Source organism: Lagenorhynchus albirostris, chromosome 7 (genome assembly GCF_949774975.1).
Source record: "Lagenorhynchus albirostris chromosome 7, mLagAlb1.1, whole genome shotgun sequence".
Taxonomy (NCBI): Eukaryota; Metazoa; Chordata; class Mammalia; order Artiodactyla; family Delphinidae; genus Lagenorhynchus; species Lagenorhynchus albirostris.
The window spans coordinates 92,924,227-93,211,228 of record NC_083101.1 but is presented as its reverse complement, the minus strand read 5'-3'; the positions used below and the strand labels follow the sequence as shown (position 1 = coordinate 93,211,228).

Here is a 287,002-nt window from a genome sequence, read left to right as displayed (position 1 = left end):
CCCAGGCCCTAGGAGTATCAGACACACTGGAACCTTCAGAAGCCATCCTGTCCCCCCAGGAACACCCCACACCCAGGTCAGTCCTCAGTGGCTGACTGCTGTTCCCATCCCCATGAGGCCCCATCCTGCTTCTATGCAGGATGCGCTATGGTTTCCTGCTTTCTGCAGAAGAGAGCCAAGACCCTCCCACTGTGTAGTCCATGTTCACAATTTCACTGCCTGCTCCCTGCTCTTCCTCTTGCATCCTTCTTGAAGTGAGTGCTTCTCACTTTTGTTTGTCTTCCTATTGATTTTTTAAAAATTGGTGTTGCTTCTTGTAAAGTTTAACATCTTCAAATTATCTAGGATCTATATTCCGATACCAGAGGGAAACTCGGCAAATGTGCTTGGTGATGATGGTGACCATGGTGATCAAATGATGACGACGATGATGAAAGATCAAATCCTACCCCAGCTCCTATGACAGACACCAAACCAAAATTCCTGCTTACATGGTTCTACTTCTCCCTCTCTCATTAAGCATTCAAAGTGCAGCTATATAGACTACATGGCAGGATGTAAGGATGATGTGCGTCCATCCTCCAAAGAACACAGCTTCCTTCCACCCAGTGAGACCGTAGAGTGAGCCTGTCCCAAGTACCATGATGGAGTCAAGGTATTTCAGGGGAAACCCTCTCCCTCTCTGTGAGGAACACTCAGGCTTGTAAACAGATCTCCACAATATGTAAGAGGAGACTTGAGAGGGTAGAGGAGGAGGCCCGTGAAGAAGTGGGAGGAGATGCGCCTGATGTTTGGAGCAGGGCAGGGCAGTGAAGCAACAGGAATCTGTTGGTCCCAATAGTCTCCAGGGAAAGGGGGTAACACGATGACACCGGTGTCATGAGAAGGTAATTGACTGCCAGCAATGTGGGAGGTGGGGATGACAACAGGGGGGCAGACAGGCAGCTCAAGACCAGCACAGAGGGGCTGATCTGAGAAGATCTGAGGAGGGTCTAGATCTGAGAAGAGGAGACCCTGCACCAAAGGTGTGGAGGAGAGAGACAGGTATGGAGGAGAGGGACAGGTGGGGAGGAGAGGGGACAGGTGTGGAGGGGAGGGACAGGTGGGGAGGGAGGAAAAGGTGGGGAGGGAGGGACAGGTGGGGAGGGGAGCACAGGTAGGGAGATAAAGAGATGTTTCTGTAGCAGGGAGGGCAGGTCCAACTACAGGGGCACTGCTGGTGGCTGGTGACCAGAGAGGGAGCAAACAAGGTCTAGCCCAGGCCTTGGCCCATCGGCCAGGCTGTCATGGGGGCTGAGAGGTACAATAGTCCCATTGTCCTGGAATAGGCTGCCGGAATTGGGTGGACAGCTTCTTCTCCAACAGCATAATCAGGATTGGTGCAGGACAAGGGCTTCTGCTTGGGCAGAGGAGTCCCTGATGGCCAAGGCTGGGTGGCCCAGCAAAGGCACAGGGCTTCACCCCCGGCCCACATTTCCCTCTGGCTTCCTCAGCTGCCCCTGTGTGGGTAGTGGTTTCTCCGCAGCGTTCTCTGTGCTTTTGGAGAACCTGGGGGCCCAGGGGCCTGGAGACCACATGGAGGGAGAGTGCCTGGTAGTCCTGGCCCTGACTGCGCGGGGAATGGGAGCATGGGCTCTGAGGCTGCCCAGTAGGACCCCAAACCCCCGGCTAGCCAAGCTGAGCATGTGATGACTATGGGCCAACCAACCCATCCGTGGGCTTTATCTCATCATTGTTTTGGGCCCACAGAATCAGAACTTGAGTGATTTGCAGAAATCCAAGGACAGAAAATGAATGCACAATGGTTTTTAATGGGTCTCCCGATAGCGGTGCCTAATCCACCATCAGTGTCCTCCTTCCTGGAATTTTAGCATCGAATTCCTCTCCATGCAAAGAGTTCCAGGAATCACTTTGCTGCTGTGAATCACTCTACAGAACTTTGATCTTGCTGAGAAAGAGGATGCTTTCTCCAATCTGTTTCTTTTCTTTCCATTTTGCTATTTATTGCTATATTAATGTTGCTGCTTACAATTCTATTCACCTGTACTTTATCATAATAAAATCCAACAAATTTGAAATCATCCTCCAGAATTACTCCCACTCAGGAAAGACATGATGTAAGTGAATGTCATCTAGGCCACCATCACAAAGTTGGGGGATAACTGCAGAGACCACAAAAAAAGCTGAATCACTTCAACCACCAAGCTGCATAACCAAAGAGCTTGCAAACTTCAACCCAAAGCAAACCCCAAACACTGAAGAAAAAGAATCATGAAAACCAGCAGCAAATCCCACCTCCCCTTGAGGTGATAAAGTAAAACCACATCAGTCACTTGGTATGAGATACAGAAATGCTCAGCGGTTATAGGATTAGAGCCCGTCTGGAGGGAAAAAAGCTCCTAGGTCTTTTGAACAATGTTCCCATGACTGATTTTACTGTCTCCACTGAGGTTTTCAGACCACAAGAAACATGCTTGCTTTCCTGTATTTCACTGATCTGCAGTCCCCACATCCAGAAGCTGGAGAGAGACAAATGTATCTATTCTGTGCAACAGGAAGCCACAGCAGCAATAAGAAAGAGAACTTGGCTTTGACCAAAATATTACATTACCAGACAATTAGGCCAGGTTCCAAACGTCACGGGCAGGTAGACCCCACGTTCTGATCACATACTCCCAGCCGCCCTGGAAGCAGCCCCAAGGTGCCAGACAGCCCTTGGCCAGCCTTGAAAACAAGGATCCAATGGGTGTGGGACACAGCTGGACGCCCCCCTCCCCTACCCAAACACTCACCTGCAACAAGCCACTCAGTCCCGCAAGATCCCGTCAGGAGTCCACACCTAGAACTGTGCTCCAAACAGTAATTCCCAACTGAATGAATGAAGGAACAAATGGACGAATGAATGAGGGAATGAATGAATGAGTAGCCCATCTCCCACCCCCAAACCCAGTAGCCAAGGGCCGTGCCCACCTCCCCACCATGAGGTGGAGAAGCAGCAGCCCCTCCCAGGCCCAGCTCACAGAGGCTCTAAAGGTCTTTGCTGCCTGTTGGGCTGGAATCATGCAGCCCTGGGGGTGTTTCCAGCAACTTCCAGCAGGAAATCCACCTCCTGGAATCCAGACTCTTGCAAGCAGCCCTCACCCCTCACAGATGACTGCTGGCCACACCCTCTTCGCCGCCTGGAAGAGAGAACATAAATCAGGAGCTCTTCATGTGCACACCTTATTTGCTAAGAGAAGAGAAATATCTCCTGGAAGATAAAGAACGAAAGTTGAGCTAGATTTAAAAACAAGGCTGCTTCCAAAGACCAAGTATAACTTTGCCCTACAACAGAAATCGAAGGTTCCTCATGGGTCCAGGCATACCCCCGTCCCCAGCTGGTCTCTCCATACAGGATCACACCTCACTGCCCCAGTTAGGCTGTCAAGTGTCTTCTCAGTGGCTGGGGAAGGACAGTTTCCTTTTGACCTCTGGGGGGACACACCCCATGAGGAGTGTACGGGCTGATAGCTTGGAGAAACGAACAGAAAAGCTCAAGAACTCTGAAAAGAAGCGAAAATAAATATCTGCTCCCTGAACTGACCTCACAGCCTTGCTTTGTTTGCCGACATCCTTGCTTTGCTTCCAAAAAACTCTATCACTGTTTTTAAATGGCTCTCTGTGAGCCTCGAGAGCAATACCCATTGTGCCACTGAGGCTAATGTTTTCATTAAATGTATAATACCTAGAATGACAGCCTTTAAAATTAAAACAAATCTTGGCAATCATTTTGTCCTCTTGTCTTACCAAAGAGAGAATGGAAGCCCCAGCTCCTTGTGTGTACGAGGGTTGCCTGACCCCCAGAGCTGCTGCCTCTTTCATTTCTGTATTCGTTTCATCTTTACAACAGCGTTTCTGCCAGTGCAATTTTTTATAGCCATGATCAGATGCAAACAATTTTGTCTGAACTAAAAGATGAGCGTGATTGACACTCATTGCCCTGGGGTGGGCACAGCCTTGCTTCGGGCCTACAAACAGCTGGCATCTGTCTTGCTTGGTGAGGCCTGTGGGGTACATAGGGCTCCCTAACCGGTGTGCGCTGTCACTCCTGTGCTGGAGCCTACTGCAGCGCTGAAGACCCTGACCTCCAAGGTCACTGAGTGACATGGGGGCATGCAACAGAATGTCAAGGAAAAGAAGCAAGAGACAACCAAATGCAGGGGAAGATGAGCTTCTTAAAAAATGTTGCACGTGGTTTTGTATATTGCATGGTACGTACCCCTCAGAGATGTAGAAAAGGCGAGAAGGAAATACACCAAAATGTGGAGATGGCCCATTACAGCACTTTTTTCTTTCCTGTTTTTGTGTTTTACAAGTTTTCTGCAATGAATACATAAAACTTTTATAAACGTATAAAGTTATGAAAGTAAGTCTTCCTTCCCAGATGTGTGGCACAGCAAGTAGTGTTGGGCCCTGGAACCAGACAGCCTGGTCCAAATCCACCAGTCCACTTGATTTCTATGATCTTTAACAAACTCCTTCATCATAAATACAGTATTACTGTCATTAACATTCATCCAGTGCTTTCTAGATGCAGGGCATCGTGCTAAAGAGTCTGCATGGATCACCTCACCGTGCATGCGATAATTAGTTTATCTAAGCATTACCACTTAGAGTTGTTGGAAGTATGAATACGATAATGTGTTTATAAGCACCGTGCATTTTATTACCTATCCTATCCTATTACCTATTCATTTTAATAGCATTAAATGCTTGTTCACACCTCCCACAAAAAAATTAAGCACAAGCTTTGGGGCTGGCACTATGTCCAAGCATGCATTTTTTTTTTCCCTGTAAATTTTCCTAGCCCCTGGGGCTCCAACAGGTGCCCCTACTGTAAATTCTAGTCTGAGAAAGCCAAGTTTCTTAAGGTCTGCCAAGTGACTATTCTACAAGGTTCAGTGGGCCAGCAGGAGGGTCTGCCGCCTGCTCTATGCAATGCTCTGCTACATTTACTCATTGAAGGGTACATTTTAAAGTAATTATGCCCCATTTGTGTTTACTATAGCATGCTGTGGCAAATGGTCATTAGGCCAGAATGCAGACTGCTGTAGAGACCCACCCTGCAAGGCTCCACTTCAACCAGGAAAACTCAAGGTTTTGAGCAGCCGAAGGTGAAATAGGAATGAAACTTGGGCGCAAACACAGCTGAATTATTTCACTGGGCCTCTGTCAAGGGGGATTTTAAGAGCTGATGAATGTGAAATAAGACGTGTTCCTTACAGTAGAAATAATTAAGTTTGTACAGTCCTGTTCTGTTAATTCTTTCACAATTTGGAGAGAACTTAAAAAGTGGCACCCAATCAGCTACCTGGGACTGCTGAAAAATCGGTAGAATTTTCTTCTTAGAAAAACAGCACACTACCCCTCCTTTGCCTAGAAGGCTCAATGGACCCCTGGGCAGCTTGCTAACAGCAATCTAGCCCCGTGTATATTTCCCCTGCCAAAAGCAGTGTAGTCAGGCACCAGCATGAAATCAAAACATTGGTCTAATAAAAAAGATTGATTCGCTCAGTACATTCCCCCCTACATCCTCCTTAAGGAAAGTCTTTGCCAAAACAGATTTCAATTATTTTTCTCCTATAAGTCTTTCAAAGCTGCTGTGAATAGCAGCCCTCCTCACAACTCTGATGTGGGCAGAGAACACTCGAAATAGTAGATAGCAGATGCCGGCCCCACTCAGAATTGCTCACACCTATTTGTGTAGATGCTGCCTTCCCATTTTTGCTCAGATCTTCTAAGTTCTATCACAGCCATGACAAAATGATGACTCACACTTAAATGCAGTCATCATGTCATACGCGATATTAATACCTTGGTGACATTGCTGTAAGTGCCATTCCTTTAAGAGGAAAAGGTTCCTGAGAGCAGTCTGCCACCATCCTCAGGGACCACAAAGGGCAGCGCCTGCAGAAGGCAAAGCTCATTGTGCAGGAAGGCGCTGGCTGCATCCTGCAAGCTGTTCTGATAAGCAGCTGTTGGAAAGGAGGGGGCAGAGGAGAGAGAGGGGCAGGGGAGGGAAAGGCCTCTGTTATCAGGTTGGATGGCCAGCTGCTGCACTGATGTCTTATCCCAAGTATGCTCCTGTCTTGAGAGTTTAAAATTTTTCCTAAAGGGAGAGAAATAGGAGCAGGGCTCAAGTTCTGCCCTAACACCCAGCTGGCGTCCCCTCCCCCACTTCCAGCACCCCAGGAGCCTGTAATTCAGCCCCAACAGGAAGATGGAACAAGTGCCATCGAGTTCGTGAATTTCAGAAGTCAACAGCCCTGCAAACCACCTCCCCGCAGACAAAGATCCCCTGCCTTCAATAAAGAGAGTAAGTTTGTTTCAGTACGTTTATTGTAAAACTCAAAGCTGCAGCAGCATAATCCTTTAGAAAATGAAGCATCACCCGTGTCCGTTTTGAAAAAGCAGTGCATACTGCTAAATCCGTCAGAGCTCCTGTAACTGTTGTACAAGTCCAGGCCGCCTGGCCTTGCCTTTCTCCTCCTTTCTGCCGGGAGTACAGGCTGCTGAGTCACTCCTGCCCGGCCAGTCCGTCCTTCTCGGCCGCGCGGCCAAGGTCCCGCCTCCGGCCTTCCTGGGCGAGCAGCCGCTCCCCACACTTGTAGAGTCCTGGGCTGGGGCCAGCCTGCCCCTGCCGCCGCCGGGTCCCTCCTCGGGAGGGAGCCGCACCTCCTCGCCGCTCTCCACGCGCCCCCGCCTGCCAGTCTCCACGCCGCACTCCGGCGCCCTCGGAGGGCGCATCCACAGAGCCAGCCCCGCGCTAGGCGCCCCGGGGCGTCACCACGTCGATCAGACCAAGGATACCCGTGGGGCTGTCACTCGGGGAGGGTGATATTGGGCACCCAGTCGTTGACGCTGCGACTCTCCTCGCAGAACAGGCTGAGTTTCTCCAAGGCGGGGTCCTTCCATGCGTCCTCGTTGGGGTTCTGCGGGGAGAGCGCAGAGGTCAGCCTGGCTGGCCACTGGCCGATGACGGGGGCGGGGACGACATCGGGACGAAGGCGACACTCACCGAAATGAGGATGCAGTGCAGGTCCCCCGGCGCACCCGCCTCGTCGCCGGTACCCACGATCGCCGCCAGCCTCTGCACGTCGCCCACGCGCACGATGTCTATGTCGTTCTCACAGCAGAACGCCTGGATCAAAGTGAAGTGGATCTGCAGCGCAATGTCGCCCTCGTCCTCCTCGTCGGCAGCCAGCACGCAGAAAGTCACGTTGTCGGGGTCCCTGCGCGGGCGAGCAGGAGGTGGTGAGGTCGGGTCGGGGAGCCCGGGGTGTCCCTCGCCGCCATCTCCCCGGTCTCCCTGCCGCTCCTCCCGCCCCGCTCGCCTTGCCCGGGCCGCGTCTATACTCACACGTTAAGAACTTTGGCGGACTCGTAGACGCCGGCGGTGAGGCAACCCTGGCGTTGCGCAGACAGCAACAGCTCGTGCAGCGCTTTCCCGGCGCCCTGCATCCTGCGGACGAGCCAGCGCCGTGAGCGGGGACTAGCAGGAGGGTGCGCCGGGATCCTCAGGCCCGGGGACGCACCCCCAGCGCCCAAGTCCGGCGCGCCAGTTCAGTGCCGTACCCCCGGCCCAGCCGGCACACTCGCGCCCGGCTTCCACCCAGTGGGTTCCCACCCCAGCGGGCCCGAAGACTGACGCCCAACCAGCCGCGACCAGGGCAGGATCAGGATCCCCGAGCCCAAAGACCTCCGACGCTCGGCGCCGAGCTACCTGGCCGTGCTTTCGGGAACCGTGTCCTGGCCGCGAACTTCTTCCAGAGTCATGTTGCGATTGGCGAGCAGCAAATTATCCACAAGAGGAGAGGGCGGAGCGGACGCGAGCGAAGACAAGAAGGTCTACTGCCCAAACCGGCGCGCCTACCACCAGCTAGTTAGACTCGGCGCCGCCGCGCGCCCTTATATAGGCTGGGCCCTTGGCACAGCCAGCTGGCGCGAGCCTGCGCGCCCATTGGCCCGCGCCCGCTTTCTGATGCAAATGAGGCGGCGGCCGGAGGCTCGTGCCAGAAGGCCACGTGGGGAGGGGTGCGGGGGATGACAATGCCTCAAATCTGCCGCTTTTGTCGGGGTGTTACCAGGCAGACTGGAGCCTGCAGATTTCATCTCGCCTTTTTGTTTTTCTTAAGTCCTTAAAAGGAAAAAGTTTTAAAAAAAGAAAAAAAAAAACCTTGCTGACTAATAGTACGCTGCAATTTGTGAAACGCACCTTTGGGGAATCTAATGAATTTTTTTTTTTGCGTTTATTTTTGTTGCTACCTTTCTATTTTTTCTTTACTTTAAATTTGGAGTCTATGAGACCATTGCTTTTAAACCGGAACCTAAAGTAAAAACACGCAGCGCTGGCTTTAAGCTTGCAAAAGGCCTGAGTGCAGCCCCCTCCAGCTGACACTATGGCCCAGAGCGCGAGGTTCTCCTAGCACAAACAAGGCCCCTACCCGGGCGAGCTGAAAGGTCCTAGCCAACCTCCCCGCCCGCTGCAGAGCGCTGCGGGGCGCCCGGGCGCGCGAGCAGATTGCGGCCGGCGCACGCGGCTCGTTTGCATTTCTATGGAGGGTGCATAATAGCGGAGATCTGGCGTGTGGCGGTTTGTAGGAGGGACAATCGAGGCTTTCTCTTCATAGCGACACTGTCCACCTGCCGCTGGGTGGGGTAGGAAGGGCCCGCCGCGCGTGGAGGTCGCCAGGCTGCTCGGCGCGTGGGGGTCGCGGCCGCGTGCCGCTCCTGTGCCCCTCGATGCGCGTCCCCTACACGGGCCCTGCTGAACGTTTGCATGTAATGCCGCCCACCCAGTTCTAGCACAAGTGCGGAGCAGCAGTGGGAGTTGGAAGGAACACCTGGCTGCTGCACCGTCTTCACAGCCGGGTGCGCTCCGCCCGGACCTCTAGGCTCCAGGCCCCAAGAGCTTGGGGAACGCGGCTCGGAATCCCTTTCCCGGGGCGCCATCTACAGGCCGGCCGGAAAGACCCTGACCATCTCCCTCCTCCACACTTTCCTTGAACTCTAGGGACTTGGCCTCCGGACCTCGGGTCAAGAAACGGCCCTGGTAGGGTCGGCTGAGCCCGGTCCAAGCTGCACATTAATGAAGGCAGAGTAAGGACTGCAAAACTCACCCAGGGAGGAGGTGGGGACGAAAGGAGACCCCAACCCAGTACTGACAGAGGAAGAGCCCATAATTCTTAGTCTATTTCGAAATGTTTTATTGACTTAAATATGCATATATTAAAAGCTCGTATTCCAGTAATAGAAGAATAAAACTAAACGAGAGCTTGAGAGCGTTTAATAGACATTGCTTGGCTGTGACCATTAAGGACCTATAAGCCTGCACCTTCAGACGGTTCACTCACTGAGCTTATCACTTTTGGTGTCTGCATCTCTCTGCGCTACACTGAAATGCACGGTGGGGTGCATTCCATTGCACCTCCCCCCCTTTTCTAGATGAGGCCTTTGAGACTGGACAGGACAGTTGGCGGACGGAGCGGGTTGATTCCCTGGGAGCCCAGACTGCTTCAAGACAGAGGAAATAACAGGTAAGGAGAACAACCAAGTGTGCTGGCATCTTGCGCCCCCCGGTGACCAGCTGGCAGAGGACAACCGCAAAAGCAGGCCTCTTCCTAGATGCCAAGAATTGGGTGTTTGCTCACCTAACATCCCTGAAATCCGAGGTGTCTTTTTTTTGGGGGGGGGAATATAGCTGATTTACAATGTTGTGTTACTTTCTGCTGTACAGCACAGTGAATCAGTTATTCATATACATACATCCACTATTTTTTAGACTCTTTTCCCATACAGGTCATTACAGAGTATTGAGTTCCCTGTGCTATATATACAGTAGGTCCTTATTAGTTATCTATTTTATAAATATATAGTAGTGTGTATATGTCCATCCCAATCTCCAGTTTATCCCTCCCTCCCCTTGCCCCTGGTAACCATAAGATTGTTTTCTAATCACAGGAGCCAGGCAGCACCATGTGGCATTTATTTGCTACCGTTTCCTTTCTTCCTTTGTTGGTGGTATATAAAATAATGGTGTGCCTTGATTGGATAAAATGTATTTATTTTTAAATGATTGAGACTTAGGTATTGCTCTTTTTAAAGTATTAAACATTTCTTAAAATGTGTTACTTCCAGGTCCGTGGGAAATGTTGCAAAAATGAGACTTATCTGACATCTTAGTGCTTACCCTCCCCCCCCCATTTAAACACTAGAAATCTCCCCACACACCAGCCTCAGCCCCTTCTCCCAGAGGAAGGCCACTGAGGAGCCGGGACAGGAGACAGCATTTCCAGTTGGCACTGAGCCAACCTGGAGGAAGAGGGCTGATTGACAACCCCCTGAGGCTATTCAACTTCACTCACATTTTTAAGGTATTCAGTTTCAGGAAAAGTGCCTTTCTGACACAGGATATGGCTTCACATGGGTTTATCAGGTCAGTCTGAATGGCCCGAAAGCCCTCATCTCAATTAGGAAGGAAACATTTTGTCTGGAGGCTAAGTTGGTCCTCCACCAGACCCCCCACCCCACCCCACTCCTGCAGTTTAGACAAGTACAGAGGCTGTTGGGTCTGGGACAGCCCATATCCAGTTTGCTGGTCGGACTATAGGAGAGGGATGGGCAAAGCTGGCACCCCAGTCCAGGTACCTTCAGAAGCCCTCCTGGCCCACCCTGAGATAGAAGACAATTGATGATAGCAAATGCCCACCTGTCCCCCTCTGTTGCCACCACGCCCCCAAACTGCATTCAACGCATGTGTCAGCCTGCTGCAGGCCCCAGCCCTAGGAGCCTGTGATGTCACCCAAGCACCCCTAAATCTTCCTCTGAACCTTAATCGTGAAGGTGATGGTGACTTCATTAACAGGACATCCTCAGAGATGCTCTGTTTTAAAAGCCCTTTGGAAATGTTTAGATTTAGCTGTTTTTATGAACCCGTCTCGGTCACTCTCATGGCCTGGCTAAAATGTTGGTGGAGATCACCGTTCATTTGGGTATGGAAAGTAGTGGGTTTTAAGTAAGCAGTAAACTTATGAGACAGTCCCTCTTGCAATTTCTGAAATTATTTGCTTTTGGAACATGCGCAAGCCCTGTCATTAAATTGCAGGTTTGTTCCCTTTATGAGGACCGGCCCCACAGAGGCTGCAGGGCACAGATGGGTTGCTCAGAGATCCGTGCTGCCTGCAGGTAAGGTTCCTTTAGCCTATAGGATGTCTTAGGAAATGTCCAAGTCATTGCCCCCTTTCAAAAACCAGCAACTCTCATGTAAAATCTGGATGTCCAGCTTCTCTTGGAAAAGATGAAGATTTGGCCACCGTGTGCCTGCAGCCAACACCCCCACCACCACCACCCCGGTAACCACAAGGTGGAGGGGGGCACTGGAACCCCCAGACTGAGCACTGCTGTTCAGTTCAGCAGAGGCCCCCCCATGCCCCTGCAAAGACAGCCAGATGTTTTGTTCATGTATGTTACCTGCTCGTCCCCTTTGCATTTGCAATCTCTGAGAAGAAACTGAAGTTTGAACAGCAAAATATAGGGGCCAGGCTCTTAAAAGATGAGCTCAAATGGAGTGTGCACTGTTTGTGTCCCAGATTCTGCAGGCCGTGTCTCCGATGTTGGCCCAGGGCTGTTGGAGCGATCTGCGTTGGCCCCTTTCCACGTGGTCCAGACCTTGCTCTCACTCCCCCGACCCCCACCCCATCCAACCCCTTCTCTAGGCCTTCTTGAGTTTTAAGAAGAGTGTTAGGTTTTTTTTCCCAAAAACTCATGGATGGTGGGGTGAACAGCAATAACTCAGTGACAATACTACATTAACTCAGTGAAGAAAGCAAATCTTGGTGTGAGACACAAACCTATTGCTTAAAACCCAACAGCGTCATGGCAAATGCATCCCAAAATCTAACAGGAAAGGTACGGTGCCGCCACCCCTGCACCCACCCACTGCCACGCCCTGGTAGCGGTGCAGACCCCCCCCAACCCCAGGTGAAATTTGAGGGCTGTAGATGTGGAGGCTTCAGATGACAGCTGGGACAGCAAGCAGGAAACAGAAAAAGGGAAATCCCCTCATAGCACAAGCCGGACCTCTGTGGTCAGTCCCCGTGTGGAGAGGGCTTTCTGGAAGGAGCAGTTATTCTTGGGTGAGCAATTGCATAGCGTGCGCGAGAGTCACATTAGCTCAGTGAAATCCCTGAAATAACTGGGAGAGGGGCGATCATTCATAGATTTGGTACTTTGTCTATCATGAGTAGGAAATGATCTGCGAGACATGTCACAGCCATAGTCAGTGACACTAGCTGAGAGCCCTGACAAGCCACGTATGTGCTGTCCTTCCAGGATTAGCCATGTGCCCAAGTCTTTTGAACCTCAGTTTCGCCCCCTATGAAATGAAGATCTGCCCTTTGCCCTTCGTGAACCTCAAAGGGTGTTTCTAAAGGTCACAACTGGTCACCATTTGGCTCACATTCGGGTTTTGTTTGGTGGGCAGTGCTCTAAAACGACTCACAAATTCAGGTCTGACTTGTTTGTTTGTGTAGGTGGGAGTGGATGGCATGCACTTTCCATATCACTCTAGACATCTCCCAAATATCACATTAGGCCTGCTGACACATTTAGTCCCTGCCTGGCTCCAGTAGGCATTTGAGTTTGGGGTAAACTTTCACCAATATACAGCTAGCTGGAATGCTGTGGTCATCTTTCTGAAAACATTAACATATAGCATATTATAGATTACTAGAGCCACCGAACTTCCTAACTGAAAGCCCTCCTTTATATTCTGAAAGACAATTTAAAGTTCCTAAATACCTAGAAAGGACAGTAAGATGTTGGAGGCTGCAGTTAGCAGAACAGAACTCGAAGCCAGTTTTTGCTGCTTACTTTACTTTACTTTGACCTTAAGCAAAAAGTTAGTGAATGGTTTAAAAGTGTTCATGCTTGTCAACTCATTACATCTACTTTTCTTAAGTTCTCCTAAAGAATTGCATTCAAAAGTGTATATTAGGGACTTCCCTGGTGGTCCAGTGGTAAAGAATCCGCCTTCCGGTGCAAGGGACGTGGGTTCAATCCCTAGTCAGAGAACTAAGATCGCACATGCTGAGGGGCAACTAGCCCCTTGTGCCACAACTACTGAGCTTGCACGCCTCAACTAGAGAGCCCACGGGTGGCAAACTACAGAGCCCACACGCTCTGGAGCCCACGCGCCACAACTAGAGAAGAGAAAACCCGCACGCCACAACTAGAGAGAAACCCAAGTGCCACAACGAAGAGCCCCTGTGCCACAATGAAAAGATTCCACATGCCTCAATGAAGATCCCGTGTGCCTGCAACTAAGACCCGACGCAACCTAAATAAATAAATAAATAAATGATTTTCTTAGAAAATGTTTATTACAAGGAAATGTTTATTGCAGTATTTCTTTTAATGCTGCAACTCAGGAGCCACAATAGAGGCTGAGTGTTAATTCATGGTGTAGGCGTAGAGGAAACATTACAAGACCATAAATAAATTTTTTTGTTTGTTTTCTTTTGTGGTACGCAGGCCTCTCACTGTTGCGGCCTCTCCCGTTGCGGAGCACAGGCTCCGGACGAGCAGGCTCAGCTGCCACGGCTCACGGGCCCAGCATGATCCCACGGCATGTGGGATCTTCCCGGACCGGGGCACGAACCTGGGTCCCCTGCATCGTCAGGCGGACTCTCAACCATTGCACCACCAGGGAAGCTCTAAATAAATGTTTTGAAGAGTATTTCATGGCATGATAAAGCCTCAGATGGAACTGGGAAAAGCAAGATTCAGATCTGTGTGTTTCTGATTGTGCAAAAACATTTAGTGCACATGACTATCATTGTACAAAGAAATCAAAATAGAAATGGTGGTTATATCTCAAAGTAGTGATATTATAGATCATTTTTTTCCCTCATGATGGTTTTCTGCAATTAGATATTCTGCAATTCAGTTTTATATAATACAAATTGAAACTTCTCACGGATAATAACCTCATCAACCCAATTCTTGCTTCGGGCATTATTCTGAGCGATTTTTGACCATATGGTAACAGATCAAGAAGCCAGCCGTCTGCGGGGCTGTGCTTCTAGGGAGGGAGAGGCAAGAGCAAGACATTTGACTCCTGAGCTACTCATCTTGCCGTTTGATGCAGGTCTGTTCCCAGCTGAGTGAAAATGGTGATATTGCACTCAGAGGTTAACTCTGGAATGACTGGGATGGAGTTTCAGGCCACACACCGGAGGCACGCAGGAGGGCCCAGCAGGCAAATACCTGGGCAGGTGCCTTTCTGCAGACAAGCTGTTCACCAAGGTGTGCATCTTAGCAAGTAGCAATGGATAAAGTTCTTTCACTCCTTCTTTGGCAAAAAATTCTACTTTCCAGAAAGGAATTACAACAATAAATTAGGAAAATATTGTTTACATAATATATCAGGAATTCCAGAAGTTCAAAATATTTAAGTATTCTCAACCTATTTGGGACTCTTGTAGGTACAATTTGATTATTCGGTGTTGAATGTCATTTATTTGAAAAGAGTGGGGCAACACTTGAGTGTGTTCTTAGTAGTACTATTGATATTAAAGTTTTATTTACCAGACTTTTATAGGACTTGCTATGAGCCAGGCACTATTCCAAGCACTTTGAAAACATCATTTAAAACTCACTGTGACCCTCTTAGGGAGGTACTTTTGTCACTATTGTTGGATGAAGAATACAGTGAGGTTGAGCCAGGAAGTGACAAAGACGGACTGCAAACCCAGAGGGGCTGGCTATGGAGTTCCTGCCCGTCACCAAAAGGGGTGAGACAAAATTCTCTGTAAAACCTTTTCTAGAGCCTTTGGGGAAAACCACTTGGTCCACGAAGGATAAGGATATCATCTAATGAAAAGATTTCAAAAAAATATTTGGCTCGCCTTAGGCGCCCCTATCTGACGGTGCCTGTGGTGGATTTCATGATTGCAGGGTGCCATCTTGTGGTCAAGGAGAATATAGCTGGATGCCCTGAAAAGTAGCCTCTTTACACCTTGATCTAAAGCCTTTGTTTCTAGGGAGCCTGCAGACTCTGGTCACACACTTCTGTTAATTTGCAGAAGCAGCGGCCTCATCAATGTGCAGCCTCTGAGAAGTCAGGCAGGTCTAGAGGACGCTCCTGTAGGTTTTTCTACGAGTAGAGATGCAGGGCGTGAACATACAGAGACACACCAACAAAGGGGAAATCAGAGCCAACCACTGGGAACATTGTGTCAGCTGTAATACTCCTGCCCACTTTACAGATGGTAAAACTGAGTTTCAGGGAGACTAATGGCATGCCCAAGATCATACAGCTAATCACAGAGCTGGGATTCTGACTGCCCGGTGCCAGACCTCATGCAAACCTCCTGTTTATGCCACTGCACTGTGGGTAGAACCTGGGCTCACCGCTAGACAGCTACTCTGAGACACAGCCCATATAGCACTTAGCCATGCAGGGGGGAAGCCCAGTGACTCATACACCTGTTTTCCGTTCAAATTAAAAATGCTCTGAATCTCCCCAAGTCCTTTGGTGTTCTGAACTCCCCTCATCAGCCACATGAAGTGAAATATATGGATTATTTTTTTTTCTTACCAACTCACAGGCAAATTTAAACTTGAAGGGACCTACAAGGTACCTTTCTCCAAAATAGTGCCAAGTTTGAGCACAGACAGAACCCCACAAGACGTCCACCTCAGAAAAGGGTAGCTCCACGGGCTGGTGTGCTCTTGACTCATCCGCCTCCATCTGTGATCATACTCTTGGCAGTAATAGCAGTGCCAGCTCCTTCATCTCCAAAGGACTCAGCTCCAACCCAGACCTGCAGCATCAGCTTCCCCCAGGAGCTTATCAGCAGTGCAGAGCCTCAGGCTGTGCCCAGCCCTCCAAACTCAGAATCCTCATCTTAGTAAGATCAGGGTGATGCCTGTGGCGTGCAGGTGTGTGATGCGCTGCTGGAGACACTGGCCAAGGGTGATGGACGTGAACCAGGCCAAGAGACGGGGTGGGAGAGGGGACTTACCTGCCTTCCAGGTGGCAGGAACACCAGGAGGGCACTGTAAGGTGGACAGTGCAGCACAGGCTGAGGACAGAAAGGACAGCTAAAATCAAGGAGCCATTCCGGACTATAATAGGTTTGGGATATTTGAGGCACCCAGCAGAGGCCACAGTGGAGCCTTGGTGGACGTGGGACATCTGAACTGGATGCACAGCCTCGAGACTCATCAAAGCCATGGCCATTTGCCAAATGACCTCTGAATTGGAGAAAGGGGAAGGTGGCGAGCAGCTAGTCCCCCCTCCCAAGTCCACTCCCCCTTATTCCATGGAATAAAGTTCTGCCTTTGCAGGGGGTCTCCCGGGTGGACATTGCATTCCCCATCTCCCTTGTCACCAGACCCTGCTCTGACCAACGGAGTATGAACTTGCATGTCACTTGCTCAAACAGGAATTGCTTTCTATCAACATCAGTTTTTTCCTCCCTGGGGCTGTGGTGCAAGAGGGGAGAGGGCAGCATAAGGACAGTCCTGGGTCCCCACCTGACCATGTAGACCCAGACTGTCATTGTGGAGAGAGACATAAGCTGTGTTCGGTCGCTGTGTTTTGGAGATCTTTTTAAACTTTTTAAATTTTGATGAAACTTCAGACACAGGAAAGTTGCAAGCATAGCACAACAAAGCATTCCTGTGTATCCTTCAGCCAGTTCCCCCATGTCACTACATTTGTTTCATCCTTTTCTCTCTTCCTCAAATATACATATTTTTCTGAACCACTTGAGGGTAAGCCTCGGGCATGCTGCCTCTTCACCACTGTATATGTCAATATTTCCTACAAACAAGGATATTCTCCTGATTCCATAAACCATAGCAAAATAATCAAAACCAGAAAACTAACGTTGGCAGAGTTGAAGCTACCATCTAGTATACAGACCACAGTGCGATTTTGTCGATTGTCCCAGTGATGTCCTTTACAGCCCAGGAAGCCCAGGATCACAGCACCGTCCATTGTCATGTCTCTTCAGTCTCCTTTAGTCTGAAATAGCTCCTTAGTCTGTTTCATGACATGGATCTTATTTGATATCAAAGTCTTAAGAGTTCAGCCCCTGATGTTGCAGACTGTCCCAGGACTTGGGTTTGTCTGCTGTTCCCTCATGATTTGATTCAGGGGATGCAGGTGGCAATGTCTTGTCCTCCTCCGGACAAGTATCATTATGTGCTTTCTTCAGTCTGTTCTTATTCATGGTCCCATATTGGTGGTCGTTTGATCAAGGTGGAGTCTTCCATATTTCTGCAACATAAAGTCACCATTTTACCCTTTCCAATTCATGAGTGCTCTGCAGGGAGATGTAGGGGGTCATTCAGCAGTTTAGACAGCACAGTAACTACTGCAAATGCAGAGACTCTGCTGACTCAGCAGCAAATCCAGGCTCCTTGGTCTGAGGACAGTTATTAGGAATCTTATACATTCACATCCCTCCCTTGGTATTTTGGATAGGCAGGAAATTTTTCCTAGTTTCCCTGGACTCCCATTAAACTTTAATATTAATTTTTTAATAGCCCAGAAGGGAGCCTGGGTGGTGTATTTCCATTTTGCCAGAGAAGTCCACAGCAGGACAGGCATAGTTTCTGGACAAGAGGACTGAGAGCTGCTCTATCCCTTAGGATGCTTTCAGCCTCCACAACAGGTGATGCAACCCCGAGGGACTGAACGGGGCTGCCCTGCCCAGCTGCTCCCTTTGTCCTGAAACCCCATAGGGACTGACCCCTCTTTTCCAACAGTCCCACCTGGAGACTCAGCCCCAGTGGGAGCAACGTTCATGCTGGCCCAGGAAGCGAGGACAAACGAGGAAGAGGCCGGCAATGTTACCGTATCAGGTGGCTAAAGACCAAACGCTGGCTCAGGGCCCAGGCTTCAGCCCCTGCTCCCCCACCATCCCCTCCCCACTCAGCTCCAGCAGCCTCTGCTGTTCCCCAACTCTCAGCACATTTTGAGGTCACCTCTGCTCCTGCTGTCCCCACCTCTCCCCTCCCACACCTCTCAGTGAGGCCTGGCACAGGCCAAGTCAGGACACTCTGCCCCAGGGGGAGGGGGTGTCCTGGCCTCTCTCCTTCCCTGATGGTAATGCCTCCATCATGACGATGATGTGCTTGGCCTTTGACCTTCACATGTCCCTGGATCACATCCCACACCTAGGCATCTCCTCCTGCAAAGCACACCTAGGCATCTCCTCCTGCAAAGCCATCCAGCCCAAGTCCTGGCTAGAAGGGAAAATCTAGTGTCCTGATCACCCTGGGGCACCCACACACACATGCCTTCCAGGGCACAACACCAGCCTGCGTGACCATGTGTGCCCGACATGACTGTGTGTGTGTGTGTGTGTGTGTGTGTGTGAGAGAGAGAGAGAGAGAGAGAGAAAGAGAGAGACAGAGACAGAGACAGAGAGACAGAGATGATGCTTGCAACACAAAGCACATCAGCCCACCAGGAGGCTAGGCCACCCGCACTCAGTGCTCCGCCAAGCAGTCTGCAGGACACTGTTGTCTTCTGAAGTGCAGCCCCATTTGCAACCCCCAATAACCCAGAAACCCTGGGGGTGGGTGCAGAGAAGGCCCCGTCCAGCAGCTGGGTGAGAGCAAGCCTCTGAGAAAGTTCGACTGTCCACCACATGGCTGCTGCCCTCCCCAGTGCTCAGAAGCCAGTGTGGTCCAGGGCGCTGGTCAGTTCAGAGCCCGGAGGCCCTCCCTGTTTCCAGGGCGGGGGAGCACGGGCCCCTGAGTCCCACTGCCGACAGAGTCTCCACGGGCTGAACTCTGCAGGGTCAGAAAGCATTTCCTAAGGAAGATCCATGTGTCCCAGAACAATCCTTACTGGTCCTCCCCAGAGGCCAGCTCTGCTTTAACCCAGAGGACAGGAGCAGGCAGGCAGTCCTGCCCATCTTGGCCATAATCATTAGTTGAGCACGTACTACGCTCAAGGCAGTGAGCTGGGGCTGGGGTTGGGCAGGACACGGGCTCTGACTGCAGGAAGTCCACGTCCAGCACCCCGATCCCTGCTGATCATCACCGCCTCCCTCTTCTTGCAACCCCTGACAGGAGCTCCCCAAAAGTCAAGGAGGCAGGCATGCAAGGGGGTAAGGAAGAGGCTGAAAGAGGCACAGGTGTCAGGTGAGGGACAGTCCACACTGCTCTCGCAAGCACAAACTCACAAAGTTGGATTCAACCTGGCAGGTCAAGGAGGGGACATGTGAACGGGGCGGGGGGTGGGGTGGGGGGAGGGGTTCTGCCACACCCAGGGGAAAGATAAAGCTCTGGATCAACTTCTCAAACTAATGCCTGATGGAACCCTCCCCGGGTAGAAGGGATGGTGGCAAGAGACATGCTCCATTTTTTTTTTTTTTTTTTTTGCGGTACGCAGGCCTCTCTCTGTTGTGGCCTCTCCGATTGTGGAGCACAGGCTCCGGACGCGCAGGCTCAGCGGCCATGGCTCACGGGCCCAGCCGCTCTGCGGCATGTGGGATCCTCCCGGACCGGGGCACGAACCCGTGTCCCCTGCATCGGCAGGCAGACTCTCAACCACTGCGCCACCAGGGAAGCCCCCACAGACATATTTGAACTCACCAAGGCAGGGACAGAAATAAAGGCAGGGGGAACACAGTGGGCCCAGCCACAACCTGCCCAGAGACCTCCATGACCACCGCCTTCAGCTTAGACTGGGTGGCTCCAAGCCTCAAGTCCAGCTAGCACATGGAGCCTCCCAGGTGGTGACACTGCCACCCAAGCAGGACTTAGGATGCAGAAACCGAACAGCCTAGATGTCTGGGAATGGCAGAAAAGATAAATTTAAAATTGCACATTCCAGGTCATTTTTGTGAAAGCAGGGCAGCGCTCCAGAAACAGGTGAGCAGTTCTCACCACGAGTGAACCTCGCATTCAAGGCTCCGGCCTCTGTGTGTGCTTAATTCGAGACCCTGCCCCAGTAGCAAGGTCCTCTGGCCCCTGAGGGGCCAGCCAGGGGCACAGCCTCCATTCCACCTGTGAACCATGGGCAGAACGGGTGGGTTGGCAGCAGGGTCCCCAGACCCCCCTCCCCTGTAGGGGAACACCTGGACCTTGGATTTTGTCCGCTGTGAATGGCATCACAGAATGTGTGCAACTGGACTAATTCCTGTAAAGTGACAATGTTGATAGCATTCACATCACATCCTCTTAAACGTTTGCAGTTGTTCACCTGAATCCAACTGGAATAGACTTTCCCTGAGTCAAGAAGGTCCTTCTGTGATGACATTTCCTTTCTTTATGTCATTCACAGCAGCAATAATAGAAATAATGATGTCAGTTGAGCACTTACATATCAGGTGCCGTGCTGACCGTTTTACATTCATACTCTCACTTAATATTGATAACAGTCCAGTAAGGTAGCACTCCTATCATTACCATGCCAATCAATGGGGAAACTGAGGCTCATGGTGTTATGTAATGTGCCCAGGGCCCCAGCAAGTAGTCAGGACTGAGCCCTGGCTTCTGACCCCAGAGCCCACCTCCCTTCTTCTTTTTTTTAAATTGAAGTATAATTGACATATAACACTGTGTAAATTTGAGGTGTACAATGTGTTGGTTTGATACATTTGTATGTTGCGATATGATTACTATAGTATCATTGGTTACCACCTCCATCTTTTCACATAATTATCATCTTCTTTTGTGTGTTGAGAACAGTCAGGATCTGGTCTCTTAGCAACTTTGATGTTTAAAAAAAAAAAAAGCCCACACTCCTACTTATCTTGGAGTATTGCCAGACTCTTAAAGTTGGAAGAACTCTTGTTTGAACGCATAATCAGAAGTGAGAGAAGCTGGGTGATCATTTGTTCATTCATCAAATAGTGTGAGAAGCTGGTTAGACATGTGTCAGTAAGAGGAAGGGCCACGGTGCTGTCATGAGCAGATCTAACACCACGGCGCTTGGGGATGGGGAGTTCATTTCTCTCTCAGATGAGTTCTGAGGTGAGCAGGCCAGTGGGACCAGGTTAGTCCTGGGTCATTTTCCACCATCCCCTGCAGCAGTAGTATCCAAAGTGGCTGGTCTGAAACTAGATAAGAAACTTGCACCAGACATGAATCGACATGGTGCTTCCTTCATCGAGAAAGTCCTGTTTACAAAGAAAGCATTACCTGAACTAAACAATGTACTTGGCAATGCAGTTGCTCTGCATTCTTGCACTAGCTCCATCTCTCCTCGTGGGTGTAGCAGTTACAGACTAGTCCAAGGAGCGTACTTTGTGTGGACCCCACGGCACCCCTGTCCACCTGGGATTGCCACACCCTCTGCCCAAGCTCACAGGTCACTTCTGCTCCTGCATTCTGTGGCTGCAAACTTAGACATGTGTCACAGCTCACTGCAAGGCTGTGAAAGATGAGCCATGTGTTGGATCGAAAGAAGTCACCTGGCCCCATGGACCTGTGTCCAGGAGGAGAAAAGTCCTGAGGATCCCTGTGTCTCTTACCTGTTCCTTTCTGCATGTTGGCGTATGGCTCCCCACTGCAGATGGGTGTGGAGGACATTTCTGTTCTACTTTCCTTCTAGTCACCTAGGAAGACCACACTTCCTGCTACCTTGAAGTTAGGACCCTAAATCCAATGGCTGGTGTCCTTGGAAGAAGAGGGCACTTTGGACACGACCGCACAGAGGAAGAGCCCACATAAAAACAGAGGAGAGATTGGAGTGATGCAAGCCAAGGAACACCAAGGCCTGCGGGAGCACCAGAGCCTGGAAGAGATTCCGTGCTGAGCCCCTAGAAGGAAGCAGACCCACCAACACCCTGATTTCAGACACTGGCCTCTGGAACCTGAGAGAATAGATTCTTGTTGTTTAAGCAGCCCAGTCCGTGGTACTTTCTTACAGCAGCCCCTGTAAACTCGTACAATCCCTAAAGGACCTTGTGGTGGTTTTAAAACATGTCCAAAAATTCTAGACATGACTTCCAACAAAAGATGGAGCCCATTCTCCTCAGCTCAAGCATGTGACTTGCATCTGAGGAACAGAACATGGTAGAAGAGATGCCACGTGTCTTCTGAGGTCAGGGCATAATAGGTGTCCCTAGGGCCCCAGCTCTGAGGAGGCCCACACCACAAGGGGAGGCCACACATCCTGGCCAACAGTGCCAGCAGAAGTCCCAGCCAAAAGCCAGCGTCAGCCTCCAGATGTGGGAGTAGGGAATCGGAGATGACCAAGCCACAGTGGCCGTCACCCCCTGAGGAACCCTGAGAGGACGCACCCACTTGGCCAAGGAGCCCCAGCCCACAGGGGTGGTGAGCAAAGCATTGCTGTTGCTCCACAGCACTCGGCTTGGGGATATTTTTTATACGGCAGTGAAGAACGGAAGCAAGGGACACACCACGGAGAAGAGAACAGGAAAGACCATAGAATTATGGTCTTTATCGTAACAGGTGCACGGGGGAAACTACAGGACAAGCGGAAGAGCCCTGACTGGAGAGGAGATTTCTGCACAGTGTGCAGAAACACAATCGAAAGACAGATCCCAATTCTCAGAAACCCTACCACCTAAATCCAAGAGAAGGAAATGCTCTCCTAGTGGCCCCAGTAACATGGATGCCTCCTCTCTCACAAGGAGCCAGGAGTAAGAAAGAGCCTCCCAGGTGTCCCCACCTCCATCATGCCAAGGCCAGACTGGCCCAGGAGACAAGGCGTGTCTGCCCCACAAAGCATGTATCAGGTGTGCGCTGTGTGCTTCCAGAGCAGAATGAGGGCGTCCAGGCACAAAGCACAGCACAGTGTGCTGGGTGATTTGTAGCCCAACTGTCCTGGTGGCTAACTCCTCCATGGACAGAATATCCTATGAAGGTCTGCAGCTGGCCTGGGGCCCAGGGACATTTAAGCATAGACAGTAAAAGGCTGAGACACATACACTTATTTATTTGTCTCCAGAAATACTTTGTGGCAGCTTACAAATAAACACACAATTCTGTGCTGCAAGATGAAACATAACTACAGTGAGAAATTTGAGGCAAAAGAAAGCAAAGAAAGACTGGTAGGTGGCGGCAGTGGCAGCCCAGTGCCAAAGGACAGAAACAGGCCCAGAGAAAGATCCAGGTAGCATCTCCTGTATGCTTAAGTGCCAAACATGACATCTCACCAGAAGCACAGAGACAGAGAGACAGTGAGAGAAAGAACAACACAGACAGACTCTCCAAGAAAACCAGCCCTAAACCTCGACCAACCTATTGCCCCAGGATCTCAGAAATCCATTCAAGGTAAGTCCTACTGAACAGGGATTATCCCCCTGAGACAGGCCAGCTTGAAAGATGGATTTGATTCCACCTGGATTCCAGAGTGTTAGGGAGACTTTAGCAACATGTCTCAGCCTTGCTACACTCTTTTAAGTGAGATGAATTTCTCGTAACTTTTTCCAGAAAATGAGTCAACATGGAGTCCTGATTTTCAGGCAGTGTGGTATGGAATCCCAAATGCTTAAAGTAAATGTCATACAAAAAACAGTTTAATGGAGAAGCAAAATGACAGCCATACTTCTTACCACCCTGAGCTGGAGGTGTCCCTTAAAACAGTGTTCCCCAAACCTTTCTGGCACCAGAGACTGGTTTCGTGGAAGACAATTTTTCCACGGACCCGGGGGTAGGGGGATGATTTCAGGATGATTCAAGTGCATTACATTTATTATGCACTTTATTTCTATTATTATTACATTGTAATATATAATGAAATAATTATACAACTCACCATACTGCTGACAGGAAGCAGAGCTCAGGCAGTAATGCAAGCAATGGGGAGCGACTGCAAATACAGATGAAGCTTGGCTCACTCACCCACCCCTTATCTCCTGCTGTGCAGCCCGGTTCCGGTACCGGTCCGTGGCCAGGGGTTGGGGACCCCTGCCTAAAAACATCCTTCGGTTCTCAAGTAACAATCACCAGGATTAATGTTAAATGGGTCCAGATCCATCTTATTCCAGATCAAATTCATGTCAGGTGTCCAGGAAATGGCCATGATTTCAATTGTTATTGTAAAGAGCATTATTTAAAAATCAATGTACTCCATTTAAAAAGCATCTTCTGTCCACTCTCGCCACTTTTCTTCAACATTGGAGGTTGTTCGATTTTCTGGGGCTGCGGTAACAAATTACAGCAAACTCAGTGCCTTAAAACCACATATATATTTTTTACTATTTATATATTTATTTTTTATTTATTTATTTTGGCTGCGCCAGATCTTAGTTGAGGCATGCGGACTCTTAGTTGCGGGATGCATGAGGGATCTAGCTCCCTGAACAGGGATCGAACACGGGCACCCTGCATTAGGAGAGTGGAATCTTACCCACATTTAGTTTTTAACTTTTTATTTTATATTGGAGTATAGTTGATTAACAATGTTGTGATAGTTTCAGGTGTACAGCAAAGTGATTCAGTTATACATATACATGTATCTATTCTTTTTCAAATTATTTTCCCATTTAGGTCATTACATAATATTGAGCAGAGTTCCCTGTGCTATACAGTAGGTCCTCCTTGTTGGTTATCCATTTTATTTTATATTTTTAAATATTTATTTATTTGCCTGTGCTGAGTCTTAGTTACGGCATGCTGGATCTTTAGTTGCAGTACATGGGATCTTTAGTTGTGGTACATGGGATCTTTAGTTGTGGCATGTGGGATCTGTTCCCTGACTGGGGATTGAACCCAGGCCCCCTGCATTGAGAGTGCAGAGTCTTAATCATTGGACCACCAGGGAAGTCCCTGGTTATCCACTCTAAATACAGCAGTGTGTACATGTCAATCCAAAACTCCCTAACTATCCCTTCCCCTGACCCTTCCCCCCTGCTGGTAACCATAAGTTCATTCTCTAAGTCTGTGAGTCTGTTTCTGTTTTGTAAATAAGTTAATTTTTATCATTTCTTTTTAGATCCCACATATAAGCCATATCATATGATATTTCTCTTTCTCTGTCTGACTTACTTCACTCAGTATGACAATCTCTAGGTCCATCTATGTTGCTGCAAATGGCATTATTTCATTCTTTTAATATTTATTATCTTACAGTTCTGTAGAGTAGAAGTCTGACACAGATCTCACTGGGCTGAAATCAAGGTGTGGGCAGGGCTGGCTCCTTCTGGAGACTCTTGGGGAGAATCATTTCCTTGCCTTTTCCATCTTCTAGAAGCTGCCCACATTCCTCAGCTCACCGCCCCTTCCTCCATCTTCAAAGCCAGCAACTGTGGCCCAGTCCCTCTCACCCCATCACTCTGACCTCCTCCTTGCCAATTTCTTCCCTTATCAGGACGCTTGTGGTTACACTGGGTCCACCTGTATAATCCAGAATAATCTTTTGAAGTCACTGGTTAGCAACCTCAATTCCATCCACAAACTTAATTGCCCTAGGTCATGTCAGCTAATTCATTCACAGATTTAAGGATTAGAACGTGGACATTCTAATGCCATGATTCTGCCTACCACAGAGGTCCTTGAGAGAAAACTAAATAAAAGGCATATAGATTGGAAAGGAAGAAATAAAACCAGCTTTGTCCACAAAGACATGAGACTCTGTGTAGAGAAATCTAAGGAATCTACAAAAAAGCTGCTAAAACTAACACATGAGTGTAATGAGGTTGTAGGATACCAGGTCAATATACAAAAATCCATTGTATTCATATATACTAGAAGTACAATGTATTGGAAATTTTTGTATGCTAGAAATACAATGAAAAATTGGAAAATTAAAAAATTTTAAATCCCATTTACAATGATATCAAAGAATATGAAATACTTATTTCATATAAGTGTTTATATAAATTTATTTAAGTTTATTATTAAATTAAAAGATGCACAAACTATAAAACAAATCTGAGAAAAATTAAAGAAAATTCAAATAAATGGAGAGATATATCATGCTCATGACTTGCTATTGTTATGCTGTCAAGTCTCCCCAAATTGATGGATAGATTTGGTGCAATCCCAAGCAAAATCTCAGGAGCCTTTTTTGTAGAAATTGAGCTAATTATAAAATGTATGTGAAAATGAGAAGGACCTAGAATGGCCAACCCAATTTTGAAAAAGAAGAGCAGGGTTTAGGACTCAACACTCTTGATTTTAAGACGTACTAGAAATGAACAATTACCCAGACAGCATGGTAATAAGGTCTACGGGAAATAAACATATAGATCAATAGAAAAAAAAATAGTTCAGAAATGGACCCACTCATACAAGGTCAATTAATTTTTGGCAAAGGTGCCAAGGCAATTCAATGGAAAAACTATAATCTTTTCAACAAAAGGTGCTAAAACAATTGGCTATCCCCGTGTAAAAACAAAACAAAACGATTAAACTCAACCCCTACTTCACACTATATAGAAAGACTAATTTGAAATGACTCATAGATCTAAATGTAAAAGCTAAAACTATGAAACTTTTAGAAGAAAACAGAAGAAAATCTTGGTCTCCTGGGTTTAGGCAAAGATTTCTTAAATTGGACCCCTGAAGCATGAACCATATATTTTAAAACTTAGTAAAATAGACTTCAAAATTGAGAATGTTTGCTCTTCAAAAGATACCATTAAGCTAAATGAAAAGGCAAGCCATAGACTATGAGAAAATATTTACAAAACATATAAAAGATTTCTACCCAGAATATATGAAAAACTGTTACAATTCAATAATAAAGGAGATAACCCACTTTTTTAAAAGGGCCCAAACAATTTGGACAGTTCACCTAAGAGTATCAGATGGCCAAGAAGCCCATGAAAAGATGATCAACAACCTTAGACATTAGGGAAATGTGAAGTAAAACCACAATGAAATATAACTATACACCCAGCAGAATTTTAAAGCCTGATGATGCCAAGTGTTGGTGAAGATGTGGAGAGAGAGACTGGAACACTCATGCACTGCTGGGGGGAATGTAAAATGGTACAGCCACTTTGGAAAAACCATTTGGAAGCAGCATCTTATCAAATTAAACATACATGAATTATCTGACTCAGCAATTCCTCTGCTATGTATTCATTAGAGAAAGGTGAAAGTATATGTCAACACAAAGACTTGTACGTGAAAGTTTATAGCCGTTTTATTCATAATATCCAAAAGCTAAAAACAACCCAAATGCTCATCAAATGGTGAATGGATAAATAAATTGCCATATATCCGTACAATGAAATGCTATTCTCCAATATAAAGGAACAAATTACAGAATCACTTGACAACATGGATGAACCCTAAAAGCACGATGCTACAGAAAAGAGGCCAGACACAACAGATCACACATTGCGTGCGTGAAACTACAGAAAAGGCAACCACTGACAAAAGCAGATCAGTGGTTTCCAGGGGCTGGTCAGGGAAGAGGGCTGTCTACAAAAACGTATGAGGGAACTTATCAGGGTAATGGAAATGTTCTAAATATCAACTGTGGGGTGGTTACAAGACTCTTTGTATTTGTTAGAACTCCGGGTTGTGGACTGGATTGTAGACTGGATTGTGTGTAAATTATACCTCCCATAAAACTGACCAAATAAAGGGGGGGGAAAGGTTTAAAAAATATTCTTAATTTAGGGTCAGTTTGGAGAAAGTTGAAAGGACACTCATTTGAGGATCATATTAAATTCAAAGGTTTAAACTTTAACAACAAATCAGTAATGTTAGGGCATCAGAAAAATTGGGGGCACAGCACCATCTAATGGTAGAATTGTGCATTTAAAATATAATCTGTTGAAAGATGTTAATGTTATACGTTGACATGAAAAGGTTCTAATTTAAAATGTTTCACTTAATGCCCCAAAGTAAATTTAATACCATTTAACATCTACTAGTAGTAAAAAGTTGAGAAATCTAAAAATCTAATTTTGAGCGGCAACCGGTAACATACTTCAAAGACATTCTCATTTTAGTTAGAAGCAAAACAAAATTGCCTGTTATCACTATTATTTAACATTTTTCTGGAAGTTTCAGCCGATGCAGAAGATTAAAAAATAAAACAGGAACAAGACATACAATTATATAAAAGGAGACAATAAAAGTATTATAATTAGAAGATAATGGAGTAATGTACTGAAAACTAAGAGAATCATCTTAAAATTCTTATAATGTATGAAGTGATAATATATAAGAATAAAGAATAAAAATTAATATCTTTTCTATAACACAACAATCACAGAATATAATTTATAATGGAGAATGATTCCATTAATAGTAGCAGAAGTAACAGCAACAAAAATAGAGAAAATACCTATAGATAATCCTAAAAGAAGTGTATAGTGCCTAAGGAAGAAAACTATCAATATTTACAGAATAGAATACAAAAACTGTTTGTATGGTGAGACATATATTATTTCTTGATGGAGAAACTTAGTAGAATATATATGTCCCTTCTCTTCAATTTATCTTATATGTTTTATAGGACTTCAGTCTAAATCATCACCATATTATTTTTGGAATTTGTTCACATAGTTAAAGTTAATCCAAATACTACATATATACATATCCACAAACAACGGACCACAGTGTATTGCATGTTTTTTTTCTTTGCATATTTGGCATCATATGGAATGCAACTTTTTGCAACTTGCTGTCCTGAGCACCTAATTACCACTTTGAGATACATTTATGTCATTGTATGTGGTGTTCTATCACAGGCATGTACCCCAGTTTATTCATGCTACTGTGGGTGGACATTTATATTTACATGCACATGTGCACACATCTGAGAGCAGATTTGCCAGGTCACAGGCATGTGCCCATTTAGCCTCAGAGAGATGAGGAACTGCTCTCCAAAGGGGTAGTGTCCTCCCACCCCCAGCCAGAGAATTATCTCCTCTTTAAAGTCTAGATATGCTCTATGGACTGAATTGTGTCTCCCAAAATTCATATGTTTGAAGCCCAATGGGATGGTTTTGTAGGTGGAGCCTTTTGGAGGTGATTAGGTTTAGGTGATGTAATGAGGATGGAGTCCCATGATGGGATTAGTGTCCTTATAAGAAGAAACACCAGACAGCTTGCTTCCTCTCTCCTTTCCATGTGAGGACACAACGAGAAGGCAGCCATCTGCAGCCTGGGAGAGGGCTCTCACCAAGAACTGAATCTGCCAACACCTTGATCTCAGACTTCCAGCATCCAGGACTGTAAGACAGTTAGTTTCTGTTGTTTAAGCCACTCAGTATTTCTTTATGGCAGCCTGAGAAGACTAATACAATATATCTCAGCTATGTAACTATGCATTTTGTTGGTAACGACTAAAGTATTACTGCTTTAATTAATAAATTTTCCCAAAAATTGTTTTCTTATTTCAGTCAGATACATAGTTTGCAAAATGTTGATTCCATAAATTTTAGATTGCAATGACATACCCATATCAATATTATTATTTTTTAAATTCCATTAACTATATCATGTCTGAAAATGTTCAATTATTTTTAACTATGCAGTCAAAAATATTGCAGATTTTTAGGACAGGAATAAAGACACAGACGTAGAGAATGGACTTGAGGACACGAGGAGGGAGAGGGGTAAGCTGGGACGAAGTGAGAGAGTGGCATGGACATATATACACTACCAAATGTAAAATAGATAGCTAGTAGGAAACAGCTGCATAACACAAGGAGATCAGCTCGATGCTTTTCGACCACCTAGAGGGGTGGGATAGGGAGGGTGGGAGGGAGACGCAAGAGGGAGGAGATATAGGGATATATGTATATGTATAGCTGATTCACTTTTTAGTAAAGCAGAAACTAACACACCATTGTAAAGCAATTATACTCCACTAAAGATGTTAAAAGAAATATTGCAGATTTTTTATAATATTTACTAAATATTTTTCATTTGCATTATCAATATCCTTCCATAATTTTTGTCCTCGAGTATATGTCAAATGTTTTATTGTATGTAACCAATTCATAATGTGTCTTTATGTTTTTGCATTGATGACTACAAATTTTCTTTCTTTGAACCATGAACTTACCAGTACATTACTGCCAATTCTGATAAAAATGTGTTTGATAATTTCAACTTTGGTGACTTTCAAGCAACAGATGCAGCCAACATTTATGACATTAAAAACAAAAATAAGCCACTCATTTTTTTAAAATTAGCAAGCATTTCATGCCACAAAAAGATATTGTTTGTTCCACTGGAAGGTATTGCAGGCTATTACATTTTTTGTACCAATTACAAATTTATTCCAAAACCCTTCACCAGAAATATGAATCTCTTCTCAATGCATTCAGAAACATCAAGTATTCCACCAGCTGCATTTTTTTTTTCTTGGAAGGAGTCTTTCTAGGACCTTCCTCCTGCTGCTCCTCCCTCAGGGTGCTCACTCTGCAGCCTTGGTCCACAAGACCCTCAGGGCGCCTCAGGTATCAGGTCATTGTGAACATTCCTTTACCTCTCTCTTACTTCCTGGACCACCTGTTTTTCTCTTTCTTGACTTGTTCCCTCATTTTGCTGGAGCACATTCTCTAGTAGCTTCCTGAGAAAGGGTATCTGCAGAGCAAGTTCCTCAAGAACTTGCAGGACTGAAATGTCATTTTTCCATCCTCCTCCTGACTGCTTGCCCTTCTGGGTCTAGGGTCTCTGCTGGACATCATTTCCCTGCAATCTCTGGAAGGCACTCCTTCACTGCCTGTGAGCCCCCGCCATATTGTTGGGCTTGGGTCCCATCCCTCCCCCTCACTGTAAGGTGTTAGGATTGTTCTTGATCTCAGTGTTTGCGTTTTGACATTCCAAGTTTTGTGCTTTGAGGAGAGTCTTTTTTCTTCCATTTTGCAGGGCACTCAGTGAATCCTTTCAAACTGGAAACCCAAGTCCTTCTGTTCTAGGAACTTTAAGTGATTTATTTGATAAATTCCTCTCTCTTTTCTCTCACCTCCACTAGTGGGGTTCCTTTGTTCAGATGTCAGATCTCCTGGAGTACTCTTCTAATATTCTTCATTTTTCTCTCCAATCATCTTCCTAATTTTCTTTTCAAGTCTATTTTCTTGGAGATATCCCCTAGTCTCCTTCCATCACCTCCACTAAAACTCTTCGTTTCTCTGTTCATATTTTTTTAGTTTCCAAGACCTGTTTTTATGCTATGAACATTCCTTTTTGGTTTTTAACCTGCTTTGATTCCTTAGGAGCAATATCTTCCTTTATTTCTTTAAGAATACAAATCATAGGGCTTCCCTGGTGGCGCAGTGGTTGAGAGTCCGCCTGCCGATGCAGGGGACGCGGGTTCGTGCCCCGGTCCGGGAAGATCCCACATGCCGCGGAGCGGCTGAGCCCGTGAGCCATGGCCGCTGAGCCTGCGCATCCGGAGCCTGTGCTCCGCAACGGGAGAGGCCACAACAGTGAGAGGCCCGTGTACTGCAAAAAAAAAAAAAAAAGAATACAAATCATAGTTCTCAGGAAATTTTATTTTTACATTGTTTGTCTTTTCTCCCAATTTTTCCAGCCCCCACCAACACCCCCCTGTGCTCTTTCTGTTTACTTTGGTTTCTGTTTCTTTTGTTGGAAACTTTCTGTCTTCAAATGTCTGATTCATGGCCCTCTGACCTTAGAACAAGGTACAAAAACACTCACTGCAAAGTCAGGAGTAGGTGCAGGGACACTTACTTGGCTGGTGGGCTTTTTGTGACTTTCAGACACCTGGGCTATTTCATCATCTTTTTCTTGGGCTGGTGGATTTTTCTGGAGAAGGTCATGGGGTCTCCTGCCTGAAGGGTATACCTCTGGCTGCCAACGTTCTTGTACTCTTGTGGAGAAAGGGGGCAGGTGAGATGACATTTCAGTATCAACCCCCCTCAGCGATGCTTGCGTCTGAGTCCAGCCTCCCTCACCTGGTCCTCTGCAGGGAGCAAACTTTCAGACATTTCCAGAGCCAGGGAGGGCGATCAAGGAGCAGCAGGGCAGGAGAACAGGACTAGAGGATTTAAATGGCTCCCCATGCAAACTTTCTAACAACCCTGCTTCCCACTGCACCCACTTCCCCACGTCAGCGGGGTCTGATGCCTCTGATTCCTAGTCCTTTCTGCATTCCAGTGTATGAATTAGACCCGCTTCTCAGCTGGCTCCACATTGCTGAGCAAGAATTCAGCTTTCTCTGCACTTCAGTTACCCCTTGTCCATCTTATCACCAGCATCCAAGATGCAGTAACTGACATTTGCTTGCTTGTCTCTGTGTCCCTCAGGGTTACGCCTTCTGTCTAACCCTTTACAGTCTTTTCTTTTGGTCACGCCGTGCAGCTGTGGGATCCTAGTTCCCTGACCAGGGATTGAAGCCATGCCCTCAGCAGTGAAAGCGCAGAGTCCTAACCGCTGGACTGCCAGGGAATTCCCCTTTACAGTCTTTCTTAATTCTGGGGAGAAAACAGAGGTAAAAGTAAGTCCATCATCTTGTTTTCATACTTTGGATAACTTGCAGTACCTTCTCATGAAATACTTTGTTTTTCCTGAAATGAAAAGATATAGCTTGCTAATTTCAAGAAAAACAAATGACTTACTTTTGTTGTTGTGATACAGTTGTTGGATGAAATGTTACTCAAAAGTTATATGGTTAAATGTGGAAAGTGTTAAACATTTACTTTATCAGCATGGGCAGTGAGAAATCTCCCAGTTCAGAGAGACAATTTGTAACCATCGATGAGAAAACATGTAATAACATTATAAGTTACATATAATAAAGCATTTGGGAAAAGCTAATCAAATAATATTCATAAATCATATTAACCTTTAACAACCACCATCACAATTTAAAAGTTTTGCTGTGTAGTTAAAAAATAATTTGGCATTTTTAGACAATACATTTAATAAGACAAAAGATCACATTGATATGGGCATATCACTGCAATCTAAATTTATGGAATCAATTTGCTGCAGAATATATATCTGACTGAAAAAAGAAAACAATTTGGGGGAAAATATATAAATCAAAACTGTAAAATTTCAATTATAACCAATAAAACTTCAACCTTTTGGCAAAAAAAAGTCAGTTTAATAATTTACTTAAAATGTAAAATCTAAGATTTTCATGGTAAATAAATGGTTTTGTGACACTGTAAGATATCTGAAACAATATATCAAACTTTATTGTCAGTGCTCATAAAATATGGTCTCAGGGTGAAGTATTTACATCCATGTCTATTTGATCCTGTCTAGGCGGTGGAGTGCAGTATTGCAGGAAAAATATGGAGTTCCAACCAGCAGATAGAAAATACTAGGATAGTTTGATCTGACATCAGCCATAATGCTGCATTCATCTCTGAAAAATAAAATTTAAAAATACTATAAATCAACTAATTGGCTTTCACTTTTCTCAATAAGCTTTATATTTACTACCATATAGCAAGGAAAACTTGCTATACGAGGATTAAATAACATATGTAGAAAAAGGGAGTTAAAATAATGGGAAATGGAAAACAATGTTGGGGTCTCCAGACTGACACTGCAAAGATAGTTTGGTGGCCCTCTCCAGCCTTTTGGATTCCCTCCTACAGGAATTGTGAAGTTGCAGTCATTAACCATCAGAACAGGAAATCTTTTCTAGAAATGTGGCTGTAATGGAAGAAGTTCCAGTTGTTAGAACAAATGGATCAACCTGAGGAATGCTCAATGTGATCAAACATACAAAGCAAAATATATTCATGAAAACACAGCACAATCTATCAGAGCACTGAAGGACCATGATATTCCAATCAAAACAAAGCAAAATGAAATATCATTTCAAAGAGAAAAACCATCTGGTGGTCTGAATACATTACACAAAAATGTATGTATTGTGTTATAACAGAAGTGAAAAGTACGCAGAACCAAAAGTTCTTCCAAGTTATTGAGTCATAAGAGGTGGCCAAATGACAGACTGTGGGCTGAGGGTGAAGGAAAATTGATAAAATTAAGCCAACTAAATAAACCTTTCATTCCAATAAGCAGTTCTCACTGATGTATTTGGTCGTTTCTAAAGAGCAGTATTAGAGCTAAGCCTTATTGAATGTCACCGCAGTTAATTCAGCAGAATTTGAGCAAAGTCCTATCCCAGGATCAATGCTGTGATGTCAGAAGATTCTCGGTGAGTGTGCCCTCGGGTACCCAAATGACTGTGAAGGTAGGTGATGGTCCTTAGAAGACTGTGCAGCTCATCAATCCAACAAGGTGCAGACGTGGGACAGGTAGTGACAGCCAGGGAAAACCAAAGACGGCACCAGTCATTTCAAAACTTCATTGGATGATGTGAACGTAATTAGAATCTTTTGCTAAATGCTTTTCACTACTGATTTTATCACTCCATAAACAATACATATATTGCTTAACCTTTATGGAGTTCAGTTTATTTAAAAGGTTAAAGACAGAATATTTTTAATTTTGAGTGTCTACCTTGATTTATCCATCCTTCTGCATTGCCCTGTCAGACATCATGAACACCTGACTTCTCCAGCCCTGAGTCCGCCAGCTCCCTTTGCAGGTTGTTCCGGCCACCTGGACTTGTCTCCTCTCTTCACAACATGTGCTCTCCCTGGCCCTTGGGCTCTGCGGTGCTGATTCCTCTCTCCGGCACACTTTACTGATTCTCACTCAACCTGCAGGTGTGATTTAGAAATCCATCCCCTGCTGAGTCTTCCCTGACCCCGGGTCTGGGGCAGACTGAGAGTTCACACCATGCTCTTCTATCAGAGCTCAGTTGTGCTGGGTTTTCTTTCATATTGTCCATCTCTCCATCTGTTTGTCCTGGTTATGAATGAGTCACCTGGATGGCCAGGTGGGAGCTCAATAAAGATTAACCAGTGTCTGTAGGTCTGTGCTGCTCAGTCAAGACGCTGCCAGCCTGGGCATGGGACTAGCTGTGGAGGGACCCCTCTCCCTCCACCAGGTCCCTGAGGTCTTTCTGAACAAGCTCCATCCCATCCAGAATCCCGGAAATGGTGCCAACTCTATCTTCAAGGACTGCTTCCTTCATCCTTCCAACTCAGGGAGACTCTCATATCCCTTTTTTCCCTCTAGATACCCAAGCCTGACTTAGGGGTCCTTCTAGAAACTCCCATCTTCCTCACTGACCAGCTATGTTTGACTACCCAAGTCCAATATGTGTCACTGCCCCCATCTCTCCTGTCCCTCTGTCTTAATCTGCTCAGGCTGTTCTAACAACATATCATAGACTGGGTGGCTTAAACAACAGAAATATATTTCTCACCATCCTGGAGTTTGTAAGTTTGAGATCAGGGGGAAGAGGGGGTGAGAAAACTCCCTGGGGTCTCTTTTCTAAGGGCACTAATCCCATTCATGAGGGCTCCATCCTCATGACCTAATCACCTCCCAAAGCCCCCACCTCCTAATACCATTGCACTGGGCATTAAGTTTCAACATATGAATTTGGGGGGACACAAAGTTTGAGACCATAGCACCCTCCCTTTCTGCTATCCTTCCTCACTTCTCGGGGATGCGTGTAATTCCCATGGGCACCTTCTGCCTCTCCCAACTTGCTGCAGGATTCACTCTGGTGCTGAGTTACCTCCAAATGCTGCAACTCTGGTCAGGTCATGTGCTTGATTGTACTCTAGCTGACTAGGTCAGGCTGGGAGTGGTGTCCCCAGCATTCCCTTCCTTGTGGTTGCAGGCTAGTGTTCTTCACTGACTCCCTGAAAATCTGTGTGATCAGATAAGGTAATGAAGAGACTTGGAAGTACCAGAAAGTTCCAGCTTGCCCTCCCTCTCCTCTGTTGCTGCTGATCACCAGACGCTTCACGGCAAACCCACGTAGGAGCCACAGAGAGACAGTGGCTTTGCATCTTCCTCTGTGGGCTCCTCTTCGAGGTCCCACTTTGGAATTGCCTGCAAGCTCCAACTTGTCTACCCATGCACACCCTCCAGCAACCCCAGACTGTGTAAGGTCTCATTCCCTGTTCCATAACTTGCATAGTGGGTTTGCATTCCTGACTCATTCTTGGCTAACACAGGTCATTCTCCTAACCACATGACAGCTAGACCAGAATACTTGAGGTTCCCTGAAGCACTTGTGCTTATAAGTATGCTTTCCTTGCTAACTGGAATTCTCAACCCCACCCCCTTGTAACTGACTAACTCCTGCTTACCTCCAAAACCCATCTTGAGAGCCATTGTCTCCTTGATATTTCCTCTGGGAGAAAATACTGTTGACCAAGAAGAGAATATCAATATGGCCCGTTGGTTGCAAGCAACAGAAATTGAATCCAACGTACTTAAAGCAAACCAAAACTATTGGAAGACCATTTGGCAGATCATAGTCATGGAAAAGCTGGGCAGCCAGGACTTGGGAAGCCTGGGGTGGTCAGTAGAAGCCACATAAGCCAGCTCTTTGGGACATTCTACAGGACGGCTCAGCTCTAACGCTTCCCCACTGTGTGTCAGCTCAAGATGCAAACTTCTGAGAGGTAATCTGACTGGCTATCTTGGGTCCTGTGTTCACCCCGTAATTAGGAGGATCAGTGTGTCTGCCCCTGTGGAGGGGACAGGGTGCTTCCCCTGCCCAAGGAAGGGTGGAAGAGATCATCAAATGTTTACCATAAAGAGAATGGCTTTGGAGGAGCTTCCTGAATTGATATTCCAACTCTGCCACATCTACCCCAAGAGAGCTTAGGTGAGCCCTTTTGCATTTCTGAGTTTCCTTTTCTGTTTAATACGTGTGCAATGCCTGCCATGCAGAGTTAATGAGAGAAGCAGAGGACGGCGTTACTTCTGCTTCTTGTGGTGGCCAGTATGGTGCTCCATGGGCTGCAGCACAAGCTTGCCTTCCCAGGGATGACTAATTAAGACAGCACTGCAGATGGGACTTCCCAGGTGGCCCAGTGGTAAAGAATCAGCCTTCCAATGCAGGGGACGCGGGTTTGATCCCTGGTCGGGGAACAAAGATCTCACATGCCACAGGGAAATTAAGCCCACACGCGCCACAACTATTGAGCTCTTGCGACACAACTGCAGAGCCCACACAACCTGGAGCCCCTGCACCACAACTAGAGAGAGAAAACCCACATGTCGCAACAACAACAACATCAAAAGATCCCACATGCCTCAACGAAGATCCTGCAGTGCCGCAAATAAGACCCGATGCAGCCAAAAAACAACAATTTTTTTTTAAAGAAAAAAATGACAGCACTGCAGAAAACTCAACTAGTAAAGAGAAGACTTGAGATTCATTTCCATATGCAAGAGAAGAGCTGGGGAAACATGAGAAAATGGGTGGATATGAAAATAATGGTTTTTATGTCAACCATTAATTAATTATAATTTGCTTAGCAATGTTATATGGTATAAGAGATTTGATTTTATTGTATTGAATGGCTTGTCTCAGAATTATTTAGTAATCTGTTCTCACCACTGCTATGCAATGTCTCTTGTTCCATCGGAGATGTTTTTAGCCACGTGTAACAGAAAACCAGAGCCAATGGGCCTAAACTAAGAGCAAGAACACACTGCTTCTCTGCACACAAAAGCCCAGGGCAGAGAGGCTTCAGGCCCGTGTGACAGGAGCTCTGCCCCACCTCCCTGGGACATCGTGGCCCTGCCTCTCTCCATGGGTTACCTTCTTTCTCTAGAGGCTGCCTCATTGGAGCAAAAAATATGACAGTTCTGTTACCAGAGTCACAGCCTCACATCAACCATCCAGAAGAAACAGGTCTGTGTCACAGAATTTCCAAAACTCCCTGAGCTCTACGCAGGAAACAGGGACCATGTCCAATTGTGAACAGTCACTGTGGTCCCTGGCACAAGATGAAATATTGACCTTGCCAAGAAGCAAGATGATAGTGGAATTAGCTTCCCCAGAATCACACGGATTGATGGTGGAAGGAGGGAGGGATGAATAGATGCTAAGGAAACAAGAAGTAGGTGTTCACAAACACTCGGCTTCTCAGGTGAAATCTTGGAACCAGTAGCCATGACCTCACCTGGGAGCTTGTTAAAATGTACCCCAGACCTGCTGACTCATAATCTGCATTTGACAGGATGCCCAGACAGTGAGAGTGCAGCCCGGCCCTGGAGGGGACAGGAAGGTGCAGAGGTAGACCAGTTGATTGACATGAGAGTAGAAAGTCAGTCTTAACAGTACTAATTTGCAACAGGGGTGAAGGCAAGGTCATCAACCAAGAGAGATGTAAAGAAAAAAGAGTAGGACACTGGAGGAAAGTAGAATGGCTTAGAAAGCACTGCAGGAGCGGGACAGACAGCTGGCCAGGGCCACAGACGTGGAGGACTCATCTGTACTAAGGACACATGGCAGTGAGGACTGTGATTTTGTCCCCAATCCATGAAGCTGGAGATTTTATCAAGCAGTGCACACCATCTTAATTCCAGAAGTAGAAGCGGGGTTATTGGATGCAAGTTTGGGAAGGTTGCAGAGGAAAGGCAACACAGGCCTTAATTATGCTGGCAAAACCATGGTTAAAATTATGCATCAATTCTGCAGGGAAAGAACTCACAAACTAGAAGGGCCATTAGACCAAAGGGCTCAGCTATGTCAAGTGAAGATTTTCTAGATCCAAGGAAATGAGAGTGCTAGAACAGCAGGGGTAACACAAGACATGGTGCCTTGGATCTCACAGCTCAGAGAGGAAGCAGCTGTAGGCGATGAGGTTCAGCAGTTCAAGGGTATTGTTGGGGTGAATAAAGGTTTTCAGAATTAGGGAAGCCAAGGAACATTGAGGCCTGGGACTGGTCCTCAGCATCAGAGATGCAAAAACATCAGAGGAGACGCACTTTCAGGGATGGGCCTCCATTGACCAAGACTGAATATTTCAGATGCTGGATGCAAAGTGGTGACCATGACAGCCCAGGTCCCTGACTTTGAGCAAGTCACTCGGCTTATGACCAGTAGCCTGGGTGGTACAGGTAGTGACCTGATCTAGGGTTTATCTTTCATGGTGGAAAAGTCCGCTTCCGAGTTCTCACATCATGGGACAATGCCACGAGAATGGCCCATTCAGGGCTCACATTTTGCGCAGGTGTGTGTGTGTGTTTTGTGTGTGTGTGTTTTGTGTGTGTTGTGTGTGTGTGCTAGCACACATACTTAAGCACGTGTGTGTATAAAAGAAAGAGAATGAGTGAGCACGGGTGTGTTATGGGTGGGTAGGGGACGAGGTACTGCCACTGGGATAGGCCATCCCACCTGTCTACAAAGCTTGCTCCTAACTTCGCCTTCTGCATCGAGACGTAATATGGCATACATTAAATCAGGGCTGAACAATATCAGAAGAAAACAAGTCCACTAGTGGAAAACAAGAAAGCGCACTGGTTGGGGGAGATGATGCCAGCCTGGGCATCGGTGCCCCTGGGGCCCACCCGCCTCCCTCCCTTCCCACGGTTTAGCTCTGGGGACCGCAAATCTGTCTTGTGCCTACGCTCATGCCTGTGGGGTTCCAACACTCCCAACCAAATGGGCATGACTTCTACACAAGTTACAAGAACAATAAACTGTCCCCTGCCTTATTTCAACATTGGGTAACATTGTGTCAGCCGTGGATCTGATGTTAAATAGAATCTGATGTTAAATAAGGGAGCTCTCTGTACACTGACTGTTTTGGTTTTGGTTTTGGGTTTTGCTTCTAAATGTTGTTTCTCATTTAATGGTATGCCTTTCCAGAATCATGCTGTGTTATCTATGCCAATTTTGATATAGTATTTGTAAGAGGTTAATATAAATACAATCACCCACACAAAGCTCAACAGAAAATGTTTCAGACTCGTTCTGATTTGAAAACTGTGGTCAGTGTGAAGGTATCCAAGAGAAATAACTGCCCCCAAATTAAACGACAATATGTTGTTTCCTATCATTTTCCTGAATTCTGTGTATTGTAAGAGACAGCTAAGTATTCTTAAAATTAAGTTTATCAAAGAAAAACTTAAACTGCCCATATTCCCATCTTGGCACCAATGGTGTTTTCCTTAGGTTTTATACATCAGTTCTTCATGCGTGTAATCACGGTGTGCTTATCGTTTCACTGGAGCTATGAGGGCATTTTGCCATGTTTGCCATGTTTTCATGGCCTTTGAAACTACCCTCTTTACTGTTCTCCAATACACTTGGACGGCCCCCATTGTTGACCTTGCCAGCCAATTGAAATTGTTCCCCTGTCATAGAGAACGCCACAAAGAGCATCTTCCTGCAGTTATTTTTTTCTTTCAGTTGTTTCCTTGGGATAACTTCCCAGGCACCACATTACTGGGTCAAACACTGTGAATGATTTCCATGGTCTAGATAAGAGGCTTTCAAGCTGCCATGCCAACCGTGGCCCGGCCAAGCGTGAGAATGAGAAATTGGAGGTGAATCAAGTGCCCATAATGGAGAAGCAGCCAGATGAAATCTGGCAGAGCCACACCCAGACCCCAATGAAACTCCTGAAAGAACACTGGAGTAGACTCTCTCAATAAGTGCAGGTGTGCCCACTAGCAAGTCAAGGTTCTTATTTTGTTTTGTCTTTTTTTAAGAGCATCAAATGGGACTCCTACACCTGATTACAACTGTGTGTGAGTGAGGATGATGGTGTGTAAGCCCATTGACAGCACTGAATAGGAATCCAGGGAATAGAAAGAAAGTTTGGATTTTACAAGGCACTTTTTTTTTTTTTTTTTTTTTTTTTTTTTTTGCGGTACATGGGTCTCTCAATGCTGTGGCCTCTCCCGTTGCGGAGCGCAGGCTCAGCGGCCATGGCTCACAGGTCCAGCCGCTCCGCGGCATGTGGGATCTTCCCGGACCGGGGAACGAACCCGTGTGCCCTGCATCGGCAGGCGCACTCTCAACCACTGCGCCACCAGGGAAGCCCCAAGGCACTTTTGTTTTTTATGTTCAGGTTGTCTTTCTACACTGATGCATCTGAGCCTCCTTTTAAGTTTCCTAGAAATTTCGGTAGCCTGAGCCTTTCCTTGGAACCCCACAGCTGCATACCTGGGCAGACCCACTCTGCAAGGGGACAGAGATTTCCCCCACCTCATCCTCCTGAGGTCAGCAGCCTAAAAGGAGCTGCTTAGCCAGCGGGCCATGTCTCCCCTAATTCCCAAATATTCTTAAATCCATCCATTTCTCTCCAACTGCACTGCACACCCCAGGTCAGGAAACCATTATTTATCCCCTGGACAACTGGGGCAACATGTCTACTGGTGTTTACATGCTCACGTTGGAGCCAGAGTGACAAATAACAAATAACAGACACAGATCTGATTGTGGCATCTGCCTCCTCTAAATTCTTGATCAGCTATGCAGGGTGATCAGATATAAGGGATGGGGGGACTCTCTCTAAACTTACTTAGCAGGGTTCTTGCTAAAATTGGGCTAGAAAGGTCAAGGACAGAGCAGGGTAAGGCCCAGAGGAGCCTATCTAAAGTTTACTCAAGGAGACAATCTGTCACAGATCAGCCAGAAGTCCCCTGAAGGTTCTGAGAAAGACAGGGCTGCGGGAGGTGGAGGGTCCCTGGCCCCCGGCCACTTGCCGTCCTCTCTGGGTCCCATGGTCTCCGTGTGTCCACAGGCCTGAGAAGCTATCTGATGTTCTGCCCTAGCTCTGAAAGTCAGACCCAGATCCAAGACATTTCAGCAGGAAGTTGTTTCTCCAGACTCTTTCAGCATCAACTCCAGGATGTGGGCGTCTGTTTGGCAAACTGGGTTTTGTTCAGTAAGTGTGTCACGGGGGAGAATTGGTTTCCCAAGGCACGTGGACACCTTCAGGAAGAATTCAGGGGCATTTGGGTGGACCCGCTTGCTCCCCTTTCTCCAAGTTCCTCCCATAGACACAATACCTCTCCTATGAGAAACGTCCCAAGTCCAGGTTCTTCAAGAAAAAAAAACAAAAACAAAACTGCCTGTTTACCACACTTTGTCCCTTCTCAGGGCATTTAAAATAGCAACTCCCTGTGCCTGCACCTCTTCTGTTGCTATTTTTCTTCTTGACCCTCGTTGCCTTCTATCGCTTTCCATAACATCATTACGACTATGATTTTTAAAGTGTAGCTTGTAAAATTCCCTGGCACATTGTAACATGTTGTGAGGCCAGGCCAGAGTTACTGGGTCCTCCCCTGAAGTTAGATGTGTGATGTCACCTAGGTCCCACTTATAAATGGCAGGAGCAGTCAGTGAGTCCATTCTCCTGCTGCTACTACAACCCAGAGTATAGCCTGAATCCTGTCCTCACTAGAAGACAAAGGGCTGGGTGAGAGCTTGCGTGATGCACAGCGACCTCAACTAGTGGCTGAGGTGGGCTGAAACACAGCCCTCTGCAGGGTCAGAGCACCAGCACCAGACCAGCCGCCCCTTACTGCATCCGGATGACAACCCCGCCTCCACCTGCCTTTCTGTTCACCAACCAGTGGGCTAAAAGCCACTGAACTTCCTTGGGGCTGGGGTGCAGACTGTGAGCCCTGGACTGCCCTTAGTCCCATATGCAAATCCATCCATCCTTCCAGAACCACCCCCTCCAGAAAGTAGACCCCAGGCCATCTCTTGTGTGACTGGTACACACAGCATACAAGCTCCCTCTGAATAGCACCCATCCTGCAGGTTGCTTGTTTCCTTGATCCTGTTTTTCAAAGTAACATTAACTGAGTTCTTCTCATGTCCCAGACTCTAACGAAACATATCAAGTGTACTTTCTTGTTTAATCTTCTCATACCTATGACGCAGGCACTAGGGTCCTTACCTTACAGATGGGGAAACTGAGGCCTGGAGAGGAGAGAGATATGCCCCATCCTCTCACTGTTTAGTCAAGATTCAAACCCAAATCAGGACAGGAGGAGGAGAAGGAATCTCGAGAATAGGGGCGGGTGTTACGGGCCAGTGCTCAGCACACAGAGAGATGGCTATGGGCACACCTGGAGGTGTGAATCTATACAACAAAACAAAAAACAGTGTTAAGAAATTTAAATAAGGCCTAAGTAAATGGAGGCATATCCCATGTTTATGGACTGAAATTTTCAATATTGTAAAGATGTCAATTCTTTTAAAATTGATCCATAAATTCAATGTGATTCCAGTCACATTTCCAACATTTGCGCATGTATGAAACTTGACAAGCTGATTCTAAAATTCATGGCAACGGAGCAGCCATGAAACTTGAAGGTGGAAAGACTTGTTCTACTGGACCTTGTTCTACTGAGATTTATTATAAAGGCTTGGGAATTAAGCCAGTGTGATATTAGCACGAGGATTAAAAGAAAACAGGCTGATGGAACAGACTAGAAAGCTCAGAATGACATCATACAAGATTGACCCTTGATTTCTGAGGACAGTGGTACTGCAGCTCAGTGGAATCTTTCCAGTGAGTTGTATGGAGGCATTGGGATCAAATGTGAGCCCTGGTCTCTGCCTCACACGGTTGGGGGCGGATGGCTGAGAAGCTCTGTGTAAAAGGTCAAACAATGGAGCTTTACGAAGTAATACGGGCTGCCTTCAAGACCTCTGGTCAGCAGGGCCTTCTTAAACTGGACATAAAAAGCACTGGCCATCAAAGAAAATACTGAACAACCTGGACTGCGTTGAAATTTAGAACTTTGTTCATCAAAAGAGACCATTAAATAAACAAAACAGGCAAGACTAAACGATAGTTAGTGTTTGAAGATGGTGCTGAGAGGGTAAGGAAGTAATTATCATGAACATCTGAGCAGCCTTCAGGGTGAATAAGGAGATGGTGGTGGGCAGGGAGCCGGGGTGGGGAAGTGGGGGGCCCTCAGAGGCAGGCCACGTGCAGTTTCTTGAACTGGGTGATGTTCATGGGGTTTGGTTTTTCATAATTAATGACCACATGGCTCATAAGTTTTCTGAACTTTTCTGAATGTGTATCATTTCACAATAGAAATATACAAAAATACATATATAATATCTCGCTGTTTTAAAAATTCCACTAGCATGGATGAAGTGGTTTATTTTTTGAAATAGATGGTAATGGTATGTGAGCTGTATTTTTAAAAGGAGAACGTTCTTCATAGTCTATAAAACTCTTCCCCAAAGTATCCCAATGTCCCCCGCAGGAAGTTCTGGAAGGAAGGTGCTGTCACAGGCACGATCCTCAGAGAAATGCTGAGTGCAGGGCAATTGGGTTGGAGCACCCATGGTGAAACACCTCTTGCCCCATTTACGTCCATCTACCTGGTCTCCACAAGGACTTTGCAGAAATGAAGATCAACTGATGAAATTAATCATGCCCGTCCATGACTGCTCCACCCTGCACTCTGCAAGACTGCAGTGAGACACCTAAGAGTCCTGGAGACGCTACTCAGCAAGAAACAGTGACCAAGGGACAGTCATCCATGCAGGGGATTCTTCAGCCTTGTGCCTAATTCTTCTGGTCAGCTGGCACACAGTCTGTGGAGGAGGAACAACACAGAACAAAAAGTTCTAGTCCACACTGGAGAAACCCAGTGTTTTCAAGGACACTGTGACCGAGCACAGGCAAGGCATGCCCAGCGGGTGCAAAGAGCTGGCTGCAAGCTGGGTGCGCCCAGGTCAGCAGGCAGGCAGGGCGTCCCGGATCTCTGCATGGACACAGGCCTTCCAGGTCCTGTTCGAACAGCCCAGAGTTTCCTGGGGGCAGTGCCAAACCTGGGGTAAAGATCACAGAGCAAAGTACTGAATGAAGAACCCCTCCACACACCCCAAATGATTAACAAGGAGAAAAGCCTTGCTCTGGCCCCAGTGTCCAAAAGGACTTTAAGACTAGGAAACTTTCATGGTGTTTTCATTATCTCCAAAGCCCAAAGAAGTAAGCTCAAAGATCAAAGCCAAAATTTACTTGGCTCTGAATTCAAAATTTGCTTAGGAGTTGGACAGGGGATGAGAAATAATTTATATATATATATATTTTAGGGGAATTGAACTTTCGTGGGTGTTACTATGACCTGAGATAAGAATGTATTAAGTAGGGAAGCGGCAGTCTGCATTCCCCTCACTATGGAAGGAAATGAAAACATAGTTACTCTTAAAGCATAACCTGAAAAAGACTGACAACTATACCAATTTAAAATAGAAAAAAGAAACAAATATAAATGTTTTTAAAGGCATGCAGGAACAAGTGCTGATAGGGATGTAGAGCACCTGGGATGGGAAAGTAAAATGGCACAGACATTTTGGAAAACAGCTTGGCAGTTTCTTTAAGAAGTTAAACATCAACTTATCATATGACCCAGTAATTTCACTCCTAGGAACCTACCCCAGAGTTATGAAAACGTTCATCCACACAAAGATTTGTATGTCGACGGTCAGAGCAGCTAAATTCACAATAGCCAAAAGGTAGAAACAACCCAAATGTCCATCAACCGATGAATGGACAAATAAAATCTGATATGTTCACACCATGGAGTATTATGCCATGACTAAAAGGAACAAACTAATGATTCATGCTACAATACAGATGAACCTAAAAACCATCATGTTACATGAAAGAAGCCAGGTGCAAAAGACTACACAGTGTATGATAGCACTAATATGAACTGTCAGATCCCTAGAAAGAGAAGGCAGATCCACTGTTGACTAGGGGAGCAGTGGCAGTGAGGTCTGACTGCAAATGGGCACAAGGGATGTTTTGGGAGTGTTGGAGATGTTCCATTATAGGGATGACTGCATAACTCTACAGAATACTAAAATTTATTGAATCATACACTTAAAGTGGGTGAATTTTATGGTATATAAATTATGCCTCAATCAAGCTATCTTTCTGAGAAAAGAAGTAAAGTATACCAATGAAAATGGAATGGATTATTCAACAAATACTGAGGGGATATTTGTTAAGTAGTTAAGGAAAAGAAAACAACTTACATTTTGACTTGTATTGCACGCACCAAAAGACACCTAGTTTTATATTAGCCAAACCATAAAAGCAATTAGGTGAAAAAAAATGATTAATAGGTAACAAATTTCAATGTGAGAAAAAGCTCACTAGGTAGAAAGGCAATGGAAAAATCCATGAAGGACGAGAAATACTGTATTTGACTGTGGAAAAGGTTTATGCTTTTATGTAGACATAAATATATCAAATGAAGTTGGGAGACAAATGACAAACCAAAAAGATATTTTTGCTACAAATATGACAGACTTCATTTCTCTAACATTTAAAAATAGGAATCAGTACGAAAAATACTGACCATTCCAAGAAGAAAGTACCCCATCGTCAGCACACCTCCTCCACCCAGCATATCCTGTGCTTCCGGCACAAACATTTGTTCAAAACCAGCCTCAGAAGAACATGGAGCTCCTGGTCACTGAGGGCTCTGACCACACCAAAGGCTGGGAGTGGGGACAGCGGGGTGCCCTGTGTCACCGAGCTCTGAGTCAGCCATGATGCCCCATGCTCTCCCCGGGAATTAAGGGCTCTGTAACACCAACATGCAGGACCCACCTCGGGGTAAGGAGGCACGTACCAAAAAGTGTAAGGTTTCAGGGCTTCCCTGGTGGTGCAGTGGTTGAGAGTCCGCCTGCCGATGCAGGGGACACGGGTTCATGCCCCGGTCCGGGAAGATCCCACATGCCGCCGAGCAGCTGGGCCCGTGAGCCATGGCCGCTAAGCCTACGCGTCCGGAGCCTGTGCTCTGCAACGGGAGAGGCCACAACAGTGAGAGGCCCGCGTACCAAAAAAAAAAAAAGTGTAAGGTTTCAAGCCTTATTGGTGTTTTCGCTTTAGCTTAAGTTGTATAATATTTTGTCTAAAGACAGAGAAACAGATGGGAGGGACAGATTCAATGTGCTGGGTGTTCATCTGGGATAATACATTTGGGGAAAGAAGCGAGGATTAGAACATGCGGCGGAGGAAGGCAAGGACCCTGGGAAACTAACCGAAGCTGGTATGAAAGTCTTCACCACACTTTCAACTGTGTGCAAGAAAGCTCACGTTTCCTTATTTTCTCCAGACCACTCAAATCTGGCTGTGAGCTATCATTCCATGGGCGATAAAAAATTCAGTCTCCCTCCCCTCAGCCACTCTCCCTCCCTCCCCCTACACTGGGTGTGCCAAGGTCTCGGGGACTCACAAGCATGGATGTCCCTTCCCAGCATGCACCCAGCCTGGGATGCAGGCCAGCATCACCCTTTGGTGAAGATGGAAGCCATGTCTGCCTGGGCCACCATACCATTTTCCTCAGAGACTTTGTCACTCTGCAGGGTGCCGTCAAGACCTGGGGCATGGGTCTACACTAAATCATGGCCCCAAAACCCTCCCTGCCCTCTTTCTTCTCCTGGACTCTCCCTCCTCCCATCAGTCCACCCAGCATCAGCTGTTCAATGAGGGAAGGATTTAAAACACATATGCATATACACTGCCCCACTCAACACACACACATGCTCTAAGCCACTAACTCTAAGTAGTGCCCAGTTTCCCCCTTGCAAAAGGTGATAAGGCAACATTAGGACTTGATGTTTTGCTTAGAACAGGGGCAAGGAAAATGGAAAGGGAACAAGTAAAAATCAGTATCTGATGGACGATCCTAGCATTGGCACTGCCTGAAATCCAGGGCAGATTTCAATCCCAGACCCCTATCCCCAAACCTAGGAAGGAAACAGCTGTTATTTGGTTTTCATCCTGCACTTTATAAAAGGAAAAAATGTGTGAGGCTCAGAGGAGAACCAAGGGTTTGATGAGAAAAGCTCCAGTAAGAGCATAGATAGACTCCTTAATGTCCAAGAGGCTTAGTGTTGAGAGAAATGTCCGCTACCTTTGGTGTTTTATCTAATATACAATTTACTTTCCTTAAGGGGTTAACAATCCCTGTAGAGCAATGGTTCTCAAACATGAGCGTGCATCGGGACCCCTTGGGGGGTTCATTAAAACACACTTGCTGCCCACCCCCAGAGTTTCTGACTCAGCAGGTCTGGGACAGAACCTGAGAATTTGGAGACCAGACTTTGAGAACAACTTCTCTAAACAAGCACGACTTTCACAGCTGGTAAACAACACGTTCTATGTTAAATCAGATGTCCCTAAAATTTGATTGCAAACTCAAACTCTCCTAGACATTTAATTAAAATCACAAGGCGACAGTATCAGTTGCTCTTGAATGTTTTAAACAAACAGCAGGTGAAACATTTCCACACGCATGACGATGATTACAAATATAATCAGCACATGTAAATATTTACAGAAGTGGCAAATCCGTGGATCTCAGTTGGCCTTTTCATGCTCTCTATTCCAATTCTGATTTCCAGTTCTATTATTTCTATTCTCACTTCCTCCCAGGGGCACAATTTGACTCCGCCCACTGGAGAGATGGGCTGCAGTTTCAGAGCCTGAAGCTGGCAGAAGTTGCAGTTGCCCCCTGAAATTCAGTGGAAATTTCAGGACAAGAGAGGTAAGCGTTGGATGCATCTTCCCAAACAGGCCTCCCTGAGCTGTTCATTACCTGGCTAGACAGGCCCCTTTGTGTAGTTATAGTTAGTGTGCTACAGCAGAAACACCCCTGACCAGTTGGATTGGCATTGAATTGTGTGCCCTGGTCTTTCCTCCTGTATCAGTTTCTTCCCAGCATCTTAAGCAGCAGGGTGCTGAAGCCAGCTCCTACAGATCCCATGAGCCAGTGGCTGGATTTGCAACTATCTCATGAGCTGGTTGTTAAATACAGCCATCGTGAAGAATTAGGTTATATAAACTTATAATTAAATTATGTTAAAAACAAAGGTAATGGGACTTCCCTGGTGGCACAGTAGTTAAGCATCCACCTGCCAGTGCAGGGGACATGGTTTTGAGCCCTGGTCCGGGAAGATCCCACATGCCACAGAGCAACTAAGCCCGTGCGCCACAGCTACTGAGCCTGCACTCTAGAGCCTGCGAGCCACAACTGCTGAAGCCTGAGTGCCTAGAGCCCATGCTCCGCAACAAGAGAAGCCGCTGCAGTGAGAAGCCCACGTACAGCAAGGAAGAGTAGCCCCAGCTCGCTGCAACTAGAGAAAGCCCGCACTCAGCAACGAAGACTCAACACAGCCATTAATTAATTAATTGATTAATTTGAGAAAAACAAAGGTAATAAACACTCAAAACCCACCACTTCTATGTTTTTCTAGTACCTATGCTCCTGAGGACACATGTCTATCGTGTCTGTGTGATAGAGATAATATACAATAGTAAGCTACTCTCCCCAGCTCTGCCTCAGTGATACCATGTTGGTAGCTTGAAATCAGCCACAGAGGAGCTATTTACACGACAGAAATCCACATGCTCTGTAAGTCAGCTGGCACCTCCACCTGCCCAAGAAATTATTAAACATTTATCAGTACAACGCTGATCCTACGGTCACAGAAGACTATGACAATAAGTCTACTTTAAAACTCTATGTTCTGAGAGTCTTCTTTACAAAGTATAGACAAGTATCAAGCCTTTTTTTCAAATGCTGGCTCTGGGGGGATCAATTTGTTTCCCTGAAACGTTTCTTCCCCATCAACCATAAAAACCCATGGGGTCCAAAGACTCAGCCCTCCATCCTCCTTCCCGACCTAGCAGGCAGGAAGCCCTGAGATCAGTCCCTTCATATTTAGAAACTTCAGTTCTCTCATCTGTAAAATGAAGATTGTGACACTTATCTCACAGTGTGTATGTCAAGTCCAAGTGAGAGAAGGAATAAACGAAGTATAGGATGCTATTTTAAGAGATGGTTGTCTATTAAAATCTATCTTCCAACAAAGATACAGATATGGAAAAGGAAACTGATTAGAAATGAAATGATGCTGAAGAAGGAGGTGCTACCTAAGTACAAATAGCAAAATCATACTTGGGAATACTGAAATCTGATTTATAAAACCAGATAGGAAATACAATGGAGTTAAATCAAATAAGCACCAATTCACCTGGGGGAAAACAGTCTGAAAGCCAATATTCTGTGTAAATACCTGGAAACCTGCCTGGCCAGTGAAGTTCTTGAGATGCAGCAGCTGTGGTAACATTATGGCTGAGATGACCATGGAGGAAAGAAGAGTAAGACTGAAATATGAAGAAAAAAAAGATGAGAGAGAAAGAAAGGAAAGGAAAAAAAGAAAATGCCTCAGTCAGCTCAGGCTGCTATAACAAAGTCTCACAGATGGGCAGCTTAAATAACAGACATCCGTTTCTCACAGTCCTGGAGGCTGGAAGTTCAAGATCAGGGTGCCAACATGGCTGGGTTTTGGTGAGGACCCTCTTCTTGGCTTGCAGATGGCTGTCTTCTGGCTGTGTCCTCACATGACAAAGAGAGAGAGCTCTGGTATCTCTTCTTATAAAGGCATTGAACCCATTATAGGGGCTCCACCCTCAGGACCTCATCTAACCCTAATCACCTCCCAAAGGCCCCACCTCCAAATACCATCTCATTGGGGATTAAGGCTTCAACATGTAGATTTGGTGGGGGGACATAAACATTCAGTCCACAACAGAAAGAAAAAAAGAAAGAAAGAAAGAAAGAAAGAAAGAAAGAAAGAAAGAAAGAAAGAAAGAAAGAAAGAAAGAAAGAAAGAAGAAATAGAAAGGGAAAGAGAAAAAGGAAAATTAAATAAACACTTTGCAGAAGCCTTCAACTTTTGGTAGAAATAAAACACATGGTTGCAGTAGCACAAGAGAGAGCAGGGTCAATGGAATTACTCTCAGTTAAGTTTCTTGCATTTTGTGTGAAGTGACACACTACTCATCGTATGGAGACTGTCTCCAGGCTGCCCTGTCCAGGTGGAAAAAGGCCTGGACTGAAGTTAAGTATGCATTTTCTAATCAAATTCTAATCTCTGGATCCCCTGTGGGGCTATTGTTGGTTCTTTTTGCTTATTCTTATTAATCGTGTCTCCTCTCACTTCGGGCTAAATTTGATGGTTTACTAGACACTGTATTTGAAAACTACTTCTAGAAATAGTTTGAGACCCACAGGATTTTCATTACTCCCTTGAGGCTCCTGGCTGACTAGCAATCTGGCATTACATAACTGTCTTCAAAAATTGAGACTCTCTAAGCCCCTAGATATCTCGGTCTGAGACTACAGCCCGGTGAAGGCTGTCTTTTGCCTTTCTTTTCTTTTCTTTTTCACTTTCCCTGTGATTCAGTGTTGCTCCCAGAGTGCAGACTTTAGAGCTCCAACCTAAGTATAGGAGGTGACCACGGGCATACTGACACCCCAGCATTGCCCCACCCACACCTCCCTCCAGCATGGCAAATGCACTGCTAAGCTCTTCAACCACCTCAGGGCAAAAGTGACCAGATCCAGGCCCACGTCTCTGAACTGCTGTCTTCTCCTGAACCTCAGTCTTGTTGTTCTTTATTCCTGGCTAGTTCTCTGATGCCCCAGTCAAAAACGTAAAAATTATTTGGCCAGCTTTTCTGCTTGTCTTCAACCCAAGGATTGGCTTGGATGACCAAGTCTAACATGGCCAGAAATTCCCCAAATCAAATCTTACTATTCTGAACATTGGGGAGCTCTTGGTGATGTCGCAGGAACTGACGGAAGCTCAGATGCCAGGTGGTCCCATCAAGGTGCTGTTCTGAGGGTTTTTAGGGACACAGCTATTGCCCTTAACAGTGACCCTTGACTTTTCTCATCCTGAAGATGTCTTCCAGTGTTAACAGACTATAGCGGTTTCTTCTGGTCATCTCTGCAGATGAGAGCAAAGGCCATGTGATTGCCAAGGAGTCGGGAAGAAGGGTTCCCAGTCCATGGGGAATTCTAGGGGCCAGCTGACTGACCTAGATGTTCCTTCACACCCCACAGCCCAGGTAGGAGAGTATCCTCCTGTGAACCCAGCAGGCCCACAGCCCACACCTCGCCCAGGGCTGCAGCCCATGCCCTCTCCTCCAGGGAGCCTCCCCACGCCTGCCCCTGCTGTGCCTGTGTGCTGACAAATATTTTCTCTGAAAACCCTCTCATTCATAGACACACCCAGAGGCTGAGGACAATACCACCTTCCTGCAGCAAGGATGTCTGTGCTTCCCTGGCCTCAGTTCAGTGTCAAGGATGTTCTGGGGATGAACTGGGAGCTGGGCTGCAGGTATGCACGGGCTACTTGACTTCCCAGGGTGCAACCCTTTAGGGTCCTAACCTGAAGTATGGGCCATGCCATCCCCCACCCACCTTTGCCCGCCCTGTGTAGGCTGACTCAGGAAGTTGCACAGCCCGGCGGCAGAAAAGCAAAGCCCAGCGCTGTGTGCAGCCTCCTGGGTCCCAAGTCTCTTCCAGGGCCTCACCGACTTGTTGGCTTCCTGCTGCCCCCAGCACCGCCTTTTACATTGTGTCAGTTTTTCTGGTTGTCCTTGTAAGACAGGTGATCAAAAGTACCTGGTCCACCAATATCAGAGGCAAAAGCTATCTTCTTTATGGAAAAGTTTTCAGATCATATGAAGTGTACACAGTTAAAGTGAAAATTGACCCTTCAAAGTCACAGCTGCTGCCACCAAACCCATTTCTGCAGGTGACGGCTGTTGGCAATTTGACAGACATTGTTTCACAATCTGTTTGTGCATGTACATACATAAGTAGGCTTTTATTCATCAACTACACCTACTACTCTGCAACCTGACTTTTTTTCTCGTAATATTAAGACGCAGGGGCATTTCCACATCAGCTGTAAAGCCTTCTTTCAGCTGCACACTGCTCATAATATACACGTTTCATAATTCATTTAACTAGTCCTCTGCTGGGGGCAGCTAATTACTCTGTTTTTTTGCTTTATGAAAGATGAACACTGTATGTACGTTATTGGCAAATGTGCTGTTATTTCTTTTGAAAGTTATTCTAGAAATAAAATTCCTGGATGGACGTGTATATGCATTTCGAATTTTGAAAGATACTTAGCACCTAAAAGTGGTACCAATTACGTTGCCTTCAGCAGAATATGGAGTTCTATTTCCCCACATCTTCACTATCTTTATTAAACAACATCTTTCAAATTTGGTTAATCTGATGGATTAAACACTAAACAGTCTTGTGCTGGTTTGCTTTTCATGGCTCTAGTGAAGTTGTGCTCCTTTTATAGAATAACTATTGGCCATTTGGATTTGCTGTTGTTGTTTTTAGTTGTTGCTCATATCCTCTGCCCATTTTTTAATGGGCATTTCAGCCTTTATTGATTTTAAGTGCTCTGGGTGTCTTATGGCTGCTCACTTCTGTAACGTAAAGTTAGTCTCACTGACTGCTTCTCAAGGAGGTTGATTCAACAACGGGATGACAAAAACTATCAGCTGCTGAATTGATAGATACTTCCCCTTATGTTTTTCCCCATCCAGAGATCCCAAATTTTATTTCTGGGATAGTTGCCAGCACCAGAAGATGCAGCAAGATTGGTTGAAGCTGGGCTTCCCTGGTGGCGTAGTGGTTAAGAATCCACCTGCCAATGCAGGGGACATGGTTCAAGCCCTGGTCCAGGAACATCCCACATGCCACAGAGCAACTAAGTCCGTGAGCCACAACTACTAAGCCCGCGTTCCACAACTATTCAAGCCCACAACTACAAGAGAAGCCACCGCAATGAGAAGCTCGTGCACCACAACACAGAATAGACCCTGCTTGCCGCAACTAGAGAAAAACCCTCGCTCAGCAATGAAGACCCAAAGCAGCCAAAAATAAATAAATATTAAAAAAAAAATCAGTAGCCCCAAGAAAGGTATTAAAAGAAAAGAAAAAAAAAGATTGGTTAAAGCCCATGAGGTCACATCAATGCCTTACAAATGTGGAGAACGAGTGGGGGACCGGGTTCCTATTTCTGACCCATGAGTTGGGAGGTGGGAGGCCTTGGAGAAGACCTCCTTCACCAGCCTCCTTTCCATCCAGGAGGGGGTTTCATGTGCAACTCAGAGGGAAACTGGGTGTGGGGGAAGTGATGGGCTAGAAGGAGCAGGGTCCTTGATCACCACCAAGCACAGCACCAAGCCGTGGGATCAGCATCTTCAGGGCTTCTTCTGGCAGAAACTGAGTCAATTCACTGAAGTGGAGATTGTTGTCACATTGTAGATGGAAGGGTGAAGGATTTGGGGGCCTGGGGATCCAGGAGCTGGGGCAGGGAAAGGAGGCAGACACAGCAGGGAGAAGGGCAGGGAAGAAGGAACTGTGTACTGGGTGGGATGTTGCAAGTTGAGAGCTGGGCGCATGCAGCATGGGCTGGGAACCCCCAGTCTGTTCCTGGATGTGTGCCCAGAAAACCCACATTGCTCACACAGGCAAGTGGCCCCCAAGGGCACTGGGCTGGAGGACCCTGTGGGTGTGCACAGGGGTGCAGACGTCTGGGTTAGTGCGCAGTGAAAAACAGAAGCCTCTCAGGGACACACAGCCTGGTTGAAAGAGGCAGTGGTCTTTCTCCCTGTGAGAAGTATCTGACACCTCCCAGCCCAGGTCCTTTCCTCCAAGACATGTGGGGAAGACACACAGCTGCAATAGGAAGACATCCTTCTCTTTTGCTCAGATCACTTAATAAATGCAGCTGATAAGCATTTGCCGTGAAGAAAACACACAGGTTGGGGAGTATAGTCCAGCAGGCTTGCTATTGGGGTACTGAAGGCTCACACTAAAATGGAATTGTCGTTTCACTTAGGGTGGGTTTGTGCCCATTTCTTCCCCATCATCTAATGAGCTGGGAGCACACACATCAGACCAGACCAGTCAAGTCTTCTGTTACATCTTAACCGTATTATTATTATTACTATTACTAAACACAAGTTCAGGTACTCAACACACAATGAGGCCAAACAAACCAAGACGCTGGAGTTTGGAGCAGAAAAAGGTTTATTGCAGGGTTGAGTAAAGCAAATGGGGGTGAGTTGGGGGGTGGCTTGTGCTCAGAATACCCCAAGCTCCCTGAAGTTTTTCTTGTCTTATTTATTTATTTATTTATTTATTTATTTATTTATTTATTTATTTTTGGCTGCACCGGGTCTTTGTTGCAGCATACGGGATCTTTAGCTGTGGGATGCAGTCTTCTTACTTGTGGCATGCGGGCTTCTTAGTTGCGGCATTCATGCGGGATCTAGTTCCCCAACCAGGGATCAATCCTGGGTCCCCGGCATTGGGAGCATGGAGTCTTACCCACTGGACCACCAGGGAAGCCCCTCCCTGAAGGTTTTCACCATAGCATGTTTTAAAATTTTTATTTTATATTGGAGTTTAGTTGATTTACAATGTTGTGTTAGTTTCAGGTACAGCAAAGTGATTCAATTGTATATAAATGTATATCTATTATTTTTCAGATTCTCAGCAAAACATTTTTAAAGGCCAGGTGAGGGAAGGGGGGTGACAGAGTATGCGATCAGCTCATGCACAGTTCTCTGACCGGTTGATGGTGAGGTAACAGAGCAGTGTCACAGGGGTTAACATGATCAATCCTTAGGCACCAGAAGGAGGTCTGGGGGCTACGTGATCATGGTCATCAAGTAGTTAATTTCTTCCATTTGGTGGTGGTTTTTAGCATCTGAAAAACTCAGGAAATATGCATCAGATACTACTATCTAGGTACTTCAGAGAGGAGTTAAGCAGAGGATATGGGAGAGGGGTCTGTCCCCAGGAAGGCCCCATGGGGTCCTGCTCGGTAACATCACCATCATCATCATTATTATTATTCAGCACAGTCACACACATACAACCACACATTTTTACAGATGCTGGGGAAGCAATGGTCATATGTAGCTATAATTTGGGAGAAGGACACCAAAACACGAGTCCAAGGTTTTCTTCATATCACATCATAACATATTATATGTTACATATACTTCGTGAACTCCCTGAATCCTTCCTGGAAAGAAGGAGGTATCATAGTCTGGGTTCCTCCGAAAGCAGGGCCTGAGACCTAGCCTTGAATGCATGCAGTCTTTTTGGAATGTGAGTCCAGGAAGCCCAGGGGGGAAATGAGCCTGGGAAGGGAGAACAGCCACCAAAGACCCATTCATGGGCAGGTCACCATCGTGGGTGACGGTGCTCGGTCCCACTGGGGACCCTCTGAGAAACTGTGCGGAGAGCACCCAGGATTGTCCTGTGTGTGTGATGAAGTGGATTGTTCCAGGGTCGCTAACGTCCTGCACTTCCGCGTCCCACCTGCCTTCAGGGGACATTCCCCCGGATGCTGGGAATGCTCTCATCCAAGGAAGAGAGGGACATGTGCTGGAGACAGGACACTGCCCACCTGCTGTGGCTGCAGAACTCAGGTGGACCGAATCAGGGGATTCGGGGTGAGGCACCGACAGCATCAGCACTGGGTTATATAAAAACCAACGAGGCACCAAATCAGTGGTCCTTGGAAATGGGCTGTTTTAAGGATGTAAATAATCAATCCCAGCCTTCTCTCATTGCCACAGTAAGCCATTCCAGAACTATCTGCTCACATTAATCTACCTGGTAGGAAGTAGGCAAAGCTTGTCTCAGGCAGCGTCTGCTGCACAAGCAGGGCGTCTTCAGGCTGTCTGGGGAGATGAACTCCAAAGGCAAAGTTAGCAACAATCCTCTGCAGAGTGAAAAATAGAAAAGTTGACCTTCTCCAAGAGAAAAAAGGCAACTCTATGCAACAACAAAAACAAAAAAGCTGCAGGCTCTCCCACCTACTGTCTCAAGGTTGAGAGATGTGAAGCATAGTTTCACAGTCTTAGAGAGTTAAGACAGACTTCAGTTAAACAGGGTAGGATCATCATCAGCTACCTCCCTGGACACCCCTAAAATGACCAATAAGGTCAGGAAGATATAAACCTACACACACCAAACCAAGGACTTGTGTCCACATATACAAAGGACCCTGACAAGCCAATAAGAAAAGAGCAGACAGGGCTTCCCTGGTGGCGCAGTGGTTGAGAGTCCGCCTGCCGATGCAGGGGACATGGGTTCGTGCCCCAGTCCGGAAGGATTCCACATGCCGCAGAGCGGCTGGGCCCGTGAGCCATGGCTGCTGAGCCTGCGCGTCTGGAGCAGACAACACAACAGAAAAAAGGGGAAAAAATTTGCGTAGGCTCATAAAACAGGATAACTCAATGACCAGTAAGCAGTGAGGATTTAGAGCAACTAGAATGGTCTTGTGTTCCTGATGGGAATGTAAATTGGTTCGACCACTTTGGAAACCCCCGGGCATATCTACTGAAGATGAACATATGCACACTTTATGACACGTCCATTCCACTCTGGTGAATACTCAGAGACGTGATCATAGTCACCCAAAGACTGGTCCAGCGCAACACTATTCATAATAGCTAAAATAATCCTGTGTTGTAGATTTGAAAGTTGCTAAGAGAGTAGAGCTTAAAAGTCCTCATCACAAGGAAAAAAAACCTTGTAACTATGTGTGGTGATGAGTGTTTAAACTTATGTGGTAATCATTTCACAATATATCCATACATCAAATTATGACGTTGCACACCTAAAACTGACACAATGCTTTATGTCAATTGTATCTCGATAAAAACAATAACTAAAAACTGAAACAATTCAAGTGTGAACGAACAGTAGAATGGTATATATATAATTGAATATGATAATACACTAGATCAATTATGTCATAAATTATTTATAAACCATAAATAAGATTTATGCACAATAAATAATATAACTTATATATCACATGGTATATATAGTATATATCATTTATTATATAGCTGATATCATATTATGTAATTATACACACAAATATATTTTATACAATATATAATTTTTGTACAAGTATATTATACTTATTTATATATTTAAGTGATATTTGCATTATGCATCCAGCACAGTCACACGATGGAATGCTTTGCAGCGATAAGAATGGATAGACCCAGCTGTTTGTATAACCACCTGGGGGAATCACACATGATGTTGAGTGAGAGGATCTAGACCCAGGGACACACTGGGATTCCAGAGACAGGCCACACTAAGCTCTGTGACCACGTTCTCTTGCTGGGGGTGACGTAAGGCTCCTTCTCAGGAGAAATGAAACCAGAGAAATGAGGCAGAGGATTCTGGTCCTCCTTCCAAGTCTGTGGCTCTTAAAACTCTGTGCATCTCTCATCTTGGTAAAAATAAACATTAACTTTTAAAACACTGTGAACAAATCAGCTCAGGCAGTCAACAACGATTGTGGGATGCCAAAAGCAGGCAGCCTGAGCGGCCAGCAGGACCCAGGAGGACTCCGGCGGTCCCTGCACCACAGGAGGCCAAGGCGAAGGCAGCCCTGGTGGCCGGACGCTGGGGTAGGACATTCTCCCAGCATGATGCTGCAGCGCTTGCGGCTCGGATGCTGTTCACCACCCACATGGGGGGAGTGTTTCTGTCCTGTCCACTCAACCTCATTTCAAAGACCATGTGTAAACATCTGACCAAGACATACAGAGAGATGCACTTGTGAGCAAAGGTGGCACCTTAGGGTTTGAGGACACAAGATGTATGTATACACAAGAGAAGGAGGAGCATCTAGCTCTCCCCAATACACACGTTCACACGCATGCATGCACAAGTACATGCACACACAGGCATTCACACACATACACACAGGCACACACTCACACATAAACAATGCACACATGCACAGACAGAGGCATGCACACGCATGTGTGCAAACACATAACACATGTAGCTGCACACAGACACACATGCACGTTTGCATGCATACACAAGCACATGCTCACACATAACACACATGCACATGTACACACAACAGCATGCACGTGACACAGGTATGCAGGCACATACACATATACACACTCCCCAGCTGCACCGTGCATGTGCTCTGCCAAGGGTTTGCAGTCACACGTGGCAGACCTAGGAGCCGGGCTGACACACTGGTAGACCCCAGAACCCACGCTGTAGCACTGACCTTTTTTCAAAGACATCATCCTCCCCAGTTCCCTGAGGGACTAGCCAAGGCTCCTGGAAGTGACACGCTCAGATCTAACAGCTGTGAGGGGCAAGGGACCAGTATAGATTTGTCCTTGGCCTTCTCTCTTCCCGCTCTCTCCCTGACCTCAGGTTCCAGGTCAAAGCCAGCCCTGTGGCCCATGCAAGGGGAGTGGGGAGCCAGCGAAGCCTCAGCAGGAGGCGAAGATAATGAGGGCAAGCAGCCTACGGGCATCACACCGTCCTGCCCCACCCACTGGCCTCTCACTCCCTGGGGGTGTCCGTCTCCCTCGAGCGCACCAGCTTCCCTGAAAATCAGAAAGGCTGACCCTGCCTGGGAGAGGAGCTTGTCACTACCAAGTCCCTCCCTCTGCTGATGAGCTGCAGACAGCAGATCCCTACACCTTCCCAGCTCACCCCTCCCACACCCAGGGCCCACCTCTAAACATCTCGGCACACCTGTGAACATGCAGATGTTCGTGGAACCAAAGCCAAAATGGTCTCCTGCCCGGTCCCTCAGCCATCTCTCACTGACCTGCAGCAACCCTGCCCCTGCGAGGTCTCAGCTCTGCTCTCTGTGGAAGGTTGAAGGAGAGTCTGTACCACACACCCACTGGCCGTCCCTTTTGGAAGGGACCTCACTGCCCAGCCCGACCGCCTTGCAGCAAATACAGCATCATGGCTATCTCCTGGAAAATGGTAGAGGTTCAGAAATTTGCCAAAAGACTGAAAAGGAGAGTGGTGCCCAACTCTGCCTGTTAAGCCCACCGTTAGTCCCCGGGGACAGGGAAAGGGGCACGACAGGCTGTGACAGCAACTGGAGGTCTTGGCTGGGCTTCTTGTAAAGGATATGGCTTTGCCTCAATTTAGAGGTGAACCTCTGCTCCCTACATTAATACAACATAAATGCTTTGTAAGAGTATTAAGCTACGAGAGAGCCCTGTGCCTGCAGCCTGGGCCCACCCAAGAGTGCGCACCTCTACATGGAGCGGGGATGTTTTTGCAGTTCTAAAAGAGCAGACGCACAGAGTGAGCAGCGAAAGCTGCACATCGTCAACAGTGGCAAAGACTACTTCTGTGTACCTACTATGTTCAAGAAAGTGCTGGGCCCTGTGGGTGAGACAGGAAAACATGATCCCTGCTCCTGTGAGCTCAAAGTCTAGGAGAGAAAAGGCAGTTCCCTGAAGTGTAAGACCACAGTGGAAGCACGTGACTAATGGCCCAAATCATGCAGTCACAGTTATTTGACATGTCTTGCCTCCTTGGGGCTCCCACCAGCTGCAGGAGAGGAGGTCAGTCCTGTCGGGGCCCCTGCAGCTACTTGCACAAGAGCCCTGTGTATTAATGCCCGCTGTTGTCTGAATTTAATAAGAAAGGCTTATTTTCTTCCAAATGGCCCCATCTCTTTTAATGACCACTCTTCAGAGGGCTCTGAGACTTTACTATGAACTATGGAATTTATAGTTGAAGGGAAAAAAATAGGTGTCCATGTGGAACACTCAGCCTGTGGCTTATGAGTCAGTTTTTGTCTTGGACACAACCCACTGCTATTCTAGGTAACAGGCAAAATTGTGTGTCTGAACTTCCTGTCCTCTTGTGGGTTATAAATGGCATGAGGACACTGAAACACACTTGTGTATTTTTGGAAGAGCGGGAATTGCATTTTATTTTCCTCAATATGATGAACGCCGTAACAAAGAGGAAACGGCCCAGAGTACCAGCCAGGGGAATTCTGTCATCGCGCATAACCCAACACCACTGTCTTTCCCATACTGATCACAAATGGTATCTGTTTGCAACAAAAAGACCTGGGCTTTCCTTTTGCTTTGAAGACAGGAAGCAAGAGGAACATCTGGATTATAGATGAACACCCCACAGAGGTTTGTCTGCCATCTGCAAAGCGAGGTCTTTTCCAAGGCTTTTTCCTGGTTTGGGGCCCCACTGTGGACAGTCACTGAATGTCCCTCTAACAGTCCAGGCAGAGGGCCTGGCGCCGTTCTCAGGGTGAAGCCTGAGCTCTGTGTCAAGAACCTCAGCTCTCTCTGCACAGAAAGCCTACCCAGCTCGGCCTGATTGTCTCTTCAGATTGTCTCTTCGGAAGCCCGAATGGGCAGGAACATCCTGCAGGGTACTAGCCTTCCAGACAAGCCAGGACATATGGCAGTCAGAGCTCAGAAATGACCACAAAACTGAGATGAGCTCTCCCTGCCCTGAAGGCTACAGAAGCCAGTATGCCAGGCCAGGGGCCCAGCACTGATGAGCTAGCTGTCCTGGGACGCCCACACCCACCCACCGATGAGAAGAGGTACAGATATTTCAGGGGGTTGTTACATGAGAAAACAGAGACAGCCCTAGGACTGGGCCTGGCCTGAGTCAGAGTGCAGTAGGTGTCTCCCAAACTCCTTTTCTTAAATTGCTTTACTTATCTAAAACATAGAGAAACATATGTATAGATGTGTTACATACATATATATATATGTTCATTTTTTAAAAAGAAAAGCTAAAGTTAAATACAGATAAGTTGACATTAAAAAAAAAGAAAGACAAAAGAAAAAAGTGAAAGAAGAGAGAAAAAGAAAGTTGTTGTGTTTTCACCTCCCACATCTATTATTTCTAGCAATTTTTTCTACTTTCTTCCTGTCTTTACGTGTAGACACACCTATATGTGTGAGGGGTGTGTGTGTGTGTGTGTTTGTTTCTGTGTGTGTGTTTTACCTTCTGTATTTTCACATAAGGTCATGGATATCTTTTGATGCCATTACATTACATTCTTCAATGTCACTTTAAATGCCTATGTAACCCCACCTAATATGGATGTGTCATAATTTATCCAACTAATCCCAATTCTGGTATTCCCTCTTCTTTTCCTATTGGTCCACTTTGAAACCATCTTTTTTATAAATTTTTATTTTATATTGGAGTATCATTGATTAACAATGTTGTATTAATTTCAGGTGTACAGCAAAGTGATTCAGTCATACATATACAAGTATCTATTCTTTTTCAAATTCTTTTCCCATTTAGGTTATTACAGAGTATTGAACAGAGTTCCCTGTGCTCTACAGTAGGTCCTTGTTGGTTATCTATTTTAAATATAGCAGTGTGTATGTGACAATCACAAACTCCCAATCGATCCCTTCCCCCACCCTTCCCACTGGTAACCATAAATTCATTCTCTAAGTCTGTGAGTCTGTTTCTATTTTGTAAATAAGTTCATTTGTATCATTTTTTTAGATTCCACATATAAGCAATATCATACGATATTTGTCTTTGTCTGACTTACTTCACTTAGTATGATAAGAAAACATGTTTTTAAATCATCTTTTATCTGATGAAATCAAAGTCTGCCCTCATGCTTTTATCCAGAGTTCCTTGCTTTGTTTGCTTAGGACTTTTGTTCGTTCTACTATAATACCAAGTGAGCTAAGTAATCATCTACAAATCCTTCCATAAAGGGAGATGCGGGCCGGCATCCCTCCACTTACTGCACACTCACCAAGGCCTGTTTCGTGGGCACTTGGTGCATTTCTTAGAGCTCCTCACTCACCATCCTCTCCTCTCTGCCCCACACTTGCCTGGACTTCTCTCCACCGCAGGTGTTCCCCGCCCCCTCGGGTCTCAGACCTCCTCAAAAGCCTACATTTGAGTTCTTTGAAGTCACTTTATGACATCCTGGCGGCCACTGTCAGGACTTCCTTCCTGATGTGCTGAGGGACACCTGGTGTCTCTTCCGATTCGCTAGTCATTTGAGGCCCTCCTCGGCATTAAGCGTGGGCATCCACGGGGCTGCTTTCACTTTTCCCTCTGCAGACGCAGAATTTGGGATCCCCGGGGGCTCAGGGGCTGCTGCCTGGAACAGGAGCTCCTGGCTGCCATGAGGCACCGAGAATACATCTTCTGCCCACAAGCCTCAACCAAGCGCAACCTTCCAGGAACAAAAATGTGCCTGTTAGAAATGGAACAACTGTCAATGAAGTGTCGAGATCACAGTGTGAAGACTGTAATTTTTATCTAAAATGAAAATTAAAGCTATCACCCTCTTGGGGCTTCCCTGGTGGCGCAGTGGTTGAGAGTCCGCCTGCTGATGCAGGGGACACGGGTTCGTGCTCCGGTCCGGGAAGATCCCACATGCCGCGGAGCGGCTAGGCCCGTGAGCCATGGCCGCTGAGCCTGCGCGTCCGGAGCCTGTGCTCCGCAATGGAAGAGGCCACAACAGTGAGAGGCCCGCATATGCAAGCAAAAAAAAAAAAAAAAAAAATCACCCTCTTGATTAACTATTCTGCATTTATTTCCACCCTGAAACCCAATAAAACTCATATACAGAGTCCTACATACAAACACACACGCACACACACACACACACACACACACCCCTACACACACAGACGCACACACCCATTGTGCTCATCCCAGGCCCTGCAGGAATGCACCTCACACGGTGTGAGCAATAGTGTAGACAGCACTATCTCGGCAACAGCCCTGACTCTCAGGAAATGGGGCTCCTCGGGCCCAACAAGCTGGAGGCTTCCTGGAGGAGGGGACGGGGCTGGCCTTGAAGGGGTAGGGAGAGAGTCACCATGTGCCGCCCGGAGAGGAGGGCAGTGGACACCAGGAAAAGCATGAGACACTGGCCTGACAGAGGGGCGGATGCTGGGGACACCGGGAGCCTAATGACCCACTGGAAACTGAGATCTGGGCGAAACGGAGCCCTAGAGATGTTTAAGCAGGAGTGTGCCGGGCAGATGGCAATGTTTTCAGTTTCCAATATTGTTTTTGGTATTGTCCATTTTAACTATCATAAATCATAAACCGAGCAAACATGTGCAAAATTAAGTTAACATATGTCCATGTATGTCCTGTGAGAACTGGAAACACACACACACACACACACACATGCACAGTGCTCACCGTCTACATGAGCAGGGCTTTGCTCTCACACCATTTTCATTAGCATCCCTTCCCTATTCCAAGCAAATAGCTTAATTATTCATGACAGGAACTTCCCAAAAGACCCATCAGTTCTTTTTTTTTTTTTAAACCCCCACCCTGATTCCTCTAAGGCACATCCCATTTTATTTTATTTATTTATTTTTTGCAGTACGCAGGCCTCTCACTGCTGTGGCCTCTCCCAGATTGAATCATTTCAAAGTCCTCGCTCTGCCTGAGTCTATTTCTCAATTTCCTATCCATTGTCAGCTGTGTGGATTTTTCATTAAAACAATAGCTTCTGTTCATGGATGACCTGTTCTGTGCCATAATAACATCAACATGCAGTTGCAGAGGTAGAGCTGTCACCTGGGCCATGGAATCCTTTCCACCCCCCACCCTTCCAGGTACGAAACCATACACACTCACCACATTAGAACCCAGTCTTGAGCATGTTGTATCCATGACAGCACCAGATGCCACATCTTGTCAACCATCTGAGGTATTGCCACTAGTTTTTCTGTCACTATGGCAACAGGAGAGCCCTGGGAGCAGCCTTGATGTATCTCCCTATATGAACACTCAGTCTCCCAAGCAGCAGAGGTGCCTCAGGCTACCTAGGCCAGCCAAGGGTTTGCAGGGCTTGGGATGCCACCGGCAGGCTGTGGAGCCATGGGTGAGTTCCCAGGCCTGGCCGGACCCCCGGTAATGAAGATGAGACAGTGTCACTTACATCTTGAGCAAGGAAAGTGCCTGACTGGGGCCAACTTCAGTAGACGTCAGTGTCACCATCCAGGACTGCTGGGCATGGAGCCTCTTGGGGCCGACATAAAGGGGACCCACCTCCACCCTCGTGCAGTGCACTGAGGAAGGGGGCCACCGAGGTGATGGAGCAGCTCTGATGTGGTAACTTTTGACTGACATTCTCAGGCCCTTTCAATCAGGTGGCCAATGGTGGCGCTGATAAAGGGAACATACCCAGCACTAAGAGGGGGCCTGTTGTGTGCCTCACAGAAGATCCCGGTCAGGAATTCTGATTGTAAATGGCCACCTTTGTTACCAGTATTAATGCAAGCCATCCAGCACCATCTCACTTCTTCTCCCTGACCGCTGAGATGGGTTACTGCCCCAGATGGCCCGGCACTCAGCTAGAAGGCTCTCACACACCTCAGAGGGGAGGTGTTGTCATTTGCATTTTACAGACTACAAAACTGAATCTCAGAGAGGTCAGACAGCTCTCAGTCGAGCTGTGTGTGCCGGCACCCCAGGCTGTCTGCACTCCCATGGAGGACAGGTCAAAGCTCCAGGCAGAGGCCGTGAGCCAGCCAGAGAACGGCCACCAGATACTGGCGTCCCTGTGCACAATGGCTACGAGCATCCCAGATCGGGGAGTGAAGCAGGCTGACTCCTGACAGAGGGGAGGGTGCTATTCCCAGAGCTAATTAGAAAATGATTCCTCTGACTAGAGATGGTCCAGGCACATCAGACACCTAGGCCTGCCTCATTCGGCTGGAAACACAGCCCCCAAAGACGAGCTGGACTGAACGCCTGGCATTGCGCGCATCCATTCTTACCTTTCTAACCCTGACCATAGAAGCCAGGACGCATGGGGCAAGGATAGCTCCTGTCCAGGAACTTGCAGAGAGGCCAGGGGCTCCAGGAGTAGCTTTCCTGTGCATGAATTCCTGACAGTTCCATTCCTAGCAAGAGAAAGTTCCTCATTGTCAGCGAACCCAGTCTAGGATGACCCCTGTTCACCCCATTCCCACAGAGATGCCGCAACCAGAGATGAGCAGATTAAAGTCAGATGCTCCACGGGCAACCTATTCAGTGCAGAAAAGAGCCGGGACCTGGCTTGCAGGTCCCAGTGTCGGAAAGTGGCCTCACTGGCTGAGCTTTAGCCCCCTGGGAGCCTGGCGACCCTCTACCTATGTTCTGGAGGTGATGAAGGGTAGCTGCCTTGAGGGCTGGGGAGAAACAGGACAGTGATCTGACTAGTCATCCAACCTAACACTTGGAGACAGAATATTCACCCTGATAGAGCATCTCCAGTGAGGACCTGCAGACCAGAGACAGGGTGCTGCTTTGGGTTTGGGGTGCAGGGAGGTGTAAGAGAGCTCCCTATTTATAGTAAAAATGGACAGAGGCTGGGACTGGAGCTCATGTGGGGACACTGGACATTTTCTGCCCATCCTCAGAATCTGACACTGAAATGCCTGGCAAGTCATCATACAAGGCTCCAAACAGTTCTGCCTGCCCCAGGTGGGGTTGAGAAGGACTGGTGATAGGATGGGCTGGAGGGCTAGTGTCAGCTGACCTCAGGCCACCAGCCACCCTGAAGGCCAACAGAACCCCTGCTGCAACTTTCACCCTGAGTCCCATCCTGCCAGGCTGGAGGAAGTCAGGACAGTGTCACAGGGATGAGGGGCTAGCTAGAGGTGTTGGGCCTCAGTGTCTGCCGTTTGGATGCGTTCCTGGAGATCCACCAAATGATTTGACCAACTTAGAACAAGATGGGATACAGGGGAAAGAATGGCCCTTGCAGATGGTGATGGGGTGCAGAGGATACCAGGGGTGAGCCTGAAGTTGATGGGGTGCCCCAGGAGCAGAGCAAGTCCCACAGACAGGGTGGCATTGACAGCAAGCAGGGGTGCTGCCTGGGGTTCACAGAGCTGTGCAGGCAGTGATGCTCTTCAACGTGGTGCAGCCGTGGGCCAGACCCAGACAAGGCTTCTTCCCTCCTCGTCTCCCAACCTGGGCCTGAGCCTGGCCTCCTCACGCTGCTGACCGGGTCAGAGCCCTACAACTGCCCAACCTCAGAAGCAGGACTTGCATGGGGAGGGGACGACCAGAGAATCAGCCCAAGGCAGAGTGGGTTCCCTGTCTGCCAAGGGTGGTGGCCGAGTGGGACACCCTAGGGTGGAAGGCTGGCCCTGCCTGCTGGGGGTGGAGGGTAGAGGTGGGAGGAGACAGGAAGAATGGTCCCCACATTTTCTAATCATGCAGCACTGTCAGTGAAAAGATGAGAGCATAGATATGTGTGTATATTATTACATGTAACTGCTGTATTTGTGTTTTACATACATTACAGCACACACAAAGCCCTTTAATGGATGAAACAAAGCTGAAAAAATATTTTTGAATGTTCTGCTAAAAATGTTGGTCTTAACCACACTGGTTAGTACTCAGTTGACAATACACCTGTAGGGTAGTGTTTGCAGTAGTGACTCCAGGTGTAAATCCCTCTTTTACATAATTCTTGCTACTGTAATTTTGGGAGAGACGTCCTGTGAGATCTAACAGACAGTGGATGTTTTCACGCTGTCAGCTGTCTTCTCTTACCCTGAAAAATCCTTAGTATAATCTTCACTCTGCAGTTTGGAGCCATCTGTCCCTTAGTAGGGGTGGGTGCAGTTGGATGAGATGATGAAGTCCTGGATCTCACTTAACTGGGCACCAGCGCCAGGGTGGGCACACACTCCCAGCGTCTGCACCAGGCAAGATTTTTATTCTGTAGATAAAAAATGGAAATGGAAGTGGAAAGTTTTCCATGTGAACCCCCCACTTTGGAGAACCTGGACACAGCAGAAAGCAGCCACCCCTACATCTCCTTGGCCTGGGAGGTGGAGGCAGCAGATGTAGAGTACAAATTGCTTGCAGCCTCCTTATCACTTCATGGGAATGCTGGACAGTGAGCCCCCAAGGACTCCCACTGCAGACATGCCCCGATTTCAGCTCCAGCTCCCATGAGATGAAGAGAGCATCAGTTCCCAAATCACTCGGCAGGCTGAGGGCTGATGTCTGCATGGTCGTCTGTGCCCAGGCTTCTGTTTCTGCAAAGCCATCTCTGTCTTCACTGAGCCCTCGGAGCTCACCACATGGTGTGTCCCCCTACCCACCCTGCATGGTGCTGCCCTCTGCTTGCACCCGCCCCCCATTCATGCTCTTCTCCCTGTGCCCCTGCTCTCATCAGGAACAGCTTAGCCTTTCCATTTATTGTATTGGTTTGTGCATTTTGTTTAAACTCCTCAGGCTTCCATGCCTTGCCCCAAGGATCTCATCAAGGGATTCTCCTTTGGTTCCTCCCGTGGTTAGCTATTCCCCAGGATGGTCCCACTGGTTCTCATCTCCTGGTCCTCATGCTCTGTGCAGCACTGACCTGTGTCACCAGTAAGACACTGCAGATGTGACTGTGTGTGACCTCCAAAGCTAGGTCATGAAAGACATTGTCTCTGCCTGGTAGCCTTTGGGATCCCTTGCTCTAGGGGAAGCCAGGCACAAACCATGAAAATGTTCAAACAGCCCTATGGAGACACCCATGCAGAGAGAAACGGATGCCTCCAGAAAACAACCAGCACCCACAGCCCAGCCATGTAGGGATCCACTTTGGAAGTGGGTCCTCCAGCCACAATCATACCTTCAGATGAGACCACAGCCTGAACCACCCAGCTAACTACTCCCAAATTCCTGACCCACAGAAACCAGAAGAGATTTAAAATGTTTATTGTTTTATGATTCAATGTCTAGGAGTAGTTTGTTTTACAGCAATAGACAGCTGGGGGATTCTACCTACCTGATTAAGAGAAGGAAAATTTCATATTGTTGCATACATACATATCTACATACATGCATATAGAGGTTTTTTTAATGGGATCATACTTCACCATATGTATTACTTAAGGTCTTAAATAAGTCTTGAAATCTGCACAGCTAAACAAGATAAAAATGTATTTCATGGGCACATCACCATCCATATGGGTACTATTGTTTGGGGATTCTCATCCGAACACAGGTTCATGGACTCAAGTCCTTGCCCCTGGTGACTCCACGTCTTCAACACAGGTCTCTCCAACTCAATGGGCAGATGAGGAGAGAGAAAACAGGGGAGGTCACATCCATTTCTTAACCCTGTGGACCAGAAGTGATACGTGTTGCATCCACTCACGTGCCATTGGTGAGAACTAGCTACTTGGCTAGATAGAAGTGGGTGCTGAGGAATGATGCCTTGGCTGGAAGCCCCTTCCCAGCAATAGCTCGATTCCATAGAATCTTTGTGGTCAGCTATCTACCTCTGCTGTGTTCCTTTTCTCTTGTTTGTGGCAGACAGACTTTGAGATGACCTCCAGTGATCCCTGCCCACCTCCTAATATTCACATGCAATCCCTTCCCCTGGAATGTGCGGAGGACCTATGACTTGCTTCTAACCAACAAAATATAGCAAAAGTGATGAAATGTACATGATTATGTCACGTTAGATTATAACATCAGTTTTACCAGGAAACACTCCCTAGCTGGCTTCAAGGAAGCAAGTGGCCATGTGGGGAAGACGGAGTATGGAAGCCCCTCAGTCTGACAATACAGAAGGAACTGAATGTTGCCAAAAACCATGTGAGTGAGGAGAGAGGTCCTTCCTCAATCGAGCCTCAGATGAGATGGCAGCCCCAGCTGACACCTTGATTTCAGAGCACCAGCTAAACTGTGCCCAGACTCCTGACCCATAGAAGCTGTGAAATAAAAAATGTGTCTTGTTTCAAGCTACTAAGTTTGCAGTATATTGCTAAGTAGCAATAGATTGCTAATATAGGCATCTTCCTGTGTCTGGGCATATTTACACCCTTTTAAAGTTGTGTGTATGCCAGGGCAGTGGTGCTATACTGCATTTAACTTGTCCCTGCACATAGAGATGAGCTCCATTATTTTCTGCCCTTGCACACAACATGCAGGGAATATTCTCCTGTGGATCCTTGCAGCCCTGTGTGTGTGTGTGTCTGTGTGTGTCTGTGTGTGTCTGTGTATGCGTGTATGAGTGACTCTTAGAAAGCTTCAATAATGGGTCTGCACTTGGACAATTTTGGTATATAAATGGCCAAATTGCCTCCACAAAGGGGCATGATGGTGGTGGAGAGAGTTTCAACAATGAAGATGCCAAGAAGAACGTTCCAGTTGGAGGGACTTGGCGAGGCCATGGGGCACATGGGGAGAGCCAGCATACCTCTAGAGAAACAACACTACCTCCAAGAGAATGAAGGAGAGGGGCCCAAAACTACAGGTACAGCCAAGTTTGATTCCACAGCTCTTGGACACAGACTGAGAAATTGGAAAATAAGACTGGAGGCTGTGAGGGATTCATGGAAGATTTCATCAAAGTTGGAAAATTAAAAGTTGACGGTTTTCTCTCTGGATCATCCTGGGTTCAGATCCACATTCCTGGAGTATTTTTTCCCCCTCAGGGGAAAAGCCAATGAACAGAACTTTTGACTTGATTTACCTTCATGTTCTCTTTGGAGGGATAATCTGGATGGATGAAAAGAAAATTATTGGGTGAAAATTCACAAAAGATTTAAGTAGGACATCCATACAGATGCATACGGGAATTTCATGGAAGCCTTTTGGAACAGCAAAATTCCAGTCTTCTCTTCTTGGTTAAATCTTTCAGATGTTACCTGAGTGAAGTCAGCCAGTCCTGAGTCAAGGATTTCGAAACCCAGGACAGACTGGTCAACTCAGCTTTGCCCCTGTCCCTGGCAGGTGAGCTGCTGGAGGTTTGCAGGCCTGTGCTGGTGGGATGTCTCCCTATTACTGTTCCACGTGCTGCCCCCCGACGGGCTCTAAACTGTTATCCCTTCTCTTTCTCCACCTCCCCTCCCTCCTCCTATTAGTCATGAAAGCTGAGAAATGGAAGAAATGGTTAAACCTTTGGAACCAATCGCTTCCACTTACGTCTTCAGCTTCATTGGAAATTACAAATAATAAATCATTAATGATAATGTGTGGGTCAAAGGAAACACCCAATAAAAGACTACACAGGCTGTTGGTATGAATCACCGGTAATAATCACAGTGTCTGGAGTTTCAGGGCCCGGAGCTGGGTCCTCTGAAACCAATGTGTTTAATGGCCCCACTCTCCATAAATGTTCACTCCCAAGCTTAGAAGGCACCACTCCATCAGGACAGATGGTGAGAACCCCTCTCCCATCCCATGTGCAGCCTGCAGAGGAGACCAGGCTGCAAAGAGAATCAGCTGAGGAGAGACAGGTTCCAAAACCACAGGGGGTCCAACGTATGCTCTGGCAGCGTTTCTACTCTCATGGAATAACACCCACTATCCTGCCGTCTTTTTTATTTCTCACTGTCTCTCATTCCTCTCTCTCTGTCTCTCTTTCTCTCTGTCCTTAACCTTCTTTTGAGTATTCCTACAGCAGTAAAACTTGAGCCAGCAGTTCAGGCTGAGATAAAGTGGATGGGATACAGCACACTCACTGAATTTCAGGAGATTCGGGCTTTTTCTCCTCGATGCAAAATGATTATCTAGCTCCCTGGATTCATCCTGACTTTTTGCTGACATTAAGTGGACTGTTTAAATCTTTATTATTTTAAAATGACAAGTGTTGGAGAGGATATGTAGAAAAGGGAACCCTCGTTCACTGTTGATGAGAATGTAAACTGGTGCAGACACTGTGGAAAATAGCATGAATGTTCCTTGAAAAACTAAAAGATAGAGTACCATATGATCCCGAAATTCCACTTCTGAGTATTTATCCAAAGGAAGTGAAATCACTACCTAGAAGAGATATCGGCACCCCCATGTTCATTTCCCATTATTCATAATGACCAAGACATGGAAACAACCTAAGTCTCCATCAAATTTGTGATGTAAATATATACACAATGGAATGTTACTCAGCCATAATAAAGAAGGGGGTCCTGCCATTTGCAACCACATGGACGGACCTGGAGGACTTTATGCTAAGTAAAATAAGCCAGACACAGGGGAAAAAACAAAACAAAACAAAAAAAACTGCAGGAACTCATATGTGGAATCTAAAAAAGTTAAGTAAACAGCAGCAGAGAGTAGAATGGTGGTTACCAGGGGCTGGAGGTGGGGGAGGAGGGGTGGCGGGGGAGATGTGGTCAAAGGTATGAAGCTGCAGTTATATAGGATAAGTCTGGAGATCTAATGTGCAACATGATGACCACAGTTAATAATAGCATTTGAACACTGGAACTTTGCTTCGAGAGTGGGTTTTGCACCCAAAACAGTAACTGTGTGAGATGTGTTAATTAGCTTGACTGTACTACTCATTCCACAGTGTATATGTACATCGAATCATCTTAAATATATACAATTTTTGTTGTTATACACCTTAAATATATACAGTTTTATTACAACTTTTGTTTAATTTTTTGTTGTGGTTGTTGTTGTACACGGGCCTCTCACTGTTGTGGCCCCTCCCGTTGCAGAGCACAGGCTCCGGACGCGCAGGCTCAGCGGCCATGGCTCACGGCCCAGCCGCTCCGTGGCATGTGGGATCTTCCCAGACCGGGGCACGAACCCGTGTCCCCTGCATCAGCAGGCAGACTCTCAGCCACTGCACCACCAGGGAAGCCCTTTTGTTTAATTTTAAAAGTAAAATAAAATGTCCTTAGTTCACGTGGAGATTTCAGGGGCATAATGCAAAGCCCAAATGTAAGGTATGTGAGAATTGTGTCACTAACATACACTTCTATACATAAGACAGCCTAGAGATTAAATCTCGTACAAAACAGTGTTCCTGTCTGCCCTCCAGGGGCTCCAGGTAACCGGGAAGGTGTCGGTAAGCAGAAGAGGTAGGCTCTTCACCTCCCAGGATGAATCCCACAGTGCCCGAGCCTCTGCCCCGCCGGGCTGGGGGGGTAGGGCATAAGGAAGTGGCAGGATGACTCAAGTCCGTCTGTCCCGGAGACCCCTCCTGCAGTGGATCAAGTGCGGCCACGTCCCCACCCTGACGTGTGCTGCTCTCACCACTCATCTCCACTCATATGAGGCGGCCAGGATGACGCTCCGTGAGAAGTCTGCTTCCCGGGACCACCACTGCGTTGGGAAGGTTGGGAACAGACCCCAAGGAGAGAGGGCCTAGGGGACTTCCTGACTCATGGGGGAGCCCCTGGGACACCCATGCAGTGCCTGCCTGAGCCCAGGGGAATATCAGGAGGGTACCCACCCAGCCACGCACAGAATCATGAAAAATAAGAAATGACTGCTGTGTTCATCCAGGTATTTAGGTTTGTTTCTGACACAGCAATGAATGACACAAAGTCCAGTCCAGCGGCTTAAGTTTGCCTGGCTTGAATGTACAGATCCTTCCAAGAGTTTCTCTGCCAGCCCTGCCCTCTCCAAAGTGGCTTCTAGATGCTGGAAGGGCGGGCTGTGGGAGGAGGGGCCGGGTGCTCTGGCATCTGGAGATGGTTCTGTTTGCCCAGCTCGGTGAGGCTTAGGGTTACCCCACCCCCTACCCCTGACAGCCCGAGGTATCTTCTCTGCCCTGCAGCAGCCCCAGTGAGCCCCCTGCTTCACCCCCGCTACGTCCTGTCCCTGTGAGATGGCCTGAGAACGCTGCCTGGGGCCGGCTCTCGTCCCTTCCTGTTGTCTGGTGCACACAGCAAACCTCCCAGTTGCCTAGGTCAGCAGGGTCGTCCCTGTTACTCAGCTGGTGTCCCAGCCCAGGGCCTCTCCTGTGGGGCAGCCAAGACCACGACTGGAGCGGTGCCTCTCACTTACACACTAGGCCCTGGCTGGGCATGTGGACATCCTCTCTCTCTATTTCTGTTTCTCTGTGTCTCTCTGATGCCCTGTCTTTGTCTATCTCTCTCTGTCGCTCTGCCTGTCTCTCTTTTTCCTCTCCCTAGGCGTCTCTGTCTTTGTCAATCTCTTTCTCTCTCTCTGTTTCTCTCTGTCTATCTCTCCGTGTGGTTTCTCGGCTTGGCGCCCTCAAAACCCAGACTTCTGACTTGGAGGCTCCCAGAGCGAGGGTTCCGAGAGAAGCAGGCACAGCTGCCTGACCTCTTCCATCAGAGCCTCAGAAGTCACCCGAGGCCACGGAGGCTCACGCAGCATCAAGGGGAAGGAGCATAGACCCCACTTCTTGGCTGGAGGATTGTCAAAGAATTTGCAGGCATGTTTTAAAACCACCAGGCTGCCACCCTTCCAGACGCCCCAGGGAGTCGTGGTGGCCCCCAGGAAGAGGAATCTCCATGAGACCCAAGATGCTGATGGTCCAAAAGCCCCACACATCTCCCACCCTTGGCCAGTGCAGCAGGATCCTCACCCCAGGACGGAGCCGGACTTGAGAGGGCAAAACAAGTTTCAACAGATCCTCTCCTGCCTGCACACGGCCTCCATGATCTGCGGGGCAGCTTCCAACCTCCTCTTCTGTTGGGAGGTGACATCCTCCAGCACCCTTCCCCACCCCGCTCTGCTGACAAACAAGATTTGCAGAGAGAGAAGTGAAAGCCACCTCAGTTTAAGTTAGTCGAAAAGGAACAAATACGTTTGTGTAAAGTAACACCTACTCAGGCTGAAATTTTGTAAAAATATTTCCCAAAAAGTGTTTTTTTTGCTACAAATATGAGAAAGGTCCATCTCAGAGAGGCTGAAACAATAGTGGCATTTAGTGGTGTCACAGAAGAAAAAGCCAGAGCTGGTGCCCTAGCTCAATGACGCCATCCGAGCCAGACACATCCTGTCCTTCCATTTCATTCCCAGCACAATGGCTTTTAATCCTCATGCTGGTCACCTAGTTACAAAGTAGCTCTCAGAGTTCCAGGCGTTGCACCAGCATCCCAAACTGGAAGGAAGGGACAGGAGAAAAACCCTAATGAGACTCCAACTGATTTCTTTTTACCTCTCATCATGCAGAACATGTTCCCGTGCACCCCTTAGAACAATCAGTGGCAAAGGAAACAGGTATTGCTGTGACTAGTTTAGACCAAAGGGGCGTGGGAAACCTAGCTTCTCTGAGATGAAGGTCCCTCTGTCTGCTACATAGATAAAAGTTTGGGTTCTTCTGGTGGGAAAGGAAATGAGGAAGAGACACTGAGAAGGAAAAGTGTCTTCTATGGGGGTTCCCAGATATTTCAATGCTTCCTATTTCAGGCAGGGTGTATGTTTGGAGTTCCCCATTAAGGTCAAATCTCGATTGTCTTTGGAATTAGAGAAGGAAGAACACGAGTAGGTAAGAGTAGCCCAACATTTGAATCCCTCAACTAACATATTCTTTTTGAGATCTAACAACATAAAGAAAGATGATGCAATGAGTTCCTACCCAGTCACCACACCACAGAACCGTGCTGATGCATTGCTATCTTCCCAGCCCCTCTCCAGCAGATAAGATGAGTGCCAGGTGGATGGAGACAGGGCCACAGCAGGAGGAGAAGGAGGAGAAATGGCCCGGGGGATCGACCAGCTACAAGAAGATATGCAACAGTTGAGAGCGTGTGGAATTACTGGTCTCTGAAGCTGGTCAAAGCTGTCACTCACTGAGTCCATGAGTTTCATAGCATTGGATTCCGTTTGACCTTGAGGAGAGTTTCACATCACATGGAGGTCATAAGTCCCTCCAGGATCTCTCCTCCTTCTTCAGAACCCAGTCTCACTCGACTGCCCGGCAAAGCCTGGCTGGTCTCCCCTTGGGCTCCATAGCCTGTTGTTGGTACCTCCTTTCTGGTCCTGAGCCCCTGAGAAAGGGCCTCCATCTCATCCTCAAGATCACCCACCAGGCACTTGGGAATGTGGTCGCCTCTCTAAAGATTCACAGTGCACTGGCCCGAAGTGTCCAGGCCTTGCCCTGGAGCCACTGGGTTTACCCCAGTTCAAGGTATCTGGACAGGGCAGACGTTCTCACAGCACCTGCTCTTCTGCCAGGAGAAAGCATCTACGCAAGGCAAAGTCAAACCACCTCCTGCAGGCAGATTCTCATCCTCCATGGTGCAGCCACAAATGGGGTGCCAAGTCACCCACAAACTTGCCAAGTCCAAAAGCCCTCCTGCTCCCGTCCTGTTAATTCCCCACCATTCCTGCTCCTCTGCTCTCTGACCCTCCACACTTGGGGAGTGGCCAGCCAACACAGACAACACTGAGCGCTTCATATGTGCAGGCACCAACTCAGCACAATGCAGGACACAAACGCAGGTTAAAGACACCGGCTTCTTCTCCCAGCTCATCTTACTGAGGATGGAGATATCACCGGGGATAGTCCTCAGCCACCTGTTCTCTGAAAATGTGGGGGTTTTTCCCGCAGATCTTGCTTTGATCTGTTCATTCCCGTAGCCACAATCATGGTACATCTTTCAGCTAGAATATTGGACATCTTAGCAACATACCCAGAATCTCTACTTTTCTTTTTTATAATTTTTCTCTCTTTATTGATATTCTTTATTTGGTGAGACATCCTTCTCGTACTCCCCTTTTAGTCTTTAGACATAGCTTCCTTTAGTCCCTTAAGCATATTTTAAATAGCCAGCTTAAAATATCTGTCTAATAAGTTCGATGTCTGGGCTTCCTAATGAATAATTTCTATTGTTGGCCTTGTGTATGCGCCTTCTTTTCTTGTTTCTTTGCATGCTTCCTGTTTTGTTGTTGTTGTAGTTGTTGCTGTTGAAAATGCATTTTAAATAATCTAATGTGGCAACTCTGGAACTCTGATTCTCCTCCCCTCCCTAGGGCTCATGTTGTCATTTGTTTGGTGACTTTTCTGAATTTTCTGTAAAAACTGTATTCTTTGTCGTATGTGGCCACAAAGTCTCTGTTCCATTAGTTTCTCTTAGTCAGCTGATGATGGGACAGAGATTTCTTTAAACACCTAGAATCAGTAAGCCCCTCAGTCTTTGCCAAGGGGCTACACACTTGAGGGCCAGCTTTCAACACTCAGCTGGGCAGCTTACAACTTTGCCTTAGCTTTCACTTCCTGCTGGCACAGGGCCTCAGAGTCAGCCGTAGGTGAGAGCTGAGGGCCTCTCAGGTCATTTCTGAGCATGCACGCAGCCCCAGGCATGTGCAACAACCTTGCGTATACATAACAAACTACCCAATCTAGTTTAAAACAATACCAGTTTGTCTACTGTATTTCACAATTTCCTGGGTCAGGAATTTGGGAGGACTCAGCTGGTAAGTACCAGACGGGGTGTCTCCTGAGGTTATAGGAAGATGTCAGCTGGGGCTGGAGTCATCTGCAGGCTCGACTGGGCCAGAGGTCCCCATGACTCATCCACCTGGCTGGCTGTTGATGCTGGCTGCCAGCTGGGCGCTCAGCAGGGCTGCTGAGCCAAGCTCCTCCATGTGGCCTCTCCCTGTGGCTTGGGTCTCCAGAGCATGGACACCTCAGAGGGCCCTGACTTCTTATTTGGGAGCTCGGAGCCCAAGAATGAGGGCTTCCACAAAAGTGGAATGAATGCTTGGCTTTTTATGACTAGCCTGGGAAGTCACAGAGCACCACTGCAGCCAATCTCTATCCATTAAAGCAGGCAGGAACCTGCCCGGATCCAAGGGGAGGGGACAGAGACACCCACCCTCCATGACGGGAGGCCTGCCAACAACTTGGTGCTATGTCTTCAAACTGCCCTGCATGGCAGACATCTCCCATCCTCGAGTTTCTGTGTTAGTGTTACCTGCCCAGAAAGGCCATCTCTGGATAGATCCCAGTCTATTATTCTCTGTCTCCTTCCTGGTTTATTTCCATACTGAAGCATGGCATCACTACATTCTCTTACTTGCATCTGTTCACTTCTAGTTTTCTCCCCTATCATTTTTTCATGGGGAAGAAGAGGTAGGACAGGGATCTTGTCTGCTTGTTCAGCCTTGTCTTCCCAGCCAGGAGCACAGTCGGTGCTCAGTTAAGATACGCAGAAGGCACGGAGGCCTATGTCCCCATGTATTGTGGCGTGGTATGATAATCCTTTGAGGACACTTTTGAACTCAAGTCTGGCCCATACGTAGCCCCCCCTGAGGATTTCCCTGTCCATAGGTGGAATCACTAAAGGTAATTGTGCAAATCCCAGCACAGGGATTGAGGCAGATCAGATATGCCTCACCCCTTGTTATGCAGGCTCTTCACTCAGTGCAGGCTTGAATAGCAGGATTTGTCTTATATTTTACACAGAAAATAACCTAGTATTCTGTTTTTACCCTCCTGCCAATCCCATCCTCTCTGTCCCATTTTAGACCTCATATATGATGTCCCTGCTTTGGGAAAGGTATTTGCCCAGGTCTAGGGCCATCTGTGCCATCACATCCCCTGCTTCCAGGGCAAGAGTCCCTCCCAGTTGGTCTGAAAACTTCCTCCCCCTTCTCACACAGTCCAGGGAGCTCTCCTGGGAAGCATATGAGTGCATGAGGACTGGAGCTGTGACCATTCACTGGTGAGGAAATGAGATTCACACCCAGAGGATAGGGATCTTCTAGAGGCAGGACATAGAAAATAATTTTCTTCCAGACCAGCTGCAGACCACAGAGACGAGATGGCCTAGTTCTGGCAAAGGGGATAAAATCCATCCCTTTCCAATTTCCTGTTCAGCACCACGCTTCCCTGCTTCCCTGCTCCCCTGAGTTCAATGTTTCCGAGAAGACCAATTGCTTCCGAAACTGAGCCCAAGGCCAGTTTTCACCCCCAAGTGGATTCAATTATTTCTGAACATCTGATGATCTTGGGGACCCCTCCCCTCCCCCCACCCAGATGGAACTTGGGTTAAGCTTCACTGAGACTCAACAAAGCACAAAAAGGAGGTGATTTCTCCACGAAAGGGTTCACTCCATGCCCAGGTCATGCCATCCACGCCTCACGTTGTGTACGGCCAGTTTGAGGTACAGCCACACCTCCCCCTGGGGACAGATGTGCCGGAGTCTTTTTCCATGTGGTCACTGGTTTCCTTTGTGGAATCCTCCATCTGAGACTCACAGTCTCTTTCCAGAGGCCAACATTTTGTCACCACAAAGATCAAAGATCCATCACCATCTGGTCAGGAACAGGCAGCATTTTAGTGCTGTCAAGGGAAGGAAGACGTGTCCACAATTAGACAGTCATCAATGCCAACTCCCGAGGGCTGGCATCTCCACAGAGAAAGTGCATCCATCCTTCTAATCTCCAGAGTTTCAAAATTGTCCATGATGGATGGTGTCTTTGAGGCTAAACCTGTGAGCAAGCTGACAAAGAGAAGCCCCGGTTTGCACAGTCATGCACAGTGACATCCAAAAGTCACCGATGATGGTGCAGAGATCGGGTTCTTGGGGGTGAGGCTGAGCTGCATGGGAGCCTGGGGGTCATGGGCTTGGAGTGACAGCTCCCTCTGAGGGCCTGGGAGGTAGGTTCTCAGCAGCCAGCCAGCCCTTAGTTTTCTTCCTAAACATGCTTCGGCCTTCCAGTGACACAGCTAAGGCCCAGGGGAGGGTGTGAGGGGAAGTGTCTGTCTCTCCAAGGGGCTAGACAGGGCTTTACAACAAGTTATTCTTCCATCTGAGATGATTCTCAACTTTGGGAAGATCTGCTGGAGATGCTATTGGAGAAGCGTTTGATGGCCAAGTCATGGGCGGACATGGGTGAGGATGGGGGAGAATTCTCTCTGGGTCGGATATGCCTTGGGTCCAGGCCAGGTGGGGAAGCTTAGGTGATTTGCTATGCAGCCAAGCCCTTTCCTTGGGGGCAATCCCCCAACAAGGGGAGGATGGGCTGTGACTACAGTGACCTGCCTGCAGCCCATGCCCCGAGGCCGGCAGAGAACAACCCTCATGGTGGCAGTCCCTGTATGCAGACACTCCTGCCCATGAGAAGGGTCAGCCTCTCTGGGACCTCCCTCAAACAGGGTAGCAGCCTGCATACAAGACTTCCGGCAAGTCTTGATCAGAACCCTGTACCAGAGCATCTCAGATTCTGCTCCACCCTTCAGCAGGGTTTCCCAGGCTGGCATGGTTCCTCCGCTGGAATTATGAGATCTCCTGTAGCCAAATGTGTTTGGGAAATGCTGGGAGTATCCCATTAGGCTTCACCCGCCAGAATGGTTGAAACTGGAGCAGCTGACAGCATGAGCACTGGCCAGGGCGGGGCAACGGAAACCGTGTATTGATGTGAAAGTGGTCTGGCCGCCCTGGAAAGCATCTGGCAGATTCTTAAGAAAGGAAGCACTCACTTCACCTGTGAACAACAACCGCCCCTGCCCCACCCCCCACCCCCCAAGGAATTCAACGAGGATAAATGAAAATACAGGTAGCATGGGATGAATTCACATTGGAGATGAAATCCCCTGCAGAGCCCACTTTCTTCCTCTCATTCCACAAGGGAGAGGAAAGATGCCGAAAATGCAAAAAGGTTGTAAAGAGATGGTTCCCCACATCTCTGGCCAGCGCGCTCCCTTCTCCTGGTGCTCCTAGGATGCCCATCATCCCAGAGCCTTCTCAGACCTGGATGAAACCTGCTGTCAGAGAGAGGTGGTAAGATTCCAGCACATAGGCTCTTAGCCCTGAGGACGTGAGCTCCTCATGGTGGGTGCTGGCACCATCCCAGGGAGGAGGCCTTCCCGCCTCCCTAAAGCTCACTCCTGAGAAGCTGGAGCCGTCAGTGAGACGGAGGGCCATTCCCTGGGCCCCTGGGCTCAGGCTATCTGGGCAGAATGGCCCCCAGCAGGCCCAGTCTTTCTCAGCACTGATGAAAGGAGGACAAGGAAGAATGTTCCAGTGAAGGGAATCTTGCTTCAGGAACCAGAAGAAGCAAGTCACAAGTAGCAGGAGCAGCAAACCCTCTGAAAGGCAGCACCTGGTGGGATTGCCATTCATTCCCTCATTTCACAAACAGGACATTCCCTTGGATATAAAAATGGGGCAGGGCAGGAAGAAAAGAGGGAACCTGATTCCAACTCGGGCTAGCTGCAGTCTCACACAATTAAATGAAAGCAAGAGTTGGTAATTGTGCAATGAATATAAACATGTAAAACATCTATGCCCCAAAAGTGTGCTTTTCACAGACCACAGGATGAATATTTCCTGCTCTGAACGAAGAATACATCACTACAAGTTGACATTTATAAAGAGGAACAACACTGCATGTGGTCCCATCGTGGGGATCCTCTTGGCTTCCAGGACTATTTGGGGGTGGGGACCAACAGGGACTGCTCTCCAAAGCAGAATGGGCATCCTAGGGGTGGGGCAGGTACCTGAGCCCTACATCTCTCCTGGAAAATACATTTAGACTGATTGCTTCCTCCTCTCTGCACTGGATTTGTTCCAGAGCAAACTTTTGCTTCGCTCCTAATCTGTACAATGAACAGAGATGCTGCTTTCCACATCCGTACTAAAAATCATTGTGACTCTGGCCCTCTCAGCCCTAAGTCCATTAACACATCCACAGGGCGTCTTTGCAAACCACTTTACTTAATGAGAAAGGAAAACAGTTTTCTGCCTCACAGGAGTAGCTCCACACTGGAATGAGCCCACTCACTGCCCATTTCTCACGAAATACATCCAAGAACAGGAATTCTTCCTTCAAATCCAGGTGTGTGGCATTTATAGCCTGTGAAAGGTAATATAAGTACTTCAATGTTCTGTCTAAACTAAGAATATTTGTGGTTGAAGAGGAAAAGGCTACAGATGGGAAGGTTCTTTATTAAATATTATTGTATTCGAGGGGAAGAATATTTTGAGGATGCCGGAATTTAATCCTGCTTGAGTCTCACTCACCGCTTTCATGTTACTCACTACAGGCATTGGAGGAAATAGCCATTTTTCTGAACTCGACATTATGTACCAAGAACCCCAATACAGTATTGTATACCGAAACCCAGTCCATAATGTCTGGCGGAAGCAAATTCATTTCAGAAGGCTCTTGGAATGTGACAGTTTGAACAGATTGTGGTAACAGATGGAAGAAATCACCATCTGATTTTGACATGATGCGGGGAAATAGAATTTGATGAACAATAATTAGAGAAGCCACATACAGTCAGAGAAGACTAGGTTTAAACAGTGAGTTCACTGTAAGTCAGAAAAGGCTTAAGCATGGAATGGGGGAGAAGCCTCTGAGAGGGCAGGGAAATGAATTCTGAAATAGAAAAGAACTATTGCAAAGGCTCGCTGTCTTTCCAGAAGACTGTGTGCTAACGTGCAACATTTCACACCTGGTATCTTCTAAGGTTCTCAAAGAATCCCTGAGCTCAACACATTAACTGTTTCTCTAAAGTTTAAAAGTCACCAAAGGATGCACAGTGTGCCTCGGGGTACATAGCTGAAGGGGGTACAGAAGGGGGCGTCTCCATACTGGTAGCCTTTTTGTCCTTCAGGTGGGTATTTTCTGTGTTCTTTTTCAGTGCTTTATGTATGCTTGAAATATGTCACGGTAAATTTAAATATTCGAATATGGAGTTCATCCCAGTGCATGGCCCACACATGCGCTCAGTTGAAACAATGCCACTAGTCATTATTAGGTTTGTCCATTTGTTTTGGCCATGCAGCTTGTCAGATCTTAGTTCCCCGACCAGGGATTGATCCAGGGCCCTCGGCAGTGAGACCGCAGAGACCTAATCACTGGACTGCCAGGGAATTCCCTAGGTTTGTGCATTTAGGTGATTGCCCTGGTAACATAACTGAACTCTCGCAGACTCTCAGGAAAATCCTTTGTTTGGGTGTTTGTGGCTCCAGAATCTGTACGGAGCCCAGAGGAGGAGGAAAGGAGCAAAGATGCACCCAGTGCAGCGTGGAAGCACATGAGTGAGGCGCGACGGGAGGTGATGCTTCTCTGGACTTGTAGGAGCTCAGAGCCCGAGATTTCTGAAAGTATGATGGAGGGTTGCAGCTAAATAAACAAAGCCCCAGTTTCACCTGGCAGGCAAATGTCTTGAGTCATTAAGTAGTATTAGGTACATTTAATTTATTTAATTACAGACACATGCGACATGAGACCATCCATATTATACCTAAAGAGCACATGGACACCAAAAACATAAATACAAGTATCCTTGTAAACATGAGTTTAAATCTTCTAGGTGATCAAATTGCTCGGGGGGTGCACATAGGGGCGGGTGTAGGGATTCTGTCAGGAACGCAGAACCACGGGGGTGACATGTGCCACGATTTCACCTTTCGCTGTGCAAGCTGAGAGTCTGAGGAAGGCCACTATCTCAGAAGCCCAGGGAGGGGCAGGCCCTGGGAAGGACAGATGGATGTGAAGGGGAAGAGTGCAGACAAGCTGGAACCCAGATCCCAGTATTGATCCACATGCTGCCCTTTCTGTCTCCAAGATGCCAGATTCAGCAATGTGGGTCATCTCAGAGCCAATCATGCACCCAGCCCAGGGGATGGAGAAGCTGAGGAAGGATCTGGCTGATGCTGGAGCAGCTGCAGGCCTGACCACTCCCCACCCCCACCCCATCCCGGCAGCCACACCAGCATCTGGTTGGCCCTGCCCCACTCCCCTTCAAGCATACGATGTCTCCATGATTTACTTTCTACTTCCAAACAGTGTGGCCCACACTAACCCTGCCCAATGTGGAGAAGCTTAGCTAAGCGGACTCCATAGCTGTCCATCACGTCACCCTATCCCACAGCCTGGTGGAGCCCAGCCTAAGAGCCATGTCCCAGACTCATGCCACACCCACAGCTCTTGACCCACACGATGCTCCCACACACAATTAGCTCCAGGAATCTTTCCCTGTGGGTAAAACAGACCTGCACCTTCAAAGGCAGGGGAAGGCCAAGCCAGCCGCCTAAATCAGTCAGTCCAGTCCTCATTCTTACAGATGAACAGACAACCAAGAATTACTGGCACCTGGGAAAACCCACAGTAATGAGAGAGAGGAACTGACTGACTGTGGAGAAACCCTGATAACTCAAGAACGGAAGAGAATGTCACAGAAATTCTAAGTAGATTCCTCAGACGTTGGAGAATCTACTGAAATCATAAAAAGGAACAAACTGCTATTGAAATAATTAGGTATTTAGGAGAAATGTAGTGGTGTCTGCAATTAGAAATGCATGTTTCAAAATGAGACAGATTAATGGCTGGATACCCAGATGAATGGATGTGTGGACACATGTCAGTGGTGGAATTTGTGGTAGGTATTCATGTGTTCACCATCCAGTTCTTGAAACTTCTCTGTTTGGTAGTTTTCATATGAAAGTGTCAGGGAAGAAATGAGCAACCAGGAGCCTGGGAGAAGAGGTAATAATAGTTGAAAGGTGTCAGTAATTTTGGAACCTTGAAAATGGATGGATGAGTAGTGGTACCAACTTAACAGAGAGAGTAGGTCAAGACAGTTTTGGTATAGAACCCAGGAAAGTCTCGGGAATCAGAGACCTCTGAACGTGGAGGTGACCAATAACTGGAGAATCTGGTGAAAATCTAAGAAGCAGTGAGACTCCCACATCCACTCCCCATTCTGTTACCTTCTGTCCTCTGTGATGCCAGGGACAGAGGAAGGCAGGGTCACAGAAGTAGAAATCTACTGTGGGGGACAAGAAAACCCTCCGGCCCTTCTCTGCCCCAGCCTGAGGACGGGGAGCGGGCTTATCCCCACCCTGTTCAGGCAGGAGATCAGAGGGTTCTTTCCCAAGGAAATGAACAGCAAGAGAGAAACGATTTCTTGGCACAGAAAGCCAGGGTCCCAGAGAAGTGAGTGGTGCCTGCCCAAGTACTCTGCAGTGAAGTTCTCCAAGGGCAGTCAGGAATCCCTGAGCTGAAAGAAAGAAACAAACCAACACATGTAGGAAAAGGAACTTGGAGGAAATAGAGACAATCACGTAGCATTCAAAAGTTCCCCCCACCAAAACTAAAATTAAGACCTTCAGAGAAAAGATGATAGTGTATCCATGAAATAAAAACAAGATACTATAAAAAAAAGGAAACTTCAACAGTAAGAATGACTTCTTGGAAATTAAAATTCACATAGCCAAAATGAAAAAGGTAACAGAATGGCTTGAAGAAAAAGTGGAGGGAATCTAAAAGTAAAACAAAAGGCAGAAGGATGGGTAGTAGAAGGAAGAAGTTAAGAAAATTAGAGAATGAATTAATGAAGATTAATATCTGAATAATGGGAGTTATAGAAAGAGGAAAATCAGAGGAAAGGAAATTAGTTAAGAATTAATTCATAGAGTTTTTCCAGAGTGACAAAACATGAAAAACACCCACATCTAGGCATGTCATGAAATCTCAGAGAACCAGGGACAGAGAGCAGATTGCATCCAGTTCCAGAGAGAAACAGGCCACGACAGAGTTCTGAGAATCAGGATGGCCATCATCCATGGTACCAGGAGCTGCCATAGAAGAAAGCAAGGCCTTTCAAATGTCAACCTAGAATTCTGCTCTGACCACGCATCTCACTAAGGCCACTGGTGGGTAGGGGGATGCTCCAGCAAAAGGAAGGAGCCAGCTAAGAAAGCAAGATGTGGGCCAACTGAATAGGGGAGCCAATCTGGGGGAGAGGCAGTCTGGACCAGCGACAGGAGGACCCGGGCCTGCTTCATGCCAAGATTGGGACAGACGGCAGCCGGCTCTGAGAAGCACATCTCCGGGAAGAAACGGGGTCACAAGAAATGAGCAGCATCTACTGGAACAGAAAATCTCTGTTATGCTGGAGGCATGTGCTCAGAAGGAAAAAGCATCAGAAATTTTGGGAAAACAGCAAGCTGAACAGTGGCATGAATTGGAGGAACAAGTAAAGGGCAAGGACAGGGTCTGCGCCTCCTGGCCTCGGGGACATGTCCCTTCGAGGTCAAGCCAGTGGCCCAGGACATTTCCCTCCCTGGAATGGTTCTGTCCGTCACTCATTCTTCGGGGAATAACAGCTACGGACTTGTGATACATGTTTCTTCTAGTTATTCTGTTTTTTCAATCAACCTATATAGATCCCAATACAGAAAATAACCCCGTGACAAGTGGATGGGGAAAAGAGAAGGTGGAATAGTGGGAGTGGGATGGGCATTTATTTCTTATTTCAATCAAATGAAACAGCTTAAAATGAGTGAGAAAAATAAACATTCAAGCCTGGCATTTGACAATAAACAGAAAACTGATAGAAGACCTCAAATAGCACACATATTTTTTAAATTTAGGGGGCAACAAGAGACATAGGGGTAAGTGGGTGCAAAGTCATCTCTCATCCCAAGAAGCCATTAGCTACCGTCTAACACTGATAAATCAGGAAACAGAAACGTAGCACCTTCCGTTAGAGTTTACGGAGGTAATTAAAAGAATCCAAAAATAGTTTCTCGGGGGCTTGAAATAGGAGGCAGGGTGAGAATTTTCTTTAAAATGTACTTCTATGTGGTTGGATTACACTGTTTTTACCCTGTCCATGTGTTACTTTGATAGCGGTTTACAATGAGTTTTAAAAGAATGAAGTAGGGCTGTATGCGTGCACATTGAAGGATGTCCATGAGTGAATTGCAGAATGAAATTTAATTGTAATCTCATTTACAAATAAATAACAGAAAGCAAGAGAGATAAATTCATACCAGAACTTTTAAAAGAATATGTGCATATTTACATGTTTGTTTGAGGGGGAACAAGGCCTGGAAGAAAAAGCACCAAAATGCTAAAATGATTGTGCTACAAAATGGGGGGGAAAAGGAGGGTTGTCATCTCTTATTTTGTTTACTTCTATTTAATTTGACTCCTCTTGAGATGTTTGCATAATAACTTTAAAGCATAAATGATGCAGTTCTACACTGTAGAGGGCTTTCTGTTGAAATTAGTTTTCACTAGCATCTCCTTCTAAATGTCTCATTTACTCTTGCATTTTGCCTCAATAATAGAGCATTTCGCCTTGATTTTGGTTAAAACTCAATCTTTGCAAACATACTCTCTTTCAAGATGATTTTGATTCTGTCAAATAAAACACCACTGAGCACTTTGCAAGCAGGCATGAAATGCTGGCGTTGGGGAGGGCTGTCCTGTCTCTGGAGGGGAGCATGTGGACAGCTGGATGGCGGGGGCCAGGACGGTGGAGGGTTTGATGGTCTCATAATGCTTAGACAACGGTCTGATTTGAAAACAGTTTTTATGTCTGTAATAAAAATGAAAATTCTTTTGATTTCTGCTAGCAATTCCGGAGTTCTTAGAGAAGGATCTTTCAGTTCTGCATCTTCATATAATCTTTCAAAACTGGATCATAACAGGTAGGTTATTGTCATTTGTGGGCATGTGGTATTTTCATTCAGAGTGGACTATTTCCTCTAACCTGCTGGGGAAATAAACAACACAGTATGCTCAGCATTCAGTTAGTGCCTCCAACAGATACGATGAAAGTGAAGCTTGGAGATGCTGTGAGAGGAATGCTGTCAATCTCCAGAAGGCCTAAGTAAACAGTCGTAGACAGAGAAACCTGGGGGATAGAACAATGGCAATGAAGTCCTCGACTTTTCTCTTCGTAGACTAATTCTTTGTACCTTCTAAATCCCTGATTAATCAGAGGGTAGTCTGGATCACAGAGTTCCCTGTCCCCAGGGTAGTCAAGGTGGGCATGAGATTGAGGGGCTGCCTGCAGTTCTCGGGGCAGGCAGCTTACCCATCACGTGGTCTGATCAGTGCCTGGTTTCGCACAAAACCTTCTGACACGTCTGCGTGTAGACAGGCACCACCAGGAAGTCTCAACACCAGGGTCCAAATCCTGCCTTAGAAGGACATAACCAGTGAAGAACGAACGAAACTGACCTGACCCGGTTTCCTGTCGGACAAATGAGGCCAGCATACCCTGCCTGCATGTTTGTATTGGGAAGCCCGAGCCCTGGGGTGTCAGGAACACAACCCCACCTGCCGGTGCCTCTGCCCATCAGGAATGCTCCAGTGGGGGTGGGACGCTCGCCCAACCCTCTAGCAAGAGCTGAGTGCACCACCATTTTTAACTACATAACACTTTTCTTCCTTTTTCGCATTTTGTATTTTTGATTGAAGTATAACTTATGACATAAAAGTACAGAAGTCCTCAGGGCAGAACTCAATGAATTTTGGCATATGTATATACTCGGCTGACCACCACCCAGGTCCAGATAGTGAATAGGGATGGGCAGGAGACCCAACAAAACCAACCAAAGTCCTTCCATGGGACGCGTAGTCTGGTGAGAAAGAATCTTTGTCATCATTTTGAACTGAGGCTGCCAGTGGCCTTGTGGCAGGAGAGTGAAACCAATACCCAAGCAGAACCAGAGTCAATCAAAGAGAAGAAGGAAAGGAGTCAGTGAAAGGACGAAGGCCACCAATGGTATCTCAGCCCCTGGATCTAGCTGTACCTGCAGTATCTTTAAATGTAAGTGAGCCTAGAGTTTGAGCTGAACTTGTGTCACTTGCAACCAAGAGTCCTGTCTCCTTCATTAATGCAATAAACATGTTTGAGGGCAATTTTATACAAGCATTGTGCTAGATGCAGGGGATCCAAAATCCCTTCCCTTTAAAATGGTAATTCTTAATCTGGATAGACTTTGGAGGGTCCATACGGATGGAATCCACGGGAATGAACTACATTGCCTCCCCACCCCACTAATCTCTAACTGACATTAACCAATTGTATTCAAATATCAATGCAGGCAACAGAATGCAGTCACGTTAGCTAAATGTGCAACCTGCGCCCAGCAGAAATCACAGATATTTTCACGTCACATCTCAAAATACTGGGCAGCTTTGTCACGACTTCAGAATTACTAGTTATCAGGCTTGCTGCTAGAGCGTGCTACTCAGTGGGTAACTAATGAAGCAAATGGATCACATTTTGAGAAATTTTGATAACCGGATTTCAGTATAATAGGTTTCCCTTCTAATCCTGTATTTTACTTTATGCATTTCAAAGCATATTCCGAAAAGAGGTCAAGAGTTCACTAAGCTCTAGGAGCTCAAAATGAAGACCAGACTAAAAGAGAAACACAGCAAGAAACAATTGTAGCGAAGCCTGGTGCAGGTGGTGATTGAGAGCCATGCAAGGTGACATCACAGCAGGAGGGGAGGCTCTGCTCTGCCCAGGGTGTGGGTTGGGAGGGTGGGGCTGGAGAAATGATGTTCCAGCTGTAATGCCTGATGGGCCTCTGCCAGAGGCCGGATGTCACAGGGAAGTGCTGTGGCTCGAGCAGCTGGTGGCGTAGGTGGCCTTTGGGGGTCGGGAAGGCGTTGCTGTTGCTGGTCAACTGAGGACACCAGCTCTGGTTAAAGTTAATGGTCAGCCAGGGCAGCAGGCCAGCATCCTGTTCTGCGTCCCCGATTTCCACTCTCCCTTGTTCCAACTGGGGTAGCACTCAGCGGCTTTCACCAGCCCTGCTCTCAGGAATATTTACACTCCATGAATAAGGCAAAGGAAGACTTGAAAAACCATGCTTTTCATTTAGCAGCAGGGAAAGTGCTGGGGAAGAGTGTGCATGAGGCCTAGATTACACCCCTTAACCAGACCGAGTTAGTACTTAGTGATCTGACAGCTAAAATACTGCTCGAGGCACACAGAACAATGAGGACAGCTCCAAGGCTTCATTTATATGCTGCTGCTGGAATGCAGCTTTCAAGAGACGAATGCTCCATGTTCTGTGGGGGTCCCAGGACAGCAATGGCACTGGAGAGTACTGGGGGCCCTGACTATTCCCTCTCCAGCTGAAGAAGGTGCTCTGATAATGAGGTGCCCAGTGGAGACCCGTGAGGACCCTTCATCTTACAGAGGCTGCCAGGAAATGGGCCTTCTCTGGAGTGGGGGAAGGAACAGTGAGGGGTGGGGTGACAGCCATGCCATCAGCTACCACACACACTAACAGCGGAGGCCTGGTCCCATGCATCCCAGGAGCACTTTCCGGTCACATTCAGAAGGTGGGAATGTAAGTTGGTGCAGCCATTATGGAAAACAGTATGGAGGGTCCTCAGAAAACTAAAAATAGAGTTACCGTATGATCCAGCAATCCCACTCCTGGGCATTTATCCAGACGAAACTCTAATTCAAAAAGATACGCATACCCCTATGTTCATAGCAGCACTATTTACAATAGCCAAGACATGGAAACAACCTAAATATCCATCAACAAAAGAATGAATAAAGAAGATGTAGTATATATACGATAGAATACTACTCAGCCATAAAAAAGAATGATATAATGCCATTTGCAGCATCATGGATGCAACTAGAGGTTATCATACTAAGTGAAGTAAGTCAGAAAGAGAAAGACAAATACTGTATGATATCACTTATATGCAGAATCTAAAATATGGCACAAATGAACCTATCTCTGAAACAGAAACACACTCATGGACATAGAGAACAGACCTATGGTTGCCAAGGGGGAGGAGGTTGGGGGCGATGGAGTGGGAGGTTGGGATTAGCAGATGTAAGCTCTTATATATAGGATGGATAAGCAACAGGGTCCTACTGTACAGCACAGGGAAATATATTCAATATCCTGTGATAAACCATAATGGAAAAGAATATAAAAAGGAACGTATGTATGTGTGTGTGTATATATATATATATATATATATATATGAATCACTTTGCGGTACAGCAGAAATTAACCCTACATTGTAAATCAACTACACCTCAATAAAAAAAAATAGTTCAGATATGTGAGGGGATAAAAGGACATAAATGTTTAAGAGAGATTACTCCTTGGTGGTAAAACTGAAAAAGTAAATAAGTAAATAACTTTTGGTGTTAAAAAAAACAAAACAAAAGACATTTCCCTGGACCTGGAAGCAAGTGGGCAGAGGTTACCCAGACATCACCTCAGCCCCCAGGGCCCGTTTCTCTCGGGGCCACAGCCCTTTGCTTTGGCAGCCCACGTGCTAAGCCCTTGTTCACAGGCTTGGGCTCTGGGGCTGTACCCTTAGCTGCAGGTAATATGCATAGGGCCAGCTCTTCTAGAAAACATTTCCTCCTTTGTTCAAATACTCACCGTGTTGGCGGTCTTTAAAACTGCTCCCAACCAACCACACAGAAGTTCCACTGCCCACGGAGGAGCAGAGGTGGAGAAATGGGTGTTTCTCCTCATGTCCCTTGGCCATGGTGGAAGCCCAGTGTAGTGGTGCCCTGTAAACTGACACAGAGTTTCTTTTCATGTGGGATTTAAATATCATCTAGGCAGTCACTGTGCTCATCCACACAGAGATGCATCAAGGTTCTGACAGGAAATGTAGAGAGACTTCACAGAACATGACCTAAGTATCCAAACATTTGGCATTTCTGGGGAAGCTGGAAGACAAATTGGTGGAGAGGATGTCTTTGATGTGTTTCAGTTTAGTATTGGAGGGGGGCAGGGAGTGGGTCAAAAGTGACACAAGATTACCATCCCTGTCCACAGGGTTCCTTTCGTTATTCTTCTGAAGGAGTTTAAAATGTCCCATAATAGAATGTAAAACATCAACAAGAACGAAAAGACAAACTGGGTCAGTTTGTGTGATCCGGATAAGTCCCTCCCAGGTGCTGGGTGGTGGGAAAGTGCTGTCATCTCATTGAATCCACCCCTATCTCCTTTATCCAAATGAGGAAACAGGCCAAGAGAGGTTTATTTTGATTGTCGAAGGTGCTGAAGCCGGAAGCATGGGCTCCGTGTCAGGCGTGCTCAGTCTCTTCTTTGCCTGGCCAACCTTTGCTTTGTCTGCAGAGGGAGCAGGCAGGGGTGCAGTTGCCTTATTAAAGACAGCGTGGCATGGTCTAACAGCTGGGAGAGGTTCCAGGGGTCAGCCCTTCTGCAGGTCCCCTCCAGCAGTTTACCGTGGTGGTCCCAGAACCTGTCTAGACGCTGGCCCTGCAGGACATGCTCCTCTGGCAGGCAGATCTGCCAGGAAGCACTCACAAGTGGGAGGAAATCGACTCTCTAATCTAATTTCCACCCATCTGTCCTCGTTCTGCCCTTCATAACCCCGCAGGGTAATCCTTCTTCCCGGACAGCTTTGCAAATATTTGGATTCCACCATCTTGTGCTCCACACATGGATCTTCCAGACTGAAGGCTCCCCATGTGTCAACTAATTCCATCCGTATTACCAACAACTCCTACAGCCTGCTGGTGGCTGTCCTTAGACCCCAAGCAAGGGCACCATGTTCTGGATGAGTCACACTAGTGAAGAGCACAGGAGAGTACCCCCACCCCGCCCCAGCTCTGCAATACTGGCTCTTACCGATCCAAAGAATGGGTCCCTTCTTGGGGCCTAGGATGCTGTTAAAACAGCCCTGCCCTAATCTCTTCCCATCAAGTTTTACTCCAAATTAGATGGTGAACACAGATTCACAGACTTCTCCCACTGGAAGACAGCTTGGAAGGGACATCTCCCCCATGTCTTTCTCATAAGAGTAGCCAACGATGAATGTGGGCCACATGGTCCTGGGGGCTTTACCCAAGATTCTCTCCTCCATGCTCAGCAAACCTTGGAGAGATCCTCACCTTGGGAAGAGTGGGACAGGGCTCACAGGGTCACCCTGGAAGCATCAGAGCCAGGACTCAAACCGGAGTCTATCAGATTCCAGATTCCAGGTCATGATCTCTACCTACAGAGGGTAAGGGGGTGAGCTCCTGGCAACCCCTACCTGCACCCTTGGCACTAGCTTCACCATCTTAGTTTTGCTGGCCCTGCATCAGTGTACTGGCCCTAAGGCCTGCCTCTTGGAATGTCAGCATGGAAAGGCGACTGGCCCCTGAAGGGAGTGAGGCTCTCGGGCCTACTACTGATCATTTAGGAATGGCTTCATTTTAAAACTCTCACCCTGGCTCTCAGTGGCTTGTAGGTATCAGGAAAGCGGCCTCAGGTGCCCTGGGAGTGTGCCTGCAGCCTGGAGATCTATGGCCAGGCCTCGCGACAGAGCTCCCTGACTCCTACTCATGGGGAAATCCTGGCTCATTCATTGGGAACTGTACCCCCTTCTCTGGACAGCATCCCTCAGCAGGCCTACTGGCCAGGCCAGCCACTTTCCAGACCTGTCACTTCTTTCTCCAGGGCAGAAAGGTTTGGAGAAGTCTTCGGAGGGTACCTAGGTCCTCAAACCTGTGGGTTAGTATAAATGTGTGTCACCAGGGGAATAGCAAATGTTGAACACAAAACAAACAGTTGGCATGGGGGCAAACAGAAGGGCTGCAGCAAATCCTAGATTGGTACCAGCCTGCTTCACCCTGGAAAAATAGCAGGAGGTTTGGTTTGGAGTATTCTTATACAAATCAGATTTGCTTGGAAGCAAAGGAGCAAGTGTTCTGGGAGCCCACATGCTTTGTCCACACAGTGTGCAGGTCCCCAACACAGCTGCACCAGGCCCTGCGGGAGAAACCTTGGAGATTTGGCGGGGCCTGGAAAGGGTGGGGTCAGGTCAGGCTCCCAGATGGGGCAAGCTGCTCCATTAGCAGGTGGTGAGGAGGGGGTAACTGGGCACTTCACCATAACCTGTGTTGGACCCAGCAGAGAACTGGCCAGGGCAGGGGTTAGCCTCTGGGAGCCTGGGGGATAGGAGACGAAGGTGGGAGATGGGGAGGGAAGAGGACAGAGGGAAAGTGTGTAGGTGGGAGGTGGTACGGGCCAGCGGGGGAGGGGGGCAGGGAGGAGTAGAGGAAGGTGAAGAAAGGGGAGGGAAAAGGGGAGGGACGGAGAGGCTAGGGGAGAGAGGAAGAGGGCGGAGAGCCGGGCGGGGAGTAGGAGGAGGCAGGGGAGAGGGGGAGGGACGAGAGAGGAGGCGGGAAGGGGAGGAGGGGAGCAGAGGAGGGGCCTGCGCACCACCCCATGCCCTCCCTCCCGCGCCGGCCTCCGCGCCCTCGCGCGCCGCAGCATCCCCGCGCAGCCTGGCCGCGTCGCCCCTCCGCGCCGGGCCTGAGAGCCGGCCGCCTCCGCCGCCGCCGCCGCCGCCGCCGCCGCCGCCGCCGCCGCCATCATTCCTACGCCCGAGCTCTCTGGGCCGGGCACCTCTGGTCCGCGCAGCCAGGACGCACCGCGCCAGGTAAGGGCCGTTGGGCAGAGGGAGGGCGCGGGCCGGGCAGGTGCGTGGGGGCGGCGAGACCCTCCCCGGGCCGGTCCCCAGAGCCCTCCCGGAGCCCCCGACCCGAAGCCCCGTGACTCCTCCCCGGACCCCCGGACCCTCACGGAGTCCCGTTCCCGGAGGTCCCTGACTCCTCCCCGGACCCCTCCCGGAGTCTCCACCCTGGACCCCCAGGACCCCTCCCCTGCTCGGCTCCTTCCCTGCCCCGGCGCGCAGGTGGCTCGGCGGCTTTGGGGCGGCGCTGGGGGCTCGGGGCGCGTGGCCAACCCTGCCCAGGGGCGGGGGCGGTGCGTTCGGCCAGGCCCGCCGATCCTGTCCTCCCGGCCCCCGCCCCACTCTGGCCATTCGGGCCTGGCCAGGCCCCGCGGCTTCTATTTCTGTCTCCGAGGCCGCGGATCCTGGGCGCTGGACCCGGAGCCGCGCACTCAGACAGGTGGGGCAGGTCGGGGCCCTGGTGATGAATGCTGCAGGCCTCGGCTTCCTTTAGGGTTTGGGCTGCGTGATTCTAGAACAGCCAAGGAGAATCAGCAGCCTTAGCTCAGGGCTGCACCTGTTGCAGCCGCTTGGTGAGCTGCAGGAGGCTGAATCCACTGGGGTTTTGCCAATACAAACATGGAAAAGAGAGTTGGGTCGTGGTGATCCTCTTCGTTTATTTGATTTAGTATTGGAGGTGGGGTGCATGGGAGTCTGGAGGTGAGCAGTTCACCGAAAATGAGGCCTAGGCCTCATTGTCAAGGGCAGGGACCTGCTTTCTGGAGCGTTTGCCATGCGAAGTTGTTCTGCTTTTGATTTGAAAACCTCCCTTTATGTTAAGCACATCTAGGACTTGGTGACTGTGGCCAAGTGCCTGGCTCCCCTGTTCTGAGTCTATTCAAATCCACTAGGCGCCACTGAGCGGAAGTTTCCTTTCCAAGGGGTAAAGTGACATCGGTGACCTGTCACCTCATATCTGCCCCAGGCCTGCGGCCTGCCTTCTGGCTGCCTGAGGGCCGTTATTTGGGAATGTTTACTGTGTCCCAGAAACAGACTGCCTCGGCCAGTGCTGAGGCCAGGATTCTGGTAGAGATAATGCCCCGATTGTCACTTGAACCGTTGGTGTCTGTGCATAACGTCTGCAAGAATAAAGAAAAATAAAGCAGGCCTGCTCTGAGTACTCCAAGCACCAGGGATAAAACCTACAAGAATGAGGGGATGGTGAGGGACACGCTGGGGTATTTCTGTGGACAAGGACTGTCCCCCCCAAGAGGCTGGACCTTCAGATTGAACAAAAAAGTGTTTGTAATACAACCAGCAGGTAAACCAAATAAAGAAATAAAAACTAATTGCTGGCACTGAGAGGCAGCCCTGCCCAGTTCCACTCTTTCACCATGTTACAGGACCCCGAGATGACATGGGAACTGACTCCCTTTGATTGTTGGAAAATACAACCTTTCAGAGACCCTCCACTGGTAACCGGGGTGCTCTGGCAGGCTTGCTCAGGGTCCCGGCAGATGGTGCATCCACCCCGGCTCAGGAGTAGGGGGCAACGCCACACCACACAGCTGTCCAGTGGGTCTGGGGGCAGGGAGATGACCTTAATGACTCCTTAATGATTCACTCGTGGTCTGTTCCCTGTGGGTCAGCCAAGGCGGGTTTCATCTCAAGTGCCTTCCCCACACCAGGCAGGGATGTCTAGGCCAGTGCTTGGGAGTGCACACTAATGGCTGGCTCTGAGTGAGGGGGGAGGACCATCCACTGGTGCCAGCACATAGCAAAATCAATAATGTGTTGCAGAGATCAATGGTTTTCTTGCTGGTCCTCTGTGCTTCTAGAGGGAGCCTGCCTCTCCCACACTGAGCATGGACAGGCCCAGGCTTCCCTCCCCTCCCTCTGGGTTCCATTTCTGGTGGGGGGAGGGGGGGTTCGGCCGGGATGGTGGCCAGGAGCCTCTTCCTAACCCCTTGTTCTGTCTGATGAACCTGGGGCCAGAGCTCTTGGGTTGGCAGTTTGGACCCATGTTCCCTCCCCACCAGCAGGAGTCCCCAGTGTCCCTGGGTTAGGCCCCTGCTGCTGTGTAAATGAATTGGCTTTCTGATTGTTCCATAATTAACAGCAACCTTCCCCTCATGCTAAGAATTTGTTTGATCAAAAGAACTCCTGGGAAGGTGATGTGGCAGGTGGTGCTTCCCAGTGCCCCCAGTCCCCCATCCCCAGGCTCTTCTGAGAGTGATAGCAGTGGCCAGGTAACTGTCCAGGCCTGCAGGGTGCTGTGGGGTGAAACTGGCCATGTAAAAATATACAAATGAACTTGCCATCAGTTGACTGTTGAGGGTGGTTGCTGGAAGAAAGACTACCGTCCTTCCTGGGGCTTGGCAGGTGCAGCCTCCCCAGCTCCACCCGTGCCACTAGGGCCCGTGGCCACTTGAGTATGTCGCGGGGCGTCACCCGAGAGCAGGCCGGTTGGGCAGGCTCCTCTGCACTGGAGACTCACTCAGCACAACTCATGGCCATTTCAGCCTGCCTGCTGTCAAGAGGTGATGTGGGGAAGTGGAGATTTATTAAGAGGAAATAACTGTTGATTCAGTCAAGTGGAGACAGTGTGTAAGTGGGCCTCGCCTGGAGCTGGGATGGTGTTTTTCGGTACGTCAACTAAGGTGACCTTTGGGATAGGCAAATTGGCTCATCCCAGTTCCTTGGAGTGGCTCACTTTCCAGCTGCCTGACCCTTCCCGAGTGCATGAACGTTTACCTGGCAGGGTAGTACCTGGGCCAGGCATCACAGCAGCCCAGGTGTCGTTCCCCCATAACTGCCTTCCAGCGTGCCTTGTGATCCTCCACTGGGACATGGTCCCTTATTTGCTGTGATAGTCTCAAGATGCTGTCTATGAAAGTAGAGACTGCGTGAAAGTGATTCTTGACCCAAGAATCACTCCTTTCAAAAATTATGGTATTTATGAGACAGTTGGACATTTGTTGAGTGAATGATGATTTTAAAGGATAATTATATTCCTTAGAAACAGCATTGAGGTTACGTTGAAGCAATCTTTAGCCTTTAGTGATAGATACTGGAGTTATTTTCAGAGGAAATGATACAGCATTTGAGATCTGTTTCAGATCTCAGCACGGGTGGGGGTGGGGTGGGGTGGTGGAGGGGCAGGATTGTCCATGGTTGGATGGTTGTTGGCTCTGGGTGACCATACCTGAGAGTTCGTTATTCTGTTCAGGCCCCTTCTGTGTATTTTTGAAATTCTTTACCATAAAAAAGTTAATAATCTAAGAATCCCATTCCCCCCCACCCCAGAATGCCGTAGGATCCTTCACTTCATAAAATAGTTGAGGGTTGCTTTAAAAGAAGTGCCTGTGTATTAAGTGAAAACACTGCTCCTTAGTGTAGACTGTATGGAATGACTCCTTTTATGCATGTGTAGGTAATAAGGTGTAGAAGCATCTGGAAGGACAGACGCTGTGTATTGAATAGATGATGATGGAGTGCCACTGTGGATGAGTGGGACAGGCACTGTTCCAGGCTCTAAGGACATAGCTCCAAGTAAGAGTGACTGTCCAGCTAGCAACAGGGGTGAGAGGGAAGGATGTGTGTGTGCATGTGAGTGTGTGTGCTTGTGTGTTGAGGGAGGGTTGAGAAGGGGGAGGGCGGGAGGAGCAAGGGGAACCTGTCCTTTCAACCTCATGTACTTCTGTGTGGTTTGTTTCTTTTACAGTGGGATTATTTTTGTAATGATAAAATGTATTTTTAAGAAGTGGTCTCCATTAGGGAATAGAATAGCCTATTTTAAATATTAAATTTCTAAATCTAAATTCTAAATGGATTTGACTTGTAGGAATTCATGTTCCTACACAACTTAATAACGGATGATGTGGCTTAAATGAGGCATTCAATGAATCGATAGTCACTGATGCTCTGAGTATGTGATCTGTGGGCCATGAAAAAGAGACATTGATACCCTGACCTCGGCAATAGCGGAGACAAGACCCAAACCCTGAAAATTAAACAGCAACATCATCTCTCAATGGGGGCAGTAAGCTGAGGGACCATCCTGGTCCTGGGCCGTGGGATGGGGAAAGCCCTCAGCTCAGACCCACCATAGTCCTGTTTTAAATGGAGAACCACTTTCCCTTCCATGGGACTTGGCCCAGAAACAAAAGCAAAGACGGTCCAGGGCCTTCGTGGGTGGATTTCCACTGCTAGTTGGATGACCTGCCACTGTGGGGCTGTCCCACACATTTTTAGCAGTTGCTGTTTTTTCTTTTAGTAAATGGTATGTTAAGTCACTTTAATCTTATACCAATAAAAAAGCATAAAAATCCTATATCCACAAAGTAAAAAAGTACAAGTTTTCTGGGATCCTAAGTGGTTTTTTTTTTTTTTTCTATTTTCCTGTCCTATTGCAAGAAATTTGAGTTGCTTAAGCACCAGAATGTAATCTGCTTTGATCTAGCATTTTGGTGTTGTTTGGCTCTGATGCGTGTTTTGATTTTGTTTGCAAGGACACTACGTTCCCGGGGCCCTGCCCGAATAAGGGCCTCAGCTGGACCCCACTTTGTTCTCACCGTGTGTTAGGGAGTTTTGTTTGTTGTTGTTGTTTACTAGTATTTTCCGTGGCTGTGGGAGGGCACAGCCAGGCCTGCAGCAGGGTGGCTCTGCTCTGAGCCTGGGGTCTTGTCTGTGTGGCCGTGAGCCGCCTGCCATCAGAACGGGCTGTAAATACACAGCCCATTTTCCCATTGAGATCAGACGTGTTCCTTGCATCTTAGTGCTTCCCAGAGGCCTTAGGGATCCTGCCCAAGTAGAGCTGTGCTGTCTGGGCATTCAGGGCACACAGGAGGTCTGTGTCCTTTGTAGGTGAGGTCCCATCTTTCATCTTTCTTGAGGTGAAAGAATTAGATACCTTTAAGCCCCCTTTCAACTCGCAGATTTATCCACTTCATGGAGTCTCACCATTTCCCCCAGCAAATGTTTATTGAGCTCCAGTTGCAGCAAGAAACCAAGAGACAGAAGGCTCTGCCAACTTGGCACTTATGGTCAAGTAGCGGCTGATGGAAGGCTAAGGAGAAGAAATAAGTCAGAATGTCATGCATCGGGGCCATAGTGCTATTGTGGGGTCCAGGTGCTCAAGGGAGACAGCAGTTTGGGGGGGTTTGAGATTTGAAATTAGGTGGCTTGGTGGGCTGATGGAGGAGGTGAGGAGTGACCCAGGGGGACATCCCAGCACACTGTAGCAAGACCAGGGGGCGGGTGAGGCTGGAGCGCAGGAGCAGCCCCATGCAGGTGGTGGGTTTGGCTAGATTCTGGTATGTTGTGAAGATGGAGCCAACAGGATGATTGGAGCAATAGAGGAGTCCAAGGTGACCTCGAGATTCTTGGCTCAGGCAACCTGAAGGATGGAGTAGGCATCATCCTGAGATGGTCTCTCTGTGGGCAGAGCAGTTGTGGGGAATTCGGGAGGGTTGCTGGCTCTCCAGATAGTACCTGTGAGCTCTGTTGCTGTCCATGTGCTGGTGGTGAGGGGCTTTTCAGGCAAGTGAGGCTGGAGTTTGGGGGAGTGGCCTGGGCCCGGCAATCAACCTGGCTACTGCCGGCACACAGGTGTGATTTTTAAAGCTAAGTCAGCACAAGATGGCAGGAGAGTTGGATGGATGGAGGAGAGGAGAGGTCCAAAGTCAAGGGACCAAGAAGGAGTGCTATCAGGGCAGGAGAAAGCCAGAGGTGTCAGGGGCATCCAGGGCCATGGGCAGATCATGCATGGGGAGGAGTGGCTGCCTGGCCAAGGAGTCCAGTTAGGTGAGGACTGAGAATTATCCTTGGAGAATTGACCTTAGCAACATGGAGGTCATCAGTGTCCCGATGAGAGGTATAGGGGAGCGGTGGGCCAGGAAAGGGGGAGAAGGAGAGCTCAGGACAGCAAGAGTCGGTAACTATTTCGAGAATTTTGCTGTGAAGGGGGCGCTGACAAATGGGGAGTAGCTGATGGGCATAAGGATTTGAGAGAAGGCTTATGTTTCAGGTTTCTGTCCTGAAGGGAAGGACGGAGTAGAGGGGAAGAGTGATGAAGAAAGTGGGGTGGGGCCCTTGCCCAAGTCGTCTGATAGGGACAGATGGGAGGCCAGCTGTTCCCCTGCAAGCAAACTTTCATTGGCTCTAGTGTGCACTGCCCCTCTGCTTGGCCCTGAGGTATGCAGACAGGGGAGAGGAGCCAGGGCCTCAGAGAATGGTTATGGAAGTTTGTGACAGCAGAGCCTCTGAGTACCGCAGTGGGTGCCCAGGGGCGATGGAGCGCTCTTGGGTGGTGAGCACAGAAGGCCTGGAGAGCTGAGTTTGCTAGGCTCCTGGGCAAGGGGTGGATGCCCTCCTGGCTGAGAGGACACCTGTGCGGGGCAGGAGAAGGGCGAAGGGGGGCCAGGTCCACTGGCCTGATGGGCCTGGCCAGAAACAGAGGCTGAAAGTGGGGCTGTGTCCTCACAGCCAGAATGTGAGCATTTCCCTCCTGATATTAGCCTGGCATTTCCTATATATAGGCCCCATTCACTAGCAAGGACCTGCGTGTTATCTGCAACACTGCCTTAATTCCATATCCACTGAACGCTACGTGAATGAGAGAGAGAACCCATCTGCAGGAGTGGTTCCTATGCCAGCGGCATCACATCCCCCGAACTTGCCACAAGTGCAGGTTTTCACCTCTACCCCAGACCCCCTGAATCAGAAGCTCTGGTTTTAATAGGCCACCCAAGGCTGGGCTAAGCACAGCCTGCCCTTGTGGGCTGCACTCCGGAGGGCAGACAGGAGGACAGAGGCAGGGCTGTGGGCCTCACTCTGGATGTCCATTAGACTTGGGGTGTCTGCCTGTAGAAACAATGTTTCGTTAACCAGTATTATTGAGTCATAATTTACGTACAGTAAAAGGTACTGTTTTAAGTACCCTGTTCAGTGAGTTTTGACAAAGGTACACAGCAACCGCCAGGAGTGGGTGAACTCTGGCCTGCAGGTCAAGTGCACCTCACACATTCATGCACCCACACCATCCCTGGCCACTGTCAGCCGGAGTTGAGCAGTTGCAACAGAGATTGTTTAGCTTGTGAGCCCTCCCCAAATTTCCTGTTGCCTCTTTGCAATCAGCCCTCCACCCAAGCAATCACTGATCTGCCGAAATTAGACTATTATGAGATTTGTTTCTTTAAGAGTTTCAAAATGGAAGCATGTATTGTGGACTCTGTGTCTAGCTTCTTTCCCTTGGCATGTTTTTGAAATTTGGTACACGTGGGTGTACCATGGTTTATTAGTTAATTCATCTGTTGGTGGATGTTTGGATTGCTTCCTGTTCGAGGTTGTTGTGAATAAAAGTGCTGTGAGCTACAACTCAACACAAAAGGAAAAACAACCAGTTGAAACATGAGCGAACGTATTATATCTCCAAAGAAGGTAGACAAATGACAAATAAGCACATGAAAAGATGCTCAGCGTCATTAGTCACTAGGGAAGTGCAAATCCAAACCTCAGTGAGATACCACTTCCGTCTCACCAGAATGGTTTTTATCAAAAAAAAAGGGAAATAATAAGTGTTGGTGAGCGTATGGAGAAATTATAAATTTCATACATTGCTTTGAGAATGTAAAATGGTAGAGCAACTTTGGAAAACAGAGATTCCTCCAAAAGTTAAATATAGAACTGTCATATGACCCAGCAATTCTACTCCTGGGTAAATACCCAAAAGAATTGAAAATAGATATTCAGACAAAAACTTGTTTACCACTGTTCATAGCAGCACTGTTCACAATTTGGGAACCAACCCAAATGCCTATTAGTGGATGAATAAATAAATAAATGTGGTCCCTCTAGACAATGGAATATTACTTAGCTGGAAAAGGAATGAAGTACTGACGCGTGCTGCAACATGGATGACCCTTGAAAACATTATGCTAAGTAAAAATAGTCAGACGTAAAAGTGCACATGTTACATGATTCCATTTATACAAAATATCCAGAATAGGCAAATCTCCAGAGTCAGAAAGCAGATTAGTGGTTGCCGGGGCTTGGAGCAGGGGAGAATGGGAGCGACTGCTTAATATGTACGGGCTTTCCTTTGGAGCTGATGAAAATGTTCTGGAACTAGATAGTGGTGATGGTTGCATACCCTTTAAAATGGTTAAAGTAGTAGATTTTATGTTATGTGTATTTTACCACTATAAAAAAGATATAGGGCTTCCCTGGTGGCGCAGTGGTTGGGAGTCCGCCTGCTGATGCAGGGGACGAGGGTTTGTGCCTCGGTCCGGGAAGATCCCACGTGCTGCGGAGAGGCTGGGCCCAGTGAGCCATGGCCGCTGAGCCTGCGCTTCTGGAGCCTGTGCTCCGCCACGGGAGAGGCCACAGCAGTGAGAGGCCCGCGTACCGCAAAAAAAATAAATAAATAAAATAAAAAATAAAAAATGCTATATTCATTCGTATGCACATCTGGGTGCAGGCAGGTGTTTTCATTTCTCTTGAGTAACTACTTAACAGTAGAATTGTGGGGTTGTGTGGTAAGTGTATCTTTAACTTCATAAGAAACTGGCAAACCGTTTTCCAAAGTGGCTGTATCATTTTACATCCCTACTGCTAATGTGCGAGCAGTTATTTCACATCCTTGCCAACACTTGCTGTTGTCAGTCTTTTTAATTTTAGCTATTCTAGTGGGAGTTGTGCTGGATCATGGACATTCTAGTTGAGTATCTTTTCCTGTATTTAGTAGCTATTTGTATTTATTATTTTACGTTTTTGTTCAAATCTGCTGACTTTTTTTTTTTTTTCTAAAGAGATGCTCAGGACTTACCCTGACTCTTAGTGGAAACTAACTAACTTACCAGATTAACTAACTACCTACCAGACTCTTAGTTGAAAGGCCTGGCGGGCTATGATGTAGAAACAGGGGCTGTTTTTTTTTTTTTTAATTAATTAATTAATTAATTTATGGCTGTGTTGGGTCTTCGTTTCTGTGCGAGGGCTTTCTCTAGTTGTGGCAAGCGGGGGCCACTCTTCATTGCGGTGCGCGGGCCTCTGACTATCGCGGCCTCTCTTGTTGTGGAGCACAAGCTCCAGACGTGCAGGCTCAGCAGCTGTGGCTCACGGGCCCAGTTGCTCCGCGGCATGTGGGATCTTCCCGGACCAGGGCTCAAACCTGCGTCCCCTGCATTGGCAGGCAGATTCTCAACCACTGTGCCACCAGGCAAGCCCCAAATCTGATGACTTTTAAATTGGGTTATTTGTCTTCATATATTTGAGTTCTAAGAGTTCTTTACATATTCTGGATTCAAGTTCTTTGTTAGATATTTGTATTGCAAATACTTTCTCTCAGTCTGTGGCTTACCTTTTTACTTTATTAATGATACCTCCTTGGGACTTCCCTGGTGGTCCAGTGGTTAAGAATCCGCCTTCCAATGCAGGGGACACAGGTTCAATCCCTGGTCAGGGAGGTAAGATCCCACATGCCGCAGGGCAGCTAAGCCCGCGTGCCACAGCTGCAGAGCCCACACACTCTGGAGCCCACACCACCACTAGAGAGAGGCCCGCATGCTGCAACGAAAGATCCTGCACATTGCAACTAAGACCCGACGCGGCCAAAAATTAAATAAGTAAATAAATATTAAAAAATGGTATCTCTCAAAGGGCATATATTTTTAGTTTTAAGTCCAGTTATATCAATTATTTTTAGTAGTTTAGGCTTTTTGTGTCCTATATAAGAAACTTTGCCTCGCCCATAGTCATAAAGATTTTCTCCTGTGTTTTCTTCTGAAAACATTATGGTTTTAGCCTTTACATTTAGATCTGTTATCTATATTGAGTTACCTGTTAACTGGAAAGAGCTAAGAACTGAGGTTTATTGTTTTGAGTGTGGATAGCCAGTTGTTCCAGTGCCATTTGTTAAAGAAACTGTCCTTTCTCCACAGAATTATTGGCATCATGTTTGAAAAGTAATTGAGAATCTGTGTGACTTTGTTTCAGGCTCAATTCTGGTCTGTTTTGGCTTATTCACCATTGACCCTAGAACCACTCTGTATTCATGACTTGCTGTGTAGCAATTCCTGAAGTCAGATAGTGAGACTTCCAATTGTACTTCCTTTTCAAAATTGTGTTGTCTAGCCTTTGCATTTCCATATAAATTTAAAATCAGCTTACCAGTCCTTCTACGAAAAAGCCTGCTTCGATTTTGACTGGGGTTGCATTAACTCCTTAGATCAATTTGGGTAATATAGAAATTTTAACAATATTGAGCCTCAGTCAGCGATCATGGACTACCTTTCTGTCTGTGTTTGCCTTTCTTCATTTTTCTCAGCAGTGATTTGTAGCAGTCACTGTAGGTCTTATACATATTTAATCAAATTTATTCATAAGTATTTTATGGTTTTGAATGTTATAAATGGATTTAAGCATTTTTTATTTTCTAATTGTTTATTATACTATAAGGAAACACAATGGATTTTTATATTGTTTATTCTATCACCTTTCTAAATTTACTTATTTGTTTGAGTAGCTTTTCTGTAGTCCTTCAAGATTTTTGCACAAAGATAATGACAGTTACAAATAGGGACCATTTTACTTCTGTCTTTCCAGTTAAAATGCTTTTTATTTCTTTTTCTTTTATTCCATTGTCTAGGATGTTTAACAGAAGTGGTGACAGTGGGCATTCTTACCTGTTCCCAATCTTAGGAAGAAAGAACTTGTCTTTTCATTAAATATGATGTTAGGTGAAGATTTTATATAGATGCCTTTTCTTTTTATTTATTTATTTATTTTTGGCTGTGTTGGGTCTTCATTACTGCATGCGGGCTTTCTCTAGTTGCGGCCAGCGGGGGCTACTCTTCGTTGTGGTGTGTGGTTTTCTCATTGCGGTGGCTTCTCTTGTTGTGGAGCACAGGCTCTAGGCACATGGGCTTCAGTAGTTGTGGCAGGCGGGCTCAGTAGTTGTGGCACATGGGCTTAGTTGCTCTGCGGCATGTGGGATCTTTCTGGACCAGGGCTCAAGCCTGTGTCCCCTGCATTGGCAGGTGGATTCTTAACCACTGCGCCACCAGGGAAGTCCAATGCCTTTTTATTTTGAGGTTAAGGAAGTTTTCTAGTTTGCATGGAGTTTTTATCAGGAATGGATGTTGAATTTTGTTATATGCTTTTTTTCTGTATCTGTTGAGATAATCATATGGTTTTTCCTCTTTTTTTCTTATTAAATATGCTGAATTACATGAGTTAATTTTTGAATGTTAAACAACCTTGCACTCCTGGCACAAACCCCAGTTGGTCATGATGTATAATCCTTTTTATGTATTGCTGTATTCAATTTGCTATAATTCTGTTAAGGTTTACTTATAACTATATTCATGAGGGATATTGTATTCTTTTCCTGTAATACCTCTGTCTGGTTTCTGTATCAGGGTAATGTTGGCCCCACACAATGATTTGGGAAGTGTTCCCTCTTCATTTATTATTATTTTAAGAGTTTGTGGGCTTTCCTGGTGGTGCAGTGGTTAAGAATCCGACTGTCAATGCAGGGGACATGGGTTCTAGCCCTGGTCCGGGAAGATCCCACATGCCGCGGAGCAGCTAAGCCCGTTCGCCACAGCTACTGAGCCTGCGCTCTACAGCTCGCGAACCACAACTACTGAAGCCCGTGTGCCACAACTACTGAAGCCCGCGCGCCTAGAGCCCATGCTCCGCCACAGGAGAAGCCACTGCAATGAGAAGCCCGTGCACCGCAATGGAGAGTAGCCCCTGCTTGCCGCAACTAGAGAAAGCCCGTGCACAGCAGTGAAGACCCAATGCGGCCAAAAATAATAAATAAATAAAATAAATAAATTTATTTTTAAAAAAGAGTTTGTGTAGGATTGGCATTGTTTCTTCCTTAAATATTTGATAGAATTTATTAGTGAAGCTATCCTGGATTTTCTTTATAGGGAGGGTTTTTAATTATGAATTCAGTTTATTGATATAGGGCTATTAAGACTTTCTAATTCTTCTTTTTAATAAATTTATTTATTTATTTTTGGCTGTGTTGGGTCTTTGTTGCTGTAGGCGAGTGGGGGCTACTCTCTGTTGCAGCGCGCGGTCTTCTCATTGCGGTGGCTTCTCTTGTTGTGGAGCACGGGCTCTAGGAGCATGGGCTTCAGTAGTTGTGGCACGTGGGCTCAGTAGTTGTGGTGCACAGGCTTAGTTGCTCCGCAGCATGTGGGATATTCCCGGACCAGGGCTCAAATCCATGTCTCCTGCATCGACAGGTGGATTCTTAACCACTGTGCCCCCAGGGAAGTCCCTCTATTTCTTTTTGAGTCAGTCCTGGTGATTTGTGTGTTTCAAGGAATCTGCTCATTTCTCCTAAGTTGTCAAAATTGTTGGCATAAAATTGTTTATAATATTCCTTTATTATCCTTTTAACGTCTCTGGATTTGCATGATGTTCCCTCTTTCATTTCTGAGCCTGGGATTCTTTAAGAAAAAAAAAAAACAGCGCGAAACAAAACCCCAGTGTCTGTCCCCACACCTGCCCAGTTACATCAGAATCTTTTGGGGTGGGAGGGAGGGCATGGATCCATGCTTTTGACAACTGCTCAGGTAATTCTTGTGCAGCCAGAATTGAGAACCTTTGACGCAGAGGAAGGAGGGATTAATCTTTACTTAGCAGGCCTCCCAGAAGCGGGAGAAGGAGGATCTGAGAGAGCAGAGGAGGATTTGGGTCCTGGAGTCTGAACACAGGGTTTGTTTGGAGAACAGCAGGCCAGCAGCCTTGGCCGGGGCTTTAGGTTTGGTGTGGACCCTGGTTGGGCCTGCAGGTGCGGAGGGCGTTCTGTATGTGCCAGATCTTGGAGTAAGCGAGAAATGGGAAGGAAAGCAGCTGGCCAGGAGACAAGGCCTGGAACACCAGACCACGCGGCTTAGACTTCCTTCTCCGCAGGGTTGTTGTTTGTTTTTAAGTGAGATCTCCTGAGGTATAATTTGTGATCAGGAAAGTTCACCCATTTTAATGTCCTGTTCTATGAGTTTCAAAACATAGTCATGTAACGACGACCAAATGAAAATATGGAAAACTTCCATAATTCCACAGATTTCCTTGTGTCTCTCTGGAGTCAGGTCCTTCCCCCACCTCCCCGCCCCAGCATTCACAGATCTGTTTTCCGTCCTTATAGACTCTTCCAGAATGTTGTATAAGTGGAGTTATACAGTGAGCAGCCTTTGAGTCCAGCTTCTTTCACTCTGCCTAATTGTCCGAGGGTTTGAGCAGTAACTAATGCAATCAGACCCCTGGTTAGCGGTGACTCTGGCACCTCTGGCTTATGAGTTGGAAAGGCGAGTTTGGAGACAGGGAGGCCGTTATGGGAAAGGGTGACCTAGTGATATTTGTGGTAAATGACCTGACAAATGCCTTCTATACCTGTCTCATGGAATCCTGACCACAGCCCTATCAGCCCTGTCAGGACAGTTCTTCCCTCTTTTACAGGTGAGGACGTTGAGAATGGAGAGAATAAGAAATTTATGCGCGGGGTCACTCAGCCAAGAGGTGGTGGGACCAAGATGTGAGCAAGGGGGCGGGGGCCTGAAGCCTGCGGGGAGGTGCACTCTGCGTACACAGCTCCTAATGCACTCACCGAGGGGTGGCCATTGGTTGAGGTGTTTGAAAAATTTTAAAGATGTGTGTACCCTCGGCCGTGGCGGTTCAGTGTCTAGAAGTTTATCCTAAGGAATCATGGATGTAAAGAATCATTTATTAGAAAGGGTGCCGGGTGTTGATAAACAGAAAACCCAGATACCAGCTGAAAGCCCCTGACAGATGGTCAGGGATGAGGAGATACAGTTAGGCTAGCCCATCTCTAAAAATAGTAGTGTCAAATATGACTAATTTGCTGGGGGATCAACATATCACATCAGGTGCTGAGAACCATTCCTAAAGCAGTACGTACAGCGAGGACCTATAATTTGCTTAGAAAGCACTGGATAGACTGTGTCCAGAACAGGAGCCACATGGTTAGTTGATGATGTGGCTTTTGTTTCCTCCTTGGTGCTTGTCTGCATGTCTCCAGTTTTCTGCAGCAATAAAGGAAAAATACAAAGAAAAATGGAAAAATACAACCTCATATCACATGTGCGGGTACACACACATCATATGCCTTGTGAGTCTGACACGCTTTTCTTAGACTTGTTATACCTGCCTTGTTTAAAAAGCAGGTGGGAGTTCTGTTTGTTGTACTTTTAAATGAAAAACATACTGTGGGAAACAGACCAGCCACGCCGGCCTCTCCAGACAGGGAGAGAGTAGCTGCTTGGGTGGGAGTGCGTGGCTGCCCTGAACCACGCACAAGGGGTGGGCCCGCCACTCTCCTCCATGCCTGGCTCCAGCGAGAGCCCATTCTGACGGTCGGCATGGGGTTGGCCGCGAGGTCCTGCCTAGGCCCTGTGTGTGGTGTGTGCGGCCTCAGCAAGGCCTGATCCGTTCGTGAGTGGGGTCGGCAGCACCGGTTCCTGGGGGCTGTGGGATTACAAAATGAGGTGACAAGTGAAACACCCTTTCTTGGCAGACTTTGCACCGGGATGCACATGGAATTCAGTGTCATATTTAAAACCAAGCTTCAGAGAAGTTTCGGTGCTTGTCTAATGTTGCTGAAAATATTTTATTAGAATATTAAAACCTCATGGCAATCAGGGAGCCTGGCTGCTTTCAGACCCTGAGGGCGGCTCACGGTAAGACATGTATTTGTACTGTGAGGCAGCATACCTGCATACGTGTGTGTGCACACGTGCGTACAGGCGTGCATGCACACACATGCATGCCCCGCTAAAACCAAAGTTTTCCTCAGCATGGCACTCACCCCTGACCACGTACAATGCTCTCTGATAGTTTGTTTAGTTACATTGTATTGAAAACTGTTTTCACCCACACATGGAAAAATGTGAAATCCCATTTTGTCATCTGGCCCTACGTGTGGCTGCGTGGACATTTTAAAATTTTGGCATTAAGCCAAATGTGCAGGCTACATATTTTATTTCCCACATCAACCAGTGGCTGTGGTGCCCTCATCCTTGGTTTCTGTGAGTCTGGGGCTGAGTGCAGGTTGGAGCCTGGAGTAGAGGAGGTGCCCCCGCCTCTGCAACAGCTGCCATGGGGCCACACACGGGTGCCAGGAAACTGGGTCAGAGCAGAGCTCCTGATCCACAGAAGTGGATCCTTGGCGGGGTCTTTGAAACCTGACAAAGTGGCTTGGGTTTCAAATGTGAGATCCCTCGGGCCTCTCTGGAAGCAGGGCGGCCTCCGTTATGTTTATGTCCCTTCCCACTTGATGGACAAGACCACCAAGGGAGCAGGGCTTGGTTTTCCCTGGCAAACCGGGGAGGGGGTGGGAACACAGTTTTTAAAATAGATGCTCAGTGCTTAGGGTCTGGAGATGCAGGTCCTCTCTGGTCTGTACTGATGGCTCTGAAGCCTCCTGAACCGGTGGGCATGGACTTTCTGTCTGGGGAAGAAGGTACCACTTACAGTGAGCAGAAGGGACAGACGTCCGCTTCAAAAACAAGCGAGACCCAGGACGCACTCGCTTTCCCCTCTCCCTGGGAGAGGAAGCAGCATGTGTGCACACCAGCCCTCTCCCAAGGCCCAGACTTCTGCTGAGATGTTTTATATCAGGACTATTTTCAGGCCTTGAGTAGCATTTCTGTTGCAGTCCCTAAAGACAGGAAAACACTTTGTCCAAACACAGCCCCTTTTGTTAACCACATCAGGTGTCAGACTCTGCAGACCGCTGGCTGGGGGCTTGGGGAGCAGTGGCGTGGCTTCTGCCACCAGGGTGATTTTCATGAGCTTGGCAGCAGCTGTTAGCTGCACTGGCTGAGAATGGCTGGGCACTTCCCGGAGCAACCAGAGCCAGCAGGGTGCTTGTACCAGCCTGGCCTGTGCTTCTCTTTGCACTTTGTGCAATGCCTGTCTGTTGAGAGCTGAAGGAGGATGGGTCTGTTGGAAAGAAATGTGCTCCTAAGGCTGTGGTGTCACAGTTGTCTTCTGCCCAGCAGAGTGACCTCTATGTGGCTCTGGGCCGGCCCTCCTGTCCTGGGGCACCCTCTCTCCAGGAGAGCAGCCCAAACAGCAGCAGCTGATAGACAGTGGCACTCACCCTCTGAATTCCAGGGTCAGGGTGAGCTTGTCGGGGTCAGGTCCCACCTGGGAAAGGCCACCTGCCTTCTGGCTGCCCTCTTTTCATGGCTGCCCATCACTGGCTGCTTGGCAGTGGGTTCCCTTGCCCCGCTCGGTGTGGCCTCTCTTCCTTTCCCACCTTAAAATGCAAGGGAAGGTCACCAACAAAACAGAAGCAGCAGCAGAACCGTCTGGCCTGCCCCTGCTTCTGTTTTCATCTTCCCATTTTCCTTCTTCCTTCTTCAGTGAGATGTTTGCAGACTTCACAGTGATGCACACGTGACCTTGCTTTGCTCACAGATGGAGCCCAGCTTTGTGGTGCCCAGAGCACCAGCAGCCCCGCAGCCCTTGGGCCCTTGCGACACTCCTCCCCGAGGGTACTGTCCCCACTGATTGCAGCAGAGGTGCATTCTGGCTGGGTTTGGTTTTGCATACACTGGGTTCTGGAGCACACCCATGGATGTCCCTCAGCTCCTGTGTGTGGCCTGCTGCACACCCAGGGTTCTTTCTTCTTCCCCACCGTCCACCATTCCATGGGGGCCGTGCACCACAGTTCACATGCCTGCGATGCTGTTGGCTTGGTTTCTGGCTTGGGCCATTATGAATGTAGCTTGTGAACATTCTTGTCCCTTTATTCTCCGTTCAGGATGCCCCTGCTGCCATCTGGCCCCTTGGGGTCTCTCCTTGCCACCCTCTGCCTCTCCCCACCTGGCGGGTCCAGCAAGGCTGGGTGGAAACCTCCCTGGTCATTGTAACATGGTGGTCCTTCTCTGTTCCACAGTTCTGTCTCACTGCATTGTGCCCTCTCACTCTGCTGTGCTGCTGTTCATGCCTTCGGTGAGCAGGTGACGTGCTCTGCGTGTCCCAGGCGCTGTGTTTGCAGCAGGGGAGGGGGATGTGGAGGGAGAGCACCTAGGACGTGGTGCCTCCAGCCGGATGACAGCACATAGGCACGCTGACGGGGGATGTGTGCCACCAGGGAGGGAAGCTTGCGTGTGGGTGTTGACCACCAAGGGTGGGCTTGAGGTCTCTAAGGTCGGGAATGCTGAGTCGGAACTCAAGAACTGCAGGAAGCAGCCGAAGCTGAGTAGGGAGAAAAGCTGTGGCAGTTTAAATAAAGTACATGGCTGTAAATCCGTTAGCACTGCTGTCGCTGAGGTGCTGTGTCTGTCTTCCCTGTGGGTGGCCTCTTGACTGCTTGGATCTTGGAGCCCTGAGATGCCAAGTAAGGGTCTGATGGCCCTGCGGCTGCCATGCTGTGAGGAAGCCCAACCCCCAAAGGCCACGTAGCACTGGGACTGCAGTGGGCAGTCCTGGTCTCTGCACCCTCATCGCTAGGACCCTGATGTGTGAGGGGATTGGCCGTCACATGATCGCAGCCCTTGACCATCAGGACTCCAGCCGGGCCCTCAGACGTTGGAGCGCAGACAAGAGTCCCTGCTGGGGCCCGTTGGGACTCCCGGCTCACAGAACCGTTGAGCGTGGGGAAGTGTCTTGGGCCACCGAATCCAGGGTGGTTTGTTACACTGTAGTGGTGGCTGGAACAGAGTGGTGGCTCCCCAGGAAGCGGGCAGGGCCTGCGGGTCGGGTGGGGTTAGCCCGGGACACAGGTGCTGGGTCAGAACCATAACGGGTACAGTAATGGTAATTACTTGAATTTCATCCTGCAGTTTTTCATTGTCTTTGTAGCAAGGAGGCCTTCTGCCTTTTCCATAAACTGACTGTGAAGGAAAACATGCTTACACTTCATAGAATCACGGTGTGCATGCATGTTTCCTAGGGTCACCGTAAGAAAGCTTCACAAAATGGGTGGCTTAGACAACAGGAATTTATCTTCTCCTAGTCCTGGCAGCCAGGAGTCCAAAATCAAGGTGTTGGCAGGGCTGTGCTCCTTCTGAAGGCTCTGGGATAGGACGCTTCCTGCCTCTTCCAGCTTCTCTTGGCTCCACGTGTCCCTTGGCTTGTGGCCACATCACTCCAAAATCTGTCTCCATCTTCACGTGGCCTTCGTCCTTGTGTCTCTCGTCCATGTATCTCTTATAAGGACCTTTGTCAGTGGATTTAGGGCCCACCTAGGTGACCCAGGATGATCTCCTCTTAACTCCATGATCTGAATTATTGATACGTCTGCAAATATTTTTCCAAATAATGTCACATTCACAGGCTCTGAGTCAACGTTCTTTGCAAGCTACTGGAGCACATGAGAAGGCAAGAGAAGTACTGAGTGGGGCTGGAAGGAGGCGGGTGGCCCTGGTGGGGTGGGGACTGGCCTGGTGGCTGGGTGCAGAGGGAGGGGGTGTGGCCTGGGGCTGGCAGGCATTCACCTTCTCCAGGATATAGTTCAGCGAGGCTTTATCAGCAGGAAAATGGAAACTGCGGCTGCTTTCTGCATTCGTGGGAAGTTATAGAAATGAGAGTGTGGTGGAAACTTGCTGCTTTGTTAAATAATTTTGCATTGACTCAGAGGGGAAACAGGAAAGGGCCTTCTATCTTTTTATGTGGGTTTTTATCTCTGCTGCTGGAACCTTTTCTTTTAAGTAGCTTTTCTACAAAAATACCCGTTGAATCTTTAGTGTGAACAGGAAGTCAGATATGCTGACTAACTTTTCCTTTATTTTAATGGAGTTTTTATTGTTTTGAAAATGAAGAAAGAAAGCAAAGAGTAAAAGCGACCTCCTCGTGCCCAGGGTATATGCCACTGCCAGCTGCATTTCTGAGGTCTTCTCTGTGCCATTTACATACACACATATGTGTGTGCACACACATGTACACACGCATATAGATGGTGGTTTCCCAAAGATGTGGTCACACCTTAGAGGGTTTTGCAACTCACTTTTTTCACTCAGCACTGTGGCATTGACGCACGTGCTCTGCATTGCACCATGAAGCTGTGCACGAGTCTCTGAGGACAGTGTACCCTGTGTCCCTTACCCCATGGCGGAAATTTGGGTGTCTCTCTAGTCGGCCACATCCATGACAGTTTTTCTTGGTGTACTCCAGTGAGTATTTGAATAGGAGTCTTAGAATGGAAATATTTGAGTCAAAGGGTGTATGCATTTTTAATTTTGACCGGAGTGGCTGGGCTGTCTGCCAGGACAGCACTGTGCCCCCGAAGCTCACAAGAGTCTCTCTTCCCCCTCACCTCCCCGCCCCGGAGCATTACCAGTGTGTTTAGTCCTCACCAGTGTGATCAGGAGAAGGGTAGGTCATGGGTCTCTGACCCCATTGCTTGTTTGTGGTTTATTAGTTGTTTGCATTTTCTCCTTGAAGCACCTGACCTTGGTCTTTATCCACTTTATTATTCACTTTAATAGAAATTAAGCTGTTGTTCTTTCACTGATTTTATTGATTTGGGGAATTCCTTTCATTTTAGAGTATTCTGGAAAAGAAAAGCCTATTTACAAGCATTGCATCCATAAGCTTTTTAACAGATACAAATGAACTTTGATTGGAGACCCGTGGGACCATCACCTGCTTCTGTGGTTCGTCTGGGGGGTGGGGGTGACCTGAGGGGTCCGAGCCTTTCATGTCCATTGCTCTGGGACAGGCATGGGTCTGCTGTGGTTTGCCAGCCTGGCCACCTGCCTGCAGGACATGCAATGGCCCCCATGAATGGTGGGGCCCAAAAAAGAAATTGGTGATATTTGGAATTGGCTGTGTGTGTGTTCGTGTGCATGTGTGCCTGTGTGTGTGCATGTATTCCTGAAAAATAGTGCACAGCAGAACTGGAGATTTGCATTCCAAAAGGTTTTCACGGATTTAGGAGTGTCTGCTCACTAGGAGGCTTATAGAACTAGTTTTCTATATATCATTTTGATTGTATTTTTAGCCAGATGATAAAACTCACCTCCCCACACCCCCTCCACACTTCTTGCTTGTTTAGAATGACAATGCACAAGTGAAAATTCATCAAAATGTCATAAGTAATGCAGCATGTTTTCCTGGGAGGCAGTTATGCGCCCCAGATAGATGTTGGGCAGTGTGTCCTGTTCGCACACATGGCTTTTCACTGGACCCTTCATAGGGTGCTGTGTGCTCATAGAGGCTTTCTCTCCACAGTAATGTTCTGCTCCAGAGCGGGGGTGGCCCAGGCTGGGTGGCATCTCGGAAGCTGTGGCCCTGATTGTATCAGTCAAGGTTCTCCAGAGAAACAGAACTAGTGATGTGTGTGTGTGTGTGTATGTGTGTGTGTGTGTGTATGTGTGTGTGTGTGTGTGTGTGTACATATAGAGAGAGGTTTATTCTAAGGACTTGGCTTTTGTGACTGGGGAGGCTGGCAAGTCTGAAACCTGCAGGGAAGGCTGGAGACTCAGGCTGCCTGGAGGCAGAATCCCTCTTTCTTGGCGGAAGATCAGTGGTTTTTCTACTAAGACCTTCAACAGATTGGATGAGGCCCACCCAGATTATGGAGGGTAATCAGCTTTACTCAAAAGTCTACCAATTTAAATGGTGATGCCATTCAAAAAATACCTTCACAGAAGCCTCTGGAATAATTTGGCCAAGTATCTGGGCATCGTGGCCCAGCCCGGTTGACATGTAAAATTAACCGTGTGCCTCAACCCCATGGTGGGTTATAGATTAGGTACATGAGCTTGTTTAGGGTGTACAAGTGCCTCAACCCCATGGTGGGTTATAGATTAGGTACATGAGCTTGTTTAGGGTGTACAAGGACAAGGGGTGGCCTGCTCCCTGAGCAGACAGGGGCTTGTGGCTCGTCCCCAGGGGCCACGGGGCCCAGTGCCAGTGTGGAGGAAGGTAACGTTTCTTGCATTCTGATGGTGCTGGGAGCACAGCTCTGGCCTGGTGTAGGCTGAGCCCCATACTTGCTGCCTTGGGGCCTCATTGGGACTGCTCCTTCATTCCGTCACCTCTGGCCCCATGTTTAGGCCTGAGTGACTCCCTAGGTGCCTCTGGAGAGGATACTTGTCATCCTCTTTCTATAAAATGCTTCATTTCCTGACATGGACATGGTGGAAGTGTTTATTAGCTGAAAGGCTTGGTGCTCCGCATCCTGGTATTTTCTTTTTCCAGCAGAAACCCTTGTTCGGGTCATGGTCTGGCTGTCCTTTCCTGTCCTCCATGCCGCTGAAGTTGACCTGTCCGCCTGGCATGTTCTTATCGGGCCTCTTGGCTGTGCTGTTTTTGTTTTTTTTTTTGCGATACGCGGGCCTCTCACTGTTGTGGCCTCTGCTGTTGCGGAGCACAGGCTCCGGACGCGCAGGCTCAGCGGCCATGGCTCACGGGCCCAGCCACTCCGCGGCATGTGGGATCCTCCCGGACTGGGCCACGAACCTGCGTCCCCTGCATCAGCAGGCGGACTCCCAACCACTGCGCCACCAGGGAAGCCCTTGGCTGTGCTGTTAATTGGACGATAAATAATCACAGTGAAACAGAAGAAAAGCAGTGTAGTGTCTCCAGGCAGGCTTGGCCTGGTCCTCCAGTTTCTGTAGGCTTGGAAATGACCTGCTTGGTGGATAAGGGAAGGGAGACAGACCAACAGGAGCTCTGCAGGGTTCCCCAAATTGACGAAGGAAGATGGCTCTTCTCATTCTTTTCAGTCGGGTGCGCTGTTTGAGGCTAATGAATGAATGAATGAATGCATGGATGGGAGAGTGGGCTGGTCCCAGAGGTGGAAGGGCTTAGGGTGGCAGGCCGGAGCCCGAGGGGCATGGGTGCCAGGGCTGTGACCCAGGGTTGGGTGGCAGGAGGGAACGTCAGTTCTGGCCCTGGCACTCGGTGTGTCTGGTGGCTTCTCACACACTTCTGAGCTGGCTGAGGCTCAGAGAGGGACGTCACTAGGTTCCCGGGGACCCGCAATCTCTCCTTGCCTCTGGGTGTGTGGGACACAGTGCGGGCACAGCTGCCCCCAGGCCTCTGAAGCTTCCCACGAAGCCTCTTGTCTCGCTATTTGTGAGAAAAGTGTGGCCCACCTTGGCAGCCAGGGCGTGCGGCTGAGCGTGCGGCTCTCTCACGCCTGAGCGTGCGGCTCTCCTGGTGCTCAGGCGCTGTCGGGCCTCTGTGGTGCCCAAGCCTGACCCTCTCCCAACCCGGGAGGCCAGCTGGGATGCCAGTTGGGATGCCAGAGAGCTGGCACTGGAGACGCCTGGTGACAGCGGTGAGTGCCAGAGCAGTGTGGCAGCTCTGCCTCCCCCTGCCCCCAGGTCCTAAAGCACCAGCTGTTCCTCTCAGAAGCGCCTTCTGGAACTTCTTAGGGTGGCCCGGTGGGGCATCCGGGGGCTCCCCAGTGACAGACCTGAGACCAGTTCTCTGGTCTTGACACCCCGTGGAAAGGTTAGCCAGGAGGGATGTGTCAGTGAACAAACATTCTTTCTGCCTTTTTTCTCTTCTTTGAGGGACATAGGTCTGCTGGTAGGGGCTTGGGAAACCAGCGGCTTGATTGTTTTTCATTTTTCAGCCCTGTCCTCAGTCAGGATGTTCTGGGAATCAAACTGGAAATAGATGACGAAGTGTATGTAGTTTTTCAAAAATGGTCCATGTCTGCTGAAGCTTGTGTTCTGCAGGGAAGATTAATGGTTAGAGGCCTAACCACAGAGAAGGAAAGAGAAGCTAATTTAAACAGTTTACAGAGATTATTTACTTGGCTCTCTCATCTGTGTACACAAAGGAATATTGCTAGAAACTAAGAACTTGGAAACACTCAGATAGGTTTTTATTTTGTTTGTCTAGCATAATCGTTGTGGTGTTCTTATCTGGATCAAAATGCCAATGATTTCTTGACTCAACCACCAACATGGAGTTTAAACGAGGGTTAATTACCATTCAGAAGCTTGTGATGCAAGCTCGTGAGCTGGGCGAATGAGTCAGGTTGTGTTTGTTTTTGGTGTTTACTGATGCCAGGTATCTAGAAGCTGCAGTTTGCATTTGGACATCATTGGGGTTCAGTCTGTTGTCAGCCAGTGGGAGTGGTGGGAGGACCCTGCCCAGAAGCTGCAAAGCGGCTAGAACTTTTCTGAATCAGGAGCATGGGCCGCACAGTGCAGCTTCCAGGACCCAGAAATACTGCCATGGGGGTGTAACCCCCCTTCTTTCTCTGCCCTCTTCCCTTCGTGATCTCAAGGAGGAGATGAGGAACAGGGTCCAAACTTGTCACTGACTGATTGGGCCAGAGTCTCCATTGCCCTCTGTCTACATGCAGGTCTGTTTAAGGTTCTGATCAGCTCAGATATGGCTAAAAGTGCAAAATGCTTCTTCAGACGATCGATGTATTTTACCGACTTTTTGGTTGCCTCTCGTGGGAAGCAAAAGCATGATTCTTTGAAAGTCCAAAGGATTGGACAAGTTGACTCAGGGTCTCTGTCTGGTTTGTGATCACAGTATGAACAGACCCTGTCCCATGTGTAACGGAGCCTGCGTGCACGGTTCATGCAGGGAAAGTCTGGAAGCCGCACTCCAAACCAAGCAGCACAAGTCTGCAGAGAGTGATCCGCAGTTAAAGCTTTAACTTCCTGCTTTTAGAACTCCCTTTTATTGTTTTATTTTCATACAAGTACACTTTTGTAAATCTACTTTTCTGATAAAGTTGTTTTAAAATAGAATTTACCATTTTAACCACTCTTAAGTATGCAGTTCAGTGGCATTAAGTACAGTCACACTGTTGTGCAGCCATCACCACCGTCCACTTCAGAACTTTTTCATCTTCCCAAATGGAAACTGTGCATAAATTCATTAAACGCCAACTCCCTAGTCCCCCTCCCCCAGCTCCTGGTACCCACCATTCTACTTTCTGTAGCTATGAATTTTGCTACTCTAGGGACCTCAGACAAATAGAATTATGGAGTATTGTCCTTTTGTGTCTGGCTAAAAGTGAAGTGTTTTTAAAAACATTTGAATCAAATTAATGTAGTCCTTTTACTTTTTTTCCTTCATATTTAAAATTATTTTATAGTAAAAGTGATTATTTTGGTGTACAGTTCTGTGAGTTTTAATACATGTATATTTATGTAACCACTTCCACGATCAGGATTCAGAATAGTTCCATCCCCCCAAATTCTCCCCTGTACAGGCAGACCTCGGAGATATTGCAAGTTCCGTTCCAGATCACTACAATAAAACGTATATTCCAGTAGAACAAGTCACATGAAATTTTTGCTTTCCAGGTACATAAAGTTATGTTTACACTATACTGTAGTCTATTAAGTGTACAATCTCATTATGTCTAAAAAAACCAATGTATATATGTACCTTAATTTAAAAATACTTTATTTGTATCATCTTTTTAGATTCTGCATATAAGCAATATCATATGATATTTGTCTTTCTCTGTCTGACTTACTTCACTTAGTATGATAATATCCAGGTCCATCCACGTTGCTGCAAATGTCATTATTTCAGTCTTTTTAATGACTGAGTAATATTCCATTGTATATATGTACCACATCTTCTTTATCCATTCATCTGTCGATGGACATTTAAGTTGCTTCCATGTCTTGGCTATTGTAAACAGCACTGCAATGAACATTGGGGTGCATATATCCTTTCAAACCATGTTTTCCTCTGGATATACGCCCAGGAGTGGGATTGCTGGATCATACCATAGCTCTATTTTTAGTTTCTTAAGGAACCTCAATATGGTTCTCGATAGTGGCTGTACCAATTTACATTCCCACCAACAGTGTAGGAGGGTTCCCTTTCTTCCACACCCTTTCCAGCATTTATTGTTTGTAGATTTTTTGATGATGGCCATTCTGACGGGTGTGAGGTGATACCTCATTGTAGTTTTGATTTGCATTTCTCTAATAATTAGTGATGTTGAGCATCTTTTCATGTGTCTCTTGGCCATCTGTATGCCTTCTTTGGAGAAATGTCTATTTAGGTCTTCTGTCTAACAAATGAACTTATTTACAAAACAGAAACAGACTTATTGACTTCGAGAACGAACTTATGGTTACTGGGGGGAAGGGTGAGGAAAAGGAATCGATTGGGAATTTGGGATTGACATGTACACACTGCTATATTTAAAATAGATAACCAACAAGGACCTACTGTATAGCACAGGGAACTCTGCTCAATATTCTGTAATAACCTAAATGGGAAGAGAATTTGGAAAAGAATAGATACATATATATGTATAACTGAATCACTTTGCTGTACACCTGAAACTAACACAACATTGTTAATCAACTATACTCCAATATAAAATAAAAATTAAAAATAAAATTAAAAAAATTTTTAAAGGCAAAGAAAATACTTTATTGCTAAAAAATGCTAACCATCATCTGAGCCTTCAGCGAGTTGTAGTAGTAACATCAGAGATCACTGATCATAGATCACTGTAACAAATATAATAATAATGGAAAAGTTTAAAATATTGTGAGAATTACCAAAATGTAACATAGAGACACAAAGTGAACAAGTGCTGTTGGAAAAATAGTGCCAGTATACTTGGGTCAATGCAGGGTTGCCACAAACCTTCAATTTGTAGAAAACACAGTATCTGCCAAGGGCAGTACCGGTAAAATGAGGTACGCCTGTATTATCCTTTATATTCACACCCTCCCATCACCCCTGACCACATAGAACTACTGACCTAGACTGTCCCTCTGGTTTACCTGTTCGTGAACTTCCTATAAATGGAGCCATAGAGTAGGTAGCCTTTTGAGGTTGGCTTCCTTCCTAAGCATAACACCTTTGAGGCTCATTCAAGTTGTTGTGTGATCGACAGTTGATTTTTTTCTTGTCACTGAGTAGTAGTCCATTGTACGCTTGAATAGAGCTGCCATAAACATTCATGTGAGGGCTTTTCTGTGAGTGTATGGTTTCATTTACTTAGTATAAATACCCAAGAGTGGGATTTCTGGGCCATATAGTAAGTGTGTGTTTAACTTCGTAAAAACTACCAAAATATTTTATGGAGTGTCTGTCCTGTTTTACATTCTCACCAACAACCTGTAAGAATTTTAGTTGCTCCACATGCTCACCCATACTTGGTTTTGTTAGTAGGTTTTTTTAATTGAAGTATAGCTGATGTACAATATTATATGTTACAGGTGTACAGTATAGAGATTGACAATTTTTAAAGGTTATACTCCATTTATAGTTCTTATAAAATATTGGCTATATTCCCTGTGTTGTACAATATATCCTTGTAGCTTATTTTATACTTGATACTTTGTACCTCTTAATCCCCATTGTCTGTATTGCCCCTCCCCCCAACCCTCTCCCCACGGGTGACCACTAATTTGTTCTCTATATCTGTGAGTCTGTTTCTTTTTTGTTATAGTCACTAGTTTGTTGTATTTTTAGATTCTACGTGTAAGTGATATCACACAATATCTGTTTTTCTCTGACTTATTTCACTTAGCATAATGCCTTCCAAGTCTATATATGTTGCTGCAAATGGCAAAATTTCATTCTTCTTATGACTGAGTAGTATTCTGTTGTGTGTATGTGAGTGTGTGTGTGTGTGTGTGTGTGTGTATATATATATATATATATTTATATTTATACCACATCTTCTTTATCCATTCATCTGTTGATGGACACTTAGGTTGCTTCCATAGCTTGGCTGTTGTAAATAATGCTGCTATGAATATTGGGGTGCATGTATCTTTTCAACTTAGCAGTTTTGGTTTTTTTCAGATATATACCCAGGAGCGGAATTGCCAGGTCATATGGTAGTTCTGTTTTTTAGTTTTTTGAGAAACTTCCATACTGTTTTCCACAGTGGCTGCAGCACCATTTTTTTTAGTCATTCTAATTTGCATACACTGTGTCTCCCTGTGGTTTTACTTTGCATTTCCTAGTGACTAATGGCATTAAACATTTTCTCACGTGCTTATTTGCCATCTCTATATCCTCCCTGGTGAAGTGTCTCTTATTTTATTGGGTTGGTTTTTTCTTCCTGTTGAGTTTTGGGAATTTTTCCTATGTTCTGAACACAAGTTCTTTGTCAGGTTCGGGGTTTTCAAATATTTTCTTCCAGTCTGTAACTTGTCTTTTTTTTTTTTTTTTTTTTTTGTGGTACCCGTTGCGGAGCACAGGCTCCGGACGCGCAGGCTCAGCGGCCATGGCTCACGGGCCCAGCCGCTCCGTGGCATGTGGGATCTTCCCAGACTGGGGCACGAACCCGTGTCTCCTGCATCGGCAGGTGGACTCTCAACCACTGTGCCACCAGGGAAGCCCCGTAACTTGTCTTTTAATTCTTGTAACAAAATCTTTCACAGAACAAAACGTTTTAATTGTGATGAAGTTCAACTTACCAGTTTACCATCATTCATAGGGAGTACATGGAAAGATGATTCATTTTCTGTTACTGATCTCGTATCCTGTGATTTTGCTCACCTCACTTGTTAGTCCTGAGAGCTTTTTTGTTGTTGTTGTAGAGTCTCTGGAATTTTCTGCAGAGGCAATCATGCTGTCTGTGAAAAGGCCATTTTATTTCTTCCTTGCTAATCTGTATGCCTTTTATATCTTTTTCTTGCCTCATTCACTAGCCAGGCCTCCAGTGCAGTGTTGAATAGAGGCAGTGAGAGGGGCCATCTGCCTTGTCCCTGGTCTTAGGGGAAAGCATTCAGTCTTCCATCACTGAGTATCATGTTAGCTATAGGTTTCTTCACAGACATCTGTTAGTAGACTGTCGAGGTTCCCTTCGATTTCTAGTTTGCTGAGAATTATCATGATTGGATGCTGATTTTTTTCAGATACTTTTTCTACATAAATTCATATGCTTGTGTGTTTTTTCTTCTGTAGACTGTTAATATGGTAGATTACATTGATGGATTTTATATACTGAACCAGCCTTGCATTCTGGGATAAACTCTATTTGGTTGTGGTGTACCATTTATTTATATATATATATATATATATATATATATATATATATACACACACACGTAGCTGGATTAAATTTGCTAATATTTTTTGAGGATTCATGTGTTCATGTTGGTTTGCAATTTTCATGTGCTGTTTTTGTCTGGTTTTGTTATCAGGGTAATGCTGGCCGCATTTAAGTTGGGAAATGTTTTTTCTTCTGTGTTCTGGAATAGCTTATGTAGAATTGATGTTCTTTCTTAAATGTTTGGTAGAATTTGCTGGTAAAACCATCTGGGTCTGGAGATGTCTTTCTCAGAAGAGTTTTAAAGTATGAATTCTATTTCTTAAGTATTGTTCAGGTTACCTATTTCATCATGATGCATTGTGGTAATTTGTGGTGGTTGAGAGATTGGATTATTCCCTTTAAGTTGTTGACTTTACTTGCAGAGTTGTTCGTGGTATTCCCTTATTATCCATTACTGTCTGTGAGGTCTGCAGCGATCACACCTCTCTCTCCTGGTACTGGGATTTGGGAATGTATTAGACCTAGTGTCTGAAATGTAGCCTTTGTTTGGAATGGGGCCAGCATCCTAGCTGAAGGCATTGCCCCATCTCCCTAGGCTGGATTCCCTGGGTTTCTGTGGTATCTTTAGGGAGTAGCAAATGAGGTGTGTTCGGAGGAACTTTAAGGCTTTTGGGCAGCATTTGGTGCCCAGGGGTGGAAAGTTAATACACGGCACCCCAGGGACCTGCATGCATGTCATGTCTTCTTGTGTTTCCAGAAGCATCAGTTTGCTGCCAGGGAGCAATTTCACACAGTGGGGGAGGGGGGACGGGGGTGTGTGGAATCTCACTAAAGGGTGGAAGATATTCCCCCTTTGTTCATGGTGTTTAAGGGGATTGTTCCAAGTGGTGTGTGTGTAGTATTGACTAATTTATGTTTCATGTATTTCTAGTCAAGGCCACAAACTGGGCTTGTTTTTTTTTTGTTTTTTGTTTTTTTTGGCTGCGTTGGGTCTTCGTTGCGGTGGCTTCACTTGTTGCAGTTCATGGGCTCTAGGCGCGCAAGCTCAGTAGTTGTGGCTCGCAGGCTCTAGAGCACAGGCTTGGTAGCTGTGGCGCACGGGCTTAGTTGCTCTGTGGCATGTGGGATCTTCCTGGACCAGGGTTCGAACCCATGTCCCTTGCATTGGCAGGCAGATTCTTAACCACTGTGCCACCAGGGAAGCCCCTGGGTTGCTTTTAAAACCCTGGTAAATTAAAGCCAGTGTAGTGGTATGTTTTAGTTAGAGGTTTAAGTGGAGATTGTTTAGTAGTGGTCGTTTATTTGGCGGGGATGGAAGATAGTTGATAGCATGTCCTTCTGTATGATACTTTGTCTTCCTTCATCAGGAATCCTAAAGTAAACATTTTTGGAATGAGGAAAGCTGTGGGGTTTGGGCTGCTGTTACAAAATACCACAGACTGGGTGGCTTATAAGCAACTGACGTTTATTTCTCACAGCTCTGGAGGCTAGACATTTGAGATCAGGGTGCTGATGTGGTCGGTCGGGTAGGGCCTGGGTTCAGGTCTTGGACTTCTCACTGTGTCGTCCCAAGGTAAAATGGGCGAGGGAGTGTGCTGGGGTCTCTCTTATAAGGACACGAATCCCATTCATGAGGGCTCCACTTTCATGTCCTACTCACCTCCCAGAGGCCCCCGTCCTAATACCATCATGCCGGGGGTGGGGGTAGGATTTAACATGTGAATTTGGGGTTGGGGGAAACGTAAACATTCAGACCGTAACAATTTCTGATCCTGATATTGTGACATCTTCCTAAGTGAGAGAGAAAGGGTCATAGTTGTTTATTAATTTGTCAAGCAAGATTAATTTTGCTTCATTTAATTAAAAAAAAAAAACTGTGTCACACCGGGCTTTAGAATAAGAGAGGCATTTATGAGCAATAGAAAGAAAATAGGTTTTTGCAAAAGCAGAAGGGTTTGGAAACCTGTGCAGGCCTTGACGAGGTTAGGGACACAGAGTTTCCTAAATGATTGCAAGTCATTTGGAGGACCAGGCCTGGCACATTGACCGCCCTGCTTTAGTCACTGTATCACAGTCCTGTGGCAACTCAGTCTGTCCTGCTGTTGCTTGCCTGCTGCAGGCTGGTCAGGAAGTTCCAGGTGAGGGGCTGTGGCTTGGATACTAGCCACCAGGACAGCTTAGGTCTTTGGAGGGCTGTTTCCAAAAGTGGGGTGGGGAGCCTTTCAAGAATTGTAATTCTTCTAGGTGTAATGTTCCCCCTTACTACAAAAGTAGCACATGTACTGTAGGATGTACAGAAAGGAGGGGAATTAAAATCAGCCCCTCCTCCGATAGAGTTTGGGTGTAAATCCTTTTAGCTCCTGCAGCCCTAGTCTCCTTTGGGGCTAAATTGTGGGCACCACATGCTGGCGTGGTGCCTTGGGGGGCGTCCCACATGAGATCCCAAGACCATCTAGTTCTGAGGTCTCAGAAGATGGGCAGCTAGGCTGCGAGGGCATGAAAGTACGTGGAGGCACGCTCTTCCACCCGTTCCCCGTGCCCTTGTGTCCTTGTCCGCACGTGGCCGCCAGGAGGGAGGCCGGCGCCGGGGCACAGGTGGAGGCATGGTGGGGAAGGAATGCCCACTCCTTTTCACGGAGACTGTTCAGCTTTGACAGCTGAGAGGGGGAGCCCCTGTTAATTCTTACCTGTACGATTAGCTCTGCAGACTAATCATTCTGTTTCTTTCCAGGAGTTTGGTGACATTTTAGTTTCTGTTCTGATTGCTTGTAAAAGAGTAACAAAACCCTCTTTGGGCCATGTCTTCTGGAGCTTGTGGCTTAGAACCTAATAGTTACATAGTAAGGAGAGGGCAGTTGAAGTGGAGCAGCATCCTTGCAGAAGGTTCCGGTAACGGACGTGGTGTTCATGTGTCATCGTCATGTGAACGGCAGTTACGTCCTTTGGTGTCACATGAGAACTCACCTGAAAACACTGACCATCGGGACTGCAGACGTTGCCATGTGCTGTCCAGGGACTGGATATGAGGGTGTTGATCAGTGCGCACAAATTACAGTGCAAAGAGCACAGTTTGCCTGTCACCGAGGAGCTCATGCATGCATGTGACCAACTTAGACCTTGAGACGGATGTTTCTCAAGCATGGCCTTGTGCAGACGGAAGCACATGCCCTCTCGACATGACACGGCATGTGTTCTATACAGAAGGAACCTCACTAACTCCCTGGGCGGCCTCTCAAGGAAGCGTGTGCCCCAAGAACGGTCTCTCCTCTGACCTCCAAGGAATTGTCTGCTTGGTATCAGCATGTCTGAGCAGGTGTGTGCAGGCTGGAAGGGGTCTGGGGGGTGGGCAGACCTGGGGTAAACGTGTGTGGCTTCCTAGAGCAGTGATTCTTTTCAAAGAAAGAGAAGGCCCCAGGTGCCCCCCTCTCTCTGATGTTAGGGATTCTTAGAGATGTTCGAGGAACCCTGGAAAGAATTCTAGTTTGGCAGAAAGAAAAGGCATTTCTGAAAGTGAATTGGCGTCCCTGTTCCTCATTTTCAAGGCTGTGTGAGCACAGACCTAAGTGATCAGCATGTTTTTTTATTTGAGTAAGGGGGAATCTTTCATTCATATCATTCAGCAATTTATGTGTCAGCTCCATCGGCACATGCCCCAGCTGGCTGCAGTTCCTTGCTGGGAATGTCCCACAGCCTGGGAGGGGCTGCTGGGACACTGCTGGGCCTCTCACTGGACAGCGATGCTCCAGGACCTGTGTCCCTTATGCTGTCGGGGCAAACCTCCTCCCTGCTCCCAGCTCCCCAGCTCTCCTCATCCCCCACTGCCCTCTAGAAAAGCAGAAGTCCTTCTTGGTACCACTTCCCCTTTCACCTCACTGTGTACCATTGCCGGGTCCTGAGCCCCCTTCCCTCCCAAACCTCACAGTTCTCCCTCCCTTCTGTCCACCATGGACTTTGGAATGAGCATCCTTTGCATGGAACATTGGAGCCTGTGGGGTTTGTCTGGCTTGGTACAGCTCTGTACGTGGTACGTAATGCAGACAGTCCTCGCCTGCAGACAGGCAAATGAATTCTGTCCAGTGTCAGGGCAGTTGACTTCCTCCCACGGAAAAATCCAGTTTTGTGCCTGTTGGAAGTTCATTTCTATATTTCTTTATTTTATATATATATATATATATATTTTTTTTTTTTTTTAATTGAGCTGAAGTGCACATAACATAAAATTAACCACGTTACAGTGAACAGCTCAGTGGCATTTAGGACATTCACAGTGTGTGTAACCACCGCTTGTATCTAGTTCTAAGACCTTTTCATCACCCCCTGCGTGATGAAAGTGGTACTTCACTGCTGCGTACCACTAAGCAGTCACCCCCTTTCCTCCTCCCTCGGCCTCCATATAATCTTGTGCCTTCTTTGAAGGCACTGTAATGTCTCATTGGTTCCTCATGAATAATGAGTTAAATAATATTTTTAACATGTGGTCTTTTTTTGTGTGTGTGTGTGTGTGTGGTACGCGGGCCTCTCACTGTTGTGGCCTCTCCCGTTGCGGAGCACAGGCTCCGGACGCGCAGGCTCAGCGGCCATGGCTCACGGGCCCAGCCGCGCCGCGGCATGTGGGATCTTCCCGGACCGGGGCATGAACCCGTGTCCCCTGCATCGGCAGGCGGACTCTCAACCACTGCGCCACCAGGGAAGCCCAAATGTGGTCATTTTTTAAAATGACCTTTTAACAACCATCCCGCCCTTGGCTGAGCTGCCAGCCCTTCTCACTGGGTGGTGCTGGTTTTCAGTCCTCCAGCGCCTCCTGTACTACCTCTGTGGCATTCGGTGGGCTGGGGATTTTTTTTTTTTAGAATGAGAATCTGGTCATGGAGGGTAGGTGAGCACTTCACGTGTGGACTTTCCTGGTCTTGTCTGGGGCTCTTGGGTGATATTTTGAAAAGAAGTCATCTTCCTGGGCTGGCGCTCTGTGCCCTGCCAGGTCAGTCAGCATGTATTGATTAATTATCACAAGTCCAGTGCTGTGTTGAGCAATCCAGATGTTTACAGTTGTGGAGAGGGCATAGTGCCAAGAACAGAAATCTCATGCAGTCGGAGCCAGTGGGCTTGCGTGCTAGGTGTCGTCATCAGCTGAGCAGAGAGCGGGACCCTCACCCCCTGAGCTCTCTGGGCCCCGTGGTAATGGCCACGAGTTGGCCCAGCCTGTCCCTCAGGGGCTGAGGACTCCCTGGCACCCCATGTTCCCAGCAGACCTAAAGCACAACCTCCATGTGTGAAGGTTGAACCCCCTAACTGGCCCGAGTCTCAGTCAGTCTTCCTCGTGGGGCCCTCACTCTGGTGCGACCTCAGGTTTGAACTCGGCCCTCAGTGACCCTGGCTTTTCCCAGTCCCTTGGCCATGTGGGGAGGGACCTTTCCCTGCTGTCCAAAACCAACCGCAATAAGCAGGTGGTTGTGACCTTGAGCAGAAAGAGAAAGGTCAAGCCTTGATTGTGGGAACCCCCAGAATAGTCCTGTTGAACAGAGACAAACCCCTGTCTGCAGAAGGGACTAGATTGTTGGATAGAAGATGGCTCGTGTGAGCTCAAGATTTTCACCTCAGGAGGGCTGTTGTTGCTTTTGTAAACGGCCAAGGACAGCTTTCAGTTCAAGGTGTCCTTGGCTTGCTTTTGCTTTAAGTGATAGGCATTTGTTAGCGTCTCCACATCCTATGCGACGGCTGCTCACATCAGTGTTGTCATGAGGGGAGAGCTTGGGTCCCCTTCCCTCGGAGTCCCCACTTCTCTCCTGAAACCAGCTTTGCGGGTTTTCCGTAAATAACACATGGCTAACGACCTTCATTTCTGTGAGGAGTTGTGGCACCATACCAAAGTTTTGGAGAGAAGTTAGTGAAATGTCCCAACATCTGTATTCGTAAGAAATCAAGTTTCAAGTATTTACAGCACAGTGGTGCGGAGCGATTTCTAAGCATTTCCCTTTGGCTACGCAGAGAATGTCGCAGCCAGGGTGGCGTGTGCATGCGTGATTTCAGCACCTCGTTCTGCAGTTTCGGTCTTAGTAGAGCCTGAGGGTTTCCCTTCCTAACCCAAACCGAGTTTAATCAGCTGCTAGGAAAAGCGGTTTGCTAAAACCCATCCTACCCTTCTGTTAAATCTGATCCATTAATTCATTTGTTACTAAAGACACATGTTGATCCCAGGACTTTCTCCAGGGTTTGTACACTGTGGTTTTCTATCCTTATGCCATTCTCCAGTGTAGGAGAAAAACTCAGGTGGATGCAATTTCTAGAGGTTTATTTTGATGGTTTTCCTCATGTGTCAACACACCTCAGGTAGGGCAGTGGGTGTCACCATTACCTCCTTGGTTGGCTGAGGAGGTTTGACTCAAAATCGCAGCGATCTGCTTAAGGTCATGTGTCCAGAAAGACACGTACGCACACTCTGGTGCCAGTCTGGTCCTGTATATACTCTCATTTATTTAATCCTCTCTTTTCAGTTTTCAGTTTTTTGCTATCGAGAGGCTCCTGGGTGAGAACTTTTGTGTGTGAGTACCTGTCCCTGTTTCTTATCATTACCCGTGGCTAGCATTGACTTTTCTAAGGTTCCGGATGTTGCTTCTTGAAGAGGCTTCCTGTTGACGTTGGGGAGGGACTCGTACCTCCTCACCACCATTGAGCCTTATCAATTTTTCTTTGTTAATTCTGTAGGGGGAGAATGGCATCTTGTGTTAATTTGTATTATTCTGATTACCAGTGAGATGAACATTTCATTTCATACATATAGTTGCAGCATGTTTAGAAGAGAATCTTTTGTGTTCAGGAGAGCAGTGACCAGTTCAGCAGTGACCGCCCCCCGCCCAGAGCATGAAGGCAAGCATTTGTTGGTGGTGGGAGTATTCCCGCCGGGAACTTCTCTCCCTGCAGGGGCCTGGAGAGCAGGGGTCCTGGATACACTGTGTGTCATGCTTTGGATGGCCCCATGGAGCCCTGCCCACCTCCTGGAGGGGTGTCAGCTTAAGCAAAAGGTCCCATGTGCTGGGTTTGATGTTTCCAAGGAAAGGCTGAGTTTTCCACAGCGAGTGGGACACTGGGTGTACGTGAGTGGTGTGATTTTCCTTTGATGTTGCTTCCCCCTGTTTCTCTGGCCTGCTAGCCCCCAGGAGCAGCTGTGACTTGAGGTCTCAGACACGCCGCTGAGTTGACTCCTGAACCAGTCCCTGTTTGTACCGTGACCCTGAGCTGGTGGGACATTATGGAACCCTACGAGTCTTCAGGAAGGTGGAAGTCAGAGGTCTCACCTGTCCATCAGACCCGTGTGTCTTGGGCTTCAAGTAATTTGTAATCAGTTGTCACGTGGAAAACAAAGCCAGACGTAGTAATAAGAGGCTTTATTAGGAAGGATTATTATGGGGGAACCAGGGAGGCGGCTGTTGCAGTGGAGAGATGTCAGCGTTCGGCAAACTGGGTTTTTCCTTGGTAGGGAGGTGTAGACAAGGCTATTAGGACCCGGGTGTGGGGATGAAGAGTGATGGGGTGGTAGATTGGGAGATGTGTCCTCCAAGGCCGGCCTGTTCTCAGGGGCGCCATCCGAGTGCTCGGCCTCACGGTGGGTCGAGGGAGGCCTGGGGGAAGGAGAGAAGCCGAACCACAGTCGGGTAACAAGTGTTTTGTTCCGATTTATCTGTAGGGATGAGCTGCTCAGCCAAGGCACAGAGTGGAAGTCGGGGGCCCGTGTCTCCCCTTGCCCTAGGCGAATGGGGCCCCCCGTCTTATCTGAGTCATGCGCAGCGAGCCCTTCCTGGATCACAGAGGGATGGCGCGGTCTACCTGCCGATCACAGGGCCAGGTGCAGTCAAGACTGTCAGGCTGAGCTCTGCAGGGAGCGGGTCTGTCGTGGCGGCGGACAGGTGGCTGCCTGGACTGCATGCTTCAGCCGCCTGGGCGCTGAAACCTCAGTGGGGCCACCCTGCCCCGCCCAGGCCTTTCCCACGGGGACCTGCTTCCAGGGGAGGCACATGTGAGCTGGGCTGCGATGGATGGGAAGGACCTGCCGCACGCAGGAGTGGCTTTGGGGACAGAGGGCCGTGCGAGGGGGCGCTGGCCATCTACAATGTTGTGCCCTTGAGCTGCTCGGTGGGGCTTGGTCAGGGGGTTGGGGTGCCTCCTGAGGGAGGCCAGGAGCCCTGTGGAAGGAAGGGGCCCCGGCAAAGCTCCTCCTAGGCTCTGATTGGGGGACGTTTAGTGGGCCCGCCCTGATTACAGGGTTGTTAAAAACTCTCACAGATTCCACGACATTTTTGGTTTCTTCCTTTCTTTTTTCTTGCTTTGACTCTCCCCCTCTTCCTCCCCCCTTTTCTCTTTTTCTGATTTTGGTTTTTACGTTCATAATTCACTTTAAAACTTAAGCATTGTTGAAATACTAAGCTTGAGCACCAGCAGTTTCTTACCCCGTGATTGTGAATTAGGGGCCAGTTTGGGAGCTTTGTCGTCACTCACACCATTGCTAGCGAGGCCTGACCCGCCCCCACTCCTGCACCTCCCGGAGCTCATGCTCAGTGTTCACTGGGCGAAGGAGAGTGGCATGAACGGAATCAGGGTGCAAATGATGCTCTTTGCTCCCAGTTCATGCAGATGCTGCATCTGGTCTCTCCTGGCCAGGTGAACTGCACCCCATGACTGAGTCCCAGGGGTCTGTTGCGTGGCTGGGGCATTTAGTCTGCGTGTAAGATAGGGGGTAAGGGGTTCTGGCTCACGGTTTGCCCTGCTCACGTGTCCCCTTTTCTCACTCTGTCTCAGACTCTGCCATCCCAGACGGTAGTAGGAAGCCGCATCCCAGTTGCTAAAATGTTTGATGACACCGATCATCAGGTAGGGGATGAAATCCGCCTTCAGAGTGCAGTTCTTTTTAGAGGCGGCTCCTGAGCAGTTCTTGCCGTAGGTGTTCCTCCATCAGTGAGCAGCTTCAGCTGTTTGTTACGCTCCCTGGCACCAGCTGGGGACTGGAGAGGCAGAGGAGGAAAGCTGGTGTCAGAAAGCTCAGGCAGTTCTGCTGGAAGGTTCAGTCTGTCTGGGAGCTGCGGGCTGCAGAGGCCAGGGCAGGAGAAGGGCTGCTCGAGGCCATGCTGTGGGAGCGGTGTGTGCACAGGAGTGCGGTGTCTGTGGTCAGCGCCAGCTTCTCTGGGCAGGAGGGGAAGGGCCGGGGCTGCAGAATTGGGTTGCCGCCCAGCGCTGGCATGAATGCCAGCTCCGAGCCTCTTCACTCTCCATCCATCGCTGCCTTTGATGCTTCTCCTCCCCTGCGGGGGTGTTGGCAACCTGGGACCTCCAGTCTCACACCCTGGCAGTCAGATCTAAACTGGATTTGAAGCTTTGGCCCCCGCTGTGGCCCTGGAGGGCTGTCTTCAGCTCAGGGTCCGCCTTGGGCACTTCTTGAGCTTTCGTTTCGTTGCATTTACTTGCTCTGATTAAGCCAGGAGAGAAGAGAGCTTCTGAGGGAGCGATTCCGTTTGTTTGGGCTGGGAGCCAGCAGCCTAAGAATCAGCTTCCAGAAGAGCTAACAAAGTGAGCAGGACCCATGCTGGCAGCTCTGGACATGGCAGTGGAGGAGGGTGGTGGAAATGTCAGGTGCCAGTCGCGTCAGTCACATCCTGAGCTAGCGGGGCCATGGCCACTCCAGACCCGCAGACATCTGTGCGTGTCCCGGAGAGAGACCTGGGTTAAAAGTCTTCCAGACATGTTTGCGTTAGAGGGAGCCAGGAGTGACTTTTATTTTCAGTGTGTACACAAGACATTTAAGTACCACGTCCTCTCCAGATGCCCGTCCTGCTGATGGAATTGTTCTTGGAGGGAGCGTTCAGTGTTTGCTGCCCAGGCTCCTGGCCCTGCCCTGATTCCCCGGCCCTGGGAACTGCCCCACCCCCATGTTAGGAATCTCCCCTTGGCTTTACCTGTCACGTTGTAAATAGATGGCTTACAAAAGATAATTGAAAAGGAAAGGCTTAGGAAGATTAAAAAATACTCTAGAACTTGTGTTGAAGTGAAGAAAACAACTCATTTCCAGGATCAACTTTGCCACTTTGAAGGGGTTCGTACGGAAACGTCGTGCGGGTGGGTTCTCTGTGTGAGGGTGGAGCAGGTATGTTATTGTGTTGCTGCTGCGGGCCCGTCTGTCTCTGTGACGAGAGTCCTGGGGACGTGCGGTGATCCAAGGTCAGCCTCTGCGAGGAGCTGACCTCTGGGATTGTGTGTCTTCCCATGAGAACGGGGACCAGGTGGTCTTGGAGGCCTGGCTTCAAGTCGTGGGTCTGTTGGCGGTGCTGGGGCGCCTACCTTGGGGATGTCACCTGCCTGTGGGCTTCCCCGAAGCACGGAACAGGAGGGTCCGTGAGGGGCCCTGCGGCCTCCCAGGATAGGGTTCCTGTGGATGTCTGCGGGGTACAGTTTTATGTCTCATCTGTCACTTTTTCCCTTTTGACTCAAACTCTTAAAGCCTGGTGGTCCTGCTTATGGTGAGAACTTGAGTGCAGGTAGTGAATTACTCTGAGTGTTTTTGTTTTGGTGCTGCCTGGTCGTTAATCCCACAGTTTTATTCTTACCAAGAGTGTGCTGTGCGTGCTGCCTGGGTACCAGGGTGGCCCCCAGAGGCAGGGGGCTCCATGGGCATGAGATAGAGCACCTGCCCATCGGAGGTGTGCTTTATTTTTAGCAAATGGCATTCAGCGTCTTGCAGAGCTGAGAGCAAGACGACTGTAGATGTAATTAAGTGACTCTGAAATGGGAGTTAATTACTTCTGCCTGTGTCAGAAGGCCAGGGAGGGTCTCTCTGGTCCTCTGGCTGCAGCCCTGTGAGGCTGTCACCTGGACAAGCTCCCAGGACCACCCCTCGAGGGCATCCAGGGTCCTGTGGGTGCTGCTCTAACTAATGGTGAGTGGCCTGAGGAGCTGAAAGTTCATGACTCTTTAATGTAAAAATTATATACAAGGAACTTTATCCTAACGCTGATCTGTGCATGGTATTAGCCCAAATGTGTCCTCTCAAGGCGTACGGAACAATTATATTACAGGAGCAACAGGTCACTGACAAGAAGGCATGTGTGTATAACGCGGTGTGTTCAAAAGCTGCCATAACAGGATGGAGGGCTTGAGCACCGCCCAGCTCAGGGGCTGCCCTGGTCAGTGTCTAGTGAGAGCACCCGTGGGTGCTGGTGCTCTGTCCATCCTGCTAAGGACGGGGCTCCAAGGCACCAGGACCAGGGTGGACAGAGGGCTGCGTCTATGGAGACCTATGCGTCTATGGAGACCTCCCTCCATAGCTGTCCCCAACTCTGATCTTATTGGGTCCATTCCTAGTGACTGGAAGCTTCCACACCTCCAGCCACACCTAGGCCCATGCTGTCCAGTGCTGTGGCCGACACCACACGGTGTGAGAAGTGCTCCACTTCTCCACACCCCGGTGTGGTCGGTCAGAGCCGAGCAGTGCTGTGGCTGTGGAGACCTAGACTCAGAAGCAACAGTAGGATATCCTGTCCACGACCCTATTAATTATGTGTTGAAGCGATTGGGCTTTCGATACGTATTGGGCCAAATAAAATATATTATTAAAACTAACTTCACCTATTTGTTTTTACTCTCAATGTGACTTGTAGGCACACCTGAAATCATGCACGTGGTCACGTGTGCGGCCCGCCTGGTGTTTCTGTGGGGGGCACAGATCTCAGCTGTTCTCTGATACCCTCTGTGTTTGAGTTCCCCCGTCTGTCAAGGCCCAGCCCATAGGCTGGGAGGCACAGATTAGGAACAGGTAGGTACATCAGGCTTTGAGAATACCTTGAAACCAGCTCTAAGTGCTATTGTTTTTGCATTTCTGCAGACAATTACACATAGCCTGCTGGGCCTCATCCAAGAAATGGGTTCTGTGCTCAGATGGTGTTTCTCTTGCATGGGGAACCGAGCACCTGGCTTTGGTGAGCACGCTGCTCCCCTGAAAGGCTATCCCAGCTCCCTGTCATTCAGGCTGCGCCTTACCCGGACTCCCTGTTTTCCGGGCTCCCCGTTGTCTGGGCTTTTGTCTCCCTGATTTCTATGGATGAAGAAACGTGCAGTGCATCTGGCCTGATCTTCCACTTACAGCTGTGGCCTGTGCGTGCTGGTTGGCGTGCCAAGCCTGTGTGTCAGCGATGGCTTTGATGAACTCCTGCCATTGATCTGGTGGGAGGAGGGACCACCGTTTAACCCTCTTCCACCCCTGGAAGCCCCGCTGACAAGCTGGTGAATGTGGGCTGCTGTTTGAGTAGCTGCAGGGCACGTGGCCCGAGTCCTGGGAGAGACCCATAGGCCTTCCCACATCTGGCTGGGCTATTTATATCCCACAAAAGCCTGTTTTTCTCTGAAAAGAGTGAGCGTGTGGTGATGCTGTCATGTGCATGGGTGAAGCCAGCGAAACAGCCTTTCAGTAAACTCCTTTCTGGTGCATCCAACACGTTTTCATGGCATGCACAGCCTTCCGGGTTCCACATCTGCCCCGCCCTGTGGTGTTCGTGCACACTTGGAGTGCGGGCAAGCTGTGGCCCCCAGGGCGGCCCCGCTCCCATGGCGGGAGAGCATGGCTAGCCCAGGGTGTGGAGCCGCAGCTCTCCCTGATAGCCGGGGAGGGACAGGTCCCTCTGGGGCCCATCACTCGAACAGCATACTGAACTCCTGAGCTGTGCCCCACATGCTCTAGGCACCGGGCTTTCCACAGTGGAGAGAGCTTTCTCGTGTTGGGGAGGACGGGCCACAAAAGGGATCAGTAAGTCAGATATGGAAGGGTGAGATGGTGGTGGGTGCAAAGAAGAGAAGTCAAGCGGAGAAGGGGCAGTTTGTTGAGAAAAGACAGGAGCTGGGCCTGGGTTTGGGGAGGAGTGTTCCAAGCAAAGGGGACAGCAGCTGCAAAGGTCCTGAGGCAGGAGTGTGCAGGAGGGACAGGTGAAAGGAGAAGAGGTAGGTAGATGGTGAGTTTATCTGTGCTCAGAGGTGCTGAGATGGGAGCCCTGGGAGCCAAGGGTTTGGACAGGACCACAGGCCTCTAGGAAGAATGGACCCTGGAAGGTAGAACAGGGCACCCTGTTAGGAGGCTGTGAGGTGATCCAGGGAGAGACGTGGTGGCTTGGGCCAGAGTATAGCAGTAGGCGTGGGAGGATGGCCCGATTGGGCATTTATTTGGAGGTGGAGCTGAGAGGACTTGCTGCCAGGTTGGATCGGGGATGGGGTGGGGGCCGAGGGTGCACCGAGGTTTTGGCTGAGCAACTGGAAGGATGGAGGGTCCACTTACAGGCCAGCTCCACCCGGGCTGTCTAGGAGGCATCCCAACCTTGGGAGACGGGGAGTGTGGCTTGGGGACACGTGAAGTTTGGAGGGGAGGAGGCCCTAGGAGCCTACGCCTGGAGTTGGGGAGATGTCCAAGGATTGGCCCCGAGGGGTAGTTCCGCGCTGGAGCTCAGCAGCAAGTTCTCCCAGAGAGCAGGCAGCCTTGCTTGGAGATGTCCCTCAAGCATGCGTCCATCAGTGAGGCTGGCCTGTGGGGGACATGAGGATGGGCCCCTGGGGTGGGAGTCTCCCTTGATGGGAGACTCGGACAGGTGGCTGTATGGGAAGGAAGAGGGTGTGAGTGGCGGAGCCTTAAGCTGTCTGGAGGCGGGGAGAGAGCAGCAGGAATGTGGGTGAGGCAGAGCCCCTCCCCCATCCCTGGCATGGCTGGCTTTGAGGACTCTGCCCAGCTTGGTTTGGGGAGCAGAAGGTGGGTTTGGGAAGGGGGTGCTTCCATCCTTCTATGTAAGCCCTGTACGGATACTCTTCATGCCTTCATTGCCTTGTTTTGCTGCCTCGTTGGAAAGACATGGCTCTCCAGGGTCTTGGATGGCCCATGCCTTTGAGTCAAAGGGGGCACTCATTTTTGCAGGAAAATGCCATGGGCAGCAAAAGTGTCCTCATTAGAACCTGAGAGAGGCCCAGCTGTGTTCATTATGGAGGCAAGACCGTGTGTCTTTGTCTTCCTGGCCATCTTTGAGGGTGGGGGGTCGGTGGGTTAATTACCGACTGGTCAGTGTTCATCATGAACTTGGACCAGGCCCCACTTGGAGCCACTCACTCAGGCTCCAAGATTGCTTTTTTTGGTTCTCTGTAGTAGGCTGAAGAATGGCCCCCAAAGAAGTCAGATTCTAATCCCTGGAACTTCTGCGTGTTGCCTTTTCTAGTGATGGGATCTTTGCAGATGTGATTCAGTTAAGAATCTTGCATGAGGAGGTGATCCTGGCTTATCTGATGGGCCCTAAATGCCATCACACGTGTCCTTATGAGAGGGAGGCAGGGGAGATGTGAAAGACAGGGGGAGAAGGTGATGAGAAGATGGAAGCAGAGAGTAAGAGTGATGTGGGTGTGATGGCTGATTCTGTATGTCAGCTTGACTGTGCCATGGGTGCCCAGATAGTAGTCAGACCTGATCCTGGGCGTGTCTGGGTGGGATTAGCATTTGGATCTGTAGACAGACTAAAGCAGATTTTCCTCCCCCATGTGGGAGGGCCTCATCCAATCAATTGAGGGCCTGAATAGAGGAGAAAGGCGGAATAAGAGAGAATTCCCTCTCTCTGCCAGACTCTCTTTGAGCTGGGACACTGGTCTTCTCCTGTCTTCAGATACGGACCAGAGATGGAACTTGTCCCCTCGGCTCTCCTGGGTCCAGCTTGCTGACTGTAGATCTCAGGGCTCTCCAGCCTCCATGGTCATGTGATCAGATTCATTATAATAAATCTCTTTCTCTCTATATACACATCCTATTGATTCTGTTTCTCTGGGGACTCTGACGAATACAGTGGTCACAAACGAAGGAATGCCGCAAGCCACCAAAAGCTGGGCGAGGCAAGGAAGGATTCTCCCTCAGAGTCTCCAGAGGGAGCGCGGCCCTGCTGACACCATGATTTCAGCCCAGTGAAACTGATTGCAGACTTCTGGCCTCCAGAACTGTGAGAGAATAGATTTCTGTTGTTCTAAGCCACCCGGTTTATGGTCATTTGTTAGAGCTGCCACAGGAAAAGAACACAGCCAGTGTAAACAGTGCTACCGTAAATACCCCAGCCACACGCATGGAGCTGTTATTCAGGCATGGATTTCAGGGAGTGGCACTGCTGGGGCAGGGTGTGTGTCTCTTTGTTTCATAGATCATGCCAGATAACTTTTCAAAAAGATCTAGCAGCCCGTCTCTTCCCTGCATGGATGAGTGTGTGCCCTGATCCTGCATGCTCTCTCAGCGGTGGACATGAGCAGTCTTTTCGACTTTGTCAGTCTGAGAGGGGCAGAGCTGCAGCTTTGTTCCTTGACATGTGTCTCTTTGAATCTGGTGAGTTTAGGGTCTTTGCTCAAAAGATCCCTCCGTCTGTGAAATGCCTGTTTGTGTTCTTTGCCCGTGTTTCTCTCAGGGTGTTTTCCCCTCCCTTATCCATTTGTAGGGGCTGTTTATTTGTTACAAATGTTGTTGATTTTCTGCCTTGAAAACATTTATTCCCAGTTCTGTTGTTTGCTAATTACTTTTATTAACGTGTCATTTGCCATCAAGATGAAATCATTTTATTGTCGAATATGTCTTTCTTTCCTCTTATGACTTCCAGGTACCCATGTTTGTTAGGAAGATTCCACAGGCTGTCTCTTGACTTCCTGGCAGGTCTTTTATTATTTTGTGTACAAATTCTGCTCTTGAGTGTGTCTAAAATGCTTTTGCGTAATATGGAGTAAGATGCTTGAGGGAGGGGAGTCCGGTTTTATTTCCTTCCAGTGTACCAGCACTAATTATTCAGTAATCCATCCTTTGATCAATGAACTGAACTTCAGCTCTGTGGTATAGTATGGTCTCATGTAAACTGGTTACCTTCAGGGATTCTCCATTCCATACCACTGGCCTGTTTGTCTTCCATTTTCCAACTTTACGTTGGTAGTGGCTGTATGTACAGTGTGTTTCGATAGCAGATAAAGGAACCCCACCCCCTTGCTGAGCTCTGTGTTCACAATGAGATGTTACAGGACTGTTCTTATATATGCACTCATGACTGCGTGTCCACATTTACATGTGTCTCATGGCTCCTGGGCAGAGGAAGATTTGGGTGGACACACGGTGGCTGTGCTTTCAGGGGCAGTGGGCACAAAGGTATGGTGGAGGTTGGAGGGAGGGCCAGGTGGAAAGGGACACAATGACCATCGCATTGCATAAAATTACCCCTCTGCACGTGCAGAATTTTTAAAGATCATTAAACAAGTGAAATAGTAGTGTCCAAGGGAAAAGGCACTAAACAGAGAACAAGTTTATCATGGGGGGAGTGAAAAGATAATACATTGCACTGGCTCCACCATTGTGTCGGGGACTTGCCATGGTGTGGCTTTTCTCTGGGTGTGGGTGCTAGTACTCTGCACTTGGTAGGGCATGTGTGTACGTGGTGGGGTGCATGTGCCCTTGGCGTGTGTGAATGCGGCTGTTCCCAGGTACCCCGTGTCTGCCGGCTGCCCTTAGGAGCTCACACCTGAGCACTGACTCGGGCCCTCTGAGCAGCAGTGCTCTGTTTCCCCACGTGTCCTCTGTGTCCCCCAAACACCCTCTGTGCCCAAGCTCCCACTGTGCTGCCCAAGCTGGCCTGGCTGCACCCACACTGGGAGCCTGGTGTGGTCAGGACCTGTGCTGACCCTCTTGTGGCCCTAGCCCCGCCCACACTGCAGGTGGAGGTGTGCCTTGAGCTGCATACACCTCACCCCACACAGGATGACAACAGACTCACAGAAGGAAGCTGGGCTCAGCAGAAGAGGGGGTGGGGTGGGGCGGGGGTGGGTGTAGGTGCTGCAGGCCTAGGGCTGTCGTGTCACTCTTCCTCACGAAGGTCCTCCTTTGGCAGCTGCTGGTGGCCCAGCCTGCTTCTCGGGTGGCAGCCACGGGTGGGTAGGGTGCAGGATACACTGTGCAGGCGGGCTCATTTGTCCCCCAGACACCTGGGTGGCTGGAGGCTCTGCAGGAACAACTGGACCGTGCACACCTGCTGTGCAGTCAGTGGAAGGTGAACCAGGTGCCTTCCTGTGGGTGGAGGGCAGGCCCCGTGGGAAGGAGGGAGGAGGGTGGGGGGCAGTTGGCGCTGCTGCTGGGGTGGTGTCTGCCTGCTGTTAGGCGTGCTCCTCCTGGGTGACTCGGGTCCTCTAGACTCGGGCTTGGCTGCTTGTGACAGGGTTTGCAGACAGTCCTGGCACACCGAGGGGTGGGTGTTTGCCTGGTGCACTTGAACCAGGTCCTAGGACTGATCCAGGGTCTGTGCCTGGTGGTCTGTCTGCTTCCTTACTGGGAAGGGGTGAGGAGGGCGGGCCAGGGACCCCGGCCATGCCGGGCAGTGTCTGGTGCTGACCCCTCCAGGCCTGCATGGCTCTTAACCCCCCACGAGTGGGTTTTGACACAAGAGCTCGAGGCGGGGAGGGTGTGTGGTGCTGATTCTTTGCCAGCTGTTGGGTGCCTGCAGAAGTGAAACTCCTCTGTCTTTCCAAATTTCACCTTGGACTCCGTACTTCCAGCCAGCAGAGGAGGTGGCCCTGGCCGGGCAGTTTCTTCTGATGTCTCAGATCGCGCTGACACTTGCCTCTCCTTGCTGCAGGCACCCCGCTCCTGAGATTCTGCAGGCACTTGGCTTCCTTATAATTCCTCCTGTGCTGCTGTGACCAAGTAAGAAGTTCAGTGCTCCTTGCAGAGCTTTTTATACTTAATAGACACTGGGGAGCTTGAGAACATGAAGCCACTCCTTCTGCGCCTATGGGGCTGTGGGTGGGTGCCGGGCAGCTCCTTGGCCTCTGTCCCACAGAGCCCCTCCCACTGCTGTGGCACTGACCATGACCCAGGCCACACAGGGGAAGTAAACCTAGTTGGGGCCCAGAGGCTGTGGCCGGCAGGGGTGGGAAGGACGTGTGACGCACTCCCGGTGGCCTGGCCGGGGAGGGGGCGTTAGTAACATGCGAGCTCGCCAGCCTCGCCTGTGACAGTCAGCAAGTCCATACCTGCACGATGCGGGCATGTGCACATCGAGCTGCGTGTCCAGTGGGGAGGAGAGACGTTTAAACCCAGCTGTGGGGCGTGTGCCCTGGGAGGCGCTGTCGGTCCCCCACGTCTGCCTCCTCCCTGCCCTGCTGGGTGATAGCCCCCTGTGTGAGGAGGTCACCCTACTGCCAGCCCCCAGCCCTTTGTCCCAGCGGTGGAGCCTGTTGCTGCAGGGCTGATCAGAGGCCACAGTTTAATGGGATTTTAGTGCAGGTCCAGGTAGGAAAGCTGGAAACAGAAAGCACTGGCCTGGTGTGGAGGTGGAAATGGTGAGAGCGACCCAGGAGTTATGCCCGCAGGAAGCAGCCTTGATGGCAGGTGGGCTGAGGGGGCCAGGCGTTTGGGACCCTACAGCCCTGAGAAGGAAGCCCTAGTTCTGGGCGGGAGGTGATTTGTGCCCTCTCACTCTTCCTGCCTCTGGGCTCCCTTTGCCCCCTTCTCGTGGTGGGGGCATCCTGACACAGCCTGGCCCCAGGCCAGAGCCCAGGGTCACCCTTATGTTATCAGCATTCTGGCCACATCTCTCTTCTGGCTTTGGCCCTGATGTGCTGGGCTCTCGCCTCAGCACCTTTGGGTTGTCTGCCTGGAAACGCATGTTTCCCCCAACTGGATGATGGCTCATCCACCACTCATACCCCTGAAAGTCCCCAGGGTGACCTGTCCATTGAACAGACCCTCCTGAGAGTACCCAAGATGGCATGTCCACCAGGCAGACCCCCTGAGAGCCCCCATGATGGTCTGTCCATCGTGGCCTCCTTTTTTCTGGAAAATCAGGGACATGTTACCCAGAGGGTATTGGGCCACATTTGAAGGGTGTGGAGGATGCCCTGAGTGGCTGATATGTGGAAGGTGCCCGAGCAGAGGACAGGGCCAAAGGGGTCAGCGTGGCTGGGAACAGCAGTGTGTAGGGTGTGTACAGGTGAGGGGCTATAGGAGAGAAGCTCCATGTCCTGGGTGACCCACACAGGGAGGATCAGGTCAGAGGGCAGGTGATGACCACTGGGCCTCCATTGTCTGTCTGGACTGTTCTTGGTGAGACAGAAGGCAGGCTGGTTTGTCCCTGGCGCTTTTGCTCACCCTAGCTGGCTCTTGGCAGCTGTGACCAAGGCCATGCACTGACTGCAGAATTATTATACGGAGCATTCTTGAGCCAAATAAGGTTGTATTCATGCTTAAAATTGATGCTGAGATGTGGTGAGCTTGAACATGGGTCAGCTGGTTTTCATTTGACCTAAGTTTGTGCATTTGGTTCTTTGCTAACTTTTTGTAAAGGTGCAAGTACCTGTAAATAGGTTTATAAAAATAGACACTTCTCTTGCTGTTTACCATAAATTGAATCGACCCATTGATACACTCTGGGGCCTGAGTGGGCTGCAGAGATCTTGAGATTGGTCTGCTGAGCTAGTGCTGATCAGAGGAGCACGTTTTCAGTGGAAGCGGAATTAAATTTTGCATCTCGTTATTTGCGGAAGGCAAAGGCTGCTGTTTGAAACCCTTAGCCTCTTTTTTGGTACCTTAATTTTTTTGTGAACTCTTTAATCACAGAAGAAAAGTGTTTCCTCAAGTGTTTCCTTTTTTTTAAGATACAGATTTTATTTTTTTTAATTTTTTAAAATTAATTTTTTTTGGCTGCGTTGGGTCTTCGTTGCTGCATGCGGGCTTTCTCTAGTTGCAGGGAGCGGATGCCACTCTTCGTTGTGGTGCACAGCCTTCTCATTGCTGTGGCTTCTCTTGTTACCGAGCGCAGTCTATAGGACACGCGGACTTCAGTAGTTGCGGCGTATGGGCTCAGTAGTTGTGGCTCATGGGCTGTAGAGCACAGGCTCAGTAGTTGTGGCGCTCGGGCTTAGTTGCTCTGTGGCATGTGCGATCTTCCCGGACCAGGGATCGAACCCGTGTCTCCTGCATCGGCAGGCGGATTCTTAACCACTGCGCCACCAGGGAAGCCCCCAAGTGTTTCTTTTAATGTTACTGCTACTTTAAGAAAATTGCCTTCAGAGCTAATCATCTTCGTAGGCAATTTACAGACCAGAGTGGTTTTGACTCGCAGCAAGCAGACCTTAAAGGATTCAAAGAAACTCTGTTTTTTAAAACATATAGCTCATATATTATAAGTCTATGAAAATATTCTAAAATTGTAAAGCATGTTGCAGACTACAATACATAAGTTATATATAATTCTAGTCAATGAGTATAAAGAATATTTCAGTCCATTGCCTCAAAATATCTTTAAAGCCAGAAACGTTCGTGTTTCTCATGAACAAAATAAAGTGTTTTCATAATGCTGGTTTGACTGGAGCAGCTTTTAACTCATGATGGGATAGATTAATATTTTCCCGAATTTCATGAGCCCAGCTCTGTCACTAGCTGAGGGTCACAGTCACCTGGCTCCATCGACCAAGTCACGGAGCATGTCTTCTTGGACTTTTGATGGGAACCATCACAAGGCCCTGGGAGGCTCTGGAAGTCGACCCCAAGCCATCCCAGGGCGTGGCGTTCACAGAGCCCACCCCAGCTGTGGCCCTCCTGCTTCTCCTGCATCTTGTCTCCAAGCCTGCAGGTCAGGGCACTGTCACCAAAGGCTCTGAGGGAGAGGAAGGTGTGAGAGGTCACGGGACAGGTGCCTGGGTCAGGTGGGGCTGCTCCCTGCAGAGTCTGCATCACCGCCCCTTGTCACAGTCTTCCTGCATCTAGCACAGACTGACCCCCTCCCACTGCCTCTGTGGCTCATTAGGAACCATCCAGTTAGAAAGGGCAGAGGCCATCGTGCTGGCAGCTGCCTAGGCGCTGTTTGTTTCAGCAGGTGGGATGGACCTGGTTGCTGTGTTTAAGGGATTTTAGAGTTGAGGTCTGGGACAGAGCAAGTTACTGTCCTGCTGGGGCAGGGCATGGACCTCTCATACAGTGTAGCTCCGTCCGTCAGATGGGTGCGGCCAGTCCCAATCCAGCTTATGACTGAGGCTCAGACACCCAGTGTGCGTGGCAGTCATCTGTGTCTGCCCACATCACGACCCAGCTTCCTTCAGCCCAGGACTTGTCAGCCAGTCCTCTGTCCTGGTGGCCGCATAACCAGAGGTAGACACCAGAGTCTGTGCCTGTTGCAGGCAGCACATGTGGGTTGGCGCCTGCTGTCACCAGATACCGCTGTGTCCCAGGCCCGTGTCCTCCCCTCATGGAGCCCAGAGTTGCTCATGGCAGCAGCAGAGGTGCAGGTTCTTCATTTTGGGGAAGGGGGAGGTTGGTGTGGTGCTGGGTGCCGGTTGGAAGCCGTGTCTGGGAGGCTGAGCCTGCCGTGTCTGCCCATCTCCTCGCGTTTGTTCACGACCATGTGTGGGCACCACCATCCCCACGCTGTGCCCCCTTCCAGCCCCTGCGGGGGACGGCCAGTGCCACACTGGTGCTCGTGTGCCCCCGCCCAGCCAACCCCACAGACGGGGTGGCGGTCCCAGGCCCGCTCATGGGAGGATGTGCCGATGGGCAGTGGTCAGGAGACAGAAGAGGCGCTCCTTTACCAGCACTTCTTCCCGCGTTGGTTTTTGGCCAGCGGTGCAGAGGTGCTCTGCACACACCACGTCCCCATTCACCCTCGTTGCCACCTTGCAGCCACCACATGACCAGATGCCACGACTGTCCCTGTTTTCAAGGCTGGACACTGACTCTTGGAGGAGCTGAGGGGCTTGCCCGGAGCCCTGCAGGGGAGCCAGGAAGAAGGGCAGCTTCCCATTCTCTCCCCAGATCTCAGAGGCCCTCGGTGACTGCGTGGCCAGGCCTGTGTGATCCCTGGGCACCGAGGGGCGCGCCCTCGGCAGGACCCCTCCCCCCTCCCTGCAGCGCTCTAAGGGCCTTTCTTCTTGGGGACAGGAGCTCCTGCCTCCTCCTCCCTCGGCCTGGGCTGGCCCTGCCCGCCCCCCTGAATGAGCCCACACAGGAGAACAATCGGGCCCACATCGATGGAGCACAGCCGACCATTGAAAGGGACAAGAATGGGGCAAGCGTGTTCCATGGCCCGAGGGAGGCTCACTGCGGGGCCTTGTCCCGCTGCTGAACGGCGCCTTGTCGTGGCCCCAGTGGGCCCAGCTGCCCGTGGCCCGTCCCTGTGGCCCCACCCGGGCTGCACCCTGGAGACCCAGGTGTCGGGACAGACGCCCTGGGCAGCAGAGCTCCCCGTGAGGATGGGGCGGCCGGGCCAGACCGCATCCTGAGCGCCATCCTGCCCGTGGCCAGGGTGGGGTCAGGGAGCCGGCGGCAAGTGTGGCCCCGGGAGAGGGGAGGCCGCCGGGCCTGGCAGCAGGGGCTTGGCTCTTTAGGGTTTGCTGCCAAGAGGCTCAGCATTTTCTTTTCTTCCTTTTTTCCAGATGGTATGATTTGTTATTTCCTACTAGAAGAATCCAGAAGGATCTATAAACTACCGGGTAGAAGAATGTATAAAAATCAGAGTTTGGTTTTTTAGTTCTGAGTGCCTGACATGTGGCACCTTGTTTAATCCTCTCAATAATTGGGATGAGTTCCAGTCATCCCCATTTCATTGACGAGGAGATGTGTACAGTAAGGCTGAGTACTTAGTGCATCCCAGCATCTTCTTACTATTCGTGCCGATGGGGTTTTGTTTTCCCACTTCTCACGGATCAGTTGAATGGGAGCGGGCTGAGTAAGCAGGCAGGTGTCCTTCTATCCCCCCACCCGAGTGACCAGGGCCTGAATGACCAGTCACTCTTCTAGAGGACTGGAGGAGTTTGTCTGTGAGAAGTCCATCTGTCCATGCAGTAGGTCAGCAGGCGTCCAGGGCTGAGGCTGTGATGCAGGGCAGGTGCTCTGCTGGCCAGGAGAGCCTCCTGGGTCCTTTACTTGGGCAGCTGATTCAGGTCCCTGTGGATGTGTCACAGCAGATGTGGATATGGGGCAGGGAGTCGTTTGTCACCTCCCTTTATTGTTTGGATTGCTTAGGTCTCTTAGTTTCTCCCTTTCATATGTGCTTGGTAAGAAGCCGATGAAGGCCACGGGCCTTGAGTCCAGTCGGACTCAAGTGTGTGAAAGTCCGAGAACTGGGGAGGGCTCTGTCCCTGGGGGTCCGGAACGGGGTGGGGTGGCCAGAGACACACCAGAAACTCCGCCGTGCCAGCTTGAAAAAGCTGCCTGTGCTTAAGGGCCTCATAAAAAGAGACAGTGGCGGGAAAGTGCCCAGGCTGGGAACTGTGGAGGGAGAGTTCTGAGATTAGAATTAACATAGGAATAGGGCTGTGAATGGGGGTGTTTGTAAATCCTTCCAAAATTGGGATAAAATTTGCATCTGAATGACTCATCAAGTCAAGATTACCTTGGAATGTGTGGTTTCCTTCTTATTTTCTAGTTCCTATTAACAATCATTTGCATTTTTATTCAACCAGCATTCTTAAAATACATGCTACTTTACGATTGCCCTCATCCTGACTTTTCCTAGCCTGGATTTCTGTGTTGGCATCTCCAACGCTGTCTGACCTCATGGAGGGTGTGCAGGAGTGGCATTCTCCCCTCTCAGCGGCCCCCATCCAACACGGCACCTACGTGGACTCTTAGCTCTCAGGCCAGCTGGCTAACTCAGCCCTCAAAGGCAGATGGGTCTTGTTTGGACTTCCCAGTATTAAAAAAGTAAATCTTAATTACTTTTCACTATCAAGAAATTGGGAGACCACCTAAAAACCTTATTTTTTTCTAGGAGAAAAATTAGGAGTTGTGCCCTTGTAGGGCCACATTACTGAATGGCAGTAGGGCTCTGCTAGGGGGTCTGCAGGTCCCTAAACACGTCCACATTCTAGTCCCTGGAGTGACTGTGTTGCCTTACAGGGTAAAGGGACTTTGCAGATGTGATTTAAGTTAAGGATCTTGAGATAGGGAGATTATCCTGGTTTATCTGGGTAGGCCCTCAATGTAATCACAGGATCGTAATAAGAGAGTCAGAAGGGCAGAGAAGAGAGAAGATGCTGTGCTGCTGGCATAGGGGAGGAAGAACTTTTCCTCTGCTCTTAGGTTTGGTGATTGGGGCCTGTGAATTAAACTGACAGCAGATTAAAGGGGCAAAAGGCATACAAAATTTAATATTGTTATATGCACAGGGACTTCACACAAAAGAAGTAAAAACCCAAAGAAGCAGTTAAACTTGGGTCTTATATATTACTTTAACAAAGGGCAATAAATTTTGAAGTGACAAGATGAAGGAAAGGGGGGTTGGGTCCCTAGGGATAGTAAATTGTGGGAAGGTGACTAGGAAGCATATGGTAGATAAAGGATGTTGAGTAAGGTTAATTATGCAGACTCATCTCAGTGTCATCTCCGGTACACTTTTACAGAGAGAATTTATGTCCTGCTTTTAGGCAAGTGGGGGAGGGCAGGGAGCTTTTCTTGTATCTGCTGTTCTCAGTTGCCTTCAGCTCAAAATAATCCTTATGCTCAAGCGGGCTCTTTGGCCTGTGCTCTTCACTAGCTTTAAGGTAGAGGAATGGGCCACCAGCCAAGGAATGCAGGAGGCCTTTGGAAGCTGTAAAAGGCAAGGTAACAATTCTTCACAGAACCTCCAGAAGGAATGCAGCCAGCTCTTGAATTCTAGCCCAGTGAGTCCCATGTCAGACTTCTGACCTCCAGAACAGTTGGGATAATAAATTTATGCTGTTTTAAGTCACCAAGTTTGTGGTATTATTTTACAGCAGCCATAGGAAACCAACGTAGGTCCGTTAAGATGCGGTTTTGTGCTAAGAGGAGCTTCACAATCACTTATGGAGACAAGACAAATGAAACCATTATTGACCAGCAAAGAAAATGTAAAATCTAGTGTGAAATTGTGTCATGTAGACCAGTGGTATTCAAACTTTAGGTAAGAAGTACCTAGAGGGCTTAAGCAGACACAGCTTGTGCAAACTTGGAATGCTGTTGGGGGGCCGTGAATGTGCCCGTGGACTCCACTGCTGCTACTGCTGGCCTGGCATGGAGCTTTGCATCACCTTCTAGACTGCAGGTGCTGCAGGGGTTTAGAGCAGCTCAGAAGCAGCTGGAAGTCCTGCTGGCTTGCAAAGGGCAGTAGGATTTAACAACAGGAGGGAAGGAGGAGGTGGTGTGTCTTGGGGGACTTGGACGGTGGGAGCAGGAAGTGTGCTGGCACTCTGCCCTGACCTCAGCTGACCTGAGAAGGAGCCCCCTGCTCGGGGGCAGGATCAGTCATCCCTGGTCCAGCGTCTCTTCCTGCCCAGGGACCTGACTGAGCGTGCACTGTACATGAGGCACTCATGCGTTCAGGGCCAGGCGAGCAGCCATGGGCCCCAGGCATGCAGTATGGAGAGGACAGAGGACAGTGTGAACAGGGCAGGAGGAGTGCCTTCCCAGGTACCCAGCAGGAGAAGTGAGCAGGACCCCGCAGCCAACCCCCTCCTCGGTGCTGTCCGGGCTGCTGCTGGTTTAAGGTGCAGGGCCCAGCAGCCTGGCTCTGGGTGCCTTGGTGCCCCCAGCCCTGCCTCTGGTTGGATTATGCCCTGTCACAGACCTTCTTTGTGTCCTCTCCAGTGACACAGTTTAGCTTATGTGACCTTTTTTTTTGGGGGGGGGGGGTGCGTGGGCCTCTCACTGTTGTGGCCTCTCGCGTTGCGGAGCACAGGCTCCAGACACGCAGGCTCAGTGGCCGTGGCTCACGGGCCCAGCTGCTCCGCGGCATGTAGGATCTTCCCAGACCGGGGTACGAACACATGTTCCTTGCATCGGCAGGCGGACTCTCAACCACTGCGTCACCAGGGAAGCCCTATGCGACCTTTTAATTCAACAAACTACCCCAGTTGGACTTTAGATTCAAGCCCCTTCTTCTGCTGTGGCTTGGGACCTGGGACGCATCTTTTCCAGCTTATATGTTTCTGTGGGATTTAGTGTCTTAGCCCCTCAATAGGGCTACTGGTTTCGAGAAGCATCTGTGTGGCTCTAGATTAGCTTTGTGCCAGCCAGGCCAGTGGATTCATTTCCTTTATGGCTGTTTTTGGCTTGTTCTGTATAATTTCCTGAAAGTTAGAAGGTCTGAGTATTACGCCAGCACCCCCCTCCCTACCCTACCCGTTCTTGCTGGGTTGGGTGTGCAGGATGCCGTACCCCTGGACTCTGTGAACTTGGGTTTTGGTGGGAGTGCCCTCTCTGGGGTGGGATTTGGCTGTGCTCTCGGCTGTGTGTTGGGGGGAGGTGGGTTTAATGCAGGAACAAGCTTTTGGAAATGGTTACACTTTCCGCCAGAGGTACTGTTGATATCATCCCCTTTCAGGTAAAGACTGTATCAGAAACATTTCCCAGACCCTACCGAGGCAAAGTCTCTTTCCCAACAAACCATGAGAGCCAGTGCAGGTGTCTGAGGCGCCTGGAGCTGTGGGCACTGCTCCCGCTGTCCCCGTGTGAGCCTCACTCTGGTGCGCCGGCAAGGCCAGGGGATGCCTCTCCTGGCCTTGGCTTTCACAGGTTGGCTCTGGGCAACCCAAGTGCCCTCCTCCCTTCCACGGGTCTTCCTATTCTTTCTGCTGTGGAGTATGAATGTTAGGTCACTGCATGAGGCAGCTGCTCTCGTCAGCAACACCTGTCCCAAGATGTCCTCCGGTAAGCAGGTGCCACCCTGCAGGGTGACATCTTTTAGGATAGGACATGAGAGTCACAGGCTGAGGTCAGTGCTGCTTGGAGGTGTGCAGAAGAGGTGGATTTCCTCAGACGCCAAGGACAAAGCTCTTTCCCTCTCTGATCAGTTTCTTTGGGGAAAAGTTGTTGTCAAAAGAGCAAAACGTGAAACTTGGCAGAGTTGGTGTGTGTGTTTTGTTTTTTTTTTTAATTAATTAATTAATTTATTTTTGGCTGCGTTGGGTCTGCGTTGCTGCGTGTGGGCTTTCTCCAGTTGCGGCGAGCGGGGGCTACTACCTCTTTGTTGCAGTCCGAGGGCTTATCATTGCAGTGGCTTCTCTTGTTGCGGAGCACGGGCTCTAGGCGCACGGGCTTCAGTAGTTGTGGCGTACAGGCTTCGTTGCTCCGAGGCATGTGGGATCTTCCTGGATCAGGGATCGAACCCGTGTCCCCTGCATTAGCAGGTGGAGTCTTATCCACTGTGCAACCAGGGAAGTCCCGGCAGAATTGGTTTTTTATGGCTGCTGCCCTTAGCAGGATTCGGCAGCTACAGTGTGATGATCTTGTTAAAGGCTTAGCAAACGGCCCAGGCCATTCCGTGGTAGATTTTAATATCATCTGTGACATTAGTGGTTACTGTCTGTCGTGCCAAGTGCTGTCATAATAACCCACGTACTTTTTGAGGCCAGCTCTGTCTTACAGCTCAGAATCCGAGGGGCTGAGGGGTTAAATAGCTGGCCTGGGTCACACAGCTGGTAAGGGGACGCAGAGCTCAAACCCAGGCAGCTGGGCCCAGCACCCGGACTAATTTACGTCTCTCTTGTTGGGTAAATGGACGGGTCAGACTTGATGGGGCAGGGCAGCCCAGATGCAGAGGGGAATGTGGTGTGACTGGGACATGGAGACACGGGTAACTAGAGTCGTGCTGGGGATTTGAAAGTGCGGATCTGGTCTGGCTGAGGACTGGAAGTCCTCGAATGCGGCTGTGAGGATGGCAGGACTGCACTCTTGGGGGGACTCGGGGCCACCTTCCCCTTCGCTGTGGGGTGGCCTATGGGCAAACAGACTGAAAGAATCTGGAGAAGCTGCTGTTGTTTGGAAATGACATGATTGTTTTGTAAGAAAAGTACTGAAAAATGCATTTCCTAATGTAAAAAAATGAGGAGATACAGAAAAGTCTAAAGAAAATATTTAAAGATGCCCCAGAAGTCCCCTGCCCAGAACTGAGCACCTCCTGCACCTGCCCCCTCTCCGCCTCCGACAGGTGATCATGGCCAGCTTGCCTGGTGCCCTGGGCTGCAAGATCAGGTGCAGTTGGCCCCAGAGAGCTCCCCTGCAAAGGCAGGTAATGCTGCCCTGTTGGGATCAGGGACTGAGCTCCAGCGAGCGCTTAGAATAGTGATGCCCACACCCTTCTGGGCGTGAGCTTTCCTGGCTAGTTTTTTACATGAATAAGCTTACATTTAAGTGCTGTTTTATCGTCTCCTCTTTGCATTTAATAATGTATTGTGTTCATCCGTGTTTGTCAACAAGCGTTAACTTGATGGCAGAGCGTGCTATAATATTATTTATTTAGCCAGTTCCTGATGAGTGTACATTTAGATTATACATTTTTATTTTCGTTAAAGTGACATGGAGGTAAAGATTCCTGGGCTGGCATCCTTTTGAACTTGTAGGATTGCTGAGTCCGAGGAAAGAAGCGTGGCAGAGCTTGTTAGACTCCTCCAGAAAGCCAGGCCCAGCTCCGCCCTCACCAGTGAGCAATAACTGTTGCAGGTCCCCTTGGCCTGGAAAGATGTGGTCCACGGGCTGTGCTGCTGGCCAGGTGCCAGCTCCTGCCAGGGTCGGGGTGTGGGGGGAGGCTTGGCAGCCTGGCAGCAGGCACCTCCAGGAAGTTGTTTCCTACTGAAGACTGAGGGGCTTGTAATCCACTGACGGTGGGTTCCGTGCATGAGCGGGAGGAAGGGAGGGGGGTTACCCAGCGTGGCTCTCCTGGTTTTTGGAGAGAGCAGAGAGATGCCCCAGGGACCTCGCAGGGTAGGGGGCCGGGGCAGGGCTGGGCTGGGCAAGCTGGAGCAGAAGCTTCAAGTTTCTGGTCTGCAAGTTGGGAGAGCCTTGTTATGTATGTCCTCGCCTCTGAGTAATCCCCTCCCTGTGGCTGAAATGTTTCTAGAAACTTCTGTCACCCGTGGATGCTTTGGGTGTGGTTGCCATCCCAAGCCTGAAGCCTGTCCTGGGCAGCCTCCTGCAGAGCCACCCACTGGGTGCCCCCCTCTGACCACAGGTCAGGGTGAAGCAGCAACTTCGGAAATGTCTTTTCCAAAGTGTTGTAGTTATGGAGTTGTGTTTTTTTTGTTGTTGTTGTTAACATAGTTCTTATTTATTTATTTTTAAATTAATTTTTATTGGAGTATAGCTGTTTTACAATGTTGTGTTAGTTTCTACCGTACAGCAAAGTGAATCACCTATATGTATACATATATCCCCTCTTTTTTGGATTTCCTTCCTATTCAGGTCACCACAGAGCACTGAGTAGAGCTCCCTGTGCTATACAGTAGGTTCTCATTAGTTATCTATTTTATACATACTATGAATAGTGTATACATGTCAATCCCCGTTTCCCAATTCCTCCCATCTCCCTCTCCCCTTTGGTTGTAGTTATAGAATTTTTAATGAGGTTGTATTGTCAGTTGAGTTTGTCCCGTCTAGCAGAATGTCCCGTCTGAAACAGCTTGACATTGAACAGAAACCACATTCTTCTGAGCATGAAAGTAGTCCCTCTTCATTCACTGTGCAGGCTGCAGTTTGTGTGAATTATTTTATTTCACTCTTACGCCTTTTTTTTAAGCTAGCAAGAAACGATGGGTAGTGTGCACTCCTGCCTGACCTAGTTAGCAAAGTGCATTTATTTGGAAAGGGCGTGCTTCCCGGACTGCCCTGGGGAAAGGCATCTCCTGGAGGTGGGGACATGTGGATGGCCTGGAGATTGAGATGCAGCCGCCGTCCTTGGCCAGAACCGTCCTTTACAAAGTGTCCACTGGGCTCCTAACTTGGAACAAGTTGAGATTTTGATGAGAAACTGGATTTAAATAAGCCCAGTTAGGCAGATGTGTTTACTAACGTGATGTGATCCAGCTAGGTCAGGGTCTCCGACGTGGGAGTGGGGAAATTTCTGCTTTCCAGCCCTGAGGAGTGGCGAGGTGACGTGGGGAGCAGGCCTGGGGTGAGACGGTGGGTTTCAGACGCTTGACCCCACTGCTCGACACAGATGTGGCTTCTGAAAGTTTCCAGCCCTTTGTACTCTTATCTGCGAATATCTGATGATGAACACGGTTGCTGGAAGGAAGAATCCCTGTGAGACAGCAGTGTATTCCTGGGGTCATAGGTGGCCTGACTCACTCCGTTCCTGGCCCCGCCCTGGGAAGACTCTTGCAGTGATAATGGGGAAGTCAGCGCTACCCCTTGCATCTGCTTGGCTTCTCACAGGTGACGAGTGACGCTAAGATTAGAGGTAACCAGGGGGAGATGGTGTGGCTGCTGGCTGTGGGGCCCCTGGTGGGTAGGGGGAGCTGCCTCCAGACCTGCGTCAGGTGGTCAGGTGCCTGGTGACCATTGCTGCGGAAGGAGCTGGGGCCACCTTGGCTGTCGGTGCCCTGGCTTGCGCTGCTTCCTGGGCCTGAGATGAATGACTTCTACCCAGGGGCCCCTCCCTGCCCCTCCTTATCAATTTCCAGACCCAGGGCTTTGGGTGGCTTTGAGGCACCCGGAGGCTGAGAAGGACGCCAGGGGGCTGATGGAAGGTAGGCAGGGCCGGGCCAAGCCAGCCCTGAGGGAAGCCCCATTGGCCGCTGACAAGGTCAAAGGTCAGGATGAGAATTCTGCTTTTCCTGGTATCCCCACAGCCAGCCCAGAGTTGGAGCTCATTTTCTGCTCTTCTGGGAGCACTTCCTCCCTGGGGGCGCCCATCACCCCACACCTAGAGGAAGGGCTGGTGTGAGTGCTGTCAGGGTCCCATTGCAGGGGAGAGTGCCGTCCTGGTAGAGGTGGACGGCCGGACAGGGCTGAGAGCTGTCTGTGTCTCAGTTTCCTCCTGTCTGAAATGAAGGGCCAAGTCCTCAGGGGCTCTGAGGATTTACCGGGTTGACATGTGTGCAGCTCTGAGAGGCGTGCCTGGAGTCTGGCCCAGGATTCCCACCGTCTGCTCTGCTGCCCAGCGCCCACCTGGGTGGCTGCAGGTATGCCCGGCCCCCATATCTGTGCTTGGACTTGGCCCTCAGCAGGTGCTCACAGGCCTGCCTGAGTCCCTCGCTGTGTCCAACATGCAGTGACTCAGATGTCCCCAGCAGGGACCTGACTGGTGGCACCGAGTGTAGAGCCCAGAGGGCAGCTGTGACAGTGGGGGTGGCAGTGTCCTGAATCCGTGACCGCTGGGAGCATAAGGAAGTACCTTCATGGGAAGTGGTGCCCACACTGCCCAGGAGGATCTGTCTAGACCACGTCCTTCTCTGTGGTCACAGGGAAAGCAGAAGTGCCTGGGTGAGGCCTGGCCCACAGCCAGCTTTGCAGACAAGGGAAGCACCTATTCCCAGGACCGGGGACCAAGCCACTTTTGTCTGAGGCCAGCCCACCAGGCGCACACTCCCACCCCAGGGGGCAGCAGCCCACCCCGAGGGACCCAACGGACCCACCTGCCGGACCCTCCACAGGTGGACATTTGCCCCCTATGATTTCCTGCTCCATGTCCCATGACATGAGGATAGCAGGAGTCCGGTGGACCTCCTTGAATGCGGCTGTCATCAGGGACCCACTGGATGAGGAAGGCCTGACCCTGTGTCTCTCGTGGGACTACATGCTCACGAGGAGGCCTGGCACCTCGCCCAGGCCTCGGGTTGGTCTTAGCAGGGGGCGCCCAAGGAGGAGTGGTTGTTCCTGGGGCGGATGGCCCAGCCAGATGGCCGTGCTCCAGGTCCAGCTCAGCAGGAAGCGAGGCCTCCAAGCTTTGACATCCTCAACAGAACGGGGACGTTTGATGTGTGCACACACCCCTATTTTCTATCAGCTGAGTAAGTCCGATGGTCAGAAAAGAGATGAGTGCAGCACAATTATTCACATTTACTCAGCCTTTAAAATCATGTGCATCTTACCAAAAAGGGTCCTGAGATGGTAGAAAACCAAGTCCTTTCCTCCGGTTGGCGCTGTTCTAGAACCACATTTGGGGTGCCCTCTATTCCATCCCTACATCGCATCCCCGTGTCCTTTGTTGCTGGACGAGGGTGCCCAGCATGCGCCAGGTGGCGAATGTGTGCAGCGCTCAGAGGCCTTTCCCTGGCCGGGCACCTGGTGTAACTGAGGCCGATGCTGAGGAAGGTGCCTTGCCCCTGTGCCCAGTCATTCTGGGCCCAGTCATTCTGGGCCGAGATACCGTCCTCCACAGGGGCAGGTTGGCACGACCCTAGTGGGGGGGTGGTGGAGCTCGTGTATGTGGTTTAAGAATGTTCAGAATGTCATGTAGATTTTTCAGTTAATTTTGGTTCCCATGGATGGGGAGGGTAGACCTCCTGGCTAGAGACCCCTCTCTCTGCCTCTGTTCCTGCTTCATTCCTAACCCGCTCCTTAGCAGTGGTCCCAGAGCGGAGGTGCCTCCTGGGCACGGCAGGAGACAGAGCGAGGCTGGTTAACCCCTCAGCTGGAGTTTTCCACCTGGAAGATGACAGTGTGATGGTGATGCTCCAGCTGCCACTTTTCCGTGTCTCACACGTTCTGAATCATCTGGAAGGTGACACAGGGCTCAGAAAGGGAACGCCCTGTCTGCTGTGGAGTTCCATCTGCTGAAAGGACAGGGCCTTTGCGGGCCCTGGGGCCATTAGGCTGGGCTCCGGGCAGGTTGCAGGTTAATAGGACCCGGGTCCGGCCAGCAGTGGCTTGTGAAACGTGGGTGGTCTCTTCCGTGTGTGGCGACTTCAGAGTGAATTCCCGGACTGTGGGGTGTGTGTGGTTACTTCAGATGCCTCACTGTGACTTGGGCTTCGCTTCACGCTGGGAATTCTAGCAGAGGTGACTCGCAGGCACCTTCCTGCCATCTGGAGGGATACAGGCATTTGATTTTTCCAATATGGCCGTCTCTCTGGACTGTGTGCCCTTCTGACCTTCCTGGCGGCCTCCACAGCACCTTGGGGTCAGACAGACAGAGGCCTCTTGGTCCACCGTTGACTGGGTGGGGGCTGGTGTGGTTTGACCACGGTACAGAGGCAGCGGAGTCTCAAAGTAACAGGCTTTGCTGCAAGGTGCTCAGCCGGTCCAGGGCTGAGTTGGCATTCCTGAAGTCCCCTCGAAGGGATGTGGAAGCTGGCGAGTCAGACTCAAAGGTTTGTGCGAGTGGTATGTGCACAGTAGAGAACAGTTGGAAGTCTAAAATCAATACTGAGGAGAAATTGGGCCCAAGATGATGGGACATGGCTGTTCCTTTGTGTCCTGCCAGTGTGAGGCGACCTGGGCCTTCACGGCACTTTTGCTGGAGCATGTGGATTCCCTAATGGGTTTTGCCAAGCTGGGAGGGAAGGCCACGTCCGGGGAGGGAGGCAGGATTGAAAGAAGAGGGCCTCGTGTTGGCTCCGGCCTTTGCCGACTCGAGCTGGATGATGGCCTGTGGTTGAGCTGGCCTGACTTTGTACTTCTGCTGTGTATTTTTAAGGAATCACTAGATATGAAGGCAAAGAGAGTGGCATTTTGTGGTTTGGACTTAAAAAAGAAATCCCCGCTTGGGTCTGGGCTTGGTGAGGCTCCCAGGCCTGTCCCTCCCGCCTTGGCCGAGAGGAGAGACCTTCTTGTCCTTCTGCAGCCGGGCTGGGTCTGGGGGCCCTGTGCAGGGCAAGAGGAGTCTGCTCCCCTGGTGCAACCACACGTGCTTCCCGGAGGACACTCGGAGGGGGCCGTGAGCACCTGGGGGTGCAGGATACTGCCCCAGGCAGCCCTGAGTGCAGTCCTCTGCCAGCCCCAGATTCCAGATGGTTCTTTCTGGGCAGATTCTGTGACGTCTTCACCAAATGGTGAAGAGAAGAAACCACTGTTTCTGAAGTGCCAGCCGTGCAGCAGGGACGCCCCTCATCTCTCCCCTGAGTTCCTGGAGAAGGAGGGGTGGGAGCTGCCGGCTCCAGGGCAGAAGGAGCATCAGCTCAAACTGGAGACACGAGGCTTCCCCAGAGAGCGGTTTCTGTCCTGCTCACTGGGACGTGCCCGCCCCACCCCCAGTGTGATGGGCTGTCCTGAGCTGTCAGGTGCTGACAAGGCCTCTGGGTAATGTGAGACCCTGGAGGGAGGGAGTCCCAGCTCTGATCTTGGCTCCAGGCCAGTTGTTGCATTTTCTCTCTTTCTCTGCATCAGCAGCACATGAAACCCACCTCCTCAGGGCTCTGAAGGATCCGGAGGTTGCTGGGGAGTGGAAGTTACTGCCGCTCCCAGAGGCAGCAGGGGTCCGCACGGCTGCTACCCCGTTATTGGTGCCAAGTCTCTTGGCCCACACCGAGGGCTCCTTCAGGTGTCCAGTGTTTATGGTCAGGAATGTGCACACCCCAGAGAGTTGCACACGAGGGACGTGAGTGACCTCCTGTCTCATGATACTGTATGTGCCCTGGGTCACTCAGAGTGCAAGGGGTGAGTACAGCAAAGCGTGGTAGAAACCTCCGTCACGAGTGATGCTGTTGGAGTCCGGCAGGAGTGCCTGCTTTACTCTTGTGAACAGTCACTTTCTCACCTTTACCTTTTGGTGGGATGTTCATTATTCTTCTCGCTTATAACTTTTCACAGGACCCAGTAAGCAAAGCTCCGTCAAGTCCAGGCATCCATTCTGAGGGCAGTTTTCAGGCTGCCCTGGCCCGTGAGCCAAGCTGTAGTGACAGCCAGGATTTCGGGAGGTGGGTATGATGGAGATGTACCCAACAGGGCACAGCCGGGGTGTGTGGAGCAGGAAGGCAGGGTCACGCAGGGAAAGGCAGGCAGTGCAGTGGCACTTCTGCTGGTTCTCAGCCCCTGAAATCACACGGACTCCAGGTGCACAGGGGGCTCCAACCAGGACGTCTGTAGGTGAGTCTGGACCATGTGCTCTCAAAGCCCTGCAGGAGGGTGGACAGCAGGGGTGGAAGGGGGTGCGGACTGAGGAGGAGTCCTGGGGTGGTGCCGACACACAGTTTGGGAAGAGAGGGCAGAGGTCGCTCTGGGGCAGCCCAGTCAGGCTCTCAAAGAAAGGGCTTGATTGAGTTTGGAGTCAGATGGACCCAGAGTTTAGACGTTTTCAGGTTCATGGAGCAGGGGTGGTAGTAAAAGCTGATGTCGTGGCCGTGCGTTTTAGAAAAAAAGCTTTAAATCTAGGCAAAATCACAGTTAGAGCTACCACGGGGATTGGTGTTGGCTTGAAAACACCTGCTTCTCCCCAACACTTGTTTCTGCTACGATGTGGCTGAGTGTGGCTGTGAGGTCTGGTGGCCCTTCCCCAGCACTGGGGAGTGTCCCCACTGTATCACAACAGCGCAGTGTCGCTTGTGTTGTTGTGTTAACATTGATTCAGTGTGCACTCCTGTAGTGTGTATATGTGCTTTACGACTCCTCATTCATGCCGCTTCCTCCTCAGAGTAGCTGAGGAGGTGGAGGGGCTGAGGGAGTAGCTGGGGAGGAGGTGGAGGGACTGAGGGAGTAGCTGGGGAGGAGGTGGAGGGGCTGGGGGAGTAGCTGGGGAGGAGGTGGAGGGGCTGAGGGAGTAGCTGGGGAGGAGGTGGAGGGGCTGGGGGAGTAGCTTGGGGAGAGTGGGTAGTGACCTGTTGTAGGTCATACAGCTGAGAAGTGGCAGCGCCAGACCTGATCCTGGGGAGACTGGCCTCAGAGTCCATGCTCTGGCCACGCACTCTGGCCACCACACTTTGCTGCCTTCCCCATTAGGGGAGAATAAACATGGACTGAATTAAGGCACCTAAATTGCTTGAAAGAAATATAAAAAATGTTTTAGATGTTGACTGTGTAATATCATAGAAAGTATGCCTTTTCAAAATACCTCAACTCATAGAAAACTGAGAAGTGAGTCAAATCAATATTTTACGAAAGTGTGTCCTGGCCCCCACCTATGTAAGCAGGGAGCCTTATGATGACCCTCTCACGGTGTCTTCTCTGTGCCACCTGACCTCGGCAAATAGGCTCTGCATTCTAGAAAGAAGGGTTTCTAGCTCAAGTTTTGCTGGTTGTTAAAATCAGTCTTTAAAAATGAATTTTAAGTAGGAAATTGACAATGATCTGAACGTGCAACATTATCATATTTAGCTATACAACATGGCATAGTCACAAGTTGGTGCTGGGGAACCCTGGATCATGTGGGATGGGGCCAAATGCAGAGACTCATGGGGCACAGTTCACTCTAGGGCCCTCACTTCCTCTCCCCGCTCCCTGACTCAGCAGCCCACATGCTGCAGGTGCTTTCTTCTTTCTTGAGTTCCAGGTCTCTGTTCCTCTTGCTGCATGGCTATGAGCCTGCCTCTCCCACTTCGGGGTCTGCGGCACTCACCTGCACCAAAATGCTTTCCTCTGTGTCTGAGTTTTCTTAGGATAAATAGGTCCAACAAAACGTCGGAACTGCTGGAAATGATGTAAAGTCTGTTTGCTGTTCTTGAAAACTTCCATTTTGATGAAATGCGTTTAGTAAATTTCAGAAAGGGAATCATGGGTTTTTTTTTAATTTTTTTTAATTTTTTTTTTTAACATCTTTATTGGGGTATAATTGCTTTACGATGGTATGTTAGTTTCTGCTTTATAACAAAGTGAATCAGTTATACATATACATATGTTCCCATATCTCTTCCCTCTTGCGTCTCCCTCCCTCCCACCCTCCCTATCCCACCCCTCCAGGCGGTCACAAAGCACCGAGCCGATATCCCTGTGCCATGCGTCTGCTTCCCACTAGCTATCTACCTTACGTTTATTAGTGTATATATGTCCATGCCTCTCTCTCGCCCTGTCACAGCTCACCCTTCCGCCTCCCCATATCCTCAAGTCCATTCTCCAGGAGGTCTGTGTCTTTATTCCTGTCTTACCCCTAAGTTCTTCATGACATTTTTTTCCCTTAAATTCCATATATATGTGTTAGCATACGGTATTTGTCTTTTTCTTTCTGACTTACTTCACTCTGTATGACAGACTCTAGGTCTATCCACCTCATTACAAAGAGCTCAATTTCGTTTCTTTTTATGGCTGAGTAATATTCCGGGAATCATGTTTTAATAGTTATAGTAACCTGTTTTTTGAAATTGCCAGAAATGTTTTCTTCTCTGACCTTTTATTTTCCAAGTTTTTTACATTTAATATATTTTACTTTTAATATCAGATTTAAAGTATTTTAATTAGGAAACCACATGCTTAACATAAGAATTCAAATAGTACTAAAGAATACATATAGTAAAAATTGAAATACACCCCTACTCCAGACCAAAGCCACTCTCTAGTCGCTCACTGCCAGCAGATCCTTGATTAAGGGCTGATCTAATCAAATAGTTTTGAGTAAATTATGTGCACGTACAAATGGTTACATACCCTGTGTCTACACAAATGAGAACATATTATAACACTGTGGGGGACCTTAATTTTTACTGAACTAAGTATCTTGGACATCCTTTCATCTCAGTGACCACTTTATTTTTTTTAACAGCTGTGTAGTATTCCATCCTATAGATGTGCCACAGCTCATACACAAATCAGCTTACACATATGCAGTGTATATATATGTGTGTATACACACAAACATACACACACATATATGTGCCCACATGCACATGAACTGATGGACTTCTAGGTGTTTCCAGAGTTTTCCTATCAGCAGCCTCATACTGTACTTGGGCATCTTGTACACGTGGGGGTGTGTCCAGCTGAATTCCTGGTGGAGAACTGCTGGGTCAGAGGGTCTGGACATGGCATCTTGACAGGTGTCACCCAGTAGCCCCCAGAGAAGTTGCCCCAGTGCATGTGAATGCTGCCCCCAGCCCCTAATCACCGTACATTTTAGCCAGCCTGTCTCGTTGCTGCCCTTCTCAGAGGTGGGAAATGGTGTCTTGCACTAATGTGCAAACTCACCCCAGACAGGGCATGTGGGTGGAGTGCTGATTGAATCTCCCCATTTCACACTGCCCAGACACCTCCAGCGTGGGCTTCTGGGCTGAAGTGAGGAAGTTCAGCAGATAAGGCTCGAGGCCCCTTCCCCATCCACGACCGCAGAAACAGGGGCCCTGTTCCCAGGAGATTGTGGATGTGACCCCAGGCAGACCCAGGCTCTGAGCTCTGAATTCCCTGTGAGAGGAGGAGGCTGGTAGAGCCTTGGTCATGGGGAATGGGGAATGTGCTTACACATGCCGAATGCTGATATGTATGTCTCTCAAGGTAGGTAATTAACAAGTTAGGTATAACTGGCTCTGCTTCACAGGTAGGAAGAGTCATAGTTGATAGTTATGCCGTGCTGGGAAGCTGCCAGACACTGTTTTAAGCTCTTCACATAAGTTACTCATGGATCTTTACAGCAACCAAATGAGGTAGGTACTATTATTATGTCCACTTTCTGGATGAGGAGGCAGAGGCACAGAAAAGCCCAGTAACTTCCCCAAGGACACACAGCTGGAAAATGGAGAAGCGAAGCCTGGAACCCAGGTCGTTCTGACTCAACAGAGTCCCATGCCTGGCCCCATCCCGCTTGTGTCTTCTCCACGCACTAAAGAGAACACCGGGTTACTGCTGAGGCAAGGGGCCTTCGGAAGGTGAGGTCACAATGGCAGAATGTAGGCAAGGTGCCTGCAAGATGAAGACCCCCTTTACCTGGGCTCTGCACTTTTGTCATAAATGGTCAGGAGACCGCTGCCATCGGGGCATGGGCCAGGTTTTTCCTGTGTGTACCAGAGGAAAACACTTATCTCTCTTCTGATGGATTCCATTCCTTTCTTTTGCAAATGGACTGTACATTATGTGCATTATAAGCAGGTTTGCATAGTCAGAGGAGATGCGTAGTCAGAATGATATGGTTAGTAGTTGCGTACAGAGCATGTCTTTTGCATTCTTCAGTATGGTGATAACTAATTATAGCCTGTGGGTTTTTATGTTGGGAAAGGAGAAAAATTGCTGTGGTAAAGGGTGCAGACAACTGGGGGCCCTCAGGGCCTCTCGGTTGACTGAGCCAGAAGCGAGTATTTTCACTCAGGAACCTGGGGGCTAGAAGCTCTTTGATGGAGGGTAGATACGGAGGCTTGGCTTGAAGGCAGAAAATGAGGACACCAGTGTCCAAGTGCATTGTGTGAGGTGCTGAAGACACACACACAGGAACCCTAGCCTGCTGTCACTTGTTGCTCAAAACCATGAAATTAGGGTGAATATGATACGCACCTTGTCCAACCACAGAACAAGCAGCTCTGGGCTTTTATTTATTAAAGTGACAAAGACTTATTGAATCTCTAGAAGAGAGAAGTTTTTTGTTTTTAAAATTCTTAGTATTCACATTATTTATCTAAACCTCTTATTTATGGGTGACTCACTTTCTTTTTTCCTTAAGAGTTCTCAGCAGTCCCCAGTGGCTGCTGGGCCCCGCCTGCCCATGTGCTAGGAAAGCCCCGTGTGAACGGGTAAATGCCATAGCTCATTGGGTTTGCCCATTGCCTGTCCATCGGTTGTGTCAGCTGCTCGCCCAGAAGAGCATTTAAACAGAAGAGATAGGTTCTGTGTCTTGCGTGGATATAACTTTTTCTAGGACACTTACCTGCTTGCTCATCTGAAGATATTTTTGCTTATAAATTGGCCATCAGAAGCAGTCGCTTCTGTGGGAAAGACCCAGACTCAGTCTTAGGCAGTACATCACAGTGAGGCCGGGTGAATCCTAACCATTTCTGCCTGTCACTTTGAGGTTTCATCTGCTGACTTGAGTTGTTGGGCACTGAGGGGCCCTGGGTGGCCCTGGAAACTGTGTGCTTGGGTGGACATGTAAGAGTGGGGTACAAACTGGTGTCTGGGCTGCAGACATGATGGTCCCACTCCCCGGGGTGCGGGGGCACTGTGTGGGAGAGATGGGGCATCAACGGCGTTTCCAAGGAGCATCTCCTACTTCTCAGCTGTCTTCAGAAAAATGGCAATAATTGTATAAACCCTTGAAGCAAAAGAAAAAAATAATTCCAACCACAAAAAAATGCTAGAGCTTTATTCTGAGGTTTAAAAAATATGTTGGATCATTTGCAGTTGTAGAGGCGTCAGCGTCCATTTAACCAGCCTCTAAACCTTCATTAATCCTGCACTGTGACCTCTGATTTTGCAATTCTGATTCTCTTTGTCTGATAGTTTGTGATCTTACTGGACTTGGGGATTCCTATTTTGAGGGCTCTGTCCTGCACTGGGAAGGGGTAGCAAATACAATATAGGAACTTGCTATACCACTGTGGAAATTCTTCTGTTTGGCTTATAAACAATAATCAAAAACAAAGAAAAAGGGAATTAAATGGGATTTTTAGGAAATCATTTTCTCGTGAATATGTTATCTGTATCACTTTTTCCTTCATCGCCTGGTGCCTTTGGATTTCAATGAAGATGAATTCTAAAGGATACATATCTGAAGTCAATAGCCAGTAGATGATACTTTTTTTTTTTTTTTTTTTTGCGGTACGCAGGCCTCTCACTGTTGCAGCCTCTCCCGTTGCGGAGCACAGGCTCCGGACGCGCAGGCTTAGCGGCCATGGCTCACGGGCCCAGCCGCTCCGCGGCATGTGGGATCTTCCCGGACCGGGGCACAAACCCGTGTCCCCTGCATCGGCAGGCGGACTCTCAACCACTGCACCACCAAGGAAGCCCAGATGATACTTTTTTGATTGATGGACTCACAGCTGACAGTGACTCTGGCTTGTATTTGAATGGCTTGTTCTGCAGGGAAGTGGTGGTGGTCAGTGGTTGGGGACCAGCTCCGGCACCTGGGTGACCAACAGGTTTCACTTCCTTTGTTCCTGGGTGAGCAGTTGCATACTCCCTCCTCCTGTTTGCACAAGTGAACAAGTGCCAAGCCATCCTGGGTCAGAGAGTCAGCTGCGGGGCTCCAGAAGTGAAGGCAGGAGTTTGTTCTCAGTGCCTTTCCAGAAGTGATGCTGAGTTTATGTGGACAGTTTAACTGTTTAAATATTCTCATTTCTCATTATTTTCAGAGCCAAGATTTCTGAAGACTCCTTCCTAGAAACAATTGGGAAGTATCGAGAGGCACAAGATACAGGTAAAATCCCTTTGTTTCTCAGTCTATCTCGCAGATTAGCAAAGATGACACCTTGTAGAAGCCTCAGTGGGATCCAGCCGAAGGTCGGTCCTTGGTCCCTGTGCTATCTTAGGGCCAAAGATCTGGACTTGGCTGCTGCCCCTTGGGGCTGGCTTGAGGGAAGCCTACAGGGCAGTAGGGGCACTGCCTGTTTGTTTTTCTTCCCCCACTGCCTTTCTGCCCCGTGCTCCTTCCCCTGCCCCCTTTCTGGGCTGCAGGCCCCTGCTCTAGGCACAGAAATGCTCCATCTTCTCTTTTGGGGATGGGGGCGGTCATCAGTGATGTCTGGTGTAAAAAGATGGCTTTCCATGTCATCTGCCCTGAAGCCGAGTCATTTTGTGATTAATCTTAATTTTGGTCAGTTAATACGTGGTCAACCGTGTATTTCCAGTTTTAGAGGAAAGAGAAATGCCAATTTAATTTGTAAAAACAAAAAGTAAGCCCCTACCTCCCCTTCATCCCTTTATGCTACTCATGTATTGTGGATTAGCTGGTGGGGTTGTCATTTCTGCTAGCTTCTCCACACACCTGCTGCCAGTGTAGTCTTTGGTGTCTGCCATGCGTGGCAGTCACGAGGACTTGTTATGCCAGTTTTGGGGTGGGGGTGGTTTTAATGAACACAGCTTCACTTCTAGGGATACTTAGCACTTTCTGTGTTTATTGGCTGGTTATATACATATACATTTTTAATTACCTGCTCTGTTTGGCCAGGGCTCTGTAGTTTATTAGGTCTTTTCTTTCTGTAGTTTATTAGATCACTGCACTTATTAGGAATTCCAGGCCCTGGCATTTATGTTACAAGTGTTTTTTCCTAGTTTTTTTCCCCTAGATCATTTGTCTTTGGATTTTGTTTGCTGAACACTTTATTTTAAAGAAATATTTTGGAATCTTTGGACAGAAGGTAATTGAAAACAAGGGTGGTTTCTTCTGTTCAGTACTATATTGAGTTGTTAGAGAATTCCAATGTAAAAGTCTAAGAGGGTGGACTCTCACTTTCACCTTGCGGTCATAAAAAGCATGAAGTATATGCAGGAAAAGAAGCCACTTCTCATTTTTATGTAAATGCAAAAAGGGCAAAGAAATGGCAAGAATAGACTTCTGTTACTTTTACCTTGTGGTCATAAAAAGCATGCAGGAAAAGAAGCCCCTTCTCATTTCTATGTAAGTGCAAAAGGGCAAAAAAATAAAATGGCAAGAATAGACACCAAGAAATGGGCTGGGTTGTGGAACATTACATACCAGTGCACAGGTTGATGTGCTGGATGTAATATTTGTTCACTGACTTGAGTCTAGTGTAGAGGAGACATAAATTTTTAATGTATTAATTTTTTACAAAGCATTATAAACATTATTCACTGTTTTAAAAACAAACATTAAAAAGTGAGTTCCCTGGCCGTTCTCCCTCCCCAGAGATAATCACTGTTAACAGTTGGATGTATATCTGTGTCCATGTGTGTCTATATGTGCGCCTGTGTGTCTCTGTGTGTGTGTCCATGTGTGTGTGTGTCCATGTATGTCTGTGTCCATGTGTGCATCTGTGTGTGTGTGTGTGTGTGTGCGCGCACGTATGTGTATGTGGACTGGCACCTCCTCCCTGGACACACATGGGTCATCTTGGCTTGCTGTTCTGCCCTTGCCCTTCCATGTGGTCAGGGTGCTGTGTGCTTCCTGGTGGTTCCTGCCTAGCTTCTTCAGTGTCCTGCACATGTCTGCTAACTAGGCCCCCCGGTGGAGGCACATCCCTCCAGGTGCCCTCGTGGGCTGTCCTCGTCCACATGGCTCTGCACACTGGGCTGGTCCAGGACAGCTGCCCAAGACTAGCTAGGAAGTAGGAGCCATTTGGAAATTCAGAATCGCCTTCGGAAATCCTCCAGCCCTTCACCAGCACCCCTAGCAGCAATCTTAAATTTCTCTGTCTCGTGGGGGATAATTAGGTATTTTATTTTAATTTACATTTCTTTATTACTTTATTTCTTTATCAAGCACCCTTGGAGTTACTTTGGAAGGTAGGAGAGTTTTATAAGGTAAGGAGAAAATTAAGAATTCAAATAGGGCTTCGCTGGTGGCGCAGTGGTTGAGAGTCCGCCTGCCGATGCAGGGGACACGGGTTCGTGCCCCGGTCTGGGAAGATCTCACATGCCGCAGAGCGGCTGGGCCCGTGAGCCATGGCCGCTGAGCCTGTGCGTCTGGAGCCTGTGCTCCGCAACGGGAGAGGCCACAGCAGTGAGAGGCCCACGTACCGCAAAAAAAAAAAAAGAATGCAAATAAATTCCAGTTAAGGCAGAACTTTTCAACAGTATCATTTATCTAAGTTTGCTCTCTGTACAGGTCAAACTGGGGATTGAAGCACCAGTTTTAGTGACATTTAAAATATCTCCTGGTGTACATGGTGTCCTCCAGCCCTTGGGAAACAAGCCTGGGGGCACATCTGGAGCTGAGCTCCCTACTACGCCAGCAGCTCCTGGACAACAGATATTCCTCCCTGGGGGTGGGCCGACAGGAAGAATCAGGCTAGGGGAGGTAGGTTATTTTGTATTCCCTGGTGCTAAGCTGTCCGGGCTCAGAGACAAATGCACTGCACACGCTATGCGAGGGTGTCACACGCCCTCCAAAGAGACAGTGTGACTGTGAAGTGTAGAATGATGTCACACAAGGTGGTGTGATCCCTCCCTCCTCTGGCCTTTGTGCTTCAGGGTCCCCGCTGCCCTGCGCCTGCCCTGCATATGCCCTTCTCAGCATCATCACTGCTGATTGGTTGCTGATTAATTGGTTGGTATGTACATCTGTCACCCTGCCGCCCTTTTTCTCCTTCCTGGCTTCCATCGGCACATTTGTGACACACACGTGCCTGGGTTTAGGTGAGAGAACGAGGGTTAAGGTGTGTCGGGACATCCTGACCAGCTTGTTTGCCCCTGCGGGGCGGCTGGAGGGGAAAGCCAGTGTCCTGGACGCTTTTCCATTGGGGCAGCGGGGAGCGTCCAGCTGGACTCAGCTCTAAGGCTGAGCCTGGCTCCTGGGATCCATTCTAAGTCCTGGGGAAACTGAAGTTGAAACAAAAAACTGTTTGTTGTGTGTGTGACACAGAGAGCTTCTGAAACCTGTTCCTGATTCCTGAGAGGGCAAGGCCATTTGGCAAGGTGGTGACATCAGCACCACAGCCAGGGGCGGGGGAGGAGAGCACTGAGGGTGGGGAGGGGAGTGGGGGGGAGCACAACCTGGGGCTGGGGCTGGGGGATTGGGTAGGGAGAGGAGCTGAGGGTGGGGTGCAGCCTGGGGCAGGGCTGGTGACTGGGGTAGGGTAGGGGAGCCTAGGGTGGGGGACAGCCTGAGGATGGGGACACTGGGCCTGGCACCAGCACTGGCAGGGCATGGTCTTAGGGTGGCTCTTGTGTTCTCTGCTCCTGGCTGGGAAGGGAAGGTATATTTAGCTGTGTGTCTTCCGCTGTCCTGGCCACAGGGTCTAGAGGGTAAGTGGGGCTTCACCTGCCCTGTCTGGGCAAACCCCATAGACAAGAAGCGTCAACAGGCTCCCCCAGTAGTTGTCCACAGCTGTCACCTGAGCTCCCCTTTCATGGGTTTCCAGGGGATGCCAGTGGAGACACTTTGAACATTGGTTTAGCATCCTGTTGTTGATGCCAGCATTGATGCCTTACATGGGGTAGTGAGTGGTGTCCCCTCCGTGACCCTACAGACAGCTGGTCCCAGAAAGGGAAGCCAAGGTGTGGGTAGGCGTGACAGAGCCCAGACAGTACCCTCGGCCCATGGTTCCTGCCTTAAAGGACCCTAGCCTTTCGTCACCGGTCACATCTAGGAATGCAGTGCTAGATCGGGATTTCTGTGCTGCCACAGAGAGCACACACACTGCATGGGCATGTACATACACACATGTACACACACACACATATAGGCACACATGAACAGACACAGATGCACATGCACACACCTACTCATGCACACACCTACAGGTGTGTGCATGCATGGATGAACACACATATACATAGATACGTGTATACAAATGACACGCGTACACATACATACATGAATGCACGCATATACAGGTCACGCAGAGATGCATACGTGCACACATATACTCCGATATACACTTAAAGGTGCACACATATATGTGTATATGTGCACAGGTACACAATACACGTATGTACACACACAAGCGTACGTACACAGATGTGTGTATGGTTTCATGAAATAGCCCTTACCCTGTTTTCTCTGCCCCAACCCCCTGACTTGATTCAGGGTCGCTCGGTTGGAAAGCTGCCGCATGACAGGCACTGACAGGCCCCTGAGTGCCGGGTTCAGAGACCCCTCTGGGTTCCATTCTCCTGACATTTAAAGTGGGGTCATGCACTCCTCCTGAACCAGCACAATTATGTGTAGGTAACGGGTGTGACATTGTATGACCCTGTCTTTCTAATGGGCTCCTGTCTCACTGTGACACTTTCACATGGGGGAGGCCTAATGCACACTCCTGACACTTGGCTCCCAGCAGACGTGCCCACGAAAGCCAGAGGGTGGGCGCTTTGTCCAGTTGTTTCCATTTGAACATTTAAGGCTTCGATTCTTAACGCGACAGCGATCGCCGAGCCAGTGTTCCCGGTTGAGTGCACTGTGGCTGTGTGTCTGGGTGAGTGTGCTGTGTGCTTTGCTTAGCACTTTTAAATTATACGGAACAATGCATGCTTATTTGAAAAAGGACAAACATCAAACCCTTCCAATGTCATAAAGCAAAACATGCATCCCTCACACCCCTTCCCCAGAGAGGAGTCGACTGTGTGTGGCATGGACCCTCCTGACCTTTGGCTATTCTTGTGGATTTTTTTAAAGACCATCTGGGGACGAGACGCAGGGTCTGATTGAGGCCATCGGGAGTCTGGCGCCTGCTGATGAGGTAAAGACAGTTGAGAGCTGGATGAAGTCCATGCTGGGAAACTTCTGCAGAAAGAACTTGTACCCGTCCTCAGGCCGCCGTGGGCAGGGCGGGCCTGGGAATGGCTGGGAGTGAGTGGCCCCCTGGCTAGTTCAGCACCCGCCCTGCTCCTTAACGACAGTGTCTGGGTTGGTACAGGCTCAAGGCGATTAAGAAGAATGTTTTCCCTTCTCACCTAAACCAGTGTGAGCAGCCCGTGTGCACAGCGGTCATTCCTGCAGGTCCCGGAAGGAGAGAGACTGGCCCTTCCACCCGCCTCCGCTGAAATTCACTGGGCCCATTTGTTTGTCCATCTTTTTTTTTTTCCGGTACGTGGGCCTCTCACTGTTGTGGCCTTTCCCGTTGCGGAGCACAGGCTCCGGACGCGCAGGCTCAGCGGCCATGGCTCATGGGCCCAGCCGCTCCGCGGCATGTGGGATCTTCCCAGACCGGGGCACGAACCCGTGTCCCCTGCATCGGCAGACGGACTCTCAACCACTGCGCCACCAGGGAAGCCCCACTGGGCCCATTTGTTAAGGCAGCTCAGCCTGTCCTGGAGCTGTGAATCCGTTCTAAATTTCTGTTCATTCTGGCTATGGTGTGTGCGAAACTTTCTGCCACTGGGGCCTCACCTTGGTTCTCTCCAGCTCTGGCCTTAGTCTTCTAACTGAGATGTTTGTATTTCCTCTGGTTCTGCCGGCCCTAGAAGGGGCCACATCGTTGAGCATTAAGTCCCTACTCCTGCTATGAAGAAAATAAAGCAGGAGGAGGATGGAGGTGGCCTTGGGGCCAGGGTGCATGTGGGAAGGAGCCAGCCACCAGGAACTCCTGGGTGGGGAAGCGGAGTGGGGGTGGGAGTGTTGCAGAATGTTCTGGAGGATGGAGCGGCAAATGCAGAGACTGGGGTTGGGGGGTGATCTGTGGCGAGTGAAGGGACGGGAGGCCAGGTCCCCTTGCTGGGCACTGTCGAAGCTTCATTTTACACTAACTCCTGTTCTGCTGCTCAGGGCACTTCTGCCGCTTGGTGAATAATCCTATTTCTGCAAAAATGTATGAACCCCAGCGTGGCTGCATAAGCACATCTTGCTCTGCCTGGTCCTTGGGACGGCTGCCTGCAGGGGGCCGTGTCCCCTGCTTCTCCACCCACTGAACTGCTGTCTTCCAGGCTACAAAGAATCAAAGCATTGATTTCTTTAAAAAAATTTAATTAGCTTTTATCAGAGCAATTAATGCGCATGATTTTAACTTGAAATAATTACTATACAGCTTATGAGAGCAAACAGGAGCTCCGGTCTTGTCGTTGTCCCTGAGACAGTGAGCTGCGACTGTTTTAGCCATTTTGGGTAATATTCCTTCAAAGTGCTTGTACAGGTATTTCCTGCATTTGCTATTTTAGATCCTATATTACCATGGAAGGTGAGGATGGGGGCTCTCTGACGTCCTCCTTCACTCACTCCTCCCCCACCCTCCCAGTGACGTTGCTCCACGGTTTTTGTTATTGGTGCCATGTCAGTATTGCTCAAAGCTGGGCCATAACAAGTATGCTTTGATCACATTTCCTTTCAAGTTTCACTTTTGCTTTCTCTGGGGTTAGTAACTGCTTCATTTTGAGTGTGTGTGCTACATTTTTAATCTATGAATGTGTTACTCATCCTCAGGGTCCCCTCATATTTCAGGACACAAACGCACGGTAACTCTGCACGAGCTCTCCTGCACCCTCTCGGCCTCTGTCTCCTGCCCCCTGCACCCCTTCTCCACGGAGCACACCTTGTCTCCTGTCCCCCAGCTCTTCTTCCTTCTCAGGAAGACCAGGGAAGCAGCTCCCTTGTTTTGGTGGCGTGAGTCCTTCAGTAGCTTTCTGAGAAAGGATGTAAAGGAGGTAGAAGTTCTAAGAACTTTCATGCTTGGGACATGTTTCTGTGCTACACTCAGGTGACTGATAATTGGGTTTGATTTGAGAGTCTGCATGAGCAATCCTCCTTCTTTGAGACTTTAAAGGCATTGTGCTGCCTCCTAGCTGTTGGCGTGGCTCTTGAGAGGTCATTGTCTGGAGCCCGTTTTCTCTCTGGAAGCTTTCAGAATCTCCCCCTTTGTCTCCCAGGGCTCTACTGCAGTCTTTCTTCATTCACTGCACTGCTGGGCTCTTCCATTCTATAAACCTGTGGGGTTTTTATTTTGGACATTTTCTTGTTATTATTTCTCTGGTAACTTCTTGTATTCTCACTCTTTTCTGGAACTCCTGCCAGTTAGACATGGGTCTCCTGAATCCATCTTCTAGCTTTCTTCTCTTTTCTCTCCCTTTGTTTTTCTCTGTCACATTGTTCAACTATTAGGAAATCTCCTCAATTTTATCTTCCAGTCCTTCAGCTGAACATTTTGTTGCCTTAATCAAGATTTTAATTTCTAAGGTCGCTTTCATTTTCTCAGGTTTCTTTGTGACTTCTCCTCTCACAGGCTCCAGTTTCAGCTCTGTTTGTCCACAACGGCAATTAATTACTAGCAGCGGTGTGCTAGTGAACACAGCCATTATCAAACACTAAATTATGTGGACTTAAATAAATTGTATTAAAAATACAAGTGAAGGTAAACATACTCAAAACCCACTGCTTCCCGTGCATTTTACTATTTCCTGTACTATTACCTGCTCTTGAGGCCACATGCCTGTTGTATCTGTGCGGTGGAATTACCATGCACTGGTGTGCTACCGTGCATCTCGTCCTGTCTCTGTGTTCAGTGACATCATGTTGGAAGCTTGAAAGCAGCATTTGCACCCCAGGGTTCGGCATACACTACAAAGCAGGGCACCCTGCCCCCTTGGAGAGCCAGTTGTTAAGGTTTGCCAGTACACCACTGCTTTTGCTCACCTGTTTTCTTTCTAGTTTCCCAGGTTTGTTAACGTCCGCATGGGCTATCACCCTCTCCCCATTTTTATCCGTATGGGTTTATGTCCTTTTAGGGTGTCAGAATTTTACTGGGTATGAGGAGGGAGTTGAGATAAATCTCTGTGTTCTGGGCACCAGTTTCCAAAGAGGGATTCTCCCATCTCCCACATCTGGGTTCTAAGCCTGGTTGCAGTGCATGTCATGGGATGTCCCAGAGGAGTGACTTCTGTCAGCGACTGAAGTAGGAATTTGTTCTTGCCGTTAGATCCTTGCAAACCATTTCCCTCCAACAGAGACTGGGCTCCATGCTGATGTTTGAGGGGAAATGAAACATCCCAGTGGGCCTCACATCTGTGCCCCGCAGCCAAAAGGGCACCCCAGGCTGTGGGCACACTGGGCCAGGGCCTCACACATGCTCCTTTTGTGCTCAGGAAAGACCTCTCTGTGCTGGTGTGTGGTGGGGTTTTTTAAATAAACTTTCTATTTGAGAGCAGTTTTAGAGTCATAGTGACATTGAGCAGAAAGTACATAGAGTTTCCATATATCTTGTCCCCTCCTCCACATCAACGTCTCACTCCAGAGTGGTAGAAATCCTCTGAGCTCTGCCTGTTCACCCCTCACTCCGCTCTGACCCTGGCAGCCACTGAGCTTCTCCCTGCCCCGATTTGGAGCATTCCTAGAAACCTTACCTGTTTGGGAGCTCGGAGCAGAGAAGCTTTGGGGAGGCACTGCCAGTCACTGATCAATCATACAGAGAGAAAGTTTTCTCTGGTAAATTAATGAGACTGTGCCGTGGGATTTACACACATGATCTCTGGTACAGACACATTTGGAAATGTTCTGAATTGCTTTGCCAAGCAGTGGGAAGACAGCCTAGCAGATGGGCCAGGCTCCGCACGTCCAGAAATGGCTGGGACAGAAAGGTGGAGGGAACATGAAACAGGAGAGGCTGGATAGAAGGTCAACCAAGGTTGTGTGCTTGGGTTTAATCTGAGTGAGAAATGTTTCACGTAGGGAAATGATATGCTCTGATTTACGTTAAAAACGTTATTCTGTCTGCTGCTGCTGTTTGGTAAATGTGTCACAGGGAGGTTGTATCTGTTTGGAATTGTATCTGATTGCTGGTAACAAAGATCTGAAAAAAACAGTAATTTAAAGAAATTAATAGTTTATTATCAAGTCTAGGCAGAAGAAAGCAGGTGTAAAGTCTCCAGTATGTTGTGAGGGTCCCCAGTTCTTCTGGATTTCTACTTGGCTGTTCTCAGAATGAGACTCTTAACTTCATGTTCACAAGGTAGCTGGCAGAGCTCCAGCCATCAAATTTGAGTTCCAGGCAGCAAAAGGAGAAAAGGCTGAAAACAAAACAAAAAAAATGCCAACACTAGCTGAGTCAGCCTCCTTTAGAGAGCTTTCCTGGAATTCCTACCTAATAACTTCTGTCCACAGTTCTTTTTGTTTTGTTTTGTTTTTTGCGGTACGCGGGCCTCTCACTGTTGTGGCCTCTCCCGTTGCGGAGCACAGGCTCCGGACGCGCAGGCTCAGCGGCCATGGCTCATGGGCCTAACCGCTCCATGCCACGTGGGATCTTCCCGGACCGGGGCGCGAACCCGTGTCCCCTGCATCGGCAGGCAGACTCTCAACCACTGCGTCACCAGGGAAGCCCTGTCCACAGTTCTTTGGCCAGAACTGCTGCCAGGGGAGCTGGGAGACATGGTTAACTGGCCACATTGCCATCCTAGGTAAAATCAAGATTCTGTTAGTGAGAATGAAGGGATGTGGATGCTGGGACAGGAAGCCAGCAATCTCTACCCCAGGCGGCAAGAACGGAAGCAGGGTAAAGGGGTGGGAGGCTGTGGAGAGGTCAGGATGGGGGTTGGGGTGGGGTGGGCATGGCTTCAATTAGACTGGTAGTGGCGGAAATGGACCCGGGAACGAGCTAGGCGGGTGTCTGGTGCACCCCGAGCCAGTAACATCCACGCAAAGAGCCCTCGCCAGGGCCTGGGCGTCCTGTGGCTGTGTAGGATTGCTGCAGTGTATTTAGTGTTCACTGGACACTCCGGGGTTGCTTGCTGAGTGGGTCACATCGGGAACACCTCGCCTGGCCTGGGCTTCTGGAACCACCTTGTACCTCACTTCCCTGCTAAGGGCAGGAGAGCAGAGTCCCCACCAGGGCCCCGGCTGAGGGTGACTGTGACCCACACGGTGGGTGCCTCTAAGAGCTGGCTCCGCAGAGGGTGAGTACTCACGGCTACCCCATGAGGCAGCTCTCTCTCTTCTTCCCCTCCCGGCCTCCTTGGCCTCCTGGTGCCTCCGGTGTTGTGTTTAGCATGGATCGTGCCTTTGCCACTGGGTATCTGGGCTGGCCGTCCCCCTGGGCCCCCAGCACAGGGCTTGGCCTGCAGCCCAGTGCCCATCCTGTAAATAGTTATGTTGGCAAACGGCCATGCTCATCCATTCACACGTCATCTGTGGTTGCTTTTGAGCTACCATGCTGGGCTCGAGTAGCTGGGACAGAGGCTCTAGGAATCAAAAAGCTGAAAATAATGCCCATCCGGCCCTTTGTCGAAAAGAGGTGCCAGTCTCCACCTAGGATGGGCAAGTCCCTGGAGGAAAAGATGGACTCAGTGTGCTCCCTGACTTCACGGGCCAATAGGCATGTTGGGATGGAGAACAGATCCTGGGTGGATGGGGAGCCCTGCCAGGCAGCCTTCGGGCTGGGGGGAGGAGGTGCAGAGTGGGTGCCTGAGCAGGGAAGGTGGGCGGGCAGATGAGGCTTGGCCCCTGGTGTCTGGCCCTTGCCCAGCATCTCCCCAGTGGCAAGTGCTCACCGTGAAAGTCCCCCATGAGTCCTTCCTTTGTGAAGGGGAGCGGGGGTGGTAGTGGCCCGTACGTGCACGTAAAAAAATAAATAAAATAAAAGGACCCCACAGCACTGTGGAGGGTGAGCCGTGCTCCCTGCTAGGCTTTGGGGGCCAGAGAAGGACACCAGGGTGTGAGAGGTGACTTCCCAGGCAGAATAGAAAGGAGCAGGGAGGGCTCCCTGGAGGCAGTGACTTAACCAGGTAAACAGGAAGCCGGACCTTCTCCCCAAACCCTCTTGGGAGGTTTGGTTTGGACTGATGTGTCAGAGGGCAGCAGGGCAGGTGGCTGCACAGGTGCTGCCCTGTGGCAAATTGTGGGGTCCCCAGGGAGCCGGAGCCGGGAGAGGACGGCTGGAGAGGTCGTTAAGGGAGCTGGCTGCCCCTCAGGCGTCCTGACGTGGTGGTGGGTGCAGGGGAAGGTTCTAGAGAGGGAGGGCCCGGGGGTGTCAGTAGGACTGGTAGACCTGGAGGGGGGTTGGCTTGGTGGGAGTGGAAGGCAGAGGAGGACGTGAGCATGGCTGACTCCCAGGGCCTGTGGGGGTGGGGAGAGGGGTGTCGGGGAGGCAGCTGCTTCACCATTTTGCAGCAGACGGTAGTCAGCTGAGGAGCAGGTTGCATGCCCTTGGATTCCGTGTGGGCCCCCCAGGGCAGCACATCTGCAAAGTGCAGTGGTTCTGCTGTAGCTTAATTGTATTCCCCAGATGTGGTTGGCAAGCGTCCTGCCTCTGTTCAGGCCGACGTTTTGCTTTAACCTCCCCCTGAGAAGGCGGGAACAAGCCCATCTCACAGTCTCACTGGGATCCTGGTGGGGCCTTGGGTCAGGGGCAAACCCTAAATCGCCCCAATTCACTGATGTGGAGCAGGGCTGCCCTGCAGCTCCCCGCAGGGACCCTTGCAGATGGTGCACGGGGCTGAGCAGGCGGGAGGCCGGGACTCCAGGCAGTCGTGGGGCAGGGGCAGAGCGTGGGTGCCAGGAGATCTGAGGACCCCCAGCCCCACAGTTTCTCTGTTCAGCACAGGCCTGTTCTTTCCATGAGGTGCTTCGTCTCAGTGACAGATCAGAGGCCATGACCAGTTTCCATGACATGCCGACTTTTGCGGTGAGGCTGGAGGAGCGAGGCCATTGGGGTGGCCCTGTCCCCTGCAGGAGGTCAGCTCCTCCTGCACGACTAGGACATGCGTGCGTGCAGGTGTATGTGTCTGTATGCATGTGCGTCTGTAGGCATGCATATCTGTATGCGTGCATACGTGTGTGCTTGCACATACACCTATGTGTGTGTCTGTGTGTGTACTCTCACATTTCAGCCTCCGTGCAGCTCTCTAGTCTTTAGTTCTGGCTGTCGTCCTCTATGAGTATTACAGGAATTGGGAAGCCAGAGTCTCTGAGGGAAATTGAAACCCCGGTTCCGTTCCCTACCTTCCCATCGCATTACCAGCTGGACACAGTGCCCGCACAGGGAGGAAGCTGGGCAGCCAGGCAGGCATTTGTCTCCCTGGTCTGGGTCCCTGTGTCTGTCCTGTGTTCCGGGCCCACCTGAGGACCAGGAAGCCCTGACTCCTGTAACTCTGGGATGCGGTGTCTGTGTGGGGCTGTCCCCACAGGAAGCCCTCTATGTCTCCACCACTCTCTTCTCCTCAGCAGACAGAGTCCGTGGCTGGGGATGTGGTGAGAGCAGAGCCGTGGGGGGATATTGAGCAAACAGAAAGCAGGCGTTATTACGACACATCCTGACTCGTAACCCTTCATTTTCACTTTCTTCCAGGATTTCTTCAGAGGGCTGTAGAGAAGCACGCTGTTTAAGAACCAGGTGGCCTTTGATATTTGCAGTGGTGAGAGCAGCTCGACCTCACCCAGAGTGCTGAGAAATGCGGGGCCTCAGGGCTTGCGCCGCCCACCAGCTCCAGGCTGCCCTGCAGCTCTGAGCAGCGACCACCCTGACAGCCACCGTGGGCTCGCCTGCCCGCGGGCATTTGCTGCTGAAGTCCCCACTGCGTCCCCAGCCGATGAGGATGTGCGCCCCCGTCGGGGGGCTGCTCACCGCCCTCACAGTGGTGTTTGGGACAGCGGTGGCGTTTGCACCCATACCTAGGATCACCTGGGAGCACAGAGGTGAGGGCAGAACCGTGTCAGGCGCTGGTGGCATCTGAAGGGAATGGCCACCCTGCTCCCTGCTCGTGGTGTTGAGATGCACAGGTGCCCTTTGCTCTGCTGGGTCTGGCCTCCTGGCACTTGCGTGTGGGCAGACGGCCTGCACCGCCGCTTCTGGGGAGATGGTCTGATAACTGGAAACACTCGCAGGGCTTGTTCTTGGCCTGCTGATTTGGCTTCTAAATCGGGGCAGGGTGCGGGGGGGCCCTGGAAGGATGTTTATCTTTCTTGTGCCTGATGACGTTTGGTGTGCACTGCCTGAGCACAAACCACGCCAAGTAGTATCAATATTTTGAGGCTATTTAATTATGTGTAGCTGAGCGTCAGGCCAGTTGTTTTCATTTGCTATTTATTAGTTTCTCTTTTGTTTATTTCCTCGTTTGGGAGCTGTGTCTTAGGAACCGTCCGCTCCAGTCTTTCAGGCTCAGTGGTCCTGAGCGAGGTGTGCTTGCAGGGCTGGAGCCGTCTTGTGCAGAATTCCAGGCAGTGTGTGTGCTGGGAGAGCCTCTATCCTGTGTGCATCTTTCTTCAACAGTGGGAAATTAGAAGAGCAGAAGTGTGACCTCCTAACCCTTCAATAAAATCAGAGCTTGGTGACAGATGGAAAGCCAAGTTTAAAGTTGACTCTGGGATGGTCAAAAAGAAGAAGTAGCTCCTTAAGAAATAGTGTCAATACATTTATATTACTCCTAAATAGCTCATCCTTAAATTCCTCATATTCCTAAATAGCTATTGATGCAATTACCAAATAAGTGAAAAAGTCATTTGTTTCTCTGCTTTTTAAGTTTGTGGTGGTTATATCCTTGGAAAATGCTTGGGTTAAGGGGTGTAATCACTGAAATAGATTTTTTTAAAGGCTTTGAGGTAATTGACTTTTTTCTGAATAAGAAAATCCTAAATAGTTATATTCTCTATAAACCTCACTTGTGGATGATTAAATACACATAGACAAGAGTTTGATGGGAGGGAGAGGGAACCACAGTGGTCAGCAGTTTAAGGTGTCTGGCCTGCAGTCTCCTGGGAGGTCACAAGGTTACACTGCGAAGAGGTCACGCTGCCTGAAGGTCATGTTCCTAGGAGGTCACGCTGCCGGGTTTGGAACTCAGCCGGGCTGGAGGGAGCGGAGCAGGACGGAAGTCAGGCCACAGCACTGGTAGAGCACAGTGGCTCTGGGGCCTCACACTTGGTGGCAGCCTCCACCCAAAGGTGCCTGAGTTCTGGCCTCGGCTGGGGCCTGTCCACTGTGGCAGCAGACCCATGCATGGCCCTAGTGAGACAGCCACGCACTAAAAGGAGACCAGATGCTCAGGGTGTGTCCAAGCTCAGAAATACCTAATACGTTCTCCCCCAACCCCGCCCTCCCCAGAGGTGCAGCTGGTGCAATTTCACGAGCCGGGCATCTTCAACTACTCGGCCTTGCTGCTGAGTGAGGACAAGGACACCTTGTACGTGGGCGCCCGGGAAGCCGTGTTTGCCTTGAACGCACACAATATCTCCAAGAAGCAACATGAGGTATGGCGTGGGCTCCCCGCTCCCCTGCTGTCTGGGCCACACACCCTTTCCAGTGTTTTCTCCTCAGATCCACACACCGGCCTCCTCCTGGGATGTCAGGCCCTCTCTTGGCTGTGGAGCCTGCTTACCCCAGTGGCCAGCCCCACAGACGTCCTGTGCGTCTAGCGAGCAGCCTTCCTGTCCACCAGGGCTGAGGGCCCTGCCATCCTGAAGCTTCTTTCCCGCCCTGTGTCTACCAAGCCCCATCTCAGGGTGTCCCCTGGCAGCCTCCGTCCTCCCCAGGCTGGCAGTTCACCCAGGGGTCACCCTCTTTTTATCTTGGATGTTTGAACATTTTATTACGGAAAATCTCAGGCACACACGGGAGCAGAGGGAGTGATATGATGAACCCTGTACCCGTCGAGGCTCCCGCAGGCCGGGGGTTCACCCCCATCCTCCCATCCACGTCTTCCTCCTCTGCTCCCTCTGGGAGGCTTTGCATATCCCAAACGCATGTTCTTCATCTGCATGTTTCCCTGATCATCTCCTAAAGGAAGGGACTCCTTTTTTCAAAATAACCAAACTATTGTTATTGCATCCCCCAAATTAATTTCATCAAATAGTGTTCAAATTTCACGGACTCTCTCATAAATGATGTTTGACTATTCAGTTTGATCGGGTTGAACTCAGGCCGTCTGTGTGGCCAGGCACTCTGTCCGTCGTGGAGTCTCCATTCCTAGGAGCCGCCCTGGGTCTACTTGGCTGGGAGAGCCACTCGCGATCCTGTCTGGCCCCCAGCCCCGGTCTGGCTCCTGTGAGAGGCCGGACCCTCCACCCAGGCGGGCGTCCTCCTCCTGGCCCTTGACTGTCGCAGTCTGGAGCACGTCAAGGGTTGCAGAATGGGACGTCCCGCCTCTACCGTTCCTTCTCCATCTGTGAGCTGGAATACTGTCAGTGACGGGGAAATGCCCGTTGCCAGCTATTCACATCTCCCGAGGCCAGTTCCTCTGGACATGGCAGGATCAGTGCTTGAAATCTTCGCCTTTATTTACTAGTTTTCCAAATAATGAGTAAGTTCTTCCCAAAGGGAGACAGTGGGTTTTTGGACTGTTTTTGGTTTTTTAGTATGACCATGACTCGTGGTTTTAAACGTGTTTGAAGTGCCTCAAGCCATTGTAGCCAATGCTCAGTCTGTCCCCTCCTGGCCTCTGGCAGCCTCTCCTCTGCTCCTGAATCCTTAGACACCACCCTAGTGGTTGGTGTAATTTTCTGGTTCTCTGGAATCAAGCCAGCCCATGCTCACCTTGTGCCTTTTCTGCCCCAGATCTCTTATTTTTTTTGTTTCATTTTGTGTTAGTCTCCAGAGTCAGGCATAGTACTTAATTTCTGTTTCACGTAAACGAGATTCTGGTTATTACCCCTTGAAAATAAAGTGTTTGGAACAGTAGGCACTTAGAGCAGAGGGTTGCCAAGGGCCTGCCCTGCTCAGCCCCTAGTCCCTGTGTTCATTGAATCCCCTTCCTCTGAGCCTTACTCTCCTTTCCAACAACTCAGGCTAACACTGCCTTTCAGAATCTCGTCTTGGGAGCATCGTGGTTCCACCGTGTGCTTGTGCCGACCTGCAGGTGCTCAGTCAGAGCCCCCGTTGCTCTGTTAATGCCATCACTGTGGGTAACCGAGAGGCTTTAGGCTCTGTAGACGTAAAAGAGGGAAAAAAAGTGAAAGGACTACAGCCAAGCTTCAGTGAAAACGCCATGATCAAGGGCCTGTCAGAGTTCATGCTCCTGTGTCCTTATGCACTGCCTGTAGATAATGATGAAATTGTCTACATTTTAATTTCTAAAGGAAGTTGCTGTTGGAAATGGGACTTTGTTCTGCTTTCACGTGTCCTGATTAGCACTTCCATTTCTCTGAAAACACATTGCTAGGGGATTCACTTCACTGCCATGGCGAAGCACCGTGTACTTCCTGACCTCTGAGTGCCCTACGGCCAGCTTTGATTCTCTGGGAGGAAATATATTTTGGCATCAATCCTGGAATATCACATGGGCAGATGGGGCATCTTGGGGACAGTGAGGCAGGAGCTTGGGAGCCTTCTGTGATGCAGCGCTGTTGCTCCCTGTCCTCTGGAGTGTGCAGGGCTGAGGCATCTGCCAGCCTGGCTCGTCCACCTGGTGTGGAAGAAGCAGGAGCACAGATCTCAGCGGGAAGACATCTGACCTGAGGGAGCCCCGTGGCTTCATCACTTTCACCTGCTACCATCACATAAAATTTAAAGCATCATAACCCTGCTGTTCCACTGATAAAGTAAACGTCAAGACATTTTACTAGACTCAAGAATCAGTTTTGAAGGGATGAGAAAACCCACTTGATGTTTGAAAATGCCTGCAGTTTAGGGAATTCCCTGGCAGTGCAGTGGTTAGGATTCTGCGCTTCCACTGCAGGGGGCACGGGTTCAATCCCTAGTCAGGGAACTAAAGTTCCACATGCCACGCAGTGCGACCAAAAAAAAAAAAGAAAAGAAAATGCCTGCAGTTTATTTTCTTGATAAATAATTGGATCCTCCCCACTTTCAGTCACTTAATATTTGCAGTTTTTTTCAGTGAATAGCAGTCATCTGGGAGCCGCCTTCCAGGCCCCCTGGCTGCAGCATGCGGATCACAGAACTTTCATGAAGCCCCGTTGCTCACGGGTCCCAACGTCTGCTCTCTGAGCCTCACTTTGCAATCTGAGATATTAATGTCTTGGGAAATACCTGTGCTCTAAACACCACCATGTGCTTTGTAAACTGTATGTTTTTTATACCAGTATCTCCTTCTAAAGGGGGAACATGCACTGAAATGGACTCTCGTTTTTCCTCACAGGCATATTGGAAGGTCTCGGAAGATAAAAAAGCAAAATGTGCGGAAAAGGGGAAATCAAAACAGGTAATTTCTTTTGCAAGCTTCAGAGCCCACCCAGGCCTGTCTTACTTGTTTGACTCTCCCGAACGCCCCGACTTCTGTGGTGCAGCCCAGGCAGGTTGCCCCGCCCTCAGGATGCTGCCAGGCTTGCTCACGTCATCGCGACTCATCCTGCAGGTTACCTCCCTGTTCCCAAGTGGCGAGCCTGGGGCTCTCAGTGCAAGTGCCAAACATACTAGGCTTTAGAAAATTACTTTAAAGTTTATCTGAATTGAATTTATTCAAATGGCCTGAAACTTTGACTACAGAAAACGATGTCTGGTGCCTGCTGGCCTAAAGGTGTACAGTGCAGGGCTCATGCCTTCCCTGAGCTCCAGTGGCCTGGAGGGGTTGCTGTAGGATTTCTGGATTGCTGGCAGCATCTGTGCCTTGAGATACTGCTCCTTCGCTAGGAGATACTGGGCATCTCAGTGTGGTGGCCATCCGGGAAGCGCTGGGCTGAGTGTCCATCCATCTCCCTCCGGAGCTCTGGGTTATGGCTACCACCCACTTGGGCTACCCTGCCCCTAACTGGTGCTGGGCCGATGTCGGAGTCTTGGAATACAAGCGCCCCATCTTCCCTGGTAATTGGTTAAGACAGCTGGGTTATAGTCAATTTCAGTAGTTGTTGGCTAATTTCAAAGCAATTAAAATTTAAAAAAACAAAAACAGAAAAAATGTTTTGGCTAAACTTTTTTAGCAAAGTACTAAACACTTTCACCAAAGTCACTAAATTCGAAATGAGGGAAAATGCAGGCATTGCGATGTAATAACAGGTGTCGCAGGGAGTTGTCTTAGAGCTAAATTAGAACAGGCACTTTGGCCAGCCCCACGTGGAGGCCATACAGCGGACAAGGGTCCCTCCCAGTTCTTTCAGGGACGATGAAGTACTTCCAACCAGTTTCAAAACAATCGTGGCAAAAAAAAAACCTTTCCCGAGTGGAGATAATTTCAGATGCTAGCACATATAATCCAAGTACATTTCAGCCTAAAATAGTGGGTGGGTTCTTCAGTGGCATCTGGTTTTCCTGCGGGGCCTTTCTGATGTGGAGCCGGGCTCGGAGCCCCTCATTAGTCCTGCCTCTCCCCTGAGCTAGGCGGGCCAGACACACCCCTCTCCTGAGAAGCACTGCTTCCAGTTGCGCACATTGGGGCGTCGAGGGTGGGGTCCCCCAGAGAAAGGGAAGGTGGAGGGAACTCTGCACAGCACACACCCCCTCGGGCCTGCCAACACAATGAATGGTCTGTGTGTTCAGTGAGAGGGAATGCGTGTTTCCCTGTGCCAGGTGTCCAGTAAGGTTTGAGGTCAGCTTTCATTGCTTTTTGGCTGATACACTTTTGCTGAGTATAAATCAGTGACTGAGGTGAAATCTGTTTGGCACCTGACAGCGGCCTGTGGACCCTGCAGAGGCAGAGGCACTCTGGCCAGCTGCAGATTTAGGTTTGTGCAGGGGTGGAGCCGGGTCTCCGGGAGCCTGCTCCCACCGTGCCAGGCAGGGCAGGGCTAGCCTGTGCAGATGGATGGCACCTGAGGCCCGAGGTGGAAGGGTGGCAGCGAATTCACAGCCGGTTTGGTCATCAGTGAGCCGTGAGGAGCTGCTGTCGGGCGTGTGCTTGGCTGGTTCGTGCTGTGCAGTGAGCAGCCTGGACAGCTGGGATCATGGAGGGCGTCCGGTGGAGCCTGCACGGTGGCTGACCCGTGCGTTTCTCTTCTTTGTAGACAGAATGCCTTAACTACATCCGAGTGCTGCAGCCCCTCAGCGCCAGTGCCCTTTACGTGTGCGGGACCAATGCGTTCCAGCCAGCCTGTGACCACCTGGTAAGGCCGCGCAGGTCCCCTGGTCAGTAGTTAAAGCAGCGTGTGGGGCTCGAGGCAGCAGCAAGTGGTCTCCACTCTGCAGTCTGGGAGGATTTTCTCCTGCCAGCTGTGTGGGGATGGGGGTGGTCCATGGCTCCGCAGAAGGCCTCTGCCCACTCACTGGCCTCCTTTAAGCCTTCCAGTCTGTAAACCACCATGATTGAGGGCATGACTGGGTGCAGGACTTACAGGACCGCTGGCCCATAGTGCAGAGCGGGCAGTGGGGGGACCTTCTGGGAAGGCCAGTGTTGACAGAGAGGAAGCATCAATGTGCCCTGATCCAGCATCTTGCCTATTTCTCCTTGTCACATTTTGTGTTTTGTGAGGGAGCCCTGGCTATGACATGGGCCCTGGTCAAGTAGAAAACTCAGGACTTCTGCTCTTGGATCCCTTGTTCTTGGTTCATATATGTTATGGACGAAGTGTTTGTGTCTCCCCAAATTCCATATGTGGAAGCCCTAATTCTCCAAATGTGATGGTATTTGGAAATGCAGCCCATGAGGAAGTAATTAAGGTTAAACGAGGTCATGAAGCCGGGGTCCTGATAGGATGGTGGCCTTATAAGAAGAGGAAGAGACACCAGAGCTCTCGAGCTCTCTCCCTCTGTCACGTGAGGTCACAGCAAGAAGGTGGCTGTCCGCAAGCCAGGAAGAGGTTTCTCACCAGGAACCAGCCATGCTGGCACCCTAATCTCGGACTTCCAGCCCCCAGAACCATGAGGCAGGAACATGTGTGGTTGCAGCTCCCCCGACCCCTGTCTGTGGTCGTCATGGCAGCCCGGGCTCACTACAATGGTGTCTGCTGCTCTGGTCTTGGGGCACCACGTTCAGTGTTGGCTGTTGGGGTACAAGTTGCCCACTGATAGACAGTTCTGGAATTCTTCCCTCTGAGGAGTGACAACACAGTGCCAATTTGCTGAGCGGTTATAGAAGCAGGACCCATCTCTCCATCACCTGCATCATGTCCTTGACTCTCCTTGAGCCTCGTCGGTTGTCAGTAGGGTCCTTTGGAGAGGGCCCCCCACTCTTACACCGCCCTCCCACCACTCCTGATTCCCTTGCTGACGGTAGCCGGAAGGAGAGAGCGGATTAGACAGCAGCATCTCCTCTCTGGGAGATACTCTTTTTATTCAGATAATCTGATGAGCCATTTATAACAACCACAAAGAGGGAGGAGTGTTTTAAATGCACTTGAGGAGCGATAATGAAGCACATTTTCTAGTGTTTGTCCCTATTTAGTGAGTAACTGTCAAGTGTGAAGTATGCTAAAGTGGAAAGCTTAGTTTGCTAGAACCCTAAATTCATTGGAATTAAAAAAATGTTTTCCAAGCTTGAGTCCGAGATACATGACAGGACAAAGTATGGGCGAAGTAAGGACCTGCTTCGAAAACCTTGTATCCGCACACAGACCCCTGGGGTGGGGTCCATACATAGGGTGGGTCTGCCGGGCTGTCTGTGTCCACAGACTCCGGCGACAGAGGTTGGGATCGGGGTAGGGGGTGCATCTAGGTGTTGAGATCTTCAGTCCTCATAGACAGACTTAGTTTCTTTTTCCTTAGGTCACATTAGTCATATTAGAAACATTTTGCACGTGAAAGGATTTCCTGGCTAAACTCTATAGTTAGAGGCTTAAGGTATGGAATTTAAACTTAAATTCCATGGGCATGTCAGTTGTTGAGGTAAGGGAATCATATGTTTCATTTAAATCTAGACCTGTATTTTTTCCCAATATTTAAAAAAAATTTCAAGCCGACAGAAAAGTTGATCACACACACGTGTTCTAACCACACAGATTGCATGGTTGGGAGCGTCCTATGTGTGCACAGGTGTGAGCACACCCATGACCCCTAAATGCTGTCACATGCCTCAGAATAATGACATTTTCCTACAGTAATGCTGGGTTTGTCATTATATCTAAGGAGATATACAATAATTCTCTAATGTCATCTAACCTCCAGTCCCTGTTCAGATTTCCCCAAACATCTTCTTGAAATGCAGTCAGTGAATCACATCAAGTGGGGTGCACTGTCACCCCAGTTCACACCTCCTAACCTAAGAGGTGAAAAGTCTGTGTATTGTTTCCACCAGCCTGTTAGAAATGTAACTGCATCTTTCCCATGCCCCTGAGCCCTCTCTGCTCCGTCTGTGACATGTTTCCCTCGCTCTGACAGACAGCAGGGCTGCCCATCCACCCATCGCAGTTTGGGTGTCCGTCTTCTTAAGCTTCGCCAGGCTTTCAGGTGGAAAATGGTACCGCACTTTCATTGCCTTGTGCTTCCTGGGTTGCTGGCAGCTCAGGCATCCTTTCTTGTCTGTGCTGCCGGATAGGTTTCTTCTTCTCTAACTTGCTGTGCTTTGACTGTTTTCCTCCTGGAAATGCTTTATTACTCATTTGTACAAGCTTCTTGTATATTCAGGGATGGAAATGCCTCATCTGTCATTTTGCAGGCATTTCCCCCTCTTTGTCACTGTCAATTTCTGTCTCATTCTTCTGTGGACAGATGCTTCCCAGTGCTTCGTGTACTGGATCTGTCCATTTTTTCCCTTACTTGGCTTTGGACTGTCTTGTCAGGTGAGGAGAGATTATCCCAAGACTGAAATTGTCACCCATACTTTCTGTTAGTGCAGCACGGTTCTGTTTTTAATATTTAAATCATCGATCCACCTGGAGTGTGTTTCGATGGGTGGAATGAGGTAGAGATTCCGCTCCTTTTTTCCTGTTATCTGTTTATTGGATAGCCTGGTCCCCCGCTGCTTTGAAGGCATCTTTGTTGATATTAAAGTTCTGCACATGGCCTTCCAGTCCCTTCCGGAGCACATCCTGTGTTTGGTTCTCCCTGGCTGTTCTACGACCCTAGAGCCATCAGCATTGCTGTCTCTGTCCTATAGGAGAGTCAACTGAGGCTCCAAGATCTGGAGGCGCTCTCGAGGGTGTCAGAGGGTGCCAAGGCACCAGCGTCCAGACCTGGGACCAGGTGGTAGACCGTGCATGTGTTCTCTCCTCTGTCCCCCCAGAAGAGTGAGTCTGTAAATTAAATGGTCCCACAAAGATATATTATGACTACAGAAGTTCAGACATTTTATGGCACTCTTTCTTTTCATTCAATTATAGAACTTAACATCCTTTAAATTTCTGGGCAAAAATGAAGACGGCAAAGGAAGGTGTCCCTTTGACCCAGCACAAAGCTACACGTCCGTCATGGTTGGTGAGTCCTGCTCTCAGGGTCTGTCCCTGGCTTAGCTCTGCTGGACCCCCAGGAGGTCCCGTTCCTCCTCCTCCACAGGGGTCTCCCTCTGCTTCGTTCCCATATTCAGTATCCTCACAGAAGGTACAGGAGCCTCTCCACAGACCCGCTGATACAAGCTTTTGAATTCATTGTTCAGTAGGATAACCAGCCACCTCCACAGTCCTCAGGTTAGATTTGTAGGAAGAGATTATCTTATATCTGTCCTTTGTGCAAATCATCTGGATTACTCGGCCACGTTGAGTTAATGCTCCTGTTCGAGGGACGTTTGTGACTGAGCCATGACCTGCCTCGGAACGGCCTTGTACACCCAAGGCGAGCAGGCCAGGAGCCTTGTGTGCACCCACCGTTGTGTTTGTTATTTTACTGGATGCAGGAGTTACTTGCGTTGTGTTACTTATTGCCCCTAACAGTTTAACATGGAGCCTAAAATTACCCATGTCAAAGAAACAAAACAGAAGACTCAGGAAGCAGAAACATGCGCCCAGAAGCAGGGCGATAGTCTCTCCGCTTCCTGGGAGGACTTGTGTTAGCTTGGGAGGAGAATGCGGTGCTGGGCGTCTGTCCCCGACACTAGTGTTGATTCCCTTTTCCTCTTTCCGCCCAAAGATGGAGAGCTTTATTCTGGGACGTCGTATAACTTTTTGGGAAGCGAACCCATCATCTCCCGAAATTCTTCCCACAGTCCTCTGAGAACGGAGTATGCAATTCCTTGGCTGAACGGTAAGAAGCAGGTGGCATCACGGAAGGTGTGTTTCTGCTCGGGGCGGCTTCCTCGCCGGCAGAGCCCTCACTCCAGTTCTCCTTTTGCCGGCTCCCAGCCTCACAGGAGGGCATCTGTGGCTCACCCTCCTCCGTCCCGGGGCTCACGTCAGCCCCAGTGCAGTAGGGGCGCTTCTGGAACTGCCGGGGGCTCCACAGCCAGCATCCACGGGCTTCTTTGCTTTCTTCTCTGCTAAGAGAGCGCTATTTCAAGCCTGCCTTTACGCCTTCTGGAAAACGGATCTGGGAGGCTCAGAATGGCGAGCTCAGGCTCGTTACATCAGCATGTGATATTATACCATTATGTCTGGACATCATGTGTCCATGTTGGATTCACAGTCCAGATGGCTCACAGAGATGCTCACAGGGGACTTTTCTCGTGGGCATCGGCCAGCCAGCCAGAACCTTGGGGCACCTGGATCTGGTGGTCAGCAGTTTGTCTCTTTTAGGCACGTGCTGTTTAAACTGGCAAATGCATATCTTCCAGTGGGTCTCCAGGCTATGGTGGGATCAAGCTCCCTGGGGCCCCCAGGCTGCCTGCCAGTTGTGAGGCCCAGCCCTCAGTTGTTGGGCTGGACCGGGAGGCTGTGTTTCAAAACCCCCATCTCGGGCATCTCCTTAGGCCAAGGAGGGCAAGATGGGCACCGTCACCATTCCCGGGCCCTGGCGTTTGATTGGGGTGTGGTGTGGACACCCTCCCACATCCTCGATAGGGGGTGCCCGGGTCCTCGGTGCGCACAGGCATAACCAGAGCGTCTGTTCCCTGCAGAGCCCAGCTTCGTGTTTGCTGACGTGATAGGAGAGAGCCCGGAGGGCGGGGACGACGGGGACGACAAGGTCTACTTCTTCTTCACAGAGGTGTCTGTGGAGTACGAGTTCGTCTTCAAGCTGATGATCCCACGGGTAGCGAGGGTCTGCAAGGTGAGCCCAGCACCCCCTCTTCTCTTTGGTCCCAGCCCTCAGTGAGAGTGTGTCACCCAGGCTCCACACTTCCTCCGAGATGTCCATTTCCCGACCACTTTATTCTTCCACGCTACAGATGTCAGTGTGGACGGGCCGAGGGCTCGGGCCTCTGTCCTCCCTGCGGGCCTCCCTGGAGACCACAGGGGCGCCCGCCCCGTGTGTGACGATGACTGTCCTCAGGGCTCTGATCTTAACACACCTCCCTCAAACCTCCCCCAGTTTATAAAAAGTTAGTTTTTCTGTACTGTGTTAACCAAATTCTGTTGGAATTGGGGTTTTTCCATTCCAACGTAAAGATGAGGAGGGGTGCATTTTCACTGGGTCCAGAATAAGTGAGGATACATCGATTTCATGTTCTGCATCCAATTGTAAGGGTTTTGGTATTTCTCTCCAGACCAAGTCACGTCAGGGGTGTTTCACGATTGCTGCTTGGTGGGCAGTTCACTGAAAAGTGTTTTGGAGGACCTGGCAGGACCAGAGCACCTCAGCAGATAACTTGGGGGCTGGAAGGAAGTGAAGATTTGATCTCCCACAAGGAGCCCCTTTTGGGGGAGACCACACGTACACACATTGGCTTGAGACAGATTGGGGAGCCTGTGCGTCCGCCAGCCCCTGGCTCTGCCAGTCACTCATGGACGGGTCGTGAGTCTGGAGATGCACATGAGCCAAAGGGCCAAAGCAGTGAACATGTGCAAGGATGGCGGGGGTCTGCTGCATGACACAGAGTGTGGGCAGAGTCGAACAGTTGTTCTAGCTACAGTTGGGAGACTGGTCCGTCGAGAGGGTTTTGTTGGTTTGGTTTTGTGCTTCAATCGATGACCCGAGCTGGCATGAAGGGAGTTGCTGGCGTCACTAGTAGTCTGCAGCCAGCTCTCCTTTTCAGCCTTGGCTTCCTTTCATTCAGGCAGAGCTGCTCTGGGCCCAAGTACATCACTTATCACCTGCTCACGGGGGAAGTCTGCCCTCCTCCTACCACACGTGTCTTTGGGGTTACAGGGGGATCAGGGCGGCCTGAGGACCTTACAGAAGAAGTGGACCTCCTTCCTGAAGGCCAGGCTGATCTGCTCCCGGCCGGACAGCAACCTCGTCTTCAACGTGCTGCGAGACGTCTTTGTCCTCAGGTCTCCCAGCCTGAAGGAGCCCATGTTCTATGGGGTCTTCACCCCACAGCTGTGAGTGCCCGGGTGGGTGGGTTGGGGGTGTTTCCACTGCGCTTCCCGATTCAGGGCAGTCACGTCGCCCCCTCCTCCCCAGGAACAACGTGGGGCTCTCAGCCGTGTGCGCCTACAACCTGTCCACAGCCGAGGCAGTCTTCTCCCGTGGGAAGTACATGCAGAGCGCCACGGTGGAGCAGTCGCACACCAAGTGGGTGCGCTACAACGGGGCCGTGCCCACACCGCGGCCCGGGGCGGTAAGTGGACCGGGCTCTCTCCACGGGGAACGGGCGTCCACCCGGGACTGGGAAGGGCCGTGGGCACACTCTCCTTTTCCTGGCTTCTTCTCATCGGTGTGTTGTGTAACAGCTGTGGCTACAAACTGCCCGAACAAGAAAGCTCTTCTGGCTGGCACCAGCTGTACTGTGGGATTAACATTGCGTAATAAAATTAGAGCTTTTTCATTTTCTGTTTCTTGCAGAGAAACACACGATTTCTTAGCAAAGGGATGAGCGATACTCTCCATTTGTTAATATGAGTCACATTTTTTTTTCTCCTAAAAGTAGTGAATTTTATGTAGAAATCAGTGTGGGTGTCTAGGCCGATGCGGCTGCATCCGTTTATTACGTGACTGGTGAGCTGGGCCGTGTACATGGCCCGTGGTGGGGTTGTGACCTGGGAGAGTGGCCTGGTGCTTGGAGCTCACTCCCCCAGGATGGTCCCCCTCTCTGGGGTACGTCTCTGCTAACACAGGTCAGTTCCTTTCATGCGTATCTTTAAGCAAAAGGTGTTCACCTGTGGTCATGAATTTTGGTTTATGAACATCAAGAACTAGGATAGAAAAAAGAATCCTTTGTGCTCTTGACCTTTATGCTATTTATATCTAGAATTGGACTATTTTTAGCCATTTTTCGAGGCTTCTCTTCTGGGAGAGATGTGGAATGATAAGTGTGTATTTTTCAATTTCAGAAGTGTGATATGCTTTTTTCATTTATGAATGGATGAAAATTACTTCATTGACTATGTATCATGAGACACAATTGTGTCTTGTGGACAGAAAGACAGTTGCATTTCCTCCCTGCTTTATAACTGTGTCTTCAGATTCCTGGGGAAAGATCACCTCAGTGTTTCCATTTTTTCAAGAAATCCACTGTGTAGTCCTAAGTTCGTCACCTCGGGGAAGCCTCCCCTCTTGTGCGGAGCGCGCGCCATGTGCCCGTGCACCCCGCAGTAACGGGTGGTCTGCTCCCTTCAGTGCATCAACCGGGAGGCGCGTGCGGCCAACTTCTCCAGCTCCCTCAACCTACCAGACAAGACTCTGCAGTTTGTCAAAGACCACCCTCTGATGGATGACTCCGTGACCCCGATAGACAACAGGCCCCGGCTGATCAAGAGTGACGTGAACTACACGCAGATTGTGGTGGACAGGACCTGGGCCCTGGATGGGACGGTCCATGACGTCATGTTTGTCAGCACAGGTGGGTAAGAACGTGGGTGAGTCCAGCTAATTTCTGCCTCCCGGAGCCAGCATCTCCCCCAGGTGCCTGAGTGGTTTGTTAGGGCGTGGAAGCGTTTCTGAGAAGTCACCACACCTGGATGGCTTCAGATCTCTGTGACCATCAGAACACCTGGGGCGCTGGTTAAAAATGCGAGTCCTGGCCCAGATCTAGAAATTCAGGTGTGGTAGGTCTGGGCGGTGCAAAGGGAGGCTGCTGAGAGCCGGCACATGGGCACGTCCTACTTCCCTGCCTGACACCTGTCCTGACCTGCCGTGGGAGACACACCTTTCCTGGTGGTCCGTAGACTCCGACACAAGTCTTCTGGAATGGTCTTGGTAGCCAGGCACAGCAGCAGCTGGCGGGCTCTGTGGTCAGCTCTGGGTGCTGCGCAGCCACCAGCCTCCCCTGCCTGGGGCTCCTGGCACAAGGATGGCACCCTCAGAGGCCAGTGCAGCCCAAGAACCATGTCACGTTTGTTTGGAGGACACAGTGTCAACTACTCTGATGAGGGGTATTGAAGTCAACAAAGGGCTGTTTATTTTTCAGATAAAAATGGGATAACCCATGTCAGTCCAGTTGTTTATTTTGCTGATGGCTTTTCCTTTTCCGTGTCTAATGCAAAAACATCTGTTTCTAAGCCTCCTACTGGGGGAAGGAGTGGGAGGCAGAAGGGTGACCATTGGCTGCGTGGCTGACAGTGCCAGCACCGTCCTCTCCTCCTGGGGAGTAACCTGCAGCTTTGACCTTGCAGACCGGGGTGCCCTGCACAAAGCCATCAGCCTTGAGAACAACGTCCACATCATCGAGGAGACACAGCTCTTCCAGGACTTCGAGCCCGTCCAGACCCTGCTGCTGTCCTCCAAGAAGGTAAAGTGACTGGGTGGCCGGCTGGATGGCCCCACGTCTCGGTGCCCACAGGCTGGGTCGGGCTGCACCAGGCAGGCCCCGTCGTCCATCTGGCCTAGAGGAGCCGACCTTCAGGCTCTTATAGAAAGTCCTTCCATGAGCTGTGGGGTATGGGGTGGAGGGAAGGCAAACTGTGTCCTAAAAGTTGCAGAACCTCACCGAGTTGTTGGGACCAATGTACGATGCTGTCGGGGGGCTCACTGGCCTGTGAAAACACTTCTTGTGCCGGAACTTGGTGAGGGTAAGACCCAGTTGGCGGGGGTGCCCTCCGTGCACCTTCCTCATCTGCACAGAAAAGCGTCCTCTGAGTAACGACGCGCCGTGTCTGTAAAGCCCCGTTTCGTGAGGCGCTGTCTCGTTCACCAGGGCCGGCCTGCTTTGTCCGTAAAGGGCAAAGAGTGAATGTTGTAGGCTGTGATGCCCGTGCTGTTGCCGTTTGAGAGCAGCCGTGGGCAGTCCGGAAGCAAGTGAGCCCTGTTATGTTCTACCAAATCCTCATTTACAGGCACTGAGCTTTGCAGTTCGTGGAATTTTCATATGTCACAAAATATTATTATTTTGATTTTTCTTCAACCGTTTGAAAATGTGAGACCCGCTATTAGTTGATGGGCTGTATAGAAACAGCCAGCACGCTGGATTTGCCCTGTGGTCCACAGGCTGTCCCCTGCTGTACATCCAAAGTGGCCTTTGGGAAGTGTGCCACCCGGTTTACAGCCGGGGTGGGGAGTGAAGAGCAGAGCTCAGGCCGGGCACCAGGTGACCTCGTCCATGTCCTGGCTCCAGGTGCGTGACTGTGAGCCTGGGTGGACCAGTCCTGCCTCGGTTTCCTCATCTATACGGTGAGGGACGGCAGACCCTGGGACTGTCCCAGCCCTGCCCTGTGACTCCCCATGCTGTGACCCTTGGGCTGACAGGCTCTGGTCAGCATCAGAAATTGGTAGCCTGGCCATACATTGAATTCCCCTCCACTGCAGGCCCACCCATCGCTTGGCCTCTCCCACCTGCACCCTGTTTGCAAAGCCTTGCTTGGAAGCACCAAGCCAGGCTGTCCTTGCTTCGTATGGCGTCGCCCTGTTGCTGAGATTTTCCCTTTTGACCCGTGACACTCCTGGGCCATCCTCTCTTCACGTTGGAAAGAGGTTGTTCCTCCAGCCCCTCAGAGCATCCTCCCTGCCCTGGCTCCAGGTAGGGGCCTCCACCCGGATCGTGGGGCCCAGGCTCACTCCTCCCTGGGCTGTGGGCAGTAGGAAGGGGGTCCCGATAGCCAGGCGAGAAAGAAAAGAAGGCGACCTCTTGGTCAGATGCGTATTTGCAAACTCCACACACGGTCTTTCGTCCTCTCCCCGGCATCATGAGCTTGAGGAGTTGGATCTGGTTTTCAGACTCCTGTAGCAGGGTCACTTCCCCTCTTGGCCGCCGCAGTGTGTGTTTTCTTGCTCCAGTTCTAAAAGGGAAGGAAGACGAAGTAGCCTAATGGGGTTAGGCTACCAGACATCTGTACCTCTCGGGTGGGTGCTTTTGGCCCCCTTTCCCCCAGGCCCACCTGCATCGTTGTTGAAACAGGGAAACCCAGGAGCCCTTCTGGCCGCTGCCACGTTGCTCAGGTGCTTCAGCCCGGCTGGAGCAAGCACGCTTAGAGCCTCCAGATGGTCTAGTACTCATCAGAACCAAGGCCAGGCCCCCAGTGCAGACAGGGCTCGGCTCTGCTCCACGACATCACTCACAGACCCAGCTGGCCCTGCCATCCTGAACCCAAGTCTTCCAGGGCATGTGGGTACTGATCCCATGGGAGGGATGGGGGAGGGAGAAGGGAGGGAGGGGGCAGTACCACCTGTGGGAAGTCTGACAGGTGAGTCCTGTGCTCACCTGCCTGAGGTCAGGATTGGTCATATGGCGGGGGGCTAGCCATGCAGGGAGTGAGTTGCCTGTTCCCACAGGAGCCTCCACTGTGCTGGGATGTGGTTCAGGTGCCCATGGGGTCCCACACCTTCTCCTGGGCTAGTGGGCTCAGGGTGGCTTCAGAATGCTGTCCGTGCTGCCGTGGCAGCAGGAAGCGGCTGTTTAGGGTAAAAAGACACCTGCTCCCCCCTCCCCATTCCCCACCAGCAGCCTCTTCTGGGTCGATCATGCCTGGCTCTCAATGCAGAAAACTGACGAGCAACTGCCACAGGGCTGGGGGAGCACAGGAAGTGCTACCAGGGAGGGGGGTCCCTGGTCACTACCTGCTCTCCCCTGACAAGTGCATTTGTTTTTTGTTTTTATTGTGGTAAGTGTACATCATATAAATTGTACCACGTTAATTATTTTTGAGTGTACACTTTAGCACCATTAAGTACATAGCGCAACCCTCATCCTCACCCATCTCCAGCACTTCATCTTACAAAACTGAAACCCCAAACCCATTAAACACTGACTCCCCGCTTCCTCCCATTCCCCAGCCCCTGGCACCCACCATTCCCCTTCCCGTCTGTGTGTGTTTGACTACTCTAAGAACCTCGTGTTGATATAAGTGGAATCCTACAACATTTGTCCTTTTGTGAGTAGCTTATTTCACTCAGCATAATGTCTTAAAGGTTCATCCATGTCTGTCCTTCCTTTTCAGGGCTGAATAGTATTCCATCCCACGCATCCACCACGTCTGGTTTATTCACCCACTGGTGGACACTTGGGTTGCCTCTCCCCCTGCTGCATGAACAGCCGTGTTCTCCAGTCTCTTGTGCGTACATGGCAGGCATGCTCTGGGCCCATGGAGCAGGCTGAGTGTGGTTTTCCCGGGGACGCTCTTTGATGGTCAGATGCCCCCTGTACAGCAAAGGTGGGAGCTCCTCCAGCTCTGGCCATGTCCACCCACAATCACCCACCTGTGTGTACAGAGACCAAGATGTGACTGAGAGAGCCTGGTGCTGCAGCTGAGGGCACAGTCACCCAGAGGGTGGGGACCCGCAAGGGGCCAGCAGGAGGGCACCTGGGCACGTGCGCACTCAGCCGATCTCACAGGTGCCGGGTGGTACCTGGCCGGCTTGTGTTCTCTCACGGAAGAGCTGGGGTGAATAGTGCAGGGGTCCTGTGGCCCCTCCCCAGCGCCTGCCTAGCCGGGGAGGCCCGCTGGCACGGCGCCTGCACTCACCTCCACACGCCCGATCCGCGCGTTCCCACGACCTGCTTTTTGACTCCAGGGCCCCCCGTGGCCTCCCTCGGTGTCTGTCTGACGGCTCCCGTCTGCCCTTATCTTGGCGACCTTCACACATCTGGAGAGAGCTGATCGGCGTTTTGTGGAACGCCCCTCGGTTTGGGCATATCTGATGTTTTCTCGCGTTGAAATTGGGGTTGAGCATTTGGGGAGATGACCACTGTCTCGGGGACACGGATTCAATGACTTCTCAGAGTTACTCGGTTTCCCCTTCCACGTTGTCCCCACATCGTGTGGTCAGTGGATCCAGTCCACCTGGTCGGGGGTGGGGGGCGGCGGGGAGCTAAGCCCCAGCTCCTGGAAGGAGGAGTTGAAGAGTTTGGGGGCTGTGTTCAGCCCCCACGGCGGCTGACACTTACTTGTGGGTGACCTTGAGGCTACTCAGACACCCGGCTGCCTCTCGCCCACTGACTTGCATGTCCACCCATGGGCCTTGCCTGCAGCGCTTGCTGCTGTGGGATCTCAAGCCACTTTTCTGTTCCCTTCCCGTCCACATTCGTTGGAATTGGGGAGGCCCTGCCCTGTTGGGGAGCGAGGGCTGGAGGCTGAGCAGGCTGTGGTGTGAGGAGGGTGCATGAGTGTCCGAGCCCTCTCCAGGGCCCCTCCATAGGACCCCACTGAAGTTGCCCACTTGGCCGGTCTCCCCAGGAAATTTTTCCTCACCTCTGAGCCGTGTGATCCCAACTGTGATACAGGGTGTCGTCCTGATTCCTTCTTACGAATATGGGCTCACCTGGCCTCATCTGCCCGGGTCTCTGCCGACATGGACAGGCTGGCACTGGGCTTGACTCTCTCTGCCACCTGCCATCACAGTTTGACTCTGTTGCACAGGGGACTGCCCTCTCTTGGCTGTGCTCACACACGGTGGGTCTGTGACCCCTGGGCCTTCAAGGCATCGCAGGCCAGGAGATCTGATGTAATGCCAGGGCCTTTGCACTCCAGCCGGACTCTGAAATTAATTCAGAACATGTCCTCAGAGGATAGAGGCTGTGTTTTAAATACTAAGCTCTGTGGAAACTTGGGAATCTTTTGACATTAACCAACGGCTTTTCTCGAGTGTCAGGGTGAGACAGAGGCTTATCAGCAAAGGAGAGAGAAAATGCCATATGTGAATTGCCAGCCCTGGGTCTGCTGCTGGGCTTCAGGTGGACTCCTTGGGGGAGCCCTCGTTCTAGCTGAGTCCCGTGAGGAAATCAGCCTGCCCCAACTGCCCGTGCGCCCGGCTCCCTACCAGTGCTGCGGGCGCCGGCGGCATCAGCCTGAGGGTGGAGACGTCCCAGGCCCAGCATTCCAAAACACGGAGGAGCCTGCTTTGCTCTCTGCTTCTGAGAGTGGCTGTCCATTTCCCCAGCCGCGTTCATTTCTCGTAAACGTAGATGCGTGAGAAATGAATGCCTCCTCACTTGTTTACTAGAGCTCTGTTCACTCTCCACCTGTGTTCACTGCGGCCCCGCTGGATTCACACACTGACACGGGCCGTCTGTGTGCTGGTGCTCACGTGTTGCACGAGATGGGCTTTGGAGGCTGTGCCCTTTGGCCTCTGGTCTAGTGAGGCTGGGAGGGCAGTCGGGAGTGTCAGGCTAGTGGGTCTTCTTGCACACAGAGGAGGCAGAGGAGGTGCAGAGATGCACTGCTGGTGGGTAGGATGAAGGTGGGTGCTCGGACGGGGGAGGGGAGGGATTTGGACCAAGGCCCAGCACACTCTGAGTTAGCCGTGGATTCCGTCCAAAATCCACCCGTCTGTCACGACGCTGCAGTGCAGATTTGTCTTGGATCTAACCTGGCCTCGTTCCGCTTCCTCCTCCAGAAGCTCGGGACGAAGCTTTGTCATCACTCCCCATGAGCTAGAGAAGCACCTGGCGCGTTGAGGGCTGCCCCCACCCAGTGCCCACCGTTCTCATCTGTTTCACACCCACAGGGCAGAAGGTTTGTCTATGCCGGTTCCAACTCGGGCGTGGTGCAGGCCCCCGTGGCCTTCTGTGGAAAACATGGCACCTGCGAGGACTGCGTGCTGGCCCGGGATCCCTACTGCGCCTGGAGCCCGGCCGCGGCCGCCTGCATCGCCCTGTACCAGACCGATGGCCCCAGCAGGTACCAGCCCCACTGCATGCAGGCGCTCCGCCCAGCCCCATGGCGTCAAGCGCATGCACTGTGTAACCTGTGCCCGGTTGTCTTGCAGGGGTTTGATTCAGGAAATGAGTGGGGATGCGTCCGCTTGCCCCGGTAAGTTGCTCGTCCTCGCTGCCTTCTCTTCAGGGACGGCCAGGTCACGTAACCATTTCATGATGCTTTGCTGGTGTGGCATTTCGTACATTTTGTTTTTCTTTCTCTACTTGGAACAGAGGTCAGGTAATCTCGTGGCAGACCCCGTGATGTTTCTCTGTCCCTTTTATCACAGAACAGGATGTTGAAGCCACGCAGAGTGTATTTGTGTACTGGAAGGCACTCTCCATCCCAAACTGTGACGTCTGCTCTTGGGATGCATCCTCTCTTCTGCTTAGCTTGGGGCGCGTTAAACAAAACCTACACCTCTCGTGAACAGGAGGGAGGAACTCATGAGGATTAGTCCCCGTTCCCCTCGGGGGATCCCACCCCTGCCAGGAGGTCAGGCATGTCCCAGCTGAAGGCAGGCGTGCCCTGGGCTCCTGCCCTCCCATCCCTAACCCACTCGCTAGCTGGCATCAGTTAAGACAAGTTTAGGAGGAGGGCGCCAAGGCCCACCGAATGGCTAGCACACCCGGCAGCCGCTAGCAGAAGCCCATTGTTTGATTCAGTGCCGCCACCAGAAGGCACAGCTGACCGCTGCCCAGCCTCCCCGGCCTGGGGAGTTTTCTCCTGGGAAATCAGGGTGCGAAACAGGATTTCTTCTGCTCAGAGTTGGCTTCAATTTCTTTGTCCCCAAGGGCTGCCATTGGGGTCTTAATCTTTGCTTTTCCGTCACGCATGTCTTTATTTCCTTGCTGTTCTGGAAGATTCCATGTTGCTCCACAGGGTGAAACTCTTGTGTCCTCTTGTGCGTGTTAACCTAGTTTTGAAAGAAGTATCGAGCAGGGTTGTTGATGCTGTGCACGTTTATTTTGATGTTCCAGATAAAATTAAAGAAAGTTACCTGCAGCATTTTTTCAAGCATGGTGGCACAGCAGAACTCAAATGCTCCCAAAAGTCCAACCTGGCCCGGGTGGTGTGGAAGTTCCAGAATGGCGTGCTCAAGGCCGAAAGCCCCAAGTACAGCCTGGTGGGCAGGAAGAACTTGCTCATCTTCAACCTGTCAGAAGGAGACAGTGGGGTGTACCAGTGCCTGTCTGAGGAGAGGGTCAAGAACAAGACAGTCCTGCAGGTGGTGGCCAAGCACGTTCTGGAGGTCAAGGTGGTCCCTCGAACTCCGGTGGCCTCCACCTCGCCGGTCACACGGACAGAAGGTAGTAGGATCACCTCCAAAGTGTCAGCGGGGCCCACCCAAGGCTCCTTTCCCCAGACCCCAGCCTTGCAGGTCACCACTCCCAGTGCCATCGCCCTGCCCTCCAGCCCCGAGGGGCCCACCAGCATGTCCTGTGAACCAAAGATTGTCATCAACACGGTCCCCCAGGTCCACTCGGAGAAGACAATGTATCTCAAGTCCAGTGACAACCGTCTCCTCATGTTTCTCTTCCTCTTCTTCTTCGTCCTCTTCCTCTGCCTCTTCACCTACAACTGCTATAAGGGCTACTTGCCCGGACAGTGTTTAAAGTTCCGCTCGGCCATGCTCCTCGGGAAGAAGCAGCCCACGTCGGACTTCTCGGATTGCGAGCAGAGTGTGAAGGAGACGCTGGTGGAGCAGGGCAGCTTCTCCCAGCAGAACGGGGGGCAGCCCAAGCCGGCCCTGGACACTGGCTATGAGACAGAGCAGGACACCATGGCCAGCAGGCTGCCCACTGACCGGGAGGACTCGCAGAAGATCGACGAGCTCCCAGTCAGGGACCGGCCATTCGACGTCAAGTGCGAGCTGAAGTTTGCCGACTCGGACGCGGACGGGGACTGAGGCACCCGCTGCTCCCCGGGAGGTCTTTGTGTTGCCAGTTCAGTCCCCCGTCCAGTGCTGCGTAGGTAGCCATCGTCAGCAAACCTCAGTCTTCTGTGTCTTTTCTCTTGGGTCGCGCTTGTGACTTGGTTTCTCTTTGTCCTTTCGGAAAACGGCGAGCGTCGCGGCCGGCCTGCTGGTCGGTGGGGCCCTTGGAGTCATGCCTGCAAGCTTGCCCGAGGCCACTCTGCGGCGGGAAGACGGCTGGGCCGCCACTGGCCCGGGAAGAGTTGGGCCATGAGCATCCCCTCCTTGTAGCAGCCACTGAAAGAGAATTTAATTCCAGATTGGAAATGACGTTTTAGTTTATCAGATTGGTAACTTATCGCTTGTTGTCCAGGTTGGCACGAACCATTTCTTCCACATAATTACTTTTTAGGATTTTTGCTTTAATTCTGTTGGCGTGTTGGGTCGTTCATTTTTTAAATTACTAAAGCAGATGTTTTAATATTTGGAAGATGTACATCTTCTGAATTTTGTTGTATATTAGGGTAAAGGTATGGCTTATGTTGCTTAAGATTCTCAGGGATAATCTTACTTTTGCTAAATGCATTCTTTTCTGCTTTTAGAAATGTAGACAAAACCATGTCTTGAGAACATGTCCTTTTTTTTTTTTTTTAAATGTTCCTTAAGGGAAGCATCATTTTCAGAGAGACTTTTTTTCTGTACCTTTTTTTTAACTCTTGTTTTAACTCTTTTGAGGAGAAGGCTGTGGAGGACTGTCTCACAACACCGGGCAGGGTTTGGAGGGAGGGATGTGGCCCCCAGCATGCTCTGGGTGGAGCTGGGCCGGCCCAGAATTGAGGGGACGAGTGAGTTACAATCCAGTGCCCACGGCCACTGGTCAAAAACCTCTTGCCCAGACAGAACGTTCACCGGGACATCTTGGTCATCTGAACATCTCCTTTTTCTTTTTGCTTCCATCTCATGCCTTCTGCCTGCCCAGACTCTCCACTTGGCCTAACCGGGCTGTCCATAACTGGAAGAGAGCAGGGCGGCCGGGGACAGCCAGGCTGGTGAGCACAGCACCCCTCCCACAGATGCCGCCGCCACGGACCTGCCAGGCCTGTCGCCCTCTTTCAAGGTGCAAGTGGGCGGCACAGTCTAACCATCACCGACGTCACGCTCCATTTCCTGCTTTCCAGACACCCACATAGAGGAGCCTTTCTTTCCGTGGCAAAGAGCAATAAACTCTGAGTGTGTGTGTGGCCTGTGTGGTCAGTGTCATCTTCCAGCATGATAGGATTCGACCGTTTTGGTGTAAACATTTGTGTTTTATAAGATTTACTTTGTTTTTATTTTTCTACTTTGAATTGTATACGTTCGGAAAGTAACCGAATAAACAGAAGCTTATATCCTTGACGCGGGCGCGTGGTTCCCTGTGGCTCTCCCGCCGCCTCCCCGCGCGGCCTGGGCCCCTGTCTTTCTTGCACTTTGTTCCCCTTCTCTGGCATGCGGTGTGTTCCTGACGACTTCTGCCTCAGAGCCCTCTCTCTTTTCTGTCCTCTGTCTCGCAGCCTCATCTTCTCTGCCCTTTCCTCCTCCGGGGTCCTCTTCCCTGTCCTGTCTGGTCCCTGACTCATCTTCCTCTCCCCGAAGCCCCTGGCCAGCCTCGGGCCCGGGGCCTGACAGCCGCCTGCAGGTCACCTTGCTGCCGCCCTTCCTCAGCGACCAGGCCCAGCACGTGCATGCCCTGGGGACCTTCCACCTCTTCTGCCATGCCACAGGTGAGCGGGGCACCTGTCCAGGTGGGGGGTGGGCAGTGGGGGCCTCCTCCACGAGCATGGCCTTCCTGGCTGCACCTCTCCGGTGGTCCCCAGCAACGCTAAACTGTTACCCCGAGGCTGTTCCTGTGGACAGCAGGGCCCGACCAGTGTTTTCCTCAAAGGGCCAAACTCTTCGGCTTCTCCAGCCATGGTTTCTGTTGCAGCTACTCAGCTGTTGCCTTGTAGCTTGAAAGCTGCCGCTGCGCGGGCACCAAAGTTCATTTACAAACGGCAGCTTGCCAATTGCTGGTATATAGGGTTACTTCTTTGTCGGCTAACAATTTGGGTTTGATGTATGTGGCGTTTGGAGATTTAAAACATTAACCGTAGAGCCTCCAGAATGGGAATTGGTTTAACAACTTGCTTCAAGATGTTTAAACGCAGAAAAAATTGGGAGTCTAGCATGCCCCCTCGGATGCAGGAGGCGTTGGCACTGTGTTGGATGGTATTGGGATGGGGCGTCAGCCAAACACACGTTCCGAGTGTGTCCTGGGCTTTGGGCAGCGCCCGGTGGCCCGGTCTCCCCAGGCTGCCATCTTCTAACTCATCAGTAGCCGTGGAGGGAAAGCACGTGGCACGTTCCGGGCCTGGCGGCTTGTTCTGTTTGCTCAGAGGCGAGGAATGACGTTAGTGAGGAGGACAAGCAAATCTCATTGTTTTCCTTTTTTTGAGAATTTAAGCAAGCTGTGAGAAGCTGCTGAGTGTTATGCTGCTGCCTGATCCCCTGTGGAGTTGGCTCACAAGCCTTTGAGTGGCTCTGTCCACTTGTGACCCCGCATGTGTGGCCACTGGTGACTCCTGCCTGGACCTCAGGCAGTGGGCAGGGAAGTTGCCAGTGAAGGGGACTTTTGCAGACAGACCTGCAAGGGGCGGGTCCGTGTGGCCCCGGGTCCCCTGGGTGCTGCTCTCAGCCACTTGACTCCCTTGGGACAGAGGCCCGGGAACTGCTTCAGGCCCCCAGGCCCGTCCCACAGTGGCAGGGTCCTCCACAGTCACACTGGGGAACCTCCTTGGTGGGAAGGCGGAGAGGCTCAGTGCTGGGGACACCAGGGTCCCTTGCTAGCAGACACAGGCCCTCAGGCCCCATAGCTGGGCCTGCAGGGACCCGCCCCTCAACAGAGCGGTTTCATGTCTGCACTTGGGGAACCTGCTCTTCCCGAGGGCGGCCTGCTGTTGAGGGGCAGAGTGGACGAGAGCATGTCCCTTCTGTCTGAGGCCCCACGCAGGCCTTGTCCCCAGGCTCATCCTGCCACATGTCACTGGGTTGGGTGTCCCCAATGACACGTCCAGATCTAGGCAGGCGCTGCCCTCTTCCTCTAAACCTAGCCCAATAGCGAAAGCCGGTTCCCTGTGCAATGTGGGTGTTCAAGTGCACAGTTTAAAAAGGCAGTGTCTCTGGCCATCCCCTCCCCCGAGTCCCAGAAGGCACCAGAACTAAAGACCAAGTTTCTTGTCAGGCTGCGGCTCTGCAGAAATGTTGGCTCCTGCCTCTGCCTGCAGGCACCTCCCTGTCCAGGTTGCTCTCACGTGGCCTCGGACTGAGTGTCACTGCAGAGCTAGGCTTAGGGAACCATCTCACAGTGGCTCAAGCTCTGGCCCAGCTAAGGCCAGGTTGGCTTCTCACGGTGGGCATGGCCTCGCGGCTGGGTGACTCGGAGGGGCTTCTCAGCTTACCGTCTTCTCTGCATCTCCAGATCATGCTGGTGGAGTGTGTGTGTGCACCTGTGTGTCTGTATGTTGATGTGTGTATGTGTGCATGTGTGTGTGTGTACATGGGTATGTGTGTGTGCTTTGCTGACATATCTGTGCACACGTGTGTGCATGTATGTATGTTCTTGTGTGGACATGTATGCACACATCCGTGTGTGTGTGTGTGTGTGTGTTTGTGTTTCTTTTTGGTCCAAAACACCCTGCATGATGTGCCTTGTGGCCATGCTTCCATTCACAGGCCCTGAGTCTTGAGTGTAAGGAGGACAAATTCCAGGTTCTGGGGGCAGGTCTCCTAACTGCTGGCTGTCTTCCGTTTGAAAGCGATGTATGTGCACAGTGGGGAGTTAGGAAAATATTGACAAATACAGAAAAGGGGTTCTAAGCTGGAGAAATTACGAAGGCATGTAGTCATGTTTCACTTTTCTGAAGTAATCCATGCTCCTTGTGGGAAAATTAGAATAGTACAGATAAGCGAAGAAATCTCCCACTACGTGCACATGAGCACATTTACCTTTATTTTGGCTGAAAATACAGATAAAACGTACAGGCACATCTCAGAGATGTTGTGAGTTCAGTTTCAGACCCCACAATAAAGTGACTATTGCAATAAAGCAAGTTGCACAATTTTTTTGATTTCCCAATGCATCTAGAAGTTACGTTTACACTATACTGTAGTCTGTTAAGTATGCAATGACATTATGTAACCTAATTTAGAAGGACTTTATTGCTAAAAAATGCTAATCATCAAGCAAGCCTTCAGCAAGCTGAAATAGTAACATCAAAGTTCACCAACCACAGTCACCATAAAATTATAATAATAATGAAAAAGTTTAAAATGTTGTGAGAATTACCAAAATGTGACACAGAGACACTGAGCAAATGCTGTTGGAGAAATGGCGCCGATAGACTTGCCCGATGCAGGGTTGCCACACACCTTCAATTTGTAAAACACATAGTGTCTGCAAAGTGCAGTAAAGCAAGGCACAGTAAAACAAGGCAGGCCTGTACGTGTAACAGCGATTGATAATGCGTCCATATGCACGTCTGTGCAAAGCATGTGTCTGCACATGCACCGTGCGCATATATACAGACAGAAATAGACCTATATAATTTTTTAACAAACGTAGAACTTCTCTTTACCCTAACGGCCCTGCCCTCATTCCTGATACAACTATTTTTCTATGTCAGAGTTAGACCTGTTTTGTTTTTAAAGCTAAGAATGGATCCTCTCTACTTTGGGTGACATTTGCATATTCAGGTTTCAGATGGCCTTTCATGTTTTAACTACAATGTTAGAAATCAGAGCCCTTTAAGCCACCAGGGTCAGAGGGGCAGAAGCGGCCTGGTCCTCGGAGCTCCTGCAGCGAACCCGTGAAGTTGGCAGCCGTGCAGGCATCTCCCACTCCTTCCGACATGGCCCACAATATTGTCTGTAAAGCGCCTTTTGCCACATACGGTCCCAGGGTTTAGGATCTGGATATTTTGGGGGTCACTCTTCAGCTGACCACAGGGCCCCAGCACCTGTGTGACGGGCTTGAGACACTTTGAGGAGGAAAGCTGATGACCTTGGGGTGGTGGAGACCTGGGAGAGCCCCTTTCCTCTCCCGGGCAGGTTCTCTTGGTTTCTGTACAGATGTGAACTCTGGGCCACGCCGGGGAATCTGGAATGACTGTCCTTGGTGTGTGCAGCCTCTGGGTGCTCGGAGAAGAGTCCCCCCGCCCCCCACAGGGGTGCACCCGGCCGCCCAGTAGCTGGAAGTACCCAGGGCGTGAGTATGGGCGGTGGGTTGGCCCCAGGGCAACGGGCCTGGGGGTCAGAGTTGACCACACGGAGGATGCCTGGAGGAAGGCTTGGCTGCCTGGAGCTGCACGGAAGGCAGTGGGGCAGCTGTCAGGACGTGGCCTGAGGACTTAGGGTGGATCCCATCACAACCCCCTCCAGCTGGGGACTCTCAGGCCCTCCACCTCTAGGATGGGCCGGCTTCCCTTGGAGAGAGGCCATTGCTCGGAGGGATGCTGGTTTTGTCACACAGTAGAGTCAACTCTACACCAGTGGGTTTCCTTAGACGGTGTGGGTCGAGGTGCGGGCAGGATGGAGCCAACAGTCCCGCAATCCTGAGGTGGGCTGGGACCCGACTCCTGGTGGCCCCGAATTTCCGAGGAGCAGGTCCCTGTGGGACAGGTGGATTTGGCCTGCTGCCCCAGGTCCCCACTGACGTCATGTGGTGGCCCTGCTGACCGGTTTTAACTGTCGCTTTCCCTCTCTCTTTAATCTCCTCTGCATTCAGAATGAGTTGGATAGTTTTAAAAAAGAATAAATGGAACGTAAGTACTTTAACATATGTAATGTTTTACTACCATTAAATACACATTTAGAGAACGTTTAACGGTGATTGACGCTGTCCTCACCATGGAGATACAGGTGGTTTCTGTCCTTGTTTGTGCCCTGGCCACTGTGGGTGGAAGGAGAATTTGGCTCCTGAGAGGTCCTGGCCCATGTGGTTTGGGGTGACGAATCATCCCCAGCTCAGGCCACCCGGGTTCTTTGTCCCAGTGTCAGTCATGAGAACCTTCCAGAGGCTCCTGTGACCCATGTTCGTGGCCCCCATCCTGGGGGGCTCGGTGCATGGCACCACTGAGCCGGGCAAGGGGATGAGAACCGACTTCAGTGTCTGAAATTCAGAGACAAGTCTCGCATTCTTAATCAATAATGCCTCGGGCATATCAGCTTTTAAAGTTAGACTCCACCAAGGTGCCTGCTGGCCAGGGAATGACTAAATAGAACATGGTGTCACCAAGTGCATTCAGTTAAAGGGAGGAAGTACCTCTGCCCGACTGACAGGCACCCAGGAAGATGCACACAGACGTGGGGCTGTGTACGTGTACGTGTGCGTATATGTACAAGTATGTACATCTGAATGTACACGGAGAGTATGTATAGAGTTATCTATGGGTAGAGTACAAAACGCTTTGTTTTGTACATTATATAAGTTTATATTATGCAAAATTATAGTGATAGAACAAAACACCAGAAATCCTGCCCAGAAGACAACTAAACAGACCCTGAGGGCTCGTCCACTGGCCCAGGAAGGCTGGGGGCTGCTGTGTAAAACGCTTCTAAACGCTTTCAGGATTCCCTCCAGAGCCTGTGTAACGTGTCTTTCTTCCAAATAGCATTTTATTTTTATCATAAAATCAGTATTTGTTTGTTGTGGTGAATTTGGAAACTTCAGGAAAGTATGAAGAGCAAAAACCTAGTCACCCCCAAATGTAACCAGCTGCAGCCCCACCGGCACAATGCCGCTTTTAGGCCTTTTCTCGCGTGCATGTGTCCACACACATGTACATACATACACAATGTACTTACATATTGTCTTGATTTAATATAATGTTATTATTACATTTTCGTGTTATTAAATCTTAAACGTGATTCCTGATCAGTGACAACACGGGTGGTTGCCACAGCATTCAGGGGACCCCCCTGTGGGACATTTCCTAATTTCCAATAGAAACGGCTTCAGTGGGTTCTGATCATTGTCTCGGATTCATTCCTAGGATTGTCCGGTTCAAGGGTCTCACCTTCCCTTGGGAGGAAGGTTCTTTGAGGATCCTGAACGTGGTGGGTCACTGATGCAGGGACTGCACAAAGGTGAATAGGTCCCAAGTTGGTCACACGGGGACCTTACTGGCGACGAATCCATCAAAAGTAATCATATCTAAACTAGAAGTCTCTTCCCCTTCTAAAAAGCCCAGCACGTAACAGAGAAATGTCTGCCCACCACCGTTCCCACCTGGCCGTTCCCACAGGCTCCCGCATGCAAGCACACCCCGATGCCAGTTGTTCTCGTGCTGGTTTTTAATCCTTTGGCTCTATCGTTTGTTTTTCCTGCTCAGTGAACTCCAGCCACAGGCAGATGTATTCCTTGTACTGCTGACCATCCTGCATGAAATCACGTTTTATGTGATTTCCCAGGTTGGCGGGCATCTGAGATGGAATCTAGCTTTTAAAAGCTGATTCTCAGGCAGGATTGTGATCAGGTCTGGGTCAGGGTCAGCCTCACGGCATGCCCGTCCAGGGCGGTGCTGTCCACGCAGAACAGCAGGCACTTGTCAGGGAGCTGGGTCCCTGGGCAAGGAGGCCAGAGGGCCCCTTCGTCCACACTGTTGGGGTGCCTGCCTGGCAGAGGCAGTTAGGGTAGCAGCAGGGCCTGGCCCAGCACCGCACCATCCACCACCCCCCCCGCCCCGTTACTGGGAACAGCGGGAACAGAGGGCCTGTGCGTCCCCCAGAGCCCACAGGGAGTAGGGCCTGCACCCCACTCCTGGCCGGCTCTGAGCCAGCTGGGTGCTCAGGGCAGGCGGCGGCTGCTTCGGTCTAGGGCCTGGCCTGGCCTTTGCTCTGTCCCAGCTCAGCTCAGCTGGGGGTCTGCACATACCCCAGGAAGGAGCCTAGTTGTGCCAGCTGGGTGTTTTAATCTGACCTTGTCCTGTCTTCAGCCACTTTTGAGTGGAAGCCAGCGTGTGAGCAGATCACAGTGAAGGCGGCCTGGCTTGTTGGTTCTGAAGCAGGGACAGGAGTTGGGCCCGTCTCAGCACAGCCCTTGGGGCCCAGGGTGAAGCCTGAAGCCCCAGGCTCATCCAGCTGCACTTCGTGGGAGGAGAAGGTGGCCCCATCAAGGAGGTCATTTGCTGAGGCTGTTTCCAGTGTTGGGACCAGAGCCCAGTCTTGCCCCAGGGTTTCCACAGAGTGGTCTCCACAGCCCACCACCCCAGCCACTGTGGAATGAGTACAGGATCTGCGGGTGGCTCGTGTACAGGACCCTGCCATGCTTTGGGAAGGGGGCTTCTGTCTGGGCCCTTCCCCTCCTCCGGTCCACTCTCCTCCAAGCCCTTATTTTGTAAGACAGGCCCTCAGCCCTTCTCAGCACCCAGACACGCCTGGCCAGGCCCCACTGGGGTAAGAGGGAGTGGCCCAGCAGACGCAGAGCTTCAGGAAGAAGGTGGTGGCAGTGGGGCCAGGTGGGCAGATGAAGTTCCCAGGCCCAGACCCTCTGTGCCAAACAGATATCCGCCCCAGAGCTCGGCCACCAGGCACTCCAACGGGGGCGCACAGCCCGGCGAGAAAGGGAAAGGGGGTGCCCCCAATGGCCTAGAGTGTGTCATGGGGATATGGCCACGCAGGTGTGCTTTGAAAAAGGCACCTGAGCAAGGTCAGGGAGCAGGGAGCCATGGGGCACAAGGCACTAAGGGGTCTGTACCCCTTTGCTCCCAAGGGTCACTGGGGACCACAGTGGGGAACCACCTCCAGGCCTCCTCCAGGGGAAGGACAGGGACTTACGGGAAAACTGCACTGTCACTTTGAGTCCAACTGGGACGAGGCCCCTAATCTGGGAAGCCCCCATCTCCCGTGCCAGGATAGTTCCCATGGTTCCCATGACCCCTAGTGGGGGTCCTGGTGGTGAAGGTGGTCTGTGTGCCCCCAGGTCCTGCGGACGTTCACTTTCTCTGGGAGAAGAATGGGCGAGAGCTGGAGGTGTGTGTCCCTGCGCAAACCCACGCGCTGCCTGATGGCAGGGCCCATGTGCTCAGCTGGCTGCGAGATGCGCTCCGGGAAAGCGCCGAGTACCGCTGCTCCGCGCTCGCCACGGTGGGGAACAAGACCTCCAAGGTGCGGGTCACCGTGACCAGACTCGGTAAGTGCGCTCTCCTAGCCTCGACTCTTCACTATTTACCCTTGTCCCTCGAGCAGCAGACTTGCATGGGAACATTTCAGTCTGGGGATTACCTGTAGGGTTTCACGAACATGGATGAGTTAGCTTTTCACTGTCTGCCTCATTGGTGCATGCATGTGTGTGTGCACACGCACACACCTGTACCCGTGTGCACACATGAATGCATGCTGGCTGCCAATCCCCCGTCCTCCCGATAGAAGACTCAATCTTTTTTTTTTGGCTGCATGGCTTGTGGAATCTTAGTTCCCCGGCCAGGGATTGAACCCAGGCCCTGGGCAGTGAGAGTGCGGAGTCCTAACCACTGGACCGCCAGGGAATTCCCTGTGTTAACATTATTAGGTTGGCCGACCCCGTAGTCTATTATGATTTCCCCTCCGGTACTTTTGTTTCCCACGTAGGTAACCACTGTGCCGATTCCTACTTGCTTGGTTCATACTTGTCATTAATTCCACATCAGACCCTGCAGTTGAGTCCCCAGTCAGTACAGACATACTGGTGTCCTGTTGTCAGCATCCCCAGAACCTCTGCACCAGGAGCCAAGTGCCTCCCTGGGACTGGCTCTCCCGCTGAGGCTAGAGATTCCATTCCTCTCTGTTGGATCTCGTGATGTGTTTCCCGGCGTGCCTTCCTTTCTTTGATTTCATTCTTCTGTGAAGTGTCTCTTCTGGCACACCCAGGGTGTATGGGGGGAGTCAGTGTTTTGAGAGCCTATGTCTTTTCTCCATCTTCACACTTAGAGAGTCCAGCAGGCTGGACAGTTCTGGCCTGAAGTCATTCCCTAGTGTGTGAGGCTGGCCCCGTCTTCTGGCTCCTGAGAGCCTGCCACTGACCCTGTGTGACCACTGGCTTTCTGAGCGCTGTGCAAGTGCGTGCCTGGCTGGGCCCCGTCACACGTGGAAGCCCCCGCCTTCAACTCTCGGAAGCGTTCAACACTTATTCACTTTTCTCCACTTCATTTCCTGTTCTTTCTGGAACTGTTTTCCAAGATGTTGGGCTACTTGGGGTGGTCCATCTTCTCTTTCCTGTCACCTCTGCTTCTGTTAGCTCTTCTCAACTTTATCTTGCACACCTGTTAGTTTTCATCCCACTCTCACACTTTATTACTCGGAGGTTTTCATTTTGTTCTGTCATGAGTGCATTCTCTTCTTGCCTTGTGGATGCGGTGTCTTCTCCCCTCTCTGAGGGTTATTGAGAGGATTTTCCAGTTTTCTTTTCCCTCCCAGTTGCCCTTTTTTGGTGGTTTTGTCTGTTTCCCTCAGAAGTCTTGGGACCCTTGATTGTTGGTTACATTTGAGAGGGGCACAAAGATCCCTCCTACGAGGCCCTTTCTCCCCAAGGTGCAGTCTTTGGACAGGCAGCATTCCTACTACTTGGGAGTTCGTTAGAAATGCACAGCGACTCACAAGTCCCGGGAGCACCTTGTGTTAACTTCTCCAGGAGATTCCTACGTGCGCTAGTGAGGAGGCTGGTCTGCCCCGCACCCGTCCACTGTCGTGCGGAGGGCCTCTGGCTACAGCCCACACTTGGAGCAGCAGGCCGTCCAGGGCTTAGGTTGGGCCATCTGTGAGGACTTAGGTTGGCAAGAGGCTGGGGCCTCATCATTCAGTACATAAAGCCCACCATCCTGTCTGCCTTCAGTGCGGGTGCTGCCCAGGTCACCCGTCCTGTGCTCTCCAAGAACACAGTCTCTTGGGGAGCAGAGGCAGGGCAGCTCCCCGGCTGTGCAGAGAGGCTAGGGTCCTTGGGGCCACGTGCTTCTGCTTCTGCACAGCCTTTGAAGCAGCCTGCGCGCCAACTCCCTGTTGCCCAAGCTCCTGAGCGTCTCCCAGCTGCTGGCCTAGGACCCTGTGTGCTTGGGTCTGCTGATTCTGCCAGGGGCCGTTTCCACTGGTCCCTCTGCTTCTCAACTTTCAGGTTTTCACTGTTTCCTCTCCTATTCTTTGTCCTTTTTCAAGAGTTTATATGTAAATGTACATATTTTAAAAGGTCCTTTGTCCTTTAAGTGGGGGTTACAGAGAAAAGGAAGTTACAAATATTTGCTCCCACCTAGAACCTCCGTTCCTGTCGTTCCTGTAGAATGCCCTTGCCTGTTGCTGTCAAGGTAAAATGAATGATCTCGTCATAAGTGTGCCTTACAAATTGTGACCTCTTATCCAGAAGTCAAGTGAACGGTACTATCAGCAAGTAGCTAAGTAGGAGTAGCCAGAGAAGCAACTAGGCAGTTGGGGCCATTACTGCTTGACCTCATCTAACTCAGCTGCCTTATAAGGAAGGTGCAGCTCACAGATGATGAAGGTTAAGTGACTCATCCAAGGTCACACAGCTCACTAGCCAGTAAGGAGCAGGGCTTGACTCTGATGGCAAGAAAATTTACACCTGGGTCATTCTGTGGACAGTAGACCCAAAATCCAGGAGAGGGCATGAGCACAGTTAAGACAGCTCAGTATTTTCTATCTCCCCACAGACCCCACCATGTTTACTGAAGGTACGGGTGGTGGTGGGTGAGGATGTGTTAGAAGATGAAATGTTTCTTTTGGGATTTGGATTCGCACGTGTTGAGTCAGGAGCCCCTGCAGGGCCCCTGTAGTGAAGGGCCACTAAGGGCCCTCCTCCAGAACTCTGGGTGCCTCCCACTGTCGTCCTGGGATGGGGCAGCTCCAGCCGAGGGCTGGTTGTGTGGCTACCGTCACCATTGGGCCTGCTCAGCTCTGCTCAGGGTATTAGTTCGACTTACTGTCTGAAGGACTCAGGTAGCTGGAACCCATTTCTTTCTTGCTTTTTTAAAAGAATTTATTTTGGCTGCGGCGGGTCTTAGTTGCAGCACGCAGCATCTTTAGTTGCGGCATGCATGCAGGATCTAGTTCCCCGACTAGGGATCGAACCCGGGCCCCCTGCAATGGGAGCCCGGAGTCTTCCCACTGGACCTCCAGGGAAGTCCCTGGAACCCATTTCTGAAATTAGTCACGTGAGCTATAGTTGAAAGCAATGACGGGGTGCATTTTTATGTTTACAAAGAAAAGCTATGGCTCTCAGACTCATGCCACCCTGACAACCCCTACAAGTAACTCATTTTCAAAATTCAGGATCAAACACAAAAGGAGGGCAGTGCGGGGCGAGTAGCACGTGACGTAAGGGGACGCCAGACCTCATTACCGAGCAGGTTTCTGAACCTCAGCTCCCGCCTCACTCGAGGGAGGCAGCAGCAGCCCCTGCCCCCCACCGCTACGAGCCCCAGAGTATCTGCGTTGCTCGTGAGGTGTGGGGAGTTAGCCCCTCTCCTGGCTACACAGAAAGGGCCAGTGAGATGTGCGGCTGGGGCCACTGTGACCTTGGGGAGCAGCTGCTGTGGGAGTTGGTGGCCCGGGGAAGGGCAGGCAGGGGGCACTGACTATGGAAGCCCCTGCAGCCAGGAAGGCGAGGCCCGAGGGGTAAATGCCTCACCCCTGCCCACTTGGCTGCCTCGGCCTGCCTCGGCCCTACAGAGGGGCATCACCTAGCTCACAGCACAGCCTCGGTGCGTGGAGGGCCCCCGGGGGACCGTGAAGGCCAGCAAGCTGAGACCTGGAGCCCCGCCTCTGTCTTGCAGAGGCGACCCAGCAGGAGAGGTGGACCAGAGAGCTCGCCACCTGGAGGGCCGTGGTCGGGGAACACGACCGCATGATGCACAGCTGGAGGAAGGAGTGGGTATGTGGCCGGGCCCGAGGGAGGGCAGGGGTCTGGGGGGCCCGTGCTGCCAGTGGGCCCCACGTGCTTCCTGCTGGCCCACTGAGCAGTTCTGCTTTCTGAAACCTGCACCCCTGCCACCCGCAGCCATCCAGCCTGGAGCCAATCCCCGGAAGGGAGTCAGCGCAGGGTGGGGCCCTTACAGGAAACCGAAATCAGGCAGGGCCAGTTGGTTCTGGCAAGAAGCCCCCATGGCCACTGCGACCCCCAGACACAGCTTAGCACACCAGGCTTCCCTCCCGCGGGACCCTAGACCCCACAGGGAGCACACGGGAAGGGGACTCGAGGCCCTCCTGTTCTGCCAGGAACTCGAAGTCCACGTTGTTCTTTCAGGAACGCTGTAACCAGGACACCTAGCCATCAGGAGGCAGTGCTGACTCCAACCCCAAGCCGACCTTGCCGTCACCTGCCATGCAGCCCTGGATGCCCCAGGGCAGTGAGCTGCCTCCCCGCTGCTGGACGAGGCCATCAGGGCTGCTCAGTGGAGAACACGGAGCCCTGAGTGAACCTGCGACAGTAGCCGAAACCTCTTTTAATTAGGTGCTTAGATGGGACAGAATGGCCTGACAGAAACAGGAAACCAAAAAGGTGTTAACAGGCTACAGACAGAAACCCTGGTTAAGACGGCAGTGTGCATGACGGTTCCTCGCCCAGAAGCACTGTTGTTACGCTCCACAGGTCACTCCTCACCATCTGACTGATTTCATGTCATGCAAAGGGGCCGCCCCCTGCCCCCTAAACAGCCCAGTGTTAGCTCAGTCCCCTCTTAACTGCTGGTTTTACTGCTGTGGAGCCACCTTCATACTTAGCCACTCGACTCTAAAGGACAGGGAAGGGCAAGGCTTCAAATGACAAGAATTTGCCTTAAACCTTGAGTGCTGAGGTCCCAACTCAGGAGCTAACAAACATGGATTGAAGAGACTCTGTTATTCCTCACTAATATCAGAGCTTCGGCCTGTTTTCTAAAGCTCCCAGTGTGCACCTGTGCACTGGCGGCCACGGCCTGGGCACCGAGCTTGTATGAAGCGGAAAAGCCAGCAGGTCAGCTGTGTGCCTCTCCCGGGTCACAGTCACTCTTCTCTCAGCGGTGCGGGTCTGATGAGGCTACTCTGTACACATGCTTCTGGGTCCCTAGTTGTTCACGCTGTGTGTGTGTGTGTGTGTGTGTGTGTGTGTATAAATATGAAGGCCGAGGCTGCTCAGCCTGTAACCTTACAGATACTTTTTGTTTGTGGAATGACGTTTTTTTAATGGAATGCCAGTCTATCATAAAACCAAAACCTCTGTTAAGTTATACTTCTCCTGTGACCCTAGCAAATGGATGTCTCCTCAGCTTCATGACCACAGCTGTTTCCAGACCCCCTTGTCCTGAAGCCGGGTACCTTCGTACAAGAGCAGCACACATTTCCAGCCAGTCACCTAGAGGATCCGTTCTGAACAAGGCTTCTGAGGACGGCTGGCTTCGGGGTTAAAGTTGTCCCGTTTGCCCACCCAGCTGCTGGCCCACCTTGCCAGCAGACGCCGAGCTGGCTCACGGACCGCCACGCACTGTGACAGGGTTTTTGGTGAAACACCCATCGGCCCTCGCTGTGGTTCTAGTGCAGGTAGGCTCCAGCCACTACAGCTGCGGAGTGGATAGCTCCAAGACTGGGGCCCTTTCCTTGGTGCTATGATTCTTCCTCAAGTTTGGATACAGTCAGAGCACTTTCATGCCCAACAAAACAAAACAGACACTTGCAGTTATCACAACGTCAACACGCAGGGTCCTGGTGGGAAATGGGATTATGAGGATGAGTTTTCTCTGAACTGTTGGAAGAAAATAAAGAGTTCTTTCTACATTTGCTCAGTGAAGCGTGTTTGTATTTGGGGAGCCTGCCTGCTTTCTGTGGCACCATCAGTACAGAGTAGGTCACTGTGTCACCTGCAGCAGTGGCCTCTGTCAGGAAAATGACACCATGACCAGGGCAACTCAGCATTAAGTCACACAAGTGAACCCTCTCAGGAGCTGAATGAATGTGATGTTAAAAACCCAACGTACTTTGTTCAGCTAATCTGAACAAATACTACAGACCCAGAGGCCTTGGGGGCTCTGGACAACGTGCATCTCTAGCAGAGATTTCTTAATGATTTTTTGATTTGTCAGTTTTATAATTCTAGACTGCTGAATGCAGCTGACAAGCTATTTAACTTTCTCCCTATAAGTTCATTTGGAACCTTTACTTTTCAAACCTACTATAGTTGACACAGGGTGGGGTCCTCCCTGCTATTCCTCCTGGTGGCCCTGAGGGAGAAACCTGTGACAGGATGGAGGGCTTGGTGGACCAGATTGCATGTCCCTCATTTAAACAGCTCAGAAAGTGTATGGAAAAGCAGGGCACACACCGGGAACAACAGATGAGAAGATAGACTGGTGCTTCCCACAGATGACCTCCACCTCGCTGCCAGCCCTGGCCACGCAGCGGGCCATTTCCGACTCCTTATTCCACTTTTATTTGCTTGTCACAGGCCACTCACTCTCAGAGGTACATCTGGCATGACTGAATTCAACTAACAGTATTTTCAAGCCCACACGATACCTTGCTTGCTTGACAAGTGCAAAGCAGTGAAACTCGTTCCTGCCATTTCCCGTGACCAGCACGCCAGCAGGCCAGACCGAGGCGGGTCCAGCAACAGTCTCTAAGGGTTAGTCTCTACTTCGAGACCCAAGAGGCCTGAGCGCAGCAAACCTCTCCCTGCTCAGTCCCCTTCAGTTCAAAGAAGAGTACCCAAAAGACACGTATCAGGACGCAGGACCACTGATTAGACCAAGATGACTGGAGTCTCCAGTGAAATTAAATAATCACTCTTTATTCAAAATAAATAAGCCCTCTTACTTACAGGAAAATATGAAAGTAAACTTCTATCCTTCTGGCCTCTAAGATAGAAACCACATTCAAAATATGTTCACTTACAAAAGAAAAAAAATATTTGCAGATTATTTGCAGAAAACTGAAATTTAGGAACTTCAATATACATTTGTTTCTTTGCGAAATAAAGAATAAAAGGAATAATTCATGTCAAAAGGTCACAGGTTAGAGAACCGATTTTCCTCCTGAGGCTCATTTTAGCAAACCCTCCAAGTACTCCCAAATCTTCTGGCCAAAACGCCACAACCTGAGAAAGGAACCCCTCCCCACCCCACCGCTCCTGCACTAACACTGGCTCCCACAGCGCCCGTCCAGCGGCTTCTGCAGGGCTGTGCTGGGTCACCGGGACCGGGAACATCAGGCTGGCACCCCGCTGCCTCCCAGCCACATCACCTCAGACCCCCACTGCTTTCCACAAACTAACTTGGCTCAGCTACTCTGCAATGGAGAGACGTTCCCTTAGCAGCAGAGTACTCCAAGTACCACTTTTTCCAGCATTTTCCAGACTCATATTGCACTCAGAGGGCCAAGGCTGCATCCCGAGGCTTTGTGAAAAGGTTTCCGCCAGCATACCAAGTGCCCGTCCATGGGACTCGCAGCTTTTGGATGCCTACAAACACCACTGGTTAACTTCCCAATTAAACAGTCATACAAAACACACACTAGGTCAACGAAGAACTGAGAAGAAGAAAAAGACCCCGAAGTCTTTCAGCCCCCGCCCCCTTACCCCAAATACACAAACACACAGGAAAGAACTTTTATAAATTCAAGTTCATCATCTGAGAGGTCGAAGCCTCCAGCGATTCCTCCAGTTCCAGGGCACGTCGAGTGTATGCTTCCAGATGGTTTCTCCAGATTTCAACTGGAAACAAGAAAGTGCACAGCTGATGAACGGCAGGGACAGTCAGGGAAGTCTCTTGGAAAGCAAGCAGCATGTGGCCTGCCCAGCGAACCAGCTCCCTAGATGGGGCCCAGCAAGGACTCAAGCCCAAGTCCCCAACTGCAACCCCCTCGTAAGCAGCACCAAGCACCTTGGCGCACGCCGGCCTTGACAACCGCCCACCAGGGATACAGCTGTCCTCAAGGATGCCCTCTGTTTGGGTGCCATCTGACCCGAGGTCTGTCTGAGACATCCACTGACCAGCCCTCCCAAGTCTGAGACCACCTCTTAAACAAGGGCCGCGTCTTAACGGAGCCTTTTGCAGCTGGTCCTGCCACAGTGGCCATGCTGCTCTCCTGGGCACCCTTTTTAATCAGTGTCGATTAAGACTTAGAGGAGGCTCAACCCCAAATCCATTCCCCCAGCACTCACTGTAGTGTGGCTCCTCTTTTCCGGCAGGGGCCAGGGGTCTGTTCTCTGCAGAGCAGCTGGGGCCCTGCGTGGGCGGGCTAGCGGGTGCAAGGGGCCCAGGCTCTCCCGGCAGCTCCCAGTGCGCATTCTCCAGCATGGTCCTGTACGCCTGCCGGGCCGCCATCGTCAGCTCGACCATCTTGTGGAACTGGTCCTTGGGCAGAAACGAGAGCACAGGTGACATCCCCTGCAAACTGGCGATGGCGCCCTCCACGGGGAAGCAGGGTGATGCCCGCCTGCGGTGCTGCCCGAGGGAAGAGCAGGTGCTGACCTCAGGCCTGCTTAAGGCTCCTCTGCGGCAGGAGTGAGCCTGGACCTAAATTCGGAATCACACTTCCATGCTTTTAAGGAAAGAAGGCCACCAACGCTGCTGCCTTCAACACGGGGGCCCCTGAGGCTCAGGGCTGCTGTGCTGTGGAAGTGCAGACAACCACCATCCCTCCCGACTCCCTCCCACAAGCAAGATAGGCCGGCGCCCCCTCGCCATCTCACCTGGGCCCCGTCGTAGCTAAAGATCCCCACCACGCTGACAGGAACAGCCTTGTTCAGACTGCGCCCCAGAGCTTTGCGGTTGAGAGCAAACACAAAGGGGATGTTCTGCTCACAGGCGTAGTCTATGATGGTGTGCAGGGTATCGTCCAGCCCACCTGGTCAAAGGACAATGAAAATGACAAGGAAGTGCATCACACGAGCGTGCTGGTGACACTGGCCGCCAAGGGCTTTTCCCAACAGTGACACTCCTGGCTATTTCCTTACTCAAGCCAGTGTACCAGGCCAGGTTTGACCAGGAGAGAGCCAGTCACTGCGGTGCAAGTACACTACTACTCTAGGCCACATGGAAGAAATCAACTCTCCAAGAGACACTTCTAAAAGCAATAAAACATGTCCACGTCAAGTCAACATCTGGTGCTGGTGCTGTGCGTAATGGAAAAATGAAGGCTTGGTTAAGTATCTGCTGAATACCGCGTGCCACTCTCGGTCTAACGGCCTCATGTGGACTGGCTCCTATATCCTCACAAAACCCTGATGGGGAGGCTGCACCCCACTTAAGAGATGGAAATCCAGAGCCCAGAGAGGTCACTGAGTACCTCCAACCCTGCCTCCCAGAGAAGCAGCAGCCAGGCAGGAGTGGGGCGGGGGTGGCACTGAGAGCAGAGAGGGTTAAGGGAGCCCTGCATGCGGGTGACATGCCTGTGAAGCCAGAAACCCAGCAGCACTGACAAGTTACCACCAACAGGAGGATCACATCTGGACGTCTGTGCACAAGTAGTGCAGAAACCAGTATGCACACACGCATCAGCCAGCTAGAACATAAAACGGAAGAAATGACTTTATACATGACAGCAACCAAACACACAACAGGTAAGGATAAATGTGGCAAGAAACGTGAGAGATTTATAGAGCAACTTCAACATGCTAGTGAAACACAATAGAAAATCTAAACAAAAGGCACCTATGCTCTTGGATGGAATGATCCAATATGATCACATGTCAATTTTATGTTAATGTAAAACTTTTTATACTGTAACTTACTCTAAGTGGGATTTTTTTGAGAAATTAAAAAATATTGTGTTGGCCAAAAGGTTCATTCTTTTTTTCCGTAAGATGTCTCCAGTAGCACTTAGATGTCTTTAACTTCATTCGAAACAATTTTGTTAGATTGTATTTTGACAGCTGCCATATCAGCATGCATTTAAAAAAACATCAAAATTGGTGAATTTTTGTGTAGCCATTTTAATATTGAAGATGGAAGAAAAAAAGCAACATTTTCGGCATATTATGCTTTATTATTTCAAGAAAGGTGGAAACGCAAAAGATTTGTGCAGTGTACGGAGAAGGTGCTGTGACTGATCAAATGTGTCAAAAGTGATTTGCAAAGTTTCGTGCTGGAGATTTCTCGCTGGCTGATGCTGCACAGTTGGGCAGACCAGTTGAAGTTGATAGCGACCAAATCAAGACATTAATTGAGAACAATCAACGTTACACCACACTCAGGAGACAGCCGACATACTCAAAATATTCAAATCAAGCACTGAAAATCATTTGCACCAGCTTGGTTACGTTAATCGCTTTGATGTTTGCGTTCCACATAAGCAAAAAAACCTTCTTGACTGTATTTCGTTATGCGATTCTCTACTGAAACGTAACGAAAATGTTCCGTTTTTAAAACAAATTGTGATGGGTGATGAAAAGTGGATACTGTACAATAATGTGAAATGGAAGAGATCCTGGGGCAAGCAAAACGAACAACCACCAACCACACCAAAGGCTGGTCTTCATCCGAAGAAAGTGATGGTGTATATACAGTGGGATTGGAAGGGAGTTCTCTATCATGAGCTCCTTCTGGAAAACCAAACGATTAATTCCAACAAGTACTGCTCCCAGTTAGATGAAATGAAAGCAGCACTTGAGAAACATCCAGAATTAGTCAAAAGAAAATGCATAATCTTCCATCAGGATGACGCAAGACTGCATGTTTCTTTGATAACCAGGCAAAAACTGTTACAGCTTGGCTGGGCTGGGAAGTTCTGATTCATCCGTCGTATTCACCAGACATTGCACCTTCAGATTTCCATTTATTTCAGTCTTTACAAAAGTCTCTTGACTGAAAAAATTTCCATTTCCTGGAAGACTGTAAAAGGCACCCGGGACAGTTCTTTGCTCAAAAAGTTTTGGGAATATGGAATTATGAAGTTGCCTGAAAAATGGCAGAAGGTAGTGGAACAAAAGGGTGAATACGTTGTTCAATAAAGTTCTTGGTGAAAATGAAAAATGTGTCTTTTATTTTTACTTAAAAATCAAAGAAACTTTTTGGCCAACCCAATACATAATATGAGAACAGCCTTTTGAAAAAGGAAACGTCAGGCTAGCATCGCCAGGTATTAAAGCTTGCTATAAAATTACAAAAATGTAAACGGGGGATGAAGAGCGACAGAATGGAAGGTCCAGAAACGACCCAAATGCGTGGTGCTTGAGCAGGTCTGCAAAAGCACTCTGAAGCACCGGAGAAGGTGCAGAAGGGACAGCGAGCAGGTCAGCCTCTGCAAAGATCCATCTTAGACTAAAATGCATTCAACCTGAACAAAAATGAAAACATGGAAGAACCAGGAAAAAAAAAGAATTAAGAAAAAAAATCTTTAATAATCCTGGAGCAGGAAGGTCGATGAATGACAAAACCTAGATGCAATAAAAACAAGAATAAAAAATACTAATATGTACACACCTGAAGTCTCTGAATGGCCAAAAAAGGTTTAAAGAAAAACAGACACATGACAAAACAAAAATATTTACAACTCTTACCCAAAGGGGCTCTTATTTATTAAAAAAAGGTATACATAAATATAAAAAAGACTGACATCCTAAAAGACAAATGGGTAAAGAATCAACAATTTACAGAAAATGCCAAGCCCTTAAACAAGTGGAAAGGTGCTCAACCTCCCTTCACAAGAAAATGCTAACAGAATCTTCCCAAGAGGGTGGGGAGGCCAGGAGGAAGCAGCAGCCCGGCTTCAGGGGCTGGAGTGTCCCCGGGGGGCAGCGTGGCATGTGCGTTAACCTGGTAAGTGCACAGGCCGTTTCGCTCTAGGAATGTACCTACGGAGATGTTCAGTAAGAAACAACAGTGTGCGGACTTCCCTGGTGGTTCAGTGGTTAAGACTGCACTTCCACTGCAGGGGGTGTGGGCTTGATCCCTGGTTGGGGAACTAAGATCCTGCATGCCGCACAGCGTGGCCAGAAAAAAAAAAAGAAAAAAGAAAAAAACTACAGTGTGAAAGGTGCATCCTTGTTTACGGCTACAGAAATCTGAATGCAACTTAAGTGACCATCAGCCCGGGACTGCGCAGCCAGAAGAATGGGAGTGTCCCGAGCCAGACTGTGATACTAAAAAGAGCAAGGCACAAATGGGATCCAGGACACCAGATCTCACACACACACACACACACACACACACACACACACGGACTAACAAGGACACATCAAAATATGGCAATGGTGGTTGCCTCTGGGTGGTGGGAAGTATCTGGGGGGACTTACTCCCAAAGGAAAGTAACAAGCACTGAATCCTGCCCTCTTGCATGGTGAGCTGTTTGAACCTAGCATCTGAAAGGAGGTTACAGCATGGCATTGCCCCGGTTCCTCTGGAAACTGACCAATTCCTGAGTGAACACACAACGTCTGCATGGAAGGAAAAATTTCCCAAGGTCTCCTATCACCTGGTATCTAATTATATATGATTACCTAATCTTCTTTCAAGAGGAACTTCTCAAATGCACATCCTACTGCTCTGAGGGAACTGGGAACTCATTCTGCAGCTGGTTTGACTGGGGATTAATGGTTAAGCCCCATATCCCTGAAATCTGCCCACCCCCCTGCCCCAGATCTACCAGAAGAGTATCAAAGATGAGGATGAAATCTCTGGGGATATAAACTTCAAAGAAAAAACAGTTCTGGGCAGGTGGTGAAAAGGGGGAGACAGGACCAGAGGTGAGGCGATGGCTGTGTTCCTTACAGTGAGATATTTTCAGCTTACCATGGGAGGCTGACCGAGTCTCTTCAACATCAGCCCCATGGCCTCTCACTCAAGGGTCTGTCTCTGCCTTGTGTCCACCCCAACCCAGGAGCTGGTCACAAAGGCTGTTACAGCAGTGTACCGAAAAGAGCTATAATGCGACCGGCCCAACAGCTGCCATCCATAAAAAGGCCAACTTACTTGGCTGACCCTTCTGGTCCCTGAATTTGGGCTTTGGGAGGACCCCTGTCACCCCAACTACGAAGAGTGGCTACTGTACCCAAAATGCATATGAGGATTACACTGAACACCAGCTTTCCTTCTGTGAGTCTGGAATGTGGGGACATGCCAGGCAGAGGGTGCCCATGTGACCAGCCCCAAGGAGCCTCCCTGGTAGATGACATCACACTTCACACGTGTTGTCACATCTCGTTTTGAGGGAATTCAGCGCGTCCTCTGACTCCCCTGGGAGAGGACACTGGAAGCATGCCCTGCTTTCCCCGACAGCAGCCAAGTCAAGATGGTTTTGCTCAGCCCAGCTCCCAGCCGACGTTACTAGTGAGAGCTGAAAGCATCTCCAAGTGCCGACTTCTCAAAGTTCCACAGGAAGACAACTTAAAACAAGCAAATGCTCAATCAGGTAAACAATTTCCATTTAAAGTTTAAGTTCAGAATTATCAGAAAAATGCCACTCGGAGCAAATACAGTATTTTAACATAATCCCAGGCTGTAATACTAAATTTTACATGTAAAATGATGACAATCTATTGGCTATCTTTTCAAAAGAATAAACATTCCTAAAACACATAATCGAGTTCTTTATGCTTCAAAGCAAAAAAAAAAAAACAATGTAGGGACGGATGATTAAACAACGTATTTTAAATGAGTAACAAATCCTTGAGATGTCCATCAGTACATTCTTAGCTCCATTCTCTGCCACAGTCAGAGGAGTGGAGGCTTAAAGAGAGAGCAAGGTGGACTGCCAACTGAGTACACACATTCCCATTTTTTGGTTTGTCTTTTTAAATTTATTATTATTATAATTTTAAAATTTATTTTTGGCTGCTTTGGGTCTTTGTTGCTGCATGTGGGCTTTCTCTAGTTGCGGCGAGCGGGGGGCTGCTCTTCGTTGAGGTGCGCGGGCTTCTCACTGGGATGGCTTCTCTTGTTGTGGAACACGGGATCTAGGCACGTGGGTTTCAGTAGCTGCGGCACATGGGCTCAGCAGTTGTGGCTCTCGGGATCTAGAGCGCAGGCTCAGTAGTTGTGGCACATGGGCTTAGTTGCTCTGTGGCATGTGGGATCTTCCTGGACCAGGGCTCAAACCTGTGTCCCCTGCATTGGCAGGCATATTCTTAACCACTGTGCCACCAGGGAAGTCCCTGGTTTGTCTTTTAAAGGTGAAAATCCACAGGAGAATGCAAGATAAGAGCAAAAAAGTTTTGGAAGCTGAAATGCAAACAGTTGACTCAGCTGACCTAAGCCAACAATGGGAAAACCCCTAGACCCAGCCATTTACACCCTAGAATTCAATCCCCAGAGCTTGGCAGCTAACAGGCAGCACCGGGCACTTCAGAGACAGGGTGAAGTTCAGATGAGGTGACAGCAAGTTGATGTCCAGACCCACTTCACCCAGCCGACATGCCAGTGCCAGGCCTCTGGTGAGGCAGATGGGCAGGTCTGTGGGACACTGGGACCCACACTTCTAACCGTGGGCGTAAGGACAAGGTCACAGACTCCCAGCAGGAGGTAAGAGAGTGCTTCCCCAGGGAATATGGAGTCAGAGAGACAGAGCAGCAGCCCAGCTGTCATCCTACAGCAGAGGTTCTAGCTTGGCATCCACAGCAGCAACTAAGAACTTACTAGAAATGCAAATTTTGGGGCCTGCTGGACCTGCTCAGGAAGAAACTCTGGAATCTGTGTCTTCACCAGCCTCCTGGGTGACTCTGATGCTCACTACAGTTTGAGAACCACTGCCCTCAAATGCAGCTCAAAGCCTTTAAATGCCAGCCCCACCCCCAGATTTCTAGTCAGCTATAATAGCTGTTAAAGACAAACAGGGGACTTCCCTGGTGGTCCAGTGGTTAAGACTCCGTGCTCCCAATGCAGGGGGCACAGGTTTGATTCCTGGTTGGGGAACTAAGATCCCACATGCTGCACAGTGTGGCCAAAAAAATTTAATAATTAAAAAAAAAAAAAGACAAACAGATAGCAGACACCGGTATCTGCAGAAACCTCCACCATGAGATCAAAACAGCAAACCACCTGGGAAGGGAGGCTATGCAGGGAGAAGGAAACCTCACATCACTATTATTCTCAGGGAGGAAACACATCCACAGAGGAACGGCAGCTGCAACACACAAAGAAACTTCAGAAAACAATAAAAATAGCTCCCAGAAATTAAAAATAATAGCAGAAATAAAAACCTCTACAGAAAGACTGAGACATAGTTGAAGAATCCTTACGGAAAACAGAACCAAACGAAAGAGGTGAAAGGAAGAGGAAAAGTCACAGGAGGACAGCAGTGCAGGAGGCCCAGCATCTGAGCAACATGGTTCCAGGAAGAGCCTAGAGAGGACCAACTGTAGGGAGATTCAGAGCACAAACCCAACAGCACGTCCGAGAACTGAGGGCACTGCCTGCAAACCGCCCCACCTCCCAGAACCCTGCGCACAAGGAATTTCCCACAAGCTTCCAGAGATAAGGGAGAACAAAGGGGAAAAGGTCAGAAACCAGAAAGCCTGGATTTCAAGCACCATCTTCTAAATGTGCTGCCATGTACCCTTTCTCTCATAAGCCACTGGGGGATGTGCACACCCCGAGACAAAGGAGTGCACGAGAGCCACTAAACACCACACCCCAACAGGAGATGGGGGAGGCCGTCCCCAGGACGACAGCTGCACAGAAAGCACAGAGCCTGGAACGATTCCAGGAGAGAAGCTGCAGAATGCCCGATGCACCCATTGCCTTAAGAGGTTCAGGCAGCCGGGTGAGAGCTTGAGGAGTGATTCATTTCAAGTTCAGCGCCTGCCATGGGACTGTGGTGGGGACACTGCCAGCACACAACCGAATAGGCAGGTCCCGAGACCTCTTTCTGATGGCTGGGACTGGAACTGCCCTGAACTAGGACGGGGATAAGCCCACTGGGCTGGCAATGAGCAGGTCCAGCTGCTGCCCTAGTGCCCCTGGGTGCTGCAGGCAAGTCAGGAAACCTCAAGTCTTCAGACTGGAACAGCAACCAGAAAAGCGCAGGGCTAGGATCTGGACTGGATCCCTCAAAGTCCAGTTCCGGCCGAGTGGAAGTTTACACTGAAGGAGAGAGGAATAGGACCAGAGAAGGACTCCGAACACTTACACGAAGATGGAGGACCAGTGTCTAAGTGACAGCATTCTGCTCTTAACTGACAACCCCTCTACTGCGCAGCCTGAGGAGGACACAAAATGGACCACCCAAGGGCCAATGGGAGGTGTCACAGACGTCCATCTGTCGGTCACCTCGCCCAGCGTATCACATCCCGAAAAACGGAACCAACCTTCCAGCATCAGTAAGATGGCCAAGTGCTTGGACAAACCCATCTTTTTGTTGTTGTTGTTCTTTTTATTTATTTTTGGCTGTGTTGGGTCTTCATTTCTGTGCGAGAGCTTTCTCTAGTTGCGGCGAGCAGGGGCCACTCTTCATTGCGATGCGCGGGCCTCTCACTGTTGTGGCCTCTCTTGTTGCGGAGCATAGGCTCCAGACACGCAGGCTCAGTAGTTGTGGCTCATAGGCCCAGTTGCTCCGTGGCATGTGGGATCTTCCCAGACCAGGGCTCAAACCCGTGTCCCCTGCACTGGCAGGCAGATTCTCAACCACTGTCCCACCAGGGAAGCCCAACAAACCCATCTTTAATCAGTGGACAGATGAGTTAGTCACAGACTGAGCAAGCACATTTAAAACGGACAAAAGCCCAATGCAGGGACCGCCTAGCTGCCAGTCACAAAGCCTCTGTGGTGCGAGTGACCAGTAACCACAAGAGGCCTGCGCAGGCCAGCTGAGCCACACTGTGAAGACCACAGCCTGCCTCACAGAGGAATGCACTGGCTGATCCCATAAACTCTGGAAACAAATTACTCAATTAAGAGAAAATGAAACAAACTGAGGTGCCGAGGCCTCGGTGCCCCTTAGCTGCTGATGCGTGTGTGGCAGCCAGAGGGTGTGTACTGCAGGGGGCCACACGCCAGGGACGCCACAGCGCCCTTACCTTTCGACTGTATCTTCTCACAGTTGGGGGAGATGATGACGCATTTCAACTTTTTGAGCTTCAGATGTTTGAGAACTTCCCTCAGCCCCAACACAAGTCGGCGTTTGGTCTTAGCCTTGACTGGATCTTTCTGGTACATACGATCTTGGAAACGAACCAGCTCTTTCAGCAGGTCCGTAACACAAGCGTCAACTTCTTTACTGAGCATCTGGCTGCAGTAGCTGAAAGAAACGTTAGACACAGTCACGTTTCCACTGGCTGCGACACTCCAGCGCACAGCTCCTGGCACACCTCAGATGAGGGGGACAGCATGCCACTTTCAAGAAATCACGCTTTGATGAGCAATACTAGTCAAAAAGGTGGAACTCCTGATAGGATGTTATGAAAGGTATGGATGGAGGCATCCTCTCCAGCCCTAACTATAAGGGACAAAAGACCTCTGGGCCCCATGTCCCCAGGGCAGCCACTCCCGGGCACCTCTCCTCATGAAAAAAAATGTTTGGGGAGTCTATCCTGAAGAAAAGTGGGAGGGAAGGAGGCGGAGTGCCCTAAGAAATTACATACAGAAATTACACAACGAGAGGGGAACCCAGATGCAACGGGCTGTCACCTCACTACCCGTTCCCCCAACCACAGCTTGGATTCAAGGGCACCTCTGGCATCACGGCACTAGGACCTCTCGGGAGCAGATTAGGTAGCCCTGGCATGTGTTACAACCAGGTCCTAGCCACCTTCCACCGGGAGGATGCAAACACCGGGGCCCAGATGAGCCAGTGGGCGAAGAACTCAACGCCCAGTGTCAGAGTGAGCACAGTGCCCCAGGCCCCACTGCAGGCACAGCTGCCAGGCTCACTCACTCCCTGAACCGCCGGCTGTGGATCTTGGGGCAGGCGTCCACCTCCTTCTGGGGCTCAGCTCCCAGCTGGTCTTCCGACTTGCTCTCTGCCACAGAAGCACAGGACACCAACTCTTCTGTTCCCCCTGGAGTTTTAGAGAAAGAAGTCACAGCATGGCCCCTCCAGGGCTCCACACACAGACTGCGGGGACTGAGGCAGGGAATGCTCAACAGCGGCAGTGTCGCCAGAGCAGCCAGACTCGGCGGCACACACCCGCCACATCCAGACACGGCCACCGAGTGTCACAGCAGGCAGAGGAGTGATGGGAATGGCTTGGGAAATCAGAAGAACCGGGCGACTCTCTGCACTGCCTAGAGGTGCCTCCCCGTCCCTTATTTAGTTATTTCTTATTTTTATTGCGGCAAATATTTGCAAAATTTACCATTTTAACTGTTTTTGGTTTTTTTGGCCACACCACGCAGCATGAAGGATATTAGTTCCCCAACCAGGGATGGAACCCGAGCCCCTGGCAGTGAGAGCGTGGAGTCCTAACCACTGGACCACCAGGGAATTCCCTAACCATTTTTAAATGTGTGGTTTCAGGGGCCAAATTTATTTTTTAATTTTGAAATTTAACCTGAAGTTCTTATCAGTAAGTTTTAAAAGCAGGTTTATTAGTTCTCAATTTTTTTGCAAATGCCTGAAACCATTCCTTTATCAAATAACCCTTAAAAGAGAAGCTGAACATCTAAACTGGGAAAGCCACAATAGGTGTGTTTAAATCCATCAGACAGGATTCAATAACAGCTTACAACACTCAAATTGTTACTTCTAGACACTTCCAAAGTGCAAGTGCAATAACATCACCAGAGGAAGGAGTTCATCCACCAGGAAAGACAATGTCCCGTGGCTGGCCTCTCCACCACCCATATGCGTAGCTTGTAAAACCCCTGGCAGCCTGTATGGCAGGAACCTCTAGGCTGGGTGGCAGTGGACCCAACCCCAAGATCCACCCCGGGGAAATGCCAGCAGGAGGGGTGCTCACGTCCCCTATATACATCCCACGCTGCCACAGTACCTGTGCTTCTAATAGCCCCAAAGTGGAAACGCCCACAACACTCCCATGCCACCTGGCACGTTTGTATACCTGGATGCTATGCAGCAATGACAATCTGGTACTACCTCTACAGGCCACAGATATACTGCTGGCCAGAGGGGCACACACTACAAGATTCCACTGGAACAAAGCCTGAAAGCTCACGGGTAGGGCTGCAGACAGGGCTGAGGCCTTGAGCAGGAATCATGGGGACTGTGGGGCTGATACAATTTTGAACTTGGTATAAAGTCCTCAAGCTATATGCTTCTGATTTGTGTACTGTTCTGAATGTATAATTCACTAAAATGCTTACTTAACCCATTTCTTGTATGACACCATGTCTCACACACTTGTGGGCAAGCAGCTCTGCAGTTAATGGTGTTAATTCTCATGGCACTTCAAATTGCGAGGACCATCCAATGTCACACAGATCGAACTCAGGGGCCTCACCCCTCTGTCCCTCTCACCCCTGAGAAGCAGAGGCACCAGAAGCTCCACCTGCCCATAGGGACGTCCTCTTACTGTCAAGTTAGGAGACTGAAAACTTCTGCATTCCCAAGGCCCAACGCCCACGTGCTTTTACCACACAGGGACAAGGGCTGGGCAAAGCCCAGACAGTTGGCTGTGCATACGGCCGCCCCCGCTGAAGGATTCTTTAAGAAGCAAACCAACAGAACTCGGTACCTGAGGGGTCAGGCTGCCCGAGGGCCTGGTCGTCACCACCGCTCTCTCCATCTTGCACATCGTCACTGGCAAAAGCTGGGCTCACAGCATTTTCTTGGAGACGCTGTTGCTTTCTCTCCTGCCGCTCTTTCAAAATAATCTTTAAAATTAAATAAACGATCAAAACATCTAAATACTTGCACTTAAAAATAAGCTCTTCTGCAAAATAAGCCACCCAAGTTAAGCTGGTTGGCACTGTGCCTGTTTGTGCCCTTACTCCCCACCCACCCCCATGGGTGGGCCCAACCCTCTCACCCACAGCCCAGGAGCAGCATGTTCCCCCTGGGTGCACAGAGCAGGGCATGTGAGAACTGGGCTCTGATGCAACTGTGCAGCTCAACTGTTACCTGGCCCCAGGCAAGACATGCCTTCCTCCATCTGAGACCCACCACACTCCACAGGCTGCTTTGAAAATTAAATCAAAGAACGTGTGCCAGGAAGTGTCCAATATTTACCAAATCTGAGCACTAGACAGATTGCCTTGGGTAGAATGAGGGTAAAAAATGTGAATGAGAACATACTCCCCCATTTCTGGTTTTCTGTCCATGTCATTCCAAAGCATTAAAATAAATAAATAAGGCCTCCCCCTCCAGCAGCTAAGGCACCCTGCTTCACTCGCTCTAGCACACCATGTGGGAAGAGCAAGGGACCATCTTTCAGAAAATCGTGTACCCATCTTGACAAGAGCAGTTTCAAATGAGAGTGAAGGTTAAAATCTAAAAATGTAAGAGTCGAAAGGAGTAACACAGATACAGGAGAGTCTGTAGGTTTTCTCGCGCCCAATTTCAAACAAAACACCACACACCTTTTTCAACGAGGTTGGCTTCTTGGCCTTGGGGACCTCCCTCTGCTTCCCCTTCTTCATCAGGGGGGCGCTGGAGTCTAAGGGGTTGTGCGGGATCTTCACCTGGCCAAAGCGGTGGCCCTTCTTCCCTGACATGGAGTCTTTGGAGAGGACGGGCACCGCCCCGACTACAACACAGTAGGGACACATGGCTCAGGCTGCTGCCCGCCACCTGCCTGGCTCCAGAGGGCAGGCTCGCTGCAGATCTGTCTCAGGGGCTCCTTATGCTGCCCGCCCATCCCCACAACCTTCCTCATCCTCATCAAATTGTCCCTTAGAGAACCAGCTTCCTATCCCTGTAATCAAATCTCCTATATTGCTCCTATGTTGTAATCAAATCTCCTATGTTGTAATCAAATCTCCTATGTTGCTCAGTAAAATCTGATGATGTGTGGGTCTCATTTTTTGATTAAGAATTTTTCCGGGTAGCTTGTACTTAAGATTCAAGATGCCTTTTACTCCACCATTTTCAGTTGACACTGCCTTTGCAGGAGTTGGCCACTGGCTTCCCTATGCATACCTTCTACCTCACTACCTTATAAAATCCTAGTTATATTTCAAGTTGATTCTCTTGAGTTTTCTAGACATAAACATACTTTCCTAAATTCCCTGCACAGTGTAAATACATGACCACAATCACTACTCAGTACACTTCAACTGCATACTATGGTTCTGTTCTACTTCCCACCTTGTTCCTGTTCCCAAGGAAATAGTTAACTTGTTCATACTTTCCCCCTACTTTTTAATTAGGAAAATTTCTAAACACATACCAAAGAAAAAGAGAATGTATAACAACAAACTCAGGTACTCACTGTCCAGCTTCAACAACCATCAGTATTTTTCCAAATATATTTTACCCACCCTCCTTAATTTTGGAATATGTTTTAAAAGTGCTGTGTAGACAACAGGGGTGACTCCTGGAAAGGCAAGCCAAAAACAAAATAAAAACAACAAAAAAATAACTGAGCAGAGACATCAACAACCACACACTGTGAGGAAGACAGCCACCAAATTCAGACCAAGGCAGTTCCTTACACAAAACAAAACAAAAAAACCCCAGCACAATCACTACTCTCAGAAGGAAAAAATCAAATCCAGAGTTGCTACAATATATTAACTGAAATATTCAGTATTCAACAAAAAATTTTTCAAACTTCCAAAGAAACAAGGAAGTGTGACCCATACTAAAGAAAAAAGGAAGTTAACAGAAACTGTCTTTGAGTGCTCCCAGCTGTGGGACACAGATGACCAAGACTTCAAGGCAACTATGAGAATAGATGAAAACACAGGATTTCATTAAATACAAATAACAAAGGAGAAAGGCTCAGTAGCAGATTTGAGATGGTAGAAAAATCAGTGAACATGAAGATAAATCAATAGAAACTATTCAATTTAAAGAAAAATTTTAAAGATTTTAAAAGATTGAAAAAATGAAGACAGCCTCAAGAGACCTGTGGAGCAACAACAAACATACCACTATACATATAATGGGAGTGCCAGGAGAGGAAAGAGAAAAGACAAAAAATATTCTGAAGAAATAATGGCCCTAAATTTCCCAAATTTGATGAAAACTTTAATCTACAAAGCCAAAATAGGATAAACAGTACCCAACCAAAGGTAGGATAAATATAGAGATTCCCACCTAGACATATCATAGTCAAACTGTTGAAGGTGGAAACAAAGAAAAACTATGGAAAGTAGCAAGGGAAAAACAACTCACCACAGAAAGTGGAACAACAAGACAAGTAATATCTGACGTCTCACTGTCAACAATGGAGGCAAGAGGGCAATGGAATGCCATTCAAAGTATTGGGAGAAAAAAAAGTCAACCAAAAATTCTATACCCGGCAAAACTATCCTTCAAAAAATGAATGTAAAATATAGATGTTCCTAGATAAACAATGACAGAATTCATTGCTTAATTTACTTATTTATAAGCAACCACTTTATTTTTAAGAAAATAGGATTTTTAAAGTAAAGGAAAAAATCAACAAAGGAATCAAAATGGTACTCTATATTTAACATAAAATAAAGCAGTTAAGGATGAACAGAAGAATAAATAAGAATCAGAAAAAAATAGCAACAGCAGTAAATCCAACCAAAGTAACAATTACATTAAACATGAATGAGTAAAACACCCCACTCAACAGGCAGAGATTGTTGGCCTGTATAAAAAAGAAAGCTCCGACTATATGCTGTCTACAAGAAACATATCTTAAACACACCGTCTGCTAGGTGGCCAGGGCTACTCTTCCCTATGCTGCTGGTAAAAGCATTCACCTCCTCTTTAATCTGACCAGCCAGTTGGGAAGGCCTGACTTGGGCTCCAGAATAAACATAAGCCTCCAAAGGCTTAAGTTGTGTTCTGGCACAAAAGCCCCACATAGGGGTACTTGGTACTGGCTCATCTAAAATAAAGAGGAACCCTGAATTCCTCTTACCTAATTTTTACTTTTTCTGCAAAGAATGGTTCCATTACTGATGTCAAAAAGGAAGGTGATGGACATGTCAGTATTTGGGTATTCCTGGGATCTCTGACCAAAATGTCCTTTCAATACTACCAAAATCCCAACCTTACAATCTGACAACCTCAAATACTTAAAAATATCATCTGATTGAAGGCCCCCACTCCTTGCAAAACTGTTTATGTACTTCATACACAACTGCATCTAAAAGGTCCAACTTGAAACTAGTTGCAGAATAGCCACCTCATATAGCCTCAGAGGTAGTTCCCTCACTTTTCCTGCTTTTACCTTTGACTGGAGATCTAGAATGCTCAGTCAGTAGTTTACACACTTCCCTGCAGGCTCCCCAAGAAGCTACATTCTTCAGAATCAGCGGTTGGCCAAGCACTTTGCAGATTTCTCTGGAAAGGCCAACACTGCAGGCCTTTACCAAACAGAAGATGAGCTGAGAAAAGCAACTTTGAGGAATATCTAAGAAGGCAGTGGTCCCAAGTTTTGATATATGTAAGAATTACTCACACATGTGATGTATAAAACTGTGGATCCTGAAATGAATAAAATTACCAAAATCATTGAGACAAAGAAATTTAAATACAGACTGGATACAAGATGCTAGCAAGAAATAATCATTAATATTATTAGACGGGAGGATGGCAGAGTGGTTCAATTAAAAACAAAATCACCATCAATTAGAGATACTGATGTATTTACAGGCTAAATGACCTGATGTCTACAAGTACTTCAGAAAAAAAAAGTAGAGTTCCAGATGCAACAAGACTGGCAAAATGTTGTTAACTGATGGAGCTGGGTAATGGGCACATGGTGGCAGTATTCATCATATTCTCTCTACTTTTGATTATGTTTCAAATTTTCCACCACAAAAAAGTGAAAAACAAAGACAAAACAAAACAAAAAATCCCACTGTGTGCTTGTTAAAAACACCTACTGCCCTTCCCATACCAAGTGGTTCTAGTGTACCACTTCTGAGGTGTTCCTGGAACCTGCACTTTCAGCTCACTCCCAGGCAGTGCCATTGTTGGCAATCCTGGGGATACTGTGTGAAAAAGAAACACTGGGTTCAGGGACACACTGTCGACTGGTGCCTCAGCCACACTGTACATGGGCTAAATTAACTGCATTCAGACATTTTAAATTTGTACTCTGGGCTTTTAATAAAGGTCACTATGAAACTCACTAAAACTTACTTCTGCTGTAGCCATGAGAAGGCTATTTGGGAAACTGCTGACTATATCATTCAGCAGCCCATATAAAATCATCTGCCAGAGAGTGTTCAGAATTTTCAGCTTCAAAATAATCCCACCTCCACTCCCATCAGAATGGCTAAAATTAAGACCAACAATATCAAATGTTGATGAGGATGTGGAACCAGGAGAACATTCATACATTACTGGTGAGTGTAATATGGTACACAGGCAGTTTGGAAAACAGTCTGGCAATTTATAAACTAAATACCACGTGGCCCAGCAATTCCACTCTCCCAAGAGAATTGAAAACAGACACTCAAATACTTGTACATGAATAATCACAGCAGTATTATCCACAACAGACAAAAGGTGGAAACAGCCTAAATGTCCATCAATAGATAAAGAAATTGTGGTCAACAGAATATGATTCGATCACAAACACTGGTGAAATAAGATACATGAATATGGATGAACATCAAAGACATTAAGCTAAGTGAAAGCAGACTGACAGAAAAGGTCGCAAACTATATGATTCCATTTATATAAAATGTCAGAATAGGCAGATCCATAGGTAGTTGCCAGGGGTTGGGGAAAGGAGGAAAATGGGGAGCTTAACGGGTAGGGGTTTCCTTTTGGGGTGATAAAAATATTAGGAACTAGACAGAGGTGATGGTTACACAACACTGTGGATGTACTAAACGCCACTAAATTGTACAGTGTAAAATGGTTAATTTTATGCTACATGAATTTCATCTCAATAAAAAACAAAAAGAACTACTGACATACATCTACAGTGTAAGTAAGTCACAAAAATATTGTGTCGAGTGAAAGAAAACTTACACAAAGAAGCATATACTAAGATTCCACTTACATGAAGTTCTAGAACAAGGACAAACTAGTCTATGGCAGAAAAAAAATCAGAACCATGGTTGTCTGCGGGTAGCAGCAGGGAATGACTGGAATGGGAAGGGGCTGAGGAAAATTTCAAGGGTGTTGACGATGTCCTACATAGCCACGAGTCTATGTTACACAGTTACACATTTGCCAAAAGGCTTCAAATGGTGCACTTAAGATCTGTGCATGTCACTAAATGCATATTTTACCTCCAAAGGAAAAGAAGAGCCATAAATAAATACTGAATTCTAGTAAATGATATGCATGCTGTAACACTTGGGGGTAAAATACAGTGGTGTCTGCAACCGACCTTAAATGCAGCAAAAATAAAAAACAACATATTGATGAATGGATAAATCGGGGTCAGCAAACTTTTCCTTAAAGGGCCAGAGAGCAAGTATTTTAGGCTAATGAGCATATGCGTACTGCAATGCTCAACTGCCATTATAACTCAAAAGCAGCCACAGATAATACTTAAATGAACAAGTGTTGGCTGTGTTCTAATAAAAACTTTACAGCCAGCAGCCAGCAGGTCATAGTTTGCTGACCTCTGGAAAAATTACGAGATTGAAAAAAATTAGAATCTAGATGGTGAGTACATGGGTGGTCACTGCATGATTTTATTCGGTTTTTCCAGATGTTTGAAAATTTTCAAAAGAAAAAAAATGCTACCTCCCTCCCCTGAAGAGACAAATCATGTTTATCCTTTCTGGGATTAATGCCATAATAAAATCACCATCAGTTAGAGATGCAGATTGAGGTATTTATAAGTAAAATGACATGATGTCCACAAATTGCTTTAAAATGCTTCAGAAACCAAAAAAAGTAAGCTTCTTTACCATTTCCTTGGATACCTATTTTTCACTTTTAAAGTAAATAAACTGTCTCAGAGGGAAACATATTTAAAAGACTATGGTGGCAAATGTGCATTATTTCTCTGTATAACATATTGCCAATTTTAACTATCTTGGCTCTAAGAGGTGTTTCAGAGGAGAGAATGACTGCATCACTACCAAGCCAACACTGCCACCCGCTGCGTTCCCATGGACAGGCAGGTAATTCATTTCAATCTGGTGAAGATTTATAACCTGTACAGGGCACTTACGTAAGACTTTTAGGTACACCAAGTCATCACATCAAGTGGAAAACCCATAAACCCATGTTGTTGTTGTTTTTAATGTTTATCTATTTTTTGCTGCATCGGGTCTTAGTTGCGGCACGTGGGATCTTTTGCTGCAGTGTGCAGGGTTCTCTATAGTTGTGGTGCGCAGGTTTTCTCTTCTCTAGCTGTGGCGCGCAGGCTCCAGGGTGCGTGGGCTCTGTAGTTTGTGACACATGGGCTCTCTAGCTGAGATGCTTGAGCTCAGGAGTTTTGGCATATGGGCTTAGCTGCCCTGTGGCATGTGGGAACCTAGTTCCCTGACCAGGGATTGAACCTGCATCCCCTGCATTGGAAGGTGGATTCTTTACCACTGGACCACCAGAGAAGTCCCCAAAACCCACCTTTTAATAAGACCTATTTCTTAAAATCATCGTACTTAAATAACTTTAAAAATTTTGTGATAAAATAGAAACTACTATTTTAACCGTTCTTCACTTCACAATTCAGTGGCATCAATTGCGTTCACAACGTTGTTGGAAACATCACCACTACCCATACCCAGAACTTTTTCATGCCCCGAAATAAAAATCTATCCCCATTAAACAATAACTCCTCATTCCCCACTCCCCTCAACCCCTGGTAACCGCTAATCTACTTTCTATGACAGAATTTCCTTCCTTTTTAAGGCTGAATATTCCATTGTATGTATATACCACCTTTTGCTTACCCATTCATCTGTTGATATACATTTGGGGTGTTTCCATCTTTGGGCTACTACGAATAATGCTGCTATGAACACTGGTGTACAAGTGTCTGAGTCTCTGTTTTTAATTCTTTTGGATACATTCAGAGGAGTGGAATTGCCAAGTCACATGACAACTCTCTATTTGGCATTCTGAAGAACCATGGGACTGTCTTCCAAAGTAAGTGCACCATTTAACATTTCCATCAGCAACAGTTCCAATTTCTCCAAATCCCCACAAACACTTGTTATTTTCCATGTTTCTGATTAGAGCTATCATAGTAGGTTTCAAGAACTGCCTCAGTGTGGTTTTAAGTTGCGTTTCTCTAATGACTACCAATGTTGAGCATCTTTTCACATGTTATTGACCGTACATATACCTTCTCATGGAGAAATGTCTTTTCAAGAGCTCTGCCCATTTTTTAAATGTTACTGAATTGTAAGAGTTCTTATATATTTGGATCTTAAATCCTTATACGATTTTCAAATATTTTCTCCCATTCTATAAGTTGTCTTCTCATTTTCTTAATAATGTCATTTGGTACACAAAAGTTTTTAATTTTGATGAAATCCAATTTATCTATTTTTGCTTTTGTTGCTTGTGCTTTTGGTGTCCTTTCTAAAAATTCATCACCTAATCCAAGGTCATGAAGATTTACCTCTGTTTTCTTCTAAGAGTTTCAAGTTTTAGCTCTTATATTTAAGTTGTTGATCCATTTTGAGTTAATTTTTGTATATGGTGTGAGGTTGGCGGTCCAACTTCATTGTTAAGCATGTGGAAATCCAGTTGCCCCAGGACCATTTTTTAAATGATTGTTCTTTGTCCTTTTAATGAACTCAACAACCCTGTTAAAAATTCACTGGCCATAGATATGTGTGTTTATTTCTGGATTCTCAATTCTATTCTACTGGTCTATAACTATCCTTATTCCAGCACCACATTATTTTGATCATATATAAACAACTTTTGATTACAAGAAAAAACAGTCACAAAATAGTCTACTGAAAAAGACTTCAATCATTTGTCTGAAATGAAAAGACTCTTTTACCTGAGAACACCACTGGTTTGGAGGACTGCTTTGCATTCTGGGAGTGCTGCTTCTTTTCCAATGCGGTTAGCATTCCTCCCAAATCCAACTGTACTGGAATTTGGCTCTTCTTTCCACTACTTTTAAAATTATTCTAAAAAGTTCAAAAATCAGAAGTTTATTTATAATACTATATTTTACAAATTGTGCTTTTCATTTTATGATAAAAAATCATATAATTAATAAGATAAAAGAGATATAGGGACTATAAAAATCTTAAAATTAAAAAAAATTAAAGTAATTAAAACCCCAGTCAATTCCAAATTATCTGCCAATATTACCACCAAGGTTGTTTATTTTCTCCTCCTTCTTTCATAACACTGGTTTAATTAAACCACTTATACGTCTGCATCTCCATTGTGAATAACAGCATACATCTACAGATAAGGAACCAAGACTTGTATAAAGTCCTGGGCTACGAAAGTTTATGTGTGGGGCTAGCTGGTTGGTACTACTGCCTCATTAACACCATTCGCTCTCCAATTGCCTAAGTGAGCCAACCAAGTGCCATGAAACCATGGAGGCATGACCAAAAATTTATACAAGTCCAGAACACACCCAGCAGGTGAGTATTATATTTAGGCGCAAAGTCAGATACACTCTAAACAAATGTTATTTCTGAAATCATTCTGATTTGGGTTTTGAGACTGTATAAGGGTGTACGGACGTGTTGTCTCTTGTGCTTTAACACCTCCACTCCTGCCCCACGCCACTGTTCTCTTCCCTGATGCCAAATTCACGCTGGGTGAGGGCTCATGGCAATGGGTGAGTGCTAAGCACAGCACAGGCAGCCACAGAGACCTCTGCAGGGATGGAAGATAACCAAATTACAACATAGGAATGCAAAGATACATGGGTTTAGAATTTTACTTTTCACAAATGTGAAAACAATCACCCCACTTTGAAAGGCAAAATGACAACGAACATGCCCAAAGTATGCAAGTTCTCCATCTAGATTATGAACTACAAGTTCATTCCTGAATCCACAGTGGGGCTAAGGCAAGAGAAGAATCATTTCTTCCTCTGATCCTGACTACCTGAGTGAAATGCTGGTGGCTCTCTTTTTTCCTTCTGTCAGACATTACTGCCTCACAAAGAGATTCTTCTGTTTCCTGAATAAACTAAGTCAAAGTTTTTTCTTTAAATCCAAGTTAGGCAGTTTGTGTTCCCCTCCTTTCTGATACAGCAATGGCAGTTACCAATAGCCTAATTTCAAAAGTGATAAAGCAGTTTTAGCTTAAGAGCAACTTTGTTTCAACACACTGGATGTGGTTCCCCAATGAAGGAATGAATCAAAACAAAACCACCTGTCCCCATACACAAAGAAGTCTGGAAAGCAGTTTTTCTCAGTTTAGTTTAGCAAGAAAAGTTAAGCCAAAAGCAATTGTGGTTTCAATCTAAAAATTACCTGTGGCTGCTGTTTAGACAGAAATTTCGGTGACTCTACTCTGTCTCTTCTTTCAGATGCAACTGCCAGATTGGGAAACTCCTCGGCATCCTAAGTAAACCACACACCCTTTAGCTCTTCGCAAATCACAATTATCAAATAAGCCCAACTACAACCTGTTCCTTGGTCTTATTTTCTTTCCATAAAAATATCCTTATAAAAGTGCTCAAAGGTGTTATAAAACAGTCAAAACAAAACCAAAAAACTAATGTAAGTGCTTCGGCTTTATTTCACTCTTAGAACAAAGTTAAGGACCGCAGTTTGAATCTCCCTGCTCCAGAGGCAGAGAGCAGGGGCCTCAAGGATGTGGGTTCACCAAGCAGTCTACGAACTGCCCCAAGCATACTGGCACAAGAGTTTTCAAGCACCCATCCTTCAACTATGCTTTTCTGTAGGGAAACCATCAATCTGGACTCAGGGGATGTAAGCATCTTGTCACATGTGCTGATCCTAGACTAGAAAAAAGAAACAAAGGAACAGGTCTCTAAACAATGTTTAAATCATTTTAAAATGTCTTATGTGCTTCTGTCAACATTTTAGGGACCCTGGAGAAATTATGTGAAAAATGTGGGCAGAAATAATGAGTTATTTGTTGGCCCAAACAATAATGCTCTACCGCAGTCATAGGTTTTCAAACATGCAACCCCATTACTCTCAAGGGAATGTTCAAAAGGCCCTGGGAGCCCCTCGAGTTTGTGGGAACACCTTGGGCTTGACCCTAAGCTGGCTGCCTGGGAGTACTACTGAGAGACCCTTCTGCCAGCACCAGGAGCCAGGCTGCTGAGTCTGGTACTGCAGACCCATGAGAAACATAATCAGGATCCAGGATGGCTCCTTGGAGAACAGAGACATTCTTGGAGTATCACTGGACAACAATTTAAAGAGCACTTTCAGAAGTTCATGATATTCTCTTCTTGACCAGGGTCCACGACAGATCTACAGTATTCTAAGTTTCTCTCAATAGTGGAGCATATTATACCAGAACATCTAGATAGAAAAGGAGGCCCTGCAGAAGCCAGCATGCCAAAGCAAAGAAAAAAACAGACCAGAAGATACTGAGGGGTATATATTAGTAGTAGGGCATACACACCATTAAATTTCAATACAAGTAGTTTTTTCTCTAGGCCATTCATTCGTTTACTGAGAACCTGCTATGAGATGGGCACTGCGCTGGGGACACCAAAATGAAGAACTGAAGAAAATGGGTGACAACTATTTTCTTTAGCACTACAATTTTTTTTTTTTTTTTTTTTTTTTGCAGTACACGGGCCTCTCACCGCTGTGGCCTCTCCTATTGCGGAGCACAGGCTCCGGACGCACAGGCTCAGCGGCCATGGCTCACGGGCCCAGCCGCTCCGCGGCACGTGGGATCTTCCCGGACCGGGGCACGAACCCGCGTCCCCTGCATTGGCAGGCGGACTCTCAACCACTGCACCACCAGGGAAGCCCAGCACTACAATTATTAAAGAAAATGTTGGAGAATTTTTACTTCAGCAACCAGTATGAACCCATTTCTATTAAGGAAGACCCATTTATTATATCAAACAAGGTGAGTAATAAATGTAAATATACTTCAATCCTTGGTGGCTCTTGAACTGTCAGGACTTCATATTTTGATTTAGACTTTTCTTTCTTTTTCTTATTCTTCCTTGAGGCTTCGTTTTGCTCAGGATCGTCACCTTGTGATGCTCTGGACTAGAACAACAACAACAAAAAAAGCAAAAATCATGGGGTTTTAGGACCATTTTTAAAGTCTTTATTGAATTTGTTACAATATTGCTTCTGTTTTATGGGTTTTTTTGGCCACAAGACATGTGGAATCTTAACTACCCAACCAGGGATCAAATCTGCACCCCCTACACTGGAAGGCAAAGTCTTAATCATTGGACCTCCAGAGAAGTCCCCGCATTTCTGTTTAAAAAAAAAAAAAACTTAAAACAAAATAAACATCTTTATTTATGTTTTCAGAAGCCCTGAGGTAAAACAGACAGCAAGTTGTTAATGGAGGCTCCTAGAGGGGTGGGGACCAAAGGGCTATGGGAAAAGGACCTTTTCCATAATTAGATCCTTGTAGTATTACAGGTGCTATTTCAGTAATAAAAATTCACAATACAGAAAGTTTTAGAAGGGGGAAAAAAAACATTATGACCACAATGCAAAGCCATCTGGGTCATAGGATTACAGGAGATCCTCATTTTCTCATCTTTATTTTGGGACTTCTCAAAAATAAACTTTTCTTACACCTCTAATTAAAAAATAATTTTTAAAAAGATGCTGGGAAAATAAAATAAAATCTGTTAACTCTTAAGAGTGTTAAAAGCTCATTTAGATGGTGACTTGGTGGCCTACTGTGCAGCCTGCGCCCCGACACCAGCGGGGCCTTGGAGCTGGCCAGTCTCCATGTGTACTTGGAGGGGCCTCACAGCCGCATCCTGTGTTTCACAAGTATGTGCATAAAGCTGTAGGGAACAGGCACACAGGTCTGACTTCACCATTAATTGTTACCAGCAGAGATTTCTCAATCAACCAAGCATAAACACACAGCTCCTGTTTGTGTGGGATGGTCAAAGACACTTTCGATATCAAAAAGTATTCTAACACTCAAAAAGATAGGAAACCAGCACTAAACAAATATGACCATATTTCAACTTAAAATAATGTTATCAGTACACAATGAAAATCAAACCCAAAATCTAGCCCAGTAAAAAAGGCTCTTCAAGAAAGAAATCTAGGGATTGAAAAATAACAACTTAAAATTATTTGAATTGAAACGAAAAAATGGATTCTGAAATGCTATTTTATAGTAAGTAGCTGCAATTAACCAAGAATCAATTAACATACATGATGATCGCAAAATGTGGCACACAATTATCTTGCTACCAGTACCTGGTAGGTAAAAGCAATGTAAAATCAACAGACAAAAGACTGCAGTATTTTATATACCAGAGCATAAGCTACTGCCAGAATCTCTCTTGTAAAGAATTCAAAATGGTCCACAGATATTTTAAGACCATAGGTCTAACATGCACGTCCTTACTTGTGTATAAAAGCTACCACTTGTGTCCCTAGACTGTATTCAATTCAAGTACTGAATACAACCAACTCAGATTAGTGCCTACAGTACCAAATGAAACACTTTCAGTTAGGATTTGAGAAAAAAAGACAATCCAGTGGTACAGAAGAGCAACATAATCAAACTGTGACACGTACCTTTTTAGTAGGATGGACAACATGTTTCTCTTTGTACGAAGGCTCCGAAGATAAAACTTCAGAAGATGACATACTACCATTTTTAGGATCTGCTGATGAAGCAACCATCTTTAGGTTTATCATGGAAGTAACATTTTTAGGGGCTGGTGACAGTTCTGTAGATAATGTCTGCCGAACAACATAACCCATTGGTGTCCAAGATAATTCTGCTCAAAGATAACCAAAATTGTTGAACAATCCCAACAGTAAAAAGAAATTCCTTAGAAATTCCAAGCATGCATTACATGAAGTACTCAAGAGCATAGTTAAATTAAGGTGTTGTCAAGAACATTCTCTTGGAAACTACAGTATCCACTAAATTTGTTTTTCTTCTTGGAACATGCATGCTGAATTAACTTGTAAGGGGAACTGACTTTCCTAGAAACTGTTCTTTTAACTTAGAGGTGCAGGTGGTAAACAAAAAAGTTTCCATTAAAAAACAATAATCCACAAATACATCCACGTGGCAAACACACAGATATAATGAGCTAAAGAGCAAACTGTGGCCCTACTAACCTTGATGTGTACCTTTAACATCAGAAATCAAAGATCACTAAACTTCAGTTATCGCAATAACTGGTAATTTATTTCTTTCTAGAACATAGGCATAAGTATGGCAACACTACTCCGTAGGTGCCCATGAAACTCTATATACAGACAAAACAAAAGGACATCCTTCAGGACACGGGCAGGTCATGTCAGCAGCCTGTGGCTACCCCACAGTGGGGAGACAGGCTGTTCTTGTCACCACACAGCTATGCATCTTCACAGCAGTTGCTAAAGTGAAGGTCTTTTATTGAACCACGTACGTACCAAACATGCTAACGCAATTGAAAACACACCTGTGAATAAATCTAGAATAATTTTGTGAAAAGGTCTTCTGTTAGGACAAGCTACTCACAAAAACTTCAAAAGCAGAATCTACTGAACTCTCTCTGAATATCTCACTTCTGGGCCAGGTCAGGACAGACCAGCAGTTCTCAAAGTTCTGAGACTCCTAGGACCCTTTCAGGGGTCCACAGTCAAAATTGTTTTCCTGGTAACAGGAATGTGCCATCTGCCTTCCCCACTCTCACTCTCCCATGAGCATAGTACAGTGGGGTTTTCCAGAGGCTGTACGACAGAGGACAGTGAAACAGGTGAATGCCGAAGCAGATCTCCTGAGCCAGACATTAAAGAGCTGCTAAAACGTAAAGGCTGCTCTCCTCTCCTGACTAGTTTTTTAACTTTGGAAAATAGTTATTTTTTTTAATTAAAATGTGCTATGTTAACCTGTAATGGGTTTATTGTTACTTTTAAAGTGAATTATTAAGTATTTTGTATTTCTCAGTTTTAATTTCAGATATTACAAATATTGACAGTTATCCAAATAAACAGAAATTCTTTGGGGTTCTTTTAAAGGGTATTAAGGAGGTCCTGAGACCAAAAACTATGAGAACCACTGATATAGGTAATGCTTAAGAAAGTAATCATTTCTGAGTTCATAAAATGTCTCACTTAACCGAACAAACATTTCATTTAGAATGCTTTACTTGTACGTAGTTTACACTCCTTGTGCATGGATGTGGGATCTCGTTTGCTTACTTCAGTCTTCTAACAATGATGCCAGTTTATCAACCCATCAGCTGCCTTAAAGAAGGCTTTAAAACAAAAACATTTCAGTTGCACTAGACTGAAAATGAACTAAGAAAACAGACAACAATAGACAATTTTTATATTTTAAAATAATATTTGGTAGCCCACTCTTACCTCTTGTACATGAAGAGGGACTGGTAGCAGCATTATCAGTTACAGATCCGGTCCGATTATTATTCTTCACCGCTGTTTCACCCTAAAAAACAAACCAGTTCTTTTCTTACTATTTCAGAATAAAAGTAATCATTATTTTTGAAATATATAGTTTCCTTCGCCATTCTTAAAACCTGCAAAACATACGCTAATTAAAAATTCCAAACACGTAAGTACATTATGTGAAAAATTAAATTACTTTCTTCTGCCAAATCTCATTCCCTAGGGGAAAAACCATCCACCGTCTACAGCTTAGCTAGCATCCTTCTATTTCTTTGCTTAGGACATAAACATTTGTATATTATTTTAAATGGATCTCCATAATGGGATCACACCACACGCAGTATCATGTAACTTAGGGGAAAAAAACCAACATACAACCAACAATTTCCAAATCAGCACAGATGTACCTACACGATTCTTAGAGCCGAAGTGCCCACTGTGAATGCAAAAGCTGTCGTTCACCACACCCCCACACCAAGGCTCAAAAAATCCCTGAACATACCCACAAAAACAAATACAGGCCTTCTAATACATACTCCCTTTCACAGACAGAAAGCTGCCACACGCATGGAAGAGGCACCAAACGACACTTGGGGACAAGTGAGTACATTAAGAGAGACCTCAAAATGACCAGCAGCCAAGGTGAAAGGAAAATGATAAATTCACACTGAATGGATTTAAAATAAATTCTGGAGTTCATATGTTTCATAAACTTATCCATTTTACCATTCCATTACATCTAAGCCTAGTTAAAAAAAAAAAAAAAAAAAAAAAGAATTGTTCAGTGGCCAAAATAGCTGATTGCTGAATATGCCTTGTGCCACTTCTCTGCTTGGATAGTAGAAGCCTGTTAACCTCCAAGAGCTGTTTCAGAACAATGGAAAGAACATGTTCCTTAACTAGGACAGAAAGCCCCCATTTTCAATACAAATAGAAATAAAGCAAAATCCTCCATGTGGCATCCGCTGATTCCTGGCCCCGTGGTAGAGCTCACTAAGGGCCTGGAAATACCTACTTCACCCTGGGCCTTCCTGCCCCAGGGCCTCCCCAGAGGACCCACCACTTCCCTACAGACATCAGGCAGGGCTCTCTGGGCAGGCAGGTGTCACTTGCTAACCTGCAAATTCCAAATTACTGCCTGACAGATGCACACCATACCAATCTTGCAGGAGGTGCCGCCTAGAGCACCCACCCCATCCCAGGAGTGCGAAGCTGTCTGCTTCAATCCACTGCAGGACTGAGGCCCAACCTCTGAACAGAATCTCGATAATTTCATTTCGCTACTACTAAATGGATGCAAAACAAGGGTGACTGGGGAAGTGAATTTTTATTTTTAATGAAACATTTCTGGAAACTCCAAAGGCATGGGGAGGTTGGGAGTCTGGCAAAGAGAAAGATGCCATTCTCCCTTCTATTAGCACCTTTCTCAGCTTCCAAAACACTGGGCTAGTCCTGGAGGAGGTGATGTGGCATCAGCATAGCTCTGTGGAAGTGACTGCACACTGAGAAACAAATTCTCTTCCGGCCCCATCCTATAGGCTGCTGTGTTCTCTATGGGGCTCCAGATAGACACAGTATGTAAAGGCAATTATGTTAACTAAAAAAAAATAAATTCATCAAAGGAGAAAATAAAATAACATAAATGATTAAAACACAGCCTGTTCTTTGAGTAAACGTAACTTTTATGCTCACCAAAGCCAATGAAACACTAGAAATGGCTTACCTATTCTAGAATGGTTAAGTAAATTATATATATCAATACCAAAGATTCAATGCAACAGTTATATTTTCAAAAAATATTTTATGACATGGAAAAACTACCACAAGTTTTGAAAAATTCAAACACAAGCTTGTATCATACATGTGTATCCTAAATTGAAAGGAATGCCCCTCAATTCCCACAATGTACCATTAAAAAAAGAATAAGTGTCAAACATGGTTTTCTCTTGGTTGTACAGCTTCAGACAATTTTTTTTTTCCTGAATATTTTCCTCATGTTGAAAGATGTTACTAATACCATCAGGAAAAAAAAGGTTTCTTTTAGAGGGAAAATGGGAAAAAAACAAAAAAATACTCCACACATAATTCAAGAGTGTGAATATATAAAGCAATGAGTATGTACATCTCCCCACATAGCATGATATGTCTTACTTCTTGTCCACATATGCAGTACTCATATGTAACAAGTGAGCATGACATAAAGTGTCAGTCATGCTTCCACTCACCCTGGACCCGCTGTACTCTGTCCTACTTTTGTACAGTGCTCACGGGTTTAGAATTATCCACTGACCACCCATGATGAAAGCATGGAGCCCCTCGACTACTCAGCTATTCCATACACCCAGCCAGGGCCCAGAAAGCAGTCACAAAGCTGCCTAATGAAACTGTGATTCTTCTGTATCAGTCAATCGGCCTTACTTATCACCACTGTGTAAAAGGAAAACACCAAGGTATGATAGTCTAAGGGTCAACATGTGGGGAATGATTTATTTTCTGCACATTATAACACCAAGGTATAATAGTCTAAGGGTCAACATGTGGGGAATGATTTATTTTCTGCACATTATAAGCCACTACCATCAAGTCTTCAGAGGATTTAGTATCCAGGCACCCAAGAGAAGTGCTAGGACAGGAAATGGAAATCCTTTCTCCATTCAAGAGGTAAATGAACTGGTGAGCTCTGTTTTCTTCATTGTTTCTTCTTTCTCCTTACCTCCATACTGGGATGGGCCCCAATTTGTCACAAGCCATTTTAGGGACTACTAACCCAATAAGGTTTTTTCCTGGAAGTCTCAAAATCAATCTGTTTGAGAGGAAAAATGCGTCAATTTGATGGAGTAAAACTTTGAGATCAAATGGTGAATACAGTGCAATTTAAAATTATTAGGCACTGAGTGCACTTATTGCAATGACATTTTCCGTATCATTGACAAGACTGAGGTGCAGATAAAAAGCCTGGAAAAATCAGAAGTTACACTACACAGTTTTAACATTACTATTTGATTTAAAAAAATCTCTTTCCCTGTATTGGAAAAAGTGCTACCAGAATGCAATGGTAGAAACAACATTTTCACAATGTGCTGTGGAAGCAGGAACCCGTGCTACAATCCTCTCCTCCTGAGACACTGCAATGCTTTCTAGCCACCAGATATGAAGACACTTGCTAAGTGATTCTCTGGAAAGAATAGCCACACCAGGTGTTACAGCTGACTATAAACAGTTCAAACAACAGAGAAAGTCACCTAAGCGAACTGAGAGGCCCCTCCCACACCAAGATGTGAAGTGTAGTATTTGAAGTGATGTCCTTGCATCACTACCCATCACTGAGGAGAAAGGAAGAAAGAAGGGAACAAAAAGAGCAGGAGGCTGCACTCACCTCTGCTAACACTGCAGCTGGTTTCCCCACTTCTCTTAGAAGAGAAACGTCAGTAGAGGCAGAGCGTAAAGGCCCCCACTTGAGCTGCTTTTGTATCTCTGGTATCTCACTGTTCTCTCGACCCTGCAGTTCAGGAAAATCCAACCTGGTAAATTCAAACTCAGGTTTGGAGGCAGATCCACTTTTTTCAATGATTCTGGATTTCCTGTCTGTTCGTTTATAATAACCATCTGTATTTACAGAATTAAAAGTAGGGGTAAAAATTTAGATGTTGTCTAATGACCTGTACTCACACTTAAATTGCAGAGTAGAAAGTCTATTGCTATTGATGCAACACGTTATTGTCCAAACAGCCTAATTTTTTTGTAGTGTTGTTAACCTTCTCTGTAACAGTGGAAAACATAAATGACCATGGGGGCCACCAAGCAGAAAAACGAAAACACACTGCAAATTTTAGGAGTAACTCTAAAGTGGATGAAATAGCTACCTTAACCTGACTGTGCAGCTGGGCATTTCAATTATTCTTAATACACACTTTAGAGATTTGTGAGATTAAGGGGACTCTTACAAATTTTCTTTAAATCATAAAATTTCCATGTTTTAGTTTGCTGAAAGAAACTGCAGAGAAACAAGTAAAACGAAACTTATAAGCTCTTTCCCATCTTTCTCCTTCAAATGCAAATGAATGATGCTACAGGTTACAATGCCATAAAGCCCCAGCATTTTTTAAATTATTTAATTGTAAGGCTAGAGTTATTACAGTTAACTGTTCAAATTTTCTTTCATATTACCATGTACCAGATGGTTTATGAGTGAAGTCAACACCAAGAGAAAAAGTTACATATCAAGTAACAATAAATTACACATGTAAATAAAATGACAGACCATTCCCAGTAAGTACGCTATTACAAAGGTTTTAAGTTATTATATAAACAGATGATGGCTGTGATCAACGTGCAATAGTAAGTAATTTACATGAAAAAAACAAGACGTCATGTATAATCACTAACTTTCAGCCAGAGACTGGAACAGCAGTTTTCAAGACCAGAGCAGACATGTCCTCTGAATGACTGTCCTGCCCCAGGTTTAGTATTGTTTAGGATGGGATTTAAACCACAGTCAACTCTCCCACGTATTAAAAAGTGTCCCAACAGAATACCAGAGAAGCTATTTCAGGGATGAACATGATCAAATATAGTACAAGGGATGTGACTGTAATTCACTTTTATTTAACAACTGTTTTGAGGCGGGTGATTATCACCTACTTGCTATGTGACTTAACAGAAGTTCTTGCACAAAACAAGGTAATAACATGTTAAGGACACGTCATAGAGCCCACACAAACAAGTTCCCTCCCCGGGAGGAAAGGCCCCCAGGATCCCACAGGAAACCTGATGGCCTCAGTTTTTCATGATGTGTAAGCCCACAAAAATAGTTCAAAGAACAGAGACATTTCTGGGGGTAGACAAGGTAGGAAGACATAACATACAGAGCATGTTATTTTTACCTGATTTCAAACTATTCTCAGCATGAATGGACATACGAGGTGAACTTTTAACTGATTTTAGATCAGATGATATAGGTCCATCAGTCTTCTTAGTGTCAAACTTCTGCTCATCACAGGTTTTCTTCTGCAGGAAACAATAAAAAGTAAACATAGTTGAAAAGTAACATATTAAAAAGTAACATAAATTCACTATAAAAAAGGCTCAAATCTGCAAATTCATAAGTACAACTCAACCATTTTTTAGAAAGGTTAGACCGTATCAAATTTTAAATATCTCAAAATTTAAATATCTTAAATAACACGCAAGAACTTACCAGTTATTTATGTTTTAAATGCTAAAGTGATCAACAAAACCAAAACATTTACATACCTTAAACAGAGCTTTTGTGTCTTGCGGGAGAGGGCACACGTGCTCGTTTCGTGGCTTCACGGTTTGAAAACCTCCGAAACAACCGGGTTGGTTGTAATCATACTGGGAGCCAGGCACTGGGCAAACATTTTGTGACGACTCCAGGGTGTAAGGAGAATAGGCATATGGATGAAGAGGGATCTCAGGAGATAAATACTGAGGTGGAAAAGTTGAAGCTCCAAAAGCCATATCTTCGGCATAGAGTTTCTGTCTAAATAAAATGGGTAAATTTTAGTTGCAGATTTAATACCACAAACCAAGGAGCTTAATATTTTGTAATAAACAAATTTAAACTTTTTACTATTTTTGAGGTCATTTATTCTAGCAATACCTCAAATTAAAAACCAAATAAAACCTCTGAGCACTTTTTCTTAACCTGCAAAGAAAGATGCTGACCTAGTTCTGTTTTTTTCATTACTTATCTGGAACCTCCATGAAAGGACCCTATTATAAGGAACATTAGAAAAGCCCAAGGAGGCTCCAGCAGCTTTCCACTCTCATGCTGTCAAATATTTGGAAAAGCCTCTCTCAGCAACCCTGGCCAAAAGAGCTATCCAGACCATTCTCTCAGTAGAGGGAGTTTTTTACTGCCCATCCAACCTCTACCCCGACAACCTGCAGGGCCTGCCTCCTGAGGCCCCAGGTGCCCGCAGACAGCCTGCCCAGCCCCTTCCCTGCTCCAAGCCCACTGCCACATCCTGTGCTCTACTGACTCTTGGGGCTGGAGTTGCAATGGGGACACTACGCACAAGGCGGTCCAGGAACTACACACGCTGCTAACAAGATGGAACCATCTGTGAACACTGCTACTGCCTCAACTTTCTCAAGCTGCTAGGCTAAACTGAAATATAATTTAACATTGATTTTTTTTTAGCAAATTTGGTATACGGCCAGAGGTTTCAACCATTTTGCAATGAAAGTTGATACAATGACAAAATGCTAAGCAGCTGAGTTAAATACAAATCACTATCTTCTCATTCCTACAAATAAGCACCAGCAGATGTTTCTGTGACTTTCCAGAGCTCCAAATTATCTTGTAGCAAATCAATGAAATCCCAAAGTGTACTGGTCCACTGAAAGGCAGGAAGAGCCAAAGCTAATGATGAGACATCCCATATGATCTTCCAACTGTTCAACTGTCAGGAGATATGGGCGTAGGCACCACTTACTAGAAGTCGTGTTTCTACTCTGCTGCAAGTAAGAGTCTGCACTGAGGAAGGAAAGGAGTCACTGTCTACAGGCTAGACCTGTTAACACACTGATGAGAATGTTCACTGCTTTCGCTTCCATGCAGCACTGAACTGCCTGGAATCACCGTCTATTAATTCATGACATTTTATAACAAGTTTAAATCTTATAAGATCTTTTTCTTGTAAGCAATTGATTCTAGTAAGGAAATATTACAGATTAAAACCCCAACGAACCCTTTTACTGACCATTTTCTGCCCCACAGAACACCTGGCCTAGTGCTGCTCTTCGCTGAGAAGAGAAAGATTCAAAGCTTCATCCTGCTCCCCAGATGCTAACCCTAGATGTGAATCTCTGTTTTATTTTGTTTGATGCTCAGAAAATCTAATGGAGGGCAGATGAAGGTGAAGAACCTGTTCTCCACAAAAGAAGATAGGCAAAGAAGATGGGCTGATAGCAAAAAAAAAAAAAAAAGTTAAAATGACTAGCCCAAGTCCAAAACATGGATAAATGAACAAACCAATGAAATTCAGGTAAAGAAGGAAAGGGAGGTGGGAGGAGGCAGGATCCAGTAGTGGTTTTGAAGGCTGTTGTCACCCAGAAAATTTTTCTCCTGTGAATCAGGAGACCTCGGTTTGGGTCACAATCTGGTTTCCCCCTTTGGACAAGTCACTTGGGTTTCTATCCCCTCACTGATCCTTATTCCTCTGGAAAGTTGATATTTTTTCTTTCCATCCCAGGTAAATATAGTTACAGGCAGAGAGCAACATACAACACAAAACTTCAAAGAGATAACCCACAGCATCTGCGGTTGGGGCTTCAAATGGCTTGCCTCTGAAGTTCCAGTTGCCACGAATCACTCAGATGGCCCTTAACCATAGTAACACACTTCCTCTATGCCCCACCGTCTCATCTGCCCCCCTCCTTTTGCTATTAGCAGCCCCTAACCTCCCCTGCTAATCTCTCAGCCCCACTTCCCCTTACCCCATCACTACCGACAACCACCAAGTCTCCCAGGACCCTCCTTCCTGCCAAGCTCAGTAGCCTCTATTGCATGGTGTCTACTTCTATCACATCACTTGAAAAGCTCCACTAGCCTGCACTTGGCAGCCTCTGCCCTCTCCTTGCTCTCACCCATTTTCCAAAGGTTCCTCCATGGCGTGGCCTCCCCTACACTCTCCCTATCTCATCTGGCAGACTCACTCTGAGTCAGAATTTCTCCTCGTTCTGCTCAGGACTTCACTTACATACTTCAATTCCAACACTTTCACCACCTCCAGGCCTCTATCTCCAACTTACAGGTCATTTCCACTTAATAGTTCACTTTTCCCCCATCTGGCACATATAGCTCCAAAACATAACAACTGGTCCCCAAACCAGCCCCACTGCCAACTTATGCTCTCACGAATAATCCCAAATCTTTCCATGTATTCAACTGGAAACTGCTATAGCGTCTTTTCCACCAAAACCCATATGGACAACCACTGAACCCTTTTCTCTTACAGCAGGTCTCCAGGTATTTTCTTCTCTATTTCCAGTGCCTAGAACCCAATCAAAACCTTCAAGTCCCTTTCCCTTAAGTTGAGCCAGAAACCAGGAGTGACTGTCATGACCCCAACCAAAACACCCCCAAGAGCTCTCTATTTCCTACCCAACAAACCTAACTTTTCAGCTGTACCATGTAGGCCAATTGACTAGTGGCTTCCCCCTAACAATGGGGCCGTACTCCTCTACTGTCTCCCAAACATATCTTGCATCTGGTCCCCTCTAACCAGGCCAGAACCTGTCAGGAATCCAGTCACTCCTCCACCCACCCACCTGACGTGAGCCACACTCTGTGGAGAACTGCTAATTCTCAAAGATGAGAGGTTTAACTTAAAAGCATCCATTGGCACTGTGATTTTTACAGTATACTACAAGATACTGAAAAAGCTCAACTTTACCGACAGCAATAGCAGCTTTGGGGAATACAGTGAACTCAGGTCAGAAGAACTGAATGCTAATTCTGGTCCTGGTGCTACGTCTCTGAGGAACTTTGGACAAGCATTTCTAGTCTCAGTTTCTCCTGTGTAAAATAACACTACACCTCCCTGCCAACCTCATGGATTGTGGCAAGCATGAAAAAAATGAACATATTCAGTAATTCCCAAACAAAACACACATGTCCTCATGCATGTGTTACACAGGATTTGTCACAAAGCAGGTACTATGACAATCAACAAAGCCATCGTCCAGGGATGATGACTGGGAACAGAGAACTTACTTTGTTTGCATAACCTCTATTTGTTCATTACACCAGTAAATACTCACTACTTCCCAAACATGGCCAATTCTATATACCAGAATACTTCTATTGATATTTGTCTTGTCTATAACAAACCTGGAGGAGATTGGTAGTTTGTGTTCTTCCATCTCCACCAGTTCAAATCTATATATAAGACAAAAACAGGAGCATAGCTCATGAGACAGTCTTTCCCCGCTTAGGAACTAGTGCTTTTCCATGTAATAGGCTTTCACTAATGAACTCCAAATGAATAAATGAAGTCCCCTGGCAAGCACTGCTAGAGGTACTAGAGATGGATATTCTGTTAAAGGTCACTCCTTTAAGGACATACAGAATTAGGTTGCTATACTGGAATAAGTAGGAAAGAGGACATATGTTTGTTACAGAAAATTCTACTCCTTTTTTCAAGGCAGCAAGAGATCTCCATTTAAACAAAATCTGACTATAGCAATGCAAGTCTTAACTTATATTAGAACTGACTAGATAATCACTTCTCTACTGTGTAAAGTCTCACCATTTCATCTCCACTTTAAAGGCACTCATTCTTTCTAAACTTGCCCTTTGGTTTCATGCCTCCTTTGTCTTTAATTGTTTTCTTGCCAGGCAGGAATACTGTCAGTCAACCTTTTCAGTGGTTATAAACAATTAAAAAAAAAATCAAAGCTATAAAGGGATAAGGGGTTAAGAAACATAATTTTAAAATTCAGCATTTAGCATCCTTGAGCCTCTGATTAGTCTCAATTCATGTTACTACCAGAATGCTGCTTTAGCTATACAACTATTTTCCACCTTTATACTGGGTCACTAGAATTTCACCCAGCAGATGACTTAGGAGTTCTTGTCACTGAGAGTGATACATCTTGTATTTTATTATGTGAGCCACTCAAGGTAGGAAATGACTCAAAAGAGACCCATGCCAACCTCCCTTTTACAAAGGATGAAATTACAATGGAAAACTTGGTATTCCTACCAAAGACCTTCAGCACATTCAGGCAGGACTTCAACTTTTGTCAAAAAATATAACTTTCCTTATTTCCTAAATACACCAGACAACCCAATAATTTTCTTATTCATTCCAACTTTCATTCTCGTGAATACAGTTCTAGAATTTGTATGAAGTATAAACTATTTTCAATTACACCATGTAGGTATGGGGAAAAAAAGGAAACAAGTCTGACCCAACAAAGGAACATAAAGACAAGGATTTTTACATAAGCATAAAGGTGATTCATGCCTTAAAAATAAACCTACAAGTAATCCACACAATTATGTGCAAGGTTTAACATTTATTTTTCTAAATTCAGCTAATAAATGGAAACCATTTTGTAAATACCTAGAGAATAAATCCTGAGAAGGAAAAAGAACATTTAAAGGACAATATAAGCCTTCTTTCAAGTCAAATCTAGAATTTATAACCAAAATTTGTAGAATCCATCTCCATAGAACATGTATAAAGCAAAACAGATAAAAGCAAAACCCACTCATTCCTCATGTTTATTTATTTGGGCGTGTCTTTGCCCAATTTCCTCTCGCCCACTCATTCCTGCCATTTCATCTCCCATTAGATACATGATACACTTACAAACTGTATGCACAAATGAACTGCATTTCCCACTAATAAATGCAATGCAGTCTCCACTTTCTGTGCCAACAATAATCAAATGAATATGGAGAAAGAAAAGGAGAGCTGGAGCTTCAGTTTTTGGTGTGGGACACAGTTAAGTTGTGCTACTGGATCAGACGCTTCTTGGCTGAGGAGCATCTTCTCCAGTTGCTCTGAAAACGTTAATGTGTTAGCTGCTGCATATTTCAAGTTTAATCACCATTAAAGTCAAGCAAAAAAGTCCCCAGGTAAGGCAAGACATTCAGAAGGATACATACTCAGGCACTGCTAGTTCCTGGACACATGGATAGTATGTCGTGGCTGCACAGCTGGGAAAAACGCGTGCTTCTGAAGGCTCTGACCATGCCACACTGAGCCCAGCAAATTTAGGGACAAATGGTTTGACATCTGCTGACAACTTGATGCCCTGAGGAAAAAAAGGGGGTTTTGGCTACCTTCTGAGATCAACCAAGTGGGGGAAAAAAAATAAAAAAAGGGAGAGTCCCTCCCTTCTCGAAGCCCCAGAAATGCTAATGTTGTTGTCCAAATACTTCTGCCTAGCAAGGACAAGAATTTGTTTGCTAACAATTTCTCCGCACTTTTTCACTAGAAAAAAACAGTCTACCAAGTATTAAAAATGAAGAATAAGGACAACCAATTAAAGTGAGAGTAAAAGTCAACCCAGACTGTATAGTTAGAACCACAAGTGACAACGTTTCCTTAGCTTTAACGTAGAATATGGTAGTTTACCTCTCTCAGCTGAGTTAGGGACAATCAAACTGTCAAACTTAACTGTAGCGCTCAAAACACACTGCGGAAGTTTATTTCTATTAGATTTCCCAAAGAACTTAAAACTGTTGCTTTTCACTCAGCGAAGCACTAAAAGTTGTTTTGTTGAAACGCAAAAGTAAGCGTTGCTAGAAAATCTTTCTATCGCCATGAGCCCTTGGAATACGAATACAAAAAAATCTGTTGGGCTTTTATTCTTTCAGTTTTTACATCTGTATTGAGAGATTTACTTCCACTAACAACTTATAATCATGGTTTTTAATTTGTGTGAAAGCCAATTTATGCGATTACCAGGGCTCCTTCTAGAGGTACTCTGAGCACGTCGAGCAGACTTCCGCTTCAGAAAACGTTACTAACAAGCTGCTTTAAACACTCGGCTCCCAATCAGCAGTGCGGTGAGCCGGCACGGTAGCGCAACCCCTCCGCAGCCTCGGGACGAGAGGCGGTTTCCCGTCGACAGCGTCCTTTCTCACCGCGTTTAACGGCGGGCCGTGTGGGCGCGCCCGGGGGCTGGGGACCGCGGCCGCCCACCCCGACGCCCCCGGGCCTGTCCCCAACAAGCCTCCGGGCCACGCTAACCCAGCTCCTACCCCGTCCGCGCAAGACCATCATTTTGGGGCGCCCAGGGCCGCCATCCTCACCTCTCCCGCGGGCTCCCGCGGTCCCTCCGACGCCATGGCGGGTGGCTAGGAAGAGGCCTGGCCAGGTAGGCCAGTAGCCCGACGGCAGGCGGAACGGAAGCGCGACGCTCCTCCTCCCCGCTTTTCCACCTTTGGAGCGAACGCCAGGAACTGCGTCACAAAAACGCGCCCCGGCCCCGCCCTGCTTCCGGCCGGAAGTGTGCGCGGTGACAGTTTTGGGCCTGCGCGAGGTTCCCCGTGGGGTGACCCTCTGGGCCGCCAAAGCCCAGCGCGTGTCGAGTGTGGAGTTACAAGAAACTGTCTCCGCAAAGACAGCGGACAACCCCCGGTCGGCCAGGCCTGGACGAGGGGACGGTGCACAGGGTGGCGGGCACCTGGAGCGGGGAGGCTGGGGACTTAAGGGAACCGCATACCCTGTACTCCTACGAAGGGAGAAAGCCAACAAGATTTGGCGTCTTAAATTTCCAGGAACCTAAAGCAGTTTGGAAGTAACCGCGGAAAAGAATTTCAAAACTGCTCAGTTCAACAGACAGCTATTGACCACTAGGGAATGTGCTGGGAAAGGTAGAGATGGAAAAGTAGGGTGGAAGTAAGCAGTCTCCAGGGCAGGAGACTTTAGGTAGGATGGGAAGTGGGAGACAAGGAGTGAGGAAGTGGGGAGGGAGGGACGGTGCAGAGTCAAGAATTCTTGCTTACTTGGTGAAGAGTGCAAGCTGTTTGATAGCGGTTAATTAGGTTGAAAATCTTAAACTGGAGGCTGATTGTAGGTTTCCTCTGTTGAGTGACTACCAGGTATTTCAAGCAGTAAATGCAGGCAGCTCCAGCTCATCTCCTGGTGTCCTTCTGTGCAGATCCCACAGGGCGATTAAACATACTTAGACACACCCAAACCTCCAGAGTGGGGAGAGGTTGAGCATTATGCAGTATACTGGTCTGTACTAAATAAAATAGTTTACTTTAACGATTCTGGCATCCTTCTGTTGTCCTAACCTGGGACTCGCCAATGGGTGGGTCCCTGGGGATGAAATAAGTTCTAGGCTCCTGCCCATCACCACCTTCAGTGTTTATTTTGCTCATTGTGTAAAGGCACCACCCTTTTCTAAAGAGAGGGGCATAGAGGACCACCACACTGGGGTCTGGGATCTTATGCTTACTGGCAGCTCACCTAAAAGTTTTCTCCAGCATAAAGCAATGAAGATAAAAAGCCTCTGTTTGCATTCACTCTAAAATATTTTCCTAGCAGCTAAAAAAGCAATTTAACAAACACAAAATGCACACCGAAAGAAGGGTGCTTTTTACAGTGCTTTCAAAGTTTTTAAAATGCTGATATTTTATAGAAAACTGTATCCCCATTTGGCACATGGAAAAGAGAAATGGGGTTAAATGGTTTCTCCCAAGGTAACTAGGTGTGGCAGTATTTACATAAGTGGAGGTAGCCCAGAGTATTAAGTTGGGTTTCTTTTTGTTCAGTTGGAGATTCTAGACAATTCTTTAGGAATTAAATTAATGACAGAGCTATAAAATCTACCTTGGCTCTATTAAACTTATCCCTAGTTCTTAGTGTCTTCATAAGTGAATTTAAATGGTACCCCCTTAGGATTTCCCTGGTGGCGCAGTGGTTGGGAATCTGCCTGACAATGCAGGGGACACGGGTTCGATACCTGGTCCGGGAAGATTCCACATACCACGGAGCAGCTGAGCCCGTGTGCCACAACTACTGAGCCTGCGCTCTAGAGCCCGTGTGCCGCAACTACTGAGCCCATGTGCTGCAACTACTGAAGCCTGCACGCCTAGAGCCCATGTTGCATAACAAGAAGCCACTGCAATGAGAAGCCCGCATAATGCAACAAAGAGTAGCCCCAACCTGCTGCAACTAGAGCAAGCCCATGCACAGTAACAAAGACCCAACACAGCCAAAAATTTAAAATAAATAAATTAAAAAATGGTACCCTCAATCACACCAAGCTAATGGGTTTAAACCCACCTAACATTTTATTTCTATAAAGTGAATTTATTTCCTCAGGACTAAAATTATAAAACTGAAATCATCCAACATCCTCAACAGTCACAAATTAACCTTAAGAAAACAAACCTCAGTAACTTCAAACAGTGATAAATGCAACATACAAACTTTATTTAACAAAAGTAACAGGTAAAGTCAAACAGGCACTTACATTAAAAGAAAAACTGACTAGAAATTTTAAACACCTTACAGTAACCTACTTGCAGTTGCACTTAACTGAGCTTTGTTGCTGTGAAGAATACAGCTCATGCACAGGAATGGATGAACACTTTGTACATTTTTCAAGTATTCACTGAATACTACCTTATATACACATATACATTAAATTTGAAAAAGATTTAATTGATGATCCCCAGATATACTTCATTTTTGTTGATCTTTTGGTAGAGGTCGTCTAAAGAGAAGAATGTGTGGTTCTGTAGAAAGAAAATGTTTTATATTATTTTAATATTATATGGTTAATTTTCATTCATTCAACATAAATTCAAAGAGTTCTCAGTTGAACCAAAATAAAGTAAAATAAATCTATGGTCAATTAATGTTACTTATTGAGGTATCTGAAATAAATTTTGCTCCATGTCACTGTAAACAGTAAACAGAAAAAAAACAACCTAACAATATTCCCCCAGTTTTTACACACCCTGGAGAAAAGGGCTGTTAAGTAAAGATGCAATTTGAGAAGGAGAATGGTTTCTATCTTTAGAATCTCAATTCCAGTGAAAAGAAAAAGGTCTTCTCTTCTTTGGAAAAGACACTTAACACCTCATTCAAAATATGCAGGTCCTAGGGGCCCATCCCTGTAGATTCTGTTTCGGCAGGTGGAGGACTGACTATGAACCTACAGGTAAGGTCCTCAGCTGCATTGTATTATCTGGAGAAACACCTTTTTAATATAATTATATGCTCCAATCCCAAGAAAGTTACAAGTCTTAGAGTTGTTGCTGCTGCTGCTGCTTTTAACAAAAGCAGAAAGCAAGATAGCTTTAGTTTCACCTAATTCAGCTTCTAAGACTTAAAATTTTGTTCAAAGCAGTTTAAGTCCTTTAGTTAGATTTACTGATAACCCCAAAACACAGTTTAACACCACAAAGTTTCTTAGTCTGGTTTACTAATAGTTACTAACAGTAATCTGGAAAACTCTCTGGTAAATACCACGTAATAGCATAAGCACTCAAGTATAACACAGGCAGCACATTTGAGTTCACTAGCTATGCTATCTCATTTCATCTTAATGTGGTAGATACTAATTGTCTAAAGGAAAAAACAAATCACTTCAAATTGCATCAATTTCTATACACAGAACTTCAGGACACTCAGTTGTCTTACATTAAGTTCTTAGTTTTCAAAGAGGAGATACCAGAATTCTAAATATATTTATGGCAAAATACTTCAAGGTACTACTAGCAATGACACGCATTTTAAAATAAAACAGAATATCCTTTTCTTTTTTCTTAACTAAATAGTTTATTTTTGCAGTTTAGAAGAATGCATTATTTTCACTCATGGTATTTTATTTACTATAAAATTGGAACCCTCTCTAGGGGGGTATCAGTCATTCAAAAATAGTCAAGCTTATCAGAGTTACTTTGGGATACCACTGAAACGTCAATATTACTAAAAAAATTTTAACAACCACTACTGTTTTAATTCAGTTAGTGCTTCCCTAATAGCAAAACTTACCTGGCTCATGAATCATGTAATGAACCCAGCCTAGACTCTGTTGGACACCAAGTCTCCTCCACTCCTCTTCAGACATCAGATGGGTTTTGGGTACTTGTTTGGAAAGTTCTCTGGGTAACATGACATGCCTGTTAAAAAATACAGCGAAATATTAGTGCTCTAAGTGACTATGCCTTTCCTACAATTATGGTCACTTTATACATGCATCTTTAGGATACTTAAAATTTGAGTTCTTTGCCCTTAAAGTTCTTTAAAGCAACCCTGTTACATTACCATTAGCATCAATCTTAAAGACTACTCTCTACTACCTTTAATTCTGATCTTGATGGCCTGTGTTCAAATTAGAGATTAGAATATGCAGTCCAAAAGTAGAAGGCATTTTATTTATGATTAACTTTTTTCCCTAATAGAGACTGCTTGCTAATTGTCTCAATCTTCTTCAGGAATAGAACCTCAAAAACTAAGTGGGACACATGGTTATACAAGACATCCCAGCCTCCCCTGCAGCTACCTCTGGTCACATGTGACTAAATCCTGCCCAACGGGATATAAGCAGAATTTATGCAACTTATGGAAAGTATCCTCGAAAGAAAAGAACATGCCCAATTCTCTTTTTTCTCCTTCCTGTTAGTTATGAAGCAGATTGATATGATCAGGGAGCTAGAGAAACCATCCAAGACCACAGAAGTGATTATAAATTAAGAATGGTCCCTGATTTTAAGAAGTGTCATACTAGCCCCAGGTAGCAGGGCTGGGGGAATCTAGCTTGTTACAGTTAATTTGGGTTTCCTATTACTCTATAGATCTGTAGTAGACACAAGTCCTTGTACATAACTCCAGAAGTTGCTTTATACTTTGTTCGAAATTAAAAGCAAAGAACACTAAATGCACATAGACACGTACCCGCTACCTAAAACAGACATTCAGTTTTCCAATAAGTTACTGGCCTATATCCAAAACTTTAATCAATTTTTAAAGAAGGCATGCAATATTCTTCAATGTCAAACCATTAAGAATAGGTACAATTGGAGATTTGAAAAATTCTTAGAAAACAAATATGCACCCCCACCGACTTATTTAATTACAATTGAAAGGATCTTTATAAAAATCAAAATTCCCAGGCTCATTTTTAATCACTTCCAGGAGCAGTAGTTTTATACCGTCATCCATTACCACCAACCAAATTTTTTGACTAGTATTAGATATATGCCTGTGAATTTGTTGGCTGGGGTAAGAAAGGAGCAGTCAGGTCACAGGAAAACTGAACCCATACCCATAATAAGCACTAAACTGTCACCAACTTAAGTTCTAGTCTGTGAGTGGTTGGTTAAGTACCAATTTCCTATAATTTGCATAACAAAATCAAGCCTTAGAACTGTTGTGTTATGTTGCTTGCTGGCCACAAGGCCACCAAGTCAAATTATGCTTACTATCATAGTTGGTAAAAATTTTACCAATTACAGTGAACTACATGATGATTCTTAGCAATACTTACCAGCTAGCTCATTGACTCTTGAAATACTGCTTTAACATCTACTTTTAAGGCTTTGCAAATAGCCTGTTACCTTATTTCTATCCTCTACATAATTGTTGATTAGTCTCAAGAGAAATGTAAAATGCAAACTAGCTTTTGTACTCATATTATGTATGCCGTACAAAATGTTCCAATTTATGTCTAGATATAAGTCATATACCCTACCTTCTCCATAAACCATGGAGACAGGCTAACTTCATCAGGATTTGATTACGAGGGAAAAATGTGTAAGTAGCTTCAAACTCAGATGGGAAGTCTACCTGTATTTTTTTCTGCATGGATATAACTCCTCTATGTATTTCTAACTACATGTAAGGAGAACTGTTTCCAAAAATCTAACATTTCAGTACCAAGGGCTTATCATGGAGGGTGAAGAGGGAGTAAAAAAAAGGCCACAGCAGTACAAACAACAAAGGAGCTACTAAGATAACACTGCAAGATACAATTAAATTTCCCTTCTCTGGACATTACTGTCCTGTTTGATAACGGCAAGTGGCTTGGTCAAGAAAGACCAGGTTTCATTAATATTGGATTAGATATTAATTAGATTAATACTGGATTAGATAGTAATTAGATTAAAACTGGATTAGAATATATCATTTCAGATATGACAGGATTTTCTTCTATTCATTACTACACATAAACCACTTAGTCCATTAGGCTAAAATCTTGATAGCATATAGTTTACTTCGTGCTCATCAATGATTATGCTAGTATACTGAAACTAGAAAATGTAACTACTGCCAGGAAAAGTCCTGAAAAGTACTACTCGGAGCCAGACATGTTTCACAATTAATATTTTCCCAGATTTTTAGAAAGATTGTGGTTTTACATTCTGTCCATTATTGGATAACCCCTGCTGGGCAATGCAGGTATTACTAACCTGCAAAGCTGCCCAGAGAAATCCTCCGTTTTTCTCCAGAGAAAGATTTACAAGATACTAAGAAAGAATTACAAGATACTAAGGGGAGGGGAAAAAAGAGGCCACCCACTGTTATATCCTTTCTAACTCAAATAGCATTCTTGGAAATCTAACGTAAAAGGATAGGAGGCAGAAAATAAGGTCACTATTTGGCCCCTCCTACAAGTTGGTAGTTTCCCAGAATGCAGCATCCTAGTCACCACCCAGGAGAACTGGGTGGCGCTGGTCTTTGAAGCCACACCCCAGCTAAGACTCCTGCATATATTAAAGCTAATGTTAAGTGTTTCTTCCCTCACACAATCCAATTTGCTAATCTTACACATTTAGCAACTATGTTCTAGTGCATCACATAATGATGCAGAAACCAGAAATCCCTCAAAGCCAAAAATTTTGCCGATACACACTACCAGAAAAAAATGCCCCAAATCCATTCGAGTTCTCAATTTTGTCTCAAAAGGAAGCCCCTTTAATAATAACCCAAGAGGATTAACACGCACCAGCCTCTGCCGAAGTCGCCATACTCAAGACACATTTCGAATCCCAAGGAAGCTCATTTTAGGGGGACTCCCCTACAAGCTACTTTTCAGAGCCATTAACTTCAAATGAGAGAAAAAGAGAAGTGTTTCTCTGGCGACGTTACCTGAGCAAAATTACCCTTCCGACAGCCCTTCGCCCGCTGTGACTGGGAGGGGGACGTTTGCCTAAATGCGAACTAGGCCTAAGTTCTTAGGAACCGCTGCGATTCGGGCTCTAGGCGTTGCACTTCAGCTACGCCACGTCCGCTCAGGCCCTCGGCCCCTTCCCCTTAAGGTAGCAATTCTGCACCAGAAGCGGCCCCATCCTCGCCCCAGCCTCGTCCTCTTCACAGACAGGAACAAAGGGCGGAAACCAGCCGGGCCGGCCCTCCAGGCGAGGAGAAGCGCAAGCTCCCGCCCGGGCGACCCGACCCCGACACAACCGCGACTCCCGGCAGGCCCCCGGGCTCGACCCTGACCCTACCGCCGGCCCCCGGCCCCGAGCTCCGACCCCAACCTCAGCCCGACGCACTTCCACCCCGATTCCCGGTCCTGGCCCCTGGTACCCGGCCCAAGTTCCAGCTCAGGCTCGGCCGGGGCCGCGGCTGAGTTAGGCCGTCCGGTCCGCTCACCGGTACTCGTAGTGCTCATCGAAGTACTTGTCCGAGTAGTAGATCTGCTTATGGGCCATCCTGCGGGAGGGCGGTGGGCAGCAAGGGACTGGAGCGACGAGGCGCGAAGAACGGGCGCAGGCGACCGACACGCCCTCGCCAACTGAAGGCAACGACTCGACTGAGACCAACCGACCGTAAGCCAAACGAGTCCGGTTTGAATCCGACAGCCCACCGCTGATTGGACGACGGTGTTGACCAATCACCTTCCACGCACTCTGCGGATACGCCGGGACCGGCTCCCAGCCTATCGTCGCCGCCCCTCCGCGGCGTTCGCCCCCAGATCAGCCAATCAAAGGCCTGTTGCGAGGTCGGCCTAGGAAAGAAGTGGATGATTGGCGTGGCGTGAGGGCGGGGATCTCCCTGACGAAAAGGGGAGCGGCCAGGGAAGGGCGGAGCCGGGACGTTAAGGGCCGTAGAGCGCGTGCGCAGGGGTTTAGAAAGTTCCAGGTCCGCGGAGCCGTTGGGGCAGCGAGCCTGCGGGAGGGGTAAGGTATCGCGGGGTTTGGCGAGGGCGGGGGGTGGGGGCTGCCCGACGAACGGCACTCTGTGCGCAGGCGCACCTTCCCCAGACCCGGCTCCGCGTCTTAAGTCAGTGGGAGGTGAGAAAAGCCAGCCCGTGGTCCTAGACTGTGGGAAACCCAGGCGTGGGAAGCGTGAGGGGAGGAGTATCACCGCGGGCGCCCAAGGCCGGTTTGTGGGAGTAAGGACGGGGAGAAGCAGAAGTTGTGCCCAGACATGAGGAAGACGTCCAGATGTCTCACCGCGGCGATGCGCACCGCCAGGATGAGTGGGACGTTCCGGAGCTTCGCCACGGAGTGCTGCGTAGATGGCGGTGGGGCCATGGCCCAGAGACCTATGTTAGGTGAAAACTGTCTTCCCATGCCGTTTGCGCACTCCGACAACTCTGTAGATATGCGTGTGTGCGTGTATATGGGAAAATAAAAAGATTACTAAAATAATGATGTTTAGTAGAGGACAATGGGATTAAAAGTGGTTAGCAAAAATTCCTTTGGGGGCTTCCCTGGTGGCGCAGTGGTTGAGAGTCCGCCTGCCGATGCAGGGCACACGGGTTCGTGTCCCGGTCCGGGAAGATCCCACGTGCCGTGGAGCGGCTGGGCCCGTGAGCCATGGCCGCTGAGCCTGCGCGTCCGGACCGTGTGCTCCGCAACGGGAGAGGCCACAACAGTGAGAGGCCCGTCTATCGCAAAAAAAAAATCCTTTGGCTTCTTAGCATTGAATCCTAGTTTAAAATACAGGTACGTGTAGGGAATTCCCTGGCGGTTCAGTGGTTAGAACTGGGCACTTTCACTGCCGTGTACGTGGGTTTGATCCCTGGTCAGGGAACTAAGATCCGGCATGACTCAGCCAAAAAAAGGAAAGATGTGAATAGCCCGTTAAGGGAGATGGGTAAGGAAGTCACTAACTTTTTGGTGGAAACTGGGAAAGGAAAGCTTACTAAGAGGTATATTTTTACAGAGACCATTGTGGAAAATCTCAAACACAGAAAAGTAGAATAGTAATATAATCACCTTCCAGGTACCAGTTGCTCAGCTTCAGCCATTAACGTTTGGCCCATCTTGTTTCATCTATTCCCCCTTTTTCCTAGATTTTTTTTTTTTTTTCCTTTGAGGTACGCGGGCCTCTCACTGCTGTGGCGTCTCCCGTTGCGGAGCACAGGCTCCGGACGCGCAGGCTTAGCGGCCATGGCGCACGGGCCCAGCCGCTCCACGGCACGTGGGATCTTCCCGGACGGGGGCACGAACCCGTGTCCCCTGCATCGGCAGGCGGACTCTCAACCACTGCGCCACCAGGGAAGCCCTCCTATAATATTTTTAAAGAGATCCCAAATATAATGTTATTTCACTCTGAGATAATACTTCTGTGTATGTCTCTGTACACGGTATACAATCTCAGGAAAAATTTTAAAAATACTTAGCGCCGTGTCATTACTACACTTAGATTCCTCGTTAGTCTCTGTTGTTTTCTATTTGGTCTCTCCGTCTTTCCTTCATCTGCTTCCCCTTGCTTGTCTTCCTCTACTGGCTCAAGAAGCCAGAGAAAGACTGAAGAGTCCTATATCAATTAACTTACAGCAGTAATTAAAAGTCCAACTCTGGTAGTGGCAGCATAACTTTGTGAATAGGAAAAAACAACTGTATACGTAAGGGTGAACCGTATGTACGGTATATGAATATTTCAATTAAAAACATAAAAATAAAGCTCTAGCCCCAAATGGCTTTACAGAAAAGTTTTACCAAGAGTTTATTTCTTAATTATAAACTCTTTTAGAGCAGAAGTTTATTCTATTAGGCAAGAATAATGTTGATTCAAAAAAACAACATGAGAAAGGAAAGTACCTGTACCTTCCACTCAAATAGTTACATGTAAAAATCCTAAATAAAATGCTGGCCAACTGAATCCAATTGTGTTTTTTAAAAGGGTGATATATTATCTTCAAATGCAAGGATAGTTTAATATTAGAAAATCTGTTAATGTAATTCACCACATTAACAGTGGAAGTGAGAAAAAAATCCTCTCAATGGAAGCAGAAGAAAACATTTCCTAACATTCACCACTCTTTTATAATACAAACTGTAAACCCACCACTCACCAGTGATAACACTTAGTAATTAGGAGTAGGAGGAAACTTTGTTAACCTTGTAAAGGTATCTATAAAAAACAATATCATTCTCATGAGGGAACATTGGGAGCATTCTCTTTAAAATGTTCTATTATCTCCAATTATATTGAACAATGTACAGAAGTCTGCCATCACAATTAAGAGAAGTTTAAGGCAAATTATTTGGAAAGAGAAATAAAACTATCATTTGCAACTGATGTAATTATATGTCTAAGATTCATATCCAAAGTCTGTTGCATTCCTATATAGCAGAAACAACTAGAAAACCTATTCAAAAAGAAAGTATTAGCATCAAATTCACCTACCTAGGAATAAGCCTAACAAAGGATATACAAAGTGCTGATATGCAAAATTATGAAATTTTGAGAGACAAAAATGAAGACTTGAATAAATGGACAAATATACTATGTTCATGCTTAGGAAGACTCAATATGGTCAAGATATAAATTATCTCCAAATTGATTGTCAAGTCAATCTAATTCCAATAAAAATACCACATTCAAAGGACTTATTTGACTATAATATGGATGAGAAAAGGGCCAAGAATAGCAAAGACACTTTAATGGATTCTAGTAGATCGTGATTTATTAAGAACCTATAGTAATTAAGACAGTGTAGCAGTGGCTTATAAAAATTAAGATACCTTGATAGACAAACTGACTTTGGGATGTAATAACCAGCCCAGTATAATGTTCACTGCAGTTTTGTTGAAGTTCTAGCTACTCTGTCATTTTGAGGTTGTGTGTACTCTTTTCATTACTAATTTGCTAAATTTTTATCATAAATACACATTGTAGTTCACCACATACTTTAAAAGATTTTCTATTTTACATTTGATTATTTTTTTGGAATTATGACTATAAGTTATAAATATCATAAGAGATTAAAGGATATTAGTAATTGCAGTCTTAAGGAAAGGTCAAATAGCAATATTATTGAAAACTAAATAGTTGAAATAAAATATTCAGTAGGTAAACTGAAAGTATTGTGGATACTAATGAAGAACAAATCAGTGAACTAGAACACAGGGCTGAGTAACAGTCGCAGAAACCATCAGTTAGGGGTAGAGATGGAAAACATGAAGTAAAAAGACCTGGAGGCTAAAGGGAGAAGTGATAACATTCGATACAAGTGTCCCATTTGATACAAGGGAGAGAATAAACAGGAGAGGAAATACTATACAAATATAATGGCTGTGAATTTCCCAATTTTAAGGAAAGATAAAAAAGACTTCAGATTGAAAGGGCTTATAGAGTGCCAGAGAGAGATTATAGTGCAATTTAAGAACGTCAAAGAGAAAGGAAAGTTCTAAAAGCTTCCAGGGAGAAGTTGCCAATCACACCTACAAAGCAACAAGAATAGACAATAACAATCTCAAAAGCAACACTGGATTCAAGAAGAAAATGTATTACTGTTCACAAAGTGTTGAAAGAAGGAGTAGAATAAATTCAAGACAATTTAAAATATATTGGAAATAAAGCAAAGTAACTTTGTACATTTATTGTCTAAAAAAGCAAAGTCTGAATTTACCTAATCATATTGTTACTATTCTTATTGAAATATTTTGTCACTTTTTCATAGGTGAAAAACTGGGTTCTGCTTAAGATTTTTGTCATTTATTACTATGGAATCTTTTAAAGGTTGCCAAAGGATGTGAATGGATGGAGAGAATAAACTGTGAAGGAAAACAGCTTTTAAGAGCAACATTTCTCAAATTAGGTTCCACAGATGGGAAGGATCCTCAAGTTCCCTGCCAGACTGTTTAAACTTTGCGTTTTAAGTCCATGGACAAATTAATTCTACATCATCTATATGACTTCTTAATTTCAGAGCCCAAGCATGTTTTTTGTTCCTGTTAGTCTTCCTTTAATTGTGTGGACCAATGAGAAACTAACAGAGTTAGAATATGTCAAAGGAAAACAAAAGGTACACTATAGAAAAGTTTTTGCAGTTGTTAGAATAAAGTAATAAAGGATTTGTCTTTTGTTCCTGATCACAAATTCCTAAATGGTTGGGGCCGGTGCGGGGCTGGGGGAGGCTCCCCTTACCAACACCACCAAGCATTTCTCTGACACCAGCTGGGTATTCTGCAATTCAGCTCAGTGCTGACACTATCTACCTGGAGATAGCCACAGGTTAAGGCTCAGTCGTACAAGACTGCCCCCGGCCCCACCACACACACAACTTCAGACACCAGTCTCAAGCCCAGTTTTGTTACCTGTGCTTCTGATCGACCGAATACAAACTGGAGGGTCCTACGACCACCTGCAACTTAGGATGCCAATTGCAAGTCCAGATTGTCACCTGAACTTCTGACCAACCAGCTATGGATCAGAGGTTCCTACAACTCCCTCCTCAGGTTTAATTAATTTGCTAGAGTGGCTCACAGAACTCAGAGAAACATCTTACTTCCTAGATTACTGGTTAATTATAAAAGGATTCAACTCAGGAGCATCCAGATGCAAGAGATGCACAGGGCAAGGCATGGGGAAAGGGGACAGAGCTTCCATGCCCTCCCTGAGCTCTCACCAAGCGTCCACACGTTCACCAACCAGAAGCTCTCCAAACCCCGTCTTTTTTCTCTTTTGGGTTTTCATGGAGACCTCCTTACACAGGCCTGATTGACTAAATCATTGGCCATTGGTGACTGATTCAGCCTCCAGCCCCTCTCCCCTCTCCGGAGGTCAGGAGGTGGGACTGAAGTTTCCAACACTCCGGTGTTTGGTTACACTGGTAGCCAGCCCCCATTCTTTTTTTTTTTTTTTTTTTTTTGCGGTACGTGGGCCTCTCCCCGCTGTGGCCTCTCCCGTTGCGGAGCACAGGCTCCGGAGGCTCCGGACGCGCAGGCTCAGTGGCCATGCCTCACGGGCGCAGCCGCTCCGCGGCATGTGGGATCTTCCCGTACCGGGGCACGAACCCGTGTCCCCTGCATTGGTAGGCGGACTCTCAACCACTGAGCCACCAGGGAAGCCCCAGCCCCCATTCTTATGTGCATTCCGAAAGTCACCTCGTTAACATAGGAGGACACCTTTATTGCTCTCTGGTCTTTGTAAATTACTAGCATTTTAGGAGCTCTGTGCCAGAAACAGGGTCAAAGACCAAATAAGTATTGCTTTTATAAATCACAATATCACAATATGAAGTATCAAAAAGCCCAATAGGATTGGTAAGTCATGCTGGCCTCAAAAAAAAAAACATCTTTAAGACTATCATAGTGTGTTGACGGTGATGATTGGTTTCAGCAAAACATCTATCACATTAAAGTCAATTTAATTTGTATTTAAACTGAAGTTAGTTTATCTTGTATTTGACATTTTGATGTTTTGTTTAAAAGGTATAAGCCGTATTCTATTTTTGTATATTTAGGTATATAACGTTATAATAAAGATATGTGGGTTTTTTCCCCTAGTATAATGGATATAAAGTTTACACTGGTGATTGATTGGAGAGATTTACTTCCCTTCAAAAGTGATCTGTACACTTCTTAACGTTTGAAAATCTCTACTAGAATGTGGGGATATCTCCCTCTGGTCGGCTGTGAGCCACAGCTTCTGGGATGCCCTTCACCTCGTGGTCTTGATGCTGAAAACTCAACCTCTGTGCACTGGTGCTGAATCAAATCTCAGAGATGGAGTTTGGGGTGAAGTGAAAAAGAATACCTGCATTGCTTTGCCAGGCAAAGGGAGACACAGCAGGCTTGTGCCCTGAAAAACTGTATGTCCCAACCCGGGAAGATTAGTGAGGAGTTTTATAGCAATGGCTCAAGGGCAGCGTTGCTGATAAGGATCAGGGTGTGTGCAGAGCCTGCACTCCTTTAATCTGGCCTCAGGTGGTTTCCTCCCTTGTCTCTGCATCCCCTCCCTTCCCTGATTAGCAACTGTTCTAATCTGTCCTTTGGGACTCAGGGAAGGTAGTGGAGGTTGGAGTCTATTCCCTACAAATAAGAAATGGGGAAACAGAAAGGCTTCCGTGCCTGGGAGCCCCATAGGGTCCTGCTCATTTCAGTCTCTGTGGGAAGAGCCTCCTGGAGCTCGGCTGCGTGCAGACTACTATGCTGTGTGCACAGGCACTAGCTGCATCCTGTGTTACCTCCTGCAAATCTTCCCTCAAGACAGAAAAATTTCACATAAAGTCCTAACAATCAGAGAGTTTTAGAAGAATGCAAACACTTGAGGGCTGAGGAGTCATCTCAGTTAAATAGATTTTCCTACTAGTTCCCAGCTGAAACATTGCACAGTTGGAAGCAGGTTTTGATTCCAAGGAGGGGAGAAGGAGGGAATAAATTATTTTCACCTGGAGAGGAGGGAAAACTGCCCCAGGTAAACTTCATGGAGAAAGTGATTGCTGCTTCCAGAGGGAGGGATGGAGATTTGCCAAACAGGAAGAATATTCTGGACCAACGTTCCCCTCAGAAAATACAAAAAGAACTAATAATCCTGGGACCATGAACAACAGACCTCAGTCATGGTACTGTGAAGGCCTTTAAAAGGAGGAGGGGGAGGACAGGGGTAATTGTTCATTTATCTGCGCTTTGCAAGGTGCTGGGCAGTGCAGAGAGCTGTAGAGCTTTGCCTCTGGGAATCCATGACCTGGATGCAGTGATGTCCCCATTTCTGAATCTGTTAAATATTCCAGGAAGTCATTTTGGTATGCCAAGTCATATGCAGAAAGTTTTTCTTTATCTTGTTCTGATAGTTTGGTAAAATGTGTGACAATTTTCCACAGGAGTTACTTACTAATTACAAAGGGGAAAATCCTACTTACAAAGAGGAGAAACCGGACACCTTAACCAAGTGATCAAAGGCACATCACCCATAAGAGCAGATGGAAATCACATGCCTTCAGATGTGGGACCACCACCACTTAAGCCAAAAATTGCGCAACCTAAATCTACCAGTGAGGAAACATCAAATGGAAGTGGAGTAGTCTTTAAAATAAATGAACAGCAGTATTAAAAATTGTTAATGTTAAAGACAAAGGTTGAGAAACAGTTCCATATTAAAGGAAGCCAAAGGGATATGACAACTAAATGCAGTATGTGATCCTGTACCAGGAAAAAGAAAAAAGGCTACAAAAGACGTTTTTGAGACATTTAAAGGATGGTAGGTCATATAAAGTGTCGAAGTTAAATTTTCTGAATTTGATAAGTATACTGTGGTTAGGTAAATAATGTCCTCATTCTTAAGAAATACATACTTCAGTATTAAGGATAAAGGAGCATGTCTGCAACCTACTCTCAAATGGTTCAAAATTAGACATGTACAGGGCTTCCCTGGTGGTACAGTGGTTAAGACTCCGTGCTTCTACTGCAGGGGGCTCAGGCTCAATCCCTGGTTAGGAAAGTTCCTCATGCTGTGAGGTACGGCCAAAAAAAAAAAAAAAGGCATGTACTGTTTTACTATATATATTTACATATCTTACATACTATATATATTTTATATATATAAAACACTATAAGTATATACACACAAATACAGTAATTTCCTCAGAATTAGGACATTCTTTAATGTGTCTGTGAATGTATGGAGAAAGACAGAGAGAGAAAATGATAAAACATGTGATGGAATGTGAAAAATTGTGAATTGAGGTAATTTTGAAAAAAATGTGATTTGGGGGTAAAGGTTATATGGGAGTGTTTTGTATTATTCTTGCAATTTTCCTGTAAATTTGAAGTTATTCCAAAGTAAAACATTTTTAAAAATCAGCATGAATTATAAATTTAAGCATGGTTTTATAAAAAATAACAGTTACCATATGTGTTCCTAGAAGTTCCTAAAACTAGCATAAATTTTGGAGATTTAACATGGAAGCACTTGGCTAGTGGACCCCAGACAGATTCTGGGTCTGTGGGCCCTGTATTCTGTACTCAATGGGAGCTGAAAAATTCTGCTGCACTTTTTCTCCGTTTCTGTTTTTTTTTTTTTTTCGTTGGCTGCTCAGCATGTGGGATATTAGTTCCCCGACCAGGGATGGAACCCATGTCCCCTGCATTGGAAACATGGAGTCTTAACCATTGAAACGTCAGGGAAGTCCCACCTCTCTGTTTTTATACTTGAAGGTAGAGCTCACAAAATCTCCCTGCTTCCTCAGAATACTTTAAATCTAAAAAGAAATGAGGAGGCCACAGGACAGAATGGTCTCAGGACCCCTCTGTGGACCCTTAGTGAGCCCCACCCACCCAATGCCCTTTCCTTCAACTGGCACTCTGACCCTGCCAGCAAGTGCCCAAGGGAGCTGCCAGAAGTGCCTGACCCAGGCCAGGTTAAGGGAGAATCAATGACCGTGAATGTCAAATCCATGTCCCCCATGCTGCTTGGGTCTACAGCCCACACCCATCCATGGGACATACTGACATGGGGAATGTGATTTTCCCCATAACTGGTTCTGATAGCTAGCTCAGGGCCGACTGGATTATTGCTCATGGCCCCAGGATTATTAATTTTTTTTAGTTTTTTGAGGGGTATGTTGGTCCAGAATTTCCTTCCTGTTTGGCAACTTCCCATTTCTCCCTCTACTCCAAGTGAAATCAGTGCAGTCCCTCCTTTCTGTTTCCATAGATCTTTCTACTTTCTACCACTAGTCCTGTCACAGACATCTTTCATTTGCGCTATAGAACATGGGACCCTAACCCTCAACCGCCTGAAGAGCACGTGGCCCCATATGAGCAAGCTGTCATCTCTCCTGGAGTCTGGATGTTGAGAGGGACTGAACACAGCTGAAGCAAGTCATGCAGTGGCAGTTGTCCCCAAGTCGTGGGCTGGGTGTCCTTCCCCAAGCCCCCAGGCTGCCCCTCTCCTGCTTTCTGATCCTGTGAGTGACCTGGGGGTAATTCACTTTTATAGATTTAGCCTCCAAACAACCATAATGACTTAAAAAAAAAAAAAAAGGCTTTCAGCAGAAGTGGATTATAGGCCTGTGGGACGTTGGAAGTGTTAGCTGCCTGAGGGACGGCTGTGTCACCGACTCCTGTTCTGTGACAGGCAGTGCACAGCGGACAGCTGGCCTGTTGAGCCATTGCCTGCGGCTCCCTGAGGCTCTAGGTCTCCTGACAGAGCTCGAGACCCCATAAAAGGAGAAGGGAACTGCCAAGATCACAGGGTTCCACAATTGTTTTGGACTCAGGAGCTGATTTAAAATGAGAAAAGAATGCCACGAATCTCAGTTCCCCTGTGAGGCAGGAGACAAATCTCAGGGTCTTTCCTTGACATCCTGAAAGCATCCCTGAAGCTTTGGCTTTAAGATCTCTGCAAAACCAAACCTCAGAAATGGATTTTACAGGTTCCTGAACTAGATTGCCAGTTGAATTCACTATCTCACCAGGTTTCTTCCTTGAAATTACAGCATTAATTTGGAAAGGATGAGTTCCCCAAATTGGTTTTGGTGTCATCGGGGCAAGTTGGAAGACTCAGCTCCCAAGTCCTCTTAATTATCCCCTTCCCCTATGTTTCTCTAGCTCGACAAAGCTGCCTCTCCTGTAGAAAAACATTATCTTCCTGCTTTAAGCTTCCCAGGATTCATACTTAACCTGCCTGGGGTGTGGGTGCATTGTGTTGTGTGTGTGATTGGGTGTGGTATGTGGTGTGTAGGTGGGGTGTGTGTGACTGAACCAGAGTAAGAAAGAGGAGGAACTGCAGGAGTTTACTAATTTATACTTGAGGAAAAAATTTTCTGAGCGTGGGAGGCTAAGAAGGGCAAAACCTAATTTTGGATAGGACGACATCGCTTCTGTGGATGTCCTTATCAGAAGTTCTGCATTCAAGGTGCTGGCTTGCAGCTGGTTACAATTCCAACAGTTTCCTGGGTTGGCTAACACAACCTAGACCAAATCCTGGCTCAAACAAAGGAAGATTACAGGGCCAGAAATCTTGGCATAAAATATATAGGAAGAAATTTAAAATGTCAGAATAGAGGCATACAGATATGGACCTATTGTGGGGACAGAATTCCTCTATGATCATGGACCCCAGGGCTCCAAGCTTCCATCCTGACTTGGGCTCCAGCTGATTCACCTGGCCATAAGGCAGTTGTACCCAGGAACATTTGTTGGTTTGCAAACTGGCCCCCTTACACAGGGGGCAAGGAAAGACCAAAGAAAGAGGCAGAACACTCCAGATTGGTAGGTGACAGTAATAATCAAGGGACCTTACATAGGAGTCTGTCTTGGGTGGCTGCAGACCAGTAGACCTTCACACCTGCCCACAAGAATCTTAAGAGTTTATAGAGAGGCCTTACCTGGGTTCAGTCACATATTCAGTCCAGACGGTCTCAACGACACATTGCTCTCTCAAGACTAAGTCTCTGAAACAGCTCCAGCTGTGGGAATGGGAGTGTACATTCCAAGGACAGGGGAGTGGGTAAGGAACCTCTGATTGCCAGGATCCTGCTCTCACATCAACTAGAGGTCATGTCCTCTCGATGACCTCCTGCAACAACACTGAAGCATCACAGGAAGGTGGTCAGTACTTAATTGGGCCTGGCAAGATGTGAAAACACAAGGAAGCTTCTGGAAGACATGGGATTGCACTGTTCCCCTCCTAGGGTTCTTGTGTTTCCACTTTTTCATCATATGAAGCATATGGCCTTGTGACTGACTCACTGAGAATTACAAATAAAAAATAAAGGAGTTTGGTGTAAGAATATGGCTGCACTTAAGAGAAATACATATTTGAGGTACTGCATCCTTTTTAGGTGGCTCTGATGGACAACAGAGAAGGAGAAATGTCTTCCAAGTAGGCGTTGTTTGAGTAGAGCACCTCAATGTCCACTTCGCCTGCAAACAAAAATGGCCTGAGCTTCAGATCTGGACCTATTCCTCGTAAAAAGGAAAATGAGTTAAGAGACCAAACGAGGTTAAAGGCTTTCTTCAGCTGATGGGCACCCAGTGAGCACCCCCCCGCCCCCCAACTGGAGAAGGGTCAGCATTTTTATAGGACAGGAGAAAGTTGAGTACACATCCTTGCAGTTTTAACATAGGCAGCATTTTCTGTTTTAACCAAAACTTTGTGGGGGGTGGTTTCCTATTTTCATGTCCTTTGTTTGGAGTTGTTGGTACAATCCTGATAACCATTTACCAGTTACTGCTTTTGCTAGCCTTGTGGTCCACTGGGTAGTCTAAGTTCATGGCACAAGGAAGGCAGGTAGTCAAAAAGAAAGAAAGCGGGCAAAGGGAGAAGGCAAGTGGGGAGTGGGACCTCTCTGTCATGCTTCTTTCAGTCCTTACATGGGTCCTGTCATCCATCAGGTACTTGGAAGGACTGAAATTGGGGGTCTGCAGGCAACAGGACTCGGGGCAGGGACATGAGACTATGCTGCTTGAAGAGGCCCAGAACCTAAGAATACAATGCTCAGTTTGAATGCTAACCAAAGGGCCCTTTCTATAGGAGAGATTCTTAACAATTAGGGGGTCTGGATGAACAATTATTAAAAGATTCTTCTGCTCCCTTGGACTCAAAAACATGAACTTCTATTGATACAACTCACTTGGCCATAATCAAGTGTCCAATTTGCCAGCAAGATAATCCAATGTGTAGCCCCAACTGGGTACCATATCTTACTCTGGATGTGATCTCGGAAAGGCAGCAGTGAGCGGTGGCGTGAAGCGAGATCTTAATTCCCTGAACAAGAATTGAACCTGGGTAGCCAGGATGAAAACCAGGAATCCTAGCCACTAGACCACCAGAGGCTAGATGTCAGAAGCAAAGTTCCCTTGGCTCTTACCCCCATTGAAAGCAAGAGTGTTTCAAGGAGGCAAAAACTGTAAAAACAGGTACAAAGTTTATTATTAGAGACACAGCATAACATGTGGGAGAGCACACAGAGAAGCAGTTTGTTTACTTATGACAGAAGCAAGGAAGAAATACACACCTGGAGAGAAAGGGTGTGGGCGTCCTCTCTAATGAGGAAGAGCTTAGTAAAGAGGTGATTTAAATCCCTTGTATAGGACAGTTACCTTTCACCAATTATCTTGTTTCTTTCTTCACACTTCACTGGTCCTAGGACCCTCCCCAAGATGCATGAACAAATTTTTGCTAAGATGGATCCCACCGAAGAGGCCTGTGGGTGCATGTCCACACTTATTATGGGGTGGTGCCCCCTCCCTTTTTAACCCCCAAGGAGCCTTCTTGTGCATATGCAGACGGGGAAGCTTTCCTTGGCCTCAGGAGTGTTCATCTTATCTCTTTACTTCAGCAGAGCTCAGCTTCTGCCACTTGCTTTGTCCTTGGAGTATCTGGGTGAGAACAAAGCTTCAGTTCTACTCCACTTGACAAACACCAGCTGTCCAGCCCAGGGGCCCATCTTTCTCCTACCTCAGATGCAGTTGCTAAATGTCATTTTGGGTTGTGTTCCATTTGGGGAGCAGGTGAGTGTGTTGGTGGTATTTGCAGAATGTTAGTCAGAGGCCTCTTGGTTAGGCAGAGATCTGTATGGAAAGGTGTGTCTATATGTGTGCTGGCAAGACAAGGCATCTCCCACTTCAGTCCTCACTCCAGGTGATTCTTGGTCTGCAATCTATGGGACTTTGTCCCCCTGACCACAAGAAGGGTTGGTAATGCATATTAGAATGACAACATCTTTTCTCTCAGGAAAGTGAATCTTGAGATGAGAGGCAATTAGAATGGCAGCAAACTTAGGTGACAGCATAGGAATTCTTGTTGCTGAGATCTTTGGGGTTGCTTTGGTTTCTGTCTCTCTTGGTTGATTGTCTAGATTGACCAATAATTATCTGAGTCACCAACACCGTTCCAGCAAATGCCATTTATGCTGAAGTTAGGTCAAATTTGGTACCTGTACTAATGTAATTGCTACTTCGTTTTCATTATATTAAAGTTAATCATTTGTGTGTTAGTCTAAACACACAGACTGTGTATAACATGAGTGCAAGATCAGGGCCTTACTTACTTTCGTCTCTCTGTTTCTGAAATTCGGCCTCTGTACACGGGTGCTGGATTAAATCTCAGAGACAGAGTTTTGGGTGAAGTATTAAAGAAAGAAATAGCTTTGCCAGGAAAAGGGGGCCAGAGGGGGCTAATGCCCTCCAGACTATATGCCCCGCCCTGGAAGGGGTAGTGAGGAGTGTTTTAGTGTTCAAAGAGTAGGGAGTGATCAGCTTGTGGGCATTCTTCTGATTGGTTGGTGGTGAGGCAATTGGGAGTCAGCATCATCAACCTTCTAGTTCTAAGCGGTCTGGGGTCTACATGCTTGTGGGCAGCATACAGTTAACTTCTCCCACCTGGTGGGGGTTTTAGTATCTGCAAAACAGCTCAAAACACATGGCTCAGAATATTATCTACAGTCCTTGAGGTAGAACTAAAAGTCCTTGATTTTGTTCAATGGCTAAAGTATTATTATTTTGTCTTGCTTGACTGTTTTCCTTTCTTTCTGCATTTTCTCACTTCTCTGATTAAAATTTTTCCTTGGCTAAAGTTTTTCTACAAAAGGCAGGCAGAGGACATGGCTGGGGGTCTATTCTGGGAAGACCTCATAGGATTCTGCTCAGTTACGTCTCCAGGGTCAACACAATGCCTGGTTTGTAGTAGGTACTGAGTATCTCCTGTTTTTATTTTGCCTCATCACTGGTGAATTCATGTATCTATTATTTAAACACTTACCTCCATCGCCATCTATACTTTTCCTTCTAATGCTACTTGTGATCAGAAATGGCTACATGAATCTAAGCGAGAATAGTCAGTGTGCCCTGTGGAAGGTTTTGAAGGATTCTGATGAGGTTAAGTACAAGGATTTCATGCTATTTATTTTCACTGTCCAGAACTTTTACTCTGAGTTTCTACCAGCATGCTGCTTAGTTGGGATTTGCAAGACTAGAACCTTCTGGGAGGGTGGAGAATTGCTAGGGCTGCTCTAGAAGTGGAGAGAGCTGTTTGGTGCCTGGATGTGTTGTACTGAGTAGCTGGGTGGGAGAGGTGCCATGTCGGGAGGACAGCCGTCTCCTTGGAGCCAACCTTGAAGATCAGTGCCCTTTGCCCAGGTAGTATCAATGGAAAATCAATTGTCCAAGAGTCGTGGAGGCAGGTGGGCAGCCTTTGATATCAGCCGAGGGCCTTCTTCGATCCCAGGCAATGTTCATTGTTTTTTATTTATTTATTTATTATTTATTTATTTATTTATGGCTGTGTTGGGTCTTCGTTTCTGTGCGAGGGCTTTCTCTAGTTGTGGCAAGCGGGGCCCAATCTTCATCGTGGTGCGCAGGCCTTTCACTATCACAGCCTCTAGTTGTGGAGCACAGGCTCCAGACGCGCATGCTCAGTAGTTGTGGTTCATGGGCCCAGCTGCTCCGCGGCACGTGGGATCTTCCCAGACCAGGGCTCGAACCCGTGTCCCCTGCATTGGCAGGCAGATTCTCAACCACTGCGCCACCAGGGAAGCCCATTGTTCATTTTTTTATAGTTACAGTTCTTGGTTCTTTTGTGGTAGCAGCTGTAGCATTTAGAGATAGTCCAGAATGAGCTGGTCCAAAACTTGATTCTGGTAACCAGGAAAAAGAGAAAGTAGGAACTATTTATAAAGACAACAACCTAATTCCTATTTGTAATCATTATATAGTATTTTAAATTACATATATTTTAAAATTTATTTGCACTTAGGCAATGCTTAAACTAAATCCATTTTTTTTGTGTTTTAGAGTCCACTGCTATATATTGATAATATTCCAACACATCTGGCATTATTTTGTGCTGTAGTTACATTTAATAAATTAGTTATTGCTAGCTTAGTTATGCTTTATTTTTATTTATTTATTTGGCTGAGAGTCTTAGTTGTGGAATGTGGGCTCTTCATTGCGGCATACAGGCTCTCTAGTTGTGGTGTGCGGGCTCCAGAGTCCGCAGGCTTAGTTGCCTGCGGCATGTGGGATCTTAGTTCCCTGAACAGGGATCAAACCCGCATCCCCTGCATTGAAGGTGGATTCTTAACCACTGGACCACCAAGGAAGTCCCCAGGTATGCTTTAATATTTACTTTTTCTGAGTGTCCAATGAAGCTTTACTTCTGAAAACACCTACCAGGATACTGCCGAATTGAAGAATGTCAGCAAGGGTGTGGGAACAGCACTGTCACAGGCAGCTTCGAGTCTAGCTTGTGGGTCCAGGGTTTGTGCAAGAGACAGGGATAGCCACACCTGCCAAGTGGCTTGCTGTCCGTCTGCCAGAGAAACAGGCTCAAGGACAGGCAAACGTGAGGTTGGCCTCTTCAAGTCCAAGTGATGCCCAAGTTCTGCAGAGAAGACCAACGTGTGCTATTTTATACGTGACGTTGACTTGGGAAACAGGCTATTCTTTTCAGGAGACCAAGTCAGGGAGGCACTTTTGTGTGCACTTAATTTCAGATGCTCAGGACCCATGGGTATTTCCCATTGAGAAGGATGTCGGGAAGGGAGCTCTCAATGGGCATGGCTGGGATGGTAGATGTCTTTTGGGGGAGAGGTTTATGAAAGTTATGCTCTGAAGATCAATGGTCACCGAGACTCAACCCTAGTGTGCACCAGAACCATCGGAGGATGTGTTACAAATGCAGGTTCCTGGGGCCCCTCCAGCAGGGCCCCCCTGATGCAGCGGAGCCCAGGAACCCGTATTCTTGAAAAGCTCTTTTGTGATTTTGGGATGTGGGTGTTCACTGGATCACACTGTAAGAAATGCCATGGGTGTGAACTAAGGCAGTGACTTTATAGATTTGTACTCAAGACTTTGTCTAGCAAGTCACTTGTTGGCCTTGGAATGTGATCAACAGTCAGTAGGGGAGGGACACGGGAGAGGCAGTTCCTTCTGCAAGGTCAACAGTCAATGTAGACTGGAAAAGCTTACAAGCTGCTTCTGTGCCCTCTCCCAACCTGCTGGCTCTTCATGATTTCAGAGGGCAGGTGGACAGCCTGATGAGGGTGAGAGCGAGGACTGGAAAGAGCAGGGAGGGTGTTGTTTATCCACTTCACTACCCGATGTCCTCTGTGGCCCTTGGCCTCGTGTCTCTCTTTGCCTGCCGTCTCCTCGCCTACTGGATGATACAAACAACAGTCAGAAATATTTTGCTGGTCTCTAATACATTTTCAGCACACATATGATAGAGATCACAGCTCTTCTGCACACTTTGCGTGGTCTCATTGCACATGGTTGCTTTTTTTTTGCAGTACGCTGGCCTCTCACTGCCATGTTGTGGAGCACAGGCTCTGGACGCGAAGGCTCAGTGGCCATGGCTCACGGGCCCAGCCGCTCCGCGGCATGTGGGATCCTCCCGGACCGGGGCACAAACCCGTGTCCCCTGCATTGGCAGGCTGACTCCCAACCACTGCGCCACCAGGGAAGCCCGACATGGTTACTTTTTAATTCACTAAATAGAGATTTTAAATTTATCTTCTGAAAAGTTTGGTGATTTCAGCGAGTCATTCTGATAAACATAAACAGAAAGCCAACTAATCCCTTCCCAGCTTAGATAACTTTGATAGCTTAGTCAATGTCCTTGGTGTGATTACTTCTCCTGACAGTGCTTTTCCCTTCAATTTCAAGGAGAAGTAGAAATGCTGAAGAATATTTTTTTTGAAAATTAAATGGGAAAAACGCAATATTTTGAGTTCTTATCAGGAAGATATAATGTAAAAGAAACACAGGAATAAACTTATTTTAGGAATCTAAGTAACTTCGAGTGGGAAGTTTCAAGCCCTACCAGCAATGAGTCATGCATGCAGTGTTTGTAACACATTATTTCTGCAGTGACATTTAAAATTAAAAACACTACCTGACAAATGCAATATGATCCTTTTTTTTAAACAATATGGTGCATATATATTTTAAGTACTAAGGCAAATACAAATGAATATACTAAGATAGGTTAATTCTGCTAATTCAAATAACTTTTCACAGAGTATTAAAGGATAATCTGCAAGTTTAATTCTGTTTTCAGAGGAAGCTTTTATGTTAAAATATTTTACTGTCATTTAAGTTACTTTTCACAATCATTCCAGAAGGTAATTCTAGATAAGTACATAACCCAGTTAGAGGGTGACCGGAGCTGAGGGGTTGCCCAGGATGGGGACTTTCAATGCTAAAACAGGGACAACTCCAGGCAAACTGGGAGAGTTGGTTACCCTACACCCAGGTGGGAGGCTGGGTTGGTGCTGGGCTCCCAATTCCTTTGTGGACATCTGTTGCCTTCCTGATGCTAGAGGCCTGCCATGGGGGAAACATTGCGAGTAAGACAAAGGCGTTATTCACACTGAGCTTCCAGCTTCCATTCTACTGAACGGTCAGACAGTTAAACACAGAAACAATCAGCGTGATTCCAGGTAGAGACAGATGGAGGAAAACCAACCTGGTGATGTGACCAATGGACAGATGGTGGGTGCGCACTGATTTAGAACAGGTCCCCAGAAAAGACCCCACTGAAGAGTGGTCTTTGAGCAAACACCTGCTTAATGGGTAGGGGACAGTGCAGGGTGGAGGGGATGGGCAGGGAGGGTGGGAGCCAAGCACCAGAACTAGCAGGCCGGCCGTACCTGACCCAGGGCCATGGGGCTTGGCGAGGAGTTTGGGCTTTATTTTAGATACAGTGGGAAACCATTGTTGGGTGACCTGGTGGGGTTTGTGTTTTATATGTCTGTTTGTTTTCCTCACATGGGTTCTCCGGACAGCTAAGGACACAGACAATTTCAGGGCGCACCACCTTGCTGGGACAAGCCCACAGTAACCCAAAGAAAATTTATGTTCTTAAAAAAAAATGTTGTAGGCCTTCTATACTAACACAAAGAAAAGCCTACTCTTCATAAGAAGGTATTTCCAGTTCTTGAGAAAGATATTTAAGTGACATCCTCGGGTGGTTTAAGGAAAGTCTGCTCAGAGATAGGTGACATTGAACTAAACCAACAACACTCTCCCTCTAAAGCCTTATATAAAACGTGTTTGGGATGAAATCTTGATTGTGTCGCCTTCTCCCTGCATCCTCTGCAATTCTGGGAACAGTCACAAGAGGGTTTGCTGCTCCTCAGGTTTATAAGCAGTGGCTTCAGAGATACCCATTTCTTCCTTTTCTCCTTTTTCCCTTCCTTCCTTCTCTCTCTCTCTCCCCACTCCCTCCCTGTGTTCCTTCCTCCCTCCCTCCCTCCCTCCCTTCCTTCCTGTTTTTTGCTGTAGGTTTGTAGGCAGTGTGCACTAAGTAACTGTTAACAACCGGCTCTGGGGGTGGAGGAAGCCCTAGCAGCATTTGCCCCCATTTCCTCGGTGTAAATCCTCCCCCAGTACCAGATTTCAAGCTCCAACTGTTTAGCAACAGGCTCACAGGATTCCTAATAACTAACATCGGGTCAGTTGCAGCACGTGGCTGATTGTAGGGTGCAGGGAGCGGGCTGGGGCTCAGGGAGAAGACTGGCCAGTCTCAGGACCAGGTAGCTGGAAAAGCGTTATCTTTAAATGTGGGCTTTTCTCATTAGTAACTTTTAAAGTAACAAATAAAATAAGAAAAAAAAAAAGCTGACAGACAGCAGGAAAGGTAGAAAACAAGAGAATACCTTTTATTGACCCCAGTGTTAAAAGATACTAACTGGGGGGAAAGATACCTACTTTCTTTCCCCAGGCGGGACTTCCCTGGTGGTCCAGTGACTAAGACTCTGTGCTCCCAATGCAGGGGGCCAGGGTTCAATCCCTGGTCAGGCAACAAAATCCCACATGCATACCGCAATTAGGAGTTCATATACTGCAGCTAAAGATTCTGCGTGCGGCAACTAAAGATCTCGCACGTGGCAACAGAAATCCTGCATGCCGCAACTAAGACCCGGCGCAGCCTAAATAAATAAATAAATATTAAAAAAAAAAAAAAAAAAAACATACTGGGAATTCCCTGGCGGTCCAGTGGTTAGGACTCCACGCTTTCACTGTATGGGTTCAATCCCTCTGGTCAGGGAACTAAGATCCCGCAAGCCTCAAGTTACAGCCAAAAAAAGGTACATTCTAAGAAATGAGACTTGTCCTGCTGAAACCGCACAACTCAGATGGGAATTGAACCCATGAGCCGGGACTCGAACCAAGCCAAACCCAGATTGGGACTTGAAACCACAGGCTAGAACTCAAACCCAGCCAGAACCCACTGTCTTTTAATTGAAATCACACACCTGGTCTCAGGACTTAATGAAGCTCAGGTTCTTTTTGTCAGTGAGAGGCAAAGTGATAGGTAAGAAGTGGATTTATTTAGAGAGAAACACACTCCACAGACAGAGTATGGGCTATCTTAAAAGGCGAGATGCCCCAAAATATTGTGTGGTTAGTTTTTTTTTTAAATATTTATATATTTATTTGGCTGCATTGGGTCTTAGTTGCAGCACACGGGATCTTCACTGCTGCATGTGGGATCTTTAGTTGTAGCATGAGAATTCCTAGTTGTGGCATGCATGTGGGATCTAGTTCCCTGACCAGCGGTCAAACCCAGGCCCCCTGCATTGGGAGCACAGAGTCTGAGCCGTTGGACAACCAGGGAGGTCCCACGTGGTTAGTTTTTATGTGCTAGGTAATTTCATAGGCTAATGAGTCGGGGGATTATTCCAACTATTTGGGGGAAGGGGGTGGAGATTTTCAGGGATTGGGCCACTGCCCACTTTTTGACCTTTTATGGTTGGCTTCAGAAGTGTCATGTTGCTTGTTTGTGTGTCATTTAGCATGCTGATGTATTACAATGAGTGTATAATGAGGCTCAAGGTCTACTGGAAGTCGAATCTTCCGCCATCTTGGACCTAGTTGGTTCTAACCAGTTTATGTCTATCCTCAAGGGCTATGTCATTCTTTCAAAGGTTGTGCCCTGCCCCCTTCCCTCCTGTTTCACTTCCTAGGAGTAAGCACTACTGTAAACCTCTATCGTGAGCACTTAATATGGACCTCTAATGAAGTACAACACCGTTTTAATTTGTCACAATTATGTTAGGGGAACCACCTACCAAAACCCCCCAACCTGGCCAGGCCCGATAGTAACCACTTGCATGAGTTATCTTACAACAGGAGGTCCTGGTAAGGAATATGGAACTAATAAGCTAATAACACAAATCGAAAGAATTCGGGAAAGGTTAAAAGGAGAGAGGAGACGCCAGTCCATATGTTCTACCAACCTCCCAGAATCCTTATCACTGGAATCCATCTTGGCTGAGTGATGCCCACACCACCAGGAAGGACCCTGAGTCAGAATGAGAGTCCAGGGACAACCTGGAAACTAACCCCATTACTGTAAAATTCAAGAATGTGAGCCACGAGGCAGAGCAGTTCTCCTGGGTTCCCTTACCCTGCTGCTCTCCGCCTGGGTGCCCCTTCCCAATAAAGTCTCTTGCTTTGTCAGCACGTGTGTCTCCTCGGACAATTCATTTCTGAGTGTCAGACAAGAGCCCACTCTCGGGCCCTGAAATGGGTCCCCCTTCCTGCAACAATTAGGCTTATTTCAGACTTGGTGTTGGTGGTTCAATAGGTAGCTGAAGCCAGAGAAGAAATTTAAGAATGGAATGTCTGTTTAATTTTGATATATTACATATATTTGTCATTGCCAAATAAATATAATGTCTTCAGTATGCTGGGTGAAAAGGAAAATATTTTAATTCTTTGATTTTCCAATGACTTTGACTCTGTAAACTGGGTGCATGTGAAATTTAAAATAAAAAAAAAATGAAAATGAAGGGAAGAATACTGGAACAAAAGGAAAAAGTTATTTTCATGTGTCACAAAATACCATACCTCTTTTGAAAGTGGAAGTCAGCCCTTGGTGGGACCTCACAGTGTGACCCAGAATAATAAAATAGTCAAACAAATAGAGAGGGTGGGGCAGACTGACTTCAGAATGAATGGTTCAGAGCACAGGTTCCCAGGGTGTGGCCCAGAGCAGCAGCAGCAGCACCTGGGAACCTGTTAGAAATGCAGATTCTCAGGCTCACCCCAGACTTGTTGGATCAAAACAACAAGTTTGTTGATGGGTGGGCCCATCAACAAGTGTTTTAACAAACTCTCCTGGTGAGTCTGAGAATCACAGGGTCTCAGGGAATTTTTTTTTCTCTCTCTCAGCTGCAACTTTTATTCTCTCCTCTAGGCTGGCCTGAGACCTTATGTTTTGAAAGGAGGGCTTTTTCCTCTACCTATTCTTTTTTTTATATATATAAAATTTCATTGTGAAATAAACCTTAGATGCAAAAGACAATATTTACTGTATGTGTAAAATTAAAAGAAGAATGATAAAATCAACACTCACACTCCTAATGCTCAACTAAGGAACTAGAATATTATTGGTAGTCAGAGTTTCCTGATGCATCTTGAAGCAGTTGCTTTTTGAGGTAGAGGGTATTGGGCAGTAAGGCTCTATTTTTTTTTTTTTAATGTCTCTTCTTTTTTTATTGCTTCAGACTCCAGTATGAGTTAGACTTAAACCATTTCAAGGAAGAAACATTAATTTAATGTATAACTTCTAATTTGTGTTCATTTATAGTGTCCTCATCCTCAGTGATATTCTATATGAGACAGTTCCTTAAAAATTATCTTTGTAAACTTCAGAGTCTACACTGTTGTTTAGTTTCAAGGTCAAAACATAGTTTTTATTATCCGTTGGCTTCCAATTTTTGTTGTAATTCATAATATCTTCATTAAAATTCAATGATTCAGTCCTTTTTTTTATAAAAATGTCTGGTACTTAGGCAAAGACTGATTAAACTAGCCATATAGGCATTAAAAGTTAATACCTTTTTATTTTTACCCACATATCAGTAGTTACCATGGTTACTGAGAAGGGTCCAGGTAGTGCCAACTTGCAGATGTGTTAATATGCTTTCCCTGGCTCAGTTTCTCAGTTACTACAACATTACTAGTAACTAGTTTTCAGAGAAGGCTTTTTTTTTTCCTATCCTAGATTAATTTGGGGAACGTATCTCTTATTTCATACCCTTGATTCAACCAACTCACCATGCACAAAAGCATTGTTATAGCTGCAGTGGGGCTGACCAAGGTGACCAACACAGACAACTTACAAGAATGACACCCCTTCTCTCCTGTCTGTCTATATGTTTATTTATTTTTTATCAGTAACCATCTCATATCAATAATGAGATAGAATCACATTCTCCAGATCCTTATGATCTTGGGGTGGGGTGGGGGGCAGGTATCTTTATTACAAGTAACAACCAAATTCTTTTGGTTGCAAGCAACACAAACCAACTAGAGAAATGGGTGTTTCATGCAACCCAGGGGTCAGGATGCAGTTGGAACCAACGACTTGAATGCTTCAGAATTTTGTCTTGTTGTTTCCTCTGATTCTTTGTTGTTGTGGCAAAATGTACATGCCATAAAATTTACCATTTTAACCATTTTAATTGTACCATTTTGTGGCACTAAGTACATGCGTATTGTTGTGCAACCCCACCACCATCCATCTTCAGAACTTTTCATCATTCTAAAGTAAAACTCTATGTGCATTAAGTTCCCTATTTCCCTCTCCCCCAGCCCCTGGTAACCACTATTCTGTATTCAATCTCTATGAATTTGACTGCTCTAAGTACCTTACATAAGTGGAATCATACAATATTTATCCTTCTGTGATTGGCTTATTTCACTTAGCATAATATCCTCAAGGTTCATTCATGTTGTAGCATGTATTAGAATTTTCTCACTTTTCCAGGCTGAATAATATTCTATTGGGTGGATATACCATATTTTGTTTATCCAGTTCTTCCATTGATGAACACATGGGTTATTTCCACCTTTTGGCTATTGTGAATAATGTTGCAATGAACATGGGTGTACAAATATCTGAGTCTCCACTTTCAATTCTTTTGGGTACACACCCAGAAGTGGAATTTCTGGATCATAGGGTACTTCTGTATTTAATTTTATGAGGAATCACCATACTGTTTTCCACAGCAGCTACATCATTCTACATTCCCACTCTCAGTGCACAAGAATTCTAAATTTTCCCACATTCTTGCCAACACTTTTATTTTCTGTCTATCAAGTAGCCATCCTAATGGGAGTAAAATGGTGTCTCACTGTGATTTTGATTTGCATTCCCCTGATGATTACTGACATTGAGCATCTTTTCACGTGCTTATTATATATCTTCTTTGGAGATGTCTATTCAAGTCCTTTGTCCATTTTTCAATTGAATTGTTAGCTTTTATTGTTGTTGAGTTGTGGGAGTTCTCTATATATTCTGGATATTAATCCCATATCAGATATATCATTTGCAAATATTTTCTCTCATTCCATCACTGCCTTTTCACTCTGTTATTGTGCACTTTGATGCACAAAGTTTTTAATTTTGATAAAGTCCAGTTTATCTGTTTTTTCTTTTGTTGTCTGTGCTTTTGGTGTCATATACATAAAACATTGCCAAAACCAATGTCACGAGGTTTTAGTCTATGTTTTCTTCTAAGAGTTTTATAGTTTTAACACTTACATTTAAGTGTTTGATACATTTTGAGTTAATTTTGTATATGGATGTTGGGGCTCAGGGCTGACCACCCCAAAATATGTCTCAATGGCATATTGATCATTTCGAGTTAGAGTTACTCAAGAAATGGCTGATGTAAGAGGAACACTTTGACGCTCTTCTCTGTCTGGGAAAGGTGCATACTTGCATCTGAAGGTAAAAGGACACCCCCATCACCAGAGATAGGGAATTTGGGCCAAGAAGCCTGTATAAACAAACTTTGTTCTTTCTTTGAGTTACTAGCCCAAGCTCAAACTCTGTTTAGATTCTTCACTAATTAAGCACCCAAAGCCCAAGTTTCTTTGTTCCATTAATTCCTCACAGATTTATTGTTTCTTTGTCTAAAAAGTATAAAATTGCCTGCTTTGGCTGCTTATTAGGTCCTGTTCCTATAAAACCTCTGTGTGCATGAGTTAAAATTTGTTTCTTTTCCTCCTGTTAATCTGTCTTGTGGCAAATCACAAGAACTCAAGAAGGATAGAGGGGGAAATTTCCCCCTCCTCAATATGGGGTAAAGTAAAGGTCCAACTTCTTTTTTTTTTTGCATACGGATATGCAGTTTTCCTAATACCTTTTGTTGAAAAGACTGTCTTTTCCTGTGATTCTTGTCTTCTTTGAAGACAAGCTTCCTCTGCATCTTAGGTCCACATGACAGAAAACACGGCTCCTGAGGGTACATATTATGGATCTAGTCAATCAGAGACTGCCATTTTTTTCTTATTCCAGTTCCAAATAATGATACCTGAATGGACCACTTATTGACTAATAGCCAGAGGGTTGAGGTCACTTGAATACTGGGGACTCACTGCTTCATTAGTTCAAGAAATATTTCTGAAGCACTAGCCAGGTGTTCTAGGCACAGAGATACAGTAGTAAACAAAGCAATGTCCCTGTGCTCAGGGAGTTTTCATTCTAATAATCATGGGAATGGAGGAAAGGGTAACTTTAAAGAGTGGGGGTTGGAAAGGCAACCCCATAGATACTCACTGCAACATGTCAATAACTACCTATACCTAATAATATGCCACTCATATGTATGCCAAGAATCTTTAGTAGAAACTGTCATATTCTAATTTTGAATTTCTTTTAAAAAGAGCACTTTTCAGATAAATTAATCCAGATTATATTTTAATTATCAAAAGTTACATAAACACCATTTCTAAGTGAGAAAGACAACTTTTACAAGGCAGAATATAATTAAGTTTTAATGAAAGTACAAGTGAAATGATTGGGGACCGCAGAACCATTCATTTTGAGAGAAATTAATTTTGGTTGGAGAAAAGTCACAAAAATGAGAGCATTTCAGTAGGACTCTGGGTGATTTGTGGGACTCTGAAAGGCAAGGAGGAGCAGGAGACAGTTCCTGCTGGAGAGAATCCCTTGAACAGAGAGAGGGCTGGAGACTTGGAAGTGGGTGGTGTGTTTGGGACGCTTGTGTCTGCCCCATGCACTATGCACACATATGTCTGAGAACCCTTGAAGGAGCTCCAGGATGGCTCAGTAAGCAATCCCAGGGAACACTGCTCTCCCTGGAGAAGTGGTGCTCTTATGATCCTAGTGTGTTTCGGAGGGATGGGTACACGTCAGATGGTGTAGAATCATACATTCAGCATGAGGGCTTTGCATTAAGATCTGGGTGAGAACTTCGGTTACGTCACTATATGTGACCTTAGGTGAGTAATTTTTCTGAATCTTAGTTTCCTCATCTGTGAAATGTACAATAGAATCAATCTCCTAAAATTCCAGGGAGGTGTTACATTTTTTTCTTTAAAAATACTGATCATTTATATTGCTCCCAAATAAGGAATTGGGCAGGACTTGGCCATCTCAGCTCTAGGCAATGTCAGTTGGGGCACTCACTTGGTTGACACTGGGGGCTTGGCTGTTGGCTGGTAGCTCAGCTGGAGCTTGTCTGGGGTTTGGGTTCCTCTCCAAATGGGCCTCCACATTGCTACTTGGGCTTCCTTATACCATGTGGCTGGATTCCAGGAGAACAGTTTTTCTCCCTTCCTGATTCCCCCCACTCCAGGCCATCCTTCTTCTGTCATTCTCCTGCTCCCCCAACCGTGGCCACACAATCAATACAATTGTCTCAGAGTAGCTATTCTCTTGGCTTTTATGAACACATCCTCCCCATTCTGAGGCCTAATCTGGCTTATTTTGATCTTAGCTTCCTGCTCTGGTTGACATCATTCTTGACTAAGTCAGTCCAGATTCTTGGTGTGTATCTTGGCTGGTGCCCAGTGTCAGCTTTTACATGTTGGATATTAGTTTGATCCCCTCGCCCATGATTCTTTGGAACTGATCTAGTATAATCTCTGGCTTGATTCAGTACACTTTCCCCTCCAGTTAATACTGTTTCTCCTGGGTCTTTGCTTCAGTCTCTTATCACATATATAGGTGTAGGAGTTTGCAAAAACAACAACAAAACAGTGCCTTGGGCACTGAGGTCAGTAGCCACCTGACCTCTCAGCTTATTCACAGCGGCTGCTCTCAGGGCCACCTACTGGAACCTTCTGCCCACCCTCAGGAGAGCAGGCGAGAGGCTTGAACCCCTGTACCCAGTCTCGGCTCCAGCACTGCTTGGCCAAGTGACCCTCAGCTAGTTACTTAACCACCTCTGAGCTTCAGTTTCCAAATCTGTATGATGGAGGTATGATAACAATACTCACCCTGAAAGGTTGTTGTGAGTCAAATCATTGCAAGTGCTGAGGCAATACCTGGCTAGAGCCAACTCAGTACTGCCAACCCTCGGCCGTTATCATTCAGGTTGCTGTGTGTTGAATTTCGTCATGATCCGGGACTTGAGGGCCCACATTCCTCCATCTGCCTCTCAAGAGGCTTTCAGTCATTTTCCTCCATTACTTGGTTCAGAGGATGAGAACTCTTTTTAGTGTCTGTTGGTGGAAAAAAAAACAATGATAAAGGTCAACTGGCTTCTGAGGTTAAGGTGGTTAAAGCCCTGTAGCAGATTCTGGTCCCTGGGCAGTGTGTTTGTTTCCTGTGGCCGCAATAACAAGTCGCCACAAGCTTAGTGGCTTAACAAACACAAACTCTATCTCACTGTCACACAGGCCAGAATTCCTGACACAGGTCCCACAGGCTAAAATCAGGTGTTGGCCGGGCTGCTTTCCTTCCTGGGAGCTCTCAGGGAGAATCCGTTTCCTTGCCTCTTCCAGCTTCTAGCTCCTTCTTTGGCTCTGACCTC

General features: G+C 47.9%; 4 protein-coding genes, 1 long non-coding RNA gene and 1 other non-coding gene across 38 annotated transcripts; 2 read left to right on the top strand and 4 right to left on the bottom strand.

The window, feature by feature from the left end:
• The first annotated feature begins 6,248 nt into the window (after window positions 1-6,248).
• LOC132523824 (uncharacterized) lies at window positions 6,249-33,248 on the top strand. The gene is made up of 3 exons (XR_009541661.1): window positions 6,249-6,355; window positions 9,484-9,575; window positions 33,187-33,248. It is a non-coding gene; the product is annotated as an uncharacterized LOC132523824 (long non-coding RNA).
• Window positions 6,361-7,928, bottom strand: GADD45G (growth arrest and DNA damage inducible gamma). Its single transcript, XM_060155546.1, has 4 exons — window positions 7,763-7,928; window positions 7,400-7,501; window positions 7,058-7,271; window positions 6,361-6,971 (listed from the first exon to the last, which is right to left on the bottom strand). Exons 1-4 carry the CDS (start codon window positions 7,813-7,815, stop codon window positions 6,861-6,863), a joined length of 480 nt encoding a protein of 159 aa, XP_060011529.1. The 5' UTR covers window positions 7,816-7,928; the 3' UTR covers window positions 6,361-6,860.
• On the bottom strand, window positions 24,727-24,799 carry TRNAE-CUC (transfer RNA glutamic acid (anticodon CUC)). Its single transcript has one exon. It is a non-coding gene; the product is annotated as a tRNA-Glu (tRNA).
• Window positions 33,249-93,211: 59,963 nt separating the features above from the next.
• On the top strand, window positions 93,212-211,919 carry SEMA4D (semaphorin 4D). Of its 12 annotated transcripts, none has more exons than XR_009541660.1 (20): window positions 93,212-93,328; window positions 162,168-162,232; window positions 174,699-175,045; window positions 176,451-176,596; window positions 179,440-179,502; window positions 181,238-181,336; window positions 184,487-184,580; window positions 185,229-185,342; window positions 186,151-186,302; window positions 187,341-187,516; window positions 187,599-187,755; window positions 188,754-188,976; window positions 189,749-189,864; window positions 195,012-195,184; window positions 195,273-195,316; window positions 198,668-198,877; window positions 206,110-206,319; window positions 209,945-210,042; window positions 210,415-210,621; window positions 211,415-211,552. XR_009541660.1 is itself a non-coding variant. In XM_060155543.1 (19 exons), exons 3-19 carry the CDS (start codon window positions 174,940-174,942, stop codon window positions 210,436-210,438), a joined length of 2,205 nt encoding a protein of 734 aa, XP_060011526.1. In that variant the 5' UTR covers window positions 93,212-93,328; window positions 162,168-162,232; window positions 174,699-174,939; the 3' UTR covers window positions 210,439-211,536. The 12 variants fall into 12 exon arrangements, 8 of the variants coding, with proteins under 8 accessions (XP_060011526.1, XP_060011525.1, XP_060011528.1 ...); XR_009541659.1 differs by having other exon boundaries at window positions 210,415-210,669; window positions 211,415-211,550; XR_009541657.1 differs by having other exon boundaries at window positions 211,396-211,532.
• Window positions 211,920-212,907: 988 nt separating this feature from the next.
• SECISBP2 (SECIS binding protein 2) lies at window positions 212,908-252,505 on the bottom strand. Of its 22 annotated transcripts, none has more exons than XM_060155514.1 (18): window positions 252,369-252,505; window positions 251,217-251,365; window positions 249,432-249,479; window positions 245,825-246,074; window positions 245,455-245,578; window positions 243,948-244,177; window positions 240,530-240,611; window positions 238,742-238,947; window positions 237,104-237,226; window positions 235,493-235,582; window positions 234,046-234,178; window positions 226,550-226,716; window positions 225,706-225,844; window positions 223,947-224,070; window positions 223,090-223,310; window positions 214,831-214,985; window positions 214,300-214,492; window positions 212,908-213,849 (listed from the first exon to the last, which is right to left on the bottom strand). In XM_060155514.1, the coding sequence occupies exons 1-18, from the start codon at window positions 252,402-252,404 to the stop codon at window positions 213,746-213,748; spliced, it is 2,574 nt and encodes an 857-aa protein (XP_060011497.1). In that variant the 5' UTR covers window positions 252,405-252,505; the 3' UTR covers window positions 212,908-213,745. The 22 variants fall into 22 exon arrangements, 21 of the variants coding, with proteins under 21 accessions (XP_060011497.1, XP_060011498.1, XP_060011501.1 ...); XM_060155515.1 differs by having other exon boundaries at window positions 214,300-214,486; window positions 252,369-252,419; XM_060155518.1 differs by having other exon boundaries at window positions 238,742-238,833; window positions 252,369-252,419.
• A 2,020-nt stretch (window positions 252,506-254,525) lies between these two features.
• On the bottom strand, window positions 254,526-259,829 carry CKS2 (CDC28 protein kinase regulatory subunit 2). Its single transcript, XM_060153565.1, has 3 exons — window positions 259,675-259,829; window positions 256,072-256,199; window positions 254,526-254,807 (listed from the first exon to the last, which is right to left on the bottom strand). Exons 1-3 carry the CDS (start codon window positions 259,731-259,733, stop codon window positions 254,755-254,757), a joined length of 240 nt encoding a protein of 79 aa, XP_060009548.1. The 5' UTR covers window positions 259,734-259,829; the 3' UTR covers window positions 254,526-254,754.
• Window positions 259,830-287,002: the final 27,173 nt, after the last annotated feature.

Coding starts and splice junctions, on each gene's coding strand:
- GADD45G (XM_060155546.1), bottom strand. CDS start 7,815: ATGACTCTGGAAGAAGTTCGCGGCCAGGACACGGTTCCCGAAAGCACG. Junction 7,502..7,762: donor GTTCCCGAAAGCACGGCCAG/GTAGCTCGGCGC, acceptor GCTCGTCCGCAG/GATGCAGGGCGCCGGGAAAG. Junction 6,972..7,057: donor TGCACTGCATCCTCATTTCG/GTGAGTGTCGCC, acceptor CTCTCCCCGCAG/AACCCCAACGAGGACGCATG.
- SEMA4D (XM_060155537.1), top strand. CDS start 174,940: ATGAGGATGTGCGCCCCCGTCGGGGGGCTGCTCACCGCCCTCACAGTG. Junction 187,517..187,598: donor GGGGTCTTCACCCCACAGCT/GTGAGTGCCCGG, acceptor CCTCCTCCCCAG/GAACAACGTGGGGCTCTCAG. Junction 187,756..188,753: donor CCACACCGCGGCCCGGGGCG/GTAAGTGGACCG, acceptor TGCTCCCTTCAG/TGCATCAACCGGGAGGCGCG.
- SECISBP2 (XM_060155514.1), bottom strand. CDS start 252,404: ATGGCGTCGGAGGGACCGCGGGAGCCCGCGGGAGAG. Junction 249,480..251,216: donor CAGGAACTAGCAGTGCCTGA/GTATGTATCCTT, acceptor TCTTATATATAG/ATTTGAACTGGTGGAGATGG. Junction 214,986..223,089: donor TGAGAAGATACAGTCGAAAG/GTAAGGGCGCTG, acceptor TCCTTTGACCAG/GTGGGCTGGACGATACCCTG.
- CKS2 (XM_060153565.1), bottom strand. CDS start 259,733: ATGGCCCATAAGCAGATCTACTACTCGGACAAGTACTTCGATGAGCAC. Junction 256,200..259,674: donor GATGAGCACTACGAGTACCG/GTGAGCGGACCG, acceptor ATTTTTTAACAG/GCATGTCATGTTACCCAGAG. Junction 254,808..256,071: donor TTACATGATTCATGAGCCAG/GTAAGTTTTGCT, acceptor TTCTTTCTACAG/AACCACACATTCTTCTCTTT.